The 288,358-nt window shown below is 43.1% G+C and overlaps 1 protein-coding gene across 1 annotated transcript; it reads left to right on the top strand.

The window, feature by feature from the left end:
* Positions 1–118,152: 118,152 nt before the first annotated feature.
* On the top strand, positions 118,153–269,654 carry LOC124544640 (vanin-like protein 3). Its single transcript, XM_047123251.1, has 9 exons — positions 118,153–118,229; positions 212,370–212,466; positions 220,291–220,461; positions 225,597–225,734; positions 243,435–243,598; positions 247,010–247,224; positions 254,716–254,906; positions 260,038–260,382; positions 265,617–269,654. Exons 2-9 carry the CDS (start codon positions 212,392–212,394, stop codon positions 265,947–265,949), a joined length of 1,632 nt encoding a protein of 543 aa, XP_046979207.1. The 5' UTR covers positions 118,153–118,229; positions 212,370–212,391; the 3' UTR covers positions 265,950–269,654.
* Positions 269,655–288,358: the final 18,704 nt, after the last annotated feature.

The following is a 288,358-nucleotide window of genomic DNA, read 5'->3' as shown; positions in this document are numbered from 1 at the left end:
TGTTTATCGGGCACTGTACGTGAATGTGGGTGAACTCAGAGGAAAAGTGTAAGTCAAGTGCAGGAAAACCTACCTCCATCATAGAATGAAATTTTCACTCTACAGCGGAGTGTGCGCTGATATGAAACTTCCTGGCAGATTAAAACTGTGTGCCACAACGAGACTCGAACTCGGGACCTTTGCCTTTCGCGGGCAAATGCTCTAGCAACTGAGCACCCAAGCACGACTCACACCCCGTCCTCACAGCTTTAATTCCGCCAGTACCTCGTCTCCTACCTTCCAAACTTCACAGAAGCTCTCCTGCGAACCTTGCAGAACTAGCACCCCTGGAAGAAAGGATATTGCAGAGACATGGCTTAGCCACAGCCTGGGGGATGTTTCTAGAATGAAATTTTCACTCTACAGCGGAGTGTGCGCTGATATGAAACTTCCTGGCAGATTAAAACTGTGTGCCGGACCGAGACTCGAACTCGCGACCTTTGCCTTTGGCGGGCAAGTGCTCTACCACCCGAGCTACCCAAGCACGACTCACGCCCCGTCCTCACAGCTTTACTTCCCCCAGTACCTCGTCTCCTACGTTGATAGAGCACTTGCCCGCGAAAGGCAAAGGTTCCGAGTTCCAGTCTCGGTCCGGCACATAGTTTTAATCTGCCAGGAAGTTTCCTACCTCCATTATTCTCATAGAGTTAAGGAAGAAGCACTAGGTAGGACGCAACAACACCTATCAGAGGTCTGACAAAGTAATTACGATACTAAAATTCCTAAAACCACAGGTATCACCAACACTAAATTACTGAGGGGGTGGGGGGTGGTGGGGGAATGGGGGGGGGGGAGGCTGTAGATCACAAGACCGTCTAAATGGGAGATCCCGTTAAAAGAACTGGAAACTAGTAGCACTACTTGGAGCATTCTGGATGTCTCAAACTATTTACTTCAATGGCACTTAAGACTCTGAAGGTGTGACAAATTTTAAAAAAAAAAAAAAAAACGTTATATAATATTAGGTTTTAAATTTATAGGCAGTGTGTGTGTGATTGATATGTGCTATGGCCTAAACAACAACGGAAATTGGCTCAAACTTAATAGTTTTTCAAACTAAATAAAAGTTTCGTTCATGAACAGTTTCGGCTAAGTCGGCTGCGTAAAACAGTAACAAAGACCTCCACATTTTTAGGTTTTGCCAGACTTATGCTTTTAATACATGGAGAACGGTGGAAATCTATTGCTTTACACGAATACTCTTGAAATACACACACTTCATAGTTTTCTTTTACTGAGCAATATGGGCGAATCAGTGAAAGGTAAATTGATAGTTTATTATAAACCTTTTTGTAGGTAAGAATCAAGGAAAAATAATATAGAGCTTAAGATGCTTTGTGCTATGCTTAGAACAGTTTGAAAAACAGTTCAACAATTCCTTTAAATTAAATGTACTACTCCATTGTAATGGTAAAATTGGGTAAACTGGAATACCTTTTGTAACAAATATTCCTTGCTATCATTCCTTTGTCCGTTACGAAAGGACGTAGTTGGTGAGTTGTACTAAACTCTCTTCATAGCAGCCGCCCATCGTGGTCGAGTGGTTCTAGGCGCTTCAGTCCGGAACCGCGCTGCTGCTACGGTCCCAGGTTCGAATCCTGCCTCTGGCATGAATGTGTGTGATGTCCTTAGGTTAGTTAGGTTTAAGGAGTTCTAAGTCTAGGGGACTGATGACCTCAGATGTTAACTCCCATAGTGCTCTGAGCCATTTCTTCATAGCAATTTCTTTTGACACCTGCTTAAACCATTATTTTGTTATCTTACCTAAACCGGACTGTAAGTGATTCTTGCATGGCATTTGATTGTTACTCATCTGCCTCCTGGCCACCATTCCTACAGACTTACAGCAAAACCGAGCAGATTCCTGCTTATCAACCCGCTCCTTCAGGAACACTTTCTTATCCGCAACACACATACAAAAGGATATGAGCGCGACGCCACGGAAACACAAATACAATTGTTATGGAAAAGTTCTACGGAAACGATCTTCTTTATACCAAAATTTGATTTGGGACAGTAAATGTTACTTACGTTAACAAGTTTTCCAACGCAAAAACCTAACTACTGTGCCAAAAAAAAAAAAAAATAAATAAAAAAAATAAAAAATAAAAAATAAAAAAAATAAAAAAAATTAATTTTCTGTTTTCAAGAAACCACTTCGAAGAGACAAAATTTATCTACCAATAAAGTCGCATGTGAAATTATCGTGAGGCCAGTTCTGTAGTACACCCATATCTTTAGTGTTCTTAACAAGATTCAACGACTGAAGGGAGGGAGGAGACTATGAAAAGAGATGCTCTATTCGCTAATGGTTTCTCCAGTGGGCGTTAAAGCTTTACCGAGTTTCTCAACACGCTCCGGTCGGAGACGCTACAGAAAAGACGCCGTCCATTAGTTGGAGGACCATTCGTCACATTCTGAGAGCCAGCTTCCGAGATAAATTTAATAACATTGCGCTTACTGGTATTCACGCAGCGCACGAGAAACTCAGCAGTTAAATAGGAACAGCACTTCCAATTCTCCCGCGCTCTCTTTCTCTCTCCCTCTCTCTCTCTCTCTCTCTCTCTCTTCGTCTCTTTCTTTTTTTCTTTCGATAAGCCCCTTAATTATTTTGCAAAGTAGGTATAGCACAGTATAGTGGATAAGGCAATATTTAAGAATGATGGATAAAGCAATATTTAAGGAAGCCGTAACACACACATCTTGTTACACAGTAATTCATATAAATCAAAATACTATAATTTTCTACACCTATTAATGTTTCAGCCCTCTTTACTACAATAGAAATAAAGGTTTTTTTAGAGAGAGAGAGTTGGTTTTCTTCTATGATACTAGAAACGTTCGCAAGGACAACTAATTAGTATTTTGTGTTTGTAAGTTCTCTGTAAACCTGAGTGAGGTGGCATAATGAGTAGACACCGGACTCATATTCGGGAGGACGTCTGTTCAAATCTCCCACCGGTCGTCCTGATTAAGGTTTTTCGTAATTTCCCTTCATCGCTTAAGGTGAGTATCGGAATGCTTCCTTCGAAAGGTTGTGGCCGATTTCCTTCCTCAGTCCGAGATCATGCTCCTTGACTAGTGACTACATCGTTGACCTGATGTTATAAACCTTAGGCTTCCTTTTTTTCTATAGGTCTCTACAACATAAATAGGATCTCAGTCGACAGTGATTCTGTTGCCGCGTCACAGCGTACAAAATATTACATTTGTTGACAAGTCATCTCACGTCTGCCACGTGGATACCGAAAAATATATCTAGCCGAATTATAAGAAGAAAACCTATCACTAATTGTGAATTCTCAATTTACAAATCCATCCATCGACACGAAACCAACTGTCTGAAATCCATCATCTCAAACGTAACCAAACAGTAGTTAATTGTAGATTTCTGGATCACTATAACTCTTCCTCCGCTAGCCCCAGTGTATGTAGATACTCTGCAGATTTCAAGGAAGATAATATCGTTAGGGTACCTGGTTTGTAAAGTCTTAGCGTCCCATTCCCATCATCATTGTCTCAGGTGAACGTTTTAGTTAGCATTACCTTTGAGCACGAGGACCGCATTAACAACAAAACTGTGCCGCAAGTTTTAAGGCAGTTTTCGGAAGCAATGTGTACCTGTACTGACGATTCCTAAATCAGTGACCTTGTCGGAAGTGCCGAAGTCTGGGGTGGGCATGCATTATGACTGCAGAAAGTGTTACTGTACCAGAAGCACTAAGTTTCTGTTCGTAATTTACAGAATCTGTATACTTCTTCCTCAGTGGATCTTTAAATGCTCTAATAGTACATATAAATTTTAGCCCCTGTTTGACTGAAAACTGTACTATACACATGATTATCGATGTTTGTAGTCGCTGTGAGATGGCCAGTCCGTTACTTTCACATCGGTGAAATCACTCTGTGGCATGACTGGTAACGAATTTGTCGACCACTTAGCCCAAGAAGCTGCTGTGACAAACCACAGCACTGGGACTGCAATCCCAAGTACGGATTACCGATATGTGCTATACAGATTCATTGGTAGAAGACTGGCAACAAGAATGAGAAGGAGCAGCTAGACAGAAGATCAAAAAGTATACAGTACTTCAACCGTTGGTCCCCTATTCCTAGAAATCACATACACATTCAATGTCTGGAGACATCGTCTCTCTTATAGCCAGACTCAAATTTAACTACGAATGTTTCCACAAACACCTTCACAGGCTGCACATGCAAGAGACTTTTCCGTTCAAGTCAAGAAGAAGAGGACGTATGTCATCTTTCTTTGGGTGCCCCAGGCTATATGGAAGTACTACAGACCTTTTACGAGAACTTGTGGAGCTTTGACATCCGTTGTCAACCTGTGTGTCCGCTTTGTTAGCAGCACGGGATCACAAACATTTCAGTATGATGTACAGATTAACAGTTGCCGTGGGTATCCGCATCTAAGACTAACATGTCGTAGGCAGTCGACTAAAGCTATAACATTTGAAGTTATTTGAGGTTACGTTGGGGTATTTATAACTACGTAAATAAAGCTACTGTGTGTGTGTGTGTGTGTGTGTGTGTGTGTGTGTGTGTGTGCGCGTGCGAGTAAGTATGCATCTGCATGTGTGCGTGCGCGCACGTACGTGTGTGCGCACGCATGTGCGTGCTCACACTAGTGCGTGCGAGCAATAAAACAGACAAATATTGTTTATGTTTTATGTAAAAATAAGCTGGCTGTATGGTGTAATCGAATGGTCAATAAATTAGTTTAAAAGAGGCACGTGGATATCGATAGAAATCGTGTAAATGATCTATGGAACCTATAATTAACTAAGATTCGAGTAGAGTAGCAAAGTAATGCACCATCGATTCGCTAATTTTTTATCCCAGGGCACAACAGGTTTATACAAACACTAATACACTGAAGAGCAAAAGAAACTGGTACACCTGCCTAATATCGTGTAGGGCCCCCGCGAGCACGCAAAAGTGCTGCAACACGTCGTGGCATGGACTCGACTGATGTCTGAAGTAGTGCTGGAAGGAACTGAGACCATGGACCCTGCAGGGCTGTCCATAAATCCGTAAGAGTACGAAGGGCTAGAGCACGTTGCAAGGCATCCCAGATATGCTCAATAATGTTCATGTCTGGGCAGTTTCGTGACCAGCGGAAGTGTTTAAATTCAGAAGAGTGTTCCTGGAGTCGGTCTGCAGCAATTCTGGACATGTGGGATGTCGCATTGTCCTGCTGGAATTGCTCAGTCCGTCAGAGTGCACAATGGACATGAATGAATGAAGGTGATCAGACAGGATGTTTACGCGCCTATAACCTGTCAGAGTCGTACCTAGACGTACCAGAGGTCCAACGTCACTCCGACTATACACGCCCCACACCGTTATAGAGCCTCCACCAGCTTGAACACTCCCCTGGTGCAGGGTCCATGGATTCATGAGGATGTCTCCATACCCGTACATGTCCATCCGCTCGATACAATTTTAAACGAGACTCGTCCGACTAGGCAATTGTCCAATGTCGGTTTTGGGCCCAGGCAAGATGCAAAGTTTTGTGTCTTGCAGTCATGTAAGGTACACGAATGGGCCTTCTGCTCCAGAAGCCCATATCTATTACGTTTCGTTGAATGGTTCACACGCTGACACTTGTTGACGGCCCAGCAGTGAAATCTGCAGCAATTTGCGGAAGGGTTGCACTTTCGTCACGTTGAACGATTCTCTTCGGTCGTCGTTGGTCCCGTTCTTGCAGGATCTTTCTTCAGCCGCATCGATGTCGGAGATTTGATGTTTTACGGGATTCTTGATTTTCATGGTTGTTGTTGTTGTGGTCTTCAGTCCTGAGATTGGTTTGATACAGCTCTCCATGCCACTCTAACCTGTGCAGGCCTTCTTCATCTCCCAGTACTTACTGCAACCTACATTCTTCTGAATCTGCTTAGTGTATTCATCTCTTGGTCTCCCTCTGCGATTTTTACCCTCCACGCTGGCCTCCAATGCTAAATTTGTGTGCCGGCCGCGGTGGTCTCGCGGTTAAGGCGCTCGCTCCGGAACCGCGCGACTGCTACGGTCGCAGGTTCGAATACTGCCTCGGGCATGGATGTGTGTGACGTCCTTAGGTTAGTTAGGTTTAAGTAGTTCTAAGTTCTAGGGGACTGATGACCACAGATGTTAAGTCCCATAGTGCTCAGAGCCATTTTTGCTAAATTTGTGATCCCTTGATGCCTCAGAACATGTCCTAGCAACCGGTCCCTTCTTCTTGCCAAACTCCTCTTCTCCCCAATTCTATTCAATACCTCCTCATTAGTTATGTGATCTACCCATCTAATTTTCCGCATTCTTCTGTACCACCACATTCTCTTCTTGTCCAAACTATTTATCGCCCATGTTTCACTTCCATACATGGCTACACTCCATACAAATACTTTCAGAAACGACTTCCTGACACTTAAATCTATACTCGATGTTAACAAATTTCTCTTCTTCAGAAACGCTTTCCTTGCCATTGCCAGTCTATATTTATATCCTCTCTACTTCGATCATCATCAGTTATTTTGCTCCCCAAATAGCAAAACTCATTTACTACTTTAAGTGTCTTATTTCCTAATCTAATTCCCTCAGCATCACTCGACTTAATTCGACTACATTCCACTACCATTTCATGGTACACTCGTGAAATGGTCGTACGGGGAAATCCCCACGTCATCGCTATCTCGAAGATGCTGTGTCCCATCGCTCGTGCGCCGACTATAACACCACTCTCAAACTCATTTAAATCTTGATAACCTGTCATTGTAGAAGCAGTAACCGATCTAACAACTGCACCAGACACTTGTTGTCTTATATAGGCGTTTCCTTCCGCAGTGCCGTATTCTGCATGTTTACATATCAGTATATTTGAATGCACATACCACAGTATCTTTGGCGCTGCAGTGTATATGTTTCTCCACTCCATTTCTGGACCGGAGCAGTATCAGTAATCCAATTTTCAAGTAAATAGACACCCTCTGTTGCAGGTATTTATTTTAAAATTTTAGAATAAATACTTGCAAAAGAGACGGCCTTTTTATTTTAAAATTTATACAAAAGCGCTACTGAAAGTTGTTCTCACAAATGGCATGTACAGTTTCGCCATACTGTGACCTGGTTGTTCCATGTCACCATGAGCGGACGTAGCCTCCCCTATAAAAACGCCAGTGACTCAGGAAATATAGTATTCGTCTAACTGCATCTCCTATATGAAATTGCTGAACACTATCTTGCTTGGAACATTACGATCCGTCCTGACGTATCGCTCTACTTCTGTATGCTGAAGGACGACAGATGTAGAAATTTTCCGTGCTTGTCGTCTTGCAACTGTTTACTGATTGGGACGTCTGTTGCTCAGGCTGTGCAAACCTGAGTAAACGTATCTGCAGGGAAGTGAACTGACTACGCAAACGGCACTCAGTGAGGAAACCCTCCACAATATCCGTCCTGCGCTGCGACAGCCCTTCCTGCGACAAAAAGAAAGGAAGAAACTTAGGGTTCAACGCCCCGACGACGAGGTTAGTCAGGAATGAGGATGGTAATCGGCCATGCCCTTTCAATAGAACGATCTCAGCATTGCCTTAAGGGGCTCCGGAACGCCCTATACTTGCAATGTTAAAATAACTCTTATAAATTACATCTTTCCTCACAAAGTATTTGAGGTAGGAAGTTGAACTTTTTACAGATTATTTATTGGAATATGAGCTACAACTTAACACAGGGATTTTACAAAATTTTGGTTCAGTTATTAAAGATGATTTTTTTTCAATTGTAATGAAAATTCACAACATTTTTTTGCAATTTTTTATTTATATATTCAAAAATATACAGTTTTTTGGAAAAAGGCTGTGTTAAATTATGCAGAAGGTACTGTGTAACATTTACTGAAAGTTTGAAACAAATATGTTTGGAAGATCCTTAGAAAACATGTAATTAGTATGAGAAAATAAAAGTTTTGGGAATCGAGCGACAAAGATTGGATTAACTTTTTAGTGCATTCCAGGTCCATAGGATGGATTATCTTCATCCTCTGCAAACTCCTCCTCCAGCTTCCTATTGTTCCTCCTCCTGTTTACTCTTGCTTGTATTTCTAGACTCTTTACAGCCCTGTCTGCAGCCCGAAGGCGTTCCTTGTCTAAAGCAAGCATCGCTCGTTGTTGTGTTCGTAGATTTTGCTACCATTTTCTTCAGTTGCAGTTACTGCAACACTGTTCCAAAAGGTGGTCATGTATGAACACTTATCACATTTCAGTTGTATTTCACTAGCAAGTCCTACGTGCTTTATTATGGAGAGTTCCAGACCAACTTCACTACAATGAATACATCTTACACAGTTTGAAAAAATTCCTTTGAGAACCAACATATCAAATATTTCATTCACATCCGATTCGCCCATAAACCATTCATAGTTTTCACTCATTGAACCAAGCTTCTTCTGTGAAGTATTTTCTTTCCCACTTTGACTGCTATGGGCAGGTGTATTTGAGAGGTTAAGTTCACTCACTTGGTTATCGTCTTTATTGTTTACAGTAATAACACATACCTTTGGCTTTCCAACATTTCTCCTTTTCTTAAAAGCCTTCAGAGGATTTCTAATAACTTTACTTTTACTCATTATTATACTTCAACAAAACAGAGACTCAAGAAACAGAATTAATTACGAATATTTTCGAGATAACGACAGAGTAAATAAACATGAAACAATCGACAATCACACCAGCGATATATATTGAACCATCACAGGTTAGCCACAACACATACTTTATCTCACATCACTAAAATGTACCTGATGAACACGGACGTTAATAATAACACCATTTGACAGCAGTTTAACAGCGCCACAGTGGGTCACGCCCATGTAGAACACATTTCAAAAAAAATTTAAAAATAGTTGTTGTGTTCGGAATTGAATAAATTATATATCTATTAAAAGGTAATAGTCTGCAGATTCAGAAAACGCAAAAAAGTAAAAATTGAACTTTTCATGATTTTGAGCATTTCCGGAGCCCCTTAAGCGATTTAGGGAAATCACAGAAAATCTGAATCTCGCTTACCGGACGGGGATTTTAACAGCTGTCTCCGCGACATCGTTTCTAGTGACTTATCTATGAACACCCTCGTTCTGTTTCCTTCAAGAGGACCGTATAGAAGCGGCCATATCAGCAAGCTCAAAAACGCACGCATCTGCGCTAACGTCAGAAACATCTGCAACGTCGCACGAGAACAGGCGTGACACCGGTGTCAGGTATCAGCTCTCTTAATAGTACTAGCAATAAGCTCAACACTTGCGTCTAAATTATGGGCCGCAATCCATCCTCACACGAAAATATTGTGTATCATCGGGACGTCAATGAAGACTTCCGCCTTTCATCGAAACCTCCGGCTGCCGATCGAGACTTAAGTCTTCTGTGATACTGATTATGGCGAACGTTTTAATGGTTTGTTCAACAAGAACGATTGCCTACCCCCTCTTTTTCCTATTAAGCCAGCGTCCTGTCTCTGAGAATCAGGGTTTTGAAGAAATGTCAAACTAATGCAACGTACGTAGTAAAATGAAACTCCTTCAGCCGTCGTATTGACGTTACTTTATCATAATGCAGCTTGTTTCTTTGTGTCAGTACACCATCTTCCAGCCTTTACTTACTTAGGCGTTCAACTCCTTTCGTATACACGATCCCGTCAGTGGTCAACATCTATGAACTGGCTTCCGAAGAATACTATAAAAGCGATGTTGTGTCTGCAACCATCATCTGACTCAGTTGGTAGTTGATGGCTGCTGACACAACATCGCTTTTATGATACTCTTCGGAAGGCAGTTCATAGATGGTGGTCACTGATAGGATTGCGTATACGATTGGAGTTCAGGGTCTTGGAGTCAGTTAAGGTCTGAAGCTGGTGTACTGAATCGATGAAACTGGTTGCAATATAATAAAATAACATCAAAACGAAGCATGCAGGAGTTTTATTTTATTACGTAAGTGAACGACCGAAGACACGCAGACCATCATTCGCAAGGATGGATGCAGAAAAACTTAATGCATAGTAGGTTTTCATGGTCGGTGTCTACTTCAGTTAAGACTTTCTGAATGAAAAGAATGATCGGTATGTAAACTATTCGTCCCAAATGCTGGAGACATCATCGGAGACGTTAGCGAATAATATTGTATCTCGGCCACGTCCTCTCATTCCGGAAGTATTAGGACAAGATGTCTCCTTTCTACCTTTGTATCTTCGTTTCGTATCATGTTTGACAGTCAGCTCTGCAAGAAGCACATTTAATCTCTCACGAGGCTATTTTTCAAGCTGTACAACTGTCCGAATAATAAGTTCTTTGTAAAGTCACCAGAAACCCCTTCCCACTCTCCTACGATTCTATAAAGAAACGAATTCCCATGTATAAAACAGCTTCATGCATAAAACAGTTGATTAATTTACAAATGAGTTAATATGTCAAATATTTCACGTTACGTATGTAAAATCCTTTTAGCTGAAGGCGCAAAGCCTTAATCGTGTTCTTGTTATTAGTTTGGGATTATTTGTGCATACTCTGGCGCTGCAGTCCGGAACCGCGGGACTGCTACGGTCGCAGGTTCGAATCCTGCCTCGGGTATGGGTGTGTGTGATGTCCTTAGGTTAGTTAGGTTTAAGTAGTTCTAAGTTCTAGGGGACTTATGACCTAAGATGTTGAGTCCCATAGTGCTCAGAGCCATTATTTGTGCATAGATTAATGAAATTATTATATATGTTTGACATTGCGTCAGTCGTTGGGAGCCATCTGAAGGATATATTATTCTTATGGAATCAAGTTTGCCAAGATCGCTAGTAATGAGGAATTACTAGGGTTCTTGGCAAAGTTATTCCTTAAGAATGATATAATGAAGTTATGTTTAAAGTTTGTTGGATGTCGCTAAGTGTTTTCATTATTACAGATTAGATGAATATAGACTCGGTAATTTGCCCCTGTTCTAAAAAAAAGCTTGTTTTAACCCATCTAAACGTTTCTGACGTCATATCTCCAGAAATGTGTGTCGTACAATGATATAGATTTGCAGCTACATTTAGTGTTGTATATTAATGATGTCTGCAAAATGTGTTGCAAATAGAGTTAGCAGTAAATAAGTAATAAATCAAAAGGTCATGTGCGATGCTGAAATTTTGTTGCATCAAAAGCTAAAGTGAAGTAAGCGACGACCTTTTTCCTTTCATTTTTTGTGAAAGTTATAAACGAGAAAAAAATTTCGTAAAGACTTCAAATCTATTTATAAAAATGTATGGATGTATGAGTCAACGGCCTTGCCGCACTAGTAACACCGGTTCCCGTGAGATTAGCGAAGTTAAGCGCTGTCGGGCTGGGCTAGCACATTGACGGGTGACCATCAGGTCTGTCGAGCGCTGTTGGCAAGCGGGGTGCACTCAGCCCTTGTGAGGCAAACTGAGGAGCTACTTGATTGAGAAGTAGCGGCTCCTGTCTCGTAAACTGACATACGGCCGTGAGAGCAGTGTGCTGACCACATGCCCCTCCATATCCACATCCAGTGACGCCTGTGGACTGAGGATGACACGGCGCCCGGTCGGTACCTTTGGGCCTTCATGGCCTGTGCAGGAGAAGGATGTATGTATGTATTAGATCTCCTCCTAAGACACTGCACTGATTTCAACCAAACTTGGTTCACGTATCACTTACTGTCTAAAAAGAATTGCTGTGAAGGTCAGAAACACATGACTATCAAAGCGGTGGGGTTGAGGGTGAAGAAACAGTATTACCAACAACGTGCAAATAGCCATACTTTAGTCTCCAAATATTTGAGAATGAGAGCACTTAGTGACTTGTAACACGCTTTAACAACAGTTTCAAAAAAATGTTCAAATGTGTGAGAAATCTTATGGGACTTAACTGCTAAGGTTATGAGTCCCTAAGCTTACACAATATTTAACCTAAATTATCTTAAGGACAAACACACACACCCATGCCCGTGGGAAAGCTCGAACATCCGCCGGGACCAGCCACACAGTCCATGACTCCAGCGCCTGAGACCGCTCGGCTAATCCCGCGTGGCAACAACAATTTCAAACCTTTAAGAAATTCTTTGTTAATAATTTAAGAAAAAGCGTTTATCAATTACTACATTTTTGCCCTTCATGCAGTAAAACTGCCGCACAAAGGATAATTTCGAATTTGTTACTGTTTTATTACCAAACTATTCACGACACAATTTACAGACAGTATTCACAAATACCACTAAATGTACCAGCAAAATTATGTAATTTTACGACATATAGTTCAGGAAATATGACGTCGTAAAAACTGAGAAGCGTCAAAAACTGCCGCATCACACATGACGTTCTAATTTGTTACTTATTTACCACTTACACTATCCACAATGCATTTCCCTGGCAGTAGCCACATATACCACTGCACGTACCTGCAAAATTATGTAATTGTGCAGCGCCCAGTTCAGGAATACGTCATAAATATTGAGCTGGACAAAAATGAAACTGCAGGGTAAAATTTGCTAGAGATATAGGTGAAATATGTTTACAAATACGCGTGACTTATGTTAAGTGTTTTTTAAATATGCCTACGCAGGCGAAACCACGAGTAAAAAGCTCATCCTAAACCCCTAGAAGGATTTCAACTAAATTTGGTATACATATTAATTACGATCCAGAAACAAATCCTGTGGGGAGAACCATCAGCTTTCAACGTGGGAGAGCATGATAGTGAGGAGAGAGAAATGGCGAGGAACTGATGCTCAAGCAGCAAAAGAGAAAGAGGAGGTGGACAAATTGGAGAGGAGGAGGTGGACAGAGAGAGGTGAGGAAGAAATGAACAGAGGAAGATAAGAGGAGGAGATGAACAGGGAGAGACGGCTAGAGGAGACAGAAAGAGAAAGGGGGAGGAATAGATGGACAGAAAGAGATGGGTGGCAGAGATGGAGTTAGAGGAGGGAGGAGGAGATGGATATAATGGTGTGGAGGATCTGGACGGAGAGAGGAGCAGGAAGAGATGGACAGAGAGACAGAGAGTGCAGAGAGGAGCGGGGAGGGAAGGAAGTGGACAGAGCGAGGGGGGTGAAGGAGGACGTGTGCACAGGAAGGGGAAAGGACGTGACTGGCTATCTGAAGACTGAAATAAATATGTTTCCAGGGGCAACGTTCGGTACTCAGGTAATCACCATATATAAAAGGCAATTGACTGGTTGACTGATTGATTTATCATTGCCCAACCCAAACTACTAAGGACAGAAACTCGAAGTTAAGAGAAGGAGTGGATCATATACAGTAAGGGTCGTCTAAGAAGGAAGTTTTCGAAATTCCAACTCTAAGAAGTGAAATAGGGGAAGAATGTTTTTTTTTAAAAATGTCGCTATTAAGGCAGTTTTAAAGCTAGACCTTCGAAAATTGGTTTCTCGGTCAAAAAATAAAGAAGCCCATATTTCAGCATTTTTGGAAATTTAACCCCAAGGGGGTCCAATAATGGGTGAAAGCTTTTTTGAAAATATACCATTATTAAAAAACTACTAAAGTATTTTCAAACCTACATCTATGGACGTTGGTATTTGATTTCTCAGTTACAAATTAAAAAATACTTGTTTAAATGTTTTTGGAAACTGAACCCTAAGGTGGTGAAATAAGGGTGAGATATTTTTATGAAAATATTTTATTATGGAAGCATTTTGAAAGCTAAAACCATGAAATTTTTAATTTTGTTTCTCAGTCAGAAATAAAAAATACGTGTTTCACTCTTTTTGGGACTTAAGCCCCGTTGTGGGTGAAACGAGGAATGAAAATTTTTATGGAAATATTTCATTGTGCAAGCATTTTTGTAGCTAAATGTATGAAAATTTATATTTGGCTTCTCGGTTAGAAATAAAACATTTTCACCCCACTGTTTTTGAAAACTCAATCCCTAAGCGAGTGAAATACGGTGTGCAAAGTTTTATAAAAATATTTCATTGCAAAAGCATTTGTAAAGCTAAATCTTTGAAAGTTGTTGTTTACCTTCTCGGTTGAAGATGAAAAAATCCGTGTTTTGCAGTTTTTGAAAATTCAACACGTAATGGGGTAAAACAGGGTCAGACTCATTCACTGACTCATCATTTCCCAGCCCAAACCGCTACGGATATAAAGTTGAAGGTTGGAGAGGGTGCAGATCTTATAGTGTAAGTATCGTTTAAGAAGGGATTGTCCGAAATTCGACTCCTAAGGAGATGAAATTGGGGATGACAGACTTTTTGAAAGTATATCACTATTAAGGGAATTTTCAAGTTGGACAGACGAAAACTGGAATTTGGTTTCTCAGTCAGAAAGTAAAAAATATATATGTTTCAGCATTTTTGGAAATTCAGCCACTGAGGGGGCAAAATAGTTAGTAAAATCTTTTTTAAAATTAAGTAATTAAATTTTGAAGTCAAATTTATGAAAATTGGTATTTCACTTCTCTGTTAGATATAGAGAAATATTTGTTTAGGGATGAAAGTTGCTATGGAAATTTCTCCATAAGAACGCAAAAGGCAAAGACTGGACTCCAGTTACCAGAATCGCTTTTTGGTCAGAAGTAGATTTGGAAGAAGACCTTGCTTATGTAGTCTTAATTAGCGTGAAAAGCTTAGAAGGTGTTGCAATTCGTGAATAACATAAAAATTCGATTAAATAAAAACAAATATCTGAAGGCCATACATTCTACGTGGGCAAATCAGCGGGCGCTGTTGTTTTCAAATACTAAATGGCAACGCTCTTGGTAATGTACTAGCTCAAGAAATAATACGGTTTATAACTTTATTGCTTGACTTATTGTGACAAACATTTAACATAAGATTGTATCTCTCAAAGACTAGATTATGACGAAACTTTAATTTTTTAAATTCGATCAATAGTTATATGATATACCATAAACCAAATTTTTGTTGGCCTTGGAAGCCATTAGATAGGCAACATGCAACCGGGCCTGGGTAATCAGGTCACCCTTTTAGCCGTTTAGTAATATTCAGGGTGTCCAAGAAGGAATGGTCAGTATTCAGGTATAACAGGAACGATCATTCGAAGCGAAAATGTCCGGTAAACATGGCCTCCAAAACACAAACCTTAAGAGCTAAGAGTACGTCTTCATCTTCATTACTGTAAAGTACACCTCTTTTACTGAACAAATGCACGTAGTTATTAAGGTATGCATTTAACAGCACATGTTTAAGGGATTTTCTTTTTCCTCATTTGGTCTATTCTACCACCTCTCAAAATATGGAAAGTAAGGAGCACGCGGTAGAAGAGATTTGTTTCATAGTATCGAAGATGAAGAAGTGCTCATAGCTCTTGAGTCTCACGCGTTTCAGCCTTTATGTCCTGGTCCCCTGTAGGGTTTGACCCCCATTTTTCAAAATTTTCCCGAAGAGCATCATGAGATGAGACACCTCGCATCCTTCGTCGACGTGGATCTGAACTTCCGCTCATTCTCGAGCTGTTGGGCGAGGCCACCTCCAGGGTGTGTTTGCCTCCATCCTCTGTGCAATATCACTCTCTGTGCTGTCGACGATAATGGACTTCTTAGCTCGTTTGCGCCTGATACCAGCACAATAGCCAGTCCATTGTGGTGGGGCCACCATGTACTCTGTTGGTTGTAGCCCCCTGACCACATAGGGATCACTCTGCTAATGCCTGCGCCGTTAACTCCCCACGTATGCCAAGGAGTAGATGCCTGTCACCCTGGGGCATCGGGACTCCCGGCAATGGCCATCCTGCCAGGTGGACTTTGCTGTGGCTGGGTGGCACCTGTGGGGAGGGCCCCTGGTTGGAGTGGATGCCATTAGGGTAGATGACACGCCATGAAGCATAGTATGTCATCTCTTGTGGTCAAACACCACCAGTCTCTAAGCAGTCAAGGTCTAACTTCAATGCTAAGAAATAAGACTCCAAATCGTTCCCCCCTCCCTCTTCCTCCCCCCCCCCCTGTGGCCACCCCATGGGAGGAATGCCAGGCTAAAGATGGCAGTGAAGCTTATTCACCCTGGTACCTCGTATGTACGAGAGTTGATAGGGAATCTTTGTGGAGCATTTAGAGGACAAGTTTAGGTGGAGGGCTTGTCCAAAATGCTGTTGGGGTCGGTCTTGATCAAAACAGCATCTTCTGCCCAGTCATAGGCACTACTCGTGTGTGACAAGCTGGGGGATGTTTCTGTTTCCATCAAGCCTCATAAGAGCTTAAATGTGGTCCAGGGTATCATATTTCACAGGGCCCTTCTTTTTCAGTCCGACAATGAGCTGCGCGTCAATTTAGAGTGGCGAGGTGTCCATTTCGTCCGGCGCATCCACCAGCATCTGAGGGATAGCCAGGTTGCCACTGGTGCCTTCACCTTGGCCTTCAAGGGTGACACATTACCCGAGAAGATCAAGTGATGGTCTACCGCTGTCACGTAAAGTCATATATCCCTCCCCCCATGTGGTGCTTTAAGTGCTGGAAGTTTGGCTACATGTCTTCCCACCGTACTTCCAACGTCACGTGTCGGGATTGTGGATGTCCTTCACATCCCAATACTCTCTGTGCCCCACTTCCCATCCGTGTCAAGTGCGGAGAGCAACATTCGCCTTGCTCGCCAGACTGCAGGATTCTCCAGAAAGAAAGAAAAATAATGTAATACAAGGCCCTCGACCGACTGGCCTACACTGAGGTTAAGAGAAAATATGAGTGGCTACATTCTTTGCATATCACGTCAACCTACTCCACTGGTATGACAACTGTTCTACCTTCTTCTGTTCCGCCGTGTACAGTTGGCTCTCAGAGCCGACAGCCTCCACCTGTCCCCTTGATGGTGGGGGGGCACATTGATCCCTGTTGCTCCTGCACAACCTTGTTCAGGAGGAACATCCCCCCCCCCCCCAACCATTGGGAACGTCAGTCCCCTCTTCTCAGCCAGAGAAGTGTAAGTCTTCTTTGCCTCCTCTCGCCAGTAAGGGATCCCTTGGGTCACTCCCTTCCCAGGTTCCTACCAGTGGCCAATCTGACACCCGCCAGAGGCTGAAGAAATCACAGGTAGCTGGCGTAGGGCTTCACAGTCCTCATCAGTCCCTGAGAATGAATCAGTGAAGCCCTCCCAGTCGGACAAACCTAAGAAGCAGCGAGAGAATCCTAAAAAGGAAAAGACCCCCAAGAATCAAGGCACTGCGGTGGCACCCACACCACCACTACCTACAAGCTCTGCATCTCAGAGTGAGGCGGAGATTCTGGCGTCCGCTGAGGACCTAGATCTCGCTGGGCCCTCACACACAATGGATGTCGATCGCAGAGGTACTCATATGGTGGCAGCAGGTAGACTGCCTCACTGAGTGTTTCATGATTTCTCAGTCTCACGGTCACGTAATCCTCCAGTGGAATTGTGGCGGTTTTTTCCACTACCTGGGTGAGCTATGGCAGTGACCCAAGGGCTTTCTGTATTGTCCTCCAGGAAACCTGGTTCCCGGCTATGCGGACCCCTGTCCTCTGCGGCTATAAGGGATATTATAGGAACTGTAGCGACTATAATAGTCAGGTGGAATTTGAGTCTATGTCGTGAACTCAGTGTGTGGTGAACCTGTGCCCCTTCACACTCCTCTTCAAGCTGTGGCTGTCAGGATAAGGACGACACAGGAAATAACTGTCTGCAATGTATATCTTCCTCCAGATGCTGCAGTACCCCTGAACGTATTGGCTGCACTGTTTGATCAACTCCCTAAACCTTTCCTACTTTTGGGAGATTTTAATGTGCATACCCCCTTCTGGAGTAGCGCCATGCTTACTGGCCGAGGTAGGGAGGTCGAAAATTTACTGTCACAAGTCGACATCTGCCTCTCAAATACAGGTGTCCCCACACATTTCAGTATGACACATGGCACATATTCGGCAATTGATCTCTCGGTTTGCAGTTCTGGCCTTCTCCCATCTATTCACTGCAGAACACATGACGAACTGTGTGGTAGTGACCACTTCCCCATCTTCCTGTCACTCCCTCAGCCTCATGCCCACCTCTGCTGTCATCGCTGAATCTCCCCCAATGCTGTCACCAACACATACTCTGCAACGTGTTCCCATGCTGGCCACAAGGTTGGTAACCAGTTCTTGTGCTAAGGCGTTCCATCCCTCCATGTTTCTGCCTGCACTGCGTGTTCTCACCTCTCGCCACACGAGAATACGTCCTTCATTGTCGAACCTGAGCGTTTTGATTATCCAGGTGGGGGAACCAGTCAACGCTATTGAGACGCTGGAGACACTGTTCTCCTTCCCATGCGCCTTTTTCATGTGCATTCAGCCCTGACTTCAATTCAGTGGATGACAATGCGTGACCGCACCGAACAGCACGGGTGGAGGAGCTCTTCGGACGACAGGATAATAGGCAAACGGACAGCCCTACCAGTACGCCCGACTTAATCCCATCGAACACGTGTAGGATGCGCTGGGGAGGCGTATTGCAGCAGGTCCACATGCACCAGAGACCATCCAGCAGTTGTCGACTGCTCTGGTGGACGAATGGAACGCTCTGCCACAACAACTCCTTCCCAACTTTGTAGTCAGCTGGAAGCAGGTTTCAGGGCATACATTGCCGTCTGTGACGATCACACACTCTCACACACACAACTAGCTCTTTATTCTCATGAAGTAATGTGTGTTATCGGCAGGGGATCGCAAACAGATTCTTTACTTTGAGATTTACAGAAGGCTTTTGACACAGTTCCTCACAAGTGACTTCTAATCAAATTGAATGCCTATGGTGTATCGTTTCCGTTGTGTGACTCGATTCCTGATTTCCTGTCAGAAACATCATAGTTCATAGTAATTGACGGAAAGTGTCGAGTAAAACAGAAGCAATATTTAGTATTCCCCAAGGAAGTTTCATAGGTTCTCTGATGTTCCAGATCTACATAAACGATTTAGGAGAGAATATGAGCAGCCCTCCCAGATCGTTTGCAGATGATGCCGTCATTTATTGTCTTATGAAGTCATGAGATGATCAAAATAAATTGCAAAACGATTCAGACACGGTATCTTAATGGTGCGAGAAGTGGCCACTGACTAAGCGATGAAAAGTGTGAATTCATCCACACGAGTATCAAAATGAATCAGCTAAATTTCGGTAAACTATCACACAAATCTATAGACTCTAAACTCAACTAAATACTTAGTGATTACATTTACGAATAACTTAATTTGGAACGATTACATAGATAATGCTGGAGGGGGGGGGGGAGGGAAGCAAGGCAAAGACTGTGATTTATTGGTAGAACATTGAAAAAAAAAATATGCAACAGGTCTACCGATGGGACTGCTTACACTACGTTTGTCCTCCCTCTTCTGCAGTATTGCTGTGCGGTGTGGGATCCGCATCAGATAGGATCGGCCGAGGATATCGAAAAAGTTCAGAGAAGGGCAGCTCGTTTTGTGCTGTCACAAAATAGGGGACAGAATGCAACGGATATGGTACGCGAATTGGGGTGGCAATCATTATAGAGAAAGCGGTATTCGTTGCGGCAGGATCTTCTGATGAAATTTCAATCTCCAACTTTGTCCTCAGAGCGTAAAAATATTTTGTTGGCACGCATCTATATAGGCAAGAACAATCATCATAATAAAATGAGAGAAATGAGAGCTCGCACGGAAAGATTTAAGTTTTCTTTTTGCCCGCGCGCTGTTCGATACTGAACGTTAGCGATATAGCCTGAAGTAGATTCGATTATCACTCCGTCGGACACTTTACTGTGAAATGTGGGGTACTCATGTAGATGTAGATGCAGATATTGAGAACCATGACCCACTTTTTGTAATGTCCAAGGGACCACAAAGAATCTCGGTGACTTCAGTGCAATTATTGTCTTTGAATAAAACTGCCATTTCTGTTCTTCTCATTCTCTCAATTATCTTCTGTATAACACTGCAGCAGTTCTTTCTACTTATGGTCCAAGTTTAATCGCGCTATCTTAGTTGATAGCGGCATAACATACTGATGTTACATTCGTTCTTAAGTTTTGATCACTAGTACATTTGTGTGATGTATGGTGGAGGCGGACTCTGACATGAACTGAATTCCGTCTTAGTCTTAGGTAATCACCACTCCCCTACGTAGGCTGTATCTTGTATCACTTGGAGAACAAAGTAATGTGAAAGCGTATTGTCGAGATTTCATCGTGTAACCACCATTGAATCCACAGATGGAAATACTAACAGTCGGTCGTTCGGTAATATCCCAATTCCTTCCATACTATTATTCGAGGATTCCATTTCACACCTGGAACTTGTTACCCCGATTGTGGGTCGGGGGTAGTAACCAGATGGTTGGTGTTTCGTTATGTAGTCATGAAAACACACAAATTATTCGTGCGTGCTTTACATCATCCTTCGCCGTCTGCAAAAGCTTGAAAACTGTTTTTGCGGTCAGCGAGAAAGCGATGGAGAACATACTACCATAATTTCCATTACACTTTATTCACCGAAAGAGAATGTTCCTATCTGCTATTCACTCAGCGGGATCAGCAACTGTGACTATAAGTAAAAGCTTTGAGTTTTGACATTTTGTGTAAAAGTTCACACACACAAAATATAATAATATCCATAATAATAATAATATCTATATCGCAAACAGCAGTGTTAGCAGTTCAGAGGCAACCTCTACGGAAGTTCCAAGTAAAATGGTCTATCACCCTGTAAGCGATCCAGGACAGTGTACAGTCCTCGCGAGTTCACTTCCTACTTTTACCAAAAAGGCATTCAACAGTGCCCAGCTCTGACGTCATCCAAGGCACAACCCAAGAAGGCGTTTGACTGACGTGAACAGATTGGTATCTCGGTGCTGTCTCTTCAAAATAGTTCAAATGGCTCCGAGCACTATGGGACTTAACATCTGAGGTCATTAGTCCCCTAGAACTCAGAACTACTTAAACCTAACTAACCTAAGGACATCACACACATCCATGCCCGAGGCAGGATTCGAACCTGCGACCGTAACGGTAGCGCGTTTCCAGACTGAAGCGCCTAGAACCACTCAGCCACACCGGCCGGCTGCTGTCTCTTCCACAGCCTCTCTGACTATTTATGTACGGGCGCTCTAGGCACAGATAGCAATATCTAAATTGCCCCTTTCTAGACACGTGTTAATTAAATGCTCTGTAGTTTAACAATTTACAATCTTCTTAATTTCTGTATAAATAGAGTTAAGTTTCTTTAATTACTGAAGAGTTTTAGCTCGTCTGCATTTAAACTTTGGCGGATAGAGTTTTTAGAATGGAACTGACAATAGAACGGACCTCTGAACTGCCTCTTTAAGATTCCTTGTAACCGTAGTTATTTACAATACAGTCTTGAAACTTATACAGCTGTATTATTGCATGGATTTAACCGAGTGCTGCAATTATACACTCCTGGAAATGGAAAAAAGAACACATTGACACCGGTGTGTCAGACCCACCATACTTGCTCCGGACACTGTGAGAGGGCTGTACAAGCAATGATCACACGCACGGCACAGCGGACACACCAGGAACCGCGGTGTTGGCCGTCGAATGGCGCTAGCTGCGCAGCATTTGTGCACCGCTGCCGTCAGTGTCAGCCAGTTTGCCGTGGCATACGGAGCTCCATCGCAGTCTTTAACACTGGTAGCATGCCGCGACAGCGTGGACGTGAACCGTATGTGCAGTTGACGGACTTTGAGCGAGGGCGTATAGTGGGCATGCGGGAGGCCGGGTGGACGTACCGCCGAATTGCTCAACACGTGGGGCGTGAGGTCTCCACAGTACATCGATGTTGTCGCCAGTGGTCGGCAGAAGGTGCACGTGCCCGTCGACCTGGGACCGGACCGCAGCGACGCACGGATGCACGCCAAGACCGTAGGATCCTACGCAGTGCCGTAGGGGACCGCACCGCCACTTCCCAGCAAATTAGGGACACTGTTGCTTCTGGGGTATCGGCGAGGACCATTCGCAACCGTCTCCATGAAGCTGGGCTACGGTCCCGCACACCGTTAGGCCGTCTTCCGCTCACGCCCCAACATCGTGCAGCCCGCCTCCAGTGGTGTCGCGGCAGGCGTGAATGGAGGGACGAATGGAGACGTGTCGTCTTCAGCGATGAGAGTCGCTTCTGCCTTGGTGCCAATGATAGTCGTACGCGTGTTTGGCGCCGTGCAGGTGAGCGCCACAATCAGGACTGCATACGACCGAGGCACACAGGGCCAACACCCGGCATCATGGTGTGGGGAGCGATCTCCTACACTGGCCGTACACCACTGGTGATCGTCGAGGGGACACTGAATAGTGCACGGTACATCCAAACCGTCATCGAACCCATCGTTCTACCATTCCTAGAGCGGCAAGGGAACTTGCTGTTCCAACAGGACAATGCACGTCCGCATGTATCCCGTGCCACCCAACGTGCTCTAGAAGGTGTAAGTCAACTACCCTGGCCAGCAAGATCTCCGGATCTGTCCCCCATTGAGCATGTTTGGGACTGGATGAAGCGTCGTGTCACGCGGTCTGCACGACCAGCACGAACGCTGGTCCAACTGAGGCGCCAGGTGGAAATGGCATGGCAAGCCGTTCCACAGGACTACATCCAGCATCTCTACGATCGTCTCCATGGGAGAATAGCAGCCTGCATTGCTGCGAAAGGTGGATATACACTGTACTAGTGCCGACATTGTGCATGCTCTGTTGCCTGTGTCTATGTGCCTGTGGTTCTGTCAGTGTGATCATGTGATGTATCTGACCCCAGGAATGTGTCAATAAAGTTTCCCCTTCCTGGGACAATGAATTCACGGTGTTCTTATTTCAATTTCCAGGAGTGTAGCTTTCTATTACAAATGCAAATGATACTTAATCTATTGTGAATAAGGATGTTTTCAATTCTAAATTTGGTTTTTAGTAGATAACTTGAAATAATAGAAATAGATTATTGGTGACACTTATTTAATGTTTTTACGTTAAACTGAGGCTACATATGAATTTCCATTTTTATGAGTCTAATATTTAGTGCCTCCAATTTTTCGAAAAAATGCCGATTTTGACCTTGGTGGACGAGCGGTTCTAGGAGCTACAGTCTGGAACCGCGTGACCGCTACGGTCGCAGGTTCGAATCCTGCCTCGGGCATTCATGTGTGTGTGATGTCCTTAGGTTAGTTAGGTTTAAGTAGTTCTAAGTTCTAGGGGACTGATGTCCTTAGAAGTTAAGTCCCATAGTGCTCAGAGCCATTTGAACCATTTTTGAACCAAAATACTCGTATTACTCTGATAAAGTTGAGGCTTGTAACTTTTAATTGTGACATAGATATGCGCATTCTGAAAAATTTTTAGTTTTGTGCTTTTATTATTCAGCACTACTTGACCCGCCAGGTTAGCCGTGAGCGCTAATGCGCTGCTTTATGGACTCTTGTAGGCGCGCCGGCCCCAGATCGAATCCGCCTGGCGATTAGCGACGTGGGCTGGTGTACCTGTCACCCTGGATGTGGTTTTTAGGCGGTTTTCCACATCCCACTAGGTGAATACCGGGCTGGTCGCTACATCCCGCCTCAGTTACACGACTCACAAGCGTTTGCAACATGTTTGTACTCTTTCATGGTTTACAGACGCAGACAGTTGGGGTACACTGATTCCATCCCGGGGGGGGGGTGTGGAATGGCGGCAGGAAGGGCATCCGGCCACCCCTTAAATTAACCATGCCAAATCCGATTGTAACAATGCCGACCCTGCGATAACTGCGGGACAAGGCTCAAGCGAAAGATTATTCACCACTACTTATTTTTTTCTTAAGATAGTTTATTTTGCCTACCATATTCAGTTTATCCTTCTGAGACCTAACAAAGTTAACATTAATGTACTGAAGCATACACTGACGAAATTTGGAAAAGTTATTTTAATTTTTAATTTCACTCTTAGATTGTGGTGCAATCCTTCGAATGTTAAGTACAGGCACGTTATGATGGCGTGGCGCTGGCAGCGGTGAACTGGGGTAAGCCCCGGCACACTCGCTCGCCTCTGTACCTCTTACAACGATTCAACGCTTCTTTAACCTCAAGCCGATCAACAAAAACGTCCATGAGCCCACCCAGTTCCCATACTGTGTTACAGTGCACACAGAATCGTCCATGTTCTTAAACTTAACATGAGACTAGAAACAATAAGTACCTGAGTCAAACATTTCACACAGGTCTGAAAAGCATTGAAATGCTCCACCATGACAAATTGTGAATTGCATCCCAGAATAACTCAAATGGCTCTGAGCACTATGGGACTTAACTGCTGAGGTCATCAGTCCCCTAGAACTTAGAACTACTTAAACCTAACTAACCCAAGGACATCACACACATCCATGCCCGAGGCAGGATTCGAACCTGCGACCGTAGCGGTCGCGCGGTTCCACACTGCAGCGCGAAGAACCGCTTGGCCACTCTGGCCGCCCCAGAACAACTGATTACATCAGTAGATCAGTTTCCAGTGGCGTCACGACATGTAGAACGGGTGAATAGCTGCCAGTGATCAATCGCTGAGCATACTGAACGGGGGTTTGTTAGCATTATCTTTAAACTTACAACGAACGAGGAATTTCTGAGGCTCAGCTAGTTCAGGGTTATCAAGATAGGGGATGATTTACATGCTAGTTCCACTACAGCAGCATGATTTACTTCACCGCCGATTCTTTAAACAATCGAACTCTCACTTTTAAAACTGCTTCAACTGTCTCGTTATTTACAAATGTCTTAATGTGATAAATTTCTGACGCCAAAAATTAAAATCTTTGTGGTTGAAGACGCAAAACCCTAATTATGTGAGTTCTGTTGGTTTCTGACTATCCAGCCATAGACTAATGAAAATTTTGTAGGTACAAGCGTTCTGCAAAAGCATGGAAACACTGCGAGAGAAGCATGTCTGAACATAATTGCAGATGGTAACCAAGCCTGCAGGTTGAACCACTGTATGTGCCCACGGGTGGCACCTCTGCAATGCCCTCAATACGCTGCAGGTGTCAGTCGTGGTCAGAAGAGCGTTCCCTGCAGTTGTGAGTACATTAGGCGGGAGCTAAGTGAATTAGAACGTGGAAAAAATGTTGGTGATCGTATGGTGGGTGGTTCCGTAACTAAGGTAACCGAAGTGTTCGATACATCAAGAGGCACCATACCGCATACAGGGAAAGTGGGAAAACATCATCCGCTAAGTCACAACGTGGATGAAAGTGTGTTTGATGGTCGTGACGGATGGTCATTGAAGAGGATTATGGTGAAAAATAAGAGGACGACAGATGCAAAAGTCAAAGCAGAACTGAACGTCACACAAGCGAACTCTGTCGGCAGCAAAACAACACGAAGTGAGCTCCGTAAGAAGGTAGTGGCTGGACGAACTGGAACTGCAAAGACGCTGATCAGTGATGCAAGTGCCTGTAACAGAAACACTGGGTGCTGAAGTTGTAAAACCACGACTATTCAGCGATGGAAGAACGGCATTTCGTAGGGCGAGTCATTTTACACGCTCTTTCCAATCTCTGACCGAGTTTGCATCCCAAGAGTGAAACATGGCGGGGTTCGGTGAGAATTTGGGCTGCCCATGGTTACTATGCAAAGTCGCGTCACTGTTCATTACTGTTAAGGATTAATGACCATTTTAGCCGATGAGTTGCTTTTCCATGAGACAATGTTTGTTCCCAAATGGTGATGCTGTGCTCCAAACTGACAGAGCTCTTGTTAACAGAGGTCCCATCGTCCAGAACTGCATTAATGAGCGCTAAGATGAAGTGTAGTACCTATCATGGTCATCACAGTCACCAGATCCCAATATTTTTGAGCCTTTGTGGTTCAATTTGCAGAGAAGACGAGTGATCACTATCCGCTTCAATCACCCTTACTTGTCCGCCCCCAGTAGCTGAGTGGTCAGCGCGACGGAATGTCATAACTAACGGCCCGGGTTCGATTCCCGGCTGGGTCGGAGATTTCCTCCGCTCAGGGACTGGGTGTTGTTTTTGTCCTTATCATCATCATTTCATCCCTATCGACACGCAAGTCGCCGAAGTGGCGTCAACTCGAAAGACTTGCACCAGGCGAACGGTCCACGCGACGGGAGGTCCTAGCCACACGGCATTTCCATTTGCCCTTACCTGAACCTGCCACTAATTTGCGGAAAGAGTGATATAAGATTCCCTTGAAAATCATACAAGACCTGCATTTACCCATTTAGATACGACTGGAAGCTGTTCTGAATGCGAACGGTTCTCCTATATTGTATTAGGCATGGTAATGCGTGCTCATTCGTCCACCTCTTGTATCTTCATTGACACATGAGGATGCTCTCCGCCAACAGGCTAGCGGATGGAAGTGATAGTAACAATTAATAAATCAAAACGTTATGCTTTATGCTGAATTATCCGATGAAAAACAAATGTTTAAGAACGATAAACTGTTTTCCTGTCATTATTTTGTGGGATTGTAAGGGAGAAAAAGTTTAGTAAACGGCTGAAATTACGTTTAAAGAGGTCGCTAAGTCCTCTCATTTCCAAACAGTGGACGAGTATAGAGCGCGTAATTTGCGCTCGATTTTCAGGTAAACGAGTTTTTCACGCACTTCAATGTCCAAGACGTCGTACCTTCTGAACTGTGCGTCATACAATGAGAAAACCGTGCATTCAGTGGTTCATGTGGACACTGTCTGCAGACTGTGTTGTGAAAAGAGTTGGTAGCAGAAAAGTCACTGAAACGTCGCGCCTGATGCTGAAGTTTCACTGCATTAACAGCGGAAACTTATTGTGCTCCAGTGATTCGCGGATGCGGGAGGGAGGGGGCATCGGGGACAAAAGCTTTCGAAAATGTTTAAAACCGAAGTTGATTGGAGGTCGCTGATTATTCTCATTCTCGAACTCTGGATGAATATAGTCTTAGTAATTTGCGCGCCAAGAGTTAAGTTGTCTCTAGAAATGTTCACAGTTTCTGATTTTAATACTTATTGTGTTAACCTTCAACGTTAGATTATGACATTTAATAGTTTCATTATGCCAGCATTTAACATTTTAAATCCAATCAATAATTATATGAGATATTATAAGTTTTTGTTGCTCCTGGAAGCAGTAGTATCGTGTGCCCACTTCAGCCGTTTAGTACAATGGGTCCTGACAAGAAAATTCCTTTCCATCTGAACTTACGATGATGTATCACACTGTCTCTCATACGGAGAGAGACTAAGATTTAATCTGGTATTGAACCGAGCATCACACGGTCTCCAGTATGGGGAGAGCTGGTGATTTACTTCCGCAGTGACTCAGCATGGCCAGCCACCCACAGAGCCGGCTGGATTCCTCAGTTCGGGCGGGCGCCGTTTCTTTGCGGTCCCCCTGCACTTAGACCGGAGGGGAAGCCGCCTCGCCACTCAGGTAAAAACTTCGTAATGGTCCGAAAAGGAACGTCTGAGAACGAGATTGCAGGCATTACGTTTCAAGAGATCCCCTACACCTGCAATTTAGCTTCTGATGTAAATGGATGCGATTCTTAAGTCGCTACGCCGTGAGTCTTATATCCACAGGGAGTGAAATATTAAGCTAGTTTTATATTTACAAACATGACAAAGACTCTCATGGGGTATCAGGGCTTGTCGATCAGGCCGTCGTGGAAATAATATATAATGTTTCTTAGTGTACTTTTTACTCCTTATTGAAATTTGTCGTACATGATATATCTATCTTTCAAAACAACAGGTCAGTTCATAGGTTCCAAATAAAAATAAGGTACTTTAAGATTTAAAGTGTCTAACTTTGGTCTAGAAAGATTACATTATTTTCGAATACACACATTCAAAAACGTCCCAGTATGTATAAGGAGTTTAACTACTAACCAGCAACCCACATCCACCTACGATACCTTAAAGACTCGAAATTCCACGTATAAAACAGCTTCAAACGTCTGATTACTTTAAAAATGACCAAATTTGTTGAATATTTGGCGTTAAGCTTGTAAAACCGTTATGGTTGAAGACACAAAACCCTCACTGTATTCGTTTTACTAGTTCCTGATGATCACACATATACTGATGAAAATTTTTGTTGGAAGTCGCAAATTGCTATCATTTCCAGACACGGGACGACTATAGTAAGGGTAATTTCTTTCCGTTTTAAGAAAAGTTGGTTTTTCACGCACCTCAATCTTTATGATGTCATTTTTCTTGAACTGTATCGTACATTGACATAATTTTGCAGGTATTTTCATTTCTACATTTGGATACCACCTGCAAAATGTGTTGCAAGTAGAGTTGGTCATAAAGAAGTATTAAATTAAAATTTTTAACGCCTGATGATGAGGTTTTTCTGCATCAACAGCGAAAATGTAGTAAGCGATAACTTTTTTTTCTTTTGATTATTTTGTGAGAGGGTGTCATCGAGAAAAAGTTTCACGATTGTCTGAAATTCTGTGTAATGTTTGCTGGAGGTTGGTAACTTCTCTCATTGTGAAACAGTAGATGAATGTAGTCTGCGTAATTTGCATGCCAAAACTTACATTTCCTCAAGACAAATACAGATTCTAAATTTAATACTGCTCTTATCCTTTTAAAGCTTTAAAGGAAGATTATAATTCTAAATGATCAGATCAGGATACCATTTTTTTTAATTTAGTAAATATATATATGAAATACTGAAAATCAGAGATTTGTTGACAGTAGAAGCAGCTGGGAGTAAGTGGCCCTGTAACCGTTGCAGCCATTTACCAATGTAGATGAGGTCCAGTATGACAGGACTCTGATTTATGGGAGGCCGTCTCCATCTGCTCCATTGTCGAAGTGCTTACTAGAGCCAGTTGACGCCTGTACTACTAAGAATACATTCAGTATAGTAATGCTATGTTTGTAAGTAAATGAAGTAACCATCTTTCTGCCTGAAGTTTGGGCAGACTCGTTTCATTAGATGAAACACTAACCTTCCAGTTATTTCTGAAAGGTTATCTGGCTGTATGAATTAAAGATATAACTGTACTTAGATGGCATTTTTGCTCCAGACCTTTGATGTACTTATAAAGTAGAAATTGTATGACCATCAATTGACACCCTCAAAAATCCCGCCAATTTGCTCTGGAATAAGAAATGACAGATCTTTGGTCCTGTGGCCAGACAGAACGATCGCTGACCAGCGGAGGTTGCTGGTGGCCGTGTAATTCAGAGAGACCGCTGGGAGCTTCGGTGCGCTCCTGAGGCATGTCAGTCGGACTGTATGAAGAAACGAGCACCTCTAGGTCCGGGTCGGATGGATGTTAAGTTCCAGCAGCACTGTTAAATGAGAGTGTAAGGGGGTGAGGTAAGATAAGGAGATTAGGAGTTTTCTAGTTTCTTTTGCATTAAATTTGTTCTCAGTTATTATGTCACTTTTCTCCATTTCACAATTTTCATTTCTTTCATTCTAATACGAGTTTTGATTCTGATCACGTGGTGCTGGGCGGACATTTGTCGTTTTCTATAGTTTAAAACATGCCTTGACAGTGTTATTTTCTTAGTGAAACAGAACTAAAATATATCTAAATTGTTTTTGCTTGTGCATAATACAATGTGACTGTGAAGAGAGTGAATACAGAGATTTTGCCTGCAGAGAGGTTGAACATGTATCAAAGCACGGATTGTGAACATGGAGTATAGGAACCTGGAGAGCCTCAACACAGAGTGTCAATGCAGAGACTCTCAATGTTGACAGTGTCAGTGTGGAATTGTCAACACAGAGAGTATCGAGGCGAGGAGTGTTAAGGTGAAAGTTCAAGACACAGAGAGTCACCGCAGAGAGTGTGACACAGAGAATGTGAATTCAGGGAATGTGGCATTGGGAGTGTGAATTCAGGAAGTGGGAACACTGAAACGGGAAAAACGGGAATGTGAGGAGTGGGAATGTAGGTAGTGGGATCACAGGGAGTGAGAACTTGGAGAATGGGTACATGAGAAGTAGGAACGCGGAAATAGCATTGGGAGTGGCAATGTTAGGGGTGGGAATGTGGGAAGTGAAATCATAGGGAGTGGGAATGCGGTGAGTGAAAATGCAGGGAACAGGAATCCAGGGAGCAGGAATGCAGTGACTGGCTTGGGCAGTGGCAATGCAAGGAGTGTTAATGTGGCTAGTGGAATCATAGGAAGTGGGAATGTGGGAGTAGGAATGTGGGGAATAGAAACACAGGGAGCACAGATGTGGGGAGTGCAATCACAGGGAGCGAGAGTGCATGGACTGGAATGCGCAGAGTGGTGCAGAGAGTGGAAACGCAGGGAGTGGTGACATGCATGTGGGAACATGGAGAGTGAGAACACAGGAATTTGGAACACAGGGAGTGGAAATACACATTCTAGAACATGGGAGGATGGAGTGCAGGGAGTGTGAACACAGAGAGTGGGAACATAGAGAGTGTGAATGCAGAAACTGCTCATCTCAGTGTGGAGAGTCTCATTGTGGAAAGTCCAACATTGAGAGGCTCAGTATGGAGATTCTCAATTGGGAAAGTCTCAGTCCAAAAAGTCTCAGTGTGGAGAATCTCAATGTGCAGAGTCTGAATGTCGGGAGACTCGATGCAGGGACTCTCAGTATGGACAATCTCAATGTAGAGAGTCTCAATGCAAAGATTCTCAATGGGATGATCCTCATCATGGTGAGTCTCAATGCAGAGAATCTTACTGTGGAGAGTTTCAGTGCAGAGAGTCTCACTTCACCGAGTCTCATTGTGTAGAGTCTCAATATGAAGAGTCCCAGTGTGAAGGGTCTCAATGCAGGGAGTCTCAGTGTAGAGAGTCTCAATAAAGAGAGTCTCATGGTGGAGAGTCCCAATGTGGAGAGTCTCAGCATGCAATGTGAGGAGTCACCATGTGGTGTGTCTCAATGCAGAGAATCTTAGCATGGAGTGCCTCAATGTGGAGAGGCTCATTGTGGAAGGTCTCAACATGGGGAGTCTCAAAACATGGAGATTCTAAGAGCAGGGTCTCAATGCAAAGGGTCTCAATCCAGAGAATCTCATTGTGGAGGGTGTCAACATGGAGGGTATCAATGTGGAGGTTGTCAATGCAGGAGGTGTCAACATGGGTGGTGTCAATTCAGATGCTGTCAACATTGAGGGTATCACTACAGAGGGTGTCAACATGGAATATTTCAATGTGGAAGGTGTCAACAAAGAGGGTGTCAACACAGGTGGTGTCAACATGGAGTCTGTCACCATGGAGGTTGTCAACATGGAGGGTGTCAGTGTGGAGAGTGTCAATGCAGAGGGTGTTATGCGGAGGTTGTCAGCTTGGAGGACATCAAGGTGGAGGGTATCAATGCACAGGGTGTCAATGAGGAGTGTCAACATGGAGTTCTTCATTGTGGGGAACGTGATAAGAAGTGTGCGAATTTGTGGAGTGGGAATATTAGAAATCGGCATTTGGGGAGTGGAATCATAGGGAGTGGGAATACAGGGAGGCTGAATGCAGGAAATGGAAACACTGGGAGTGGAACACAGGGAGTGGGTCTACTGGAGTGTGAATGTGAAGAATGTGAATTCAGAGAGTGAAAATGCAGAGAGTGTGAACATGGAGAGTATAAAAGTGTTAATGTGGACAGGCTGAACGTGGCGGGTGTTTATGTGGAGGGAGTCAATGGGCAGAGTCTGAATGCAGAGGGTATCAATGTGGAAGATGTCAATCTGGAGATGTCATCATGCAGGGTGACAACACAGAGGACGACAAAATGGAGTGTGTCAACGTGGACAGAAGGTGTCTATGTGGGGAGTATGATAGGGGCATGTGATATGGGGGGTGTGAGATATGGAGTGTGAATTCAGGGAGCACAAATTCAGGGAGTGTTAATTTGGGCATTGTGAATTCAGGGAGTGGGAACGTGCACAGTGAGAAAGTGGAGAGTGGCAACATTGGCAACACGGGGAATGGCAACATGGGGAGTGGCTGCACATGGAGTGGCGATGTGGGGAGTGGCAAAGTGGGGACTGGCAATGCAGGAAATGTGTAGTTGAACTCTGAGGATGAAAAGGGTAGAATCAGTTGATTGAGTTTAGTTTAATAATACGTTTGAAGGTAACATAAAAATGCTACTATGCAGATACAGATATGACTTGATCACAACAACTGTCTAAAATTATCTTATTCGTAAATGGAATGCTTCCAAAAGAACAACTTAACAGCAGCAACAAATTATTAACAAAAGTCTCAGATTAAATGATATTTGAAAGAATTTCATTGGTATTTAAAAGAGCAGTATAAGAAAATAACCTTGAGCAAGGGAGCTTCAAAAATATATTGAGTCATAAGATCAAATGTTTACCACACTACAATAACAATTATAATTTCCCCTTTAAACGTCCATGGATTTTCTGCCTTGAGTATACTGCTATAAACAAGCATCTTGATACATGAACTCCATTCCACATCCACAGGTACAAGGTATGAGAAAACCACAGAAGCTCACCTGAAACAGTTCATTATTATAAGTAGAAAACAATTGCCTTATTCTATCAAAAATATGAGTTACTCACCATGCACACGAGCAGGATAACGCCTGCTTTCGTCATAACACATATATTATATATTAAAAACATCTAGCAAACCTATAGTCCATCTGATAACATACAATCAGTACAAGATCTGTCTCCTTTGTAGTAAACATAATACACTGAGAGTACCCACATCAAAATCGTCAGAATTATCACAGTTTAGTGAAGCACAGTTTGTGAGTCATAGTCAAAATCTGCCGATTTTAGCACACACAAGATTACAGTACCTGTTACATATATCATTCTCCGTGGAATAGCTAGCTCTGTACACATAATTCTGTGCGTTTCACATGCAAGGGCAAACCTAGACATCATGACAATTTCACTGAGCCACCGGTTTTAGCGCCTGTAGTTTGCTCGGCTCAGCAGGCCCTAAGTACTGCAGTTAGTGCGAACATAAATAAGACCATTCTCGACTGCAGCCAAGCTTCAACAGGTGGCTGACCAGCACCATCCACACATGACTACGCTCACAGTGATCCTTTCTCGCACTCTCTGCTCGCAGATAACTGCTTCCTTAACCAGAGAGAGTGTGCCACACTACCTGGCGACCATCGACAGAATGTGGTGTAAACCAAGGTAGTCTAAACGAAATAGTGCCACACATGGCACACAAGGGAGTGTGAACAGAGGTTATATGAACACAGAGTGCGAACATGGGAAATGGGAAGGCATGCAGTGTGAACATATGGAATGTGCATGAATGGAGTGTAAACTCTTTGACTGAGATTGTGTGTAGCATGACATGTGTACTCATAGACTGAGAGAGTATGTACACAGAAAATGTGAATATATATATGGTGTTGAATGCAGAGAGTTGGAATCTTGAGAGTGTGGGCACATGTAGGGAGACAATGTAGAATGCATGTGTACATATCAAGAGTGAATGAGGGATGCATGAAAGCAGAAAGTGTGAATGTGGGGAGAATCAGGCTGTGAATGTGGTGGGTGTCAACAAGGCAACTGTGGACATGGAGCGAGTGAACCCATAGAGTGCTAACATGTGGAGTATAAATGCAAGTATGTGAATGTGGAAGGCGCAAATGCAGAGAGTGTGAATGTGATTGCAGTGAGTGTGAACATCTGGAGTGTGAGAATGTGGAGTGTGGATGCATGGAGTGTGGATACATGGAGTGTGAATGGATGGAGCGTAAACATGTGTAAACACATAGAGGATGAACATGTGGTGTGTGAATATGTGGAGTGTGAATGCATGGAGAGTGACATTGTGTAATTGAGGAGTGACAGTGTGGATACAAAGTGTATGAATGTAGAGTGTGATACACAGAGAGTGTGATGGTACAGTGTTGAATGTATTGAGTGTGAATGTGAGGAATGTGTAGGTAGAGAGTTTGAATGTGGGGAGTGTGGATATGGGGAGTGTGAACATGGGCTGTGCAAATGTTCAAATGTGTGTGAATTCCTAAGGGATCAAACTGCTGAGGTAATCGGTCCCTAGGCTTACACAATACTTACACTAACTTAACGCTAAGGACAACACTCACACCCATACCCAAGGGAGGACTCGAACATCCGGCGGGAGATGCCACATGATTAGTGACATGGCGCCTCTAACCGGTCGGCCACTCCACGCGGCCGGGCTGTGCAGACACAGATAATGTGAACATGGGCAGTGTGGATACAGACAGTGCAGATACGGGCAGTGCAGAGGCAGGGACCATGAATGCAGCGAATGCAAATACAGGCAGTGTAAAAGCAGAGAGCAGGAACCTAGAGCATGTAAATGTTGCATGCATGAATCCAGAGAAAGTGTATGCAGAGACCACAAACATAGAGTGTGGGCATGGAAAGTGTGTTCAAGTGGAGTGCAGACGCCAAGTGCATGAACATGGACTACATGAATACTGAGTGTATGAATATGGTGAGCATGAATGCACAGAGTGTCAATGTGGAGACCATGAAGGTAGGGACCGAACTCTCCATGTCCACTCTCTCATTCTCCCTGCTCTGGCACACCCTACATTTATGCTCATGTTGACACTTTGTACATTGACACTCCCTGCATTGACACAATCTATGTTGACATGCGCTGCATTGTTGCTTCCCACATTTTTGCACTCACCACCACCATTCACACTCATCACATTGAAACACCGGGTATTCATACCACCCACATTCTACACTCATGCTCATAAATTAAGGATAATTGCAGAATGTGGTGCCACACAACGTGTCACTACACAAAACTAGCGCTAACAGCATAGGCACATAGGGAACACACACAACACAGATCTGTAAGTCCACAGTTATGGTGATAAGTTGAGAAAACCGTCCTGAAACACATGTGCACCACTGTTTCCTGCACATGTACCCCGACATCAATATGGGATATGATCACCATGCACACATACACAGGCCACACAATGGGTTGGCATACTTTGGATCAGGTGGTCGAGCAGCTGCTGGGGTATAGCCTCCCATTCTTTGACCAGTGCCTGTCGGAGTTCGTGATGTGTCCTAGGGGTTTGAAGATGAGCAGCGATACGTCGACCGAGAGCATCCTAGACGTGCTCGATGGGGTTTAGATCTGGAGAACAGGTAGGCCACTCCATTTGCCTGGTATCTTCTGTTTCAAGGTACTCCTCCACGATGGCAGCTCGGTTTGGGCATGTGTTATCATCCATCAGTGGGAAGGTGGGACCAACTGCACCCCTGAAAAGGCGGACATACTGGTGCAAAATGATGTCCTGATACACCTGACCTGTTACAGTTCCTCTGTCAAAGACATGCAAGGGTGTATGCGCACCAATCATAATCCCACCCCACACCATCAAACCACAACCTTCATACAAGTCCCTTTCAAGGACACTAAGTGGTTGGTATATGGTTCCTGGTTCACGCCAGATGAAAGCCCGGGAGAATCACTGTTCAGTTTACACCTGAACTCGCCTGTGAACATGACCTGGGACCACTGTTCCAATGACCATGTACTGTGTTCTTGACATCAGGCTTTACAGGCTCTCCTGTGATCAGGCGTCAGTGGAATGCACCTTGCAGGTCTCCAGGCGAATAAACGATGTCTGTTCAGTCATCTGTAGACTGGGGGTCTGGAGACAACTGTTCCAGTGGCTGCGGTAAGGTCCCGAGCAAGGCTACCTGTAGTACTCCGTGGCCGTCTGCGGGCAATGATGGTGAGATATCGGTCTTCTTGTGGTGTTTTACACTGTGGACGTCCCGTACTGTAGCGCCTGGGCACGTTTCCTGTCTGTTGGAATCGTTGCCACAGTCTTGAGATCACACTTTGTGGCACACGGAGGGCCCGTGCTACGACCTGCTGCACTAATATTCTACCCCTCATAACGTCATCAATATGTGTTATTTGAGCCATTTTCAACACACAGTCACCATTAGCACGTCTGCAAACGTCTGCATACTTACGCGCTGCACCGTACTCTGACATGCACCAACACCCCTCTGAGTATGTGGACTGCTGCCAGGCCACTGTGCGACGACCGCAGGTCAAATGCACCGCATGGTCTTACCCCAAGGTGATTGAAACCCGCAAACCGCCCACCAGAGTGTTGTTTCACCACGTATCAGCATTATCCTTGATTTATGAGCATGAGTGTAGCTCCCAGTGTTCACGCTGCCCACTTTCACATTCCAAGCATTTACATTTCCAGCATTCACATTCTTCACAATCGCACTCCTCATGTTCACATTCCGTGTGTTCATCTCCCCACGTTCATGCTACCTGTGTTTACACATTGCGGGATAGACCAGGTGGAGCACTGTGAATTTGCCTGTGCAAGATAAGGGCCATACAGCCAAACAGTTTGCACGCCAGTGGATAGCCGAAAAGTTGCCAGGAACATGAGCACGGGCAGTGTACAGGCACAAAAAATGTGCCAGTCTTGTATGGCTGTGACTTTTCAGCAGAGATAATGGCAGCTTGGCAGGCTGACTACGATGAATGGGCTATGACAGGCACTGCTGTATCATGGGTCAACAAGCAGCCACTATTAGCCCTGCCAGCTGCACCCACTGCACTACCTACTAGCACCAAAGCCAGCTTCCAAGACCCGTTGTTGCTATATTGGTGAATGGACTACTCACTGCCATAATACTGGACAATGCCATGTCAATATTCTAGCTTTCCTTGTTGTAAAGCTGGCAACGTGCGCTCAAGAACAACGAGATATTGGTGGAACTGTCTGCAGCGCAATATCGAAGGTAACATCCACCATAACATCCATGCCTGCATCCCTTGCACACATTCAGATTATGTCGTTATCCAGGCCTTAAGCCTTGGTTTGTTTATTGTTCAGTATATGGCATTCAGCCGAACCTTATATGAAATATTTTAAGATACGGCCTTCGGCCGTCTGAAGTAAATAAAAAAAAAACATTTGAAGATTTGAAAATTTTCTCTTCTATCTTAATTTTGTTACCCAGGCCTTAAGTCTTGAATTGCTCTACGTTCAGTATGTGGCCTGCAGCCGAATTTATGTGAAATAGTTTAAGACAAGGCCTTAAATTAAAATTTGTAAGGTCTTTATTTTAAAATCTTTTTTAAAATTTTATTACTGAAGTTCTTGTTATCCAGGCCTTAAGCCCTCAGTTCTTCTATCTTGTAACTAAGACCTTCAGCCGTGTGTATCCCTTAACCCAATTTTAAACACTTGTGTTCTGGTCTTCAGTCGTATTGTTTCTGAATTATCTTAAGGGCATGTGTGATTAAGTGTCTTTATCAAATAAAGTTTGTATGTTTGTGCAACCAGCAGCAATTGATTTGAGCCCCTTTCCACAACCTGATCCGCTCTGTCCTGCGAAAGCAGATTTGAATTGTGTCTAATAGCCCAATGAAAACTACTAACAGTGGCATCGTAACCGTCCTTTCAAAGGAAGACGCATGCCAAATGCTATGTGGCGCACATATTCTGAACACTGCTTACTTTGCATTAGATAAGCTTCACTTATTTACATAGAATGATTTCTCATTGGTTGACAGTTCCAATTAGTCAGCACAACACAGGGAAGTAACAGTTCTTTTGCACTCACTTTGCAGCACTGGTGAGTTTTAATCTCAGTTATCTAGCATTTTTATGTTTTGCAAGTATTGTTCAACTTTTGCTGCCTCGACATGTTTTAGTTTCGCCTTGTGAAAGTTCGAGCTTCAAATTTTGATTGGTTTCCAGTCAAATATTATCGCGTAAGGTTACTTACAGCAAGACTTATAAGTTCACTAAAATGTGCTTAACAATAATTCCCTGTGCACTGCTTTTTCAACAGCCAACGAGAAGCAAGCAACAGAAATCACGTTGGTTGCAGGACACAGCCACAGATCCAACCCAGTAAGGAAGGTCTCTGGTTCTGGCCTCCAGTTTAGACATCAAGTGCTCCTTCCCCGATTCCCCCCCCCCCCCAATCCCGCCCCTCTTTTTCTCTCTCCCTTCCTCTCCCTCCCTCTCACTCGCCTCTATGTTTTCGGGGGCTTTGTTCCGGTAAAATGTCTTCCCGTGATCAGTCATATCACTCTGGGCGCACCTAATTGTTTTCCGTACAGTCAGGATACAGAAAAATAGTTTTAAAGCGTACTTTTATTCCTGAAAGCATTCCCTTCGGATTTCTACACCCTCCAACATTCTAACACGACACACAGACACCTGCACAGCTGTAACTCTTCGATCAGCCACTCGGTGACTGCCGAGGAGAGTTAACTCCTAAGGATGCAGTCTTACACGATTCACAGAATCTACATCTACATCTACATCCATACTCCGCCAGCCACCTGACGGTGTGTGGCGGAGGGTACCCTGAGTACCTCTATCGGTTCTCCCTTCTATTCCAGGCTCGTATTGTTCGTGGAAAGAAGGATTGTCGGTATGCTTCTGTGTGGGCTCTAATCTCTCTGATTTTATCCTCATGGTCTCTTCGCGAGATATACGTAGGAGGGAGCAATATACTGCTAGACTCTTCGGTGAAGGTATGTTCTCGAAACTTAAACAAAAGCCCGTACCGAGCTACTGAGCGTTTCTCCTGCAGAGTCTTCCACTGGAGTTTATCTATCATCTCCGTAACGCTTTCGCGATTACTAAATGATCCTGTAGCGAAGCGCGCTGCTCTCCGTTGGATCTTCTCTCTCTCTTCTATCAACCCTATCTGGTACGGATCCCACACCGCTGAGCAGTATTCAAGCAGTGGGCGAACAAGCGTACTGTAGCCTACTTCCTTTGTTTTCGGATTGCATTTCCTTAGGATTCTTCCAATGAATCTCAGTCTGGCATCTGCTTTACCGACGATCAACTTTATATGATCATTCCATTTTAAATCACTCCTAATGCGTACTCCCAGATAATTTATGGAATTAACTGCTTCCAGTTGCTGACCTGCTATTTTGTAGCTAAATGATAAGGGATCTGCTTGATTGCCCCATACAACAGCAAGTGTGAGCCAGGTACTACCTCCAAACACAGCTTGTACATCACAGGTAAAGTTCAGATGAAATCCACGAAAAACATTTGGACCTCCAATCAATTGCTGTTTATTAAACTGCCCAGCCAAGTCAATATCAATAGCCTTCAAACTGCGATACACAGGTACGCTGCGCCGCCAGCGACGTCGCCATGCACGTCGCAGAGGCTAATAGAACATTGCTAGACTATCTGCGAAACATGTAACAACTCCAAGAGATTAATGAGATGTGACCTACAATTCTACTATTTAAAATAAACAGTTAAGTACATAGAGCAATGAAGACTAAATGGGAAATGGTGGCTAAATGGGAAATCGTCTCTATGGTTCAAAAAGTGGCAATTGAGTTTCAATCAGGAAAATTGTGAATTCATTCACATGAGCACCAAACAGAGTCACCTAAATTTCATTCACACGATAAATCACACAAAACTAATGGCTGTAAACTCAACAAAATACTTCGGAACTACAATTACGAATAATTTAAATTGGAACTATCAGACACATAATTTTGTGAGGAAAGCAAACCAAACACTGCGGTTTATTGACAGATCACTTAGAAAATGTAACAGGTCTACTATGCTTACACTGCTTACACTATGCATGTACTCTGTCTTCTAGAATACTGCTATGCGGGATGCGAACCACATTAGATAGGATTGATGGTAGGAATCGAAAAAGTTCGTAGAAGGGCAGCTCGTTTTGTACTATCGCGAAATAGGGTACAGAGTGCCACGGATATGATACTGAAATTAGGGTGGCAGCATTAAAACAGAGGCGTTTTTCTCTGCGGCAGCACCTTCTCGTAAAACTGCAATCAGCCAGTTTCTCCTCGGAGGGGAAAAATGTTTTGTTGGCGCCCAAGTACACAGGGAGCAATGGCCGTCATAATACATTAAGAGAAAGCAGAGCTCGCCTAGAAAGATTTAAGTGTTCGTCTCTTCCGCTGGCTGTTCGAGGGCGGAACGGAAGAGAAATAGCTTAAAGGTGGTTTTATGAACGCTCTGCCAGCCACTTAATTGTGAATTACAGAGTAGATGTACAATTCCAAACGTCCTGCCCTCTCAGACAGTGTTACAACTTACTCTGTTATCTATTGCTTCTTCACCTACGACAATGATTTGATAAAGTCAGAAAGATGCGAGTACGTGTGTCTCTCTAACATTATGGAAATTTATAAATGGACATCGTGGCCAGGATCAAATCTCTGGCATGAGCACACCGTCGGACAATGGTGGTGGTTTGTGTATTACAAGCTCTCGACGACGAGGTCATCAGTGCCCATGCGAAGATTAGCAGGAACTAACGTGTTTAAAACGTAAAAAATTCGATAAAAGAAATAAAAAGCAATCTGTTACAAAATTACACCCTGTCCTAATCGTACGCATGATCGCCCGCACAATCACAATGGTACATATCATGTAAGATAACGTTAAAACGATCAGATGTTCTTAAACTTTCAATTAAAACACAAGTGAAACACGAGGAAAACTAGAACAGATCAACAGGAATATGCGGATGGGTGATCACTTACGAAAACTACAGATGAACACCGCCTTGAAAACACATTAAATACACCTTCCCAAAATGTTATGGAACACGTCTGACATTGCACAAAACAGTAAAAGACGTACCACATTCGTGTCATTGTCATTCAAAAGAAAGGGCAAAGCGGGCGACATATTAGCAACTTACGTCTTTTCTGAATACAAAATACAGTCTACTGAAATATGGTGCACAGCGACATGCACACCATAAGAACGACCAGGGCAATAACCCACGCGTCCTATGTAGAAACAAGTGAGAGGCATCTCATCCCGTCTGCGTGACTGGAAGTAGGTGCCGAGTTATGTGCTTTAACACACTCAGCTTATTGTCTGTCACTTCCTACCGCTCGTTTCCCTATCGACATGTGGCTCTAGACATCAACAACGAGGTGACACACTGAACCAACTGTGGGTCGCGACACGCCTCTTTGGCTGCTACGTCCGCCATTTTGTTCCCCGCAGTACCCATCTCCCCTTGTACCCAGCGGAAGGACACCTCCTTCCCCAGTCGTTGTAAGGAGAAAAGGGCGTCTTGAATACACTGGACTACTTTATCTGCTGGGTACGAGGCATTCAGAGAGTAGGAACGGATGAGGAATTTAGCAGGTAGGAGGCGTGTCTTCTCATCCACCACCGTCAAAATCGAGCATAACTCGACATCGTAGACAGTCAACAGGATCTTGGAAACAACACAGTAACCAACCGAACCCTCCCGATTTAGACCCATCCGCACAAGCTACATAGTTGGGGAGCTCATTTAAAATGTCGGAAAATATCGTATTAAAAACATATGAAGGAGTGGACCCCCTCCCGCACTGCACTAAATCTGAAATTACTCTGGGCCTCTGCATTAACCAAGGTGTCAGTTGGCCACAGGAGAAGTGGTGACGAAATGAACTCAGGATAATAGTGTGACGAGGATACTTGGTCTTTCCGATAGGACTACTCCACGAAAAGATCGCAGGATTGCTTGACTGACTGACGAATATAGAGGTGACTACAACTGAAGTCTGGACAGATTTTACAGGCAGACTTTGACCACAAACCATCTGTGGCAGGTTACTGGAAGCTGGGCTGAGATCTCGAGTGCAGGGCCTAGTCTACAACTGACATCATACTGCAGTCAACTGAGACTCCCATGATGTAGGATCAGACTCATCTGGGAAGTTGCATGGTTTAAGGTGGTATTCAGCGATAAGTGTTTTGTGGCGCTCGAATCGACACTAATATGTCCGTAGACGAAGTAGTGAAAGGTCACAGCACGTAGCATGACTCGAGCCCCATACCTCTCCAACCCCTGGAATCATTGTGTGGTGAGCTATCAGACAGATAACGATTTGGTAATTCACCAAGAGAGGCTAAATGCTCGCTAGTACCTGACAAGAATTTTCATCCTGATCGTTATATCATTCAGTATCAAAGTACTAAATTGCATGTGCTGTTAGGATAATGCAGGATCTGGAGCAGAAGTTCACACAACAAACGTCTAGAAGACTGTACGAATCCTTCACTGGCATGCTTAGTCCACTGCTTTGTCGCTCATAGAGAATTTCTGGGATCCAATGGGATTTTAGGGAAACAAATAGCTTTGCCTCAGTAAGGGGTTTATATGACTATGTAACTAGCGTATTTTGCCGGCCGGTGTGGCTGAGCGGTTCTAGGCCTACGCTCTGGAACCGCGCGACTGCTACGGTCGCAGGTTCGAATCCTGCCTCGGACATGGATGTGTGTGACGTCCTTAGGTTAGCTAGGTTTAAGTAGTTCTAAGTTCTAGGGGACTGATGACCTCAGAAGTTAAGTCCCATAGTGCTCAGAGCCATTTGAACCAACTAGCGTATTTTGGAGAAAAATATTGTTTGCTTACGTATCTGTGAACAAATAGTAATAATTGATAACATTATACCGTCCTGTTTTCACATTTACTAACAATGCGCAACTCTTATTACTCAAAGTTGTTGGTAGACTTTCTCATCAAGAGAACCTTAGTCCAAACATATTTTGTGAAATATCGATCTGCACGTAAATTTTAAAGATTTAAAGTCTGTTACAAGCACTCCACTAACGTTAAATCTATTCATCGAATTGTAAATATTGAAATTTGAAAATTAAATTTAAGGAATGAGATTGACTGGTGAATGTAATTTGATGTATAAGATTGCGTCACAAATCCACACAAGAGTGTTTTCCCAAATTTGTGGTTAATTCTTAGGTGAGGGCAGATGTGGGCAGTTGTAATACGATTTCTATGGATTTTGTACTGCGCAAGTCTGTGGGCGCTAGATTACTGTCTTTGTAGAAACGAACTATGGATGTTTTTTTTCTCTTTATACACTCGCATAGTCGTTTTGGAGAAAGCAACGAGCGAGCTAGTTTATAACGGGACGGATCACTTGCCGTCTGGTTAAATGCCTGGCCCTGGAAGAGCCTTATGCTGACCTCACAGGGAACGCGTTTCTGAACGCGAAGCACGGGATACGAGGTTTCCAAACCGACTGTTGCACGAGCTGATACATACATCATACGAAACGTGCAGCAACGCTGCTGTTGTCAACTGCAGTTTCCGTCTTCAAATATGTTGGCCGTATTTAAATGGCTTCTTTACCATTCCATTGGCCGGCCGCGGTGGCCGTGCGGTTCTAGGCACTTCAGTCCGGAACCGCGTGACTGCTACGGTCGCAGGTTCGAATCCTGCCTCGGGCATGGATGTGTATCAAGTCCTTAGGTTAATTAGGTTTAAGTAGTTCTAAGTTCTAGGGGACTGATGACCTCAGATGTTGAGTCCCATAGTGCTCAGAGCCATTTGAACCATTTTTGAACCATTCCATTGGAGCTACTAACTTCAAGCATAGTTTTTCAAACACGCAGAAAAGCACGTCGCCTCGAAAACTTTTATTGAGGTAATCGCTGTTTTTAACGTTATACAAGAACACCTTCCCTCTCACTGCACCTGTTAAACTGGACATTTGCTATCTAGTCCATTCGCTAGCCATGTTGCCCCGTCTGCAGTATACACTCGGGTGACAAATGTCATGGGATATCGTGTCAGATCTCCTTTTGTCCAGCGTGGTGCAATACGACGAGGCATGGACTCAACAAGTCGAAAATCGGCTGCAGAAATATTGAGCTATTCTGCCTATATAGCAGTCCATACTTGCGAAAGTGTCGCCAGTGGAGGTTTTTGTGCACGAACAAACCTCTCTGTTACGTCCCATAAATATTCGATGGCATTCATGTCGGTAGCCAGATCATTCGCTCGAATTGTTCAAAATGTTCTTCAAACCAATCACCAACAATTGTGGCCCAGTGACATGGCGTATTGCCATCCATAAAAATTCCATCGTTGTTTGGGAACAATAAGTCCATGAATAACAAAGTAGCCGAACATAACTATTTCGAGTCAACTACCGCTTCATTTGGACCAGAGGACCAGTCCATTCCATGCAAATACAGCCTGCACCATAATACAGCCACCACTAGCCTGCACAGTGCCTTGTTAACAGCTTCGGTCCATGGTTTCGTGGGGTCCGCGGCATACTCCAAACCTACGATCAGTTCTTACCAACTCAAATCGCGGCTAATCTGACCAGGCCATGGTTTTCCAATCGTCTAGGGTCCAGCCTGTATGCTCACGAGCCCAGGAGAAGGGCTGCAAGCCATGTCGTGCTTTCGCAAAGGCACTTGCGTCGGTCGTCTGCTGCCATAGACCATTAACGAAAAATTTCGGAGCACTGTCCTAACGGATACGTCCGCCGTACGTCCTACATTGACTTCTGCGTTTATCTCACGCAGTGTTGCTTGTCTGTTAGCACTGACAACGCTACGCAAACGTCACTGCTCTCTGTCACTAAGCGTACGCTGTCGACCACTATGTTGTTCGTGGTGAGAGGTAATGGCTGAAATGTGGTGTTCTTGACACACTCTTGACACTGTGGATCGCAGAATATTGAATTCACTAACATTTTCCGAAATGGATTGTTCCATGCGCGTAGACTCAACTACCATTCCGCGCACTGTCTGCTAACTCCCTTCGTGCGGTCTTCATCACGTCGGACACCTTTCCACGTGAATCAGATGAGTACAAACAACAGCTGGAAATGTGTGTCAGACCCACCATACTTGCTCCGGACACTGCGAGAGGGCTGTACAAGCAATGATCACACGCACGGCACAGCGGACACACCAGGAACCGCGGTGTTGGCCGTCGAATGGCGCTAACTGCGCAGCATTTGTGCACCGCCGCCGTCAGTGTCAGCCAGTTTGCCGTGGCATACGGAGCTCCATCGCAGTCTTTAACACTGGTAGCATGCCGCGACAGCGTGGACGTGAACCGTATGTGCAGTTGACGGACTTTGAGCGAGGGCGTATAGTGGGCATGCGGGAGGCCGGGTGGACGTACCGCCGAATTGCTCAACACGTGGGGCGTGAGGTCTCCACAGTACATCGATGTTGTCACCAGTGGACGGCGGAAGGTGCACGTGCCCGTCGACCTGGGACCGGACCGCAGCGACGCACGGATGCACGCCAAGACCGTAGGATCCTACGCAGTGCCGTAGGGGACCGCACCGCCACTTCCCAGCAAATTAGGGACACTGTTGCTCCTGGGGTATCGGCGAGGACCATTCGCAACCGTCTCCATGAAGCTGGGCTACGGTCCCGCACACCGTTAGGCCGTCTTCCGCTCACGCCCCAACATCGTGCAGCCCGCCTCCAGTGGTGTCGCGACAGGCGTGAATGGAGGGACGAATGGAGACGTGTCGTCTTCAGCGATGAGAGTCGCTTCTGCCTTGGTGCCAATGATGGTCGTATGCGTGTTTGGCGCCGTGCAGGTGAGCGCCACAATCAGGACAGCATACGACCGAGGCACACAGGGCCAACACCCGGCATCATGGTGTGGGGAGCGATCTCCTACACTGGCCGTACACCACTGGTGATCGTCGAGGGGACACTGAATAGTGCACGGTACATCCAAACCGTCATCGAACCCATCGTTCTACCATTCCTAGACCGGCAAGGGAACTTGCTGTTCCAACAGGACAATGCACGTCCGCATGTATCCCGTGCCACCCAACGTGCTCTAGAAGGTGTAAGTCAACTACCCTGGCCAGCAAGATCTCCGGATCTGTCCCCCATTGAGCATGTTTGGGACTGGATGAAGCGTCGTCTCACGCGGTCTGCACGTCCAGCACGAACGCTGGTCCAACTGAGGCGCCAGGTGGAAATGGCATGGCAAGCCGTTCCACAGGACTACATCCAGCATCTCTACGATCGTCTCCATGGGAGAATAGCAGCCTGCATTGCTGCGAAAGGTGGATATACACTGTACTAGTGCCGACATTGTGCATGCTCTGTTGCCTCTGTCTATGTGCCTGTGGTTCTGTCAGTGTGATCATGTGCTGTATCTGACCCCAGGAATGTGTCAATAAAGTTTCCCCTTTCTGGGACAATGAATTCACGGTGTTCTTATTTCAATTTCCAGGAGTGTACCTTGCATATGCGATACTATCCTCATCTCTGTAGGCGCACATTGTTATCTGACGACATTTTGCACCTCACTGTACACTCTACTGAACTGCGAAGGAATCAGCCAGTGATGTAGAGTGATTTTTACAATTTAGTGGTTCATAAAATCGAGCAAACTCACTCTTGAATGGAGATCGCTATTATTTATACACAACAACGAATATTCAGTAAACAAGGAAGCTCCAGAATCTTTTAAAAGACATGGAAGTGAACGAAATAAAAACATTTTTAAACAACAGGAGAGGAATCGTAATCCTTTCAGATGAAACTTCACGTCTCTATCCACTAAATTACATTTAACAGAAAGTGTCTGAGTCTATTTCTTTGACATTTCGTTATCCTAATGCTTAACGACCGACTTGTTGCATCCGACAATTAATTATAACAGACCGTACTAAAAACATCTCCACGGTGCAGTGCCCTGAAAGCAGTCAAGATATAATTAGGCTGAAAGGAAGAGGAAGCATGTGGATCCAGGTTTAAGAAATTACAAACTCATAAACTTGTAGTGTAGAAGGACACATAAAGGTCGAGGGTAGACATCTATAGCAGAAATGGTACAGCAACCGACATGACGTATTCTATAATTTGGTTGTAACGATCCGTACTAGGAAGGAGGCACTTTCGAGAGTTATCTAATGTTCTGATGATTTAAACTAGCATATACTCTTATCACATAAGTTGCAATATAAAACCACCAACCACGGCCGTCACCTGAGCTTTTCTTCTGACTTAGAAAGCGGTTTTGCCTCTCATTGGTCACATTCCTCTCCGCACTGCCAGTATCGGACGCGTCCGGTTCTGCTTTTCGCGCGTGCGAATTCCAAGATGAAACACGGTCGCTTCCACGTCTCGTGTGAGGACGGGTTTGGCTTTTCTACCGTTGTCTCGGAAGCTGGGAAGCCGTCCGTTACAGCAGCGCTGCGAGGAAAATACGTCGATGGGCGAGGACGTGGCACGAGTCGCAATAACATCGTGACGACGACGACCACCCACCCTCCTCCACTACTCCCCTGTCCTGGGGGGGCTACGTCAGAGTGAGGCCCATCTGTATTCTGCACCGAACTCACTCGCACCGAGATGGAAACTTCAGAGCTTAAGATACGTGTCGGGTCTGAGATCGTCACTAAATCACCCCTTGCCGTACACAAAAACTTAGTGGTACTCTCATTCAAACATGTTTAATTTTATTTTTAACGCCGCTACGCCTCTCGATGGGTATGCCATAATCATCAGGCGGATTAAGATACCTTTACGTCATTGGATTTACTCGTGACATATGGTCGATTGTGTGTTGACTTGCATCGGTAGAGAAACGTTAGCGTTATTTACAATAACGAAAGGATTTGTGCACTTTTCCACATGTATGTGGAAACCGTGCTTACTGCATATATGAACGAATATACACACATCAAAAAAAGTTTTGCATCACACCGGTTTCCAGAACCCCTGAAGATAGACGTTGACTGTGGATATTGTATCACAGACACAGTCCCTTTGACCGTTCAGAGATGTCACTAAACTTGCCCAGAGATGTAAACAACCACGCATGAGGAACGCCTATTAGCCGGAAGGGGTCCGACAGCCGATCAGTTGCAGTCATTCCACCAGGAGGGAGGTACGCGGCTCGTGTTGTCTGTAGTTCAACCATAGCTAGACGGCCATACCGCGGTTCGATCGCGTCCGCATTGTTACTTCATGTCAGGAAGGTCTCTCAACAAGGGAAGTGTCCAGGCGTCTCGGAGTGAACCAAAGCGATGTTGTTCGGACGAAATACAGAGCGACAGGAACTGTAGATGACACGCCTCGCTCAGGCCCCACAAGGGCTACTACTGCAGCGGATGACTGTTACCTACGGATTATGGGCTCGGAGGAACCCTGACAGCAACGCCACCATGATGAGTAACGCTTTTCGTGCAGCCACAGGACGTCCTGTTAGGACTCAAACTGTGCGCAATAGACTGCTTGAAGCGCAACTTCACTCCCGACGTCCACGGCGGGGTCCATCTTTGCAACCATGACACCATGCAGCGCGGTACAGATGGGCCCAACAACATGCCGAATGCACCGCTCAGAATTGGCATCACGTTCTCTTCATCGATGAGTGTCGAATATGCCTTCAACCAGACAATCGTCTGAGACGTGTCTGGAGGCAATCTGGTCAGGCTGAACGCCTTAGACACACTGTCCAGCGAGTGCAGCAAGGTGGAGGTTCCCTACTGTTTTGGGGTGGCATTATGTGGTGCCGACGTACGCCGCTGGTGGTCATGGAATGCGCCGTAACGGCTGTACGATACGTGAATGCCATCCTCCGACCGATAGTGCAACCATATCGGCAGCATATTGGCGAGGCATTCGTCTTCATGGACGACAGTTTGCGCCCCATTGTACACGTCTTGTGAATAACTTCCTTCAGGATAATGACATCGCTCGACTAGAGTGGCCAGCATGTTCTCCAGACATGAACCATATCGACCATGCTTGGGATAGACTGAAAAGGGCTGTTTATGAACAACGCAACCCACCAACCACTCTGAGGGATCTACGCCGAATCGCCGTTGAGGAGTGGGGCAATCTGGACCAACAATGCCTTGATCAACTTGTGGATAGTATGCCACGATGAATACAGACATGCATCAATGCAAGGGGTCGGGCTACTGGGTATTGCAGGTACCGGTGTGTACAGCAGTCTGGACCACAACCTCTGAAGGTCTCTCTGTATGATGGTACAACATGCAATGTGAGGTTTTCATGAGCAATAAAAAGGGCGTAAATGATGTTTATGTTGATCTCTATTCCAATTTTCTGTACAGGTTTCGGAACTCTCGGAACCGAGGTGATGCAAAACTTTTTTTGATAAGTGTATCTGTTGTACGCTGCCAACTACAAGATTTTGTAACTGTCACTTCCCAGTCTTTGTATATAAAAGGAAATGACCTGACTGATTCACTGACTCCTCATCGCCCAGTCCAAAGCGCTAAGGCTATTTAATTGAAACATTGAGAGGGTATTGATCTTATACTGTGGGCATCGTCTTACAAGGGAACTTCCCCATCGCAACCCCCTCAGATTTAGTTATAATTTGGCACAGTGGATAGGCCTTGAAAAACTGAACACAGATCAATCGAGAAAACAGGAAGAAGTTGTGTGGAACTATGAAAAAATAAGCAAAATATACAAACTGAGTAGTCCATGGGTAACATAGGCAACATCAAGGATAATGTGAGCACAGGTGCGCCGTGGTCCCGTGGTTAGCGTGCGCAGCTGCGGAGCTAGAAGTCCTTGGTTCAAGTCTTCCCTCGAGCGAAGAGTTTACTTACTTTATTTTTGCAAAGTTATGACCTGTCCGTTCGTTCATTGACGTCTCTGTTCACTGTAATAAGTTTAGTGTCTGTGTGTTGCGACCGCACCGCAAAATCGTGCGATTAGTAGACGAAAGGACGTGCCTCTCCAATGGAAACCGGAAACATTTGATCGCAAGGTCATAGGTCAACCGATTCCTCCACAGGAAAACACGTCTGATATATTCTATACGACACTGGTGATGGCACGTGCGTCACATGACAGGAATATGTTGTCGACCCACCTAACTTGCACACTTGGCGAATGGGTAAAAAGATTCTTCTACCTTGCCCGATTTAGGTTTTCTTGTGGATGTGATAATCACTTCCAAAAAAGTGATGAAAACGTAAGAGTGTGTCACATAAACTGCAACAAATGAATGCAACAGTTTCACAGTAGCAAAGTTTTCTCTGTGATCTGTCAAAACATATGTTTTTAACGTTTTCAAATTTTTCCGTGTGTAGACCGTTAAACCCTGCATATGTCCAAGCAAATGTGAACATGCCCTGGAATTTTGGAGAGCGAAGTTGATTATGTGTAAGTGCCTGAACTCTGATAATTGTCTGAAAATAAAAAATTAAATTTTTCACTCGAGGGAAGACTTTAACCAAGGACCTCTCGTTCCGCAGCTGCTCACGCTAACCACGGGACCACGGGGCTACTGTGCTCACATCGTCCTTGATGTTGCCTATGTTGCCCATGGACTACTCAGTTTGTATATTTTGCTTATTTTTTCATAGTTCCACACAACTTCTTCCTGTTTTCTCGATTGATCTGTGTTCAGTTTTTCAAGGCCTATCCACTGTGCCAACTTTTAACTAAATCTGAGGGGGGTGCGATGGGGAGGTTCCCTCGTTAGAAGGGATTTTTCGTTATTACACCTCTAACGGGGTGCGATAGGGGATGAAAAGTTTTCTGAAATACGTCGCTGTTAAGAACTACGAAAATTGGTATTTGGTTTCTTGATCAGAAATTAAAAAAAGAAGTTTCAGTATTTTTTGGAAATTCAACACCTGCGGATGCAGAATAGTGGATGAAAGTTCTTTTGAACATAAATCATTATTAAAGAATTATTAAAGCAGTTTTAAAGCTGCATCATTGAAAACTGGTATTTGACTTCTCAGTTGTAAATTACAAAAATGTGTTTCCTTGTTTTTTTGGAATTAAACAGAAATAGGGATTGAAAAGTTTTATGAAAATATTTCATTATGAAAGCAGAATCGCTTTTCGATCAGAAGGACATTCGGAAAAGATCATGCCTCCGTGGCCTAGCGTGAAAAGCTTAGAAGGTATTCACAAACCTGCGAAGTAAATCAGAGGAAGCTATTTAAGAATCACTAAGACACAACGGCTTTGCCGGGATTGTGTAGAAATAAGAAAAGGATGTTTAATACTTTAAGTTCAAATGGCTCTGAGCACTATGGGACTTAACATCTGTGGTCATCAGTCCCCTAGAACTTAGAACTACTTAAACCTAACTAACCTAAGGACATCACACACATCCATGCCCGAGGCAGGATTCGAATCTGCGACTGTAGCAGTCCCGCGGTTCCGGATTGAGCGCCTGAACCGCTAGACCACCGCGGCCGGTTAATACTTTAAGTTTTCAGCAGGCTTAATGTATATATTTATAAAAATATTTTTGTTGTAATTACGTCGCAGACATTTGAGAATTCAATACCAGATGGAAGACTGGCTCTAATAACTACAGAATCGCATGCTCGACTTGTCCTTTTTTTGAACTTGCTATATGAAATTCAATTAAACCCGTCGGAACACTTTAATTATGCAAAGGCTGGTAGCTATGTTAAGAGTCAATAACTCTTCTGTAGTGTGTAGATTTGCACATGAACAAAGAAGCAGCGAGGGCTAAGCTAGTGTCACAATGTTTTACAAGTCATACAGTTGAAGGGCATTAGCCGTCATAAATATTGTGGATGTATGGCAAGAGGTGTTTCAAAGATATGGAGATATATTACTGATAGGGATACTTAGTTGTAAATATTAGTACTGTAATTTGAGATTTACCATTTTAATTTTTAAACTGAAACCGAGACGAAAATCAGTAATTTAAATTTGCTAGCGTTGACAGGTTTATGTTATTGCATTGTGAGCTTAATCTTGTTATAAACATTATTTCTGGAAAATTGCAGATAGGCCGGGCCTATTATCTGTTGTCTACACTTTACTGCCATCGCATTAAAATATCTGAAAACTTTTAACGAAATTCACTGAGTTAGATTCGGCCTTTTCCATTTAATAATTGCTTACGAAACTCTCAAGTTTTTCGTACAGGTCCATCTTATGGGCTTTCTACAATGTATGCAGGCTTTCTAAGATTTTGTTTGGTTTTGCAATTTATCTCATATGTCTTGGATTTGTGTTGCTGTTGATAATCTGTAAGGTCTATCGTATCGGAAATCGGCGATCTGTTCTTTAAGTCAGACACTGAAGTTAAATTCCAATTTGACCTCTGAATTGAACAGGATATTCGGAACAAACAACTTAGTAGCTACTAGCGTTTGAATAAATATCAAGGTCGTTTCCAGTATTGTATGACAGCTCCATCGCCACTGTATAATATCTAATGAGTCGCAGTCCTCAACAGCAGTCAACTTTGAACGAAATTTGCAGACCTTCGACGAAAATCGCCCTCACTACAGTCCCTTGCGGAGGGTGATACGTTCTGGAATAAAAACCTAAACATGTTTGTAGTGACACTGTTATTGCATGGTATTTAACGTCGTGAGGTTTATTTCTTCACCAGTCAAATGACAATCCAGTTAGCGTTCATTATTATGTACCGCTATACGATAGTCAAGTCAGAACAGCATTAACATCCGCGGGCAATTTAAGATCCTCAATCTTGTCTCTGTTTTATTGCTCTTGGAAAGACTTGCACAAAGTAGTTAGGGATGGCTTGAAAACACAAAGAGCTTCTGCAGCAACTGCAGCGTTAGATGAAGTAGATGGACGTGGCAGATCCTTCGAGGTACTCATAGAAATTTGCGTGCTAACACATGAGCTGTTCGCTACACATCAGAGAGTTACAAATCGAAAATCTCGATATGTGTTCTGTTGTCTCTTTCGAAGGTGTGTTCTAGCGGAAGACATTCTAGGGAATCTTACTGCATTTAATAACCTGCGTAAATCGAGCTGTTTCCAGTCCATACTGACACACTGGGCGGTTTGTCATACTACAAACGAACTGACAGACTATCCAGATACGTGCAACATCTCGCAACTAGATTAATTGTCCTTACCCACTGTGACCACTATCATCTGCTTGGAGTTTAGGCAAAAACAGAAAGGCCTACAACAAGTAGAGAGGACCTTAACACGAAAGGAACTTGATTAACGGTTGTTAAATATCAGTAATGGTTCCTTAATTATGGCTTCAAGCAGGAAATTAACCCAATTAATAAGTTAATAGTAGGTGATATGCTACCAACGAAAGGAACCACCTGCTAAAGTTAATACCCTCACCGAAATGGTGTTACTGTGCAATTAAGCTAGACATACGCATTTCCTACTGAAGTATCATGTGCAGAAGTATGAAACCGGAATTTGGTTGCAATAATTATACGTCCGTTCTCTGAAACTGATAAACAATATTTTATTCAAAATAATCTCCATTGCTATTTATACATATCTTCCACCTCTCCGGCGGGATATGAATGCCACGCCAAAAACACAGTTCTTCTTTTGAAGCGAACCAGTCAGCGAACCATTTTCCTACATTTTCATACGAATTGAAGAGTTGTTCAGCGAGAGCATGTCCCAGTGATGCAGAGTGTGGAGAATAAGCCTCATGCCCTATTATTTCCCAGCTGAACGCCTCGATCATTTCCCTGACCCGTTTTGCAGTGTGTGATGGGGCGTTATCATGCAGCAATATGACTCTGTATTGCCTTTATCCATATTCCAGTCATTTTTTACCTAATGCTCGATTTAAATCGATCATTTGCTGTTGGTAGTGATCAGTGTTAACGGTTTCACCAAGTTTTAGGAGCTCATGATAGATGACACCCTTCTGCTCCCATCAAACACAGAGCATTCCAAAGAGAGTTCCTCTTGCAGTGATTGTCGATGGTTTGCCTGGATTCAGCCATGATTCACGAGGCTTAGAATTCTCAGAATACATCCATTTTTCATCACCTGTCGCTATTCGATAGAGAAACGACTTTCTTTTTTATCTGGCGAGCAACATTTCACAAGTGGTCCTTCGATTTAGTTCCTATTTTCTGCACCTTTCCCATAGATATCAACAGAAGAGACACGGCTTTCTGCGTCGCATTCAGTTGTTCCGCAAGTTCCTGTTGAGTATCATCTTCAGCCAATGAGGCCTCCAATTCGTTGTCTTCTTTTTCGGTGGTTTTCCGCTCTCGTCGTGTCTCACGTCAAAATCATCACTTTTGTATTTATTGAACCATTCCAAACTCTGTGTTTCCCCAAGAGCATGTTCGCTGAAAGCTTCGACAAGCATTCGTTGCGATTCTCAGCAATTTTCTTCGTCTGATAACAGAAAACCAATGCCGTCTGCTAGTCGTAGTTCGTAGGCACAAAATTCGACGTGTTTACGAGTTTGAAACAGATACTGATGTAGCGAACTTGGATTATTGTGTGCTGACATTCGTCGTCAGCCGTTACAGGAAGCAGAGGGCGCTGCAAACGCATTATCACGGGCTCTACACTGACGGCTAACACCATCTGTAGGGAAATTCCGGTTTCATACTTCTACACCTGGTATGTAACGTGCAACAAAGAGAGACTACACAAAATTCTTGTAATTGCTGGCTCACCAGTTAGTTGTACGTTATTCGAATAATCAAGCCTGCAAATTTATTTATAAGTTCATTAGACTTTTTGAAACGCAATTTTAATGTCGATTGAAAATTTTATTTCTTGTTATTTGTTCTTTCATTTAAAAGTTTTGTGCTTTAAGTCACAAAGTTGAACGACACAGTATTCAATTAGGAAACTTTATATTCATGACACGAAAGTGTAAAACTATAAGTTTACAAATTTTGAGTACGTTCTGTGAGCACGAAGCAGCTTCAGTTTATTCTTGTCACACAAAATTCACAGATTAGGCTCCACTTGAGATCCACGTCGCGAACAAGACGCTTTGAATAATGAGTCTTATAACGAACATGGAGCTAATGTACTCATGTGTTAATGAATTCCACGTCACACTACATTCACTGAAACAAATATAGGAAGCTAATCAGGCAGTCCTCATCTCCGAACTGTTCCTCTACTGTGAACAGTGCGATAGAATGTGTTCATGTCGTTCCTGTCTTAGCGCTTCCTTACGCTTAATAAGAGGACCTCACACTAAACACGAAATACACATGGTGGCAGGTAACGTTCTCCAAGAATCCGCCAAACCGAAACTTTTCATCGGACTGCTACAGGATATAGCGTGGTTCCTCATTTCAAATCATCTTTTCCAGACTTCCATCGTCCAGAGATGTCGCCCATTACACCACTTCAAGCGCCGCTTACCATTGCCTGCAGAAATGAGTGACTTATAAGAAGCTGCTGTAACGCATTCTTTTTAACTTACTACGTTCAGACACCGTGCCATACGGACTGCAGGTAACACTTTGGCGCCCCCTAATGTTTTCTGAAAGACCTCAGTCGAAACAAGGCCCCGGGAGTAGACAACATTCCATTAGAATAGAACTACTGACAGCCTTGGGAGAGCCAGTCCTGACAAAATTCTACCATCTGGTGAGCACGATGTATGAGACAGGCGAAATACTTTCGGACTTTAAGAAGAATAGAATAATTCCAACCCCAAAGAAAGCAGGTGTTTACAGATGTGAAAGTTATCGAACTATCAGTTTAATAAGTCACGGATGCAAAATACTAACGCAAATTCTTTACAGACTAATGGAAAAACTGGTAGAAGCCGACTTCGGGGAAGATCAGTCTGAATTCTGTAGAAATATTGGAATACATGGGGCAATACTGACCCTACGACTTATCTTAGAAAATACATTAAGGAAAGGCAAACCTACGATTCTATCATTTGTAGACTTAGAGAAAGCTTTTGACAATGTTGACTGGATTAGTCTCAATTTCTGAAGGTGGCAGAGGTAAAATACAGGGAGCGAAAGGCTATTTACAATTCGTACGGAAACCAGATAGCAGTTATAAGAGTCGAGGAACATGAAAGGGAAGCAGTGGTTGGGAAGGGAGTGAGACAGGGTTATAGCCTCTCCCCGATGTTATTGAATCTGTATATTGATCCAGCAGTAAAGGAAACAAAAGAAAAATTCGGAGTAGGTATTAAAATCCATGGAAAAGAAATAAAAACTTTGAGGTTTGCCGATGACATTGTAATTTTGTCAGAGACAGCAAAGGACCTGGAAGAGCAGTTGAACGGAATGGACAGTGTCTTGAAAGGAGGATATAAGATGAACGTCAACAAAAGCAAAACGAGGATAATGGTATGTAGTGGAATTAAGTCGGGTGATGCTGAGGGAATTAGATTAGGAAATGAGACACTTAAAGTAGTAAAGGAGTTTTGCTATTTCGGGAGCAAAATAACTGATGATGGTCGAAGTAGAGAGGATATAAAATGTAGACTGGCAATGGCAAGGAAAGCGTTTCTGAAGAAGAGAAATTTGTTAACATCGAGTATAGATTTAAGCGTCAGGAAGTCGTTTCTGAAAGTATTTGAATGGAGTGTAGCCATGCATGGAAGTGAAACTTGGATGATAAATAGTTTGGACAAGAAGGGAATGGAGGCTTTCGAAATGTGGTGCTACAGAAGAATGCTGAAGATTAGATGGGTAGATCACATAACTGATGAAGAAGCTTGTACAGCATGGAGAGCTGCATCAAACCAGTCTTAGGACTGAAGACCACAACAACAACAACGTTTCCTACCGTTGATTTCGTCCAATTTTTGCAACCACCGCCCGCAATGATCGGCGGACTCTGTCGGTAAGTAGGTGTCTACCTGGTCGTGGTTTAGCTATAGTTCGTTCTTCGAGTTGTGACTTCGCTATCACATCATCGACAGCCGGCTTGAGCAGTTTTAGAATGGCTTAAATGTCCCTGATGGGTTTATTACCGAGGTGACATCCTACGACTAGCCCACGTTCAAAGTCACTGCGCTTTCGTGAACGAAATATTCTGCTGTTACCGTTTCGCTGCTGACTACACAACACCACCTGTCGCCTTCAGTACCGGCACATCGGCCTCTTGTCACATCAGTCGATTTCATATTATAGAGGGGTGTCCGGAAACTTTTGATCAGATAGCGTAGTTACGGCATTCTCCACTTCCTGGTCACCGCATAGCAGCTTTGTGGTGTCTGGCGCTCATTTAAATACTCATTAATTCACTAGACTTTGCTGGTTTTAATTAATCCGCATGCAAGTTAAATCAGCATTAGCAATTACACTGACTCGTCGATGCTCTGGCTCCTTTGTGCATTATCACATCAGTGAATGTAAGCTAATCTCAAATGTAGATCGGTGCAATAAACAATAAAAAAGGACAATAGTATTCAATTGCAGCATTCGCTGAATCTGCCCCTCAGGGACCTCAACCAGCAGACCACACGCTTTGCAGCATTTCCCACGCAAATTATGTATCAAGCGGTCTGGACTTTCAGCGTTTAGCCACTGCAGACAGGGAAGTGAGCCAAATCCACGTACAACATAAATTTTCAGAGATCAGCAGCAGGACGCCATTCTTTCTCTCAGCTCTATCAGTTATCTAAATATTATTCACGGATATGGAAATTAAGATGAATATCATCAATACAACAGGAAGTCAAAAGAAAATCTTAAAAGTGGAATTAAAAATCGGCACTTCACACCATTGTTCTGTAAGTTGGCAGTACCGTTACCGATGATGTAAGGAATGTCCTGCAGGTGGCACCATACTGCAAACAAGTGAAACGCGGTCACAGTGCCAGCTAAAATAGCTACCGCACTTGTCACTTGCACCAAGGAAGGACAACGTTCTGTCGTACGTTTTTTGAGCAGTGGAGGCACGAAAGTTATTGAAATCCATCGGCGAATGGAGATCCAGTATTCCTGATCCCTGTATATCACTGCAGCAAGTGAATGAGTGGAGTAGAAGGTTCGTGAGTGGCGTGATTTTTCTGTTATACGCCCAGCGCCCGGGTCAGGCAGGCCGCGTTATGAAATCAGAGTCTACTTAGCAGTTGAAGCCATTGTGACGGCGAATAAAATAGCCGCAGATCTGAACATTAGACGTGGCTCAGTAAAACACACCATTCATGAAGTTTTGCAAAGTGTCTGCAAGAGTTGTGCCACGAGAGCTCATTCCAGAATTGAAAGAGCGACGCTTTGACGTCTGTGAGGAGCCTGCACTTTGATGCTTTGCCACATCCACCATACTCACCAGACCTCGCACCGAGCGATTATCACATATTTGTACCACTCAAAGAGGCGATATTAGGGGAAAGAAATTTCGTTCCAATAAAGAGATGAACAGGCGGTGCGCGAGTGCTACGCACACGACCAAAAGAGATGTTTCTTCGAAGCAATCCGCGCAGTTCCTGCGCGCTGGAAGAAGTGTGCTGAACGACAGGGACACTGTCGAAAAATGAGACTCTTGTTTTCCACTTTTGCTCAATGGAAAAATTTTAAAAAATTTCCAGTTTTTTATTTGACTGCTCCTCGTATAATTTTATGAACATGTATAATGTTCTGATTGTAGAGTAACCGAAGGGTGGAATTATCAAACGTTTCTAAGAGTCATATCTCACATTTTCAAGAGAATGAAAACAATGTTTCTATTTTTGTGGATAACTTACTCGTATCCAGAAAATTGAGAAGGTATTTTGATTTCAGAGAATTATGCTGCTCATCTAACAGCGCAGAAAATTATGAGACAAAATAGAAAATAAATACTTAATTAAGAACGTTTAAAAGTCCATACCAGTGAACTGATTAGCCCTAAATGCTAATAAAAACGTTTCTGTTTCAAATGCTTCTAATACTGAGATATTGCGTTTTATTTGTGATATTGAAAGTATGGAAATACAACAGCAATGTTTTGATTATTACAACTGTAGTCGAAAAAGACCATTTCTCATATATTTTAAATATTTTTACAAGAGAACAACATAATTATATTCAAAGACAAAATCTTCCAGCATTGACTTCTAACGCAACTCCATTCCTGGAATCAGATATTGCGAAGTTTACTGTGCTTTTGAGGAAGAAATGGTGACATCGTCAAATGGCCTTTCTGTTTTATTACTGACAAACATCGCTGGTCTTTCAGATAAAGTACAGCGTAACGTACATCAGCGAGGGCCTTTTCTCCTTTGAACACATTGACACTTCTGCCTACCATGTTTAACGGAACAGACATGACACATTGTTGTGATTCAGCAGCCGTGAATATCAATATTCAGGGAAATTTTTCCAATGAGCGCTCTGAAATTAATCAATGACGGGAATTGAAAATTTATGCTGGTCCAGAACTTGAACCTGGATACTCGTGTGCAACCACACTGAAGGAAACATTTTTGGCCGTCAAGCCTATAGAAATATTAGACACTTGTCTGTGATGTCTGTTCTGTTCGGATAAATAAAATATGCTAACCCAGATTGAAACGAGTTTGTCCAGGAATTAAAAACACAAAGTCATAATCAAGACATCATTGCTGAAGTTGGAGAACGCTTTTCCTCGTTACATTATATGGTTACAATGGCACGAAGAGTATGTCGTTGAATAACTAAACATGTACAGGCTTCATAAAATGAGCATGTAAGAACAAATATAATATTGTATCGCTGCGAGCTTCAGAACCAACCGCACAACATTTGTTCCGAACATATCACACCGTCAGGTGGCTTCCGGAGTATGGATGTAGATGTAGATCACCAGATTCAGTAGTGGTATAGAGTTGAACAAAATGCAGGGTGATGGAGACAGAAAAAAGTAAGAATGGGTTAATTCCTATCACCACACTTACGGCCCCAGCCCCTGAAACCTTGTTAAAATCTATTTCTTGTAAATGCAAAGAGGGATATCGGGAAGGCTATACCTGCAGAAACCCTGGATTAAAGTGCTCTATTATTTGAACACATTGCAGTGGTACCTGTGATAAATCGCAAGTTCCACTACAACAGCGATGAAGAGAAAGACAAGTAGACTCTTATTGGACGAACGTATAACCAAGTCGAGGAACAAGAGCATTACAACGAAGCTAATAATCCTATCGCGGATAACATGCAAGAAATTTCTATACGTGACGTTTCACTCGGTTCTGAAGACGATAAACTCGCAAAACCCGATCGATCAAGGACGGAGAATCGAAGGAGAATGCGCTAAATTTATTAATAGTGCATGTTGTTGTTGTGGTCTTCAGTCCTGATACTGGTTTGATGCAGCTCTCCATGCTACTCTATCCTGTGCAAGCTCCTTCATCTCCCAGTACCTACCGCAGCCTACATCCTTCTGAATCAGCTCAGTGTATTCATCTCTTGGTCTCCCTCTGCGATTTTTACCCTCCACGCTGCCCTCCAATACTAAATTGGTGATCCCTCGATATCTCAGAACATGTCCTACCAACCGATCCCTTCTTCTAGTCAAGTTGTGCCACAAACTCCTCTTCTCCCCAATTCTATTCAATACATCCTCATTAGTTATGTGATCTACCCATCTAATCTTCAGCATTCTTCTGTAGCACCACATTTCGAAAGCTTCTATTCTCTTCGTGTCTAAACTATTTATCGTCCACGTTTCACTTTCATACATCGCTACACTCCATACAAATACTTTCAGAAATGACTTCCTGACATTTAAATCTATACTCGATGTTAACAAATTTTTCTTCTTCAGAAACGATTTCCTTGCCATCGTCAGTCTACATTTTATATCCTCTCTACTTCGACCATCATCTGTCATTTTGCTCCCCAAATAGCAAAACTCATTTACTACTTTAAGTGTCTCGTTTCCTAATCTAATATCCCTCAGAATCATCGGACTTAATTTGACTACATTCCATTATACTCGTTTTGCTTTGTTGATGTTCATCTTATACCCTCCTTTCAAGACACTGTCCATTCCTTTCAACTGCTCTTCCAAGTCCTTTGCATACATGTGGAAAACACTTATGTACCTCACTGGTGGTGTGGAAATGAGTGTTTAGGCCAAAACGCGTGTTGGAGTAAACGTTGCGGCGCTCGTACGTTGAAGCTACTCATTTTACAAGAAAGAGGCTTAACACATAAATTACAGGAAATTTTTTCTACTTTAATTTAGTACTTAAGTATTTTCATCGTAAAATGAATCGCAATAGATATACTGTCAAAGAACTGTATTGGGCGCCATTTTTCCAATACGGCGGCGCGAGCGGCAAAGATACGAATGGCAAAGTAAAAATTCGAAAATATCATACTGAAATCTATAAAAATACCACTTTTCAGGACTTCCGAAAAACTTTCCAGGCGAAACTACAAAAATAACAGGATTATGTAAGAACCACGCGAGACGAGATGCCTGGTAACTCCACCGCGGTTATTGCGCTGTTTATGGAAGGGGAAGAACATAACGTTTTAATGTTAAATGCCAGTAAAAGACGAAAGCTGGCAATGTCGTTAGCTAAACATGTTATAAAAATTTATGTATTTATGTTTCTTCCATATCTCCTCCTAAGCTACTCGATCGGGTTGAACTTGCTATATGTATCACTTACTGTCTGGAAAGAAGCACTGTTCTAGTGAGTACCACCTACTATCAGAGAGGTGGGGGTGAAAAAGAGGTGTAGCCTATGACGCGCAAATTTCCGACTTAATTTATTCACTATTTGAGATTGAGAACACTCAGTCACTTGCAACGAACTGTAAACATAATTTCAAACCCTCAAACCTTAGCGATACATTTTCTAACACCGCCCTCTCCCCCCCCCCCCCTCCCCACTCCTCAGCACACACACACACACACACACACACACACACACACACACACACACACACACACACAAACACATATATATATATATATATATATATATATATATATATATATATATATGATGATAGGAAAAAAGTTTATCGTTTACTACACTTTTCACTGTTTATGCAGTGAAACAGTTGCTTCAGACATGACGTTTTCATTTGTTAATAATTACTACCAATTCTATTACCAACACATTTTGCAGACGGTACCATACATGCCGCTGAATGTATCTGCAGATTAATATTATTGTACGACGCATAGTTCAGGAGATATGACGTTATAAACATTGAGCTGCGTGAAAATAAAATTGCATGGCCAGATCGTCTAGAGATACAGGTGAAATATGCTTACAAATATGTGTGAGGTATGTTAAACAAACGTGAAGTATAAATTATATGTGTGTACATGCGTGAAGCCGCGACTAACAGACAATTTTATTTCTTACCCAATTCTATTACAGAGGAGCCGGCCGAAGTGGCCGTGCGGTTAAAGGCGCTGCAGTCTGGAACCGCAAGACCGCTACGGTCGCAGGTTCGAATCCTGCCTCGGGCATGGATGTTTGTGATGTTCTTGGGTTGGTTGGGTTTAACTAGTTCTAAGTTCTAGGGGACTAATGACCTCAGCAGTTGAGTCCCATAGTGCTCACAGCCATTTGAACCATTTATTACAGAGGAAATAAAAACACGATCCCTAAAAAATGAAAGAAGTACATAAGAAAAATGATTTTTGGCGCTGAGATAAGCGTACAAAATTTCATACATTTTTACGTTGCCTGTTTATCTCCCTTTCTTCCTGCATTTTTAATATTACATTACCATTATCAGCAATATTGCTTTGTTTTCTTTTCTGAACTGCCACACAACGTTCATCCTTTGTTAAGTCAGACATTTCACCACTATTTCCCGTTTTATTTGTTTGTCCTCTGGTAACAGTCTATTAAAAACTCTCATTTATTCTTACAGTCATCATTTTGAAATGGAATCTATTTTAGTTACATGTTTCCATTTGTTTCAGATTTTTGGCTACAGACGAAAGCTGCCCCACTTTGTTATTTGTGTATCGAATATCACGATATTATAGACCAAGAATTGTGAAACATATACTGAAGATTTTAAGCAAAACACTGCTACCTATATTGATATCTGAATCAGATTTCAGACGTACTGAACAAGAATTTTGGCAAACATGGCACATATATAACTGCGTTGCCGGTTTAATGGACGCTCGCATAAGAGCGCAGTTTTTTAGTTACAAAGACTTCTCATCAGTTGTTTTGTTGGCTATTGTGATGTCAAATTGTAAATTAATTGAGGTGTTGCTTAGTAAAGGAATCTGACAGTTGGACATTTCAAAAATCGGCTATGGAGGGGAAAATAGCAGCAAAGAACTCTAATATCCCTACACCAAAGTGTTTGGCGGGTGCAACTGTGATGTTACCCAATTTTCGGACTGGAAATGAAACGACTGCTGGTAAATATTATATGCATGATGGAAGCTTGTTCAATAAGAGATAAACCAATTTACAACTATAGATTGTATCGTGCTCATTGAGTGACAGAAAACTCCTTTGGGCTACTAAACCTACTGTTTAGAGCCTTTTACAATACTGTTTCTGTGTCGCCTGACGACATGATATTATTAGTGTGTTGTTTACACTATTTGATACATGAGGGCTGGCTTGAAGAAGAAGGTACACTATTCGATAGCTATAATGTCAATGAAGCAACCAGCCAAAACAACAAGCTTAGCTTCCCTCCTTTTGAATGAGTTCTAAATAGTAATGGATTTGAAATTAATGACAAACTTAAAGACTTTTTTCCTGCAATGAATATGGTTCTGTAACACGGCAAGAGCCAGCCACTACCAATGGATTGTAAATAATTGTAAATGTAAGACGAAACGTTTTTACTCTTGCCTTTTTTACATATTCGTATTAATAATTGTCATAAACAATGCATATATGAATTTATTCGTTAATAAATGACAACTTTAATATAGTTTCTTCTTTTATTAACTTCTGTGCTACAGCTTTCCACACATTATCTTTCACTATAACATTTCTGTATTCTTCGAGTCATGTGTCACGAATTACAGAATATTTTATCAGACTGTTTATTAACCTTTCTTCATGGGAGTCTAAAAATCTTATGAACTCACTGACGAGTTCGGTGTGTTCGGCCACTAAAAGCAGGTAGTCTACGGTCGCAATGCAGTTCGGCGGCATCGGCACTGCTGGTTCCTTGCCAGAGTTGCAGTCTGTCCCCGAAGCGTTATTACATACATAGTTCTAAAATGAGTTCTGTTTCCATTTTTTAGAAAATAACATTACGTTGAATGACCGTAAGGTAACTACAGTGTTACAATTCTCGTTTCACGTTTGTGGTTTATTCGATTATTTCCACCCAACCATTCGAATTTCCAGGAACAGAGATTACCACTGATACATGTCTTAGAAATACTAAGACATGTTGGCACTGCTGTGATTAATTACATAACCTGTAAACAGCCACTACATATTTTACTTTGCTAAAAATTCAGTTTCAGTTAATTTTATAACAATAAGACAATTTTATGAGAGACTTATTGCGATAAATTATTGAATATTTTCGCCTAAAATTATTAACATTATAGTCTCTTATAAATCTGACCTTAACGATGTAAATCATGATGAAAGTGAGTTACATATTATATTTCGTATATAAAATTACCTTCTAATACCAAGCTTCGTCAGTTACTCACATAGATTCGGTGATCATTCATTATGTGTAACTATACTCCGTTTGGGATCTTACTTCACTGCCGGAAAAAAATCGCAACATCAAAAAATAAATAATGTAATGAAATTCCTGGGATAAATTTTTCTAGGTAACGTATTTCAGTGATTAACACTGCAAGATCACAGGTCAACGGAAGTGCGAGAAAAGCCATTGCAAATGTGAAAGGCTGGTACAATAATTACCGGTGCAAACGCCACAATATTGAATGTAAGCATGCGAACGTGCATGCATTGTGTTGTACAGGTGCCGGATGTCAGTTTGTGGGATGGAGTTCCACGCCTGTTGATCTTATTCCATAATACAGGGAGCGTTAAAGTGTTTTGTAGATGACACTGTTGCCGTCCGACGATGTCCCATATGTGCTCCATTGGAGGCGAATATGGTGATCGAGCAGGCCTAGGCGACGATGTAGAGCATATTGGTTGGAAAAGCGGTATGTGGGCGAGCGTTATCCTGCTGGAAAACACACCGTGGAATGCTGTTCGTGAATGGTAGCACAACAGGTCAAGATAACATCCCGACACGATGTAGAGCATATTGGTTGCAAAAGCGGTGTGTGGGCGGGCGTTACCCTGCTGGAAAACACCCCCTGGAATGCTCTTCGTGAATTATGGGTAGCACAACAGGTCGAATCACCAGACTGATGTATATCTTTGCAGTCGGGGTGCGTCGGATAACATCGAGAGTGCTCCTGCAGTCATGCGAAATATAGCAATAACTCTCTGGTACAGTGTGTGTAGCTGGTAGACAAGTTGGATGTAAGTAGTCAACTGACCTTCTAAACGACACATGGCCATCACTGGCATGGAAGCAGAATCAGCTTTCATCAGTAAACACGACAGATCTCCACCGCACCTTCCAATGAGATCTCGCATGACAGAACTGACGGGGGGAGGGGGGGGGGGGCGGGGTCAGTGGAATGCACGCAACATGGCGTCTGCTTCAGAGCTATCCTTGAAGGAACCGATTTGTAACAGTTCGTTATGTCACTGTGGTGCCAAATATTGATCAAACTGCTGCTCCAAATGTAGTGCGATACGCCAGAACAGCACGCCGAACACGATGGATTTACCTCCATCTGTGTCACGTGGCCGTCCGGCTTCCGCTCTTCTTGAGACCGTACATTTACGTGACCACCGCTGCCAGCAATCATGTACAGTGGCTACTCTCCTGCCAGACCTTCCTCCAATATCGCAGAAAGAACATCCAGCTTGTCGTAGCCCTATTACATGACCTGGTGTCTTTGTCGCCTTAAGGGCATTCTTCGCTAACATCAGTTCACCACGTCCAATCTCAGAAACAATTAACGTTCACGACCGTTACAGCGAGTATCTATACGAAACCTGATTTGCGTTCTCATAGTGGCGAAATCTAAACAGATATAATTTTCAGACGTAGAAACACGCTTACCAACTTTCGTTCGTATTGCACAGCTCCATGGCGTGGGGGTTTCTTTTTAGTCAGTGTACTACTATTATCTTCATATCAATTATAGTGGCTGTATGCTCCTTAGAATAATGCTTGTCTGTTTTAAGCACACATTATTCACGTCCACTATTACGAAATCCAATTAAGAAGATTAGCTGAAAGATCGAAAAATGTTAACTATTCATTCAAATTCATATGACAATGTCAAAAACCCAGATAGACATGTTAGAAATTTCAATAAACTCATGTATCAGGTCCACCATTAAATCTAAAATCGGGTGTGTAATTATGACTTGAAACAGCCAGCTACATTTCAGCACTGACACTTTTTCACGAAATTGTCAATATGTTTAAGCTTTAATCCATAAAGTTGTTGTCAGTCTATGGCAGCACAGAAATTTGTAATAGGCTGATCCCAAGATACATACAGCTGATGATAAGTCATATATGGTTCACCCATGTGGTGTTTCGGAAGGTACACTACTGGCCATTAAAATTGCTACACCACGAAGGTGACGTGCTACAGACGCGAAATTTAACCGACAGGAAGAGGATGCTGTGATATGCAAATGATAAGTTTTTCAGTGCATTCACACAAGGTTGGCTCCGGTGGCGTCACCTACAACGTGCTGACATGACGAAAGTTACCAACCGATTTCTCATACACAAACAGCAACTGACCGGCGTTGCCTGGTGATACGTTGTTGTGATGCCTCGTGTAAGGAGGAGAAATGCGTACAATAACGTTTCAGACTTTGATAAAGGTCAGATTGTAGCATTTCGAGATTGCGGTTTATCGTATCGCGACACTGCTGCTCGCGTTGGTCGAGAGCCAATGACTGTTAGCAGAATATGGAATCAGTGGGTTCAGGAGGGTAATACGGAACGCCGTGCTGGATCCCAACGGCCTCGTATCACTAGCAGTCGAGATGACAGGCATCTTATCCGCATGGCTGTAACGGATTGTGCAGCCACGTCTCGATCCCCGAGTCAACAGATGGGGACGTTTGCAAGACGACAACCATCTGCACGAACAGTTCGACGACGTTTGCTACAGCATCGACTATCAGCTCGGAGACCATGGCTGCGGTTACCCTCGACGCTGCATCACAGACAGGAGCGCCTGCGATGGTGTACTCAACGACGAACCTGAGTGCACGAATGGCAAAACGTCATTTTTTTTCGGATGAATCCAGGTTCTGTTTACAGCATCATGATGGTCGCCTCCGTGTTTGGCGACAGCGCGGTGAACGCACATTGGAAGCGTGTATTCGCCATCGCCATACTGGCGTATCACCCGGCGTGATGGTGTGGAGTGCCATTGGTTACACGACTCGGTCACTTCTTGTTCGCATTGACGGCACTTTGAACAGTGGACGTTACATTTCAGATGTGTTACGATCTGCCGGCCGCGGTGATCTAGCGGTTCTAGGCGCGCAGTCCGGAACCGCGCGACTGCTACGGTCGCAGGTTCGAATCCTGCCTCGGGCATGGATGTGTGTGATGTCCTTAGGTTAGTTAGGTTTAAGTAGTTCTAAGTTCTAGGGGACTGATGACCACAGTAGTTAAGTCCCATAGTGCTCAGCGCCATTTGAACCATTTTTTTGTTACGACCAGTGGATCTACCCTTCATTCGATCCCTGCGAAACCCTACATTTCAGCAGATTAATGCACGACCGCATGTTGCAGGTCCTGTACGGGCCTTTCTGGATACAGAAAATGTTCGACTGCTGCCCTGGCCAGCACATTCTCCAGATCTCTCACCAATTGAAACGTCTGGTCAATGGTGGCCGAGCAACTGGCTCGTCACAATACGCCAGTCACTACTCTTGATGAACAGTGGTATCGTGTTGAAGCTGCATGGGCAGCTGTACCTGTGCACGCCATCCAAGCTCTGACTGAATGCCCAGGCGTCTCAAGGCCGTTATTACGGCCAGAGGTAGTTCTTCTGGGTATTGATTTCTCAAGATCTATGCACCCAAATTACGTGAAAATGTAATCACATGTCAGTTCTAGTATAATATATTTGTCTAATAAATACCCGTTTATCATCTGCATTTCTTCTTTGTGTAGCAATTGTAATGGCCAGTAGTGTAATTTCATTCAAAAAATCTTTGTCGAGTACAAGGTATGGTGTTCAGAACACGATTCGTAAATTATTTGCTGGTCAGTATTCAACCTGAGACAGTAAGAAAAATTACAGGGTTGTAAAACTATGCTCAGACTAGCACTCACGACTTTAGAGGTGAAACTGGGTTTCGACGTGGGCTAGAGTTGACTTTTCACGACGAAAATTTTTGTTCCGTAATGGCCTGGTGAGCCGTAGCTAGCCCACCGCATGTGGCTCCGCGACAAAATAGCTCTTCAGCGTGTTCAGTTCGGGAACTCTGCAGGTGGCGCACATGCATAAACAGAGGCACCTCGGAATACTTATGGACTTGCACCGCCGACTGTCAGTTGTCACAGGGCGCCCCCTCGCAGCCTCCGCCCCGCTGCTATTCCTGGAGCGGCGCCATCAAACATTCAGCTGACACGGACAGCGAAGCGACTAGTGACGCAACCCGCCGTCGCTCTTCAATTATTCGCGCCAGCCGGCGCACCTGGTCCGCCCTGATTGGTTTACGCAGACTCAGCGGGCGGGGCAAACCACAGACGGCATTCACTGTTCTATAACTACAACTGTTATTATTGTACACTACTGGCCGTTAAAATTGCTACACCCAGAAGAAATGCAGATGATAAACGGGTATTCATTAGACAAATATATTATACTAGAACTGACATGAGATTACATTTTCACGCAGTTCGGGTGCATAAATCCTGAGAAATCAGCACCCAGAACAACCACCTCTGGCCGTAATAACGGCCTTGATACGCCTGGGCATTGAGTCAAACAGAGCTTGGATGGCGTGTACAGTTACAGCTACCCATGCAGCTTCAACACGATATCACAGTTCATCAAGAGTAGTGTCTGGCGTATTGTGTCGAGCCAGTTGCTCGGCCAGCATTGACCAGACGTTTTCAGTTGGTGAGAGATCTGGAGAATGTGTTTGGTCAGGGCAGCAGTCAAACATTTCCTCTATCCAGAAAGGCCCGTACAGGACCTGCAACATGCGGTCGTGCATTATCCTGCTGAAACGTAGGGTTTCGCAGGGATCGAATGAAGGGTAGAGCCACGGGTCGTAACACATCTGAAATGTAACGTCCACTGTTCAAAGTGCCGTCAATGCGAACAAGAGGCGACCGAGACGTGTAACCAATGGCACCACATACCATCACGCCGGGTGATACGCCAGTATGGCGATGACGAATACACGCTTACAATGTGTGTTCACTGCGATGTCGCCAAACACGGATGCGATCATCATGATGCTATAAACAGAACCTGGATTCATCCGAAAAAATGACGTTTTGCCATTCGTGCACCCAGGTTCGTCCTTGAGTACATCATCACAGGCGCTCCTGTCTGTGATGCAGCGTCATGGGTAACCGCAGCCATAGTTTCCGAGCTGATAGTCCATGCTGCTGCAAACGCCGTCGAATTGTTCGTACAGATGGTTTTTCTCTTGCAAACGTCCCCATCTGTTGACTCAGGGATCGAGAAGTAGCTGCACGATCCGTTACAGCCATGTGGATAAGATGCCTGTCATCTCGACTGCTAGTGATACGAAGCCGTCGGGATCCAGCACGGCGTTCCGTATTACCCTCCTGAATCCACCGATTCCATATTGGATCTCGACCAACGCGTACAGCAATGTCGCGATACGTAAACCGCCGTCGCGATAGGCTGCAATCCGACCTTTATCAAAGTCGGAATCGTGATGGTACGCATTACTCCTCCTTACACGAGGCATCACAACAACGTTTCACCAGGCAACGCCGGTCAACTGCTGTTTGTGTACGAGAAATCGGTTGGAAACTTTCCCCATGTCAGCACGTTGTAGGTGTCGCCACCGGCGCCAACCTTGTGTGAATGCTCTGAAGAGCTAAACATTTCCATATCACAGCATCTTCTTCCTGTCGGCTAAATTTCGCGTCTGTAGCACGTCATCTTCGTGGTGTAGCAATATTAATGACTAGTAGTGTATTACCCGGCACGTATCAGAAGCATTAAAGACATTATCGCGTTAAAGGTGATGATTTCGTAGTGATGACTAGTTTGATGTAGGAGCGTAGAACTGATGGTGATCCCTTGGTGTTCACATAGCTTTCTGTGGAAACAAGAGAATCACTTTGCATCAGCATCATCATCAAAATTCCCAGCTTCACTTCAAATATTAGCCCTTTTTTCGTTATGCCTGTTACGGCACCCATCCCACGTTCGGTATTCATCTTGATCCAAGTCTTTTTTGGGTACTAGTAGTAATTAGAAAAATTCAACTGGCCAACATTCGAGTACTGCGCAGTTATAATTGTTACTATGAGTCCTTTCAAACCGACCAATTTTCTTTTAAGAGTTTATTCCGCTAGAGAAGCTAGCTTTCCTACACCGAAGAGTCCCGTTACCCTTTGCTTATAATTGCAGATGACGGGAAAAGGACATGGTTGTGACAGACTTGGGACAGGAGGAAGGAGTCAGGAGGCCGTTGAGGGATCCACTTCAGCCGGCCGGGGTGACCGAGCGGTTCTAGGCGCTACAGTCTGGAACCGCGCGACCGCTACGGTCTCAGGTTCAAATCCTGCCTCGGGCATGGTTGTGTGTGATGTCCTTCGGTTAGTTAGGTTTAAGTAGTTCTAAGTTCCAGGGGGGACCGATGGCCTCAGAAGTTAAGTCCCATAGTGCTCAGAGCCATTTGAACCATTTTTTGATCCACTTGATATGGCTCCTCCTCTTCAGCCCATCCGGCTTGGGTGATCCTTCTAGCAGCTAAGCTACGGCCTTCACATCCCTTCGGATTCAGAATAGGCAAACCGCCTCATCCGCACGGACAGTACTGCATTAAGGTGGTGCCTCCTGAGGAGGTGAATTTTATTTCTTCATATACCTCCATCACCACATCAAATAACATCCTATCCTCGACCATCTCCTACCTAACACCTGACCGTTGACTTCCTTGGTTCCTGCAAGACACAGAGACATTTGACTGTCCCGTTTTGATTCACTGACCAAGAAATGGTTCTGAGCATGTTTGCTGATGCAACGACGAATTCAAAGTGCTCATGACCTGAACTCTGAACTTCGTTTAATATTTGACTTCGCCCCCACGAACAAAAACTTGTGTACTGCTAAGACAAATGGCATGTGATTTGATTCTTTAAACACAGAGTTAAAAACTCTTTGTAGGACTTTTGTGTAGAATATAACGAATATGAGACAAGGACAACAGACCGAATCGATAACTCGTTCTTGTAGATATCTCTACTGATATGTTCACTGAAATTTTCTATTTTTTCATCAATATTTTTACAAATATACTTTTCTACCTACCTTAGAGTTAAGATTTTGTTTGATTCCCTTTCAGTTACATATAAACAAATGTTGCTTTCTAGAAAATTAAGATATTCTCGTTTCTAGAGTCTTGAAAATGTTTTACATCCGTTTTTATTACATTTTCTATTCGTGTATTGTAAAATGTATTTCGCTAAACTGGCATTTTCAGAGTACAGTCAATGGTTATTAGTACGAGTGGAAGCTAAAAGTCAGTTAAAATCATATTTTACATTCTAATGTTTTCATGATTAAGGATAGGTGCGGTAATTTATTTGTTTTCTTATGTGTAAGTGCTCATGTAAGTTTGTTTCATATGACGTTGGAACAAATATGTTTCACTTCCTTAACATATATACACCAGATGAAACATTAAGAAATATCAATATTACACCAAAGCCGATAGAAATTCACGCATTATATCAATATTATGAGTAGAGTTGTCTTTTTGTATTTTATGGCCTCGTAAATTATGATAATTATAAAAAATTTCTTTTGTGGAATGTTTTAGGATGTCTTCAGTTATATTTTTCTTATTCTTTGTGATAACAGAACTTTCTGTGGGATGAATCCTTGTTGTTCGTGTGTATTTACCACGTAGCTTGTTCACATCGAATGAATGCTGCGTCTAAAGTGGTTTTCTTTTTCTGCTGTATTTGTACTTACTCTGTGTTCCCCCAGAACTATTGTAGTATGAATGGATACCAAGTCTAGAGGTAGATCGTGAACATCAAAGTGTGGGATAGAAGATGTAACAATGATAAACTTATGTGGGATCCCCTTTTTTCCCCATCACTACCTTTTCCTATTTCAATGAATGCGCAAAAATGTAAAAAACTATCGCTAATGCCTAGAGAGATATCCCTCGTTCATTTTTTCTGAGGAAGTATCTGGTGGTGAAATATGTCTAACTAATTCTGGCTGACTCGTTTCATATTTCTACAGATTAAAACTTTCAGCTCGTCTAAAAGAGATCAAAAGTGTGAAAAATAATAGAAATAACTCAAATCTGCTGGTAGACAGCACTTCCATCCCATTGCCCTTTTCCCCTAAGAGTTACTTTTAGTTTAGGGAAGCGGTCAGTACACTTCAGAATGTTGCAATTTAGAATTTCGGAAAAAATGGTAGATCTTTGGTTCTGCGAGAAAACAGAGATCTATGACCATAAATGTGAAGGGTTTTTAGTTGAAGCACAGAGGATGGCAGGGGGTCATGAGATTCATGATGACCGCTGAGAAATTCACATGCTGTGGCATGGCCGTGATGGACATTGCGGAAAAACGGAGCACTCTCTCTTCAGACTTTGTCGAGATAGAACCAAGCAGTTAAGTTGCTATTCCATTGTTAACGTTCGTCAGAGTTGAGAATATCAGGATCTGAGGTTAAATAGGTGTAGTGACTTCGTAGTATCTTCTGTTTTACATTTGCTTATTCAATGTTTTTCCGTTATTTTCGATATTTCGTGATTATTAATTTTATTTCATTGAGGCCGGGAGGCCTTTTTTATGTCTGGCACTTTCAAATGGGCTAATGGAGCGCTTCACACTCTAGATATTCATTTAACTAACGTTTGTACAACACTTCTGGCATTTCATTATCTGAAGTTTTGCAGCTGAACCGATATTTCTCTGCTATATGAATACACATAGTGCTAGCCAGGGAGTCAGTAATTGAGATCAGTTAAAATCGCCCCACCGTGTTCCTCTCCCAGTTTAAAGTATATAGATGGTTCATTCTAGGTTATCCAGGGATTTCTGCCCACAAATTCTTAAAATGAGGTGTACTTTTTTTTGTGATGACTTGCACGTGGCATTGGACACTATTTTAAGTCCCTTGTGATTCCGTATACACTCCCTGTTCCCCACGGTTTTTCTGCTGGCCTAAGTTGATTAAAAACCTGTCTTAAGTTATTTCCAGACAGTTTTTCATCAATTAGTTTAAATCTTACTGAATTCTTTGTTCAGCAAGTTGTGTGAGGTTGAGTTTTTGTATTTGACCACGAATAGCATTTGTGCAATCTCCTCACTACATTGCGTGTGTCAGTTGTTGTCAGGACGGTGTTCTGTGTGCTTGTGACTGCCTTATGTTGCAGCTAAGTGAATGCGAACGTGGATAGACTGATGATGCTCTTATGGTGAGTACTTCCGTAATGTAGGGAGGCAAAGTGTCTGGTGTTTCCAGTGGCACCATACCGAAGATTTATACTGCATACTGGCGAAGCGGGAAAACATCATCCGCAAAGTCACGACGCATACGGAAGTGTGTGTTCAATGATCGTGACGGCCAGTGATTGAAGAGAATTGTGACGAAAAATAAGAGGACGACAACTGCGAAAGTTATTGCAGAGCTGATTGAAGCATTCGTGAACCCCGTCAGCACCAAAACGGCAGGCAGCTCCATAAGCAGGGAACTGCAGGGCGAGCTGGAATTCCAGAACTACTCATCAGCGATGCAAATGCCCGTAACAGGGAAACGTCGTGCCGAAACCACAAAACCTGAACTATGGAGCAATGGAAGGAAGTCATCTGGTCGGATTACTCATGATGTTTCACACTATTCCAAACTTTCGGCCGAGTTAATGTCCCAAGAGTGTACTTGAGAGTGCCTTATGTTAGACGATGATTTGGGCAGCGACATCGCAGTATTCCATGGGCCCCATGGATACTATGCAAGGTCAGATTACACCAAAGGATTACGTGACCATTTTGGCTGATTAGGCCATCCCATGGTAAAACTTTTGTTCCCCAGTAAGGATGCTGTGTTCCAAAGGAAAGGTTCCCTGCTCTCGTAGCCCACATCGTCCACGACTGGTTTTGTGACCACGAGGATGAATTATCACATCTCCCCTATCCATCATAGTCACCCGATCTCTACTCTGAAGAGAAAGATGTGCGACCACTACCCACCTCATTATCGTTACCTGAAGCTGCAACTATATTGCAGGAAGAATGGTATACTATTCCCTTGAAAAGCAGAAAGAACCTGAATTTATACGCCCGCAGATTTTGCACTATATTAGGCATGCTAATGTGTTCTGTTTTGGTATTTTCATGTTTTTGTCCAACCTCTGTTCTAGACTGTACTCAGAATGCATATCCAGTTTTACCTCCACCAAACAGGAATGTAGCGGTTTTTAGTTATACAAAAAGCAATGAGAAAGAGATATACCAAACACGTACTCTGAGATCTGGTAATTAAGGAAGGCAGGATTGGGTTACGATTGTGTACGTGGCCCGAATCAATTACTATTGGTTTGATTTTCAATTTCACTCATTTATTTTAATAAATAATTTTTGAAAACTAGCCAATGAGGTCACAATCAGACTTTTAAGGCACATGACCACAATCACGGCTGAAGGCCTTCAACGCCAAAAATGGCAATTATTTAAAAAATTAGCAAACATACATAAAATACAGACAGCAAATAATTTTTAAAAAACAACCCAATATGATCGCAATCAGAATTTTAAGGCAAGTAACCACAATCACGGCTGAAGGCCTTTAACGCGAAAATGGCATTTATAAAAAAAAGAAATTAACAAATATGCTATCAAACAGCGAATGGCATAGCAAAATTTAATTTAAAAGAACAACAGGTCAAACAGGTGAGACAAATGATGGTAGCTTAATAATACAATAATAAAATAAAACACAAAGGCCAGTGACAGACGATGCTCCAGAAATCGACCTCTGAGTAGGTCACACCAGAAATACACTCGCGAACGAAGAGAAAGGCAGCCAAGATTTGCGTTCAGATCACAAGGTGGTAACTCGGACTAGTGGCAGTCTAACGAGCGACTAATGATAATCTTGGTGAGGCTACCTGACCTCTAACAAAACAAACGCAAGATGTAAAATTTCGCCAAAGCCGGAACCGGCGGTCTCGGCTCCGCCCGCCGAATACTGTGCTTAGAGCGCCCGGAACAAGAAGGAGTGACTCCTACTAAGGTAGAAGAACGCCACCCAACCTACAATCAAGAAGCTATCAAACTACACGCTTCACCGGACAGCGGAGGCCAAGCGAGGAAATGTACACTGCCGTTACATACGCTAACCCCCAGGGCAGGTAACTGGGGCGTTAGCGGCCACAAGATAGAAAAATACCGCTGGTTGAACTTAATAATGTAAGAAGCTTAAAATAGCAAATAGTAATTAGAAGCTCAGGAAGGCTAATAAGATCCGCCTTCGCCTGGTACTCCACTCGCTGCTTTTCACCTCGGCGACACTACGAGCAGCAACACGAACCCAAGTCACTGGAGAATCGCGAGATTTCACATTGCTTGAGGTTTCTGTATGCGAATTGCAGTGCACTCAACTTAAACATGCATGATCTGGTGTACCCTCGTGACCACTGCCCTTCGATCCGGCAGTCCGTACACTCCGCCAGCGGACCCGGAGTGTTATCGCTCTGCACGGACCTCGCTGCTCCTGCGTCCCCAACCGAACTGCCCACTCACACCACACGGAAGACGCGAGGTCGCCCCAAAGATAGGGCAGCAGAACTACATATCGATAAGCGCCGCTGCTGCCACTAGCGGACAGGCAACGCTTACGAAACCGAGTGGCGCCAGTGAACACGAGAAGAAGACAAACAACGCAACCATGCCAACTAAACGTTAGGGTCTGGCAGAAACCTACACACGGCACCAATGCGAGCCGCAGCACGGCTCATACTCAATTGGTCGCTAACCAACACAGCAAAGTAAAATTATTTAGAAAAGTATCACTCGACAAACGCTTGCATCGCGGTATCGGTAGTGCAGTCGGTTGTGAACGTGTTCAGACCGGAAGTTTCCAAGCAGGTTCTTCCGTGCACTCCTCTCGGTGACGTACACGAAATCTCGCGTGCGTGTCGTTACGACATTGCGTGTGTACCATAAACAGGAAGCCGTGCCTCGCGACAGCTGATAGTCAGTCGCCACATTCTATTTCCTCTGAGTAATATTCGCAGAAAGCTTTACACGCCGCCAGATTGATTCAATAGCAACTCCAACGCTAAGTTGTAGTTCTACTTACACATCGCGTATCCGTTGCTAATTTCTCTCTGCATCACATACTAGTACACAGTACTCTCAACCTTGAATTTACGGTGGCTCGCTGATAATACACCGGTGTGTAAAATCAAGGACGAAAGCAACTTTCGCGTGATATGTACTGCCTAGTAACGTAACTCGATGAAACTTGGACGATACATAAAAATTTTCTGCACTATAGTATAGAAGGCAAACGAAAGAAACACGGAATGAGACGAACAGAATCGATACCTCTTTTCAAAGACGTTAATTACACTGAAGTCACCACGATTCCTGATGGTCTCCTGGACATTAGAAACAGAGGGACATGGTTCTTGAGAGGGTGTGTGATCACTAAGGACGACAATGCATCGTCTGCGACGTGCTCACATGCCGACCACAAGTTTGGTAAAGAGATCTTTCGATAGGGCGCTCCATTCTTGCACCAGTGCGGTTTGACTGCCGAATGGTTATTGGTGCATGTGGACGTGCTGCAGTACGCCACGCAAACGTATCCCACAATTCCTCGATGGGACTTCAGTTGCCGGAACGGGCAGGCCAGACAAATCACCAAACACGCTCACAATCCGGGAGCCCCTCCAGCAGTGCTGTTCAAATGTGGTCACTCATAGTCATCCATAAAATGGAAGTCACACGAGAACAGATCCACACTGACGCTGACCGATTAGCATACCGTGATCAAAGATTGCCAAGTCAGTAGGCCCATGCAACATTATGTATTATGCCTCCCCAACCAGAACACCTGGACCACCGAAACGATCATGTTCAGAAATGTTCTTGGGTTCATATTGAGCATCCACCTCTCGACGCATGACGATACCTTCTGCACTGTCGAACATGATCGGTATGGTCATCCAGCTTTTGTGGTGAGGCTAGCGATATTCTTGCCCAGGCGTTTTGATCTCCCAATTCTTAGCACTGTGAACTCGGCGATCAGTGTTATTTTAAAACTGTACTCCTTCCTCATATGCGTTTGTCACGGGTGCATTCAGCTCTGACTTCATTTTTCTGGATGGAAATGTGCAACCGCTTTGAACAGTGCAGTGTTATTGCAACAAGAGGATATTCGGATAATTATTTGGCCTGTCCATTCCCCAGACTTAAATCTCTTCAAGCACGTGTAGGATGCGTTGGGGAGACTTTTCAACACGTCCACATGAACCAACGACCATGCAGCAGATGTCAACCGCATTGATGGAGGAACGGAATACCGTACCACAAGTATTCCTTACCAATCTTGTGAACTGCATGAGAGCACGTTGCACAGCGTGTGTTGTGTTGTCTGCGGCGACCCCGCACCCTATTAAGAACCATGTCTCGCCTTTTGTAATGTTCATGGGACTGTCACAAATCGTGGTGACTTCATGTATTTATTTTCTTTGAGTAAAAATGCCATTTCTGTTCGTCTCACGGCGTATTTCTTTACCTTCTGTTCTCCACTGCGGCAGTTCTTACTATGTATGATCCTACTTTCACCGAGCTGTGTTATTTGGCAGTGACACATCATGCGACAGTTGCTTTCGTTATTAATTTTTGCACACCTGTGTATATTCATTCACAGGGTGTCTGGGCTAGAAGCGTACACAAATAAATGCTTATAACGAAATAATTCGACATTACGTTGTTCGGTAAATACGCGATCGATGGAGACACTCTCCAAAATGTGACTCTCGCCATTTCGTGAACAGCGCAGTGTCGTATGGTGCATGCTCGCACATGCACACGAATATTTACTGTGTAGCAGGCAGATGTTCTCCTGATGGTCAACATGTGGACGCAAGAACGAAAGATGTAGTGTATAACACGTGTTCAGTGGCGTGCAAGAAGGCAATGGAACGTGGATCATACCACACGTATATCTATCAGTGGGTAAGAACTCTTCGAGAAACGGGATGTTTGATTTCAAATGCTGGAAAACATCCTAAAACGCGTGTGACTGAAGCGACTATGTGCACGGAGCATTCGCCAGCAACCCACGTAAATCCACTAGGAGGTGCAAGACATTGAGCACTAACGCATCTAGTTGCGTTCTTACAAATTCCAATTTTTGCATGACATTAAGCTTGAGGATCATCGTACACGCTGTGGTTTTGCTATTTAAATGTTTCATCGTGTAGACGATGTGGTTTTGCTATTGAAATTCAGCCTTGCTTGCCCCGTCTTATGCGTTGGTTTAAACCTTGACTGTTACTCTGCGTTTGGTTTCCCGCGGTTATTGCGGTCATGCGGTGGTTCTTCCTCTTTCTACATGTGGCAGCAGCGGTGCGTATCGATATTCGCACCTTGTGCTGTATTTGGTCTGGTGCTTATAGTTTCCGGCTAGCCGCTGTGTGGCAGTCGGTCGGTTGGTGCGGATCAGCCAGAAAATCTCTGCTGGCGGTCTCTACACAGTGGCGGAGTGTGTGGGAGCTGTTCCGATTGCTACAGGGTTCATGGATCACCGCCCAAGGACAACGAAGTTGAGTGGTGATTTAATTACCGAAGCCAGACTGTTCACACTGTGCCATTGGTTTTCATGGTTGGCTGTTGGGGGTATTCCCGTGAGCAACAGCGAGTTCGCAAAAGTTTGGCCACCGTCTGGTGGAGTTTAACTGTATTTTGGTTATTTGAAGTGTAACACCCCACCCGACACTTATCTGGTTTTAGTGTGTGTTCACCCCAGGTAATTGACTAACAGATCAACAGAGAGTGCAAAACTGCCGCAATGTCGGATAACACAAAGAAAGTAATAAGGCCCTGTGACTCCTGATGAACTGTGGTGGCAGTGTGGACATTAATTGGTTCAGAATTGATCCCTTTTAATTAAAAAGGGATGCACATTGATGTTATATTCAGCTATTCAACACCAGATGCAAATGTTGAACATAAAATTAATTAAGAAAGTGACTTGGGATTTCAGCTACTTGATTGAAAACAGATGTAGTCGATTAGCACAGATTTATTTTAACTCACGACCTTCACTCATCATATTACATGACTCTCCTAACAGGCAGTGGTAATAAATTGCGTTTGCGTGGAGTAAATCACGCTAAATCAAAAGTAATTCCTATCGACTGACCCAGGCGTAATGCGAAGTGCGAGAAGAATTCTACAATACACGGCCCATGAAACCCTCATGGAAACTTTGCCTATGTGATCCAACAAATTAATCAGTGGTCGGAGCGGGCGCAATATCACCAAAGTCAGCGTGGCAGAGCAGTGTCGTTGTGTGGACGTCGACGACCTCGTGGTGCTGCAAGGCTGCTATTCACTTCTAGCTATCTTGCTCAGTACATAGCTGAACGAAAACTTTCTATCTCCAAGCTCAATTGTTCCGTTTGCTAAGTCCTAAACTGCAGAGATGCTCACTCTCTCTCAGGCAAGCTGAGAAAAGAACATCACGTCTGCACTCTAGGCAAGCTGGGAATGGAAGACCACTATGGAGACTTCTCACAGTCTGCTCTTTGCCTCGGTTTCCCCTCCAGCAAAATCACTTACGCCAATTGCAGCGCAAGTCGCGTTAATTAAGCATTGCTTCCCAGCGCCGACCAATGCCTGCTCTGGAAAGTGAACAAATTCCCACAAAATTTCCCTTCCTCTCAACTTCCGCAATTTAGCTCCTCCCAGGCCACCCATCAAGGTTAGCGTCTGCACAAACACCAAGTTTTCCAGAATTCTGACTCCTAGGAGAGTACTTGAAATTCCTTGGTCCTACATTCCCATCGGAGGCCAGCATATTTCATTCTGTTGCTCTTCAGCTGATTTACTTCAGACTCTGCGGACCATGAATTCAGCATGAAGTTGCTATATTCACGAACACGCATATTTTGACTTCTGTTGACCGCTCCACCGTTGCTTTGCGCGGCTTTCTCGCATGTTTCACTGAAAACAGGACGACGGACGTTTATCAACAGGCATACAAGTTCTCTGTCTGCTTCCCGGTACACTAGCATGGGGTCAACCACCCTCCCACACTGTCACTCATCTTAAGGCAGCTGGAGGTCGCGCCCCGTTACCACTTTCTCAAGAGTTTGAGCCGCCCCAAGCTGCCTATTGTCGCTTCCCTTCGCCGCTCCCCAGCTGCGCGCCTTGGTCAACTCGAATACTGCCCTGGGGTAAACTAGCCTCCAGTAAATCGACGCATTTCCACAAAGTTTTCATGTCATGTGAATTACTTTAAAACCATCACCCGACATTAATTATTCCAATATGTCCATACTATACCCTCTACAAGATGCATTGTGCCTTGTCAGTCATTTTTATTCAGCCATACTGTTTGCTCAATGTGAGTTAGGTGATCTTTAATGACTTCATGTAAGGGGCATAATTCTTGCCATCTTACAGAAGTCCAACTGCACCAGCGGAATTTTCTGCCTTGTGGCCGTTAGCGTACCGGTTACCTGCCCTGGCCGCTGACGGGAAATTCAGGCAGTGTCCTTTCCCCACCGTGTTGTCACTGTCCAACACGTGTGTGTAGTTTTGACAGCTTACGCATACTTGGTTGTGGGTGGCTACGCCTTTTACTTTTTGGCTTTGGAGTTCCTTGTGCAATGGCCAGTTGTAAAGCAAGTCGTCTTGTTGGTGGGTCCGTTGACCGTCTCCTGGTTGGGTTGCTGGCGGATTGGATATAGTTGGCCTGACTACCTGTCTCCCCTAAGCGAACGTTTATATTTCAAGTGCAGACCGACTCCTGGAAACTTCTGAGCGCTGCCGACTGTACTGCCTTTTCTTATTAGTGTTTGATTGTGTCTTTTAATGGTTTATAGCCGATGGTTTGAATTTGTATGCGGCCTTCAGCAGCTTTAAAATTGAAAGTTCCTTACTTGTCATGTCTTGTATTGTGTAGATCTTCAGCCTCATTTAAAATATTTTTTGGATAAAGCTTTGGGCCTTCTGCCTTTTGTAAATTTATTGAAGTTGTATTTTTCAATAATGAGCCTTCAGATGCTTTAAAATTTAAATTCCTTACTTGTTAAATCTTAGGTTGTTTGGGCCTTCAGCGCGTGTAAAATATTGTTTAAAGATAAAGCTTTGGGCCTTCTGCCAACTAAAAATTATTTTAATTGTTTTAAGTAATCGGCCTTCAGCCGTTTTTAAATTAAAGTTCTTGTCTTTCAAGTATCAGACTGTGTGGGGCCTTGAGCATAATTGAAGATAAGGCCTTCTGCCTTGTTTTTTTTTTAATTAATTTTACCTGCAGTCTTAAATCATGGGCCCTCAGCTGTCGTTAAATTAAACTTGTTTGCTTTTCAAGTGTTAGATTTGTTGGGCCTTCAGCCAAGTTATAGAACTTACTTACATGAGTCCTTCTGCCTTCTAAATATTCTGTTGGAACTTACTTACGTGAGACCTTCTGCCTTCTAAATATTCTGTTTTGACCTAAATTTTAAGTTAACGGCTTTCAGCCGTTTTTAAATTTAAGTGGTTGTGCTCTTAAGGCATAAGATAGAGTGGCCTATTCAGCCGATAACTAAGTTCAAAAATTTTTGCTGTATTGTTTGGACAACTAAATAAAGTTACGTGTTTGAGTGTAACTGACAGCCCCCTATCGCGACATGTTGGTGAATCACGCAGTTCCACAGATGCCTCACGACATCAGTTTCCAACAGGATGTCGCCCCATCCCACTACATTGGGAATGTTATCACATTTCGCCATGAGACGTTTTCTGAGCGTTGCATCGGAAGAGGAGCTCCCATCACCTGGCCCCTGACGTCTCTGGATTTCAGTGCTTGGGAATTCATTAAGATCATTTTTCACAGAATAAAGTTCCGATATCTGGTGTATTCGAGACATCAGATCTACGCCACGTTAGAGTCATAACACCTGTCATGCTTATGAACATGTGGCGAGAAGTGGAGTACTTTTTCGATATCTATCCTACATTGAACTGTACTTACATGGATAAAAATGTTTGAGCTTCTCAGTACAATTCTGAATAGATAAAGAGATAACCTTAATAGGTACCAAATGGAAACAAATATTTTTGCATATCTGTAGCCCGTGCACCCTATAGAATTTTATCGGCGCTCAGGCTGTTTCTTATTGTTGCAGCTATAACTGTTCCACAACTACTGTAACCTACGTCCGTTTGAAAGTGCCTTGCCGGCCGCGGTGGCCGAGCGGTGCTAGGCGCTTCAGTCCGGAACGACGCGACTGTTAAGGTCGCAGGTTCGAATCCTGCCTCGGGCATGGATGTGTGTACTGTCCTTAGGTTAGGTTTACGTAGTTCTAATTTCTAGGGGACTGATGACCTCAGATGATAAGTCCCATAGGGCTCAGAGCCATTTGAACCATTTGAAAGTGCCTTGTGTACTCAACCCCTGACCACCTTCTACAATTTTTACGGCACACACTTCCCTCCATTCCCGGATTAATTGTGCCGTGACGTCTTAGAATGTGTCCTATCCCGTCATTTAGTCAAGTCATTCCATAGATCTTTCCCCAGTTCGATTCAGCAGCTCTTCATCAGCTGTTCTAATCTTCATCATTTTACTGGAGGTCTCCTATTCCCTCTGACTTGTTTATAGCCCACTTTCACTTACATATAAGCTACATTCCGGACAAATATTTTCGTATCTTCCTAACACTTAAATTTATATCCGATGTTAAAAAAAAACATTATTTTTCATAAAATCTTGTCTTTCTATTCCCAGGTGGCAATTTATATCCTCTTTACTTTTTCTATAGACAGTTATTTCGTGGCACGAGTACCAAACTTTTTCTGCTGCTTTTGGTGTATCATTTTCCAGTATAATTTCTTCACCATCATCCCTTTTTTAGATTTGTTGATATCAATCTTTAATCTTGAGACCTTTTAACATTGCAGCGCGTCAGCAATCGTGAATAATTTAATGATTATAAAGAATCTGCCCGACTGCAAATGCAATCGAGGCCGAGTCTTTATAATCATTGTATCTTTAATCTCTTTTCAAAACATTTCGTTCAACTTATATCCCTAGCCGTTTGTCGTCTCTGAAAGAATTGCAATATCATCGGCTAAACTTAAAGTTTTTATTTCTTCTCTGGAAAGTTTAAGTTCCTTTCCAGATTTCTCCTTAGTTTCCTTCGGTGTTTGTTAAATATACAGATTGGATAACTGAAGTATCGGTTTCAATCCGATCTGACTCCCTTCTGAATTACTGTCCCCTTCATACATCACTCTGGCTTCCGTGCAAGTTATATATCACCCTTTTATCACCTTATTTTATCCCAGATAACCGCAGAATTCCAATGAGGGTATTTCAGCGAACATTGTGAAAAACTTTTTCTTTTCTAAGTCATTTTCTCATGATGTATAGAGAAGCTAATGACGCAATGGTGACAATATTCTCCACTAATAATGCTAATCAGAGAATTTTGCGTCTTACTTCAAAATATTTAACAGGATTCGTGCCAAGTTGTGTTAAGTAAACGGAGAACTGAAAAATCCTTTTTTCCGAATATAGGGAATTTCATTGATGTAATTAGAATATTATATGACAAAAACGTGCACATTTGTTGTAGATTCGACTCTGACACACATCTTAAGCTACTTGCACATTATTTTAAGAATGCGCCAACAGACATAAACACTGCTGGAAAAAAAAATCTCACTACCAAGAAGGAATTTTGCGACATAAACGAAAGTTGGTAGGCATGTTTCTACATCTCAAAGATGATGTCAATACAGATTTCGCTCCATCGCATAAGAGTGGCCTTAGTAGGGCTCCTATGAGGATTCAAATCAGGTTTGCATTAAAAACACGTTTAACGATCGTGAACGTTATTTATCTTTGAGACAGGACGCAGTGAGCTGGTGTTAGTACAGTGCCTTCAGGGGGGTAGTATGGTAAAAAATGAAACTTCTTCCTCTAATTAATCAATCGGCCTCAAATTCTGAATATACTGTTTTTGCATACTCCTAAGTATAACTTAGAATTTACAACTCGACCTATCCAACAGTTTTCGAAGGGCTGTTAAAAAAATCTTCTTTATATAGTAAATTTACTTTCATATGCATGAAAAATTGAAGACTTCGTTAAATAATATAGCCAAACAGTTTGGTGTAAGCTTTTTTGGAAATCTTTCACGGTGACCTTAATTAATTTTCGGACTTCTGAATCTTTTTAGTGAAATAATCGAAACATTCAATATCAGTATTTTCTTTTTTTTCAAAATTATACTCAAGACTGTTAGCGCTGATATTACATTTCATCCAATTTTGGGAATATTTACTATTAAAAGATTGTTTTGAATGTCCCATTTCGAAAATTAGAGACAAACGCAGTCAAAGCTACATCACATAATCAGTCCAGGTCCTTGCATTAAAATCCACCAGGGCTGTAAGTTATTCTTTCTGTTCTCTTCTGAGCTTCCTCAGATTGTATGGCCATCAATCTGGATGCATGTCGTCTTCTTTTTTACAAATTTTAGGTATCGTCTGACCTTTCGTTGCTTCGCTCGTCTCTAACTTTGCTCCTTCACGACCTTATTGCTAACAGTGGAATGGTCTTCGTTGTTCTTGTTGCTTCTATCACATAGCAGCTTGACTGAACTGTGAAACAGCCTCTGGCACAACTACTTCTGCTTTTCTTTTGGATACAAATACATCTTGTGGGCACTTTGATCAGATGTAGACGCTCATTTGCATTTTGAGTCTTTCCAGCAGTGCCCCTGGAGATAATTTTGGCAGATGCCAGCCTCTAATAAACAGATATCATTCTAACAACAACAAAGATGGTTCAAATGGCTCTGAGCACTATGGGACTTAACGTCTAAGGTCATCAGTCCCCTAGAACTTAGAACTACTTAAACCTAACTAACCTAAGGACATCACACATATCCGTGCCCTAGGCAGGATTCGAACCTGCGACCGTAGCGGTCGCGCGGTTCCAGACTGTAGCGCCTAGAACAGATTATCTCATAGCAGCCTAGTAATTTTATGTGATTCTCCTTGTCCTCCTTTGGCACGGGCACGAGTAAAGAAACACCAAGAACTCTCACGTTTCGGACACTTCACTTCTTGTGGTTTCTCATCGGTGCACTCGTCCTACACAATTTCTATGTTCCCTTTGACATTAAGTTGAACTGATTATGTTTTTCTCTACATTACTTTTCCGAATTTCACACAATCCTTTCACGTTTAATAGTGCTCATAATAATAAACAAATTTAAGCAAAAACCTTTTTTAACAAAAATACACTATTTTCTTAACAGACGGTCCTCTTAAGGCGACAAAGACGCCGTTATCAACACCTCGCCGAGTTTGAACGAGGTCGTGTAATAGGTCTACGAGATGCTGGAAAATGGTTTATATGGCTCTGAGCACTATGGGACTTAAGTTCTGAGGTCATCAGTCCCCTAGAACTTAGAACTACTTAAACCTAACTAACCTAAGGACATCACACACATCCATGCCCGAGGCAGGATTCGAACCTGTGACAGTAGCGGTCGCGCGGTTCCAGACTGTAGCGCCTGGAACCGCTCGGCCACCAAGACCGGCGAGATGCTGGATGTTCCTTCTGCGGTACTGCAGAAAAACTTGCCAGGAATGTTGCCAGTGTACACGATTGCTGATAACGGCGGTCACAAGAATGTATGGTCGCAAGAAGACCGGGCTCCGGACGACCGCATGGAACTACGAAAGGGAAGTCCATCGTGTTCGGCGTATGGCTCTGGCGCATCCTACTGCATCTTCAGCAGCAATTTGACAGCAGTTGACCCCACCGTGACACAATGGAATATTACAAATCGGTTACATCAAGGACAGCTCCGAGCCAGACGTCGTGTAGCAGGGGTGTTTTCCAACAGGATAACGCTCACCCACAATCCGCTATTGTGACCCAACATGCTCTACAGAGAGTAGAGCTCGATAACCATATCTGTCTCCAGTCGAGCTCGTATGGGACCTCATCGGACGATAACTCCAGCATCATCCACAACCAGCATTAACCGTCCCTGTATCGACCAACGAAGTACAACAAGCATGGAACTCCATCCCACAAACTGACATCCGGCTCCTGCAGAACACAACACATGCACGTTTGCATACTTGCATCCAACATTCTGGCGGTTTCACCGGTTGTTATTAATGTACCAGCATTTCACATTTGCAATGGCTTATCTCGCGCTTGCATTAACCTGTGATCTAGCAGTGTTAATCACCTTAATATGTTACGTAGATAGATGTTTTCCCGAAATTTCATTACTCTACATTAACTTTTTGCCGTGCTGCAATTTTTTTGCGCCATTATAGTTGAATACTTGAATTTTGCAACAGGAGAAGTAAATCTGTACAGACAGTTGTCTACAAAACACAGTGTGGATCGTGTGAAGCGAAATATAAGGGTCAAAGTTAGATAGGCGACCTGCAACTGGCCGTGCGCCGATGTAGCTGTTTAGTGATGCAGATGGTAGGTCTAACACTTAACTAAATGACGCCTTAGATCTCGGCTCGCCACAGCTGTTATAACGCGCTCCCTAACAGGTCTTAACTGGCTAAGCGGCGACACACAGCTCCTGCAACAGTGGGGGCCGTGAGGCCTGCATCCTGCCCCCGCTCCAGCGCCTCGTTGATGGCGTCCCTCCTCTCACAGGCAGATCAAACCCCACCTCTGGAGCGCTCCTCGTCTTTAAGTCAGCCATTTTGTAAACGTAACTCCTCCTACACAGCCGACGTGAAATTTATTTCTCCAGAATTTTGGAAATACAGTTCCCTAATATGACCCTTCGTTTACTAAAAGGTCTTCAATTGCATCCTGTAAATTGAAAACCAGTTTCGCTTAAGTACACCACATCTTCAGATCGTAGTAGCTGCAGGGCAACAAGAAAATTCTGGGTCCTGCGTAAAGTGTCCGTGGCTTCAGTGGATCATAGACGTACACTAAACTTGCAAATGACTGGTTGCTCTGCAACCACTGCGATCTGAAGATGTTTATTCATTTGTTTACTTGTTCCAGTTCACCATCTCTTTTCAGCTGTTCACAGCAAGCGCATATGGGTTGATAGTTGTCCGGTTTGCGGCATCCAGTGATCTTAGAACAGAAAGCGCATGTTTCCCAAGAAAAAATATTCGCAAACAGACCCGGAAATTTCCAGGAAAGAATGATACAAATCAAGCTGAACATATATTGGTATTCAAAACATCTAAAAGTGACATTGGAGATCTATGTACGAAACTCGGACTCGGACCACTACCTTGTAGCTGCAAAAATGTGGCAAGGGATTGCTATGGCACATAAGGATAGAAATAGTGGAATTCTGTAAAGGAATGTAGACAAACTGGAAGACAAAGACATAGCTTTTGAATACCAGAATAAATTTAAACAGAAACAACACCTTGTGAAGCACAGTAATGGCATAGATAAAGAATGAGACTTTATTAAAAACAATATCATAACTGTGGCAAAGGAAGTAATAGGAGAATCTAGAAGACCTCGAAATGAGGATTGGTATGATGATGAATGTAGACAGGTAGTGCAACAAAAAAGAGAAGCAAGACTAAAATGTCTCCTACGAAATATGAGAATTAACCAGGCTACACACTCTACAGTGGAAAGAGGATAGAAGTGGCAAGGGTATGCAGAAGAAAGAAAGGAGAAACCTTAAAAAGAAAGATAGAAGATATGAAATAGCATTATAATAGGAATAAAAATAGAAAATTTTATAAGAAGTTAAAAGAAGGAGTAAAAGGGTACAGAACTAAAATAATGGACTGCAAGGATAAAGATGGAAACCTCCTGACAGAAAAGGGGAATGTGATGAACAGATGGAGACAATATTTTAAAGAAATGCTGGAGAGTGATCGCAACGATGGAGAGCAATAGGTGTACCGTAGAGCAGAACCAATAAGAAGGACTTACTGTCGTAGAAGTACAGAAAGTTGTGAATTGTCAAAAAAATCTCTTATTTTCAGGAAATGATGGAATAACTGCCGAGCTGCTAAAGAGAGGATGCATTACTTTACACAAACGGATACATGAACTTATCTGTTTAATCTGGAATGAAGAAAGAATTCCAGAAGACTGGACTACAGTAATCCATCACATACATAGCATAGGTGACGAGGCATGTTGCTGTAACTACTAAGGGATCGCCCTCTTGAATGTACCATACAAAGTTTTATCCGAAATCCTATACAGTGCACTAGTCCCGTATGTGGAAGATATATTGGCTGATTCTCGTTGTGGCTTTAGGCCTAATAGATCAGCTGTGGCACAGATATTCGCAGTGAGACAAATACAGTAAAACTATACGAATATAGTGCAGAACTCAACAATATCTAAGTGGACATTAAGCAGTCGTTCGATAGTCCAAACAGGGGAGAGATTTTAGAAGGAATAAAACTATTTGGCACACCATCCACAGAGGAGTATATTTCGGTTATTAAGGCAAACTTGACAGGTTCAAGGGCAATGGTGAGAGGGATGGGGAATTAACTGAATGCTTCAGAATCAATAAAGGACTTCGACAAGATGATGCTCTGTCCACAATGCTTTTCAATTTAACCTTATAATCATAAACTGTAAATATCTGGGAACATAGGTATAAGTACCACGTAGTTGGTTGCCTCTGCTAATGCCGTTGCAGTTTTCAGTAGAGGAAGGATGCCATTCGAGAGAACAATGCTGGAAATATATAATACTCCATAGAACAGGAGACAAAAACCTAGGCAACTGGTCAGCAGCAGGTTTTAATTTTCAGCAAATAGATGATTTTGAATACCTATAGGTTAATGTTAATGAAGTAAGTTCCATAGTCACGGAAATAAAAGCCCACATTTTAAGTGGTAATAGGTGTTAGCATACCTTTAAAAAGGTAATTACATCTAGGATGGGAAACCGACAGCTCAGAATTACTATATATAAGTTCATGATTAGGTCAGAGGTCACATATGGATGTGAACCATGGCTACTAACAAGCAATGATGAACAACAACTCAGAATATTTTAACAAAGAATACTACGGATATTTATGGAGGGACTCGAAGTAACGATTGTAGCTTCCTTACAAATTTCACAATGAACCGACGTTGGCCATTCTCCTTCTCTAAAGCCGAATTTACGTTCTCGGTTCATATGCTGTCACGTTAATCATTTGAATAATGTAATAGAGTCAAAAACATGTTAAATCATGTTAATTGTGAGCCCATTCATGTGCAATTTCATTACCATTGCAGAAAACAACATTTCTTGGCTAAATAAAGCTAACCACCAACAATAATACTTTATTCCTTTGTTTTCTCATAGAATTAATTGGTGTCGTTTGTTTAGTGATAGGCAATAAACTGAAGCAGATGTGGCACCCAAAACATATATGCACTCTTTCAAAATAGAGCTGTATATCCGAAATGCTTAAGACTTGAAGAAGAAAGTAAATTTTGTAACAGTAGACGGCGTATCATTAGCAGGAATATCCTTGACCTGTTAGCTACAGTCATGGACAGACATTGACGGAAAGTCTGTTTACAACTTTAGTGACATGTTGATGAAATCTTCTCCGGTTATCGACCGAATTATGACGTCGCGTATTCGCAACGTTTCTGCGAGTTTCCTACTCGCCGTCTTCGCCTGAATATGACGAGCAGGGAACTTTTCGATAAGTTACGACAACACGACGAATCGCATGATAACTCTCAAAGTCTCATCAATGGAATTCCCAGAGAAAGCCTGCATTCCCCTACGAGCAACATATGTTTCATGTGAGAATAAAAAGAGTTCACATAAAACGATTTACAAAAAATCCAAAAAAATCGTGTTTCTCACCTCTGTCGTTTCTCGATAGCATACCAGTGCCCGTAGAACGTCCACATCATTAGATGCAAACGGCTCTAAGCACTATGCGACTTAACATCTGAGGTCATCAGTCCCCTAGACTTAAAACTACTTAAACCTAACTAACCTAAGGACATCACACACATCCATGCCAGAGGCAGGATTCGAACCAGCGACCGTAGCAGCCACGTGGTTCCGGACTGAAGCGCCTAGAACCGCTTGGCCACAGCGGCCGGCACATCATTAAACATCCGTTCATTGTGGGAGAGACTTGGTTCCCGTTAGAATGTCTTGTGATGACGAATCTGCTCAAAAAGTTTGCTACGGTAAAATTAATTCCGTGTGTGCAACAATTTTTGTCTGAGATGTTTTACCATTTATTACCAGATATTGTACGGAGACTGAGTCTGTCAGACAAATCCGACGACGATGCTGGACTACCATTACATCACCACGCTGGGTGTGTAGGTTCCTCGAGTTGCTAAGGAGAACACGCTTCCTTCGATCCCGTTGCAGACAATCCAGATTTGGCTTACCGTGATTTGTCCAAATAATCCAGCCTGATTGCGACGGTTCTTTTTACGAGGCTTAAATGTGAAGATATCAGTAGTCTCAATACCGACCATTCTTTGATGGAAGTGGGAAAGTGGGAAAACTGCTACTGTGACCGCAAGGAGGATTTCTCGCTGGACAATGGTCTCTGGCGAAAAAGTGCCACTGGGAAGGCAGAGGACGGGCTTACCAAATCGCACGGGTTGCAAAACTCCGTGCGTGTAAAAATGTTTACCCACACGCAGAAAATTAATTAAGAGATAGGCGAACCCCTAAGACCAAAGCTATAGTTAGTGCACAGAACAGAATGAATAATGTTAATAACAAGAATAGACCCTAAAGCGGAGAATTGCAAGGAAATAAATTCGATGAGCATAGAAGAAGTTTTCAGAAACATGCTTTCGATTAATCCAATAACTTATTCAATTGAAATATTAATAATATAAAATATTAATAAAATATTAATAATATAAAATATTAATAATATAATAAATATAGTAATATAATAATGAAAGAATGTCAGTTGTTTTTACAGTCTCCATGTATAAATTCTAAGCAGTAGATTTATACCTCAGCTATGATGGAAACCACGAACACAAATCTTCTGCAACACATTCTTGAGTACTGTTCGAATATTTGGGAATCTCACCAGGTTAAAGGAAGACTGACTCCAATGGTAAGTGACTGACGTTGTAGTCATATGGTAGTGCTTTTACGAATTTTGTGAAGTTCATGTGTTTACACCTATGTGCATTTAAAACAAGTTACCAGTATTACCAACACTTTCAAATCTTATCAAGTTGTAGTTGGATATTTATGCAACTTTTCTTCAGATAGTACTTTATCGTAAACAACTGTGTCATCTGCAAAAGTACGAGGATACTATTAAATTATCTGCCAGGTCTTGGACATACAGCTGAACAGCAACGATTCTGATGATGAGTTCTTCTCGGGTTATCAGCCGAGTGGTGGCGTCGTCTTTTCGCAACGTTTCGATGAGTTTCGTACCCATCATCTTCTGGCGAATCGCAAATAGCAACGATTCTACCACACTTTCCTGGGCACACCTGTCGACAAGTGACCGTCCAAGATAGCGTGCTACGTCATCCCCACCAATAAATCCTCAATCCCTTCGAAAATTTCGCCTGGTGCTCCATATGGTCATACTTAAGATAATAACCGTAGACATGGTACTGAGCCAAGAAATACCCACATACCTGACGACTCTGATAAACAACCGGTGCCGGCCGGAGTAGCCGTGCGGTTCTAGGCGCTACAGTCTGGAACCGAGCGGCAGCTACGGTCGCAGGTTCGAATCCTGCCTCGTGCATGGATGTGTGTGATGTCCTTAGGTTAGTTAGATTTAATTAGTTCTAAGTTCTAGGCGACTGATGACCTCAGAAGTTAAGTCGCATAGTGCTCAGAGCCATTTGAACCATTTGAAACAAGCGGTGGACAATAATATGAAAGAATGAAAACGGCTCCCGACCGTTAGAATTTGGCACACAGCATAGCCCAATAATTACCAACAATTTGGTTTAACAAGTATGTAAGGTTGTATGCGTGGAAAACAGCTGGAGGCGCTGGAAGGTTTCAAATTGATTATACTCGAACCTCTCACATTAATGTGGCCGCCCCACGTTCGACATCAGCGTGCAATAACCACTCACAGACGGCATCTACATCTACATGGTTACTCTGCAATTCACACTTAAGTGCCTGGCAGAGGGTTCATCCAATCATTTTCATACTACTTCTTTACCATTCCATTCTCGATTGGCGCGTGGGGAAAAGGAACAACTAAATCTTTCCGTTCGAACTCTGATTTATCTTAATTTATTATGATGATCATCACGTTTTATGCTCCATCTGACGGATGGCCATTAGTGTGTAAGGCCCTGCAACAATTGTCGTGAATGTCCGAGCCAGAGGAGAGAGCGTTGTGGTCTGGGGAATGTTTTCGTGGCATTTCCTGGGTGATTTCCTCATTCTGGTAGGCGTGGTGGATTAACAAGGGGAAAGGAATACAGTATGTGACGAATGGTTAGCTTCGAGAGATGAAATGTTGAAGGCTGCAGAAGATCAAATAGATAAAAACGCAAGGCCTAGTTGAAATCGTTGGATAGAACAGCAAATAATGAATAAAACTGGTTAAATGCCATATAAAAAGGCAGCAAACGAAGGAGGAGACAGGGAATACAAATGTCAAAAATGTGACAGTATTAAATGGCTAAGTAGGAATGAGTAGAGGAGAAATACAAGCTGTAGAAGCATGTAAAACTACAGGGAAGATAGACACCGCCTGTAGAAAGATTAAAGAGACCTTTGGGGAAAAGACAAGCAACTTTAAGAATATCAAGAGCGCCGATGGCAAGCCACTGCTAAGCAAAAAAGGGAAAATGGAAAATTAGAATGAATATACATTCCCAGAAGGAATCATCATTATTAAGGCGTATGACAGGAACGATCATTTGAAGCAAAAGACTTTATATGGGCACATGCACTATTCTGAACAGTTGCCAAGACAGAACTCATTTAACTAACATTGTATTTTATTTTCTTCGTTATTACACACAATGTCAGTTTTATACATGTATAGAAGCTAGTCAACATTGCAACATGCGTTTTACAAAGTAACTATTGAAAAATATTTATTTTTGACACATTCGCTCTAAGCGTTATTGCACAATTACCGTTACAGCTGTTATAACATTAATTATAACTGTTCGAATATCCCACAGAACACGCATTTGTGCGCTATTTCGAGAACATGTTGTGTTGCTTGTCTGAGTGCCTGTGCACGCTCCCTAACAAGGACAGCAGTATCCATGATGCGACCACACAGTTCATCTCGCTTATTCGCTATTCATTTTCACACGTCAGACATCATCTAACCCCGTTAATAAAAATCTAATGGCGTAAGGTCTCGACATTTAATTCTGCTGCCAGAACCAATTCACCGTAAGTACGGTTAAGATAGTTCCTCACACGTCTGATTAAATTTGAAGCGGCTCTGTCTTGCTGAAAGTATATTCCAGTCTGCGTGGCCGAAAAGCATCCTCAAGATGTGCAAAAAGCTCAAAAATTCAAGCAACACAATTAGGTCACTGTTTCGCAATCCCGTAACTGTCTCCCTTTTGCGACGGAATATATTTGGTTCAAAGCTGCCTAGAATATTCCTCTGTAATGGTGCAAAAGCGTGGCGTTTTGTTATGTTACCCTCGGGTTCGGCGGCGCTTCAAACAGCAATGTGGCGGCGCATGCGAAAAAAAGGCCACAGCTCAGATGTGCATGTCAGGTGGGTCAATGACGTCACACTGGCACCAAACTTCACCACAATTCTGCCTAACGCCATCGTGATCATGTCAGACGACAGGAATTTCGTCACACAATTCCTTACACACATTTCACCCCTTCGTCGACGACTCTGCGATGGAGGTTAGAACCGCGAAGCACAGTGTTGAAATGACGCGGTACTGTTATTGGTGGCCGAGAAAAGCATTTCAAACACACTGCCGCTCAGTACCGACACAAAAAGCCTCAGGGTGGAGCATAAGGGACACCAATGAAAGCGGCTCTTCCTTGGAGCGTTGATTCCCACACATTTTTCGGTCCAAAGCGATAGTTTGGACAGGAAAGTGTTCTTGACAACTATTGATACTGCTGACACCTCCCAGACGATTTACCCTTAGCTAAGAACGTCGTGGGCCCGAAACACTACTGAACGTGATCGCACACCTTTGGCGTGTAGCGCGACTGCAGTTTTTGATTTGGTGTAGAGGGTGAAGCCGCTAGTGACTGTGCAAAACCATTCGCTAGTGACTGTGCAAAACCATTCGACGAGATGAGAACGCGATCCGAGGCAGCAACAGGTGTTTATGTTTCTTCCATCGTCCTTCGTCGCCCCCTCACGAGGGAGGAGAGAGGGGGCTGAGATTGAATTGATACATGCGTGAATAAAACGGCAAAGTATCCCTCTAAGATCCCCACAGGTCGACAAGACCCTCGATACCACTCGTGCTTTAAGACATCCCTGTACAGAGACAGCCAGTCATTAATTTCTACGTGCCGACTTGACAGGCATCCGTTCCGACACGCCTTGGACTTCACATGCAGCCAGCAGGCGCTAGTCCAGTTCATAGCGCCATTCAGCTCAGGAGTGTCTAAATGGTTGCCTGTCACACCGGCACCTAATAATCAGTGACAAAAAAGGTCGACCAGGTGGCACCGAGGATGTTGCCGAACTTGGGGTCTTAGTGGAACCCTTCACGTATTATTCACGCGTATGTGTCAATGTCACATCCCTGCCCCTCTCCCCCCTCCGATAATTACGCCACAGGGGGGTGCGAGGAAGGATGCCTGAAGAAACATAATCACTCCTCACTGCTTTGGATCACGTTCAAATTTCTTGGCATGGTTTTGAACAGGCCCTACTGGCTCTACTTGCACACCACAGCAAAAGTTGCGGTCGCGGCACACTCCAAAGTGATGTGATTACGCTGTATGAAATTGCAGACGCACGATTCCCTGAGAGAAGAGTTGAATCATCCGCGTGGTGTCAGCAGTCTCAAATATTGTAAAAAATGAAACTTTCCGGCAGATTAAAACAGTATGCGGGACTGAGATTCCAACTCAGGATTTTGCATTTCGCGGCCAAATTCTCAGCTTTGTGGCTAAGCTATATCTCCGCAATATCCTTCCTTCCAGGAGTGCAAGTGTTGCCAAGTTTCGTAAGAGAGCTTGTGTGAAATATGGAAGGTAGGAGATGAGGTACGGTTAAAAATAACTGAGCTGGGGTTGTTAGTCGTATTTGGTCTGGAGAGCGCATGCCTGTGGAAGTTAATGGTCCCGAGTTCGAGTTTTGGTCAGGGGCACAGTCAGAATCTGCGACGCAGTTTCAGGGCAGCGCATATTCCACCGCAGTGGGAAAATCTGACGGCCGAAAACGTCCTCCTGTTGCTTATCGCACTGTGAACTGTCATTTTCGACCGCGAAATGTTCAGTAATCAACGCCCCCCAAGAAGAGATGGAGACAGACGCCTTTATGCTACCCTCTAAGGCCTACTCGTGACTATACTGAGCGGCGGTGTGTCTGAAATATATATTCCTCGGCCACTCATAAGAAAAAGCACGGTTTCAACGCCAGGAGTCGCAGTTCTGATTTCCATTGCACAGGCTTAAATATAAGATGTGACGTCCTTCCCATTGTGTGAATCTCCAAGGTGTCATTGATTAGAACTGTCGTGAAATTTGGTGCTTATGTGACGTCGTTAATTCACCTTGATCCTGACATGAACTTTTGAGCTCTGGCCTTTTTTGTGCATGTGTTCGACATCTTGCTGTCTGAAGCGACGGTGAATCAGATGTTGACGTCGCAGAGCGCCACGCTTTTGCACCTTCAGAGGAAGGTTGTAGGCTTCTTTCCGTCACATTTCAAACTTCAATAGATAATTACGAAGTTTCGGAAAAGTGACCTTTTAAATGTGTTGCCCAGTTGCAAAGCCGCCCCTTCATTCGCTCTTCTAAAGTGACTGGACGTATAAACATGTTACCGATCACGTACATTCTACATCTACATCGATACTCTGCAAATCACATGAAACCACCTTCACATTTATTTATTATACCAATCTCGTATAGCGCGGAAAGAATGAACACCTATATCTTTTCGTAAGAGGTCTGATTTCCTTTATTTTATCGTGGTTATCGTTCCTCCCTATGTACGTCGGTGTCAACAAAATATTTCCGCATTCGGAGGAGAAAGTTGGTGATTGGCTTTTCGTGAGAAGATTCCGTCGCAACGAAAAACGCCTTTCTTTTAATGATGTCCAGGCCAAATCCTGTATTATTTCTGTGACACTCTCTACCATATTTCGCGATAATACAACACATGCTGTCTTTCTTTGAACTTTCTTCGATATACTCCGTCAGTCCTACCTGGTAAGGATCCCACGCCGCGCAGCAGTATTCTAAAACAGGATGGACAAGAATAGTGTAGGCAGTCTCCTTAGTAGTTCCTTTAAATTTTCTAAGTGTCCTGCCAATAAAACGCAGTCTTTGGCTAGCCTTCCCTACAACATTTTCTATGTGTTCCTTCTGATTTAAGTTGTTTGTAATTGTAATACCTAGATATTTAGTTGAATTTACGGCTTTTAGATTAGACTGATATATCGTGTAACCGAAGTTTAACGAGTTCCTTTCAGCACTCATGTGGATGACCTCACACTTTTGCATCATTTATGGTCAACTGCCACTTTTCACACCATTGAGCTATCTTTTCTAAATCGTTTTACAGTTTGTTTTGATCTTCTGATGACTTCATTTGTCGATAAACGACAGCGTCATTTGCAAACAACCGAAGACGGCTGCTCAGATTGTCTCCCAAATCGTTTATATACATAAGGAACAGCAACACTACCTTGGGGAACGCCAAAAATCACTTCTGTTTTAATCGATGACTTTCCGTCAGTTACTACGAATTGTGACCTCTCTGACAGGAAATCACAAATCCAGTAACATAACTGAGACGATATCTCATTAAATTTGATCTGTCTTGAAAACCATTTGGAATAGGGAATAAAGGTGTGTCCACGTGAAGTCTTCTTCTGTTCCAAATGCGCGTTATGTCGTATCGCTGAGTATTGACCATTCCTGTATAGTGAGGCTGTGCAAGTGAAATGAATGTAGAGACAAGATTATAGAAAGGTAAGAAGACGTAGATGATGATGCGATGGTAGATATGATACAGCGAGAAGGAACTTGACAGGACACTGAACGATCGAAGTGGAAACAAGGGCCTTCGTGTAGAGAATTACTGAGATCCTTGGGAGAGCCGTCAACGACAAAACTCGTCCACCTGGTGTGGAAGATGTATGAGAGAGGCGAAATACCACCACACTTCAAGAAGCACAGAAGAATTGCAAGTGCAAAGAAGCCAGATGCTGACAAGGATGAATACTACCTAATCATCCGTACAATAATGGTTGCAAAATATTGGCACGAATTGTGGAAAACTTTGTAGAAGCCGACGTCGACGAGGAGCAGTTTGAATCTCGGAGAAACGTAGGAACATGCGAGTCAATTCTGACACTGAGACTTTTAGAAGAACATTTTAGAAGAAACATGACGCGGCCCAATAACCCAGAAGATTTTAACTTCACTGCGACTTAGATTATAAGACAGGTTAAGCAAAGGCAAACCTGCGTTTGTAGCATTTGTATACTTAGAGATAGTAGTTGACTATGTTGGCTGGAACACATCCTTTGACATTCTGAAGATAGTGGGAATTGTACAGAAACCAGACGGCAGTTATAATATTCGAAGGATATGAAAGTGAAGCAGCAATAAAGAAAAAAAAGAAAAGAGAAAATGTGGAGAAAGGATTAAAGTTCAGGTTCAAATGGTTCAAATGGCTCTGAGCACTATGGAACTTAACTTCTGAGGTCATCAGTCCCCTAGAACTTAGAACTACTTAAACCTAACTAACCTAAGGACATCACACACATCCATGCCCGAGGCAAGATCCGAAACTGAGACCGTAGCGGTCGCACGGTTCCAGACTGTAGCGCCTAGAACCGCTCGGCCACACCGACCGGCAAAGTTCAGGAAGAAGAAATAAAACTTCTGAGCATTGCCGATGACGTTGTAATTCTGTCAGAAACAGCAAAGGATTTGGAACAGCAGTTGAATGCAATAGACAGTGTCTTAAAAAAACTATATAAAGTGAGCGTCAACAAGAGTAAAAGAATGGTACTGAAATGTAGTAGAATTAAATCAGATGATGCCAAAATGATTGTATTAGGAAATGAGATGCTGAACGTCATAGATGAGTTTTGGTATTAGGGCAGCAAAAAAAACTACGGCAGAGACAGAGAGAACAAAAATGCTGACTAGCTATAACAAGGAAAGAATGTTGTAAAAAGAGGAATTTGCTAACAGCGAATATAAATTTGTTAGAGAGTGCTTTCTGAAGATATTCGAAGTGTAGCTCTGTGTTGAAGTGAAACGTGAACGATGAGCAGTTCAGAGAAGAAAAGAATATGAATTTTGAAAATATGGTACTATTGTAAATCCAGAAGAGATGGCTCACATTTTCAAAAGCGCATATGTAAAGTGCCAGGGTGCACTTTTAGTAAAGCTTTTTTTGCGCAGCTATGTCTAGGACGCAATTTCTGGGCTTTTTCAATGTAACATTTTCAATTACACCGTCAGTTACGAACACAGTCGGCACAGGATCATCGACGTCGTGGTGGTGGTGATGGTAGTAGTAGAAGTAGTAATAGTAGTAGTCGATCGAAATGTTGTAGCGCTTTTGCAACCTCATTATGGAGACTTGGAAACTCCACCTGAGGAAAGTAATGTGGAGAGCTTGGACAGTTTCAATATAAGGATTTGTCATTAAAACTGGAATGACCTTGCACGTTAGTCAGTTACATATGCATCAGTTACATCTGCACATGGGCAGGAATGCTTTTCAACCGAAACAGCAAACGGTCTCGAAAACAGCACAGAAACAGGTGTAAGACTGACAGCGTCCTCAAAACGTTTACAAAAGACTATCCTTGCAGTTCTTTCAAGGCCACAATGAATTCTTCAGACCTCGCCTTTTCTTTAACTTCATTAAGCTTAGGGAACTGGACTGTGTTTTTGTAAAAATTTGTCTCTTCTTCAATGATACTTTCTTTTTAAATGCATCCCCATCAAATCAGAAATAAGTGTTTCTCACCTCGCACTGTCTTAGTGTGGACTGAGTGCAGTCAAGTCCGCTTAAAATCCGAAGTCTGCACTCCATTCCTGATGTTCTAATTTTCGTTCCTTGTTTGCTTTTTCCTTCATAAATTCAACAATAGCGGGTTTTAAATCGAAAAATCGTTCGAGGCATGCCCCTTGAGTTAACCAACGTATTCTGCAATAATATATGAACTCTCGAAACTCTTCGTTCAATTCCATTGAAAACTGTTTGCAGCTGACAATGAAATTTGTGGGCGACTTCAGAAATTATACTATTTCTGCCACCAGTTTCTTCACGTGCTCCAGGCCAGCAAATTCAGTGCGAAGCACTTCTTAATGCACTGAACAATGAATCGTGTCTGTCGATCGTTGTAACTTTATGGTCTTACGTTGTCATTAAATGTTTCAATTCTTTGCGCATGATATTGTAATGTTGTTCCGTAGCAAATATGTAATACCTGTCTCTTATGCGAACAGAGAATTCTCGTCCCTCTCTTCTATCATTCCTAGTCATTTTAAAGGATTGTAACAATAGATCGGTAGACTGCCCCCTTTTGTGGAAACAATTACTGGACCTCTGAACGTGCTTCACTCCACGAACAAATTGCGAAGGTTAAATAGCGCTGACAGCATGATTCTGCCAAACTCAGAAAGTAGCGTCGACCGAAAAATGTCGCTCCACAACGCTAAATGATACAGGGAACACCCTGTACTTCCGGCAAGGACCGAGCAAAGCCGAATTTCAGATCTGGCCCACACACGATGCACGCGTCAAGTTGGCAACCGTGGCCGGCTCTGAGGAACATCATCGTTTCTGGATACGTCGTCGTACATGCGAAAGGCTGCTAGAAATGTGCACCGTGTCACAGACACAGATCTGTGGCATCTTCCATCTTGATAACTGGCCACGTCAAACACCAGATTCCTGTGTAGTGGTTCGAAGACCATGATAGTAAACTCACGCTGATGTAATGGCCACCAAATTCGCCCGATCTGAACTCGATGAAACGCATCTGGGGCGCTATCTGGCACCGCCTCCCCACCATCAAAGCACCGGCACGTAATTGGCGGAATCTGCGTGACCTGCTTGATGTCATCTGCCGCGACACACCTCCGGAAACCTACCAAGGCTTTGTCGATCCAGGTCATGCAGAAACGTCACTGTATTGAGTTTCAGGTGCGGATGAATACGCCATTAAACAAGTCGTCATAAAGTTTTCTTCAGTGTAGAAGCGCACCATGATATTTACGTCTCATGATTTGCAATTAAAGGAAAGGAAAACTTTTATGGAGTCGCCTAATGTAATAAAAGTCAGCCGGCCGGAGTGGCCGAGCGGTTCTAGTCGCTACAGTCAGGAACCGCGCGGGCGCTACGGTCGCAGGGTCGAATCCTGCCTCGGGCATGGATGCGTGTGATGTCCTTAGGTTAGTTAGGTTTAAGTAGTTCTAAGTTCTAGGGGACTGATGACCTCAGCAATTAGGTCCCATAGTGCTCAGAGCCATTTGAACCATTAATAAAAGTCGGTGAGTTCACAATCATACGAAGTGCGGCTATAAAATAGCGAGACTGTTGGTGTAAAACATTTCATCTCAAAAACGTAGCCGCGCGGGATTAGCCGAGCGGTCTCAGGCGCTGCAGTCATGGACTGTGCGGCTGGTCCCGACGGAGGTTCGAGTATTCCCTCGGGCATGGGTGTGTGTGTGTGTTTGTCCTTAGGATAATTTAGGTTAAGTAGTGTGTAAGCTTAGGGACTGATGACCTTAGCAGTTAAGTCCCATAAGATTCACGCACGTCGTCAAAAACGTACATATTTATTTATTGTCATCCTCCATACGAATTTTTCATTCATGGCAACTGTGCTAGAAGTCTTCCTCTGCGAGCTCCTTGATGATATGTGCTGCTTTTTCCTTTACTGCTTCAACGGACTAAATGAGGTTCCTTTTAATGCAGGAAAGTCACACGGTGATAGGTCAGATGAATAAGGTGACTGGTCGAACACTGAGACGCTGTACTTCACTAGAAATTTCTTAACAGACAATGTGGTATGAGCTGTTGCATTGTCTTGATGCAGAACCCATGACTTGTGCGTCCTCAATTCGGGTCGTTTTCTTTCCTGTTTTCTCACGGAGCTGAGCAAGAACGTTAAGGTAGTAACATTGATTCAGGAACGCAGTGGCGATACTCAATTCCATGAAAATCGAAACAAAATCATTATAGCTCCGAATCCTGATTTACTCATTCGAGCTTTTTTCGCTCTCGGTGGGGTCGGTTCCTTCCAATGCCTGCATTTGCGCTCAGCTTCAGGATTATAAGTAAAAAACCATGATTAGTCATATGTTATCACTCTTTCCAAGAAATTAGGAACATTTTCAACGATATTCAAAGCAACAGTAGAAATGTTTTCACGACGACGTGAGAATCCTCACCACCAGTTTCGCATGTAGTCTCCTCATGTTAAATTAGTTGTGTAAAATTTGCCTTACATATTCTTTGTCAATTCCTACACTTTCAGCAATCGATCGAATACTCAGTCGACAGTCTTATCGAATCAGATTACCTACTTTTCGACATTGTCATCCGTTAAGGTCTCTTCGTTCGAGAGCCATCTTCAACTTCTTCTCGTCCATCCTGCAAACGCTTGAACCATTCAAAAACTCGGGTACAGGATAAACAATCTGCGCCATACACTTCTTTTAGTAAAAGACATGTTTCAGTAGACGTTTTTCCAAATCTCACGAGAAACTCAACAACAATTCGTTGCTCTATTATTTTTTCCGATAAAACAAAATAACTGCTCTTTCACAAACGAAGACTACGGCTACACTGATTTGTCTACAGACACCAGAGATGCCTCACTCAAATGAGAAGGCGTCGCGCCTCACAGCTATTAGTCGTTCATCTGCGGCGCATGCGTACTTACACTGTGGTAGCATCAGCCTTGTTATTTTATTGTCACATCTCATATATCGAAAATATATTGAATATTTTCAAAGCTACGTGGCTACATTTATAGCGTTGAACATCCCAGCAAGGAAATCAAATTGCAGCAGTATCCCTGAAATGAAATAAATGAAACTTATTATTTCCGGACGGTTATCGATATCTGCTTAACATCAAATTATGGACTAACTTTTCTGTAATTCTACCGTTCATCGGATATACACGCATACTGCCTTGCAGCAATCTGTTTCGTTTGCTCCGATATTTGAACACGCGGAATGTCATGTAGAAACAGTGGTTCGATGCAGTTCTCCACGCTGCACTATCCTGTGCAAGCCTCTTCGTCTCTGCGTAAATACTACAACCTACATACACATGAACCTGTTTATTACACCCAAGCTTTGTTCTCCTCCCCTCGCCCTGTCTTTCTAATGTACTGTACTTACCTCGCGAGCCATGCCGTGGTTCGTGTCCTGTAGTGCTCAGCCTGCCTACACAATTCCACCACCACCACACCACACTGACTGAGCTTTAGGAAGCGGAAGAGGAGGAAACTGTAATCATGCTGGATTTAGATGGCAATGCAGTCGCACTGCAGACGACTAATTTTCATACTTCATATTTTTCAACAACATACGAGGGTGAGTCAAATGAAAACCTTAAATTTGTAATAACAAATCGAAATTTCACGCCGCTATTCTGTAAGTTGTTAAGCGTCCAACAAACAGCGGAATGACCTGTAGGTGACAGCATAGGGTAGATGCACACATGCAGCGTTCTGTTATTCGGTTTTTGCGTAGTGAAGGTATGAAACCTATTGAAATTCATCGACGAATGAAGGTTCAGTACGGTGATGCATGTTTATCACAGCAGCAAGTCTATGAATGGAGTAGGAAGGTTGCAAATGGTGTGACTTCAGTGGAAGATACTCCTCGTCCAGGTCAGGCATAACGAGTTGTGACTCCACAGAACATTGCAGCAGTTGAAATCATAGTGAAGGAAAACCGCCGAGTGACACTGAACGACAGTGCAGCATGTTTACAGATTAGTCATGGGTCAGCACACCACATTGTGCGTGATGTGATCTAGTTTCACAAAGTGTCTGCAAGATGGGTGCCACAGCAGCTGATTCCTGAAATGAGAGAACGACGTGTTAATGCTTGTGAAGAACTTCTTCGGCGTTTTGAACGAGAAGGTGATGGCTTCCTTGCAAGAATCGTTACTGGGGACGAAACCTGGGTTCACTTCCACCAACCGGAAACCATACTCACGAGACCTCGCCGCAAGTGATTTCCATATGTTTTGACCACTGAAAGACGCAATTGGAGGAAATAAGTTCCGTTCTGATGAAGAGGTACGCCACGTGGTGCATGAGTGGTTGCGCGGACTACAAAAATAATTTTTTCTAAAGTAATTTGTGCACTTTGTAAGCGCTGGAGGACTTGCATTGAGTGTGGAGGAGATTATGTTGAAAAGTGATACAGCTTTGTACCACTTCTACAGAATAAGTAATATTTAAAAAAATATTTAAGATTTTCATTTGACTCACCCTCGTAGATCATGATCAAAAGAAATTTTCTGTATTATTTATTTTTGGCGCACTGAAGGCATAATATTATCTACCTTCATACTTGAAAAATCGTCTTTTACACATATATATTGATCGAAATATTGTAACACTTTTGCAACCTCATAATGGAGACGTGGAATCTTTACCGGAGAATAACAATGTAAACGTCCTGGACAGTTTTAATGTACAGGTACTTTTCTTTAAAACGAGAATTACATTGCATATCAGTCAGTTCCGTCTGCGCATGCTCAGAGGCGCTTTCAACTGAAACGGCAAACAGCCTCGAAAAGAGATATAAGATTGGCAGTGTCTTCAAAACGATTGGAAAACTATCCTTGAAATTATTTCAAAGTCACAATGAATTCTTCAAATCTTGCCTTTTCTTCAACATCAGTAAGCTTAGGGAACTGGACTGTGTTTCTTTTTCAGATTTTGTTCCTTCTAAAATGCAATTTTATTTTTAAATGCACTCTCAACAAAACAGAAATAAGTTATTTCTCACCTTGCAGTGACCGCGCGGTAGCCTCACGGTCTAGAGCGCCTTGCAACGGTTCGCGCAGCTCCCCCCGTCGGAGGTTCGAGTCCTCCTTGGGCATGGGTGTGTGTGTGTGTGTGTGTGTGTGTGTGTGTGTTGTCCTTAGCGTAAGTTAGTTTCAGTTAGATTAAGTAGTGTGTAATCCTAGGGACCGATGACCTCAGCAGTCGAGTCCCATAGGAACTTACCACCACCGCCTCGTAGTATGTTAGTGTAGGTAGAGTGCAATCAAGTCCACTTAAAATGTCTAGTCTGCAACCCATTCCTAATTTTCGTTGCTGTTCTTGTTCCTTCATAAATTCAACAATAGTGCGACCACTTTAGCGAGTCTGCTGCTTACGTTGGTCAGGGTCCCATGACTATCTTGTGAATGCGGAATCGATGGTTCAGGAGGGCTATTCTCATTCCATGGTGAATCTCAACGATCCCAAGCGACTAGCGCCCGAGAGAACATATACTTTGTCCACTCAGTCGTGCAGGATGATATAGCGGCGCCACGTTCTCTGAGGCAGGAAATGGGCTTTGACGCAGGAAGATGTATCAACACGTGCAGGCCGATGACGTTATGAGTACAATACACTGTCAGCCATGTGACAATTGTTGTGGCTTACCTTGTCGTGACAGCAGGGAGGCGAGCGATGGCATCGGTGCGTCCAGCAACAACACTGAGGAACGCGGACCAAAGACTGCGTTTTACTGGCAGAACATTTAGAAGATGCAACAGATCTGCTAAAGAGACTGCTCATACTACGCTTGTCTGTCCTCTTCTGGAGTACCGCTGCGCGGGATGGGACAGTTATCAGACAGGACTCACGGAGGACATCGAAAAAGTTCGAAGAAAGGCAGCTCGTTTTGTATCACCGCAAAGTACGACAGATATTGTCACTGATATGATATGCGAGTTGGAATGGCAATCATTGAAACAAATTTCAATGACTAACTTTCTCTTTCGAATGCGAAAATATTTTGTTGACGTCCATCTACATACAGAGAAATGATCATCATAATAAAATAACAGAAATTATCTTTCACACTGAAAGATTTAAGTATTCATTTTCCCAGTATGCTATTCGAGAGTGGTTTAAGGTGGTTCGGTGATTCTTTTGCCGAGCATTTAAGAGTAAATTGCAGAGTAGAACATCGCTAATCCGACTTCGGATGGTCCAACTCACTGCTTAGCCCGACCAACCCATTTTCTGTATTAGACTTGTCAATCACTCATCGGCTACGACAGTAAGCAGTTTACCGATGAGAGGTGCGGTAGTTCCATCAGTTTTAGTACGAAATTTATTTCTAGCTCGATCAATAAATGTTATTGTGCACACACATACTTTATAAATTAGTGACAGTATCTGACTTACATAGTAAAGTGTGTAAAACTAAATTATTTCAACAACCAAACGGAAACATATGACGTTGTTTTCAGCGAAAAATGGTTCAAATGGCTCAGAGCACTATGGGACTTAACTTCTAAGGTCATCAGTCCCCTAGAACTTAGAACTACTTAAGCCTAACTAACCTAAGGACATCACACACATATATGCCCGAGGCAGGATTCGAACCTGCGATCGTAGAGGTCGCGCGGTTCCAGACTGTAGCGCCTAGAACCGCTCGGCCACCCCGCCCGGCTTTTCAGCGGACAAACTGAAAGTACGTGTAAGGTTAGACAAAGCTGAGTCTCTTCAACACATTGCAAGTACGGTGGAGGTTGGTGTGACACCTGTTAAGGGCTGGAGAAAAATTACGAAAACTCTTGTAAGTCACACAATGACGACTGATCATAAGAAAGAACTGAAAATATGCAAGATTTTGCTGAACACTAAAAGGGAAATTCTAGACAATACTTTGTGGGTGTGGCTTGAGTAGGAGAGAAGAAAAAGAAGGCCGTCATCTGAAACAATCATAAAAGAAAATGCACTGATGTATGAAAATAACATTCAGATAAAGAAAATGAAAAAATTACAGAGAGTGAAAACTGGTTATATCGTTGGAGAAAACAACATGGCATTCGAAATGTAATTAATTCCAGTGAGAAGCTGTCTGCTGGCGAAATGGCTGCCAATGATTTTTTTACGAAATTTGTAAAATTAGTTAAAGAGCTTAAACTGTTTTCTCATCAAGTGTGTAACACTCGTGAGTCTGAGTAAAACTAAAAAATGCTCCCTACAAGACCTCCAGCTGTACATAATTAGTCGGTTGTTTGTCAGTTCAACAGTAATAAGGTATGTGCATTTGTTAGACCTTCACTCATAATATTGTAACTATATCTTACCGTACGATACAGAGACATATATACAATACACGCACTACTGTACATTAGGGTTTCGTATAAGATTTTTTAGTCTGTCTACGATTTCTTACCTTTTTGTTACAGTTTTAACATGGAACAACATTTCAGACACTATTTCCAGTTGAAAATTAAAGCTGTACTGTACTGTATTGTTATGTTACGGGTCAGTAAAAGTCTTCCGACCTTTTCTGCGCTCCGATCATCGGTCCCGATGGAGGTGATTGTAATGTGTATTGTGTATTGAACCAGGGACCTAGAAACGACGGAGAAGCTTCGTCCCGCTGTAGCTCTCAGAGGTTCACAACCCCACAACAGGCCACAGCAGTCCACCCACCGCCGCCCCACACTATGCAGTTCAGCTCCCAGTGGACACCTCCCCCCCCCCCCCTCTCCCCCCCCCCTCCCCCCCGAGAACGTCAAATACCAGACGAGTGTAACCCCAAATGTTTTGATTGTAATTAGTAATTTGGTGTACGCGTACGTGGAGACAGTGTTTGCACAGCAATCGCCGACATAGCGCAACTGAGGCGGAATAAGGGGAATCGGCCCGCATTCGCGGAGGCAGATGGAAAACCGCCTTAAAAACCATTCACAGGCTGGCCGGCACACCGGACCTCAACACTAATCCGCTCGGCAAACAGCGAGTCAGACCGCGTGGCTAGCCGGACAGGCTGGAGATGATTAGTGAAGTTCTACTGTAGATACGTAGTTGTGGAACACTGTTAACAGGAGTGACATCGCATCAATTTTTTCACGTGTGTCCCGGTTCCGAGTGCAGCATCACGATGGACTTACCAATATGTGAAGACTCTAGGAGGAAACGATCGAAGTCAGTTTGCAATCACCATCGTCATACCGGCCTAGCATCTGGCATGACGAAATGAATTGCCATTTAATACACGGTATGATCATCTCTGGTTCACAAAACCACTAATTTGGACAACAGGCCATACATTTCTTATGTGCTACGACCAATGGTCCTGTCCTATCCTCGAGGCCTCCGTGACAGGAAATGCAAGATCCCATGTTTCCAAGGCTGTCCTGACCCACCATAACACAAAGAATGTGCTGAGTCTTGCCCTGGCGTGTACATTATACAGATCTCTTTCACAAAGGAAATATATGTTATGGGCTACCCAGACAATGGCATGTTTCGAAGATACAAGCCTGGTGAAGTAATTTAATAAGCGGGACACCAGTTTTAACCGAATTTGCTCCCAAATCAACTGCATCGTTCAGATTATGCAACCAGTGAAAATGAATAATTGGTATTTACCTATGTTTAAAGTGTACACTGAAGCACGGGCATGGATGTGTGTGACGTCCTTAGGTTAGTTAGGTTTAAGTAGTTCTAAGTTCTAGGGGACTGATGACCTCAGAAGTTAAGCCCCATAGTGGTCAGAGCCATTTGAACCATTTGAAGAGGCAAAAAAACTGGTACATATCGCGTAAGGCCCCCGCGAGCACGCAGTGTGCCAGCACACGATGCGGCATGAACTCGACTAATGTCTGTAGTACTGCTGGAGGGAACTGACTCCCTGAATTCTACAGGGTTGTCCATATGCCTACACCAGTTTCTTTGGCGGTTCAGTAATTTTTCCCGAGGGCATGCAGCTTTACTGTATGGTTACATGATGATGGCGTCCTCTTGGGTAAAATATTCCGGAGGTAAAATAGTCCCCCATTCGGATCACCGGGCGGGGAATACTCAGGAGGACGTTGTTATCAGGAGAAAGAAAACTGGCGTTCTACGGATCGGAGCGTGGAATGTCAAATCCCTTAATCGGGCAGGTAGGTTAGAAAATTTAAAAAGGGAAATGGATAGGTTAAAGTTAGATATAGTGGGAATTAGTGAAGCTTGGTGGCAGGAGGAACAAGACTTCCGGTCAGGTGAATACGGGGCTATAAATACAAAATCAAACAGGGGTAATGCATGGAACAGGTTTAATAATGAATAGGAAAATAGAAATTCTGGTAAGCTACTAGAATCAGCATAGTGAACGCGTTATTGTGGCTAAGATAGATACGAAGCCCACGCCTACCACAGTAGTAGAAGTTTATATGCCAACTAGCTATGCAAATGAAGAGATTGATGAAATTCATGATGAGATAAAAGAAATTATTAAGATAATGAAGGGAGACGAAAATTTAACAGTCATGAATGACTGGAACTCGATAGTAGGAAAAGGAGAGAAGGAAACGTAGTAGGTGAATATGGAATGGGAGCTGCCTGGTAGAATTTTGCACAGAGCATAACTTAATCATAGCTAACACTTGGTTCAAGAATCATGAAAGAAGGTTGTATACATTGATGAAGCCTGGAGATACTGAAACGTCTCAGATAGTTTATATAATGGTAAGACAGAGATTCAGGAACCAGGTTTTAAATTGTAAGATATTTCTAGGGGCAAATGTGGACTCTGACCACAATCTATTGGTTATGAACTGTAGATTAAAACTGAAGAAACTACAAAAAGGTGGGAATTTGAGGAGATGGGACCTTGATAGATTGAAAGAAAAAGAGGTTGTAGAGAGTTTCAGGGAGAGCATTAGGGAACGATTGACAAGAATGGGGGAAAGAAATACAGTAGAAGAAGAATGGGTAGCTTTGAGAGACGAAATAGTGAAGGTAGCAGAGGATCAAGTAGGTAAAAAGACGAGGGCTAATAGAAATCCTTGGGTAACAGAAGAGATATTGAATTTAGTTGATGAAAGGAGAAAATACAAAAATGCAGTAAATGAAGCAGGCAAAAAGGAATACAAACGTCTCAAAAATGAGATCGACAGTGTAATATTATTGGATTTCAGCTACTTTGCAGGTGAGATATTTGTCATTAAAGAAAAGGACAGCCAACGAGCTGTAGTTCGTAAAGATGCTAAGCAACACAGCGCGAGAGTAAAGAGATGAAATATTTTTTTTTTATGTGCGCCTATACCAAGACGCGCGTCCAGCGTTTAAATACTCTAAATAAACACTTTGACCCGCTGGGCGCAGATATTTAAAATCATTGCCGCAGCGCTTGATAGCAGGAAGCTGCGAAACAGGAGAAATAACAACTTATCTTTTGTTAAGAAATATTCTAGAGACTTCATTATCCCTTGTACGTTTGGTCGCCGACATGTTAAAACGTACTACATAGCATCGCTACAAGTTGTGTTTTTATTTTGTGTAAAAACTATGTGAAACGACGAGCAAACATTTCGGTAACTCGGGTATGGATACAATGTACTTACGCACACGCAAGGACATTTAATTTTAAGAAGGAACGGACTGACAAAGTAGCGATTATTGGACTGCGCCATTTACAAAAGAAATATCAGATGTAAGTCATGCATTTATTGTGTTTTTGTCCATGTGTAGAAGTTTAAAGCTAATTTGTTCAAAATACATGAATATTTTACGAATCACTAATTTTCTTCTTATTCTTCTCTTTCACTAACCAAAAATGATGTTCAAATTGTATATGAGTTTTGTTACAGGTTCGCTCTTTATCGCGGTGTCTCGATTGTATTTGGTAGATCACTAATGTGTTCAACTTCCAATCTGTTAATCTTTCTCTTACAAAATTCCACTAATTTGCTTTCATTTCAGTTTTTAAATTCAAATAGGTCCCTTAGGTATTTTCATCGAAGATTCTGATTGCGTGAAAGCAATCCGGGTCAAAAGTTTAATTATTCGCGCAATCAATCCGTACGTCTCCTGAATACAATCGAGAACCGACGCATCGGTGATCAATCAATAATCTCTCTCTCTTTTAAAGTCGTACTAAACAACGGCCACACAGGATAGCCGTAAGTACGCAATCTAGCGTTAGGTTGCATTTTGTCAGTAAATATTACCAACCAACAGTTACAGCATCACTATTATTAATAAGCAAGTTCCCAACGCCATGTGCAGGAAGTGCAAAATGGCTAAGCAGGGATGGCTAGAGGACAAATGTAAGGATGGAGAGGCGCATATCACTAGAGGTAAGATAGATACTGCCTTCAGAAAAATTAAAGAGACCATTGGAGAAAAGAGAACCACTTGCATGAATATCAAGCGCTCAGATGGAAACCCGGTGCTACGTAAAGAAGGGAAAGCAGAAAGGTGGAAGGAGTATATAGAGCGTCTATAGAAGGGCGATGTTCTTGAGAACAATTTTATGGAAATGGAAGAGAATGTAGATGAAGATGAAACAGGAGATATGATACTGCGGGGAAGAGTTTGACAGAGCACTGAAAGACCTGAGTCGAAACAAGGCCCGGGGAGTAGGCAACATTCCATTAGAACTACTGACAACCTTGGGAGAGCCAGTCCTGACAAAACTCTAACATCTGGTGAGCAAGATAAATGAGGCAGGCGAAATACCCTCAGACTTCAAGAGGAATATAATAATTCCAATCCCAAAGAACGCAGGTGTTGACAGATGTGAAAATTACCGAACTATCAGTTTAATAAGCCACGGCTGCATAATACTAACACGAATTCTTTACAGACGAATGGAAAAACTGGTAGAAGCTGACCTCGTGGAAGATCAGTTTGGATTCCGTAGAAATGTTGGGTTGGAACACGTGAGGCAATACTGACACTATGACTTATATTAGAAGATAGATTAAGGAAAGGCAAACCTACGTTTCTAGCATTTGTAGACTTAGAGAAAGCTTTTCACAATGTTGACTGGAATACTCTCTTGCAAATTCTGAAGGTAGCAGGGGTAAAATACAGGGAGCGAAAGGCTATTTACAATTTGTACAGAAACCAGATGGCAGATACACTCCTGGAAATGGAAAAAAGAACACATTGACACCGGTGTGTCAGACCCACCATACTTGCACCGGACACTGCGAGAGGGCTGTACAAGCAATGATCACACGCACGGCACAGCGGACACACCAGGAACCGCGGTGTTGGCCGTCGAATGGCGCTAGCTGCGCAGCATTTGTGCACCGCCGCCGTCAGTGTCAGCCAGTTTGCCGTGGCATACGGAGCTCCATCGCAGTCTTTAACACTGGTAGCATGCCGCGACAGCGTGGACGTGAACCGTATGTGCAGTTGATGGACTTTGAGCGAGGGCGTATAGTGGGCATGCGGGAGGCCGGGTGGACGTACCGCCGAATTGCTCAACACGTGGGGCGTGAGGTCTCCACAGTACATCGATGTTGTCGCCAGTGGTCGGCGGAAGGTGCACGTGCCCGTCGACCTGGGACCGGACCGCAGCGACGCACGGATGCACGCCAAGACTGTAGGATCCTACGCAGTGCCGTAGGGGACCGCACCACCACTTCCCAGCAAATTAGGGACACTGTTGCTCCTGGGGTATCGGCGAGGACCATTCGCAACCGTCTCCATGAAGCTGGGCTACGGTCCCGCACACCGTTAGGCCGTCTTCCGCTCACGCCCGCCTCCAGTGGTGTCGCGACAGGCGTGAATGGAGGGACGAATGGAGACGTGTCGTCTTCAGCGATGAGAGTCGCTTCTGCCTTGGTGCCAATGATGGTCGTATGCGTGTTTGGCGCCGTGCAGGTGAGCGCCACAATCAGGACTGCATACGACCAAGGCAAACAGGGTCAACACCCGGCATCATGGTGTGGGGAGCGATCTCCTACACTGGCCGTACACCACTGGTGATCGTCGAGGGGACACTGAATAGTGCACGGTACATCCAAACCGTCATCGAACCCATCGTTCTACCATTCCTATACCGGCAAGGGAACTTGCTGTTCCAACAGGACAATGCACGTCCGCATGTATCCCATGCCACCCAACGTGCTCTACAAGGTGTAAGTCAACTACCCTGGCCAGCAAGATCTCCGGATCTGTCCCCCATTGAGCATGTTTGGGACTGGATGAAGCGTCGTCTCACGCGGTCTGCACGTCCAGCACGAACGCTGGTCCAACTGAGGCGCCAGGTGGAAATGGCATGGCAAGCCGTTCCACAGGACTACATCCAGCATCTCTACGATCGTCTCCATGGGAGAATAGCAGCCTGCATTGCTGCGAAAGGTGGATATACACTGTACTAGTGCCAACATTGTACATGCTCTGTTGCCTGTGTCTATGTGCCTGTGGTTCTGTCAGTGTGATCATGTGATGTATCTGACCCCAGGAATGTGTCAATAAAGTTTCCCCTTCCTGGGACAATGAATTCACGGTGTTCTTATTTCAATTTCCAAGAGTGTATAAGAGTCGAGGGGCATGAAGGGTGGCAGTGGTTGGGAAGGGAGTGAGACAGGGTTGTAGCCTTTCCCCGATGTTATTCAATCTGTATATTGAGCAAGCAGTAATGGAATCAAACGAGAAATTCGGAGTATGTATTAAAATCCATGGAGAAGAAATAAAAAGTTTGAGGTTCACCGATGACATTGTAATTCTGTCAGAGACAGCAAAGGACCTGGAAGAGCAGCTGTACGGAATGGACAGAGTCTTGAAAGAAGGATATAAGATGAACATCAACAATATCAAAACGAGGATAATGGAATGTAGTCGAATTAAATCTGGTGATGCTGAGGGTATTAAATTAGGAAATGAGACGCTTAAAGAAGTAAATGTGTTTTGCTATTTGGGGAGCAAAATAACTGGTGATGGTCGATTTAGAGTGGATATAAAATGTAGACTGGCAATGGCAAGGAAGACGTTTCTGAAGAAGCGAAATTTGTTACCATCAAGTATAGACTAAGTGTCAGGAAGTCGTTTCCGAAAGTATTTGTGTGGAGTGCAGCCATCTATGAATGTGAAACGTGGACGATAAGTAGTTTAGACTAGAAGAGAATAGAAGCTTTCGAAATGTGGTGCTACAGAAAAATGCTGAAGATTAGATGGGAAGAGAAATTTGTGGCACAACTTGACTATAAGAAGGGATCGGTTGGTAGGGCATATTCTGAGGCATCAAGGGATCACCAATTTAGTATTGGAATGAAGCGTGGAAAGTAATAATCGTAGAGGGAGACTAAGAGATGAATACACTAAACAGATTCAGAAGGATGTAGGTTGCAGTAGATACTGGGACATGAAGAAGCTTGCACAGGATAGAGTAGCATGGAGAGCTGCATCAAACCAGTCTCTGGACTGAAGACCACAACAACAAGAAAAAAAAATGTATATTTGAAATGACAATTAAATGAAAACAATTTCATTACAAAGGTAACGAATTGACTTTTGCAGATAACTGCACAATGTAAAAAAAAGAGAAAAGTTAATACGGCCCAATCAAAGAAATGTGTTAAACCGTGTGAACCAGAATTTTCAGTCTGATATAGTGCAAGCACGGTTTCTGAATTTCTGCCGGCCTCAATGTCAGAAACATTGCTGTTGCGCAAATTTCAGATCATAGATTGGGATATGTATCTCTGTCAGTGATATCCTCACATGCCACAAACTCCTTTTTTTCTTGCACTCAATTTGAAGTTTGTCACAATCTACGTGTTGCACGTGATTAGACCGAAGACAACAAACTCATTTCAGTTCCGCTGAATGCATTTTCGAACGCTGAGATCGGTTGCACTGTCAACGAACCCACTGAGTGTGAATCGCGAAAGGTCAATGATGTTAAAGGAACTCGATGCCCCACGCCTCTACCACGTAACCACAATATTTGCTGCAGGTGCGTGAGTAATGGTATCCAGAGGTGAGCATACAGCATCGCAGCTGAACTTCTTAGCCGGCAAGTAACTCACAACAATGCTACAGTGCTAATGGCGTTCATACAAGCAGAGCCATGGCAAGGACAAACATTGCATTATATCTACAACAACGCTGCCGAAGTTGATATTTCGTCTGAAAGGAACCGAGGAATTTTGCAGAGTGAGAAAGATGTGACAGATGAAATGTCAGCGTTCTTGCAAGATGAACCAATGGTATGAGTGGTGTCGTATATGTTCGACTGTACGGACAATGTAGTTGAGGAGTAAAATTATGACGATACGTCCTTAATAAGTCAAAGTGATATTGAAACAGATGTCGAGCTATATAGTTCATCACCCTTGTCGAACAGGGAGCCACTAATCTCTTCTCCAGTGAAACGCAGTTAAGCACAAACGTTGTCCATGGAGCGGGCACTAAACATAATTACGTAGATGGAAGATCATCCGCAGGATAATAACAAGACAATAATAAACAGATTTCGAATAAATCCGCAGCAATTTCACCGTGTGCTGCATAAGAAAAACTACCGATATTCAAGGGAGAACAACGCGGACTTGTTACAAACATTGGTGTTTGCGCGTTTCAAGGATGCTCGATACAATTTACACCATTTCATGATAGTGACCTAGTACATTATGCACATCAAACTGACCGCGACATAGATTTCAAGAGAAGCAGTGGATGTTTGTACAACTTCAGTGCTACAGAATTGGAAGACGTAAGACAACGAAATTTTAATCAAAGATTCAACTTGACGTTGCTCAGCAAACTGCAGAATCGACCAGAAAATTTGCAGATGAGATAAAAAAACTGATCTCATCGTTCAGTAAGGATTTTGTTTTCAACTTCGATCAATCAGAATTTGAAGAGGAGACACACATGAAAGGAACCCAGCAAATTAATGGTACCGAGAGAGTTATATCAAGATTGATTAATACCGATGCCTTCACGCATTCGTATTAATATGCCGACTGTTAATCTGGATGGTAAATTGGCTGCATAGTTATTTATTGTGCTGCGAGAAGTTGGAGGTGCTCTTTCTCATTTGCTTGACCTTGCAAGGGCAGTAGGAAATATTTGCATCACAGCAAGAAATTGGGAAAATGAGAGTAAAATAACTACAACCATGGTATGAGCAATGCTTTTGGTCAGTAGCTGGTCAAAATAACTTGCTTTTATTTGATTCCTGGTCTGCGTATAAAAATCATATTCCCTTATAGGAAAATTTCCCTCTAAGATTGTGTGACATTGCCATCATACCACTTGGGACCACTGAGCAAACTCAGCCCCTGGAAGTTTGCTTGTTCCATGCCTATAAAACCTATTGTCGGACTATCCACAGCTGCGTCTTAAAGGGTAGACAGTTTCACTGTATGCTCCAAGACAGTCTGTTTCACATTCGCTTGCATGTCATCACATTCCATCAGATTTCATTATCCCGTTACACCAATATGATTCCACTCGTATGTGCATTCTTTAAGAGTGGATAACTAGCTGAACATCCTGCACGGGTTGTAACTCCCAAGCTGTTCGCCTTCGATCTTGATGGTGCGAACTTTTGTGATCACTGGGACGCGCCATTTTTCATTCTATGTTCATAGTGAAAGTTAATGGTTTGTTTTAAACATTTCTTGAATGTGGACGATGTCCATTTTGTGAAGCGTAATACATATATACTACAGGAGGTTGATCTCTACACCTCTCTGACTCTCGTTTCTTGTCACCTTCCTGATGCGCATGGTGAGCCATTAGCAGTTAATATTTTTCCTGTCTTCTAAATCTACATCTACATCTACATGGATACTCTGCAAATCACATTTAAGCGCCTGGCAGAGGGTTCATCGAACCACCTTCACAATTCTCTATTATTCCAATCTCGTGTAGCGCGCGGAAAGAATGAACACCTATATCTTTCCGTATGAGCTCTGATTTCCCTTATTTTATCGTGGTGATCGTTCTGCCCTATGTAGGTCGGTGTCAACAAAATATTTTCACATTCGGAGGAAAAAGTTGGTGATTGGAATTTCTGAGAAGATTCCGTCGCAACGAAAAACGCCTTTCTTTTAATGATTTCCAGTCCAAATCCTGTATCATTTCTGTGACACACTCTCTCATATTTCGCGATAATACAAAACGTGCTGTCTTTCTTTGAACTTTTTCGATGTACTCCGTCAGTCCTATCTGGTAAGGATCCCACATTGCGCAGCAGTATTCTAAAAGAGGACGGACAAGCGTAGTGTAGGCAGTCTCCTTAGTAGGTCTGTTACATTTTCTAAATGTCCTGCCAATACAACCCAGCCTTTGGTTAGCCTTCCCCACAACATTTTCTATGTGTTCTTTCCAATTTAAGTTCTTCGTAATTGTAATACCTAGGTATTTAGTTGAATTTACGGCTTTTATATTAGACTGATTTATTGTGTAACCGAAGTTTAACGAGTTCCTTTTCGCAGTCATGTGAATGACCTCACACTTTTCGTTATTTAGGTTCAACTGCCACTTTTCGCACCATTCAGATATTTTTTCTAAATCGTTTTGCAGTTTGTTTTGATCTTCTGATGACTTTATTAGTCGATAAACGACAGCGTCATCTGCAAACAACCGAAGACGGCTGCTCAGATTCTCTCCCAAGTCGTTTATATAGATAAGGAACAGCAAAGGGCCTATAACACTACCTTGGGGAACGCCTGAAATCACTTCTGTTTTACTCGATGACTTTCCGTCAATTACTACGTACTGTGACCTCTCTGACAGGAAATCGCAAATCCAGTGACATAACTGAGATGATACTTCATAAGCGCGCAATTTCACTACGAGCCACTTGTATGGTACAGTGTCAAAAGTCTTCCGGAAATCCAGAAATACGAAATCAGTTTGAAATCCCTTGTCAATAGCACTCAGCACTTCATGTGAATAAAGAGCTAGCTGTGTTTCACAGGAACTATGTTTTCTAAACCCATGTTGACTGTGTTAGCTTCGAGGTAATTCATAATATTCGAACACAATATATGTCCTAAAATCCTGCTGCATATCGTCGTTAACGATATGGGCATGCAATTTAGTAGGTTACTCCTACTACCTTTCTTGAATATTGGTGTGACCTGGTAGCGTGGAATTAGCCGAGCGGTCTCAGGCGCTGCATCATGGACTGTGCGGCTGGTCCCGGCGGAGGTTCGAGTCCTCCCTTAGGCTTGGGTGTGTGTGTTTGTCCTTAGGATAATTTAGGTTAAGTAGTGTGTAAGCTTAGGGACTGATGACCTTAGCAGTTAAGTCGCTTAAGATTTCACACACATTTGAACATTTTTTGGTGTGACCTGTGCAACTTTCCAGTCTTTGGGTACGGATCTTTCGTCGAGCGAACGGTTGTATATGATTGTTAAGTATGGAGCTAAAGCATCAGCATTCTCCGAAAGGAACCTAACTGGTATACAGTCTGGACCAGAAGACTTGCTTCTATTAAGTGATTTGAGTTGCTTCACTACTCCTAGGATATTTACTTCTACGTTACTCATGTCGGCAGCTGTTCTCGATTCGAATTCTGGAATATTTACTTCGTCTTCTGCTGTGAAGGCATTTCGGAAGGCTGTGTTTAGTGAATCGGCTTTGGCAGCACTGTCAAATGTAAGAATTGCTGGGTATCGAACGTAGGACCTTATCCTCTCACGTAATTACGAACTGTATATGCTACCTCTACACCACAGCTACCTATTAAACCATAACTGTTAACACAACACGTACTAAGAACCGAACTTGCGATCTCGCAGTCAAAGTCTTCCTTGTGAAACAGCGCAGTGCTGGCGTACTGACTCAAAATCGGTTGTCATCGACCGATGTCGGTCGTCGGCGGTATTTCCTTGCGCCGGTGCCACTGCAGCCGCAGCTTAAGAGCACACTGATCACTATATCTACCTCAGTGTATTCCGAAACAGCGGTTCCGCAGTGCTACGGGACCCGCGCAACCGTCGGTTTGCGTGTGCAGACTTACAACAGAGTATCCTGGTGCGGCGCGAGGGCAGAGCCGGGCGACCGTACTGCAAGGTCACCGCCCTGCCTTCCCAGCGACGCGTCGCAGCACCGTGATCAGGCTCCAGCCGACGGGGGACTTCCCCGCCTCCGGTGCCGTCCCGCGAACTCGAGGTGGGGAGGGCTCACATGTACCACCACCATATAAACCCCGGGCCGGCCTGTTGAGGCATCAGTCCGCTGCAGCTAGCTGGAACCTCTGCGGAAGCGACAGCCAGCCTATACAGCCCTCTCAGGTATGAACTGCGATTTAACCATCTTTCTGTTTGACAACTCCGCATATCTCAAGATCGCATGCATAAAGCAAATATTCGTACTTTGATTGATTCCTGCGCCAGTCTATTCGTATCGCCTACAACAGCAGTGTGGTATGCTGTGTTATGTCTTTCTTTCCGTAGTTACTGGTTTCCCTTTCTCCTACTAAAATATGAACGTGACACGTCCAGATAAAGAACAGACTGTTTGAAATAATCTAATAATTTAACTGCCTTCTTACCACATTACAAATTCCATTCACGATTGTACTTTCATGGTACACGTACAGAAACGAGACAGTGAAATACATGGAAAACTTCATAACATATTCCGATTACCTTGTAGCGTCTTCGCTACGTCACTGTACATCTGGAAGTCACAGGTTCATCAGGTCTTTCTGTTGTCATGTGAGGATATTCACTGCGAATCAATGTGCCAGAAACTGTTGAACTGTGAATTCTGTTTCCAGAATGAGATTTTCACTCTGCAGCGGAGTGTGCGCTGATATGAAACTTCCTGGCAGATTAAAACTGTGTGCCCGACCGAGACTCGAACTCGGGACCTTTGCCTTTCGTGGGCAAGTGCTCTACCATCTGAATTCTGTTGATTTCTTTTGTATACGTCTCAGTGAATTTGCTCCCACATATTTAACATAAACAGCTTTCAAAGATGACACCCCACCCAAACTGCATGGATATTTCAGTAATAAATATGTAATATGTAACTTTTTTACTAATTTACTTACGGCTTCTAGCATGCATACTTTTTCGGCGTCACAATTTAAAAGGATTTACAAAAATATCGAAGTAATATTCAGGGCACGCTTTCTTTAATTTTCCTTCGAACTGTTGTTATTTAGAGGGTGATTCAGGTGCCCCTACCTATGGGGTTTCTGCAGCCCATTACGCCTTCGAATGCCACATGTAAGATTTTTAAGTTCTCTCCCTCGCTACATGCAGACTAATAGTCCAACAGCAAGAAGTGAATAGGACCTTTTTGTAGGAAATTTAATACAACTAAATTTTGTACTGGGATACGTTTTCATCAGAGGCCGCAGCTTTCGAATTACTCGAGAAAACGCACAATAGTAACCTTCAAATGAGTTTTTCTTGAATAACTCGAAAACTGTGGCCTCCAGGGAAAACGTATCCCACTAAAAAATTTAACTACGTTACATTTCCTACAAAAAAGTCCTGCGCACTTTCTCTGTAGGACTAATAGTTCGTGCGCAGATAGAAAGAGAATAAGAGTGTGAAATTTGGAGGTGTTGCGGTTTACATAAAACCCTTTGGTAAGGGCAGCTGAATCCCCTGTATATTCAATTACACTACTAGATATAAGCTTACCGTTAACCCTTGTTTGTATTAAAAAATTTAATTGTATGCTTCATTTAATTTCAACGTCCATCATTCCTTTTTTATGTTATGTTGTGTTATAAACCTGGTTATGGCGTCATATCCACTTCTGATTTTATTTCAAGGAACTGAGATATCGCAATGTGGCAGGTAGTGACCGAATCTCGAAAGCTCCCTTATAAATTCGACTTTGCTTTTCTCATAGCGCCTGCACTGAAACAGGATGTGATTTAGACCACTAAATGGTTCGTCATCGCATTGACAGTAGTGTATATCCAGCACGAAGATTTTATGTAAGTGGATGCGGGAAGACATAACTGAGACGTATTCTCATTCCTTGAGTTTGAGAACTTTAAAAACCATCTCTGTCTTGATATGAATGGCTTTATACTTACATAGATTTCATCTCTTGCTTTTTGACTTTCGTTCCATTGATTCTGTTACGAGAGAACTGCTTGTCGTTTTATTTTCAGCATGTAATCTGTGTATGGGAGTTTCATGTCTTCTGCTGCTCATTCCATCTACGCTAGTCGAAATCCTTTGTCCATGTGTTTAATGCTACAGTGAGTTTGATCTATATGAATTCTGTAATTTGACCAGTTGTCTTTGCCTGGTGGCAGCGATCTACTGCGTCTGGGATGTATTTACCAGTTATCTTGTACTAACTTCTGTAACTACTTGATTTCAGAACGCTTTGTAAGTCTGTGATTATTACTTTACCGTTTTGAGGATTTTCAGGGATATGTTGTGACTTGCTGCCACCATAACTTATACGTTATACAACTTATTACTTAAATAAATTTTCCACTAAAATATTCCAAAGAAAAATAATAATATCGTCTGCTCTTGTCAATGGTTGAAATACAACCTCAACATCGATATTCCACGTTAAAAAATAATGTTTTTACGTTAGAAAAATACTGTTGTTCATAAATACTAATGATGCTTCAGTTTGACCAGCACAGACAATTACCGTCACGTCTCCTCAAATGACACCGCATGAAAATCAAGCACTATCGCCCTTTCTATTGATCTTTGTATTGATTCTATAGTATGGTTACCTCTTTCCCATAGTCCTGTGTCTGTCCCTTCCTGTCACAAACACTAGCAATGCCTTCCAAAACTATTGATCCCTCTTTTTCCTACGGATTATTTTTTTTTTATACTGTGGTAAGGTCTTATGGGACCTAAGCTTATACACTACTTAATCTAACTTACGCTAAAGACAAGACACACACATACCCAGGCCCGAGGGAGGACTCGAACCTCCGATGGGCGAGCTGTGCGGACCGTGACAAGGCTCCCTAGACCGCTCGGATACCCTGCGCGGCCTTCAGATTAGATTAGACATACTTTTGGATCCATAGACTCATAGTAAGGATGTAGTTCATGTCGTAAAACATTCATGGGGTGACTTCGTGATGATGTTACAAACTTTCTGGGATGATGGAGAAGGGTAAATATGTCAAATGGAACAAAAAGTAAGTGAACTGCAAAGGAGACAGGGATTTCTGGTCAGTGAGTACGGGGTAATATCAACAGTAACAGAATACCTTATAACAGGAGTTGGATTAGTTATGAATAGGAAGATAGGGCAGAGTTGAACAGTTCAGTTATAGGGTTTTCCTCATCAGATCGACAACAACCCAACACAGACAACAATAGTAGATGTATACATGCCGACGACGCAAGGAGAAGATGAAGACATCTAGAAAATATATGAGGATACTAAACGGATACCACAGTACGTAAAGGGAGATGAAAATCTTATAGTCATGGGGGATTGGCACATGGTTGCAGGGGAAAAAATAGAAGAAGGGGTTACGGGATAGTATGTGCGTGGTAGTAGCAATGAGAAAGGATAAAGACGAATTGAGTTTGGCAGTAAATTTCAGCTAGTAATAGCGAATGTTCGTTCGAGAATCGCAAGAGGAGGTATACTACGAAAAGGCCGGAAGGTAAGGAAAGATTTCAGTTAGGTAACGTCATGGTCACGCAAAAATTCCAAAATCCGATACCGGATTGTAAGGCGCACCCTGGAGCAGATATAGACTCAGCTCACAATTTAGTAATGATGAAGAGCAGGCTGAAGTTCAGGAGACCAGTCAGGAAGAATTAATGCTGAAAGAAGGAGACACGAAAATTCTAAGGAATAAAGAGATACGCTTCAAGTTCTCTGAGGCTTTAGATACTGCAATAGTGAATAGCCCAGCTCAGTAGACAGTTCAGTTGAAGGGGAATGGACATCTAAAGGACAATTAGAGAAACTGGAAACATAAACACAGGTAAAAGGATGGTAATCCGAGGGAACTATGGGTAACAGAAGAAATACTTAGGCTGATCGACGAAAAGAGGAAGTACAAAACGTTCAGGGAAATCCACGAATATAGAAATATAAGCCACATAGAAACGACGTAACTAGGAAGTGCGGGAAAGCTAAGGCAAACTGGTTGCATGAAAAGTGTGAAGAAATCGGAAAAGAAATGATTGTCAGAAGGACTGACTCAGCATATAGAAAGTCAAAACGACCTTCGGTGAGATTAAAGCAAGAGCGGTAACATTAAGAGTGCAATGGGAATTTTACTGTCAAATGCAGAAGAGAGAGTAGATAAATGGAAAGAGTACACTGAAAGCCTTTATGAGGGGGTCTTGTGTGATGACGTGATAGACGAAGAAACAGGAGTCGACAGCGAAGAGGTAGGGGATCCAGTATTAGAGTCAGAATTTAAAAAACCTTTGGAAGACTTAAGATCAAATATGGTAGACGATCTATATAACCTTCCACCGGAATCTATAAATCATTGGGAGAAGTGGCAACAAAATGGCTATTTCGTATGTAGGATGTATGAGACTGGCGATATATTATCAGACTACAAATGAAAAGACACAACTTCAGAAACTATATTGGTCTCATACATATGTAGTTTTATGTGCATAAACAGAAGCGACGAGTGAAAATTTGTAGCAAGGCCAGGAATCGAACCGAGGTCTCCCGCTTACTAGGCTGGTGCGTTAGCCACTAAGCCACCTTGGCACAGCAGTTTATACGACAGCACGGATTAGCGTGGCATGCCTCTCTCCTCGATCCAAATTTTCACTGCCGCCTCAGCCTTCTTTAAATTTTCCCTTACACCCGAACAGAATTACCGAGGCTCTCCATTTTCTGGAATAGCATGTCAGCATCGAACGTAAATGGGGGTTCTGGAATAGCAGCTCAGCATCAGATGTAAATGGGAGAGCCAGCCTGAAATCCAGGCAAAGGTACTTATACAAATGAAATGACACAGCTTTAGAGACTTTACTGGACTCATACTGTATGAGAGCAGTGACGTCTCTAAAGTTGTGTCATTTCATTTGTAGAAGTACCTTCGCCTGTATTCCAGGCTGGATCCCTCACTTACACTCGATGTTGACATGCTATTCCAGAAGATGGAGAGCCTCGGTAATTCAGTTCAGGGGGAATTTAAAGTAGGCTGGGACGGCAGTGAGAATTTGGATCGAGGAGAGAGGCGTGGCAGGCTAATCCGTGCAGTTGTGTGGTTGGTTGTTCCGGGGAAGGAGACCAGACAGCGAGGTCATCGGTCTCATCGGATCAGGGAAGGACGGGGAAGGAAGTCGGCCGTGCACTTTGAAACGAACCATCCCGGCATTTGCCTGGAGCGATTTAGGGAAATCACGGAAAACCTAAATCAGGATGGCCGGACGCCGGATTGAACCGTCGTCCTCCCGAATGCGAGTCCAGTGTCTAACCACCGCGCCACCTCGCTCGGTCGCAGTTGTGTGAATCGCTATGTAAGGTGGCTTAGTGGCTAACAAACCTGTCTAGTAAACAGGAGACACGGGTTCGATTCCCGGTCTTGGCACATGTTTACAGTCGTCGTTTCAGTCTATATACATAAAAAAATACCATCAAACTTTCGGAGCCGGCCGCGGTGGTCTCGCGGTTCTAGGCGCGCAGTCCGGAACCGTGCGACTGCTACGGTCGCAGGTTCGAATCCTGCCTCGGGCATGGATGTGTGTGATGTCCTTAGGTTAGTTAGGTTTAAGTAGTTCTAAGTTCTAGGGGACTGATGACCACAGCAGTTGAGTCCCATAGTGCTCAGAGCCATTTTGAACCAAACTTTCGGAAAAACATATGGATTTAGAATAAATCAAATAATGGCAATCGTAATGAGAAGTTGCAAAAATCAGAATTCCGAAAAACTTAACATCAGAATTGGGGATCACGAAGTAGATGAAGTTAAGAAATTCTGCTACTTAGGCAGCAAAATAATCCACGATGGACGGAGCGAGGAAGGCAAAAAAAGCAGACTAGCACTGGCAAAAATGGCATTCCTGGCCACGAGAAATCTATTAGTGTCAAACATAGGTCTCAATTTGAGTTAAAAATCTCTGAGAATGTACGTTTGGAGCATTGTATGGTAGTGAATCATGGACTGTGGGAAAACGGGAACAGAAGAGAATCGAAGCATTTTAAATGTGGTGCTACAGAAGAATGCTGAAAATCTGGAGGACTGCTAAGATGAGGAACGAGGAAGTTCTCCCCGGAATCGCCATAGAGAGGAATATATGGAAAGCACTGACAAAAAGAAGGGACAGGTTAAAAAATGGCTCTGAGCACTATGGGACTTAACTTCTAAGGTCATCAGTCCCCTAGAACTTAGAACAGCTTAAACCTCACTAAACTAAGGACATCACTCACATCCATGCCCGAGGCAGGATTCGCACCTGCGACCGTAGTGGTCGCGCGGTTCCACACTGTAGCGCCTAGAACCCCGCGCGGCCACCACGGCCGGCGAAGGGACAGGATGACTGAATATCTGTTAAGGCCAAAGGGAATCACCTCCATATTGCTAGATGGAGTTGTGGAGAATAAAATCTGTAGAGGAAGACAGATATTGGAATGCATTCAACAAATAATTGAGGACTTAGTTAGCAAGTGCTACTCTGAGATGAAAGATTGGCTCATGAGAGGAATTCGTGGAGAGCCAAATCAAACCAGTCAGAATACTGATAACTCAGCAGTTTACGGTGGTATACAGTTACTGCAAAAAGGTGGGAATTTAAGGACATGGGACCTGGATAAACTGACAGAACCAAGGGTTGTAGAGAGTTTCAGGGAGAGCATTAGGGAACGATTATCAAGGATGGGGGAAAGAAATACAGTAGAAGAAGAATGGGTAGCTTTGAGAGATGAAATAGTGAAGGCAGCAGAGGATCAAGTAGGTAAAAAGACAAGGGCTAGTAGGAACCCTTGTGTAACAGAAGAAATATTGATTTTAACTGATGAAAGGAGAAAATATAAAAATGCAGTAAATGAAACAGGCAAAAAGGAATACAAATGTCTCAAAAATGATATCGACAGGAAGTGCAAAATGGCTAAGCAGCGATGGCTAGAGGACAAATGTAAGGATGTAGAGGCTTACCTCACTAGGGTTAAGATAGATACTGCCTACAGGAAAATTAAAGAGACCTTTGGAGACAAGAGAACCACTTGCACGAATATCAAGAGCTCAGATAGAAACCCAGTTCTAAGCAAAGAAGGGAAAGCAGAAAGGTGGAAGGAGTATATAGAAGGTCTATACACGGGCGATGTACCTGAGGACAACATTATGGAAATGGAAGAGGATGTAGATGAAGATGAAATGGGAGATATGATACTGCGTGAAGAGTTTAACAGAGCGCTGAAAAAGTCAAAACAAGGCCCCAGGAGTAGACAAAATACCATTAGAACTACTGATAGCCTTGGGAGAGTCAGTCCTGACACAACTCTACCATCTGGTGAGCAAGATATATGAGACAGGCGAAATACCCTCAGACTTCAAGAAGAATATAGTAATTCCAATCCCAAAGAAAGCAGGTGTTGACAGATGTGAAAATTACCGAACTATCAGTTTAATAAGCCACGGCTGCAAAATACTAACACGAATTCTTTACAGACGAATGGAAAAACTGGTAGAAGCCGACCTCGGGGAAGATCAGTTTGGATTCCGTAGAAATGTTGTGTTGGAACACGTGAGGCAATACTGACACTACGACTTATCTTAGAAAATAGATTAAGGAAAGGCAAACCTACGTTTCTAGCATTTGTAGACTTAGAGAAAGCTTTTCACAATGTTGACTGGAATACTCTCTTTCAAATTCAGAAAGTGGCTGGGGTAAAATACAGAGAGCGAAAGGCTATTTACAATTTGTACAGAAACCAGATGGCAGTTATAAGAGTCGAGGGGCATGAAAGGGAAGCAGTGGTTGGGAAGGGAGTGAGACAGGGTTGTAGCCTATCCCCGATGTTATTCAATCTGTATACTGAGCAAGCAGTAAAGGAAAGAAAAGAGAAGTTCGGAGTATGTATTAAAATCCATGGAAAAGAAATAAAAACTTTGGGGTTCGCCGATGACATTGTAATTCTGTCAGAGACAGCAAAGGATTAGATTAGATTAGTACTAGTTCCATGGATCATGAATACGATATTTCGTAATGATGTGGAACGAGTCAAATTTTCCAATACATGACATAATTAAGTTAATTTAACAACATAATTAAGTTAATATAACAACTTTTTTATTTTTTGTTTTTCTATTTTTTTTTTTAAATTTATAATTTTTTTGTTTCGTTTTTTTCCTTTTTAAATTTATATCTAAAAATTCCTCTATGGAATAGCAGGAGTTGTCATTCAGAAATTCTTTTAATTTCTTCTTAAATACTTGTTGGTTATCTGTCAGACTTTTGATACTATTTGGTAAGTGACCAAAGACTTTAGTGGCAGTATAATTCACCCCTTTCTGTGCCAAAGTTAGATTTAATCTTGAATAGTGAAGATCATCCTTTATCCTAGTATTGTAGTTATGCACACTGCTATTACTTTTGAATTGGGTTTGGTTGTTAATAACAAATTTCGTAAGAGAGTATATATACTGAGAAGCTACTGTGAATATCCCTAGATCCTTAAATAAATGTCTGCAGGCTGATCTTGGGTGGAATCCAGCTATCATTCTGATTATTATTTATTCCTCAGTGATGAATTACCCCAAAATATGATGCCATATGCAAGCAATGAGTGAAAATAGGCGTAGTAAGCTAATTTACTAAGATGTTTATCACCAAAATTTGCAATGACCCTTATTGCATAAGTAGCTGAACTCAAACGTTTCAGCAGATCATCAATGTGTTTCTTCCAATTTGATCTCTCATCAATGGACACACCTAAAAATTTTGAATATTCTACCTTAGCTATATGCTTCTGATTAAGGTCTATCTTTATTAATGGCGCCATACCATTTACTGTACAGAACTGTATGTACTGTGTCTTATCAAAATTCAGTGAGAGTCCGTTTACAAGGAACCACTTAGTAATTTTCTGAAAGACATTATTGACAATTTCATCAGTTAATCCTTGTTTGTCAGGTGTGATTACTATACTTGTATCATCAGCAAAGAGAACTAACTTCGCCTCTTCATGAATATAGATGGCAAGTCATTAATATATATTAAGAACAACAAAGGACCCAAGACTGACCCTTGTGGAACCCCATTCTTGATAGTTCCCCAGTTTGAGGAATGTGCTGATCTTTGCATATTATGAGAACTGCTTATTTCAACTTTCTGCACTCTTCCAGTTAGGTACAAATTAAACCATTTGTGCACTGTCCCACTCGTGCCACAATACTTGAGCTTGTCTATCAGAATTTCATGATTTACACAATCAAAATCCTTTGAGAGATCACAAAAAATCCCAATGGATGGTGTTCGGTTATTCAGATCATTCAAAATTTGATTGGTGAGAAAGCATATATAGCATTTTCCGTTGAAAAAACTTTCTGGAAACCAAATTGACATTTTGTTAGCACTTCATTTTTACAGATATGTGAAGCTACTCTTAAATACATTACTTTCTCAAAAAATTTGGATAAAGCTGTTAGAAGGGAGATTGGACGATAATTGTTGACATCAGATCTATCCCCTTTTTTATGCAAAGGTATAACAATAGCATATTTCAGTCTATCAGGGAAAATGCCCTGTTCCAGAGAGCTATTACACAGGTGGCTGAGAATCTTACTTATCTGTTGAGAACAAGCTTTTAGTATCTTGCTGGAAATGCCATCAATTCCATGTGACTTTTTCCTTTCAAGCAAGTTTATTATTTTCCTAATTTCAGAGGGAGACGTTGGTGAGATTTCAATTGTATCAAATTGCATAGGTATGGCCTCTTCCATTAACAGCCTAGCATTTTCTAATGAACACCTGTATCCTACTATATCCACAACATTTAGAAAATTATTATTAAAAATATTTTCAACTTCTGACTTTTTGTTCGTAAAGTTTTCATTCAATTTGATGGTAATACTGTCTTCCTGTGCTCTTGGTTGACCTGTTTCTCTTTTAATAATATTCCAAATTGTTTTAATTTTATTATCAGAGTTGCTGATTTCAGACATGATACACATACTTCTGGACTTTTTAATAACTTTTCTTAATTAGCACAGTAGTTTGTATAATATTTGATAGTTTCTGGGTCACTACACTTACTTGCTGTCAGATACATTTCCCTTTTCCGTTTACAAGATATTTTTATACCCTTAGTAAGCCATGGTTTGTTACATGGTTTCTTACGAGTATATTTAACTATTTTCTTCGGGAAGCAGTTTTCAAATGCATTTACAAAAGTGTCATGAAATAAATTATATTTTAAATTGGCATCAGGTTCATGGTACACCTCATCCCAGTCTAACTGCTGTAGGCTTTCCCTGAAATTTGCAATTGTTAAATCGTTGACTGAACGTACTACTTTGGAGGACTGTTTAGTACTATTATTGTAACTAGCTGTGCACCATGATCAGAAAGACCATTCTCAACAGGCTGAGCATTTATCTGGTTAAACTTATCTTGGTCTATAAAGAAGTTATCTATCAGTGAGCTGCTATCCTTTACCACCCGAGTAGGAAAATCAATAACGGGTGTCAAATTGAAAGAACCGAGTAATACCTCAAGGTCATTTTTCCTATTACCCTCTTTCATAGAATCTACAGTGAAGTCCCCAAAAATAATAATTTGCTTCCCCCTGTCTGACAGATAGCACAAGGAGTCCAAATTTTTCAGAAATAGATGAAAATTTCCCAATGTGGACCTATATGCAGTTACAATTATAAATGTGCCTTTATTTAATTTAAGCTCACAGGCACATGCTTCTGTATGTTTCTCTACACAAAACTTTTTTCTTTCTATACTTTTTGCACAATGATAACTTTTGACATATAAGGCAACTCCTCCTTTTTCCATATTTTCTCTAGTTACATGTGCAGAGAGCTTATATCCACCTACATTTACCTGATCTATATCAGTAACAGTGTGATGCTCAGACAGGCATAGTATATCTATTTCATCCTCAACTTCTAAATCTTCTAAACAAACCAGAAGATCATCTATTTTATTCTTTAAGCTCCCAGTATTTTGATGAAATATACTTACATTATTTTTAATTATACTTTTATGAGAACCTTTCCTTATTCTAACATTTGCAGTACTCTCCTGTCTGAGTTTCTCATTGCGCTTAGGCCTCGTTCTATACCAGTGGTCACTTGGTGTTCAGAGAGGCAGATTATGTCAACTGGGTTGGGTGACTTTAATTCATCAATGCAATTACCTAGGACTGAGATACAACTTGGTGGAGATAAAATTTCTGGTGATTGGTGAAAATTTATAATTGACAGCTGTGATTGGTGATCCAATGTGCTAGAATTGTGCTGTTTAATTTCTTTCCTAAACTGAAGATTTGTTTCAATCCTGACCTATCGTAGAACTTGACATCTTTCTGTCCTACCTATCCTAAAAAAGGTGCTGTTCCAACACCTGTAACCACTGGTATTTTACCATTCATGGCAGTGCCTCCCCCCCTTAAATTTCCTGCTATTACCCAAGCCAGTTTACCCTTCCCTTTCCTGTTGAGATGTAGGCCGTGCCTGGTATAGTCCCACCTACTGAGAGAATCAACAGGAACCACACCAATATGAGCCCCCGCACCCGGCCCAAGCAGCCGTTCCAACTCCAAATTAAGTCTCCCAACAGAAGAGTTCAAATGAGGTCGGTCATGGCGTCTCAGGACAGATACAAACTCAACATTGGTGTGTCTCGATGCTGATGCAATCTTTACCAGGTCACACTCTATACTGTACCCAGGATCTCTCTCGATACTGTTCCCTGGCCCTCCCACAATAACCACGGTGTCTTCCCTGGTAAATACTTTACAGAGTGAACATAAATCCTCTGTCACCTGATCCAGACTAGCACTTGGCTTGAAAAAATTTGCGACCTGGTATTCTGGCCCTAATTCCTCCTGCAGAAGTTGGCCTACACCTCTGGCATGAGAACTGCCTAACAACAAAACTTTCTTCCTTTTCGATGACTTTCCTACATTCTTTTTCAATTTCCTATTGAAAGTTTGTTGTGTCCTGTCTACACCTACCTCTGCTTGAGGCTCATCAGTTTCTAACTGAAGCAACAGGTCAAACTTATTTTTGACATTCACCACAAAACTGTCAGACTTAGTTCTAGGTCTGTTCCTTCTGTTACCTGTTGCTACTTCCCACCTCTCTTTGCCCTTCTCCCTCCTTAACCTGTCCAGATCCTCCCTAGCCTGATCTAGCTCAGACTGAAGGGCAACAATTTTCCCATCCTGTTCCACTATCTTCCTATCTCTGCTGCAAATCCTACATAACCACTGATGAGCCTGATCCACTTCCCCGACACCCACGCCACTGCAGTCCCCCCAGTGAAAAAAACTACTGCATCCATCACACCAACCCCGGAACTAACAATTCTACGGCAAGTCAGGCACTTCTCACTCATGGCAAAAATAATACTTTAGCTAGAATAAATCAATTAAATTACCGAAAATCAAAAAAGGTGTTACAAGAATTAAGCCTATTCACAAATGTATATAAGCAAGTTTCTGATTTAAAATTCCACTGTTTTTCTGAGAACTGTATTAAAACAATGAAAGTATACGCTATTTATTATATATTTCACTCGATGGAATGAAAAAAACGACAATTAAACGAGATACTTTAAGTTTGATTCCCCAAAAACGTTACGAGAATTAGGCCTATAAACAAATGTATATAAGCAAGTTTCTGATATAAGGTTACGCTGTTTTTCTGAAATCTGTATTAAAGCAATGAAGTTATACGCTATTTACGATAGTTTACTTATTAGTTAGCAAGAACCTAGTCAAATTACCCGTGAAACAAGAAACAAACACGTTTACAAAATTTAAGCCTAAACGCGACTTCGCGAAGTTACGATGTTTTCGTGATTTCTGAAAAAATACGCAAAGAAAAGTGAAACTTTTCACGGCAAGACTAAACGATACACTAATTCACGTATTTAATTTGTTGTCGGTGTTAAACTAAATTATATTCCTGTCTAAATCACTTAACTTTCTGGAAATAGTTTCTGGAGTCACTTACTCGGCGGCCATCTTGGAAGAAATCTTGAAGAGCAGCTGAACGGAATGGACAGAGTCTTGAAAGGAGGATATAAGATGAACATCAATAAAAGCAAAACGAGGATAATGGAATGTAGTCGAATTAAGTCTGGTGATGCTGAGGGAATTAGATTAGGAAATGAGACACTTAAAGTAGTAAAGGAAATTTGCTATTTGGGGAGCAAAATACACTCCTGGAAATGGAAAAAAGAACAAACTGACACCGGTGTGTCAGACCCACCATACTTGCTCCGGACACTGCGAGAGGGCTGTACAAGCAATGATCACACGCACGGCACAGCGGACACACCAGGAACCGCGGTGTTGGCCGTCGAATGGCGCTAGCTGCGCAGCATTTGTGCACCGCCGCCGTCAGTGTCAGCCAGTTTGCCGTGGCATACGGAGCTCCATCGCAGTCTTTAACACTGGTAGCATGCCGCGACAGCGTGGACGTGAACCGTATGTGCAGTTGACGGACTTTGAGCGAGGGCGTATAGTGGGCATGCGGGAGGCCGGGTGGACGTACCGCCGAATTGCTCAACACGTGGGGCGTGAGGTCTCCACAGTACATCGATGTTGTCGCCAGTGGTCGGCGGAAGGTGCACGTGCCCGTCGACCTGGGACCGGACCGCAGCGACGCACGGATGCACGCCAAGACCGTAGGATCCTACGCAGTGCCGTAGGGGGCCGCACCGCCACTTCCCAGCAAATTAGGGACACTGTTGCTCCAGGGGTATCGGCGAGGACCATTCGCAACCGTCTCCATGAAGCTGGGCTACGGTCCCGCACACCGTTAGGCCGTCTTCCGCTCACGCCCCAACATCGTGCAGCCCGCCTCCAGTGGTGTCGCGACAGGCGTGAATGGAGGGACGAATGGAGACGTGTCGTATTCAGCGATGAGAGTCGCTTCTGCCTTGGTGCCAATGATGGTCGTATGCGTGTTTGGCGCCGTGCAGGTGAGCGCCACAATCAGGACTGCATACGACCGAGGCACACAGGGCCAACACCCGGCATCATGGTGTGGGGAGCGATCTCCTAAACTGGCCGTACACCACTGGTGATCGTCGAGGGGACACTGAATAGTGCACGGTACATCCAAACCGTCATCGAACCCATCGTTCTACCATTCCTAGATCGGCAAGGGAACTTGCTGTTCCAACAGGACAATGCACGTCCGCATGTATCCCGTGCCACCCAACGTGCTCTAGAAGGTGTAAGTCAACTACCCTGGCCAGCAAGATCTCCGGATCTGTTCCCCATTGAGCATGTTTGGGACTGGATGAAGCGTCGTCTCACGCGGTCTGCACGTCCAGCACGAACGCTGGTCCAACTGAGGCGCCAGGTGGAAATGGCATGGCAAGCCGTTCCACAGGACTACATCCAGCATCTCTACGATCGTCTCCATGGGAGAATAGCAGCCTGCATTGCTGCGAAAGGTGGATATACACTGTACTAGTGCCGACATTGTGCATGGTCTGTTGCCTGTGTCTATGTGCCTATGGTTCTGTCAGTGTGATCATGTGATGTATCTGACCCCAGGAATGTATCAATAAAGTTTCCCCTTCCTGGGACAATGAATTCACGGTGTTCTTATTTCAATTTCCAGGAGTGTAATTGCTGATGGTCGAAGTAGAAAGGATATAAAATGTAGACTGGCAATGGCAAGGAAAGCGTTTCTGAAGAAGACATATTTGTTATAGATTTAAGTGTCAGGAAGTCGTTTCTGAAAGAATTTGTATGGAGTGTGGCCATGTATGGAAGCGAAACGTGGACGATAAATAGTTTAGACAAAAAGAGAATAGAAGCTTTCGAAATGTGGTGCTACAGGAGAATGCTGAAGATGAGATGGGTAGATAACATAACTAATGAGGAGGTACTGAATAGAATTGGGGAGAAGAGAAATTTGTGGCACCACTTGACTAGAAGAAGGAATCGGTTGTTAGGACATATTCTGAGGCATCAAGGGATCACCAATTTAGTATTGGAGGACAGCGCGGAGGGTAAAAATCGTAGAGGGAGACCAAGAGATGAATACACTAAACAGATTCAGAAGGATGTAGGTTGCAGTAAGTACTGGGAGATTAAGAAGCTTACACGGGATAGAGTAGCATGGAGAGCTGCATTAAACCAGTCTCTAGACTGAAGACCACAACAACAACAACAGTTACTGTAAATATACTTCTAAAGAAACTGATGCGTAATAGGCATGAAACAAATCATAGGGTTACAGATCGAGAGTCGCTGAATAAAACGCAGTTGGTTTTCAAGAGGGAAATGCGTGAAGCCTTCAGTGACTATATATTCAGCACATCACAAAATCCCAAGAAAATTCTTCGTCATATGCATGAATGCTGGGCTCAGTTTTCAAGTGTTACTTTAGAAAGGAAAATCCATGGGTGTTGCCACTATTTAATTATCGCAGAACTACAATGATGTGTGAAACACAGGATGGTCGGAAACAGTCTGAAAATCTTGTAAGGATGCTGCAGGTACGTTGTGCTGAGAAATAAAAGCTGAAAAAAAATCGATATGTTGCGCTGTTTCCGACTTACTTAGCATTGAAGTTTGCTGTTGTCATTGCATAGATGACAGAGCACTAGACCACTCACCCTCTGTCCAGTTTTTGTATCGCTGTCGTGTTTGACTTTATGAAACCAACGAAGAACAAGTTTGGTGACACCGCGTCTGCCAGGTCGCTTGAATTTGCCCGCGCATCTGCCTGATTGGCTAACTTCAATGCTAATTAACTCAGGAATGGCGAATATTTTCTGAATAGTTATTTCTCAGCACAACCCACGCTGCAACACACTTACAAACTTTTCTTATCACCCTGTAGATATTAATGTATTCGCCGGCCGGTGTGGCCGAGCGGTTCTAGGCGCTTCAGTCGGGAACCGCGCGATCGCTACGGTCGCAGGTTCGAATCCTGCTTCGAGCATGGATGTGTGTGATGTCCTTAGGTTGGTTAGGTTTAAGTAGTTCTAAGTTCTAGGGGGCTGATGACCTCAGATGTTAAGTCCCATAGTGCTCAGAGTCATTTGAAACATTTTTACTAGTGTATTGGTGTCGGGAAATAGCTGAAATCACTATAAATCATCGAAGATCCAGAGCTGTAAGGAATCCTTATCCGGTTCTATGCCTAACTTATGGTTCAGTTAACCGATCTTTAAACGATAATCTACCACAAACACTTAGAACGAAAAACCTTGCCAATGGTTGGAAGAATTTACAAGTCACACCACTCTACAAACACAGTAGTAGAAGTGATGCAGGAAACTACCGTCGAATTGACATCGATTTGTTGTAGAACATTAGAAAATATTTTGAGCTCAATTGTACTGAGGTATGTCGAAAAAAAGGACCTTTTCCATGTCAGCACGCATGGGTTCCGGAAACATCGATCGTGTGCAACCTAATTCATTTGTTTCACGTGACGTATTGAAAGCCATGGATCAAAGTAGGTAGATACAGTATTTTTCGATTTCCGAAAAGTATTAGCCTCCGTACCACATCTACGCTTATTTTCAAAAGCACGATCGTATACAATACCAAGCGAAATTTGTGAAGGAATTGACCTTTTCTTGGTAAGGAGGAAGCAGCTAGTTATCTTCACTGGGAGAGCCATTGATGTATGTAGAAGTAACGACAGGTGTGATCAAGGTAAGTATTTTCGGACCTTCGTTGTTCATGCTGTATACTAATGACCCTGTAGACAACATTATCAGTAACGTCAGACATTTCGCAGATATGAAACTTCCTGGCAGATTAAAACTGTGTGCCGGACAGAGACTCGAACTCGAGACCTTTGCCTTTCGCGGGCAAGTGCTCTACCAACTGAGCTACCCAAGCACGACTCACGCCCCGTCCTCACAGCTTTACATCCGCCAGTACTTCGCCTCCTACCTTCCAAACTTTACAGAAGCTCTCCTGCGAACCTTGCAGAACTAGCACTCTCAGAGTGAAAATCTCATTCTGGATTTCGCAAATAATCCAGTAAGCTATGGTAATCTACCGTCTGAAAAACGCTCCACAAATATTCCGTGCACTTCACGAAACGAAAAAAGGTAGAATGCTACGACTGCTATATGAACGAGTCGCAATGTGAATAGTGCAGCTTATACAAACACCTGAAAGTAACAGTTTTTAGGGTGTGTGTGTGTGTGTGTGTGTGTGTGTGTGTGTGTGTGTGTGTGTGTGTGTGTGTGTGTGTCCACTTGTCAAAATATCGGAGTATACAGGCAATATATTTGTCGGTTGTTAAGCAGGCATTTGATATTACGCTTTGGTAATCTGATCTCCTTTGTAGTTTTTAGAAGTACTGGATACATTCTGCATGCTGCACACACAATTTTGTCAGCTCACTAGCACTAAATTGATTAAATACAGAAAATGCTACATCTCCACGTACTGCCATCTAAAGCAGTCAAACAGTATTGCAGAACACCAGTCCTACAACATCAGTTTGCTAATGGCGTGTTTCATTTCGCAACGCTGTATTCCAGTTGTACGCTACGATAAGTTTCTGGTCCATCACGGACAGTATATCCTTGTGTCACTTCTATACTGCCTGGCAAAAAATGTTAAGCTCCTAGAAAGGTAGGAGGAAACGAAATGAAACTGGGATGAATGTGATGTTACTGCTGTGATTACTAAATCGAGTCAAATTTACAAAGAACCTGTCAGTATCAGCCCGCTTACCGGTATCAAGTAGCACCGCTCTCTGACCTGAATGCGTGGATTGAAGCGGTTGTGAATGGTGTCATAAAGCCCTCCTATTCTCTCCTGTGGCAAGCTGGCCCACAACTGTCGTAATTGGTCCTCGATGTCCTGGACGTTGGCACTGCGACAGAGTTGACGTTCGAACTGGTCCCACACATGTTCTATCAGGGACAGATCTTGGGATATTTTTGCACGGTAATACTTCAGCATCACGCAGACAGATCATATAGACACATGCCATATGTGGGCGAACGTTATCCTGTTGAAAAATGGCATCACGACTCTGTCGCCTTGCAGGTAACAGTGACGGTGCAGAATGTCAGTGAGTGCCGTTGTGCCTTCAGAGTCCTCTTGTTCGTTACCAGCCGTGGTCTGAAGTCATACCCGAAGGCTTCCCAAACCATGACGCCAAGAGCAATACCACTGTGCCTCTCCAAAGCCTTGCAAGAATCGGATATCTCCTCACGTCGCCGCCATCCTCGCCGACGATGACCGTATGGGACTGTGCAAAACCGCGATTTCATTGTTGAACACAATGAGACTCCATTCGTTAGCACACTATGCTTCGCGGTCACGATGCCACTCCAAATGCAGCCGTGTGTGTTGTTGTGTTAACGGTAGTCTACGCACTGGAGAGTAATTCACTTGCCGGCTGCTGGGAGTCCATTACTTGTTTCCGGATGGCAGGCGCAGATCAGAAGGGTCTACGATGTTCTTGGTGCACAATACGAGTAACCTCCTCTCTCGACGTCAGAATTGGTCGATAGAAGCGCAGATCACGAGTTACCTGTCCCAAGGCTCCCAAGCAATCCACCAATGAGCCATGTCACATCTTTACGCACCACAAATTTGGATATTTCACGATTCGACCATCCGGCCAAATGGAGACCCAAAATGTGGTCACTTTCAAACTCCGTCAGGTACTGATAACGCTGTCTCACAGGAGTACACGGTATCGCTGTGTCCTTCCCAGTAGTCACTCAACACCTGACATTGTGGAAATGGAAATCAGCGCACGTCAGTGTGGGCCGGGAGTCCCCCATTCGGCGAAGTTCGGCCACCGAGGGCAAGTACCTATTGCATTCGACGCCACATTGGGCGACTTGCGCGTCGGAATAATGAAATGATGATGAGGATAACACCCAATCCCTGAGAAAATCTACTGCCCCAGCCGGGAATCGAACCCGGGCCTCTTGGCGTGGCATTCCGCTGCGCTGACCACTCAGCTAACGGGGGCGGACATCTGACATTGTTCACGCCCCTTAAATACCCAACCACGTCTGGTAACAATGCTAAACACAAACAACATTAATGTCTTCTGGCGGCTGTTCTACCTGTCACAGAGGATTGCAACTCCAATCATTTACACACCGGCCACTTGTGTCGATGTGTACGAAGTTACACCGACACCCGATAGTTCACCTTCTTCGTCGGGTACTGTACTTCTGTAGCCATCCAGTATCAAGTGCGTATTCATCGCGATTAATTTTTTTGTGTCAATCGCTTCTGTTCGAGAATGCGCGTGACATGCCACCATGTAAATCAGATCGGTTTCAGATAAAGCATGGTTTAAATAGAGTTTGAAATACTTTGTGGTAGGAAGCTCCTTGTACTTGATAGATGAGTATCTTAACAGGGACTTTTAGCTCAAGCGAAGATGTCTGTTAGATTTCAGTATTGACAGTAAGAAGTAGAAGAAAGTGTTACAGGAGAATATGGACTTCGTAGTAGAAATGAGAGAGGAGAAAAATTAATTGAGGTCTGCAGTTAGTAATAGCAAATACTCTGTTCAAGAATCACAAGAGCAGGAAGTATATTTGGGAAAGGCCGGGAGATATGGGAAGATTCCAGTTAAATCAGATACTGGATTGTAAAGCGTACCCGGGTATATATAAGGATTTAGATAACAATTTTAAAAAAATAATGATGAAGCGTACGTTGGAGTTAGACTAGTTGGAAAGAATCAATGCGCAAAGATTTGGGATGCGGAAGTACTAAAGAATGAAATGACACGTTTAAAGTTCGCTGAGGTTACAGATACTGCAATAAGGAATTGCTGAGTAGCAGATCGGTCAACTCTAAAAAGGGTAATCACAGAAGTTGGAAAGAAAGACAAAATAGCAATGAAGGTAACTGTAAAGAAACTACGTTAGCAGAATAAATAAGCCTACTTCATTTGATCGACGAGAGAAAGAAATGCGAAAATGTTCAGGGAAAGTCAGGAACAGAGAACTAAAAGTCCAGAATGAGATTTTCACTCTGCAGCGGAGTGTGCGCTGATATGAAACTTCCTGGCAGATTAAAACTGTGTGCCGGACCGAGACTCTAACTCGGGACCTTTGCCTTTCGCGGGCAAGTGCTCTACCATCTGAGCTTCTGTAAAGTTTGGAAGGTAGGAGACAAGGTACTGGCGGAAGTAAAGCTGTGAGGACGGGGCGTGAGTCGTGCTTGGGTAGCTCAGATGGTAGAGCACTTGCCCGCGGAAGACAAAGGTCCCGAGTTCGAGTCTCGGTCCGGCAGACAGTTGTAATCTGTCACGAAGTTTCAACTAAAAGTCACTTAGGAATGGAGTAAACAGGAAGATCCGGGAAGCTAAGGCGAAATGGCTGCATGAAAAATGTAAGGAAACCGAAGAAGAAATGTTGTCGGAAGGACTGACTCAGCACATAGAAAAGAAAAAACAACCTTCGGTATTAAAAGCACGGCGGTACTATTAAGAATGCACTGAGAATTGCACTGTTAAATGCAGAGGAGAGAATGAATCGGAGGAAAGTGTGCACTGTAAGGCCTCTTTGGAGTAAGCACTAGTCTGATCACGAGATAAATGAAGAAACCAGAATCGATAGGGAAGAGGTATGGGATCCAGCATTAAAGCAGAATTTACAAGAGCTTATTAGGCAGAAGGGATAGATAACGTTTCTCCGTTTCTAAAAATCTTTGGTGGCGGTAATAGCCACCAAACGACTATTCACGTTGGTATGTGGACTGTATGAAACTAGCGAAGTACCATTTGACTTTTGGAGCAACATCATCCACGCAATTCCCAAGATAGCTAGATTCGACAAGTGCAAGAATTATCGCACAGTCAGCCTAACAGCTCATACCTCCAAGTTGCTGATAAGAATAATATACGCGAGAATGGAAAAGAAAATTGAGGATCTGCTAGGTGACTATCAGTTTGGATTTAGAAAAGGTGAAGCACTTGAGCGGCTGTTCTGACGTTGCGGTTAATAATGGAGGCAATACAGAAGAAAACTCAATACACATAATTCATAGGATTTATCGGCCTAGAAAAGCGTTGGACAATGTAAAATGGTGCAAGACGTTCGAAATTTTTAGAAAAATAGAAGTAAACTATAGGGAAGCACAGATAATGTACAATATGTACAAGAACCGGGAGGAAACAATAATACTGGAAGACAAGGATGCAGCGCTTCACCCACACTGTTGGCCCTATACATCGAAGAAGTAATGACGGAAATAAAAGAAAGGTTCAAGAGTGGGGTTAAAATTCGATGTGAAAGGTTGTTAATGATAAGATTCGCTGATGACATTGCTATCCTTAGTTAGAAAGTGAATACAGAAATATGGATTGAGAGTAAATCGAAGAAAGAGGTTAAGTAATGAGAAAAACAGCTGGAAACCACGAAGTAGACAAAGTTAAGAAGTTATGCTATGTAGGCTGTGGTGTAACCGCCAGACACCACACTTGCTTGGTGGTAGCCTTTAAATCGGCCGCGGTCCGTTAGTATACGTCGGACCCGCGTGTCGCCACTATCAGTGATTGCAGACCGAGCGCCGCCACACGGCAGGTCTAGGGAGACTTCCTAGCACTCGCCCGAGTTGTACAGCCGACTTTGCTAGCGATGGTTCACTGCCTATTTACGTTCTCATTTGCCGAGACGATAGTTTAGCATAGCCTTCAGCTACGTCATTTGCTACGACCCAGCAAGGCGCCATATTCAGTTACTATTGATATATTGAATCATGTACCGTCAAAAGCGACGTTCATCATTAATGGATTAAAGTTAAGTATTCCACTAGCTACGTCCGTTTTTCTAAAATCTAATTTCCTTGTCCTGTTCCAGACCTCACGCCAGCCTGCGTGAGCTAATACGCGTGCCTTTCGGTCTCCTCTAGTAACACGGTGTTGGCTCTCCTGCCAACCAAAACATAGGCAGTAAAATAACGCATGATGATGGGAGCAAGGACGGCACAGAAAGCAGACCAGCACTGGAAAAAATGGCATTCCTGCCAAAAAGAAGGCTGTTAGTATCAAACATAGACCTTAAATTGAGGAAGAAATTTCTGAGAATGTATACTTAGAGCGCAGCACTTCACAGTAGCGATACATGGACTGTGGGAAAACCGGAACATAAGAAAATCGAAGCATTTGAGATGTGGTGCTACATAAGAATACTGGAAATTAGATGGACTGGTAATGTAAGGAATGAAAATTTTTTTCGGAGAAGCGGCGAGGAAAGGAAAACACTGTCAAGAAGGACAGGATGACAGGACATGTGTTAATGCATCAGCGAAATACTTACATTGTACTTGAGGGAGTTGTAGAGAGTAAAAATTCTAGAGGAAGACAGAGACTAGAATGCATCCAGCAATAATTTAGGACGTAGATTGTAATTGCTACTCTAGGAAGCAAAAGTTGACGCAGGAAATCTTGGCGGGCCGCATCAAACCAGTCAGAAGATTGACTACTCAGAAAGACTTCAAAATGGTTCGAATGGCTCTGAGCACTATGGGACTTAACATCTGACGTCATCAGTCCCCTAGAACTTAGAACTACTTAAACCTAACTAACCTAAGGACATCACACGCATCCATGCCCGAGGTAGGATTCGAACCTGCGACCGCAGCGGACGCGCGGTTCCAGACTGAAGCACCTAGAACCGCTCGGCTACATGGGCCTGCCAGAAAGACTTGTTCACGTCAACCGCACCCTCTTGTTTTCTAAATCTAATGACATCTTTTTGTTTATATTCTCCGATTTTTTAGATCTAATGATGGTGCAAAGCCGGAAATGTTAATCAACTTTAACAGAGGAGCAAATGATCTAGATACTGATGTTCATAATCTAATCTTTAATACTCTTTATTATAGATTACACAATTTTTAAAAATGTAAACATGTGGTACACTCAATCACTTCTTTTTAAATTTCGATATCTACCAGACAATGACTTTATTGTCGACCCTAGCTCCAAAATAATAAAGCTTTTTTGCAGCTTGTGATGATTTTTCCCTCACAATATCTTCCAGAAAAGCTTTGCCGCACGACTTAAAGAAGAGTCTTTGTTGTCTTTTCAGCTCTACGTCAAGGGTGCACCCAATGACGGGCAGGCGACCTCAGTTGCCCTGCTCCCTCCTTAGATAAACAGTGCTGTCGTCTTAGCTAATCGAACTCGCATTCCGCTCGCTACGGAGACAGGCGTAACAGTTCAGCACTAGTTCGAATAAAACAGGGATATGTAATGGATATCAGAAAGGGTACACGAGCCACTTCTTGTAAAATCTCAGAACTACATAGGCGGTTATTAAAACTGCAAAATCAAGAATGATAGCCAACAACGATTTTTACGTATATACATGGTCCAGTCGCATTAATGTGACCACCGCCTATGTTCGGTTTCAGCGTGCAATAACCACTTACAGAGGGCAAGTACACTACTGGCCATTAAAATTGGTACACCACGAAGAACACGTGCTACAGACACGAAATTTAACCGACAAGCAGAAGATGCTGTGACATGCAAACGATTAGCTTTTCAGAGTATTCACACAACGTTGGCGCCGGTGGCGACACCTACAACGTGCTGGCATGAGGAAAGTTTCCAACCGTTTTCTCATACACAAACAGCAGCTGACAAGCGTTGCCTGGTTAACGTTGTTGTGATGCCTCGTGTAAGGAGGAGAAATACGTACCATCACGTTTCCGACTTTGATAAAGGTCGGATTGTAGCCTGTCGCGATTGCGGTTTATCGTATTGCGACATTGCTGCTCGCGTTGGTCGAGATCTAATGACTGTTAGCAGAATATGGAATCGGTGGGTTCAGGAGGGTAATACGAAACGCCGTGCTGGATCCCAACGGCTTCGTACCACTAGCAGTCGAGATGACAGGCATCTGATGCGTATGGCTGTAACGGATGGTGCAGCCATGTCTCGATCCCTGAGTCAACAGATGAGGGCGTTTGCAAGACAACAACCATCTGCACGAACAGTTCGCCGACGTTTGCAGCAGCATGGACTATCAGCTCGGAGACCATGGCTGCGGTTAAGCCTTGACGCTGCATCACAGACAGGAGCGCCTGCGATGGTGTACTCAACGACGAACCTGGGTGAACGAATGGCAAAACGTCATTTTTTCGGATGAATCCAGGTTCTGTTTACAGCATCATGATGGTCGCATCCGTGTTTGGCAATATCGCGGTGAACGCACATTGGAAGCGTGTATTCGTCATCGCCATCGTGGTTTAACACCCGGCGTTATGGTATGGGGTGCCATTGGTTACATGTCTCAATCACCTCTTGTTCGCATTGACGGCACTTTGAACAGTGGACGTTACATTTCAGATGTGTTACGACCCGTGGGTCTAACCTTCATTCGATCCCTGCGAAACCTTAGATTTCAGCAGGATAATGCACGACCGCACGTTGCAGGTCCTGTACGAGCCTTTCTGGATACAGAAAATGTTCGACTGCTGCCCCGGCCAGCACATTCTCCGGATCTCTCACTAACTGAAAATGTCTGGTCAATGGTGGCCGGGCAACTGGCTCGTCACAATACGCCAGTCACTACTCTTGATGGACTGTGGTATCGTGTTGAAGCTGCATGGGCAGCTGTACCTGTACACTCCATCCAAGCTCTGTTTGACTCAATGCCCAGGCTTATCAAGGCCGTTATTACGACCAGAGGTGGTTGTTTTGGGTACTGATTTCTCAGAATCTACGCATCCAAATTGCGTGAACATGTAATCACACGTCAGTTCTAGTATAATATATTTGTCCAATGAATATCCGTTTATCATCTGCATTTCTTCTTGGTGTAGCAATTTTAATGGCCAGTAGCGTAGCTGCCCTAGCAGTGGAGAGTAATGCGTGAGGATGGTGGGGATGCGGTGGCGCGATAAACGGCGCAGTAGTTTTCGTAACGCAGAGACGGAGCGATTTATCTCCCGTCCAAACGGGTATGATCATTGGCTGTCGGGCCAAGCGTGGAAGCATTTCCGAAACGGCTAAGTCTGTAAACTGCTCACGTGCCGCCATGGTTAAAGTTACCGTGCATGACAAAATGGCGCTATACAAAACCGGCGACTAGGCAATTGTAGTGCACTATGGGCCATACATGACAGAGGTGAAAGGCGACTGCAGATGTGTGCGGGCGAATAGATGTGCAACCGTTGAGCAGCTGACCGCCCAGATGGCCAGGGCAACCAACTGTGTATCCTCAACTAGCGGTCAGCGGACGTTGTCGTGTATGGGCCTATGCAGCGGGTGCCTGGCTCATACACCAATGTTGACTGCTGTTCATCGGCGACGAAGGCTGGAATTTGCAATCCAGTATTGCAACTGACGTCCACTGAGTGGCGACATGTGGTCTTCCCACGCTAATCACGTTTCATGCTCCATCGGACAAATGGCCATTGGCGTTTACGGAGTGAAATGTCTGAAATCAAACACCCTGCAACAATGAGGGTGCGTTATGGTCGGCGGAATGGTTTCGTGGCATTCAATGGGCGACCTCGGCATTCTGGGAGGCACAGTGTACATCCATTCTTGGGGACCATGTCCACCCCTATACACAGCTTGTTTTTCCTCAGCGTCATGGCTTCTGCCACCAGGACAACGTGTCACACAGCTAGCAGTGTACTGCGTGGTTCGAAAAGCACCAAGATGACTCTACCGTACTCCACCAGACGCCCTGGACTTGAACGCAATCTGTGGGACCACCTCGATCGGACTCTTCGCGCCATGTATCCTAACAGAAAAACCTAGCGTGGCTGGATACGGCACTGGAGTCAGCATGGCTTCAAATCCCTGTCTGTACCTTCCAGAACCTCTCTGATTCCTCTTCCTGAACGTCTCGCAGCAGTTCGTGCAGCAAAAGGTTCTTATTTAGGCATTTAACAGGTAGTCACATTAATGTAAGTGGCCAGTGTACTATACTAGGAAGAATATACACTCCTGGAAATGGAAAAAAGAACACATTGACACCGGTGTGTCAGACCCACCATACTTGCTCCGGACACTGCGAGAGGGCTGTACAAGCAATGATCACACGCACGGCACAGCGGACACACCAGGAACCGCGGTGTTGGCCGTCGAATGGCGCTAGCTGTGCAGCATTTGTGCACCGCCGCCGTCAGTGTCAGCCAGTTTGCCGTGGCATACGGAGCTCCATCGCAGTCTTTAACACTGGTAGCATGCCGCGACAGCGTGGACGTGAACCGTATGTGCAGTTGATGGACTTTGAGCGAGGGCGTATAGTGGGCATGCGGGAGGCCGGGTGGACGTACCGCCGAATTGCTCAACACGTGGGGCGTGAGGTCTCCACAGTACATCGATGTTGTCGCCAGTGGTCGGCGGAAGGTGCACGTGCCCGTCGACCTGGGACCGGACCGCAGCGACGCACGGATGCACGCCAAGACTGTAGGATCCTACGCAGTGCCGTAGGGGACCGCACCGCCACTTCCCAGCAAATTAGGGACACTGTTGCTCCTGGGGTATCGGCGAGGACCATTCGCAACCGTCTCCATGAAGCTGGGCTACGGTCCCGCACACCGTTAGGCCGTCTTCCGCTCACGCCCCAACATCGTGCAGCCCGCCTCCAGTGGTGTCGCGACAGGCGTGAATGGAGGGACGAATGGAGACGTGTCGTCTTCAGCGATGAGAGTCGCTTCTGCCTTGGTGCCAATGATGGTCGTATGCGTGTTTGGCGCCGTGCAGGTGAGCGCCACAATCAGGACTGCATACGACCGAGGCACACAGGGCCAACACACGGCATCATGGTGTGGGGAGCGATCTCCTACACTGGCCGTACACCACTGGTGATCGTCGAGGGGACACTGAATAGTGCACGGTACATCCAAACCGTCATCGAACCCATCGTTCTACCATTCCTAGACCGGCAAGGGAACTTGCTGTTCCAACAGGAGAATGCACGTCCGCATGTATCCTGTGCCACCCAACGTGCTCTAGAAGGTGTAAGTCAACTACCCTGGCCAGCAAGATCTCCGGATCTGTCCCCCATTGAGCATGTTTGGGACTGGATGAAGCGTCGTCTCACGCGGTCTGCACGTCCAGCACGAACGCTGGTCCAACTGAGGCGCCAGGTGGAAATGGCATGGCAAGCCGTTCCGCAGGACTACATCCAGCATCTCTACGATCGTCTCCATGGGAGAATAGCAGCCTGCATTGCTGCGAAAGGTGGATATACACTGTACTAGTGCCGACATTGTGCATGCTCTGTTGCCTGTGTCTATGTGCCTGTGGTTCTGTCAGTGTGATCATGTGATGTATCTGACCCCAGGAATGTGTCCATAAAGTTTCCCCTTCCTGGGACAATGAATTCACGGTGTTCTTATTTCAATTTCCAGGAGTGTATGATCAAATTTTTAGGTGATTTGTGGGTATCAAAGGTGCGAAATTTAGTAAACAGAGCTGTCACTTATGCCAGCAACAAGAGCTCTAACCCGTCTGAGTATCCAGATGGATGAGGAATGAGGAAATGCTCTGCGCCAGAGTTCATCAATCGCGGTGGCTGGCGATTAGTGACGGCACTGTGTCTCGAAAAGCCACGACCAGATGCATTCAACTGGTGCGAGATCTGGAGAAATTTTTACACAAAACAACAGACTAACACTTTCTGCGCCGAGGTAGATCAGGACAGCAGGAGCAACATGCTATCTTACGTTATCTTGATGGAAGTTAACGTCATGAAGACTTCGAAGGCAGCCCACAGCCACCAGCATAAACGCGTCGGAAAATTAATGACTGCTGTCTAAATTACCGGCCACGCAAAGCATAGGTGATTGCGTTGTGTACCCAATGGCATTCCATACCATAGCACTAGGTGCTCGGTCTTGGAAATATCCATCGTGATGCTGTAAGCTGAAACGAAACTCGATCGAAAAGTTGATATAGTAGGTACCGAGTGATTATAAAGTGCAGCTTCTCGAAGAGGTCCAGTGTGGACTATAACTATCATATGGTAGCAAAATTTGGTAGATGTTCTAATGTATCAATGCAGAACCGATTTACACCGGACAAATTAGTTCCAGTATTGGCCGTCAGTGCAGATCTGGCGCTCTCAATGCAAGGAAGACGTATAAAAATGTTTCCATAATTAATAGATTAGGCTCAGGACGTGGGCAGAAACGGTCAATCAAGAGAGAAAGGCGTAACGTTGATTTTATTATTAACCTCCGCTTACATAGTTTGTTCAAGATGAACACCAGAGACGCCGATGAGATGCTGTACGGAGCCAGATTTGCACCTGGTGACCAAAAGTGGAACTAATTTTTTTTGCAACGTAAATCAATTCTGAATTAATGCATTAACATATCCAGGAAGTTTCACTGCCGTACGATAATTACAGCCCACACTGTATCTCAATAAATAGCTGCGCTATAACTATAACCATCCAGTACTTCTCTTGCATCAAATGTCACAACTATGGTCATCATGTTGACAATCCTGCACCGTTCCAGACGTTGTTCCACTGTCCAGATGGATAATCGCCCTGCTGCAAACAAGGTTATTTCCTGCCAGAGGGAACGCTAAGTGGTCGTGCGATCGTGCATAGCGAAGCGAAAAATATGTACATCCTCTTGAGCGCTGGTTGCGTGGGGTCATTGTGATACAGCATGGAGTTACGTATCAGCTTCCTTACCTAATTGACTCCATATCTGCCTGATAGTCGTGGGATAGCAACCATTGCAAACTGCAGTAATGCGGAAAGACAAACTGAAGTCCATAGCTTATCGAATTCTAACAAGTGTTAGTAGATACTTCTGCTTCTTCCACAAAGCATGAAACGATTTTGTCACAAACAACAAACACTCATATACTACACCTGAATGAAAGACGCACTGTGTAATATTTTCTAATGTACAGAATGTAGATGGCATTACTGCTGAGTACTTTGCACTGAAATGGTAATCATTTGCATATCCAAGCAGGTAGTACACGTCATGCCAATGTGATGTAGCTGTATGATGGCTTTCAGGGTGTTGCAGTTGCAATGACCAGCAGTGTAATATATAGTATATAATAGATACAGAATAGACTAAGAATGGTATAATAGTGCTGATCAGTGTTTATCAGGGAGGTAACACACTAGAAAATATAGGAAATTGAACTATTATTATAATTGTACACATCAGTTACAATAATGAATTCAATACAAATTTAAACAAAAAGTACACGTGTATAATTACTTACTCTACATAAACATTAAACAGCCCAGACTAAAACACAATAATGTTGGAAGAAGCACCTCATCAGAAGCTTCATGTAGACCCTTCATATCACAAGGGAAACATCTGTTATGGCACATATTTGTGATGTGGCTCATTCCCTGAATATCAGCACAGCCACAAGTGCTGTCAGTTGAAAAGCCCCGTTAGTGCGTTGTATTTCTGCTTACCTTTGCCAGTCCAGCATCTGTAAAGCTCTACCCACAACTCTCTAGGATGATGAAAGCCTGGAACTTCAGCATTTGAATTATCAACAAGTTCATGGGTCTGGGTTTCCATGGCTTGCCGCTCATGTTTCTTTCAGGCTGCCAGTAGAACGGGATGGAGAGCATCTGGACTCCTACTTCGTATAATGGTCTTCTCTATTAAAGACGTTCTGAGAAAATGACATGAAATCTTTGGGACGAGAAACTGATTCATGTTTAGAAACTTGCCGAGAAAGGTTTCAGAAAATTGTCTTCATCAAAGGTGAGCAGGGCAGATGTATCACAGCAACGGAATTATGGGACATAATCAATATTTTTGTTATCTTCACATCTTTACATCAAGAGCATATCTCCTCACTAGAAAGACAAAATTAAAATCTTAGGAAACCAAACTTGCATCCTGCCTCCCCCCCCCCCCCCCCCCACCCCCCACCCCACCCCCTCCATGCTGGCAGAAATATCAGTTCAGTATCAGTTTGAAAAAAGCCTGGTTATATAATGGATATCAGGTACTAGAAAGTGTACAAAGATCCATTTGACTTGAAAAATTAAAACCATTTCATAATTTTCTACAGCTCTTGTTGCAATGCAATATACGGATGGCTCTGTGTTTCAGTGGCATTGTGCATACAGTTCTCAATAGTCAAAAAATATGAATATAGTATTTCCTGGTATATGAGTGTTTAAAGCCTGAGAGCAATAGTAAGTACAAACTTCACATGAGATATACTGCCTCAATGCAGTACATCATAGGTGATAGGTATGTATTATAACAAATTGGAATTAGTATGCCATGTGATTCATAAAAACATTTTTCAAAAGTTTTGAATTTTATTCTACAAGTAATTGTGCTTCAGTTCCTCCAAACCTCTTCCCTCCAACAAATTAAGGGGTTGTTTTGGCAACTTCTTTCAAATGTTCAGAAACATAAAACCGTACATTTCAGAAAATGGAGAAATGTAGTACCCTATGACAACAAACACCAAAGAGTCACTTCTGGAATCACTCAGATTAAACCAAAGCCTGGATGTAACAAGTTGTAGTAATATGAAATGGTATGATCACATAGGCTCAGTTGTAGATAAGGCAGGTGACAGATTTCAGTTAATGGGTTTCATGCTGGGAAAATGCAGTGAGTCTATGAACAAAACAGATTACAAATCACTTGCATATCCCATCTTAGAATGTTGCTAAAGTGTGTGTGACATACATCAGATAGGATTAACACAGTATAATGAATATAATCGAAGAAGAATGGTACAAATGGTCATAGATTTGTTTCACTCCTGGGAGAGTCTCATGGAAATGCTGAAAAATCTGAATTCACAGACACCTGAAGATAGACACCAACTGTCCCATGAGAGTCTACTTACAACATTACAAGGACCAGTGTTAATGAAGAATGTAGAGATATTCCACAGTCCCCTAGGTATAGTTCCACTAGGGATCACACAAACAAGCTGAGATTAACTACAGTGCACAGAAAGGTATTTAAGCACTTATTCTTCCCGAACTACACATGTGATTGAAGGAGGATGAAATCCTAATGTTTCATACAATACTAAGTACCCTTTACTATGCACTCCACAATGGTAAGCAGAGTATGTATGTAGATATAGAACCATAATTATTTAAACCATTTTTAGTATTTTGAACATCAATATTTTGAACATAGCTGCACAACAGCAACGGTTCCATGTAATAAAATTATAACTAGCAGACCAGCTGCAATGGATAATGAATTTCTTTACCTAGGTTTTGACAACTTTAAATTTGTCTTCTTCAGAAGGTAGCAATTTTACATTAGTAAGGACTAATGTACCATCGCCATTTTTACAATTGTCGGCATAGATCCATTTGTCAAAAAAAAGATAGCCCTAGCCATTTTTAGTATCTCTCTTCCTTTATGTAATTCTAAGTTGTCCTGTAACATTCATTTTCCTACAATGACCAATTTTGGTAGAGTAATGCTGGAAGTGGAATATAATATAAACATTTTATATTGCAGTATTTGATGTTGATTAATTCTACAATCCCAGTTAAGCACAAATCCTGGTACTGTTCACAAGAGTTCATTTAACACACTTTCAGTTGCTATATACATCTTGTAACATGTTCTGCTCACTGCTGTGTATTTTTGTTATTACCTTCTGCTAAATTTGTATCTTCCATATTTTCATAGAATTCAAGATGATTTTGTGCCAGACTCTTGATCCAGTCATTTGTAAATAGTCAACTTTCCCCTCTTTTTTGTTAGTACTAGTTTAGTTTTTAATCATCTTATTATTATTAAATTCCATTTTTTGTGTGATCTTAGGTTCACTGTTAAAAAATATTCATGCTTCATTTTGAAGCTGATCATTCTATTTCAGTCAATATCTCCATATCATGGATTTAGTTGAGATCTACATTTACAATATTATACAGCCTGTATATTTTAGGATTCTTCATGAAAAAGAAGAGCTTTGCATATTTTTTTTCTTTTTTTAAAAGTTCCAAATCGAGGGAATGGAAACCAGGTATTTTTGAGCATTAATGAAAATCATAATGAAGAATTGAGTAATTTTGTGTAGCTGAATGTGGAATAAAAAGGATCGGGTCATCCTTTACATAAATACACTGCCAATTTGTATTGCATAGACTTGCTTGGTAGATACAATTTGAGGAAATGGAAACTACTTATTTCTTATATGTGAATGAAAATAATGAAGTAGGCCATAAATAAGCAGATTCTGCATAGCTGAATGTCTAAAATGAATGGCCCAGGCTGACTATTGAGTACATATATTTGGTTTTTGTACCACATACATGCTGTTTTTCACATAGTACAATGGAGGAACACTCAGTATGCCTATCTAACCAGTAACCTCTGTGATAATGTACCTTCTAACTGTGGGTCATTAGTATTGGTAGTCACTTTGGCTAACACACACATCACAATTTTGCATTGTCATCCTAAACTTTATGAAAGATGAACAATAAATAGACAGTATGAGTCCACTCACAAAAAGAAGTTTTAACAATCATCTATACAATATATCATCCAAATACAGTGTTTAACAGCCTACGTTATATGTGATGTAATTGACTGATGACATGTATGTATATCACCCTCTTGAAATTCAAAATTATCTATACTCAGTACTGAATCGCTCCTCTCTCTCTCTCTCTCTCTCTCTCTCTCTCTCTCTCTCTCTCTGTCTCTCCCTCTCTCTCTTTTTCTTTCTCTCTCTCTCATGCCTACAGAAACCCAAAAAGGTATAGGCATAAGCAAGGAAGAAAGGCAAGAGGGGGCACTTCCAGAAGTGAGTGAAAAACCATCAGTTCTCAGCGATATAAGTTTTTTATGTTATAAAATTTAGTTCTTGTGGCATTGCATGTCTTGAAACTGATCAATTTTTTTGCAACAAAAATTGCAGTTTTACAAGAGGCTTTTTCTAAAATCTCAGTAACATTATTAAATGTTCATTTCCAAACAGATGCCACTTACATTATAATTAACATAGTATATCTAACATTTTACTTTCAGTATTACTAGAATGCAATGAAACCATTTACTCATATTTCATCTGAACTATTTTTGGATTTTTGCCAAATTTTTCATTGTACTTACCTTTTGTGTGATTATGATGATCATAGAAGTTTGAGGGTAAAGGGTAAAATTTATTTCTCATAGAATAACGCAAAGGGGACAGTTGATCCTAACATCCCCATATAGTGGATGGATCACAGTTAATAGTAGCCAGTACCCGTGCTCCTGGAGACCCAGCAGAGAGGTTTTAAAACCCAATCCAGGCAATTGGTGTGAAGTCAGATGACCACAAATATTATACCCTCACCTCACCTCACCTCACCCTTCATCAACCACATACAGACGATGAAAATCTTTTTCACCAGCAATATTCAAACATGATTGTCCCATCCCAAGAACATTTTTACTCTTGTTTTCCAATGTGGCATATAGATTTGGGAAGAATTCAAAAGTATTCAGATCAAAAATGCCAGTAAATCTGAAGAAAGCAGTATTTGATCAATGCATTCTTCCTGTGATGATGTATGGCTGCGAGACATGGACACTGAACTCATTTACAAAAGGGAAACTTAGGACAGCACAGAGAGCCATGGAGAGATCAATGCTGGGCTATACAAGAAAGAACAGGAAAAGGGCAGATGACATCCAGTCTGTGACGAAGGTTAATAACATCTTAGAGACAGTAGGTTCCTTGAAATGGCAGTGGGCTGGCCACGTCGCAAGAAGAAAAGACAACAGATGGACGAAGCTAGTACTGGAGTGGAGTCCGAGAGAGCACCAGACAGATGGGACAAAGACATCAAGAAGATCGCTGGTAACACCTGGCAGAGAACTGCCCAGGACCGTCCCACTTGGAGAAGACTGCTGAAAGCCTACCTGAATCCATGACTCGAAGAGGCCACATCATTTAATGATTGAATTGGCTGATGATGATGATGATGATATAGATTCTTGCAGCTTTTTTGTGCAAGATTATTTTTCAAGCATAGACTGAGCAGTATGAACATTCCTGACTGAGTGACACTGTTTAACAGACGAGGCCTCAAAACCCAGTCTTTTACTATCATCAGAATGTTCTTTGAACTAAGGCATCCAAATGAGCATTCATAACTAATGCTTAAAACATGACTAAGCCATTATTCACTGAAACTTCTTCCCCAGGAATATTAATCTGTGCTTAATTGACATTTTCTGTTGTTACACTGTCATGTTTCTTGTGTGCTGACAGTTCAAGTAGATGGAAAATGAGCACTTTGCCTTCTATGTTCATGTGTAAGCTATAGACATGTTACGATTTTTTTTATTTTAAGTTTTCTTAACCACTACCAATTATTTGGTGCTGAGTGGTGGCTTGCCCTCATTTCTAATTCCCATTGTTCATATTTTGATTTTTGTGTTATTGTAATATGGAACATTACATCTACATGTATTTTTCTTGCTGATTACTCACAAACTCACCATCTCAATTTTTTCGCAAATCAAGGCTTCTGTGGAAAAATCTACCTTGAGTAGTAGAGATTTGAGTTCTAATTGATGTTTATGACACATGAAGCTATGTCATTAGAGTACAGATAAAGTCATTGATTTCAGTGAAAGAATGCATGATGGCCAGTAATTATGTGTTAAGTACTGAGACCTTCCTCTAGTATAGCTTCTAGGTTATCAGAATGCATTTTCTAGATGTATGATACTTTCTCAACTGCCTTGGGCAGTGAACTTAAAAACAATTAACATTGCTAATTATAATGCTGTTGCTGTTATAACTAACTGTTGTGAGCAAAATTCTATCAAGTAGTAGCTGCTTTTTTGCTACAGTTTATTCAGAATAACTTATATCTAGGTTTAGCTACAGAAGTAAATTCACACACATACTGTAATTAAATACTAACAGTATTAGACAAGTGATAGAAGTAAAGTGAAGAACATTTTAATACCTGAGTACAGTTAAATACTGAAGACATATGCTGCAGCTTAAATCAAATGTCAGTTTTTTAACTTTCCTGAAATAAACAAATAACTGAAACTTACTGTCAGTTATTGACATTTAATGTATTTTGGGGATAAATTACTTAATTAATGTTAGACAATGTGTGGACATACATTGTAAGCAATAAGTACATAGCTCTGAGATAAATTTCACTGCATGAAGTCACACATATTTCTTTTTTACACAGACGTAAACAATTTTAAAATGGATAACAAAACCTCTGTTCCACATAGCCACGAACATGTATTTGTGGTATCAATATGGCATATGAACATACCGAGCGATGCGGAACAGTGGTCAGCACACTGGACTCACATTCGGGAAGATGATAGTTCAATCCTGTGTCCGGCCACCCTGATTTAGGTTTTCCATGATTTCCCTAAATCACTCTAGGCAAATGCTGGGATGGTTCCTTTGAAAGGGCATGGACGACTTCCTTCACTAATCCAATGAGACCGATGACCTTGCTGTTTGGTCTCCTCCCCCAAACAACCCAACCCAACTCATATGAACATAGAAGAATTTTGTGGATAGCTATGACAGTTGCTTGCTTTCAAGTGCATGTAAGTTACCACTTTTTGGGGTTACAGCTCCCAGTTTGCTAAGGCATTTGTTTCATTCAGAGCATCTCCAGATTTAAAACTTGATCTTTGATGTGTGGCACAAGAGATTATGAGTGTAAACAAACGTTGCTTTGTTTTCAATAGGAGGCAAATTTCATCATGATGACCAACTATCAGTAAGATATATGTGCATCAATTTAATGATAACAAAAAAATATGGGTTCTCTTTGCTGTATTTTACTGTGGGTGCAGGCAAACAACTGTAAAATATGAAACACTGAAATGAGTTATACTTTTGAACTGAAATACATTTTGAATAGTGCAATTATCTCAGGGAATGGCACGTAAATAAATTGTGAAACAAACAGCAAATTAATCTTTTGAATATGCTTGTAGGCAAAGTTACCATCAAAACAAAAGGCATTCTTAAACAGTGCAGTGATTTCCCAGGCAGCGTCCCAACTCAACAGAATGGCATAGTGGACAAGTCACTGGATTCTGGGAGGTGCCAATGAGCAGACATCTTGACATAAATATGGTTTTGTCCCCCTAAACTGATTAACGCAAAAAGTCAGAACAAATCTTTTGAAGTGGATTTAGCTGATTTTCTTTCTCATCCTAGTCCTATCTGACCTTGTGCCCTATCTGTGATGACCTCATCACTGCTAGTACACTGCACTGTAGACTTTCTAACATATTTTAGGGGCCTTTGCCTATCCCTGACCTGAAAACAGCCTCATCAGCCACATATTGAGGACCATAATGCCACTGTTTTTTTCTGACACGTGAGAAATGTAAAGCATCAATATAGAAATGCCATATTATATGCCACAAAAAATCTTAGAAAAACTGGAGACTGAATTCCATATCACTGGATTTATAGTCTGGCATTTGTATACATTTCCCATTTCCAACAAAATTATAAATTGTATTGAGAACTCTAGTGGCTGTCCGAATGGGTATGGAAAGGGAGAAAGGTAAACGAATGGAAAACCACTGTGGTAATGGCTTTACAATTTGTTATGGATCCACTGTCAAAATGTGATGATAATTGGTAATAATTTTGTCATAATACTTCTTTGTGTAGTGTCCTCTGCTGTAGAGTAGAATAATATCCTTGTATGTATAGAAGAGATACATACAGTATACTTCACAAAAAAATAACATGTCAGGAGTGTCATGACTGAATCAAAGCATGAAACTAAAGATCAGAGTGGTTTTTAAAAATTAGTAATATGCAGTAAGGGAACTGTTGATAATTGGGATGGAAAGAACAATGAAAGTCATCAAGTCAACAAACAGTGAAGCACACAGGTAATTTTTGGATGATTCACATGTATGGCAAGTTAAACATACAAAGTAAAACTTTTTAAGTGAGCTAAACCTCATAAATTAATTATGGCAGTTCAGGAGGTGTCGTGTTTATCACTTCTGGCTGCAGACATAAAGACAATGGAGTTAATTTTCAGTGACACCTACAATGGACTCCACATGGTATATTCTAGCCATGACAAGTGAAAAGCTATTTGCATCAACACATAGTGTTCATAACACCCAAGTTTTGACTGGCAAGAAACCAATAGATCAGAATGAAGTCAGGGCATATTTAATGGACTCTGCAGTAACAGAAAGGGAACTTAAACTACAACCACAGTACAAACTGCACTTAATTTGTTTGGTGGGTGAATACTGTAAAAAAAAGGTACAGTCAATAGAAAGAAGGGGAGGGGAACCGGGTAGCAAGTGCATACCTCTTGTCTCCCCTTGCAGACATCTATAGATACAAGGTACTTTCCATATACTATACCATACTTGTAGCAATGTATACTAGAGCTATACTAGAGCTCTACTTCAAAAGTACAAGTTCTGTGTTACATAACAGTATGTTGGTGATGTGACTTCATCCACTTGTCCATCAATGCTTGGTTGTTCTGTATAAGAACTGAGATTGAAACAGCCAGAACATGTCCCACTCCTGTGAAGAAGTACACAGAGAGGTACTATTTCAGCACCTCATTCGTGTGGATAAATCACGATCAATAATGTATCATAACCTCACTCCATACAGCACTGCAAAACGGGTTTTGATTTATTCTGGATACTGAACAAACCTTTTCTGAACTGCTAGAAAAGTAAGAAAAGCATTTACAACATTCAACTGTCTGGACTATCTGAAAGAGCCAAACAGCCCAACTCAGTGCTGCAGTTATCGAATACTGGTACATCTCTATTTTCTCAAATGCATGGAAGTTCTCTTATAAATATCACTGGTACACACACATTGTAGAAGATATGATGGTGAATGACACAGCCAAAGCACGTCATTTTCTTTACAGAAAAAAACTGCCAATTCATAGTAGATTTTGTGCTGTGATTTACTTTTGAAATCAGACCATCCGAACACATGACGGCCTGATATAGAACATTAGTTTACCATAACATCTCACAACAATGACTCTTCTGCATACTTTACTACACTAGTACCTAGCAGACAAAATACATTGGAGAATGGATTAGCTACATCACAGATGTTGGTCATGAAAGTGTGCTTGGATGACAGAACAGCAAATTACAGGCCGGATCTGATACAACATTTTGCTTTAGCGGGGATGTTTTCACAGATCATTCTCTGCACCATAGTAATTTTTTAACTGATTTAACTGCAATTTCTTGGTCTTAAACATTTTATATTGCGTTAACCAAACAATCAATATTTCCAAACAAAATACAGGGTTATTCTAAATGATGTGCCCATTTTCAAAAATTCGTATTTATTCAAGTACAAATCCAAAATGAATAAGCTTTATACCTATGAAAAGAGGAAGTTTCAAAGTTTTTGGTGGGTCGCGGTGGGGAGGCAGTGATGGTTTGAGAAGCAATCAATAGAGTTCGCGCAGCAGTAAGGACGTCATTCCATTTCACTGTCAGTTGTGAGTGAGATGGCAACTGCAGAGCACAATGTTTTCTGCATTCTTGAGTTCACAAAAAGTGAGTCACAAATTGCTGTGCAGTGGGCATTTTGTGCCAAATCCGGTATTCAACTACCAATTTGCAAAAGCAATAGTTGTTGGTTTAAGCAATTTAAACAGACTGGGAGTGTGTGCAAAGGAAAAAGCACAGGTTGACTCTGTATGTTATAGGATGATGTCCGACGGATTCAAGAAAGATTCTTGCACAGTTCCAGTAAGTCTACCAATAGAGCCAGTTGAGAACATGGAATACCCCAACCAACAGTATGGAAAGTTCTGAGACGGCTTTTGCTGTACAAGCCCTAGCGATTACAACTTGTGCAGGCTCTCAACCCCAATGACAAAGAGAAGCACCTCACATTTTGTGGTTATGTGTTAGCAAAGATGGAGGATAACGCATTTCTGCAGCAGGTAATTTTTGCTGATGAAGCGACGTCCCACCTTAGTGAAAAAGTCAACAGACATGATGTTTCCATATGGTGTTTGAAAAATCCACATTCACCATTGCAACATAAGAGAGGCTCACTGAAGACCAATGTATTCTGTGTCGTATCTTGAACAAAAGTTTATGGAACATTTTTCTTTGCAGAAAGAGCTGTAATGGTGATAACATATCTGGAACAATGTCTGTTCCCTCAAGTTATCGAAGATACCCAGGACCTCATTTTCCAACAAGAAATTCTACGACGATATTGGTCTATAATTGTATGGATCTGTCCTAAGGTTCTTCTTAAAAACGGGAATGACCTACGCTTTCTTCCAGTCGCTGTATTCCCTTCGTTGCTCAAGCGATCTACGAGAAATTACTGCTAAAGAAGGAGCAAGTTCTTTCGCATAATCTTCATAGAATCTTATAGATATCTCATCTAGTCCTGACGCGTTTCCTCTACTAAGCGATTGTAGTTGTTTCACTGTTCCACAATCTGTTACCTCAATATTTGTCATTTCGATCTTCGTACGACGATTTAAGGGAGGGACTGTGTTACGATCTTTCGCGGTGAAACGAGTTTCGGAAGGTCGAATTCAGTATTTCGAACTTCTCTCTGTTATCTGGCTACTGAGTGAATGAAAACATCATTTTGACTCACTTACTGATTTTACATACGTCCAGAACCTCTTAGGGTTTCCACTTTCGTCGGTTGACAAAGTTTTCCAACAACGTATGGAGCGCGTGAAGAACGACTGCTTAAGTGTGTCTGTGCGGTCTGTAGTTAGTCTGATTTATCGCGATATGTACGGGTTGGAGAGTTTCCAGGATCTTCACTAAATACTGTGTCTGGAAATTTCATAAAAAGTCTTTAGGGTGTTAGTGCATGTCCATATTTTTCAAGGATCTGTCAGCTCAGGTTTGTCGCCGTTTCCGTCACGCTCTTCCGTGAGACAAACGAAAGTGTGAAAATTCATGAAAATTCATGTTTCCTTCACTTGTATACGTTCGGTGTCCCTTCTTCCTCCTATCTGATACGGCTCCTACTCCTTGAGCCATTTTCTAAGATGGCACGCACAAGCGATATGTAAGCAGTCTCTTTTGTAGATTGCCAGCGCTTCCCCAGTATTTTGCTAATTAATCGAAGTATGGCACCTGCCTTACCTACGGCTGAGACTATGTAATCATTTCATTTGATATCCCTACACATTGTTACACCTAGATATTTGTGATAGTCGACTGATTCTAATTGTACATCATTGACATTGTACTGATAGCGGTTCTAGGCTCTTCAGTCTGGAACCGCGCGACCTCTACGGTCGCAGGCTCCAGTCCTGCCTCGGGCATGGATGTGTGTGACGTCCTTAGGTTTGTTAGGTTTAAGTTCTAGGGGATTGATGACCTCAGATGTTAAGTCCCATAGTGCTCAGAGCCATTTTAACCATTTTTTGTAGGATACCATATTTCCGCGTTTGTGTAGTGCACCATTTTACATTTCTGAAGCTAGTTAGCAATCTTTACACCATATTTAAATCTTATCAAGATCTGATGGCATATTTGAGAAGCTTCCTGGCAGATTAAAACTGTGTGCCGGGCAGAGACTCGAACTCGAGACCTTTGCCTGCAAGGTTCGCTGGAAACAACCCCCGGGCTGTGGCTAAGCCACGTCTCCGCAATATCCTTTCTTTCAGGAGTGCTAGTTCTGCAAGGTTCGCGGAAGAGCTTCGGTAAAGTTTGGAAGGTAGGAGACGAGGTACTGGCAGAAGTAAAGCTGTGAGGACGGGACGTGAGTCGTGTTTGGGTAGCTCAGTTGGTAGAGCACTTGTCCGCGAAAGGCAAAGGTCCCGAGTTCGAGTCTCGGTCCAGCACACAGATTTAATCTGCCAGAAAGTTTCATATCAGCGCACACTCCGCTGCAGAGTGAAAATCTCATTCTGGATATTTGAGAAGCTTTTTTACAGGCAGTACATCATTACAAAAAGGTGAAGTGCACAGAAGGGGAAGAGGAAACGAAACGAAACTTCACGGTTTGAGAGGGCATGTGATGCTCTTTCATTGATTACAGTATTAGATCAAATTTACAAATTTTCAGTTATCTATACAATGTTGCTTATCCTCTGACCCGCAATGCATGTACTGACTGGGTTGGGAGGCGTGTCATCAAACCGTTGCATCCTCTCCTGAGGCATTCTGGCCCACAACTCTTCCTTGATAACCTTGGTACTGGCACAGGGACGTAGTTGACCGCCGAGCTGGTGCCGCACATGTATTGGGGGCAGAGAGGTCTTGCTGGTCGCTAGAGTATTTCCACATCACGCAGACAGTTCGGATAGTCGCGTGCCTTTTGCAAAATGGCACCACACTACTGTCACATGAGAGGTAACAAAAGAGGACACAAAATGTCCGTGAAGTATGGTTGAGCCGTCGGAGTTTCCTGTAACATTGGCCGGAGACTATCTGGGGAATTACCGTCCCATGCGTAGCTCCGTTGACACTACAACACGAACGGCTGCGTTTGGAGTATGCTGTGACCATGGACTTCTGATGAATGGCGTCACACTATATTCAGAGCTAAGTCGCCGGTCTGTAGCACCTGGATGACCAACATCGGCGAGTATGGCGGTGACAGGATGAGAGGTCTAAATTCTCCCATGTTCTGGAGCATAATAGCGGTGTTCCTCGTGGCATCAAGGTTTCGACAGTCATCGACTAAGACTTCAGTTACGCCTGCTACTGACTGAGGGAACTTTGACGGCACAACGATACGTCACGGACATCCTACATACTCAAATCTACCCTGCCACACAACAGTATCGTGATACCATTTTTCAGCAGGACAGCACTCGTCAACACACAGCACGTGTGTGGGTGATGCTGAGGTACTCCCTTGGCCAGCAAGACCCCCGGATCTGTCCCCGACAGATGTGGAGCCAACACTGATGTCAATTCTGTATGAGTGCCAGTATCTATAATATTAAGGGTCAGTTACAACAGCAGACAGGTTGCCTTAGAAGAAGATACAACGGCTTCATGACACCCTCCCAGGCGCCTTGCCACGGTTCGCGCGGCTCCCAACGTCGGAGGTTCGAGTCCTCCCTCAGGCATGTGTGTGTGTGTGTGTGTTGTCCTCGCGTAAGTTAGTTTAGGTTAGATCAAGTAGTGTCTAAGCCTAGGCACCGATGACCGCAGCAGTTTTGGTCTCATAGTAACTCACCACCATCACATCCTCCCAACAGCATCAGTGACTGCATACAGGCCAAAGCGGGTGCCACGTCATACTGATAAGCAGACTCATACAGCCACGGTCTTTTTAAATTTTACTAGATTCTGTAAGCACTGAAATATCATCACATCTCTTCTCAATGCGTGAAGTTTCCTACCGTTTGCTTCTCCCCTTCTGGGTACTTGGCTTTTCTGTCAGGCAGTGTACAGGGTGCTTATATATAAATATCGTGGTTTTAACGCTTTATAATATTTATTATATTAAACTTGCAGTTATAAATGATATGTCAAATGAAAGAGCAACTCAAACAGTCTTACCAATAACATTATAAATGTTCAATGTGAGCACCATTTGTCACATGGCAGACATCAAGTCTGTAACCGAGTTCTTCCCAAACGTTGATAAGTGTGTCTTCAGCGACTGTAGCAACAGCTGCTTCAATCCGGTTTCTTAATTCAGGGAGGTCTTCTGGTAGCGGAGGCTCGTACACACGATCCTTGATGAAGCTCCAAAGGAAAAAATGGTTCAAATGGCTTTGAGCACTATGGGACTTAACATCTATGGTCATCAGTCCCCTAGAACTTAGAACTACTTAAACCTAACTAACCTAAGGACAGCACACAACACCCAGCCATCACGAGGCAGAGAAAATCGCTGACCCCGCCAGGAATCGAACCCGGGAACCCGGCCGTGGGAAGCGAGAACGCTACCGCCCCAAAGGAAAAAATCGCGTGGCGTTAGGTCAGGTGAACGTGGAGACCATTCAAAGCAAGCCCTGTCATTGGGCCCCTTGCGGCCTATCCAGCTCTTGGGTGACAAATGGTGCTCACATTGAACATTTATAAGGTTCTTGGTAAAACTAAGTTGCTCTTTCATTTGACATATCATTTATAACTGTAAGTTTAATATAATAAATATTGTAAGGCGTTAAAACCCCAATACTCATTTATAAATACCCTGCATTTACGAGGGGGATTATGGAAGTAATGCAACACATTTTCTGAAAGTAATTTGGTTTTAGATAGTATTCCAATACACCGTATTATGCCCCACTCTTTTGGCTATAAAACCCTATTTTTCTGCATTATCTCCGTTCAACGCGACGGTCTTACGCCAACTTAACGGCCTGGTAGCACTCTACTGGCCGACGTCGGAGCAAACGTCTTGCTGCATCGCCAATCTCCCAATGATCCACGTACTGCTTCCCGCCAATTGCATCCTTCATTGGGCCAAAGAGACGGAAATCGGAAGTTGCGAGATCCGGGCTGTAGGGTGGATGAGGAACAGCAGTCCAATGAGGTGTTGTGAGCTCCTCTCTGGTCTGCCGACGTGTGTCAAGCCTTGCGTTGTTATGCAGAAGGAGAACCCCGTTTGCATTTCTGTGGTGATGTTCCAACACTGCAGCTGTGCGCGGCCGGCCGTCACGCGGGAGATCGGACACGTTTGTGCGACCTTGTTGCGATGATGGCAGACGTCACGCCCAACGACTCACCGAGCTTGTGTCCACTACCACGTCTCCGTAGACATTCTGCAATGGTCTGGTTTACCACCAAAACAAAGTCAGTGACACATGTCTGCCTGGAACGGACCTACGTTACAGACACCACCTTGAAGACTACGTAAAGCGCAACTACACTACTGGCCATTAAAATAGCTACACCAAGAAGAAATGCAGATGACAAACGGGTATTCATTAGACAAATATATTATACTAGAACTGACATGTGATTACATTTTCACGCAGTTTAGGTGCATAGATCCTGAGAGATCAGTATTGGCCATAATAACGGCCTTGATACGCCTGGGCAATGAGTAAAACAGAGCATGGATGGCGTCTGCAGGTACAGCTGCCTATGGAGCTTCAACACGATACCACAGATCATCAAGTGTAGTGACGGGCGTATTGTGTCGAGCCAGTTGCTCGGCCAGCATTGACCAGACGTTTTCAGTTGGTGAGAGATCTGGAGAACGTCCTGGTAAGGGCAGCAGTCGAACATTTTCTGTATCCAGAAGGCCCGTACAGGACTTTCAACATGCGGTCGTGCATTATCCTGCTGAAATGTAGAGTTTCGCAGGGATGGAATGTAGAGCCACGGGTCGTAATACATCTGAAATGTAACGTCCACTGTTCAAAGTGCCGTCAATGCGAACAAGAGGTGATCGAGGCGTGTAACCCATGGCACCCCATACCATCACGCCGGGTGATATGCCAGTATGGCGATGACGAATACACGCTTCCAATGTGCGTTCACCGCGATGTCGCCAAACACGGATGCGACCATCATGATGCTGTAAAGAGATTCATCCAAAAAAATGGCGTTTTGCCATTCGTTCACCCAGGTTCGTTGTTGAGTACACCATCGCAGGCGCCCCTGTCTGTGATGCAGCGTCAAAGGTAACCGCAGCCATGGTATCCGAGCTGATAGTCCATGCTGCTGCAAACGTCGTCGAACTGTTCGTGCAGATGGTTGTTGTCTTGGAAACGCTCCCATCTGTCGACTCAGGGATCGAGACGTGGCTGCACGATCTGTTACAGCCCTGCGGATAAGATGCCTGTCAGCTCGACTGCTAGTGATAACGAGGCCGTTGGGATCCAGCACGGCGTTCCCTATTACCCTCCTGAACCCATCGATTCCATATTCTGCTAACAGTCATTGGACCTCGACCAACGCGACCAGCAATGTCGCGATACGATAAACCGCAATCGCGATAGGCTACAATCCGACCTTTATCAAAGTCGGAAACGTGATGGTACGCATTTCTCCTCCTCACACGAGGCATCACAACAACATTTCACCAGGCAGCGCCGGTCAACTGCTGTTTGTGTATGGGAAATCGGTTGGAAACTTTCCTCATGTCAGCACGTTGTAGGTGTCGCCACCAGCGCTAATCTTGTGTGAATGCTCTGAAAAGCTAATTATTTGCATGTCACAGCATGTCGGTTAAATTTCGCGTCTGCAGCACGTCATCTTCGTGGTGTAGCAATTTTAATGGCCAGTAGTGTACCTATCGGAATTTCATGAAACTATAGGGACTGAGCGGGAATATTGCACAACGTCCCTCATCGAATTCCCCATTTTTTCGACAGAAATTGGTCGAAAAAAAGTGCTGCAGTACTTATTGAACGCCCCCCGTATTAGCCGAGAGCAGCAGAAGCATCATTGCACTGGACCGTGTATGAGGACGCACTGGAGCACACTCCTGCTCCGCCGAGTCACGGCCAAATGCGCTGGTGCGGCACCGAAGCGTTGCTGCCGAGGATAGGCACAGCTGTGTCCGGTTAAGGCGAGCCCGGCCGGCTGTGTGGGTGGCAGAGCAGAGGAGAGGAGAGGATAGGCGAGCGGAGAGGAATGCCCAGCGTAGCGTGCAGTGGACGCTTTTTAGCGAGCCTCGCACAGGCGCGAAAGCGGCGCCCAGCGAAAGTGTCGCGGCAGCGGGCAGCGGGCAGCGGCTGGCGGCTAGGGGCTAGCGGGCAGCCCAACCCGGCCGCGCTCACCGCCCGTGCAGATAGACAGACAGACGTAGCCTGCCGTACCGTACCGTACGGTGCCGCACGTCGGCAGGGATTAGGCAGGCCGCCGCGGAGGCGGTAGCGGGGGCGGAAGGCGCGGAGGCGGAGGCAGAGAAGGCAGTAAGCGCGCAGACAGCCAACAGCCAGCACCCAGCAGCATGCACGGCGCCGCGGGAGAGGACTCCGTACCGTGAGTGCCCCTGCATTTTCCTCTCGTATTTACCTCTGGCGGTCTACAGGACCTAAACGCAATCTTTTCTCTTTAAGTGTATCCCATCTGCAGTCGGCTGTTCCTACTCAAACGTCCTGGCAAAAAACTTACAATTCATCGTAAAAGTTCAATGACTGCAGACGTAGTAGATCGTATCTCAACTGCTGTCTCCATAATTAACTCTTTCACCACCAGTTGGTATCGGGGACAGGTTGAACCTAAAATGAATTTTGCGATAAAAAAGTTAATTTATTCTTATTCCTTATAAATTTCGATGCCTTCTCCGTTGATGATCAGCTTCTATTAAGGTTGATTCCAAGCATGCTGGAGGTAACGTTCTCATTCTTAGGATACACACTATAAAATGACCATTTACGGGTGTTTGTTCTCCGGAAACCAACTTCCATCATATTTCTACCTCTCACTGATACAGCATTAACTAGCTGATACACAAAAATCAACAACAAAGATTTCACAGTTCGGAGGTATTTGAATACTTCGATTTTCTACATCCAAATTGTTTATTTCACAGCTAAATAGTTATTGTCGAATGTTTTCAGAATAAACCGTACAAATACGAAAATGGCAATAGTTTCAAATTATAATTACAGTCTGAAATTACTGTGGTAATAAATTTTGTGTAATTTTTACATAAAAGTTCTATCTATGAAAAAAATATGAAAAAATTTTGGTTTCTATATGACAAATCATTGTCGTTGGATCATGTCGTAAATTTGATCTCAATATCGTATTCTACGATAAGAGAGAGAGAGAGAGAGAGAGAGACAGAGAGAGAGAGAGAGAGAGAGAGAGACAGGAGCACTGACTAGTTCCCTTACGTTGTCATTAAAGTACACGAATTACACGAATCTTCAAATTTTACCCTCATACAGAATACTCGAAATTTCTCAAACAGGGTCAGAAATACACACAAATTATTGGCTGTCGATGTTGCTGTGTACTGGGAAGTATCGACACTCTCAAGTTCTTAAAGAAATGTCGAATCACTTAAAAGGCGACCGCACATACTCGACATCACCGATTTCGTCCAAATTCATGGTACGTGCAGGACTGACTGTCGATAAAAGTGACAGAGGTGATATCTCTAGACTGTCAAAAGCTTGAAAACATATTTTTGGCAATGGTCGGGTGAGACATGCATCTATTGTGTGAGCATAATAACCAGGCAGCGGTTGGCATAGCTGAAGGAGTGCAGAGCCGTAATCGGATAGTCGTCAGTTCGAGTGTCTCTGTGGAAATTTTTTTCTTTATTTTCAGTTTTTACATTACTAACGCTGTAAATAAGCCGAAATAAACTCAAGTATATTATGTTCATTAATATTTTCATAAGGAGAGCGAGAAGGAAGACGAAGAAAAATTTGGTGGATGAGTACGCGGCAAAATGTAGGAATGCGTCATTACTTCAGCAAAATTTGGAAAAATACAACAACCTTATACACAGGTTTTTTGACTGATCTGATGGAGCTTTACATGTAGGAGAACAAAGTTTTCTTTTGTCACCTGTCACTTGGGAAGGACAAAAACATCCGCAGTTATACGTCGACATTTTTCAAGATGAAGAAGGATTGCCATCATGCAATGTTAAACTGATTCCCTATCAAATGCACTCTCCAGAGCAACACTGTGATGTCTACTTTTATCGTCAGATAATGAATTTGATCAAAAAAGCTTCACCGAGAGAGAAAATGGAATCAGATATCGAGAAGACTGCATCAAAACATATTCCACTGAGTACACCTGGTGAAATGATGCGTTACGGGTGGTTTGCAGCCACTCCGTGCGATGAGAGAGAACCTTTTATGAAAAGGAAATCAAGTTTGTTTTCCTATATAAACTTTAAAATCGCCATGTAATTGCAAAAATGGGGTGTTTACAACTTGTGCAAGATCTTAAGAAAATTACTGCTTCCCCTGTTTTTACGAATATCACCCCAGCACGTCTAAATCAGCAACTGCATCTAATTTATATACGAAGTTCTCTTGTACGCCTTACGCGTTCACTTTCTCAAATTTATTTGCAATCCCCAATTTTCGTTATCTTTCCTTTCCATGCCTTCTACGAAAATATTGTATTAATAAATACAATATATTGAGCAATACTTTGATTTATTTTCGGTGTAAGTAACGTAAAAATTAAAGGTTTCCGCTTAGGGACTCGACCTCGCGACCCTCAGATTACCTTTATGTAGCTTGTGCTCTGTGTCAACCGCTACCTAGAATCTGTGCTAACATAAATGGCTCATGCTTCGCTCGACCCGTGACAAAAACGCTATTTCTTTGGAAACACTTGGCTATCTGGAGCGCCTGCTTCTGTCATTGTCATCTCTGGTCAAGCTCTCTATGTATCATAAATCAGTGATGACAAGTATGTGCGGTCCATTTGCTAGACTTTGGTTCAACTCTCGACACCGAATACCACTCGGATTGTGGAAAAATTACTAGAAAATGCCTTGATCAACATAAAGACCACGGTAATACCTGATTTTAAAAATTTCTTGACCCTGACATGTTGTTGAAATGTCCGGAGATAATATTACGAAATGGTTGGCTGAGCACTATGCGACTTAACTTCTGAGGTCATGAGTCGCCTAGAACTTAGAACTAATTAAACCTAACTAACCTAAGGACATCACACACATCCATGTCTGAGGCAGGATTCGAACCTGCGACCGTAGCGGTCGCTCGGTTCCAGACTGTAGCGCCTAGAACCGCACGGCCACTCCGGCGGCTATTACGAAGTAATCTCAAATAGGACGAAGACATGAATTAAGTAGTAGTTAAGGTGAATTGAAGACTCAGGTTTATAGGGAGGTTCTAAGTACACTGCATCGCTTTCGGAGTCAGCTTGCAAGGTTCTAATGCGATCTTTCCTAGATTAATCCTTTCTTCTCTTTTTTCCGTCAGTCTTGTGACAGGTTTGGTGCGGCCCGCCACGAATTCCTCTCCAGTACCCAACTTCCCATTTCAGGGTATCACTTGCAGCCTACACTGTATCTTTCTCTACAGTTTTTACCCTCTGCAACTCCAAAATGGTTCAAAATGGCTCTGAGCATTATGGGACTTAACATCTGAGGTCATCAGTCCCCTAGACTTAGAACTACTTCAACCTAACTAACCTAAGGACATCACACACATCCATGCCCTAGGCAGGATTCGAACCTGCGACCGTAGCACCAGCGTGGTTCCGGACTGAAGCGCCTAGAACCGCTCGGTCACAGCGGCCGGTTCTGCAACTCCCTCTAGTATCATGGAGGTAATGTCTCATCTTCTTGTCAGTGTTTTACACTAGTTCCTTTCTTCGACAATCCTGCGAGGAACCTCCTCATTCCTTATCTTATCAGTCCACATAATTTTCAATATTTTTCTGTAGCGCCGCGCCTCAAACGCTTCGATTCACCTCTGTTTCGATTTCCCATTGTCCATGATTCACTGTCATGTAATGCTGTGTTGGAAAGTACATTCTCAGAAATTCCTTCCTCAAATTAAGACCTAAGATTGATACCAATACATTTCTACTACCCAGGAATGCCCTCTTTCCCTGTGCTAATCTGCTTTTTATATCTTTCTTGCTCCGTCCGTAACGGGTTATTTTGCTTCCAACGAGGCAAAATTCCATAACTTCGTCTATGTGTTAAGTTTCTCGTATTCGTGTTTCCGATACGTCTCATTAAGTTTCTCTTTTTCCGGTGTATTCTTAATCCACATTCTGTTCTCATTAGACTGTTCATTCCTTTCAACAGACCTCACTTTTACTGAGGTTGGCTACGTCATCACCAGATCTTATCATAAAGCTATTTTGTTGACAGTGTGATGATTCCGCGGTTGTATTATAAAATACGTTACAAAAACAGCTTATAATCACTAACAGTGGTTGGTAGCACTTTTTATATCGCATTTTAGATCTTATCGTCGATATCCTTCAATCCGAATTTTAATCCCACTCTTGAACGTTTCTTTTATTTTGGCCACTGGTCCTTCGACGTATAGATTAAACAGCAGGGACGAAAGAATGTATCCCTGCATTGCAACCTTTGTAATCCGAGCACTTGGTTCTTGGTCTTTCAGACTCACTCTCTTCATTCTTGGGTAGAATGTTACCTATCATTTCTGCCTTATTCAGTCTCAAGTCTTAAAGAGCTCTTATAAATTCTAATACTGGATCCCTTTCCCTTCTGTACTGACATAAATTTCTTCTTCTGTCACGTCATGAGCCAATTCCTCTCCGCTGATAATAGTTCTCCAGTATAATCTTTCCACCTACCGGCTCTCTCCTCTGCGTTCAACAGTGGAATTCCCATTGCACTATTAATGTTGCCGCCATCGTTTTTAATTTCAGCTAAGGTTGTTTTAACTTTTCTATATGATGACTTAACCCTTCCGACGATCATTTCTGTTTCGAGTTCTTCATATTTTCCCTGCAGTTATTTTGCCTTGGCTGCCATGCACTTGGCATTTATTCCATTCGTAAGTCATTTTTCCTGGTACCCGTGGTCTAGGGGTAGCGTCTTTGATTCGTAATCAAAACGTCTTCGGCCCCGGGTTCGATCCCCGCCACTGCCTAAATTTGGACAAATAATCAGCATTGGCGGCCGAGGACTTCCGGCATAAGAAGTCAGCCTCATTCTGCCAACGGCCTTGTCAAAGAGGGCGGAGGAGCGGATAGAGGTTCAGGGCACTCTCTTGTCCTAGGGGTGGGAAATTGCCCCTAAAGGCGGAAGAATCAGCAATGATCAACGACATGAGGATGCAGAAGGCAATGGAAACCACTGCATTAAAGACACGTAACGTGTATCCACAGGACATGTGGCCTGTAATTGAAAAAGTGTCATGATGATCTCTCCATTGGCAAAAGATTCCGGAATAGTCCCCCATTCGGATCTCCGGGAGGGGAATGCCAAGGGGGAGGTTACCATGAGAAAAAGATTGAATAATCAACGAAAGGATAACGTTCTACGAGTCGGGGCGTGGAATGTCAGAAGCTTGAACGTGGTAGGGAAACTAGAAAATCTGAAAAGGGAAATGCAAAGGCTCAATCTAGATATAGTAGGAGTCAGTGAAGTGAAGTGGAAGGAAGACAAGGATTTCTGGTCAGATGAGTATCGGGTAATATCAACAACAGCAGAAAATGGTATAACAGGTGTAGGATTCGTTATGAATAGGAAGGTAGGGCAGAGGGTGTGTTACTGTGAACAGTTCAGTGACCGGGTTGTTCTAATCAGAATCGACAGCAGACCAACACCGACAACGACAGTTCAGGTATACATGCCGACGTCGCAAGCTGAAGATGAACAGACAGAGAAAGTGTATGAGGATATTGAAAGGGTAATGCAGTATGTAAAGGGGGACGAAAATCTAATAGTCATGGGCGACTGGAATGCAGTTGTAGGGGAAGAAGTAGAAGAAAAGGTTACAGGAGAATAGTTCTCTAACGCTATAGATACAGCAATAAGGAATAGCGCAGTAGGCAGTACAGTTGAAGAGGAATGGACATCTCTAAAAAGGGCCATCACAGAAGTTGGGAAGGAAAACAAAGGTACAAAGAAGGTAGCTGCGAAGAAACCATGGGTAACAGAAGAAATACTTCAATTGATTGATGAAAGGAGGAAGTACAAACATGTTCCGGGAAAATCAGGAATACAGAAACACAAGTCGCTGAGGAATGAAATAAGTAGGAAGTGCAGGGAAGCTAAGACGAAATGGCTGCAGGAAAAATGTGAAGACATCGAAAAAGATATGATTGTCGAAAGGACAGACTCAGCAACAGGAAAGTCAAAACAACCTTTGGTGACATTAAAAGCAACGGTGGTAACATTAAGAGTGCAACGGGAATTCCACTGTTAAATGCAGAGGAGAGAGCAGATAGGTGGAAAGAATACATCGAAAGCCTCTGTGAGGGTGAAGATTTGTCTGATGTGATAGAAGAAGCAACAGGAGTCGATTTAGAAGAGATAGGGGATCCAGTATTAGAATCGGAATTTAAAAGAGCTTTGGAGGACTTACGGTCAAATAAGGCAGAAGGAATAGATAACATTCCATCAGAATTTCTAAAATCATTGGGGGAAGTGGCAACAAAACGACTATTCACGTTGGTGTGTAGAATATATGAGTCTGGCGATATACCATCTGACTTTCGGAAAAGCATCATCCACACAATTCCGAAGGCGGCAAGAGCTGACAAGTGCGAGAATTATCGCACAATCAGCTTAACAGCTCATGCATCGAAGCTGCTTACAAGAATAATATACAGAAGAATGGAAAAGAAAATTGAGAATGCGCTAGGTGACGATCAGTTTGGCTTTAGGAAAAGTAAAGGGACGAGGGAGGCAATTCTGACGTTACGGCTAATAATGGAAGCAAGGCTAAAGAAAAATCGAGACACTTTCATAGGATTTGTCGACCTGGAAAAAGCGTTCGACAATATAAAATGGTGCAAGCTGTTCGAGATTCTGAAAAAAGTAGGGGTATGCTATAGGGAGAGACGGGTCATATACAATATGTACAACAACCAAGAGGGAATAATAAGAGTGGACGATCAAGAACGAAGTGCTCGTATTAAGAAGGGTGTAAGACAAGGCTGTAGCCTTTCGCCCCTACTCTTCAATCTGTACATAGAGGAAGCAATGATGGAAATAAAAGAAAGGTTCAGGAGTGGAATTAAAATACAAGGTGAAAGGATATCAATGATACGATTCGCTGATGACATTGCTATCCTGAGTGAAAGTGAAGAAGAATTAAATGATCTGCTGAACGGAATGAACAGTCTAATGAGTACACAGTATGGCTTGAGAGTAAATCGGAGAAAGACGAAGGTAATGAGAAGAGAACAGCGAGAAACTTAACATCAGGATTGATGGTCACGAAGTCAATGAAGTTAAGGAATTCTGCTACCTAGGCAGTAAAATAACCAATGACGGTCGGAGCAAGGAGGACATCAAAAGCAGACTCGCTATGGCAAAAAAGGCATTTCTGGCCAAGAGAAGTCTACTAATATCAAATACCGGCCTTAATTTGAGGAAGAAATTTCTGAGGATGTACGTCTGGAGTACAGCATTGTATGGTAGTGAAACATGGACTGTGGGAAAACCGGAACAGAAGAGAATCGAAGCATTTGAGATGTGGTGCTACAGACGAATGTTGAAAATTAGGTAGACTGATAAGGTAAGGAATGAGGAGGTTCTACGCAGAATCGGAGAGGAAAGGAATATGTGGAAAACACTGATAAGGAGAAGGGACAGGATGATAGGACATCTGCTAAGACATGAGGGAATGACTTCCATGGTACTAGAGGGAGCTGTAGAGGGCAAAAACTGTAGAGGAAGACAGAGATTGGAATACGTCAAGCAAATAATTGAGGACGTAGGTTGCAAGTGCTACTCTGAGATGAAGAGGTTAGCACAGGAAAGGAATTCGTGGCGGGCCGCATCAAACCAGTCAGTAGACTGATGACCAAAAAAAAAAAAAAAAAGTAATTTATATTTCTGTACTCCTGTTTATCTTCGAACATTGTTGTACTTTCTTTCGTCCGTTAACTGAAGTATTTCATCTGTCTTCCATATCGTCTTCAATTTCTTCTCCTATCAAGTCACCAGGCAAGTCATAGAGGTCTACAATGTACTCTTTCTAGCTATCCACTCACTCTTTAGCATTTCCAATTGCACTCTTAATATCACCAGCTTTGTTTTTAATTTCCCCGAAGTTTGTTTGGACTTATCAAATACATATGACGTCAGTCACTGAAGGAAGTACGTGGCGCAAGGATTAGCGCGCTGGGCTTTAATGCCTATCCAACCAATCAGATTTGAGTCTAGTGTAGTCTCCCAACAATGCCTAAGACGAATACTGGGATGGTTTCCTCGAGAGGGAAACGGCAGTTTTTTCAGCATCTATCACATGTAGGCCTACTAGCCTTTTCTGCTATCGTCAAGACGATAAACTCTAGTGCGACAGAATTACTAAGGGAACTTACATGGGATTCTTTGGTATAAAAACGAGGTTCTTGAAAAGCATAGGTAAAGTACTGAGAAGTGCTATTTTGTGGGAGGACTAGGCGGTATTTTTACTGTCTCCGTCGTAAATCTCGCGTTGCGTAGATAAGAGAAACAGGGACGCACACCGAGCCATACAGATATTTTTCCTCGCTCTATGGGCGAATGCAATAAACAGATGACGAAGTCACTAGTATCAAGGCGAAGTACCATAAAATGAGATTAGTAGGAACAGTTTTAGACTTTAAAAGAAAAAATTATAGTTTTAAAAAGAAAAATTAAAATCAAAATGACGTGGGAGTATGGGTGTTTGTGCCTAACTTTAAACTTATAACGAGTTAGGGACCTAGCTCATGATTTTATAATATAAAAAGGTAAGAACTTAGTGTTTCTATTCAACCCACAAAGATGACTGGATATAAACAGCAGTCTTAATCTTTTTATTGTTTCTGGTTATCTGTTTTGATTCCTGGAGAACATGAAACAAAATTTACCTGTTTCATAAAAAGTTTTACTCGGCACAAACCAAGAATATTGCATAAATTGTGATTTTCAACATATTTTCCAAGCAAATAGTGTTATATCAACAGTTAAGCTATTGTAACATTAAACTGATAAATATTGTTTGTTACTTATTACACTAAGTCACTGATGCCCGCCCGGTTAGCCGATCGGTCTAACGCACGACTTTCCGGAGTGGGAAGGAGCGCCTAGTCCCCGGCACGAATTCGCCGGGAGGTGTCGAGGTCCGGTGAGCCGGCCAGTCTATAGATGGATTTAGGCGGTTTTCCATCTGCCTCGGCAAATGCGGGCCGGTTCCCTTTATTCCGCCTCAGCTACTCTATGTCGGCGATTGCTGCGCAAACAAATTCTCCACGTACGCGTACACCACCATTACTCTACCACGCAAAGAGAGGGGTTACACTCGTCTGGTGTGATACGTTCCCTGGGGGGTCCACCGGGGGCTGAACCGCACAATAACCCTGGGTTCGGTGTGGGGCGGTGGAGGGGTGAAGTGAACTGCGGTAGTCGTCGTGGGGTTGTGGACAACTGCGGAGGGGACGGAGCCTCTCCGTCGTTTCTAGGTACCCGGTTTACATGCAACATGCAAGTCACTGATATTCCACCATTTCTTACATCTTTCTGTACTGTTACTGAGAACTGCGTATTTATTGTTTAATTCATGTCACAGCATGCTTGCTGTACCCAGTTGTTCACTCTTCGGCAGTGGTTCCTAACCCACCTGAAACGACATTATACGTCAGACAATACTAAGTGCAGCAGCTAACTAACCTTCAGAATGACAAAATATATATAATATTTTTAACGCGGAGAACATCAGATTTCAGTCATTAGCGAGACTTTCATTTACAGCACGATGCCTTTAGAGCCCTCAAGGCACATCCTGGTACTGCACTTCTTACCTCGTAGATATTCACATATGGCAGTTCTCAATGTTCCTGTTAAGTGACTGCTTTTCAGTATGATTTCAAATCAAACGTGACTAAAATAGCTGACCGGAGTGGCCGAGCGGTTCTAGGCGCTACAGTCTGGAACCGCGCGACCGCTACGGTCGCAGGTTAGAATCCTGCCTTGGGCATTGATGTGTGTGATGTCCTTAGGTTAGTTAGGTTTAAGTAGTTCTAATTTCTAGGGGACTGATGACCTCAGAAGTTAAGTCCCATTGTGCTCAGCGCCATTCGAACCATTTGACTAAAATAAAACAACTCTCAAATGTAGTTTACGTCTTCCGTTAGCAGCTGTGCAGCCTCGAGAAACACATAATTTGCATCGGAATAAAAAACACACAGATTTACACATTATATTGGATTTTTCTTCACAAGTTAACCTTCCGAATGTGTGTAGGGATCCAGTATGTATAGTTATAAAGTAGGGTCAAACGTAATCACATCGGATACCCTGTAAGGTGGTTGCCATCTCCGCTGTTCGAATCGTGATGTCTGGCAGAAGCCTTAATTTTCCTTGACGGGAACTCAGATTCCTTGTTCATCTGGTGAAGCACCTTTTGGAGCGATAGTCTTTTAGGATACCTCAAGCGATTTCGTTCGCAAAAATTAGGCTTTGCGAAATTTCCAGCTGAAAGTAGCTGCTTGCAATGTAGTCTCTGGCACATCCGTTTAGGGAGATTGACTAATTAAGATCTTGTAGGCGGAAAGTAGGGCAGGAGCGGAGGGAGGTTACGTTTAAGCCGATATGTCGGGGGGAAGCACAGGTCACTAGTGTACACATCGGTGTCCCCATCGCTTCGCAAATATTTCTGCCTAGTATGTCGCCGGGGATTTCCTCAACGGAAACTGACGGGCCCGGTTATTCACGCGGAGTGTGACCCACTAGCAGGTTTGCGAGAATCGTTATCAGCCGACATGCGGGTCGCCGCGTTTCCTCACACAACTGGCACGTCTAATGCAGCGCTTTTCAGTACCAGCCGCACAGCTAAAGGCCAGATGCACATCGAGGCGTAAGATAAGCCAGCGCAGCGTTCATAGGTTTCTATACAATAGAGCGAGTTGAGTTTACATGGCTATATCTTACGTAAATGACAGAAAGAAATGTGTGTCAGTTCCTCGTCAATCATATAACGATGAAGACTCAGAATTTGAAGCAGTAGGATACGATGTACCACAGAGCTCGATTTTGGCTCCTCTGTTGTTCCTGATACACATAAATGATCTTCCAGTCGCAGTTTCATAAAATGCAAATATTGACTTTTTACGGGCGATATAAGCGTAGAAATAAAAATAGTACCTATCCGATTGCCGAAAAGATAGGGTAATATCGATAGATGTCCCAAGATAGATGGGTTATCATTGAATTATGGTAATACTCAGTAAATACGTTATTGTATATAGGTTCCGCCAATATCCAATAATTTTATTTGCAAACACGGAAAAAATACAAGAGCTGGAAATCCAAAAGATGAATAGCAGTAAATACAGTTCAGTACGTCACAAAGAACTCTACAACTCTTAAAAATAGGTATCTCACCCAACGAAATATGATAAGTAGAAAGAATTAAGTTTTGGGGACTACGGGCAGACCATGTCTCAATTGGAAAACCCACTGCCTAGAACCAAAGAAGGGCCTTGGTTCACTATATTTGTTGTACGGATTTTTACCGCTGTGGGCAATTTAAAATTCGAAAAAGTGGTTTATCCTGCATATTTCCATTCACTAGTGAGTTATAGAGTAAATTTCTGAGGAATTTCCAGAATACAGAAGCTTATTACAGGAATTACATCTGGTGTTAATTCTGGAACGTCCTGCAGAGAAGTTATCAAAAATCTGGCTATTTTGACAACTACTTCACAATACGTATGACGATTAAGGAGCTTTGTCATTATCCATATACGAAAAGCATGAACATAATATTAGGATCAAAAACAACCTCTACTAACTCTCCTCTACTAACTCCCCTCTCCAGAAAAGAGAGATACATGGGTACACATGTTTTCAGCAACCTACCAGATCACATTAAATGTCATTTAGATAAAGTTGTGCAGTTTTAGACGGAATTCAAGGATTATATGTTGGGCAATTTCTACTCCTCCACAGAACAGTATCTTCAGAGAAACTCTCAAATTTAATGTTTCACGTTAACTTATAGTTTGAATTGGCATTGAAACACGGTAGTGTACTGTCTTGAACTGCTTTGCGCTTAAATTAAATATACGTCTAGGACTTCTTTCCACATCTCAGACACCACTATCCACGTGATCCATAGAATACGACTAACGTAATGCAATGTAATGCAGTGTATTGTAATGGGACGCCTTCTTCCGCCTCCCAGCGCCGTGCGGTGCTCTGGACACAGTTAACTGCGCGCGTCGCATAGTTTCGCAAGCAGAAGCGTCTCCCTAAGGCATTCAAAGTCTTCCAACTCAAAAATCCCAAACAGTTCGCTCTTACGACGCTACAGTACCTTGTTACTCTACAGAAGTAACATCGGTAATAACTACACAGAGGTTTCGCACTTTGCCGCTGCATGTACAAAAATTTGGTGAGCAGCTTGTTGTGGTTTTCTGGTTATCGTCCCTCACTCTTGATAGCGATGTCCCAGGTTCGCTTCCTGACTGGGTCGGTGATTTTCTCCTCTCGGGGCTGGTGTGTGTGTGTGTGTGTGTGTGTGTGTGTGTGTGTGTGTGTGTGTGTGTGGAGGGGGAGAGGGCGGAGGAGGGATTACTGATTCGAAAACAGTACAATATTAACAGAATTTCTATAAAAATCCAGACATCTTAATCAGTTATTGTGTTAATGTATGACTCTGCTCTAAGTAAGTGAACAAGGTTAACTAGCTACCAATAATCATTTCTACAGATTACGTGCGCAGTTCTGCAGTCTTACGTCAAACTTCTTCTCTTCAGAAATGATAACATTATTCAAAATTTATTGTTCTTTCGCCTTTCGATATACAGGGTGTTACAAAAAGGTACGGCCAAACTTTCAGGAAACATTCCTCACACACAAAGAAAGAAAATATGTTATGTGGACATGTGTCCGGAAACGCTTACTTTTCATGTTAGAGCTTCTCTTCAAATCACATTAATCATGGAATGGAAACACACAGCAACAGAACGGACCAGCGTGACTTCAAACACTTTGTTACAGGAAATGTTCAAAATGTCCTCCGTTAGCGAGGATACATGCATCCACCCTCCGTCGCATGGAATCCCTGATGCGCTGATGCAGCCCTGGAGAATGGCGTATTGTATCACAGCCGTCCACAATATAAGCACGAAGAGTCTCTACATTTGGTACCGAGGTTGAGGAGACAAGAGCTTTCAAATGCCCCCATAAGTGAAAGTCAAGAGGGTTGAGGTCAGGAGAGCGTGGAGGCCATGGAATTGGTCCGCCTCTACCAATCCATCGCTCACCGAATCCGTTGCTGAGAAGCGTACGAACACTTCGACTGAAATGTCCAGGAGCTCCATCGTGCATGAACCACATGTTGTGTCCTACTTGTAAAGGCACATGTTCTAGCAGCACAGGTAGAGTATCCCGTGTGAAATCATGGCGGTGAATCGAGGAAGTACAGTACATACTGACGAAACTAAAATGAGCTCTAACATGGAAATTAAGCGTTTCTGGACACATGTCCACATAACATCTTTTCTTTATTTGTGTGTGAGGAATGTTTCCTGAAAGTTTGGCCGTACCTTTTTGTAACACCCAGTATACACCATATTCATCCTTACTGCCCTTTACAGCACATCTTTCTTCATCTGACATATACCAATACAAGTCAACTCAGCACTATTAAACACACTGAAGTGCAAAAGAAACTGGCATTGGCATGCATATTCAAATACGGAGATACGTAAACAGGCAGAATACGGCGTTGCGGTCGGCAACGCCTATATAAGTCAGCAAGTGTCAGGGGAACTTCTTAGATCGGTTACTGCTGCTACAATGGCAGGTTATCAAGATTCATGTAAGTTTGAACGTGGTGTTATAGTCGGCGACGAGAAATCAGCAATCCGGTAAAATATAAAAATCTGCATCATCCCTGCGGCCAGAGAAAGATCTTGTAGGAACGGGTCCAACGAGGACTGAAGAGAATCGTTCAGCGTGACTCAGGTGCAACCCTTCCTCAAATTGCTACAGATTTTAATGCTGGGCCATCAACAAGTCAGCATGCGAACTATTCAACAAAACATCATAGATATGGTCTTTCGGAGCCGAACCCTTGATGTTTGCACGACACAAAGCTTTACGCCTCGCCTGGGCCCGTCAACACCGACATTGGGCTGTTGGTGACTGGAAACATGTTACCCGGTCGGACGAGTCTCGTTTAAATTTGTATCGAGCGGATGGATTTGTACGAGTATAGAGACAACCTCATGAATCTATGGACCCTGCATATCAGCAGGGGACTGTCCAAGCTGGTGGAGACTCTGTAATACAGTTGGAATGATATGGGATTCCTGATACCTCTAGATACGAATGTGACAGGTGACACGTACGTAAGCATCCTGTCTGATCACCTGCATCCATTCACGTCCATTGTTCACTCCGACGGAAGTGGGCAATTCCAGCAGGACAATGCGACATCCCACACGTCCAGAATTGCTACAGAGTGATTCCAGGAAAACTCTTCCGAGTTTAAACATGTTCACTGGCCACCAAATTCCCCATACATGTATTTTTCAATAATACAATGCACGAACAAATGGGTCTTTTTGGTGTCACAACGTGTCAGCCTTTTGCCCTGGCCCGTCAGATCACCAGATTTGTCGCCAGTCAAAAATGTGTTGGAAATGGTGAAACGACGGGTGCAACATTGTGACCCAGCGCCAATTGCCGCGGATGAACTTTGTAACCAAGTGAGCATGGATAGCTATCCCACAGGGCGCCATTCTCTGGTTATAAGTGTCGATGCCGTCACGCATGTAGCAAGTTGCCAGGGCCCATGGCGGAATCTGTGCCTACTGGGCAACAGGACAAGTGCTGAACCGAGAGGACTTAAATGCTAATTATTTCTGCAGAACATACTAATGTCCATGTCCTGTGAATATGAATCTCTAGTGATTCGAGTATTTTTTTTTATATACATGAGTGTATGCTAGTTTATCTGCGCTGCCCTGTCCTTAAGTTTTGCAGAGCGGTTTAGAAAATGTTCCCGGTGAAGTCAGCTTAGAGGGCCTCCGAGGTACACTGCAACGTAACATTGAATGCGCATGTCTCCAGCAGGATGCTGCGGCAGCAGAATACGGGACAGCACAAGAAAGGGAGCTGGGAAGCGGGAAGAAAGCAGAATCCATGAACAAGAGGACCTGTCGTATACTGTAGCGGTCCGTGTGACAATACTCCTCATAAAGTCTCGCACTCGGCAGCGCAGGTGTGAAAGCGGTGCTGATACGCATAACAAAGCGTGACCGAAAAGAGAGTCTGGCCTCCTGCTGTTAACGTTACTCTGCCACTCGCTTTTCCCGGCCAATCTACTGCTAGCCAGCGATCTCTGCTACCATCGCTGACACAGTGCGAAGATGTGTGTATTACCTGGCGATATAACAACACATGTCAACCCCTTTGAAGCGATATAAGTGGTGTAGATCGGGGTATCGAAACGACGATTCCATTTACAAATGTCATCCGCACAGTCCAGGAGATAGCAAGGCCAGATCAGTGCGAAAACGAACACAGTCAGCTTAACAACTTCTGCATCAAAGTTACTGACAATAATGGCATACAGAAGAAAGTAAATGTAAACTGAAGATCTGTTAGACGACTATCGATCTGGCTTATGGAAAGGTACCAGAGGGGCAGTAGTGAAGCTGCGCTTGATAATGGCAGCAAGACTTCAGAAAATCCAAGACACCTTCGTAGGATTTGTCATCTTAGCAAAAGCATTCCACAATGTAAAGTGGTGGAAAATATTTCAAATTCTCAGGATAAAAGCTGTAACCTAAAGGCAAGGACGAGTACTATACATTATATTGAAGAACCGAGAGAGAACAATAAATGTGGAAGATCAAGAACGAAGTGCTCAGATTAAAAAGGACTGAAGATTGGAGCGGAGTCTTTCGCCCCTATGTTCAACATATTATTATGGAAATAAAGAAAGATTGGGGAATGCGACTAAAATTCACGGTGAAAAGACATCGATGACAAAAAATGCTGATGAAAATCGTTCAAATGGCTCTGAGCACTATGGGACTTAACTTCTAAGGCCATCAGTCCCCTAGAACTTAGAACTACTTAAACCTAACTAACCTAAGGACATCACACACATCCATGCCCGAGGGAAGGTTTCGAACCTGCGACCGTAGCGGTCGCGCAGTTCCAGACTGTGGCGCCTAGAACCGCTCGGCCACCCCGGCCGGCAATTGCTGATGACATTGCTATCCTCAGTGAAAGTGAAGAATAATTGCAGAACATGTTGAATAGAATGATCAGTCTAATAAGCACACAACAGATAGAGAGTAAACCAAAGAAAGGCGAAAGTAATAAGAAGTCGCAGAAATGAGACTGGCGATAAACTTCAAAACTGTGAACATCAAGATTAGGAACGGCAAAGTAGACGACGTGAAGAAATTCTGCTACTTTGAAATGCAAAATAACACATGGAGGACATAAAAAGCAGACTGGCTCAGGTGAAGGCGGGATTCCCGTTCAAAAGAAGTCTACGAGTATCAAACAGTGGTCAAAATTTGAGGAAGAATCGTCTGTGAATGCGCTTTTGGAGCACAGAATTGTATGGTAACGAAACATGGACTTTGGGAAAACTGGTACAGAAAATCGAATCAACTGAGATGTGGGGTTACAGATGACTGTTGAACATCAGGTGGACTCATTAGATGAGATATGAGGAGGTTCTCCGATGTATTGGTGAGGAAAGAAATATATGGAGAACAGTGACAAAAAGGAAGGGACTGGATGATGAAACATGCGTAAAGACATCAGGAATAACCTCCATGGTATTGGGAGCTTATAATTAAAGTGCACTACTCCCGGATGCCCGGTGTAGGCTGTAATTATCATATGGCAGCGAAACTTGATGGATATGGTAATGCGTTAACGCGAAATCGATTTACACTGGAAAACAAATTAGTTCCAGTTTTGGCTGCCAGGTGCAAATCTGGCGCTGCACACTGTTTGTATGACGATAGGACATTCACACTGTCATCTGACAAGCCATAACGTGAGTGGACAGTACGGCTATCGAGAACAGAAAAAGTGCGCTGTTAGCGAAACTAACGCGAACGGCAGCAATTACAGTGCTACACTGAGAGAATATCACTGACTGAAAGTTCTGAAGAGAGGACAGATGTCAACAAATAGTTTAAATAAGATGATAGTGAGCGTATGGCATTGGTGGCCGGGAGACCCCTCGCGGGGCGGTTCGGCCGCTGCTCCACAAGTTCTTTAACGCCACTACGGCGACTTGCGAGTGAATGACCCGCCGGGAATCGAACCCGGTTCCCCGTGCGCGGGAAGCGAGAACGCTACCGCAAGACCACGAGCCGCGGACTTAAATAAGATGATAATGAAATTCGAAACATGGGTGAGCTTATGTGGCATCTGAAAGAGGAAATTGTCCCATCCCGGTGGAAGTTATTGACGAGGCTGCTATTGCTGTAACTGACCATGCAGCACGTGTCCCCGGGTAGTGATGTGCTCTTGAAATATCATAAGAAGTCCATCCCACGGTCAAAAGTACGGACAGTTTTACACTGATATCCGTACAAGACACAGACGGTGCAGCAACTGAAACCTCATGATCAGCAGCAACTTTCAGAAATTGCTCTTCGGTTTCTGGCTCTAATGGAAGTTGATGACACGTGGCCAGGCAATATTATAAGGTGAGGAGAGGCACAGTTTACACTACAGGGTTCAATGCATACATAGAAATGCCAAATTTGGGGTACTGTTAAACCGTGTGTTATAAATGAACAGCCATTGCACTCTCCGTATGTGACTGGTGTGGATTCAGAAACACCTTTATTCTTGGCCCGTTCTTCTTTGAAGGGAGTACAACACTCGTCTGCACTTGATCGAGACCTCATTGTGCAGCATATGATACCTGCTTTGGTAGAGCTCAGCTGTATATAGACCACTGTTTTCATACAATATGGGGCAACACCTCATGTCTCTAACCCAGCTTAATTCAACCGTCCACCAACGTGTTGCCTCCAGAGGATTTCTAGATGCATGGCGTGGAAGATCACCTGTTCTGAATTCATGTGACTTTTGGCTCTGAGGATAACTACACGCGTTTATTAGGGACACCTTGGGTCTCCAGCTCATCTGAAGACCAGTATATAGGGACGCGTTGCTCAGACTGCATTGGAACTGCTGCCAGCAACTGTTGATCACAACGTTCTATGAATGCAGCATCTCGTCGCCGCTTCACATTGAAGAAATTGTGTAAGAGACGATTAATCATAAAATCAGCATTTTTCTTTTCTCACTTGCTTGCCATTGTCTTCCCATGTCCCGTTCCTAATCCACTACATATGGAAACATTTCTATACGTCTTTTCTGCATTCACAACGCCAGATTTGGGCAGAACTGGAACTAAGTTGTCCTCTAAGGTATATACATTCCGCATTAACGCATTAGAATATCTACCTAATTCCGCTGCCTCGCGATAGTGATAGTGCACACTGGACTTCTGTGAATAACTGCACTTTAATTATAGCCACCCAGCACTAGAGGGAGATGTACAACACAAAAGTTGGTCGGGAAGACAGAATTCGGAATATATCCAGCAAGTAGTTGATGACGTTTGGTGCAAATGTTACTCTGAGACGAAAAGATTTGCACAGTTGAGGAATTTGTGACGGGACGAATCAAGTATGTCAGAAGTCTGGTAACACAGGAAGAAAAGAGAGAGATGGAAAGGGGTGGCGGGAGATATGGCGTAGAACTACGACCAGGTGGTCTTGTGACCCTCCAATGCTGCCGTGAGTCATGGCAGTGCAGTGGTGTATATGTGCCAGTCACTTGTATGGGATCAACGCTTGGACATCAACCTGCCAAGCCAAGACTGAAGTCCAGGAAGAGTTTCCTAACAATTTTACAGCCCTTACAAGGATCAGCTGCGGCTACCCGACTCACCAAGTGGAAAGAAAGATGCCAACACCTGTCAAACTGGATGACACCACAAGAATCCCTGCCGCCTGGACACATGGAGAAGTGGGTCATGTTGGAAGAACAGACTACGGACCGAAGTCGCAAGATCGAGGGACAATCTCCTTAAATGGAACATACAATTGCCAAATGCAAACACAACACTGTGCGAATGCGGTGAATTGCAGACAGTCCGGCATCTCTTCAAATGCCCAACCAGCTGTAGCATGAAGGACTTAAGGTCTGCAGCACGCAATGTTATCAAAGTTGCCCAATTCTCGGCTAATACTGTATAGTTTTCTTTGTATGAATTATACATGTGTTCATTTTAGTGTACCTCTGACACGAATAAAGAAAGAAAAAACGCTGTAAATTTCGAAAGTGGCAGAAACGCTCGATCGGTGTATTCGATTTGCGAGGAAACTATTTTTGAGGTTATACCGCAGAATTAGATCCCGGTAAGACGTAAATTTTTAATTAATTCATTATGGGAAATTTTGGATACCACTTTCTGCAACGTGGATACAGACTTCACTAGATAACTGGCCTGTTAGTCACTATTAAAAAAAAACTGTTCATGTCACATCTACATCTACATTTACTCCGAAAACCACCGTACTGTGCGTGGTGGAGGGTACCGTGTAAAACTACTTGTCATTTCCTTTCCTATTGCACTCGCAAATAAAGTGAGAAAAAAACCACTGCCTATATGCCTCCGTATCAGCCCTAATTTCTCCGTGATCCTTACGCGCGACGTATGTTGGCGGCAGTAGAATCGTTCGGCAGTGATCTTTAAATGCTGATCCTCTAAATTCATGATGTGAGATGTACTTGTTGCAGCCTCTGCCGTAAAAAGCAACCGAAATAAGCGTGTCTTGCTGTCAGCGCGTAAAGCTGTGACAAGATAAGGCGCTGAATGGGACCTTCGTGGTGACGCGTGTCTCTTCCTCTGTGCAAAGTGCGCCTTCACAGTACTCGGTGGGAGCCGCAAACGTTGCCAGTCACGACAGCCGAGGGCGGAGGTTAGCTGATAACGTGCCGGAACAAGGTTACTAGCTCGGTCTCTCCTCGCTGCTCTTAGCGACTCCCTGACATCTCCCTCCGAATTTACGTTCGTACTCGAAAAGTCGACATCCGCACCGAACTGCTGACGACAAATGACGAAGGAACAGATACACAGAACGAAAGATAATGAGCAGATGCGAGTAAGACTTGCGCGTTGTGATTTCTGTATAAACTTAATCATGTATACATACTAAAGAGCCAAAGAAAGTGGTACACCTGCATAATACCGTGTAGGGCCCCCGTGAGCACACACAAGTACCACAGAAGGATGTGGCATGGACTAATGTCTGACGTAGTGCCGAAGGGGACACCATCAATCCTGCAGGGCTGTCCACAAATCCGTAAGACTATGACGCGTTGGACATCTGTTCTGAACAACTCACTGCAAGGCATCCCATATATGCTCAATAATTTCAAGTCTGGGGAGTTTGGCAGCCAGCGTAAGAGTCTAAACTCAGAAGAGTGTTCCTGGAGCCAATGTGTATCGAGGCCGTCGGACTGCACAATGGACATGAATGGTTGCAGGTGATCGGACATGATGCTTATGTACGTGCCACCTTCCACAGTCGTATACAGACGTATCACGGGTCCCATATCACTCCAACTGCACACGCCCCACACCATTATAGAGCCTCCACCAGGTGAACAGTCCCCTGCTGACATGCAGAGTCCATGGATTCATGAGGTTGTCTCCATAACTGTACACATCCATCCGCCCGATACAATTTGAAACGAGGCTCGTCCGGCCAACTAAATGTTTCCAGTTATCAACAGTCCAATGCCGGTGTTGGCAGTCCGCAGCTCGTGGTCGTGCGGTAGCGTTCTCGCTTCCCACGCCCGGGTTCCCGGGTTCGATTCCCGGCGGGGTCATGGATTTTCTCTGCCTCGTGATGACTGGGTGTTGTGTGCTGTCCTTAGGTTAGTTAGGTTTAAGTAGTTCTAAGTTCTAGGGGACTGATGACCATAGATGTTAAGTCCCATAGTGCTCAGAGCCATTTTTTTTTCGGTGTTGACGGGTCCTGGAGAGGCGTAAAAGCTTGTGTCGTGCACTGATGATGGGTACACGAGTGGGTCTTCGGCTCCGAAAGCCCATATCGGTGATGTTTCATTGAATGGTTCGCACCTTGACATTTGTTGATGGTCCTGCATTGAAATCTGCAGCAATTTGCGAAAGCGTTGCACTTCTGTCATGTTGAACGATTCTCTGAGGTCGTCATTTGTCCCGTTCTTGCAGGATGTTTTTCCGGCCTCAGCGATGTCGGCGATTTGATGTTTTACCGGATTCCTGATATTTACTGTAAACTCGTGAAATAGTCGTACGAGAAAATTCTCACTCCATCGCTTCCTCGGAAATGCGTGTCCCATCGCTCGTGCGACGACTATAACACCACGTTCAGGCTAACTTAAATCTTGATAACCTGCCATTGTAGCAGCAGTAACCGATCTGACAACTGTGCCAGATGTGTCTTGTACGGGCGTTGCCGACCGCAGCGCAGTGTTCTGCCTGTATTTGAACACGCATGCGTATACCAGTTCCTTTGGTGCTTCAGTTAAATAGTTCATCCATTCTGGAAATCGAGGATCTCGGCGATTTTTGTCTATTATTGACACTGATACCGGCACTACATCGGTCTCAGGGATTCCAAGACTTTCCAGAATGTTTTAATTTCAAGTCTGAGGTCGCATAACAAACGGCAAAACAAATATTTTTTTCCTATGATAAAATTACAAATTTTCAATTTTCTGATGTTTTCCTTTACTTGTGTGTACAACCATTCTTCCTGCAAAATTTCATGATCCTTCTTCAAGGGAAGTACAACATAGATTTTAATGAATGAGTTTACGTTCTTCAAAAAGAAAGGGTCTTAGCAGACGGACAGTCAGTCAGTCAGTCTGATAACAAATGACTAAAAACTATTCCTTGTGTGATACAACTGCAAATTAACAATTTTCGGATTTTTTGCTTTTTGGAAACTTTTATTTTTATAGGTCGACGGGAAGTGCCCTTTATGTTTTGATGACTGCGAGTATCAAAATATGAGACATAAATGGCCGTATCTTCCGAATGCATTGACTTAGAAGTTGCACTTTTACACATCGCCAAGGATGACCTTTATATGTGACATAAATTTGAACTTGATACGTCTGCTCGTTCCTCAGAAAAGGGTCCTAAACACTAGGACAGTCAGACAGACGGACAACAAAGTGATCCTATAATGGATCCGTTTTTACTAATTGTGGGGCGGAAACCCTAAAAAAGAAAGAAAAAAAGAAAAAGAGAAAACGTTAGCACCACTGTCTTCGGTACGGAAGGAGCCTGGTTAGCTCCCCAGTACCAGCACAGATTTTTTCTGATGCCATATGAGGAGATGCTTGAATAAAGAAGCAGCGGCGTCATCATAATTCATCTACTGTCAGTAACGGCCTGAGGGACTGGTGACATGCTGATCACAAAAGATCACATGCCCCACGATCATAGACAGCTCTACATACTGTTTTCTAGGCAGCAGTCGGACAGTCACGATGGGTCTAAGGCCTAATCCGTGAGCGGTGATCACATTCACAATAACATACACTGATAACCAAGGCAGTGTGACCACCCGTGAAACCCAATACAGCAATGATTCTACGTGGCACGTATTTGACAAATATTTAGTATGTTTCTGAAGATATACACACATCCGCCGGCCGCGGTGGCCGTGCGGTTCTAGACGCTCCAGTCCGGAACCGCGGGACTGCTACGGTCGCAGGTTCGAATCCTGCCTCGGGCATGGATGTGTGTGATGTCCTTAGGTTAGTTGGGTTTAAGTAGTTCTAAGTTCTAGGGGACTGATGACCTAAGATGTTAAGTCCCATAGTGCTCAGAGCCATTTGAACCATTTTTATACACACATCCAAAAAAGTTTTGCATCACCTCGGTTCCGAGAGTTACAGAACCTGTACATAAAATTGGAATGGGGGTCAACATAAACATCATTTCCGCCCTTTTTATTGCTGATGGAAACAACACATTGCATGTTGTACCACGATACAACGAGACCATCAGAGGTGGTTGTCCAGATTTCTGTACAAACCGGTACCTCTAACACCCAGTAGCACGTCCTCTTGCATTGATGCATGCCTGTATTCGTCGTGGCATACTATCCACAAGTTCATCAAGGCACTGTTGGTCCAGATTATCCGACTCCTCAATGGCGATTCGGCGTAGATCCCTCAGAGTGGTTGGTGGGTCACGTCGTCCATATGTTCCGTCCTTTTCAATCCATCCCAGGCAGGTTCGATAGGGTTCATGCCTGGAGAACATGCTGGCCACTCTAATCGAGCGATGTCGTTATCCTGAAGGAAGCCATTCACAAGATGTGCACGATGGGGCGCGGATTGTCGTCCATGAAGACGAATGCCTCGCCAATATGCAGCCGATATAGTTGCACTATCGGTTGGAGGATGGAATTCACGTAACGTACAGCCGCTGCGACGCCGTACCTGACCACCAGCGGCGAACGTCGGCCCCACATAATGCCACTCTAAAACAGCAGGGTACCTCCACCTTGCTGCACTCGTTGGACATTGTGTCTAAGGCGTTCAGCCTGACCGGGTTGCCTCCAAACACGTCTCCGACGATTGGTTGGTTGAAGGCATATGTGAGACTCATTGTTAAACACAGCGTGATGCCAATCCTGAGCGGTCCATTCGGCATGGTGTTCGGCGCATCTGTACCGCGCTGCATGGTGTCGTGGTTGCAAAGATGGACCTCGTCGTGGACGCCGCAGTGAAGTTGCGTATCATGCAGCCTATTGCGCACAGTTTGAGTCGTAACACGACGTCCTGTGGCTGCACGGAATCATCATTCAGTATGGTGGCGTCGCTGTCAGGGTTCCTCCGAGCCTTAGTCCGTAAGTAGCGGTCATCCACTGCAGTAGTAGCCTTTGGGCGGCCTGAGCGAGGCATGCCGTCGACAGTTTCTGTCTCTCTGTATCTCCTCCATGTTCGAAAAACATCGCTCTGGTTCATTCCGACACGCCTGGACACTTCCCTTGTTGAGAGCCCTTCCTGGAACAAAGTAACAATGCGGACGCGATCGAACCGCGGTATTGACCGTCCTGGCATGGTTGAACTACAGACAACACGAGCCGTGTACCTCCTTCCTGGTAGAATGACTGGAACTGATAGGCTGTCGAACTCCCTCCGTCTAATAGGCGCTGCTCCTGCATGGTTGTTCACATCTTTGTGCAGATTTAGTGACATCTCTGAACAGTGAAAGGGACTGTGTCTGTGATACAATATCTATGTTCAGGAGTTCTAGGAACCAAAGTGATGCAAAACTTTTTTTGATGTGTGCATGAAACCAAATGCGCATGCACGTGTTACGCGATCCCCATAAATTATGGGACGGTGTCTTTTAGGCGCGGAGTTGCCGCCCTATAAAGTGTTCCATCGTGTTCAGATCAGGAAAATTTGGTGGCTGAGACATGGTACCTTCGATTACTACGGCAAGTCCAATGTGGGAATCCATGTGAAAGACCCCAACAGCCTAATATTACCCCCACTGGCCTGCGTCGGTGACGCGGTGCATGTTTCGCGAAACCGTTCGCCTGGCCGACAGCATATCCGGATGCTACGATCGATCAGGTGTAACAAGAAACGTGATCCATCTGACCAGGTGACACGTTTCCACTGGTCCACAGCCCAAACTCGATAACCCTGTGCTCATTGCAATCGTAATTCACGGTGTAGCTAGATCTACGTGGGAACACATAGGAGTCTTTTACTGCTGGGCCCCCATGTTAAACAATGCTGCGCAGAACAGCGTGTTGCGAAACACTTCCCTCTTCCCCTGCATTGCACTCTTCCGTCAGATACACCGCAGGTCGGCGCCCATCTTGCTTTACTGAACGGACAAGCCTCGTACCTGCACTTTCTATGATGCGGCGTGGGCGTCCAATCACTTGTTGCCTGTCAGTGCTTTCACTGTCCTTCGAACATTTACCATAGATGATCACGATAGTAGGACGCCAACAGGCGACCAGCTTCGACCTTACCGAAATGGACGTTTCCAGGGTCCAGACCTCAATATGTCCTTTGTGACAGTCGTTTATGTCACTGGATTTCCCCATTTGCAGTCTCTGTCGTCGCTATAATAGTTCTCCATTCCTCTCTGCTCCGTTTATTTGCTTTCCTTATCGTGTCACGTGCTCTAGACGCGGCTTTCAGTCTCGCTTTGGGCAGTGATCTCAATGTGTAACTTTGCCCACCACTCTACTAGTGTAATCAGAATATTCTACCAAACACAAATCTTCTTTTTTTGTTTCATGAATATGTGCCCATACTGTTTCAATATCCGCCCTCTCTCTTCCCACCAGTTATCCCTCGGTTCAGCAATTAATCTGCACCATTTTAATATTAACAACAGTTCGTCGTAGACAGTATGAAATCAGACGAAGCGAAGTATTGCAGAATCTTTGCTGTTCAGGACTTTTAAATTTCCGCTTGTGGGACAAACCCAGCCACCTGATACCCAACCGCCGAACTTCGCAAACTTTGCGGTGTACTGCTGGCTCCAATCTCCTTAGGAAATTCCCCTGAGACGTACACCCGTATCTTTCGTGGCCAGATGTAGGGCGGAACAAATTCTCCTGTACGGAGGACATTCTATCATGTCTCACCTTCACAACAAAATTTAATTACGCCATATTTGGCATTTATAGAAACTCACTAACCTAGATACTATGTCAGTAGTCCCCAAACAGGTGTTTATTTCCTCCTAGGACATAAAATGAAGTTTTGTAGAACATAAGCGAAAATGATACGTTGATAGTTTACTGATGACGTTATTTTTTTTAAATAACCCTTATTATCAGTACTTTCTTAGACGCTAGTATTTATTAGATCACCACCACCATCAACAACAAAAACAGCAGCAAAAACATGAAACGGAGTCATCACCAGCTATTTGATATACATTGCTGATAAACGTCTCGTTTAGACTATTCCATGCACTGTGATCTTCGGCGATACGCATCTGTATTTCTCCTGCCTATTTCCTAACGTTACACGAGGGTGTGCTGTGAAGTAATGCCTCGAATTTTTTATGTGAAAACTCTTGAAGCTTTATAAATAAAACAGTCGTTATTAATATTATACATGTTTATTATTCATGTCTATGTATTTATTTCTCAACATCGTCACCCTGGCGAGGCACACATTTCTCCAAACCAGAGACCAGTTTGCTGATACTATCAGTAGACATCACTGTGATGTTTGTAAGGTAGGAGACGAGGTACTGGCAGAAGTAAAGCTGTGAGGAGGGGGTGTCAGTTTTGCTTGGGTAGCTCAATTGGTAGAGCACTTGCCCGCGAAAGGCAGAGGCCCCAGTTCGAGTCTCGGTCCGGCACACAGTTTTAATCTGCCAAGAAATTTCATCACTAGAATGTTTGACATCGTTGACGGAGGCACAACTTCAGCTCTGCTTGCGCCTCTTTATCACTATCAGAGTGAAGTATTCGAAGTGCTCTTTAAGTATTGGAAACAGATGAAAATTGGATGCAGGCAAGTCGGGACTGTTTGGGGGATGATCCATGATAGTGAACCCAAGGCGTCGGATTGTCGTAGATGTTGCAGCGCTCATCTGTGGTCTGGCATTGTCATCCTGAAAGAGAGGGTGCTCCATGAGCGGACGGTTAGAAAGTAGATTACAATACTCTGTTTCTCACTCACCGACGTGGTTACTTTACACACCTCCAAGTTGCGCGCTACAATTCGGAGCCCACTGGTGTCCGACAATTGCAACTTGGGTCAGAGATGCGGACCGATCCAGTAATATGCAAGACCTTTAATACCAGGGCTATGCGGAGAGTTAGGTCAGACTGATCGCGAAATGGAAACCACAGTGAAAATATGATGAAGCTTTGCGTTGGTGTGTTGTACAATGTCTCTAGTATTTCCGTCGATCGCGTCATGTCGCTCCTTTCAGTTCTGAGCGCACAGTGAGCACGTAAAGATGCCTAGAAACTGCTAAGTATAGGTGCATGCCGAGAGATTTCGCCTGGATGCATGCAGCTCACACAGCGTAACTATTATTTGCTTCCTTCTTCATAACAATTCTCGGCCACACACTGCAAGGGCAATGACGCTTCTGCAGCGTTTTCGATGGGAAGTGTTTGATCACCCACCATACAGCCCGGACTTGGGTCCCTCTGATTTTCATCTCTGCTCACATGAACCGCTGGCTATGAAGACAACATTTTACCACAGACAACAAGCTGCAGACAAGCTTAGAGAATTGGCAGGAAGAACAGGGGGCTGCCTTCTATGAGAAGGGTATTGGAAAGCTGGTACAACACTACGACAAATATCCAAGTCGGAGCGTCGCCTATGTAGAGAAGTAGCTGGAAGGAGTAGCTAAGTGTTGCAAACATTTTTGATTTTTGCTGTGGCTTCCATTTCGTGACCGATTGGATCTTACTTTCCTAACAGCCCTTGTACCTGAACCGATACTGCGAACAGAATAAAAAATTCGGAGCCATCAGTTTTCAGCACTTCCTCGTATACCCAGCGCCCATTACGTCGTTATATCGATCTTCTCTTATCTCTTTGAATTTAGCAAATAACTTCCATTCTCCTAGTTTCAAGTCTAGCTTGCCTCTACTTCATTGTTACTGCGATCATAATTATTTCTTTATTTTGTTTCCTAATGCATGCGGTTGCCTGCTAGTCTCTCCAAGTAATTCTCAGCGTCACTCCTTGAGCAACACTCAGTTTTTTAGTTTCCATTACAGTCGATGATGCACTACCATCAGGCAAAACCGATAACACTTCCAGTTCCAGTCCCACTGGACGCTTTTGAAAACATTTCAGCAAATTTTTACGGTTTTATTTACTTCTTTTCCTGTCCGCCCTTTTCTACTGCTTAGTCTTCGTTAATAAAAACCTTGTACCAACTGACGTGGAAAACCGGCAAAGCACTGTCTGACCATTTTCATTGCATATGAGAAAATTTGGGGATTTTAAATTCGAAACAAAGCACTATTTCTTGGACCCTGCGAAGACGACACACTAAAAATAGATTTTCATCAAACGGAGCCAATGTTATTTTGGCGCGAGGTCGATAGCTAGTATCCGTAACTAGCTCAAAATCTCTTAAGACTACCGATTATATTAGCCACAACTTGCAGGTTGAAAGTAGTCTTTGGTCTGTACTACTAATGAAAAAAAAACGAGGTTTGGCGCACAGCAAATCAAATATTAAAAGTATTGTTAAAAATCAGTAGTACCAGGCGTCTCATTGACTCATTACTTCTTGATTTAATAAAATACACTGAAATACGTGACTTTTACTTTTTTGACATTAACTACATATTATTTATATCCTGTCATTTCATGAATAGGTGTGTTGATTTTCTTTGTCAACCTTTGTTGATGGTAGTGGCTCACATACGATATCGTTCAGCGGTAATGGTATCAGGAATGTTTGAATAACCAATCACTTTAACATTTTGATCACGTAGGACCTCCACGGTACGCTTTATTCTGCCTCCCCCTCCCACTCTCTACAGTATTATAGTGACTGCAGGTGCTGCCCTAAGGTCCCACAATATAAGTGATATAGCTGCGTATGCATACTGCTCTCGACAAATGTCCGCATCAGTTTGGTCTCACAGTACAATAGCAAACTTCTCCTAAATGTCTACAAAACTTCATCAATGAATGTGGCTGTATTGTACTGTTAAAATACTATTCTATTGCAGTGGTATTTATCTGGTGCAATGTTTGCAACTTGAGTTTTTAGCTGTTTCATTTTTTAGTTTTTATTTGTGTTAATACGAGTAGCTGAGTGCAACAACTCAGTTCTCATTATCCTCGGGATACAGTATACGGAAGAAATTTACAGTACGTTTTCTAATTTTTAGTGTATTGGAATTTACACAGACCACAGAAGCGACTGAAGAATCCAAGTAGAACAAGATGGAATCGTAGATGGAATGGTAGATGATGAAAATGGTGTTGATGATAATACGAATTTTTAAAATCCTTTATTCATAGTGTATGGCACACCTAGCCATTTATGTTTTAATAGTGCAGACACTACAGAAAATAATGCAGAACGTTACGTGTTAGTAAATCAAATTATAGCAGAAACAAAAATCCCTTGGCTAAACAGGGGTGTTCCATAGGAACTTTTATGAGTTAGAGTTGAGTTATTGCAAGTAATAGTGTCTATTTCTTTCTTCTGTTTGCAGAATGTTCGAATATATTCGGATTGCACTTCTGTAATAATTGTGCAGAAGTGAGTGTTTTTCCATATTCCACGTGATCTAAGTGAATGTTGCAGGTCCATATGAATTAGTCCACAGTTCTGCATTAAGTGAAGAGAGAGTACAACTTGACGTCACGTGCATTTTTTGACTCCATTACAGTGGTATACACGTCATCAATCCCAGATATGACTTTGGTGGCCAGTTTGTGAGCCAAAAATCGTTTACGTTATTGGACAGTTGACACTCAATAGTGTAACGCCAGCAGAGATCACTTACTGGTGTAAGTGAAATAAAGTGCAGTAGGTACTTCCTGGCGGTTGCAGCAAAAGAGAATAATTTGCACGTGATAAGGGCAGTGAGTCCGACTTGTGGCTCAAGATTCCGAATGAAAAAGGATTTCCCGCTGTCTTTTGCTCCAAAAAAAAAAGGTTCGAAGTGAATGATTATTAAGAGAGAGTAAAATGCTATTTTAACCCAGTTTTTCACGAGAAATTTGATACAATCCAATTACATTAAACCAGTCGTCAGAGTAACTGCTGTAAAACATTAACTTCTCCGCCCACCCCTGCCCCCTTCTTGTACTGGTATTTCACTGATCTGCAATGTAAAGAATGGTGGCAGGGGCGTAAGTGTGAAAGTTGAAGGTACTTCTACGATAGATTTCGGTACCCACGGACTACATAATGTGCTTTGTAGTAAAGTAATTAGAAAACAAACCAAATATTGTCATGTAGTGCACTTTTGTAATATCCTAATCCACATAAGAGTCATGTCTTAGCTCTTCAGTACGTGAACATTTCCCATATTCGATTAACAGTTTTGGTAACCTAATATAAATTAAATAGTTCCCTAACAGCCTTGAGTGAGCGTCCTTTATTGAAGAAAGAAAGAAAAACAGACTATGAAGGGACAGAAATCTTAGCATTTTAACTCTTTCTCAATATGTCTGCGAAAGTGCTCAAATAAAGTAATTTACTAGTTTTCTGAGTAATCCAGTTCTGCCTCCGTAGTTTAAACTTTAATTTTTCTAGAGTTGGGACTGTGAAATGAAATTATGGAGTGTGCAAACTTAGTTAAGCTATTAATCTGGTGCCCGTACGTTCGACCATCTTAATTCGTTCTTTAAACTTTTCTCGTCTTAAAATAGGTCCAGCCGACTTCTGTTAGTCTTTCTAACAACTCGATAAGCAGATACAGATGTACCTGGAAATTCTACCACTATCCCAGTTTGTCGGTGGCTCCTATCCCCCCCCCCCCCCTCTCTCTCCTCTCTCTCTCTCTCTCTCTCTCTCTCTCTCTCTCTCTCTCTCTCTCTCTCTGCCCCTCCCCCCCCCCCTCCCTCTCTTTCTTTCGCTCTCTGACGACATATAGCATTGTACATTGGAAACTACTGATGAGCTGTTTAGTTTATTAGCGTCTGGCGCGCATACCACATATCTAGTACGATATTGCGTCAGTGTTATGTCAAATGAAACAGCAAATTTATGTAAGTACATACTGAGCGTATAGCAGATGATAAGAGATCACAACAACTGTTGTATTGGCAGAAGAGCCAACACAGTGTTACGAATGAAGGAGGCCGAAATGCACGCGTTTTAGCTCACGCAGGCTGGCGTGAGGAGGGAAGAACTAAACTGACGTGAGGTCTGGAACATGACAAGGAATGAGAATTCAGAAAGCGGACGCAATTAGTTTGATACTTAACTTTAATCCATTAATGTTGAACGTCGCTCTTGGTGGTACATGATTCACAATATTATCTGTTCAGAATACATTCGCGAAGATAGTAATTATAGTAACTGAATATGGCACCTTGCTATGTCGTAGCAAATGACGTAGCTGAAGGCTATGCTAAACTGTCGTCTCTGCAAAATGAGAGCGTATGTAGACAGTGAACCATAGCTATCAAAGTCGGCTGTACAACTGGGCGAGTGCTAGGGAGTCTCTAGACTAGACCTGCCGGCGCTCGGTCTGCAATCACTGATAGTGGCGACACGCGGGTCCGACGTATACTAACGGACCGCGGCCGATTTAAAGGCTACCACCTAGCAAGTGTGGTGTCTAGCGGTGACACCACAACAACACATCACGATAAGGCGCAAGCAATGCCGTTCTCTTTGATTATTGAGGGAAGAAATGACAGCAACAATACTTCTGTTTACCTGATGGTTTCCATTAGACATAGATAAAATAAGACGTTGATGCGACACTTCTGCTTAACAGACAATTTGTGATATAATACAGAAGTTCCCGTGGTGATACACACTCATACATTTTCCGGTCACATTAATGTCAAAAGCCTGCATAAGCACCTTATACAGCATGAACCGCTCCGAGACGTGCAGGAAGAGGCTCTGAGCAGTTCTGGAAGATTAAGGCAGGTACGTGGATCAGTGGCGTCTCCAGTGGCGTCGCCAGCTGTGCAATTCTCGGCTGAGTATCCATGGCGCGAACAGCCCGATCGAGGGGGTCCCACAGATTCACGATTGAGTTTAAATCCTGGGAGTCTGGTGGCCAGGGCAGTACAATGAAATCCCGGTGCTTTTCGAACCATGTCCGTACACTGCTAACTGTGTGACATTGTCCTGCTGCTAGGTGCCATCGTGGCAAGGGAAAACAAACTGCATGTAGAGCTGGAGATGGTCCCCAAGGATAGACGAATACTAGTGTTGACCCACTGTGTCTTCCTCAATGATCACCTAAGGAGTGCCCTCCGACATGGACTCTTCTGACGAATGTTGCAGGCTGTTTGCTTTCAGCCGTCTCACGCGATACAAGCCAACGGCCACCTGTCCAATGGAGAATAAAACGTAACTCATCTGAAAAGACCACCTGTTACCGGTCGGTGGACATCTAGCTGAGGTACTGGCGTGCAAACTCCAGCATTCGTTGCCAATGAACAGCAGTCATCATGGGTGCATGAACCAGGCACCTGCTACAGTGGCCCATTTCCAGTGACGTTTGCTGAACGGTCGTTGAGGGGGCAATTGGTTGCCCCTTAGTTCATCTGGCTAGTCGGTTGCTCAGCAGTTGCACGTCTACTTGCCTGTAACACATCTCCACAGCTTTCATTTGCCCCTGTCACCTATGGCCAGTGGTGCATCACAGTGCCTCAGCGCCTCTTTTCGACAGCACCGTTTTGCCATGCGCGATATACTTTCAACATAGAGACGTGTGAACAGTTTACAAACACAGCCATTTCGGAAATGCTTCCACGTTTAGCCTGAAAGGTAATGATCATACCCCTTTTGGATGTCAGATAAATCGCTTCGTTTTTGCATTACGACGACTGCACTGCTTTCCGCGTCTCCTCCCCACCCTCCACCCTGGCCAGCTTTATGTGGCCTCCACTGCTACTTCATATGGTTCAAATGGCTCTGTGTACTATGGGACTTAACTTCTGAGATCGTCAGTCCCCTATAACTTAGAACTACTTAAACCTAAGTAACCTAAGGACATCACACACATGCATGCTTGAGGCAGGGTTCGAACCTGCGACCGCAGCGGTCGCGCGGTTCCAGACTGTAGCGCCTAGAACCGCTCGGCCACCCCCGCCGGCTACACTGCTAGTGCTGCCACTTGCAGTCTGAGTAGTTGTTACACAGTGACGTTGAACACAGGTGGTGGTCATATTAATGTGACTGGACCATGAATGTGACAAAGTCAGTGACGATTTTGTGAGTTGTTTCAGTCTCTAATGTGAGAATCCTAGTGATATTAGTAGAGAATTGGTATTTCAAGCTGCTCAGTCTCTATGTACAATCATTTGCTGGTCATGATATTGCTCAAATGAAAAGAATAGTTGTGCTCGAACAGTCCACGGGTGTACTGCCGGTCCATAGTGTCCGACGGGCACAATATTTCGGCGATCAGACATGTCACCATCGTCAGGTGCGCTGACGAACTGAGCTCCTGAGGGTGGGCGGCCGTCCTAAATCCCCTTCCCCTTCGGCCGCGCGTCGTCGGTCGCTGAGAGGCTGGCGTCGGCGTCTGTGGTGGTGTCGGTGTTACTGCCTCGTCCGCCCTGGTCGCTCGTCCGTTTTCTTTGGGCGGACGAGGCAGTAACACCGACGCCACCACAGACACCGACGCCAGCCTCTCAGCGACCGACGACGCGCGGCCGAAGGGGAAGGGGATTTAGGACGGCCGCTCACCCTCAGGAGCTCAGTTCGTCAGCGCACCTGACGATGGTGACATGTCTGATCGCCGAAATATTGTGCCCGTTGGACACTATGGACCGGCAGTACACCCGTGGACTGTTCGAGCAAGAAATACGCCGGGAGAAGTTGAAGAACCACAGAATAATTATGTGTTTGTGTATCACATATCGATACCACCCCACTGGCATCCCACAGTTGGCAACGGAATTGCAAGTTTCCACTAGACGTCGGTAGCGAGCACGCGGGATCTGGTGGACCCAATGTTGCGCGCCCACCGTACCACTCCTCCAGCAGCTCTGGACTGCGAGCGCGGTCTGTCGCCGCAATAAGGGCGGCGGCGGCTGGCAGTAGCCGCTCTTCCTCCCGTGTACTTGCAGCCTCTCTGCTACAACAACATCGAGCAAGCCCCTTCCTTGTTAACATTGTGAGAGTTGGACTCTTTCCTTACTGCAGTATTTGTAACGAGTCTTTGTTTCTTTCGATAAATACAAATTAAGTAAATCCTCTGTTTGTTGTGTTAACTTGTTCGCTAATCATTTCTGCTCGTGTGTATCTTACCTACAAGGGCAGTTGCCTCACCACCCTACTGCTCAGCTCTCCTTACTGTTGTGTACAAAGTCATACACAACAGTGTTTTAAGTCACCTTCTGTTTTAAGTCACATGGACAAATTTGTGTGTCGTTGACATCTATCCTATGAACGTGACTGTGATAGTTACCATGATGAAAGCATTTCCTTTTGTTTGACATCGTGCATCGTCTGAACCACATTCTTCTGTGGAGAGGGGAGGGGGGGGGGGGTAGAGCAGTTTGCACATATTAGTGCTAGGCAGTGTAGGCTCACAGAGGCAGGCGACGTTAGGAAAGGTGTATCAACTCACCAGCATTTTTAAACGAAGTAATAGGGTCAATAAGGTGACACAAGACTTAGCGGGCTTGGATAACTCTTTAGGCATCATCTTTAGTGATAGTTGGAGGGGCTGGGAGTAGTCTTAGTAGGGACTGGGCTTATGAAACAGGCGGTGACACCATTACTGTCCAAACTCGGCCCAGTAATTTTCATTTTGTACATCTGTTCCAGTGTTACGATCAGACCTATCCTGACAGTTCTGAGAAACGTCCAGCACCCTCCTGGGAGCAGAGTCCTCTTTTTCTTACTTGTTCCGACTAACCTAGTCTTCTAAACAACATGGTGGAAGTGACGTAGTCTTGCCTGCTTGTACAACTACTTGAAGCTCATATCCACATGACTCGGGTAGCTGACGAAACCTTTTCTTATCATTCAAAATGAGACTATCGGCGCGCGCTCTCCTCCTAATGGCCTTACTGCCAACCGCCAGTTTCCACTTCTCCATCTTCTTCTTCCTTAGCCGCTCCAGCTATCCCCTAGTACCCTGTAATATGTGCCCGGGAGGCATATATTCTCACTTCCTGCTTCAGTGTTAATATACTTTTACTATATATCCTGTAGCACAAGGAGTGGAAATCGCTAAATTCCCCACCACCTTCCCTGCTACATTCACTGCGGGGATACAAGTTGGTACACAATTCAGACCGTACCCCACAACTCGCAAGCCAACGACAATGCTCACACATTTCACTCATGATCAATTTTTACAATATATTTCAATAGAAAAACCAAATAACAAGAAATTACACCCGCTAAAATCCACGCTATAAACCATCAGTGAATCATCTACCTAACTTTACTAAAAACATGAAAGCTCTATAAGAGTATGCATCTTAGCCTGTAAATCAAAACAAAAAAATCTAGTAAATATGGACTTAAATGCATATCTTAAGAGCTATGAGCACTTGTTCAGTAGGGGAGATGTCTTTCACACTAGCGAAGATGAGCAAATGCTATTAACTCTTATAGATCTTAGACCCCACGTTTACTGGACTTTGTTCTTGATTTGATCCATACTACTTCCTTCCAAAATATGGAAAGCAAAGTCTTAGCAGTTGAGAAGATCTATTTCATAGTATCGAAGATGAACAAGCGCTCATAGTTCTTAAGGAGTGCATATTAGAGCCATTCTATACACGTATGGTGATGGTCAGAAACTGACTGAGAAGCTTTAAAGGATGTTGTACGGCAAGGTGCGCTGAGAAATAATTGTTAAGTAAAACATCCGATGTATTAGCCGTTTTCGAGCTAATTTCGTTGTGCGTGCAGATTCAACGGCTTTCCAGATACAATTAGTGTCAGTTGTCCTCATAGCTTAGATGATAACGAACAAGATACCTCAGCGAATGGCTCAGGCTGGATCCTTACTATCGTCCCATCTCCAATTTTAGTATCGCTCTCTTGTTCCTTTTTATGAAACCAAGCGAAGAACAACTTCGATGCTAATTAACTCGGAAACTTCGCAACATATCAATTTTTTTAACAATTATATCTCAGCAGAACCTACCTTGCAACATCCTTAGGAACTTTTCAGACTGTTCCTGCCCAGATGTCCCAAGAACCGTTAGGCGCATTTTCTCTGGTGTTTCAGCAGATATTTGCAATTTTGTTTCTGCGATTTGTAGCTAGAGGCTGTCCAATAAAATTCGGCACTGCTCATTATGTTTCTCACAGGATGCCCAATTTCGGCGAAAAACAAACAAAATTAATTTTAAGTAGAAATTTTACGTGCTATTTCGACAGGACGGTCCCATTTTAGTCTAGTGCGAAATCCGTTTTATCCATATGCATTAACAGGAACAGTAAAACACGAAGAATAACTTTGTATTCCAGCAGCGATTGAGCAGCGCAGCTGCATGGGATGGCAGTCAGTGCGGCCCGGGGCGATGCTGTCACTGCTGGACTACTGTGTGTTCTTCGCGTTTTACTACTCCTGTTAACGTATGTCGATAACACAGATATCGCACTAGAGTTATTTGGGACCACGCTGTCGAAAGGGCACGTAAAATTCCGATTTAAAAACGATTTTCTTTGTAACAGGAAACAAACTGACACTTTACCGTCGAGAGTGGGCGTCACTTGAAAGACGTCACGAGCAGTATTTGTCTGGGCTCACTCTAGCTAGACTTCACACAAACGAAACTGCAAATAACTGCTGAAACACTACAGAAAATGCGCCTGACTGCTTTTGGGAGAGACGCCGTGGGTATACAGTAAAGAAATGTTTTCTCTATGTTAGTCTGCAAAGTAGCAAAATTCAAACGAAACGGTAACTCTTGAAACAGTACTTACGTATCGACGGGCTGTACGCGCACTGACAATTTGCATTGGTCAACAGGCAGAAGTAAACATGCGAAGGTAAACACACACGAAGATATACACTTCACGTAATTTCTACCTCTCGGAAGACCTAAACTGTATTACAATCAGTTGTCAGAATACTTGTAGCAACAATTTCACACAGAAACTGTTTGAGAAAGGCAAATAAAATTTCGCAGTTTAATCAGTGTACATTGCAAGCAGAAGCTGATGACGTCACATGGAAGACCTTATGACATCACACCGAAGTCAGAATTATGCTCTTCGTTTATACACTTTTTACAGTCATTCTTAATTTTCCTTAAGATGGCTTGCTGCTATTTTATGTTTTTATACGCTTTCTGATATTGACTTTGTTAATAACTGTCAGTCGGCTTCCAGCGCAAGGTCACAACGTCAGTACAACTACGTCAGCTGGTGGTATCTGACGATAGCTAGTTTTTCTGACGGTAGAACGCGATCAATAGAGCATAAATGTTAAGAAAATTGTCACTTGTCTCGATACTTGTATTAAATTATTTTATCAGGTAAAGAAATTTGTTTTTCAGTGACTTTAAAAATGTTTGCTCTTAACATACCATCTATAAGTTATGCTTTCGAGTCAGTTGCGATGTTTTAGGCAGATATTCTGATGATGGACTCCTCCCAAGACGAGTAAAAAAGGTTTGATAAAAAGTAGGTTTATTGAACGTCGTAAAATACAGAGTGAAATATTTGCAATGAGACACCTTTCTTCTGTGCATTCTAATTAGATGACTGATGATTAAATCAACAGACGGATGGATGAGAGGTGAAACTTATCTGCGTATTAGTACGTATGTATGTACACACGCCGGTGTGGCCGAGCGGTTCTGGGCGCCTCAGTCTGGAACCGCGCGGCCGCTCCGGTCGCAGGTTCGAATCCTGCCATGGGCATGGATGTGTGTGATGTCCTTAGGTTAGTTAGGTTTAAGTAGTTCTAAGTTCTAGGGGACTGATCACCACAGATGTCAAGTCCCATAGTACTCAGAGCCATTTTGAACCATTGACGTAGACATTTCTCGTATTCATACTGTCTGTAGAAAGCGGCTCTGAGTTAGAAACACGTACTCGGCCCGCCATTTGTTTGCGAGTAACTGCGTCAAATACACATTCGCCCACACTGTTTGCCAGTACTGGCACGTTAGTATGTAACAGACTCAGCAGACACTGATCATAATTAACTGCGGTGGTGTCTTGACTAGTCGGTGAGAGAATAACTTCAAAATAAAATGCGTAGATTCCTTCAGAGCTTAAATTCCTGACATAAAATTATTTAGGTGATTTTTCCCTCCGTCGGTATTCTGCCTACTTTGACACAGTCCGCCACGTGTTTCTCACATGTGCAAACCTCTTCATCTCAGAGCAGCACTTTATCCCAAAGCCCCGAATTTTTTTTGATATATTCCAATACCTGTCTTCCCCGACAGTCCTTACTTTCTACGGCTCCCTGTAGTACCGCAGAAGCTGTTCTTTGGTGTCTTTACAGTTGTTCTGTCATCCTGTCCCTTCTTCTTATCAGTGTTTTCCATGCATTCCTCTATTCGCCGATTCTGCAGAGAATCTCCTCATTTCTTATCTTATCAGCCCCCACCCCCAATCTCCAGCAACCTTCTATAGCGTCAAAGTTCAGACGCTTAGATTCTCGTCTGTTGCAATTTTACCACAGTCAGTAAGTCACATCCAAACAATGCTGCGCTCCAGACGTACATTCTCAGAAATTTCTTCCTCAAATTAGGGCCAATTTTTGATACTAGTACACTTCTTTCGGCCATTAATTCTGTCTTCGTCGTGCTAGTCCGCTTTTTGCAGGGTGACAGTTTTTGAACTATATGAAATGAAACCGTCATAACTTCTGAACGGTTTGCGGTGGGGCGTTCAAACTGCGCGGTTGGCCGCGGGGCATGATGGGAATTAGTTTCTATGGTTTGGTTTAACGACGGAGCCACTTTCATTTGGTTGGGTTCTTCAGTAAGCAAAATTGGCGCATTTGGGGGACCGAGAATCCGCATTTCGCGGTCGAGAAGTCTCTCCACCCTCAACGGGTGGCTGTGTGGTGTGCAATGTTCAGTCACGGAATAATCGGTGCAATATTCCTTGACGGCACGTACCGAACGGTACGTGAAGGCTTTGGAAAATAATTGCATCCCCATTATCCAAAGTGACCCTGATTTCGACAGGATGTGGTTCATGCAAGATGGAGATCGATCCCATCGAAGCAGGACAGTGTTTGATCATCTGGAGGAGCAATTTGCGGACCGCATTCTGGCTCTGGGGTACCCAGAGGCCACTTGCATGGGACTCGACTGGCCGCCATATTCTCCGTATTTGAACACATGCGACTCCTTTTTGTGGGGATATATTAAGTTCAAAGTGTACACCAATAACCCCAAAACCACTGCTGAGCTGGAACCATCAGGAGGTCATTGACAGCATAGACGTTCCCACACTTCAGCGGGTCATACTGAATTTCACTATCCTTCTGCGTCACATCATCGCCAAGGATGGCAGGCATATCGAACATGTCATAACCTAAATCTGAATATCTGTAGTGACGTTTACATGTTGAATAAAGTGTGTGCACGCCGTAGTTTGTAACTAATCTATGTTGTTTTTTTCATATAGTTCAGTAATTGTCACACTCTATGTCTTTGCTTCGTCCGTCGTGTGCTGTTTCCAAGTTAGCAGAACTCCTTCACTTCGTCTACTTTGTGGTCCCTAATTTTGATGTTTAGTTTATTGGTAATCTGATTCTTTCTACTCCTTCCGCCTATCTCCTGTGTACTATAATCCATATTCTATACTCATCAGATTGTTCATTATGTGCAACTGTAAGTCGCCCTTTACTTTCACTAACGATATAAACGTCATCAGCCAGTTTTATCATTGACATCTTTTCACCCTGAATTTTAAGTGCATTCTTCATTTTTTTCTTCTATCATTGCTACGTCGCTGTCTAGATTCGACAGTAGGGGTGAAAGATTATTTTGCTGTCTTATACCATTTTTAATCAGAGTGCCTCTTTCTTGGCCCTCCTTCTTATCTCAAAAAAAAAAAAAGGCTCTGAGCACTATGGGACTTCTGAGGTCATCAGTTCCCTAGGACTTAGAACTACTTAAACCTAGCTAACCTAAGGACATCACACACATCCATGCCCGAGGCAGGATTCGAACCTGCGACCGTAGCAGTCGCGCGGTTCCAGACTGTAGCGCCTAGAACCGCTCGGCCACCCCGGCCGGCCCTTCTGATCTCCTCTTGGTTGCTGTAGATACTGTATATTACAGTATATACTGTGTATTATATATAAATACTGTATATTGAAGTCTGAAAGACGTACCTGCTACCACAACTTGATAGTGTAGCCGACTCTGTGGTCACTCTGATCAAAATTAACTCTGATGTGTAGTTGTAATGTCTTGGCTGGTTGGATAATGATTCAAAAATCGAGGTGCTTAGCTTCCTTTAGTTCTTAAATTAATAAAATAAAATTGTATTGGGCATTACGTTCATATATTATACGGAAGTAAAGTGAAACTTTTAAAAATTAATAGTGTATTTAGCTGAACAGGAAGTTCCACAGTTTACATGAGATTTAATCATGGATCATCCTCTAGCCATTTTCACAGAAAACACCTTTGAGAAGATCCGTTACGGCGAATGTGATGTAATAACAATACTAGAGATGAGTCACATTTTTCTCGAATGTAAGCTATATGCAAGCCAGCAAATTGGTTTCACACAAAAGTTAATCGTATCTCATCAACCACTACCAACTAATTAAGGATCTTTCCTTCATAAAAGAGACCTATTAATTTTAAAATTATTACAATTTTTAAATAAATGTTACCTTTTCCTGTAGAACACTAGATAATTTCTAAAACAGTGAGTGATGAAACATAAAAAATAAACGAAAAATAGCTGAAAGGAATCCCGTAGTTAATCAGTACTACGGGCCGCAGACGACCTTCGGAGAACTATAGTGACCTTGCGCCATAGAGAGAGATTGTAGCCACGCTCTTCTACCCTAAGCATCCCTGACGCGGGCAGTGGTGGTCTGGTTCCACAGCTGGGGGATCGGCTACCAAGCGCTGATTTCCACGTGTTGTGCAGCCAGTGCAGCCGGGCGCCCGGCTTTTGCCTCACCGCCGTGACATCCACCCCCGCTTCAGCGGGGATTACGAAGACAACAGTCGCTACGTCACATCGTATTTGCGAGCTCCCGTACCCGAATGCAAACAGTCATGACACTCGTCGCTCTGATTTACGTTTCTATTTACGTAACGCGGCACAAGCGGGATACCGCAAACACACCTTCTCGTCAGTTCTCTCTTCCAGCGGCCGTATTACATTAGCGCGCTACCGCTACGGCGCAGTTTTCACGTAACAGGGTCTGTCCTCAACTTCAGTACCTGGTTTCTCCACCGTTATCAGGGTTAATATCGTCACCTCTCAACAATTAAAACTGCTGCTCTTTCTAAAGACTAGTGTTGACTGGTACAAATCCGCAAACGCTACAGTTGCGCCTTTCTGTCTTCGCGGATTAAACGTTTGTTCTCTTTCCAGCGACACATAGCAGTATCTTGAGACAGTCAGCTGTCGACAGTTGACTGTCTTGATCCACTATAGCCGTCATATTGAAACGTCACCTTAGAAAATTATGAATGACAGTGCTGGAAAAACTCTACGTTATTTGATTTTCAAACAGCTGAGCAAAACGGCCGCACTCAGACAGTTCTCTCTTTACTTATTCTTATCATCACTAAACTGACACGTACGATTTTTAGTGCAACGCAATCTGACTTTCAATAATCCCTGCAAAAGAATGGCCCTGACTAACAATAAATAACCTATACCTTTCATGAATCGCTTACCTCACAAAAATCTTCGTCACTAATGCAATACAGCGAGCGCCAATACTGCCAGCTAAATAAAATATTCTAGTACTGAAGGAACTAACTACTGATAGGCATAGTTAGCAAATGTAAGATTTTGATAGAGAACAAACAATGTATTTACCTTAATAGCATTCGAAAGTCATTATATATATATATATATATATATATATATATATATATATATTTGTGACATCCAATTAAACAAATTTCCCTTTTCTAACGCACGCACGTCCAGATCGTCCGCTCAAAACACTGCCATCTCTCCCCCCACATCCACCACTGCTGGCGGCTCACCTTCAACTGCCCAACGCTACGCGCTGTTCATATCCAACAGCCCAACACTACACAAGCGAATATTCCAACAATGAGTCCAACCAGCCACAGACTGCACACAGCGCAGTCAGCGATTTTCATACAGAGCGCTACGTGGCGTTACCAACATAAAAACCTAAACAACCTACTTACAATATTGTTGCTGGCAGATACGTCTACATAAATTCTCCGTAGGCCACGGGTGTACGCCGCATGGTTTAGTCTCCTATTCCGTTCGCGCATTACATGAAGGAAAACTGACCGCCTGTATGCCTCTGTTTACGCTTACATATACACTCCTGGAAATTGAAATAAGAACACCGTGAATTCATTGTCCCAGGAAGGGGAAACTTTATTGACACATTCCTGGGGTCAGATACATCACATGATCACACTGACAGAACCACAGGCACATAGACACAGGCAACAGAGCATGCACAATGTCGGCACTAGTACAGTGTATATCCACCTTTCGCAGCAATGCAGGCTGCTATTCTCCCATGGAGACGATCGTAGAGATGCTGGATGTAGTCCTGTGGAACGGCTTGCCATGCCATTTCCACCTGGCGCCTCAGTTGGACCAGCGTTCGTGCTGGACGTGCAGACCGCGTGAGACGACGCTTCATCCAGTCCCAAACATGCTCAATGGGGGACAGATCCGGAGATCTTGCTGGCCAGGGTAGTTGACTTACACCTTCTAGAGCACGTTGGGTGGCACGGGATACATGTGGACGTGCATTGTCCTGTTGGAACAGCAAGTTCCCTTGCCGGTCTAGGAATGGTAGAACGATGGGTTCGATGACGGTTTGGATGTACCGTGCACTATTCAGTGTCCCCTCGACGATCACCAGTGGTGTACGGCCAGTGTAGGAGATCGCTCCCCACACCATGATGCCGGATGTTGGCCCTGTGTGCCTCGGTCGTATGCAGTCCTGATTGTGGCGCTCACCTGCATGGCGCCAAACACGCATACGACCATCATTGGCACCAAGGCAGAAGCGACTCTCATCGCTGAAGACGACACGTCTCCATTCGTCCCTCCATTCACGCCTGTCGCGACACCACTGGAGGCGGGCTGCACGATGTTGGGGCGTGAGCGGAAGACGGCCTAACGGTGTGCGGGACCGTAGCCCAGCTTCATGGAGACGGTTGCGAATGGTCCTCGCCGATACCCCAGGAGCAACAGTGTCTCTAATTTGCTGGGAAGTGGCGGTGCGGTCCCCTACGGCACTGCGTAGGATCCTACGGTCTTGGCGTGCATCCGTGCGTTGCTGCGGTCCGGTCCCAGGTCGGCGGGCACGTGCACCTTCCGCCGACCACTGGCGACAACATCGATGTACTGTGGAGACCTCACGCCCCACGTGTTGAGCAACTCGGCAGTACGTCCACCCGGCCTCCCGCATGGCCACTATACGCTCTCGCTCAAAGTCCGTCAACTGCACATACGGTTCACGTCCACGCTGTCGCGGCATGCTACCAGTGTTAAAGACTGCGATGGAGCTCCGTATGCCACGGCAAACTGGCTGACACTGACGGCGGCGGTGCACAAATGCTGCGCAGCTAGCGCCATTCGACGGCCAACACCGCGGTTCCTGGTGTGTCCGCTGTGCCGTGCGTGTGATCATTGCTTGTACAGCCCTCTCGCAGTGTCCGGAGCAAGTATGGTGGGTCTGACACACCGGTGTCAATGTGTTCTTTTTTCCATTTCCAGGAGTGTACGTACATGTTCCACAGGCACCGCATGGTGCATGACGGTCGGTGCCCTGTACCACCACCAGACATTTCCTTTCCCGTTCCACTCGCAAATAGAGCGGAGGGGAAAACGAATGTCTGTTTGCCTCCCCCTGCGAGCCCTAATTTCTCTTATCTTTGCGCTTCTTACGCGAAATGTGCGTTGGCAGTAGTTGAATAGTTTTATAGTCAGCTTCAGATGCTGGTTCCCTAAATTTTCTCAATAATGTTTCGCGAAAAGAGCGTCATCTTCTCCCCAGCGATTTCCGTTCGAGTTCATGAACCATCTCCGTAACACTCCCGTACTGATCGAACTTACCAGTAACTAATCTAGCGGCGTGCTTCTGAATTGCTTCGACGTGCTCCTGTAATCCGATCTGGTGGGGCTCCAAAGCAGTCGAGCAAAATTTAAGAATGGGTCGCACTAGTGTTCGCGGTCTCCTTTGTCCAAGAGCTGACCTTCCCTAAAGTTCTCCCAATAAACAGAACTCGACCATTCCCCTTCCCTTCTACCGTCCTTACGTGTTCGTTGCATTCCATATCGCTTTGCAACGTTACGCGTGGATATATAATCGATGTGACTGTGTCAAGCAACGCGCTCCTAATGCTATTTTCGAACATTAGCTCTTTTTTTGCATTAACTTACATTTTCCTACATTTAGAACGAACTCCTGTTCATGACATCAACTACAAATTTTGTGCTAAGTCATCTTGTATCCTCCTATAATCACTCAACGACGGCGCCGTCCCGCACATCACAGGTTCAACAGGAAATATTCGCAGATTATTGTTCAGTCAGACACTGCTGTAAGTCAGATCATTTATGCATGTAGAGAATAAGAGTGGTCCTTTCACGCTTCTCTGAGGCTTGCCAGCCAATACTCTTGTCTCTGATGAGCACATGAGCTTGTGAGCGGTTCTAGGCGCTTCAGTCTGGAACCGCGCGACCGCTACGGTCGCAGGTTCGAATCCTGCCTCGGGCATGGATGTGTGTGATGTGCTTAGGTTAGTTAGGTTTAAGTAGTTCTAAGTTCTAGGGGACTGATGACCTCAGAAGTTAAGTCCCATAGTGCTCAGAGCCATTTGAACCATTTGAACACATGAGCGCTATAAGGTGTGCCCTAAGGAAAACGAGACTACAGTTGCAAGTAAAGAATTTTTAATAATAATATAATTACAGTTCATGTGGAACAGTACAATTACACATGACTGACACTGGCATTGATACACCGATCCTAGCACGTAGGAAACTCCTGGGCCATTGACCAATCCAGTTTTCCACAGTGGCCTCTACTTCCTTGTCACAGGTGAACCACTGACCTTTCAGGGAGTGTTTTAAGGGGCCGAAGATATGCGAGGCACTTGGGGAGATATCGAAGCTACTAGGAGGATGTTCCAGGACCTCCCATCGAAATTTCTGAAGAAGCTCTAGGGTCTTCTTTGGCCATATATTCCGCCTTATATCGCGGACATCACTACGACATTGTGCATCATGCGAGGCACTGTTCTCCGTACACCTCCGTCATCTTGGTAGATATTTGTGAAGCATGCTCCCCTTCTGCTCGAAGAAATTGGATAACCGATCTGTGTGCTGACTGAGAGGAATACATTACGCAACCAACTCCGGAAACCAATCTCCAAAAATTAGGAAATTGCCGCGAAACCTTAACTCCGCCTGCGTTGCTGGGGATACCACGATATCATTCTCCCACTGGTATACATACAACGCCGCTACAGCAAAGGTCTACTTTTAAACTGCGCGTACCTGATACTACTTAAGAAGTCTTCGGGCCATACACATATCTGTAAACCTATTCTGTATGCTCATAACCTCGTTAACAGTCTGTGGTGCGGCTCTGTGTCAAACGCTTTCCGGAAATCTAGGAGTATGGAATCTACCTGTTTTCCTTCATTCATGGTTCCGAGGATACCATGTGAGATAAGTGCAAGCTGAGTTTCTAAAAGCGATGCTTCCTAAAATCGTGCTAATTTACGGACAGAAACTGTTGCGTCTCAGATTATTTTCAAGAATTCCGCATCAAACCGATGCTAAGAATTTTTGTCTGTAATTTTGCAGGTACGTTTTTTTAACATTTTATACAGTATACCCCAGGAGGCGCGGTAAATATTCATAAATATGACAGGAACGATCATATGATGCGAGAAAATGTAGTACAAACAAGCTTCAAAATGGACACGTTAGTGCTAAGAGCACTTCCTCATCTTCGATGCTACTATAAAACGAATCTCTTGTACTGCAAATTCTTTGCTTTCCATATTTTGGGAGCAGGTAGTACGGACTAAAACAAGAAAAAAAGTCCAGTAAAAGTATTCTCTAAAATGCATAACTTAACAGCTACGAGAACTTGTTCAATAGAAAACATGTCTTTCACATAAGCCAAGGAGAACTGCTCATAGCTCTTAAAATATGACTTAAGAGCCCATATTTATTACTCTTTTTTGCTTCGAATGTTGGTTCCTGTCATATCCCTGAATATTTACCGTTACTCCTGGGATGCCCTGTAAATATTAAAAACATCGGAGATGTATCATGCTTCATAGTAGCATACCCGATGTTACTTTCCTTTCTGTGCAACAGTCGCCGTACAGCATAACTTACTATTAGCGAAATCTTCCTCGAGCAAGACAAATATTGCGACGATCTCCATGTACATCGGCACTTATTTGTGGCAGACGGATCTAATTTGTTAGAGGATAGCCAGGAAACATACTTAACACGGAAAAGGTTTAAAGAAGTAAAGAAGAAGGTGAGGAAGAGAAGTAGAAAGTACCATAGCGACTGGTTTAACATCAAAATAGTGAACCACACACTAGTGGAAGTTAGCCGAAGAAAGGAAGATATCAGAAGCAGATTGGCAGAGGTGAATAAAGTTTTCCTTAGTAAAAGAGGTAGCTACTGATACAAGATATTGATATGGAACTGCAAAAAAAAAAAAGACTGAAAATTGTACATTGAGAGCACAAAATTTTATGTAAGTGAAACGTGGACTGTCGGAAATCGAGAGAAAAAGAAAGGGGAAGAATTTGAAATTTGGAACTATTGAAGTATTTTAAAAATTAAATTGGCAGATGAAGTACGAAATGAACATATTACTAAAACGGCCACACCGTCCCAGTTTCAGGTTGTCTATCTAATGTCTTACAGCGGCAACAAAAAGTTTCATTGTCAGTATTTCATATAATAATTGTCAAAATTTAAAATGCAGTCATAATGTACTCATAAAGAGGTATAGCCTTTCGTTAGGGTTTCAACGCAACAAGTTAAGTATGAATTAGAAAGTGTATATATGTCTGAGGCAGCGTAACTCACAGCGCACACATTGCCTAGAGTATATTCATCCAGTATTTCACAGTGAGAGCGCTTAGTGACTTCCAACAAACTTTCCACATACTTTAAAACCTTTTCAAAACTTTTCTCACTGACAGTCCTCCCATTCCCCCTTCCACAAAATAATGAAAAGAGAAACTGTGTCGCTTGCAACAGTTTCGCTCTTCGTGCAATAAATCATCAGCATCAAGCATGACGCTTTAATTTATTACTTCTGTACTGCTAACTCTATTCGCAGCATCTACGTATACCAGCGCCTACAAAATTATAGCGTTGTACGACACATAGTTCAAAAGACATAACGTCATAAACACTGAGATGCCTGAACAACTAGCTTCTCTTGAAACTGAGCATGAACAAATCGGACTATACTGACCCCGCTTTTGATAATGAGTTCGTTCAGCGACTTTCAACAAACTTTTTCATCAGTGAATGATCTGGAACTAATGAAGTCAACATAATTAGGGTTTATGAGTTCTCAACCATAAACAGGTTACATGCTTAAAATAAAATATTCAACACGTTAACTCATTTGTAAAATAATCAGATATCTGAGGCTGCTTTGAACATGGGAGGTCGGTACCTTAAAGAATGGGAGCGGAGGCGGGGGCGGAAATATACTGCAAAAGAAATTTAGAGGTTCACTTATTCGAAACACCGTAATTGTCTTCCATTGTAGTACTTAAGTTCAAAATTTTGCTCAGAGGTGCCTATAAGTTTCCTCTGTAGCGATGTAAAAGAGTGGCGACCTGAAGCGTCTCCCTCGGCGATGCTTCAAACAGCTACTTATCCCCCCCTCACGAGCGAAAAAAAGGCCATAAGTTCACGTGAACTGTAACGTGGGATAATGATGTCAGATTGGCACCAGATTTCACCACAATTTTGCGCAGCTCCACCGTGGACATATCACATGATTTGAAGGTCGTCACAACCCCTCTTACCCACATTTCACCACTTCTTCGAACATCTCTGCGATGGAGGTAATAATTGCGACACTCAGCGTTGAAATCAGGCGGTTTTTAATGGATGGCCGAGGAAAGCATTTTAGACACTTCATCGCTCACACGACGTGAAAAGGCCTCAAGGGGTGGCATCAAAGATGTCAAAGAAACCACCCCTTTTCGTAGGGCGTCGATTCCCACACATTTCGAATTTGAAAACGACATTTCGAATTGCAATGAGCAACAGGAAGACATCCTTGACAATCTTTGACACTGCTGACGCCCTCGGACGTATAAGGAAATTTGTGGAACTGCATCGCCATTGAAGGTGATCATACACCTTTGGAATGCAACACAACCGTAGTTGTTGCCCTCGTGTACAAGCTGGAATGATCACGGATCATTCAAAACAATTCAACGAATTGAGAGACGGTAGGAGAAAATGGACAGAGAGAGAAGGTAGTAGCAGATGGACACAGAGAGGTGCAGGAGGACGTAGAGAGTGGGGGTGGAGGACGTGGACAGAGTGATGGGGGATTACCAAATGGACAGAGCGGAGGGCAGACCAGATGGATAGAGAGAGGGGGAAGAAAGAGATGGACCAATAGAACTGGAATAAATATGTACCTAGCCACATCCAGAACTCAGTTAGTAAATATATAATAATCTGATTCAGTTTCTTTAAATCAGTGACTCGATGTCCAACTAACCTAGTCTATGCAATCGAACTCATCAAACATGCAATTTTCGCTATAGTGCTCATAGGCGTTGTGCCATTTGCCAGAGATATTGGGACATGTACCCAACAACGTCTCCGAGAAAAGATCAAGAGCGTCATAAAGGTCGCGTTTTCATTTTCTCCTCTCCTGGTGAGTTTTCTGATGAAGCTTTCTGTCTGCAGGATCACCCGGCACATCATCAAGATGGCCATCTTGCTCAACGTCGTGTTGTGGGCCATCGCCGTCGTGCTCATTGTCTACGAGGTCGGACTCATACAGGTCAGTAGACGCACTGCCACTGTGCATTTACCCCTTAGGGATTGAATTTCCAAAACCACTGAAAACGTGTTTTTTTTATTTCCAACCGAAGAGTCAAACACTAATTTTCATACAAGTAGCTTTAAAAATGCTTTTGTAGCTCTTTAATGATGACTTGTTTTCAAAAAACTTTCATCAACTATTTCACCCCATTAGGGGTTCGCAAGTTTCAAAAATTCTAAAACACGTATTTCTTTATTTCTGTCCGAGAAATCAAATACCTAATTTCGTAGTTCTAACTTCAAAACTGCATTCATAGGCACTTTGTCCAAAAAGTTTTTCATCCCCTATGTCACCGCCTTATGGGTAAAACTCCGAAAAATCCCTTGTTAAGCGATGCTTACAGTATAAGACCATAACTCTCTCCCAGTTTCAAGTTTCTATCCTTAGCGGTTTGGGCTAGGCGATGATGAGTGATGAGTCAGTCAGGACACTGGTGAGAGAGAAAGAGAGAGAGAGAGAGAGAGAGAGAGAGAGAGAGAGAGAGGGAGAGGGAGAGGGGGAGAAGGAGAGAGAGATCGCGGGCGCGACAACCTACTTAATAGCATATTGATCCATCTTTCCTAATGCAATACAGGAGCGGTTCTGGGTGGCATGTCTTCATCAAGTTCTCTTGGAAGATTTCCGGAGACATACGGCTCCAGATGTCTGCGCTCAGATCATGTAAATGCCGTAAATTACACGCTGGTGGGTAGTTTTTGGACGCATAGCTGGCTTCCAATAGCGTCCCACATGTGTTCCAGCAGGCACAGCTCAGGCGAATTTGGTGGCCAAGACATCAACGTGGGTTCACTATCAAGCTCCTCAAACCTTTTATTGGCTCATGACATGGACACTTATCTTGCTGGTAGATGCCATTGCCATCGGGGAAGCCACTAGGTATGAAGGTAGGATGAAGGTGGTCTGCTTTAACGTTCACATAGCCCGCAGCTATCATGGTGCCTGCGATTACTGCCACAGGTCCCAAGGAACCCCAAACCTCTACGGCACAAGTTCCAATTAGGGAGGAAAGAAGAAGGAAAGCGGCCGTGCCCTTTCGAAGAACCACCCCGGTATTTGCCTTAAACGGTTTAGGAAAATTACGGAAAACCTAAATCAGGATGGCCAGAGGCGGGTTTGACCGTCGCCATCCCGAATGCGAGTCCATTGTGCTAACCGCTGCGCTAGCCCGTTCGGTGAGGTTCGTTTGTGTATGAGTAAGGACAGAAACTGAAAATGTTCGGTACTCCATGCCAAAAGTCAATACATGCATCTGTTTCAATAAAAGGAAAAAATTCATGCGGAAATTACAAAGTGATTTTGCGGTTTGGTTCATAGATAGATCGCTATGCAATAAGGGGTTAATACAGAACTTTTCCCACTTGACACCCTTTTTGTTCCTGTTAGATAGCTATAGCGTAAACCATTTTGTAGAATTTCGTCGGTTACCATAATATTTTAAGGTACTGAGCCTGCAAATCGATTTAATCTCAATTGAGTCACCTTCAGGGAAAATCAATGTCATATGAAATGAGGATTTCCTTCATAAATGTGTTGTATTTTCACTAACGTCATGAGTAAATATGTGTTCAGTTCATGTCTCTGAGTCGTCATCAAAAAATTCAATAAACGTCTTATTAACTGCCATTTTTATTTACGTTCAGCTAACTTTGCTCAGTATAAATTCCTAACACAAGAGACTGGAAGTTATGGTCTGCAAGGCCATTGAATATTGATTTTATTACTTGATTTTCTTCACTATCTGTTTTATACAAATATTATCAGTTCCAGTTTTCAAGACCTATATTGTCCTGGTTGGTAAGTTTATAATAGAATGAACTGAATGACAATTTTGTTACATGCAATAAATTCTTCCTATAGGAGATTTTTTAGTCTACATTTTAGCTATCAATGACCATTATTTCTATGTTTTACTGTTAAAAATAGCTTATGAATGAACCGAAATTTCTTGCAGGGGCTCTTTGCACGGTTACTATAACGAAATACATATTACGACATTCTGATGATTTCGCACATGATTCAGGTTGCTGCTCTGAGCAAAATTGATTAATATCCCTGTTCTTAAATGTATGACTGCTACTGATGAATGGACAAAATTCCTCTTTCTCCACGTCTGAAACAATCAGGAAAAAATACTCGTGCGAAACACAACTTGCCCTCTTCATACCTGACACCTTGCATATAATGGATGCAGATGAACAAGTAAATTCTGCCTTTTTAGAGTTTCTGAACGAGCTCGACGCTTCCCACATCGTCGACTACTGACCAAAATACGTTCATGCGAAGTATCTTTCCAAATATGTGATTGTCTCTGTGAATATTTGACTAGTAGAACCAATGTGTTACACTGGATGGCAGTAGTTCTACAGAAACGAAAGTAACATCAGTTATGCCACAAGGGCTCGTAATAGGACCTATGATGTTCTCAACATACATACACAATTTGCCAGATTCAGCAGCACTACAAGACTGACAAAGCCGTTGTCTACGGGCAAGTAGCGATGGTGGTTGTCGATGAAGCTATCGGTTTTCGGTTAGAGCGGTTCTTTTCGTCTCCAGTTTAACCTGAGTGTTGAAACGGCTCGAAATAACCTGTTTCTGAAGTAAACAATGTTATTGTTTTTCACTGCTGTTATTTGCTGTAACAAAAGTAGACTTCAAACAAAGGCTGAAAAATTCTAATGTAGGTGAAGGACTTGGAGATTACGATCGATATGGGACTGAGGCTGCGACAGAAATCGATCTCATTAGCCACAGCAAAGATTGCGGAGGCGAAGGAGACAGGCGTGGTGACAGCGGAGCGAAAAGCCAGAAGCTGGTGGCTTCCCTGCATCTAGAGGTCTGCACGGATAAGAAAAGTGCAATCCGCATCCACACCACATCCGCAAGATCCTAATCCGCAACCGCATCCGCATCAGCAGCAATTGATCTGCATCCGCAAGTTCCTTATCCGCATATATTTAAGTTTTGAATGAGTAATTAATAGTAATAGACAGTAGTATGGCTCTGAGCACTATGGGACTCAACTGCTGAGGTCATTAGTCCCCTAGAACTTAGAACTAGTTAAACCTAACTAACCTAAGGACATCACAAACATCCATGCCCGAGGCAGGATTCGAACCTGCGACCGTAGCGGTCTTGCGGTTCCAGACTGCAGCGCCTTTAACCGCACGGCCACTTCGGCCGGCTGACAGTAGTACTTAGAATTATGGTATGTAATGACATAGTTACTGTTAGGGTGCCATTTCTGCGACAACTTAACTACTTTTGACTTCTTAAATCACAGGGAATGCTCTATATCTACTCTAAAGCAGACCATTCCAAACAGGAAAGCATTGGCGCTCCGGAGCATACACAGTAGCGGCTAGGATCTCGTGAGATTGGAAACGCTGTTTAAAAAAAATTCAATGTAATAGTGTTAAATGATGAAAATACGTGTATAGAAACGATTATATTTCGCTGCTCTTGTGCCAAGGCAGCTGAAAATGACGATGATTTTAAACTGTTACTAGCACATTGCAACATTTACCGACAGTTTTTTTGTACTCACTGCTTGGATGTGTCAAATTTTGATGCCATTCATGTCAGTTGATGATTATATTATAGCTAACGCGTTCAGTCCTCGTCATTTCCAGGTGAAAATATTTACAGTATTAGACCTACACTGCAAAACGCTGGCGCACCTGTGAAAATGTTAAACTGCCAGCAGTTATTGACGTTGTCTGGAAGGAATAACTCGTCTTCCGAAGAGTGACAGCAAAATCAGTGGTTATAGAAATTAGGAGTCCATTTACCTTTAGCTAAAAATACGATTGAAATCTCGAACCTCACCTTTTGGCTGATTTATCGAATTAAGACCTAGCGATAAATGAAATGTCTGTTGCATTCTCAACTAAACAAAGTTTTTCACACTTCAAAACATCCTCAACATTGTCTAAATTACTAAGAAAAAATTTGCAGTAGATTTCGCAGTTAATACTTTCAATGTTAAAAAATAATTTTTTTCGGAGTATAATGGAACTGCAAACGATTTCAAGATGTCTATATAAAAACCACTGTCCCATAACTTCAAATGTTAGGCACTGTTCCCTGTTAAGCAATACCCAGTTACAGTTAAAATGTTCAATTTTGTTACGAATTTCAGCCCTTATCTTTATTAATTGGCTGGTAAATTAAAAGACACATTATTATTTTGGATTATTTGAATATTTTGTAAGTTTTCAATGTGATCAGAATAATCTTTCACGGGCTATCGCAGTCACAGCTTGTTGGTGGTCGTGAGCCGTAGTTTGAATTCCAACTTGTAATTAATTACAAGGCCCGCCGTTCCACCGCTCCGACCGGGCTGTTTCACTGTTCATAAAGTGCGACAATGCTCGGCGGCTGCAAATGTTACTGTAGTGCACGCTAAAATTTAGGTAGGCACTTATGAGATCATCATTACCTAGTTTAATAATACTGACGTGTTAGCTGTTGAATGTTCTTGTTGCGAAGATTAAAAACTTAAAATTGAGCTCTTTAATATGAAAATTACAACAAAACAAATTGCTTGTTAAATATTTCCTTCTTTTACCTAATGCTACTTAAATGTTCGTGTTGGGAATAGTGAAAATACTAACAATATGTCGAGGACATTCTCTATTACAAATATTACAACAAAAACTCACTGGCTGCAGATTAAGTATTTTCATCTTCTGCTTGCTTCTGATTCAAAGTCTGCAAAAGAAAGAATCAGATGAAAAAAATTGTAACTAATTCAGATAAGCCCAAAAAATACAGTAAAGTAAGAGAAGCTGTACAAGTACCTTTTTACTTTGGAAGATTACTATGCAGGAACATGATGTCATCAATCGTCTGTGGCTTCAAAGACGTGCGTCGGTCATGCATTATTTGCCCCGCAGTAGAGAGGCTTCTCTCAGTTGGCGCGCTGGACGCTGGAATGCAGTGCGCGAAGTATGCGAGTTTGGAAAGACGCGGAAGACGTTTTCACGTCCATGCCACCAAGCTATCAGGTCGATTCCTTCCGAAAATTGGACTTTATCATTCGTATATCTGAGAATTTCATCTGACTCAAAGTCAAGGTCTCTCGTCGATTCATCTTCTGTTTTTTTGCAGGAATTCCAGATGTTGTTTCCTCCTTATCTTTTAACTGTATATAATTTCTCGCAACGTAAATTTTCGCTTCCATTACAACTTCATCTTTTTTGGCACTGCTAAGAAATTTTAGGTTTTTATATTTTGGATTCAAAAACGTTGCAAGTTTATGGGTTACTGTTATGTCCCATTTGCTGATTAAAATAGATTTGGCTGTATTCTTTAAATCTATCAGAAATGTGCTGTCGCCATCATTTTTTTCAAGGAAGGAGAGAAGAGTTAACTTCCAAAACACACATAAATAAAGCGTAGGGGTTTTGGAGGCTTCGAGATCACAAGAAGGTATTTTAAATGGTGTCAGAAAGGTTATTATATCTTCCGAGATCCTCTGGTCTATAGAATCAATCAAATTATCTTGATTTTTCTGTGACAAAATTGACAGAACTTCAAACCATTGTGAATTAATAGACTCAAACATATCCAATTTACTGTTCCATCGTGTGTCTATATCTCCTTTCAATGACTTCTGAAGGCGATTCTGAAGACCATATCTTTTAAAAAAAGTTGTGATAGCTCGACAGGAATTTATTAGTCGCTGCACGTCACTCTTCTCATCATTCGCGACTCCTCGAGTCGTGTGCTCCAGCACAGTATTAAGAATGTGTGCTGAGCACGAGAGCCTCTTGTATTGGCAGAGTGCTGCCATTAAATTGGGACCTCTATCCGTAACGAACACGATGTTATTCACAGCACTGAATAAATTGAACGACCGTAGTATCTTAATTAATTCAAGTTTAATGTTTTCTCCTGGTTTTTTTTTTAATCTCACTCTCAAAATATCTGGTGCACAACACTCGATCCTCAAGTTTCACTTTTTCATAATTTACATAATGTGCAGTCACTCCCATATAGTTTATTTTGCGGTACGAATCAGTCCATAAATCGACAGTTAGTGCTCCACCTACATCTCTGAATATATTCTTCACTTCTGCGGAGACAGTTTCACGCAGACGATTGGCCGTTTCCTTCAAATTTCTGGATATGGTGGTTGGATGAGATAGCATTTCCTTAGCACTCACTGCACCGTACTTAGCCCCCACATCAATGAGAAACTGTTCCGTCTCGAGAAACCCAGATCCACACGCAACTTCGAATGGTAAAATGTCTCTCTTGGTATTTAAATAAGTAATTATGTTACTTTGTACAGCCTCACACGAACGTTTTAGCAAATTTGAAGTTCCACTTTTGTGACCAGTGTAATAATATACTTTTTTACATGCAAAAAAAGCCACTATATCTTTTATCTTTTAGTTGCCATCAATTACGTATCCGAATATTTTCCAAATTGGCGATTTCAATTTGTTTTCCTTCACTAATGTAAAATCACGTTTTTTCACCTTACACGAAATTGTATCCATCGATATGGTGCTCATTTGAAGAAAGAACTCTGATATTTGCTACGATGAACGTTGTCACTCGGTCACTTCAAAGCGCTAACTGAAGGCAGCGGAAAATTGCAACGGGCACCTGTCTGGTAGACATTGGGCAGGTTTGCCACCCAGAGAGCACTTCACAGGGCACACAAAAGACACGGTCGCGGAAACGGATTAGGCGCAGGTCTCTTGGGTATAGCAACGTCGGTCGTAGCCAGGGGCTGAGGACAACAGACATCCGCTCTACCCAGGCCCTGCCAGATTCCAAGAATGTCAACAGACTTGAAGTTTTCAACATGCCTTGCTCATTATCCGCAGATGACATGCAGATATCCGTGCCGGTCGCGATTTTATCCGCCAAGTAACAAATACCGCGGATATCCGTGGATATCCGCATCCGCGCAGACCTCTACCTGCATCCTCTCTTTTGGACGCTATCAGTTTTCAACCTGAAGTGATAACAAAATTAATGACTCAGTTATTATCCCGAGTTTATAGCACTTCATTAAAATTATGGGTATGTCACTCAAATTTACCTTCTCTTCCAAGGAGCGTCGTTAATCTTTCCAGCTTATATGATACACTATGTGATCAAAACTATCCGGACACCCCAAAAACATACGTTTTTCATATTAGGTGCATTGTGCTGCCACCTACTGCCAGGTACTCCATATCAGCGGCCTCATTAGTCATTAGACACCGTGAAAGAGCAGGATGGAGCATTCCGCGGAACTCACGGACTTCGAACGTGATCAAGCGATTGGGTGTCACTTGTCTCATACGTATGCACGAGAGATTTCCACACTCCTAAACATCCCTAGGTCCACTGTTTCTGATGTGATAGTGAAGAGGAGACGTGAATGGACACAGCGTGAGTTGTTGACTGACAGAGACCGCCGACAGTTGAAGAGGGTCGTAATGTGTAATGGGCAGACATCTATCCAGACCATCACACAGGAATTCCAAATTGCATCTACTGCGAGTACTATGACAGTTAGGCGGGAGATGAGAAAACTTGGATTTCATAGTCAAACGGCTGCTCGTAAGCCACACATCACGCCTGTAAATGCCAAACGACGCCTTGCTTGGTGTAGTGTGACCTGTCCAACTTTCCAGTCCTGAGGCACAGATCTTTCGGCGAGCGAGCAGTTGCATATTCATTAACTTTGCTGTTCACACAGGCCCGAGAAGGGAAGTTTGCTGTGTGCACGCTGTCTGCTGTTCTGGAAGGTAACAACGAGTGTTCTCGCTGCTGCAGGCGTACCCAGCGGGCGACGATGAGTCGCAGGGAGGTGACCGCCGCATGCAGTACGTGGCCGCGGTGGTGGAGTACCCCGCGCTGGGAGACCCCACCAAGGAAGACCCTCAGCTCGTGATTGGCGCCAACTGCGAGCGCTACATCCGCTTCATGCGTCAAGCCCGCGACCAGGTGAGTCTCGGCTCGTGGCTGGACTGATTTCCCTACGTAGCTCACGGCAAATTTCTAAGGAAAGGCGCGGACGTTTGCCTTCACCATGTCGCGCAAACCCGAGCGAGTGCTCCACCTCTTAACGACCTCTTCATTGAATCCAAACCTTCCTGCTTCCTAGCATCCAGAGCTAGACCAGGACGGAGAAAGCAAGAACCTGCGTGCGGAATCTACTGTACGAGATGGTTATCAAAAATTCTCAAAATGAATTAATTAAAATTATTACGTCATATCCCGAGTTTTTCTGTACGGTCACCTTCTTGGAGGGTGAACACAACGGTCTTGACGTTTTTCTCACCCTGTTTAGATGTTTGGTGCCCCTTCCGATTCCACTCGAATCTCCTCCACTGTACCGAACCTTCACTCCTTCATTGGGAGAAGAAGCCATCACACGATAACTAAATCTACTGGGTACAACAGACGGGAAACAACTGTCACCTTGTTCTTAGTAAGAAAAATCCTGAATAGGCTGTATTCGACTGTGCATCGCCGTTGCGGAGTACCCAGTCGTTCATGGACGTTTTCTCTTCACGCCTTCCTTCACGCGTCTAAGAAAATCACGGTAGAACTCTTTATTTACTGTCTGATCATGAGGGTGAACTCTTTACGAGCAGCACCGTTAATATACAGGATGTGTGTTTTAACTTGAGACAGCAAAATATCTCTAAAATGACGCATCTTCAGAAAAAAATGTTCTACATGAAAAGTTAACATTAGTAAAGAGGACATCGTGTCTGCATTGTCGTGGAGGAGTCCTCAGATGTTCGTGGACGTTTTCCCATTACATCCTCCCTCAATCGTCTTAGAACATCGCGACAAAAGTCTTTATTTACTGTCTGACAAGGAGGGTGAACTATTTACGAACACTCCCGTCAATATACTAGCCATCTCCTGACCACCCTTCCTGTGTGGGTGGGGTCAACTTTGTATTTGCAAATGGGAACCCTCTCCACACCTCCATTTTTCTTGCATAGTCTGACTCTACACCAACCAAAATACCCGCAGTTTACTCACACCATTCTTTTCCCTTTGTGGTAGGCGGCACTATAATTGATAAATGTCAAGTGTGAAACTTCCTTTCTTTCAGGAGTGTTAGTTCTGCAAGGTTCGCAGGAGAGCTTCTGTTAAGATTGGAAGGTAGGAGACGAGGTGCTGGCAGGAGTAAAGCTGTGAGGACGGGGCGTGACTCGTGCTTGGGTAGCTCAGTTGGTAGAGCAGTTGCCCGCGAAAGGCAAAGGTCCCGAGTTCGAGTATCGGTCCGGCACACAGTTTTAATCTGCCATGAAGTTTCATATCGACTCCGCTGCAGAGTGAAAATCTCATTCTGCAAATGTCATGTGTGTTTGTTTTTGCAATTAAGAACCGACGCATCTGATTCTACATTTCACTTACGATGTAAATGTAAACCTTTGGCTGTGCTGTCTACGTTCGAAGTTTAGTGTAGCGAATTTGATTGTACAGTAAAATATGGTTAGCTTGGCAAATGGTTCAAATGGCTCTGAGCACTATGGGACTTAACAGCTGTGGTCATCAGTCCCCTAGAACTTAGAACTACTTAAACCTAACTAACCTAAGGACATCACACACATCCAAGCCCGAGGCAGGATTCGAACCTGCGACCGTAGCAGTCGCACGGTTCCGGACTGCGCGCCTAGAACCGCGAGACCACCGCGGCCGGCTATGGTTAGCTGTTTCGATGTCTGTTTAGAATCTACTTTTAGTTTGATCCAGGAACAACGATGAGGATGTAATAGCTGCCCATCGGGATGCTTCATATCCGTGATTCCTCTTGCCTCTCACCATTGGGATCCTTGATTTCGGCGAGTCTCTTTGCTTCTCAGCATCGGGATACTTGATTTCGGGGAGTATCCATGGCGGTTCGCCTATCACTATCACTTTATGGGGATTTTACCTTATTAGAATGATTGTGGTTTATATTCCGCAGGTAGCGCGTAGTGGCCAACGCGAGAGTTACGCCAGTTGGATAGAAATACTCACCGAAATCAGTCACTCCTGCAGACGGATGTGAGAGCGGCCACCAAAATCAAGCATTCCGATGGTTTGGGGACTTACTACAATCAATCCCGCAGGCAGCAGAAAACTGCTTTACCATACAAGTAACATATGGCCAGAAATAGTGGCTGGCCAAATTACTTGTACTGTACAATCACATTTGTAATACTCAAGGAACGTCTGAACATTTGTATCAACCGTTAGAACACAAAGCTGTACATGTACATCGTAAATGAGTTGTAAAATCATATCCGTCAGTTCTCAATTGCAAAAAACGGGACCCTTGATATTTGGCGATTACAGGACCATCTTCGACGAATGGAAAAGGATGGGTTGAGTGGACCGTACGTATCTTTGGCACAGAATCTGAATATTCAATAAAAACGGGCTGATCCCGTTTGAAAATACAATGCTGACCCTGCCCACGCAGGAGAGATGGTTAGGAGGTGGCCATTTGTAACACAGACAGATGTCTCCTGCACTAAAATTAACTTTGCACGTAGAACGTTTTTTTCCAAAAATATGTGTCTTTTTCGAGATAAATAGTTGTCTCAAGTTAAAACAGACACTAAGGAAAAGAAACAGTGATTTAATATTACTCTATCCGGAGGGCCACTGTTGCAGACAATGAGAGAACAAAGCAGGAGAATGACCGCCGACACCCTCTGTATGGTCATCAGGCAGCAAGATCCCGCCTTAAATCCCGCAAGAGTTTCCTTGCTAGGACTGCACCACTGGAGGCAGCACCAGAGGCAATTCGTCTTGCAACATGGAAGAGCTCTCTGCCCGTAGACGTCTCACCAAAAGAAGAACTAGCTCCTGGCGCAAACCTACAGTAGCCTGTATGGAGGTCCCTAAACCCCCAAAGAGTGGGCCTCCCCCAATGCAAGACCAACCGGAAGAAATGGGGAATCCTTCCAGCGAGCGCTGACACCTTTTGCGACTGCGGGACTGAAGAAGATCCAAGCCCCCTCCTGGACAACCCGTGCACAATACCAGATGTTTACGAAGGAAATGACAAAGCTATCGCAGCTGCTATTTTTGGAAATGCTGACGGGACACGGAAATGAATGAATGAATATTACTCTCGTTTTGTTGAGCTTTCTTTGGTTGAAGTAAAGAAGAACTCCTCCGATGTGACGATTGCTGGTAGTTTCAGGGTCATAGCCGTAAACACGACATGCATCACCGGTTAAAACTTCTGAAAGAGAGTTTGGATCGTCTCGAAGCAGTTGTTTAAGATTCGTACAGAAGTCCAAATGATGTTGCTTCTGACCATCTTGAAGCAGTCGCAGAATAAACTTCGCCGCAACCCTTCTCATGTTCAGTTCTTCCTGCAGAATACATTCACATGTACCACAACATATGCGCAAGATGGTGCTGAGGTCGTGGATGGTATGTCGGCAGTCTTACAGAAAGAGATCCTTCACTGCCTGAACATTTTCTGGTGTGGTGCCAGTTGACGTCCCATGTAGTACATTAGTGTTTTTTGTTTGTTGTACAAAACTGAGTTCACAGTGTTTTTCTGAAATTAAGGGAGAGCCCATTCATAGAGAACCACTTACAATTTTTTGAAAATTGTTAAAAATTTATTCTGTTGTTATTTCTACAATTGCCATAACTATAATATTTGCTTTACCTGCATAAATTAGTAACCCCGCTTAGTGTGTGTTAAGTGGAAGGTAACCATTACGTATAAGTGCGAGGGTGAGTGAAATGAAAATCTTAGATTTGTAATAACAAATCGAAATTTTGCGCTGTTATCCTGTAAGTTGGTAAGAGTGCTACAAACAGTGTGCAGAATGGCCTGTAGGTGGCAGCATAGTGCCGATGCACACATACCATCGCAGTATCAGTATAAATATGGCCGCCCCACTTGCGACTTGCACGAGGGAAGAACAGCGTTTTGTTATTGGGCTTTTGCGCAGTGAAACCTGTTGAAATTCGTCGACGAATAAAGGTTCAGTACGGTGATGCATGTTTGTCAGAGCAGCAAGTCTACGGATGGAGTAGGAAGTTCGCAAATGGTGTCACTTCAGTGGAAGATGCTCCTCGTCTAGGTCAGGCACAACGAGTTGTGACTCCACAGAGCGTTGCAGCAGTTGAAGCCATAGTGAAGGAAAACCGCCGAGTGACACTCAATGACGCAATGGGAGGAAAGAAGTTCCGTTCTGATGAAGAGGTACGCCACGCGGTGCATGAGTGGTTGCGCGGACTACCAAAAGAATTTTTTTCTAAAGGAATTTATGCAGTTTGTAAGCGCTGGAGGACTTCTACTGAGCGTGGGGGAGATCATGTTGAAAAATGATACAGCTTTGTACCACTTCTGCACAATAAATAATATTTTAGAAAATATTTAAGGTTTACATTTGACTCACCCTCATAGTACGAGAGAACCAAATCTGAACGATGTGGAGCTCCATTCGTGATTCCTTCCCATTAACAAAATTTTCTTTTCTTCCAGCCTCGTTCGAATTATTCTGTACCGCTACTTACATTGCTTTTTTTCTGGTTCGATTCAAATCAGTTTTTTGTAATACCATTGATTCCATTGAATTTAAGCTTTTCAAAGAAGAGTATTATTCTATGTTCAATCAAACGCCTTTGATGGATCGTAAAAAATGCTAACTGGCGATAGTTTGCTATTTAAGGTTAGTAATATTTAGTGAGTGAGTGTTAAATGCGAGTGGAACCGAAATAGCAATAAAACACGTAACTTATTTTCTAATTAAGTGGGGCACTAATAATCATTGCATTACTTTCCTGACTATTTTAGAAAACGAAGTCAGAAATGAAACTTCACGACAGTTATTCTGACGTGTTGTGTCGCGTTTCTTATTAATACTCGTAGATTGAGTTCTCTGAGGATGCAGGATCCGTATATGCTGTTACTTTTCAACAAACTGGTAAGCAGATAAGGATAATATACAAAAATAACAGTTCAACGATGAGGACACTTCGGCAACTTTGCGTACATATCTCAAAAACTCATTCGTGTTGCCCAGTAGCATATTTCAAAAGTAGCAGTTATCAACTGGCCAGACTACGTGCTACACGGATATAGCTTGGTGTTGTGGTTCCAGAGCGCCGACATCATCGTGTTCCCCGAGTGCGGGCTGACTTCGATGAACCTGCCGCCGACACGCGAGCAGCTGCGCAAGGTGCTGACGCCAATCCCAGAGCTGCAGAACAACCCGTGCGATGATGACACCGCTGCCCAGGTAAAGCCTCGCTTTTTGTTTGCAACAGAGTCCAAGTAAATGTTATCCTCAGACGTATATATCTGATCAAAATTATCGGACACGTATTAGCGGACATTAATATACACTACTGGCCATTAAAAATGCTACACCACGAAGATGAAGTGCTACAGACGTGAAATTTAACCGACAGGAAGAAGATGCTGTAATATGCAAACGATTAGCTTTTCACAGGATTCACACAAGGTTGGCGCCGGTGGCGACACCTACAACGTGCTGACGTGAGGAAAGTTTACAACCGATTTCTCATACACAAACAGCGGTTGACCGGCGTTGCCTGGTGAAACGTTGTTGTGGTGCCTCGTGTAAGGAGGAGAAATGCGTACCATCACGTTTCCGACTTTCATAAAGGTCGGATTGTAGCCCATCGCGATTGCGGTTTATCGTATCGCGACATTGCTGCTCGCGTTGGTAGAGATCCAATGACTGTTAGCAGAATATGGAAGCGGTGGTTCAGGAGGGCAATGCGGAACGCCGCGCTGGATCCCAACGGCCTCGTATCACTAGTAGTCGAGATGACAGGCATCTTATCCGCATGGCTGTAACGGATCGTGCAGCAACGTCTCGATTCCTGATTCAACGGATGGGGACGGTTGCAAGACAACAACCATCTGCACGAACAGTTCGACGATGTTTGCAGCAGCATGGACTATCAGCTCGAAAACCGTGGCTGCGGTTACCCTTGACGCTGCAACACAGACAGGAGCGCCTGCGATGGTGCACTCAACGACGAACCTGGATGCACGTATGGCAAAACGTCATTTTTTCGGATGAATCCAGGTTTTGTTTACAGCATCATGATGGTCGCATCCGTGTTTGGCGACATCGCGGTGAACGCACATTGGAAGCGTGTATTCGCCATCGCCATCCTGGCGTATCACCCGGCTTGATGGTATGGGGTGCCATTGGTTACACGTCTCGGTCACCTCTTGTTCGCATTGAAGGCACATTGAACAGTGGACGTTACATTTCAGATGTGTTACGACCCGTGGCTCTACCCTTCATTCGATTCCTGTGAAACCCCACATTTCAGCAGGATATTGCACGACCGCCTGTTGCAGGTCTTGTACGGGCCTTTCTGGATACAGAAGCCCTGGCCAGCACATTCTCCAGATCTCTCACCAATTGAAAACGTCTGGTCAATGGTGTCCGAACAACTGGCTCGTCACAATACACCAGTCACCTCTTGATGAACTGTGGTATCGTGTTGAAGTTGCATGGGCACCTGTACCTGTACACGCCATCCAAGCTCTGTTTGACTCAATGCCTAGGCGTATCAAGACCGTTATCACAGCCAGAGGTGGTTGTTCTGGGACTGATTTCTCAGGATCTATGCACCCAAATTGCGCGAAAAAGTAGTCACATGTCAGTTCTAGTATAATATCTTAGTCCAGTGAATACCCGTTTATCATCTGCATTTCTTCTTGGTGTAGCAATTTTAATGGCCAGTAGTGTAGACTGTGTCCACACGTCATCTTTATGGTGCCTTCAACTGGCTTGAACTTTCCTGTGGTCACTTTCAAAGAAGTATATGAATATCAGTGGAGGCATGACCAAAGAATGTAATGAAGTTCAGCGCTGGGGTTGGAAGCGAAGTTGACATTCTGACTCATCCCAAAGCTGTTGCATTCGGTACTTGTTAGGACTCTGCCAGTCCATTTCAGGAATTTTGTTGTCCACAAACCATTGCTCACAGATGCTGCTTTTCCATATCACATCAGCAACAGTTGTAGACGTGGGCTGTTATAGAATGGTTGAAATGTCCCGGATGGATTCTTTATATACATGACATCCAATAACTAGTCTACTTTGTAAGTCATTGAGTTCTTCTAACCGAACCACTGTACAGTTACTGCTTCTCTACTGCCACTGCTCAGCTGCTTGCATGAGTGCGTGTTGAAGCCCATTTTTACTAAAGGTACTTTGTAGGGGGCACATTGTGCCCACGTGGGAGCGATCTAGGTGCTTGTAAAACAATAAACTGGTAGCCAAGATCGCAGGAATTATTTTTATTCCATGATTACCGGTTATGGCGAAACTAAAGTCGCCATCATCGGATCTTAGGACAGTACCTAGCTTGCGCTTTATGTGATGGAGACGCTTAACATTTATAATCTCATCTCTCTTGGACGCCTATGTGCTACTTACGACAATTTTGTAAGGCCTGCGTGTTACAGGCAACTATTTACATCACCATTGTTTGCCTTGATGTTGTAACTTGTATGTGTCCTAAGATCGGATGTTAGCGGCTTTAGTTTCGTCAAAACCGGTAATCATGGAATAAAAAGAGTTCCTGCAATCTTGGCTACCAGTTTATTGTTTTACTGAAGGTGCGGTGGATTTTTACTAATGCCTTCTGTCTACGGTAGGGGATGCGAAGTGAAAGGGTTTACTAACATGTGTAAGTGTCCTTGCAAATGTGTTATTGTTCTATGTTTAGTGTGAGATTTGGTGTGGTTTTTTGTGCTCTGAAGTGACGAGAGGTTATGTTCCTTGGGTTTTCGTAATTAATCTAGTGATGAAATGAGGCAGAGTGGTTAGTTTTCTGTTTTGTCTTAAAATGATTGCGTTCTGTTCCGAATGACAGTGGTGATGGATGGCACGTTTGCGTCAGTGACACTGCCACGCTCCCCGCCTCCTTTTATATACTGGCGGGTCCGCATTACGTGATATTTAGCAGTCAGTTCAGCATTACACAGAGCTGCCTGGATACCTTTGATTAGATAGTGTATATGGACACTGAGAGCTACGCTAGCCCTGGTGTCACTGGAAGCGGTTTACCCACACTGCGCACGAACCACATGGTAGTCTTTCGGACCCTGCGCTGTTAGGATCCCGCTACAGACTGTCTATTTGAGTATTTACATACTCCAATGCTTTTTTTCTCTTCCACCAAATGTTGCAGAGCTACGCTTTACAGCTACCGCCTCAAAGCCGGTATATTACGACATTGTACTCTGTGGCACAGACTCACGTAGCGAAATTTTGTCCTGTCCAGATACAAATGTTATACATTTATAATACCAGGCTGTTTTCATTTTAAACTGATAAACTTGTCTTCGCTCCCAGCAACCGGCAACGGTAATTAGGGCGATGAAAAAAATCTGGAACAGTGACTACCTTACTATGTCCACTTATTGAAAACCAAAGTAAGAAAGTCTTGGTCACTTGGTCAGGTTAATTGTATTCACGGAATTATTTTGGTAGTAGTCCAAAACGTTTATATGCATTTGCTGCGGGAAGACGTTTCATTCGTGAACAACGGTCTTTCCACGTGGTACGAATGGAGCTAATGAAAGTTAACAATGACAAGTACTTTTATTGTATTGAGTAATGTTGATTGTGTTCCTCAGATTATAACGGTTCGAAAATCAAGACGAATATAATCTGTTAGTGCTAAAAACGCTAAAATAATATTTTATTATAGATTATCTTCAAATGTAACCTGGAAGTAACATGTTGTTGTTGTTGTGGTCTTCAGTCCTGAGACTGGTTTGATGCAGCTCTCCATGCTACTCTATCCTGTGCAAGCTTCTTCATCTCCCAGTACCTACTGCAACCTACATCCTTCTGAATCTGTTTAGTGTATTCATCTCTCGGTCTCCCTCGACGATTTTTACCCTCCACGCTGCCCTCCAATACTAAATTGGTGATCCCTTGATGCCTCAGAACATGTCCTACCAACCGATCCCTTCTTCTAGTCAAGTTGTGCCACAAACTTCTCTTCTCCCCAATCCTATTCAATACCTCCTCATTAGTTACGTGATCTACCCACCTTATCTTCAGCATTCTTCTGTAGCACCACATAATATGTTTTAAAAATGTCACCCGCATTTATTTTTTAAAAGGAACTGACATAATTAGACAGAATATATGTCGAGGAGCATTCAGCAAGCAGGTGTGCTGGGCACACTATAACTGACCCGAAAAATAATTCATTTGCCTTAAAACAGACATTCCAACTTACATCCTCCGCAACCAGGATGAGAATTTCTGCTGCTTGTCTTTCTGACTGCCAAACCCTTGCTTGGCCAGCAACGTCGCCGAATCTCTTCCCAGTTGAGAACGTTTGAAGCCTCATGGGTAGCGCCCTCCAATCAGCTCTGTATCTTGACTATCTAACTTACCAGTTGGACAGACTTTGGCACGATATCCTTCTGGGGGACATTCGACAATGCCAAACTGAATAATTGTTTGCATACAGGCCAGAGGTTGACAACACGTTACTGACTTGCTCAACTTGTGAAGACCTTTCTCTTGAATGAATCATCCAGTTTTCTGAAACTGCAATCATTTGTTTGTCTGGATATGTCATCACAGCCATCGATTTCCATCTCACTTTGATAATTCTTTCTTGGTGCATCTTCCTTCTTTTTAGTGTATTTTGCCCACGCTGTACATGTGTTACAGCCAATGGGAGACCTCCCACAAAATTTGCTGAACTCATTTTATATTCAAGACTGAATTTTTGACTTGGCAGCGAATTGAGGACAGTTTCGAAATTTCCTGACGCGTTAAAGCTGTGTTCGACAACAGGAACCGATTCTTGCACACACTCTTACCGAATAATCCATTTATTTTCTTTCAATTTGACCTTCTCCAGTTTAGCGTCCCTACCATTTAATAACATGAATCTCCTACGAAACATCTTTTTCTAATCGAATAAAATTTAACTTGAAAATTAAATTCTGCTAGAAGTGCTAGAACTTTTCTCGAAATCTTCTTGAATCCCTAGATTATTATCCAAATCTAACTTGTACAGAAGTAAAAACATTGCACCCACAAAGTCTTTCCCGAAATTAAAATTTTGGGAACTGCATTATTCTTTGAGAACAAAACTAAAACCCATTCCAACCCAAATAAACCAAAATACACTTTTTAAAAACTTAACAAAAATAAGCCTCACATTTTTTTTCTAGTTTCGCAAAGCAAAGATCTTTACCAGAAGACGAGGTGATTTTTTGACCTGCTAAAAAAGATAAAATCCTCTTTAAATACAGTCCTTTGATGATTCATGGCGATTCGGTGGGTACAATGCAGCTCTTGTTTCTCTTTATCTCTCCCGTTCTCCGATCACCTGGTAGAAGTCCGGAAAACTTTGAAGGTCTGCCTGTTGTATCGATGCAGTCCTGTATTCATTTTCTGTACTTGGGATTTTGTTTTAGTCTGAAATATTCTGTGCTTGAAATTTGCAAGGTAGTCTAGGTCTATGTGCTATGTATTGTGTAGTGCACAGTCTCTACAAGTAACGAAGTGGCCCTTTTGGTTCTTGGTGCGAGGAACCAGTGACGCCCTGATTCGGTGATGTCTGTTGTAACGAAGGGTTCATGCCAATAGTATCCGCCACATTTTTTCTGGTACATTTCTATGTTTCGATTTGTGTCTCATGTACAGATCTGTGGCACTGGGAGTCAATTATTTGGCACTCATCGCATAAGGGTGTTTGTGACTCGCAAGCCATCCTCCCAGCTTCAGTTAAGGCTGCACTTATGAATACCCTTAGATATACGCTACCTGTTCAAAAGTTCAGTGGACATTAATAAGGAGTGTGTCCGCATTTCGCCTTTGTGGTGGCTTAAGTTCTCCTGAGGACACTTACAACGAGGTGTCAGAATGTATGGAGAGGTGTAGCAGCACATTCTTCCTCAAGAACCTAAACCAGAGAAGGTAGTCAAGTTGGGCGCTGGGGTCCACGTCCTAACCCATCCCAAAGGTCTTCCATTGGGTTCAGATCGTCACTCTGGGCAGACTAATCCATGTCAGGAACGTTATTGTCCACGAACCTTTGCCTCACAAATACTGTCGTACAAAAGGATACCTTGTCAGACTGGTATAGGTATATCTCCGGTAGCCCATCAAGAAAAGTGGGACTGCAGCCGGACACGAAGTACTTGAATAATGTTAACAAAACTAGGGGCTGTATTTGAATCAAACGTCGTTTATGCTTTTTAACATCTGCTACCAATTTCGACACCAAATGGTGTCATCTTCAGGCTGCAAGTATAAACTGCCATCCATAACCGTTTTCATGTGGACAGGACAGGACAAAATTAATTGGACAGGACAGGACAAAATTAATTGGATTCCGTACCTTCCCTGGCAATAACAAGCTCAGCACGGTCTGACCATTCTGTTCATTGCACGTGAAAACCGTTGCGGATGGCAGGTTATACTTGAGGCCTGAAGATGACGCCATTTGGTCGAAACTGGTAGCAAGCGTCAAAAAGAATAGACGACATTGGATTCAAATACAGCCGCTGGTATTGCTATCTTTATTCAAGTGATACAGTTAACCGTCTCCGAACTGTTCCTCTACTGTACACAGTTTACAACACTGCAAAATGTGTTCACATCCTTCCACCTTTAGCCGTGTTCATATCCTTCAACATTTAGCGTTTGCATTTTCTTAAGCCCAAGAAGACGACTACACGCTAATCACGAAGTGCACTTCCATACCGTAGCACCATCTCCCCCTTACCTCACTGCTGGCGCTACACATATGGCAGGTATGTTCCCCGGGCATCCGCCAAACTAAAACCTTTCCATCGGATTGCCACATAGTAAAGGGAGATTAATCACCCCAAATCATTCGTTTCCAGTCCAGTGACATCTGTCTTTATACCACCTGAAGCGTCGCTTGACATTTACAGAAATGTGTGAAGCTGCTCGACCATTGAGCAGTCACTGTGTCAGCTGGACTGCTGGCGGGAGTCTAATATTCAGGAGTGAGTCCTTCAACTGAGTTCAAGTTTTTTTTACAACCACTTCCGAGATACTCGACGGTTTGTGTCAGTCGGTACATAAAGCGTACCTGGTCTCCGTTTAGCTTTGATTGTTCTTTGGCGATTGCACTTCGCAATCACATCGCCACCAGTCGACCTGGAGTACTTTACAAGGGTTGAAGTTTCCCTGGTGGATTTGTTACTCAGGTAGCATCAATTGAGGAACCCATGTTCGAAGTTAACGAGCTCTTCTGACCGACCTCTTCTGCTGTTACTCTCTAGTGGCAACGTAACATTACCATCCTCCTTTTACATTGGTGGGTCCGCCTCTCATTGACATCTAGTGGTCAGTTCCGCATTACATATCTATGCCCGGATACTTTTGATCAAATAGTGTACATACATTACCAATTTAATTTAGCGGACACGTCCGTAAAATTTTTCTCGTTTGTGTCCTAGAGCTGAATTTCTTCTGACTGAAGCTTTATGATCTGGTTTTGTGCCGTGAAACTGACGGAAGCCGCAGGATGACTGCCTGCGTATTTTCGTTCCAGGCAACCTCTTTATAAGCCAAGAATAGCGGGCGTAATTGACTTCAGACTGGCGGAGTAGGACCGGAAATAGTGTTAGTGTGACGCTCGTAGTCCATAAAGTGTTTAGGAAACTCGCCTACGAGAGGGGAGTGCTATTAGCCACAGTCTGCCGCGGAGGCTGCTGTGACGTTACCGGCAGTGCGCCACGCACAAAATTCTCCACTTCCTGCTGCTTTCTATTTAGTTACCGTACTGGCGTTGCTGCGTAATAACTCGTAGTATAGTATTTTGAAAGCTGATATGAAAGAGATTTTGATAAGAAGCTTAGTTCTACTGCAGTAAACCAGAGGCAAAGTTCCTCGTTCTGTTTCTAGACGGGTCAATCGGAGACGACCGACTGCCGTGTCACCCTCTGCCAGTGACGTCATTGGATGCGATATGGCGGGGCGTGTGGTCATCTCACCACTCTCCCGGTCATTGTTGTCACTGATATGGAGTGACAATCGTCTTCGGCCCCTGTGGGTTGAGAGCTCCTTACAACCAGGTGGACAATCCGCATATATATGTCAACAAATCCGACAACTTCCTCACTGCGCAAGTACAAACACGACGACTCCTTTCTGACATTCTGTGACGTCATCACGTCGATCCATCTTACTTCCCTTACTCCATACACCCCACTGACACATACTCAACACTTCACTGGCATGACATCCATCATCGGGGGAGGGTCACATGACAGCCTGGAACCACTCCTACACCACCTACAGCGCTCCAAAGTAAACACTAGATGACTATTAATTTGCCAGTGAGCTTCGGTTTCGAAGTGCTGTAGTCCTCTCATGTACCAACGTGTACTGCTGTCTATCAGATGAGGCGAGCTCTTTCCCACGCTTAGAGCTTCCGACTGGAGTTTCCCAACACCTACATTAATATCTGTGAGCTGCGACATGCGGAAAACGGTGGTGCAAATCGCTCTGAGCACTATGCGACTTAACTTCTGAGATCATCAGTCGCCTAGAACTTAGAACTAATTAAACCCAACTGACCTAAGGACATCACATGGTGGTGCACATTAGGGTTATCGTTTCAGCACTGCGTACCGAGGACGTTGTTCAGCATGGTATACCAATTTATCCATCACTGAACTGCCGAGGGATCTGCTGAATTTATATTTATCGCTATGCTGTTACAAGCCGTAGGACTGCTCATCAACATGTTGTCGAACACGTCAGTAGACTCTGAAAGTGATGGTGTTTCCGGAAAAAAGTACTAAACGCTCACCCTTAACGGTGTAGCAAGTTAAAAGCACAGTGCCTGCACAATCATAGAAATGGGACGACTCATGCCCGGACACACACGATCTGGACACGCCATGCCCATCCTACACCTTCCAGTCAGACCAATGACTGCACGTGCTGTGTCGACAGCCGAGCTCCGCGTCAGTCCCGATTATTCCCTTCGTAAAATGATTGGTAGCCAGTCTTTCCAACACAATAGCTATTATTCGAATTATTCATAAATAATACTTACTAGTCCAAACCCGCCATGGTAACCGAGAGCACTAACGCGCTGCTTCCTGGACTTCGGTAGGCCCGCCGGTCCCGGATCGAATCGGTCCGGATGTGGTTTTTAGGCGGTTTTCCACATCCCGCTAGGTAAATACTGGACTGGTCGCCACGTTCCGCCTCAGTTACACGGCTCGCAGACACCTGAACACATTCGCACTATTCCATGGATTACACTAGTTGCAGACAGTTGGGGTACACTAATTCATTCCCGGGAGGGGGGGGGGGATACATCTGGCTACCCCTTCAAATTAACATGCCATGTCCGGTTAACCAGCAGACCCCGCAAGTTGGGATTAAATGCTAGGAAAGAGAGAATACTTTCCAGTCCAAGAAAAGTAAGGAGAAAGAGGTTCAAATGGTTCAAGTGGCTCTGAGCACTATGGGACTTAACTGCATTGGTCATCAGTCCCCTAGAACTTAGAACTACTTAAACCTAACTAACCTAAGGACATCACACACATCCATGCCCGAGGCAGGATTCGGACCTGCGACCGTAGCGGTCGCGCGGTTCCAGACTGTAGCGCCTAGAACCGCTCGGCCACTCTGGTCGGCGAAGAAAGAGGATCTGGTTGACTGCGATGATAGCTTGGACGCTCTGGTCAATAAACAACAGTGTGTCGTCTCGTTAAAAAATTATATCCAGAAGTAAAAAGCACATGAGTTGAAGAATAAACCAAAAGCTGTGAGATGAAGACGGACATTAACAAGACGAAGAGGTTGACAGTTAACTTCGTCATGTCTGTATACAGGTTAAACAGCTTCATTACTCACAAATGTAGCAAAGACTGCTGTTTCAATGATGAAGTGGCCATCTTTTCACTTAAACAGCTTCCTTTGCTGTGACGCAACAGCAGGCTGCTAAGCGCTGGCAGGAGTATTCCTCGCATTGCAAGAAATGATCACTGGCAAGTCGACAGTAAAACTTTTAGCAGGCTTATTGCTCTTCATTTGAATCAACATTTAATTCAAGAAAATGGGCTAGCAAAATATTCAAAATTGAAAGGATGCACAAAATGAAAGGGATATACGAGGGCAGTTCAATAAGTAATGCAACACTTTTTTTTCTGAAACAGGGGTTGTTTTATTCAGCATTGAAATACACCAGGTTATTCCCTAATCTTTTAGCTACACAACAGTATTTTTCAACGTAATCTCCATTCAATGCTACGGCCTTACGCCACCTTGAAATGAGGGCCTGTATGCCTGCACGGTACCATTCCACTGGTCGATGTCGGAGCCAACGTCGTACTGCATCAATAACTTCTTCATTATCCGCGTAGTGCCTCCCACGGATTGCGTCCTTCATTTTGCCAAACATATGGAAATCCGACGGTGCGAGATCGGGGCTGTAGGGTGCATGAGGAAGAACAGTGCACTGAAGTTTTGTGAGCTCCTCTCGGGTGCGAAGACTTGTGTGAGGTCTCGCGTTGTCATGAAGAAGGAGAAGTTCGTTCAGATTTTTGTGCCTACGAACACGCTGAAGTCGTTTCTTCAATTTCTGAAGAGTAGCACAATACACTTCAGAGTTGATCGTTTGACCATGGGGAAGGACATCGAACAGAATAACCCCTTCAGCGTCCCAGAAGACTGTAACCATGACTTTACCGGCTGAGGGTATGGCTTTAAACATTTTCTCGGTAGGGGAGTGGGTGTGGCGGCACTCCATTGATTGCCGTTTTGTTTCAGGTTCGAAATGATGAACCCATGTTTCATCGCCTGTAACAATCTTTGACAAGAAATTGTCACCCTCAGCCACATGACGAGCAAGCAATTCCGCACAGATGGTTCTCCTTTGCTCTTTATGGTGTTCGGTTAGACAACGAGGGACCCAGCGGGAACAAACCTTTGAATATCCCAACTGGTGAACAATTGTGACAGCACTACCAACAGAGATGTCAAGTTGAGCACTGAGTTGTTTGATGGTGATCCGTCGATCTTCTCGAACGAGTGTGTTCGCACGCTCCGCCATTGCAGGAGTCACAGCTGTGCACGGCCGGCCCGCACGCGGGAGATCAGACAGTCTTGCTTGACCTTGCGGCGATGATGACACACGCTTTGCCCAACGACTCACCGTGCTTTTGTCCACTGCCAGATCACCGTAGACATTCTGCAAGCGCCTATGAATATCTGAGACGCCCTGGTTTTCCGACAAAAGAAACTCGATCACTGCCCGTTGTTTGCAACGCACATCCGTTACAGACGCCATTTCAACAGCTCCGTACAGCGCTGCCGCCTGTCGGAAGTCAATGAAACTACACGAGACGAAGCGGGAATGTTTGAAAATATTCCACAAGAAATTTCCGGTTTTTTCAACCAAAATTGGCCGAGAAAAAAAATGTGTTGCATTACTTATTGAACTGCCCTCGTATAAGGTAACAAAAACTATTAACAATGGAAAGGGCATATCAAGAAGTGTAAAATCAATGCATTTCAACATGGTAGTGAAAGCAGCAACAAAAAATATTAGCAATGGAAAGGGCATATCAAGAACTGAAAAGCAATGCATTACAATATGGTAGTGAAATCAGAATGCCTCTACGCAAGTGAATGCCTAGCACTGAATTACAAATTGGACAAATCACAAACACTATAGAAAAGAATTTTAACGAAAAATTTAAGTCTAATAAGAAACACAGAGCTCTGAAAATTAAGAATCAACGACGAAATACAACAAAATATACAAAAGAGCAAAAACAAGAGGAAAGAGAAGGAGCTCAATAACGAAGTAGCCTCTCCCTGCTTCTGTTTAACATAGTGTTAGACAAAGTTATCAGAGAATGAAGGAAGGGGTACAAATATCACGACCTCGGGACAGAGAATCAAAATGGGGTGCCAAATTCGTGCTGACGATCTATCTACCTTCACTATGACTATTGAAGAAATCAATCATAGAATCAAAAATATTGTATAAGAAGACTCATTTGATGGAAAACTTAGATCAAAGTATCATAAATACACCACTACACACGGAGTGTGGGATAACTTCATAAGTGTCTTCTTTTAAGTATATTGGAGAATTCATCTGGACTAGCCAATTTAGAAAGAACCAGCAAACTTAAGAAAGCACACAGAATAACAAGGAGTAATTGTGATGAACGAATGATAACCCGTAATGCAAAACTTCGACATTATAAGGCAGCTTTGTTCCTGAAGTATTGTATACCTCACAAACTACATATCTAGGAACCCACTAAAAAACTGATATGCAATTAGAAAGGAATTTCTTAGACTAAATTATGGTTGTATCTGCTTTAAAAGAAAAGCTCCACATACACAGCAACAGACAAGTTCACTGATTGGTTAGGTAGAAAACTGTTGAAGTTGTATTGTCACATCCATAGAATGGACAACACTAGATTAATTTAAAAAATATTTAATACAATAAATTCGAAAAAGGTAAAGATAATTTGGTCCGAAGAGATAAGCAGGACTAGAAGTGACGCCACAGAAGACACCATCAGAGGACATTAAGTCATTTAAATCCTAGTTACAAATTCGCAAAGGAAGCTAAAAATACCAGACGAAAATAGTGGACAGAAGAACGCAAGAAACAATGCTGCGAACCTCTGAAGAGAGTTTGGGGAGAGAATGAGAAAAGGAAGCTGTCAGAGCAAGCTAACAAGATCAAACGTGCCCTTAAACTGGGCATAACGAATAAAGAAGAAGAAAAAGAAAAGACTCTTACTTTTTGGACGTCTGTACAGATGAATGACAATAGGCTGATCGAGACGTGTAACCAATGGCATCCCATACCATCACGCCGGGTGATACGCCAGTATGGCGATGACGAATACACGCTTCCCCTGTGCGTCCATAGCGATGTCGCCAAACACGGATGCGACCATCATGATGCTGGTAACAGAACCTGGATTCATCCGAAAAAATGACGTTTTGCCATTCATGTAGCCAGGTTCGTCGTTGAATACACCATGCCTGTGATGAAGCGTCATGGGTAACCGCAACCATGGTCTCCGAGCTGATAGTCCATGCTGCTGCAAACGTCGTCGAACTGTTCGCGCAGATGGTTGTTGTCTTGCAAACGTCCCCATTTGTTGACTCAGGGATCGAGACGTGGCTGCACGATCCGTTAAAGCCATGCGAATAAGATACCTGTCATCTCGACTGCTAGTGATACGAGGCCGTTGGGATCCAGCACGGCGTTCCGTATTACCCTCCCGAACCCACCGATTCCATATTCTGCTAACAGTCATTGGATCTCGACCAACGCGAGCAGCAATGTCGCGATACGATAAACCGCAATCGCTATAGGCTACAATCCGACGTTTATGAAAGACGGAAACGTGATGGTACGCATTTCTTCTCCTTACACGAGGCATCACAACAACGTTTCACCAGGCAACGCCGGTCAACTGCTGTTTGTGTATGAGAAATCGGTTGGAAACTTGTTGTAGGTGTCGCCACCGGCGCCAACCTTGTGTGAATGCTCTGAAAAACTAATCATTTGCATATCACAGCATCTTCTTCCTATCGGTTAAATTTCACGTCTGTAGCACGTCATATTTATGGTGTAGCAATTATAATGACCAGTAGTGTATGTCCCACGTTTTGTAATGTCCAGGGCATAATCACAAATCGCGGTGACTTTACTTGTCATTTCTGTTCGTCTCATGGCATGTTTCTTTCAGTTACTTTCTGTGCTATACTGTAGCAGTTCTTTCTTCTACGGTCCAGCTTTCATCGAACTGTGTCACTTGCCAGTGACTCATCGGGCGAAAGTTACGTTTTGCAAGCTAGTGTATGAATTATTGGAGAAATAGAAGAAGGCCGATGATAAGAAATCGAAACTGTGACGTGGTTTCTAGCTGAGCTTTTTGCGATGAGCAAAGTAGAGGTGAAGCAGCGAACGGCGGCTCGGAGCAGCCACCTCGGTCGCCCGCAGTGGTATGCAGCGCGAGAGCGGTTGGCACGGCGCGGCGTTTTGGCCGCTAACCGGCCGACTCTGACTCGCAGGCAATTAGACGCTAATCAGTCGCTCAAAGCCCCGAGTCTCCGCACCCTCCCCTCTGCCGCCGCCCTCTAACTGCGGAGCCGCTACTCCGCCGCAAGTAACGCACCGAGTTAGCGGGGCCACTGCACGGGCAACTGGCACGATCTGGGACGCCTCCGCTGTCTGCTAGCTACCGTAACGAGCCACGGCTGCAGTGTGTGTTGTACCTGACGTTGCCGCACTTTGCATATTAATGTATTTCGTGACATGTAAAATGGTTCAAATCGTTCTAATCACTATGGGACTTAACGTCTGAGGTCATAGACTTTAAACTACTTAAACCTGACTAACCTAAGGACATCACACACATCCATGCCCGAGGCAGGATTCGAACCTGCGACCGTAGCAGCCGCCTGGTTCCGGACTGAAGCGCCTAGAACCGCTCGTACGTTATGTATACTAATTTAGATACAATCTACACTACTAAACCGCTGCCCTGAAACCCAGTATCACTTGCAGGTTGCCTGTCTAATGGATTCCAGGGGCAACAAATATTTGACTATCAATATTTCATATAGAAAAATGTTCAAATGTGTGTGAAATCCTATGGGACTTAACTGCTAAGGTCATCAGTCCCTAAGCTTACGCACTACTTAACCGAAATTATCCTAAGGACAAACACACACACCCATGCCCGAGGGAGGACTCGAACCTCCGCCGGGACCAGCCGCACAGTCCATGACGGCAGGTTATGCATGGGGCCTGAAGATGAAGCCATTTGGTCGAAACTGGTAGCAAGTGTCAAAAAATTAAATAAAATAAAATAAACGACATTGCATTCAAATACAGCCGCTGGTATTGTTATCTTTATTCAAGTGATGCAGTTATCGCGCATGGTGTAGGTTGAGTCCGTTTACAACCTGCACCATGCAAGTAACGAGCAGCCCTTAGGGGCTCGCCATCACAGTATTTTTATCTTCAATTTCTTTGTGACTAATGCCCTTTTGGCATATTTATTATTTTATAAATGAAATATAAGTACTGCCAGTCTTTCACGATAATTCCGTACTTATAATTTGTATCATACGTTTTTAGACATAATTCTGTGACCATATTATAGACCATTCTTTGGTTTAAATTCTGAGAAAGACACTCCTAGCAGTGTCGAAACCTGGTTAATTCGTTAAAAATTAGTGACTGAGGGCTGTTTTCTTTTAATTGTAACTATTCACAGTCTCTGAACGTGCAGCCATGTACAAAAATTTTGTAATAATAATATGTTTTTCGCAAAAGCTTACTTGTCTTGGAGACCATTTGGCTTTTGAAGGCATTGCGGGTTGCATAAAACCCATAGGTAGCGGGCAGCTGAATCGCCCTGTTCAATCCGAGCTTGTGCACTATCTCTAATAACTGCACTGTCAACAGGATGTAAAAACACAATTTTCCTTCCTTCCATCCTTCCTTCGAATATAATTACATGATACACACTAGACTATGCGACAAGATTTCTCTCTTTTGGGCTGAAACACCATTACCTTCTGCTATCCGTCCATTACTCGTGTACACAGAACAGCATAACTGCAGTGGAATCGTCCATATACGACAGGTGGAGCAGCCCAGTGTAAAAAGAAGCAGGGAGTATTGTGCATTCAGTAGCGAATCAGCAACAGCAGAATGTTTCGGTCAGGTGTGTTCAATGACTTCGAACATGTACTAGTCATTGGATGTCATCTGAGTAACAAGTACTACAGGGAAATTTCAACCTTTGTAAAACTGTCCAGATCGACTGTGGGTGATGCGATAGTGAAGCAGGCATAGGAATCAAGAACCATAGCTAAACAGAGATCAGGCTGACGCCATGTACTGATGAACTGGGGCCGTCGAGCGTTGCACACGGTGGCTGTAAAAAATTGCATGAAGTTGGCGAGAAGAATCACTTGTGAGTTCCAAAGTCCAACTAGCCCAGTGACTGTTCTTAGGGAGCGAAAAGGTTAGAGTTAAGTGGTCGAGCAGTTCGTCATAAGCCACACAAAGCGCGAGAGCGACGGCACTGGACACTGGACGACTGGAAACGAATGATTTGAAATGATGAATCACGCACTGCCCTTGACAATCCGATGGAGGGGTATGGGTTTGAGGAATACCTGCAGATCGTTACCTGCTACCGTGTGTAGTGCCAACACTGAAGTATGTACCAGGTGCTCTTAAGATATGGGGATGTTTTTTGTGGTTAGGGTGTTAACTGTTTATTACGCTTAAGAAAAGGCAAAATGTGGAAGGCCGTAGACACATTTTACAGCAATGTGTGTTGGGTACAGTGGACGACGATGGATCTTTGTATCAGCATGACAATGCATCCTTTTTATTGTAAAGCAGAATCTGTGAAGCAAATAGTCTGTGGACAGTTGTTGTTGTAGTTGAGGTCTTCAGTCCAGAGACTGGTTTGATGCACCTCTCCATGCTACTCTATCCTGTGCAAGCTTCTTCATCTCCCAGTACTTACTGCAACCTACACCCTTCTGAATCTGCTTAGTGTATGCACCTCTTGGTCTCCCTCTACGATTTTTAGCCTCTACGCTGCCCTCCAATGCTAAATTGGTGATCCCTTGATGTCCTACCAACCGGCCCCTTCTTCTTGTCAAGTTGTGCCACAAACTCCTCTTCTCCCCAATTCTATTCAATACCTCCTCATTAGTTATGTGATCTACCCATCTAATCTTCAGCATTCTTCTGTAGCACCACATTTCGAAAGCTTCTATTCTCTTCTTGTCCAAACTATTTATCGTCCATGTTTCACTTCCATACATGGCTACACTCCATACAAATACTTTCAGAAACGACTTCCTAACACTTAAATCTATACTCGATGTTAACAAATTTCTCTTCTTCAGAAACGCTTTCCTTGCCGTTGCCAGTTTATATTTTATATCTTCTCTACTTCGACCATCAGTTATTTTGCTCCCCAAATAGCAAAACTCTTTTACTACTTTAAGTGTCTCATTTCCTAATCTAATTCCCTCAGCATCACCCAACTTAATTCGACTACATTCCATTATCCTCGTTTTGCTTTTGTTGATGTTCATCTTATATCCTCCTTTCAAGACACGGCCCATCCCATTCAGTTGCTCTTGCAGGTCCTTTGCTGTCTCTGACAGAATTACAATGTCATCGTCGAACCTCAAAGTTTTTATTTCTTCTCCATGGATTTTAATACCTACTCCGAATTTTTCTTTTGTTTCCTTTACTGCTTGCTCAATATACGTATTGAATAACATCGGGGAGAGGCTACAATCCTGTCTCACTCCCTTCCCGACCACTGCTTCCCATTCATGCCCCTCGACCCTTATAACTGCCATCTGGTTTCTATACAAATTGTAATTAGCCTTTCGCTCCCTGTATTTTACCCCTGCCACCTTTAGAATTTGAAAGAGAGTATTCCAGTCAACATTGTCAAAAGCTTTCTCTAAGTCTACAAATGCTAGAAACGTAGGTTTGCCTTTCCTTAATCTTTCTTCTAAGATAATTCGTAAGGTCAGTACTGCCAGAACACAGCATCCACCATCACTACCATCTCTGGTTTAGGCTCTTGAGGAAGTATGGGCTGCCAGTCCTCCACAGACATTCAAGCACCTCTTTGAGAGAATCCCTAGAGGAGTTCAAGCCAATACGGAGGCGAAGAGTGGACGCAACCCATATTAAGTCCACTAATAGATTGTCGTATACTTTTGAAGAGCTAGTGTGTTGGTAGTAGAAACTGAACGTGCGAGGATCGATATTATATCTACATTTCAACGATGTGCCCGATGTATTGATCTGTCTTTGTCACCTCTGAGTAGGTCCACAGAAAGAATGCAGTGACCTCCATTAACAAATTGCGCCACACGCAGGTGCTGCGCAACCTGTCCTGCGCGACGCGCGAGGCGCGGATGTACACAGTGATCAACATCGCCGAGATCGAAGAGTGCGCAAACCGAACCGGCTGCCCCGACGACGGAGCCCTCTTCTACAACACCGACGTCGCCTTCGACCGCAACGGCACCATCGTCGCCAAGTGAGTATCCAATCCAACTGCTGCTGGAGTCTCATCGCAGGCTGACGAAAGTTAGTTGCCATATGGCGCTTGGGAACCAAAACTGTGGTTTTGTCGAGACACTGTCTGTAGGCAGCCGTCGGTCCAATTGGCTCTCTTCGACGATGTAAAACCGCTTTAAAGCGTCGAATTCCTACAAAAAATCAAGTAAAAAATTTGAAATTCTCGTGTTGTGTGCCTACATATCTCTATAGTGCCTCTAATCATGTCAAAAATCTGTTCTTAATTTTAACTGGAGCCAGAGGTATGTTAACGTTGTTGAAATGGATGCACTTTTGCGTTCTGGGAAACCGCTTCAAACTTATCACTTCACGATAGTCTCCTCAAGTTTGCTGCCGGATTCTAAAACCTGCATGTTTCGATATTTCTGTAATTCATCTGTCCACCATCATCAGGAGAGACGCTGCTCCGTTTGAGTCCCGCTGGAAACGAATGCCAAGGCTGGTAAGTGTCGACCCAAAGACTGGACTTGTGGTGCCGTCCGTTGTAAAACAGCGGCGCCGGCGATGTATTGCACTCAGAGATTATTCTCAAACGCTCGGGGCAGCCTACCAAAGGACGTTGTGTCTGATTTCATAGTCTGCCAATCTAATTTCAGTTGCATCCTTATAAACGTTGTCCCAGAAACGTGACGTATCTGTGTGAGCTACCAAGGGCTCGTCAAATTTCATCTCGTGCCTTTCGTTTAAACAATGTTGCGCTACTTCAGATTTTTCAGGATGTTGAGCCTCGTGTGACGGCGATGTTCCACACATCTGTCCTGAACTGTGCGAATCGAATGGCCGATTTAAGCCTTGCCACACTGACATGGAATTTTGTATATGCCAGGCTTCCTACAGTCCGAGTAAAATTATTTGATACTTTGACGTCTGTCTCTTGCAGCTACGCCGGCCGGGGTGACCGAGCGGTTCTAAGCGCTTCAGTCTGGAACCGCGAGGCCGCTACGGTCGCAGGTTCGAATACTACCTCGGTCATGGATGTGTGTAATATCCTTAGATTAGTTAAGTTTAAGTAGTTCTAATTTCGAGGGAACTGATGACCTCAGATGGCTCTGAGTACTATGGGACTTAACATCTGAGGTCATCAGTCCACTAGAACTTAGACCTAGTTAAACCTAACTAACCTAAGGACATCACACACATCCATGCCTTAGACAGGATTCGAATCTGCGACCGTCGCGGTCGCGCGGTTCCAGACTACAGCGCCTAGAACCGCTCGGCCACCCCGGCCGGCTGACCTCAGATGTTAAGTCCCATAGTCCTCACAGCCATTTGAACCATCTTGCAGCTACAGTGTTGGCAAATCCGTTGCCGCCTGCTGTCCAGTTATAGGCAACACACAAAGATGGTGAGTCGCTTCACAAATGCCGTCAATACGTAACGCGGAGGAACGATTGCTTTCTTCACAGCGTTATAGGCTAACCCCTATGAGCAAACTCGAGACAGAAAAATGTAATAATATGTTTGTTTGCATAGACATCTTCCGCAGCAAAATTTCAGTTTTAGTGGGAACAGCGAACTGTAATTTCTCGCTGTTAGAAAAATAAAAAGGAATTCATTGCATTTGACGAGATTCGAAACTTTTGCCTTCTATTCAGGTAAATACGCTATCTACTACGCTAGGTTCTTGTATTTATTATGATTCTGGTATCCCAGTCGAAACGATTAATTGACAGCCTTCAAAAATTCGACCTCACGCAATGTCGTCCGCGGTTTATCTGACGTAAGCCGATCTCTGTGATTATAATAACTGTATAAATGACGCTGAATCGCGTCTTGTGCGAAAGGATCTAATAGTGTTTTTAGCATCGTTGTGTATGTGTGTGTGTGTGTGCATGTGTGTGTGTGTGTGTCTGTGCGAGTGCGTAGGTGTTTGTGTGTGTGTTTGTTTATGGTGTGGTTAACATGTGCCAGACCCAGGATTCGTGATTCAAACATATCAAGCCTGAAAGCCGGACAAGGTACAGGGAGTGAACTAATTGTTGTGACAACTTTGGCAACGGCGAACGGTTTGGGCGTGACGCCGAGTGCTCTGACTCTAGAAAACCAGCTACAACGAGTGAAGTGCCATCTGTCAAGTAATTTTAATCTGACTATAAGTACCAAATCATCCTTGACAGATCCAAGTAGTCCCCAAATCAGGGAAGGTCAATCTCCTGAAATTTCTTCCAATTTTAAATATTATCCCCTCCGTATAAGGTCCTCTTCATGCACCTCCAAGGATGTCGAAACTCCATGACGAATCTGCTTCTCGGATTACCCGTTTTCCCTAAACAAAGACCAAATTGTGTAAGTTCCTGTGTTAGACTGTGCTCCTCAGAAGTGCTCTGTGTTCCAGAGTCCTAAGAACACTACTGTGTTCATACACTGGCTGGGAACTCTTTGCATGCAGATATCGGCCGATACGTATCGTTGGCGCCCATGCTTTATTACGGGTGACATCACAAATCAGTACCTGGGATTGGGAGGGGGGGGGGGGGGGCAGGGCAGCACCTGTGATGGGTGGCGCATGCGTCGTGTATAGCACGGAGGCCTATGTAGTACGACGGTTTCCAGCATTGGCATTAGTCTTCCGTGAGACTCAGCTTTAGCATCGTCCCTCTTGAAGAGGACGAACGAGTGAATCGCCCAAATAACGAGTCATGCTGATTTTAGTGTCCGACAGCCAGTCCGAGGAGACTACCAAGAATTATTAGGCTGTAAAAACCTACGCAGTTACATATCACGTCATATCTCTAAAGTTACTGAACTCATTATACTATTTCTATGGTTTATTACCAAACTACCTCGCTCGATAACAGATCTTTCCCAAAGTGTTGTGTATTATATTGCGTTTCCTATGAATATCCTTCAGAAAACGGCGTCTTTGCAATTTTGTCGATATTTAACTCATAACAACTTTCTATCTGCTACAGGAACCGAGGAAAATCTCTTAATTTTATGTAGGGCTGGAGCTATACACCACGTCGTTCAAAACCGCCCGTCTTCCGTGTGCCACCTTCTATTATCCATATTTCCGTATACCTGTAGTTTACTACGACTTTTCTCAGAATTCAGAACATATAGCACCTTTCACATTGTCAAACGCTTCTTCCAGGTCGACAAATTCTACGAATAGGCCTCGATTTTTCTTAAGTCTTGCTTCCAGTAACGTTAGACACGTCCAACAGCCATCATGTATTCACACCATTCTTCATCTGCAGGAATGAATTACCCTGCAGATGAGCTCTCATAAGAATTACAAACTAGACTATCAGTCTTGTACCGTTCAAACAAGATGTAACACTTACCATTTCCACGAGCATAAGATAACAAAACGTGAATCTGCAGTGTCTGCTATTCCTAACGTTTCAACTTTTTCTTTGCGGCCCAGGTATCGCAAGTACAACCTGTTCGTGGAGCCGGGCTTCAACGTGACGGAGATGCCTGAGGCGGTGACCTTCGACACTGACTGGGGCGGCCGAGTGGGGCTGCTCACGTGCCAGGACTTCCTCTACCAGGAGCCGGCCAGGACACTCGTGGAAGACCTGCACGTCACAGACATCGCCTACCCGGTCGCCTGGTTCAACGAGCTGCCCTTCCTCGTGGGTAAGACAGCACTGGACCTCAACAATTTTGTTTATGTCATTTAATCTGAGGACCTCGAGAAGAAAGGACCCAACAGTTCTACAGGAGCGCATATCTCACCCGTCTACAAGAAGGGTAACTGTCTTCCAGTACCATTAATGTGGAACTGCTTGGACCTTTGAGCGTACGCGTTAATTATTAGCGTAATGTACAAGTGTCTCTCCGAAATTGGAAGAACACTTATAGAGGAATGGGAATCACTGTACTCGATGTACAGGTATTTTCATGAAGTTTTGCTGACGATCAAGCTATTATAGCAAGAGACGATTATGACCTTGAGTTCATGATACGACGATTATATCAGGAATACAACAGATGGGGACTACAAATGAGTCAACAAAAACAGAGTATCTGGTGGTGAATAGTGATGCTAAATTTGAAGTACGCGTCAATGACAAAGCAGTTATGAGGCAGAAAGAGAAATTTAAATATCTCGGGGCACGTACTGATAAAAGTGGACCGAGCCATACAGAAGTAAAATATACAATACAGCAAAGCAGAAAAGTGATAGGGTGTGTGAACTCTTTTTGGTTGGATAAGAATATTTCCAACAACAATAAGAAAAGAGTAGGTAAGATAGTAGTTGAGTCAGTGCTGTGCTATGGATCAGAACTATGGATCTTAAATGCAGAAAGTAAGAGCTAGAATGATGGCAAATGATACAGTTATAGAATTGAAAGAAAATCATTAAAATGGTACGGACATATGATGAGAATACCAGATCATCGGTGGCCAAAGAAGGTTTATGAATGGAAACCACCCGGCAAACGTAAGCGCGGAGGTCCACGACGTTCTTGTACAGACCACATAAATGGAGTAATGCAACACTGCAGCATCGACAAGGAAGATGCGCTAGATAAAGAGGCTTGGAGGAGGATAACAAGAATACAACAATATGTTGTTATTAATTAATCTTTGTGTTGATTAATCCTGTAATAGTAGTAATAATAATAATAATAATAATAATAATAATAATAATGTTCCTGCCTTTATTGAATGGGTCAGCATGGCATTTAGTTTCCGTAGATAGATGATTCGAACTGGTTCCAGTTCTGAAAGTCTTTAAAGTAAACACGGAGATGACAAAAATCATGGGATAATAGCGATATGCGCATGTACAGATGGCGGTAATATCATATACAATAGGTATAAAATGGCAATGCATTGGTGAAGCTGTCATTTGTACTCAGGTGGTCAATATAAAAAGGTTTCCGAAGCGATTATGGCCGCACGATGGTAATTAACAGACTTTGAATGCGGAGTGGGAGCTACAAGCATGGGACATTCCATTTCGTAAATAGTTAGGGAATTCAATATTCCGAAATCCACAGTGTCAAGACTGTGCCGAGGATACCAAAATTCACGCATTACCTCTCACCACTGACAACGCAGTGGCCGACGGCCTTAGTCTAACGACTGAGAGGACTGACGTTGCTTAGAGTTGTCAGTGCTTACAGATGAGCAGCACTGCGGGAAACAACCGCAGAAGTCAATGTGGGACGTACAACGAAAGTATCTTTTAGGACAGTGCGACGAAATTTGGCGTAAATGGTGTATGGCAGCAGACGACCGGCGCGAGTGTCTTTGCTAACAGAATGACATCGCCTGCAGCGCCTCTCCTGGGCTCGTGACCATATCGGTTGGACCCTAGACAACCGGAAAACCGTGGCCTGGTCAGATTAGTCCCGATGCCGATTTGTAAGAGCTGATAGTAAAGTTCGAGTGCGGTGCAGACCTCAAGAAGCCACGGACCCAAGTTGTCAACAAGGCACTCTGCAAGCTGTTGGTAGCTCCACAGTGGTGTGGAATGTGTTTGCATGGAATGAACAGGGTCCTCTTGTCCAACTGAACCGATCATTGACTGGGAATGGTTATTCACGAATTTTTGTGGATGCCAATGCGCCATGTCACCGGGCCATAACTGCTCGCGACTGGTTCGAAGAACATTCTGGACAGTTCGAGCGAATGATTTAGCCACCCAAATCGCCCGATATGAATCCCATCGGCCATTTACGGAACGTAAGCGAGAGACCAGTTCGTGCACAGAATCCTGCACCAGCAACACCTTCGCAATTATGGATGGCTATAGTGACTGCATGGCCAATGTTTCTCCAGAGGACTTCCAACGATTTGTTGGGTCTATGCCGCGTCGATTTGCTGTACTATCCCGGACAAAAGGAGATCAGACACGATGTTACACGGTATCCCATGACTTCTGTCACCTCAGCTTAAGGGGCATAATAATTCTTGATACATTCCAATTAAAAATTTTCGGGTAATGTCGCCTTAGATTCTTGCTTTTATTTAATGCGTTGCTGTCAGAAACAGAGATGCTAAATGACTGCAGAGCAGCCATGGAGGCATTATAAAGGGCGATAGCACTATCTACTTACGTTATACTTTTGCTCTCAAGCCGGCGCCGCCGTATTATTTGCCCAAAACATTAGCACACTATTGTTTGCGATTGCTTCTTGTTCCTATTTTCAATCGTATGCACGCAACAGTTGTGTTAAACAGAGCCGGCCACGGTGGTCTAGCGGTTCTAGGCGCTCAGTCCGGAACCGCGCGACTGCTACGGTCGCAGGTTCGAATCCTGCCTCGGGCATGGATGTGTGTGGTGTCCTTAGGTTAGTTAGGTTTAAGTAGTTCTCAGTTCTAGGGGACTGATGACCACAGCAGTTGAGTCCCATAGTGCTCAGAGCCATTTGAACCTTTTTTTTTTTTACGGTGCTTTCGTGAACAATACAGTCCTTTGACACGCGTTTCGATAAATGCGTATTTGATTCAGTAATATGACGCATTTCGCTTCGTTAATGAACCTTTCTTTTTGTAATACGTTTCGAATAACTAAAAAGAGAAGTGTCTGATATGAAAAGACTGCATAAGTATTTCACCATTTTTCTGAATACTGACTGACGAAACTGATTTTTGTTCTATGTTCTCTTCCCGAAAACACTGAGAACGTACTTTCTTTTTTTTTTCGTAGTTTCCTTCTGACACCGTTCGCCCAAAAAGTTTTCGAGTTGCGTAGATGGGGAACCTGAAGTCGAATGACAGAAACAAAGCCGCTACAGTAAAATTAAACAGAAGACGTCTGACCACGCTGGGCTTGTTGTCACAGAAGGTACGGAATCCTGTTAATTTTGACCCGCTGAATACGATTCTGTTCGTTGCACACGAAAACTGTTGTGGATAGCAGGCTATGCTTGGGGCCTGAACACGACACCATTTGATATCGAAACTGGTAGCATGTTTTAAAAAGAATAAACGACGTTGGAATCAAATACAGCCTCTGGTTTCGTTATCATTATTCAAGTATTTCGAGCCCGACTGCAATCCTACTTTCCTAGATTAATTACCGGAGAAGGCAAAGGTCCCGAGTTCGAGTCTCGGTCCGGCTCACAGTTTTGATCTACCAGGAAGTTTCATATCAGCGCACACTCTGCTGTAGAGTGAAAATCTCATTCTAGAGCTAACTTGTACCACAGGCTCGCTCTCTTGCCCACCAGCTCTCCACTGGACTAGACAAATTCCCTAGCTCCTCCTCCCTCAGTCCGATTGCGGCAGCCTCCTGTCACTACAGGATACATCATCTTTTTATCCACTAGCAGTAAAATTTGGAGTCAGTAAACTCCAGTAGTGCCACAAATTATTCTAGTTTCAGACTCCTGTACATACTGGTATGCATATATGACGCATCCATTATGTGGTCTAGTGGCGTCTAACTGGCAATCATTTGGTGCCTCGCCTCCTATTCCTTCATCTACTTTGACCTCTGCCAGTTTTCACTACCGATCTTGCTGCTGAGCGCTCCTGATACCCCTCACAGCTTGGCCGCCGCAAGCAGCTGCTTGTGTCCACGCAGAATAATGTGACCGGTAGATGTGCCGTCCCCCCAACCTTGCAGAGAGCAGTAGTGGTGGACATTGCAGGTGGACCGTCAAGGCATTGTAGGAGAAATGGCGAGTGCTGGACGGGAAGTAGCGTTCTAAACTGAAGACAACGCTCATCCTTTATATATATATATATATATATATATATATATATATATATATATATATATATTAAGTGAAGCCCCTACACACCTGTACTTGCCCAGTTACCATCCAAAAAGCTCTACTATCACTTCTGTTTTGGTTAGTATCTAAAAGTAATTCCCCTGAAAATACAACAAAAGCTACGATTTATTTTCGCCTAATTTGTTAGCCATTTGTAATTTTCAGAGAAGCGTCAGAAGTGGAGAATTTTGAGTAAAACCTACATTTCCCTTGTTGTCATGTCCTTTCACCAAACATAGCAAAGTTTACACAATGTCACTCCACTAGGATGTTGGCCAGATGCAACAGCGACAGAATACTGAAACAGTGGTTTATTGAATTTATAAACTGAGTAACTGAGGACAAGTAAGGTCAGCAGCTTATGAGAAAGCACATCCTCGGTACGAAAACAAACATGTAATGTCTTCACTTACGTTGTTCCAAAACCCTAGCAATTCTCGTTTCACAGCTATCGATAGCCCTTGAAAATTATATTGTTTCATCGAAAAAGTCTGCAGTTAATGGAATAACGCTGCAGATAATGCCATATGACAAAATACTCTCTTCTTTGCGTGCTGTCATTTGCCAAAATGTCGTTTCGATATTTCAAACCGTTCGCGATTTATGAGGATTGTTACGGATATTTCCTTTTGGCTTCATCACTGGCGCACACCGTCACAAATGACTGTGGTACATAAAATCAATTTTCTCAAGACTGTTGACAGATAGAGACCTCCACTCAAGTATAGAGAAAAATTCAATATCTTAGATCAATTTCATACACAGCAACATATGATGTAATATGCACCAGACGCAAAATGATGGCGACCCCTATTTTTCATGCATACTTTTTCTAATTTCGTGCAGTGTCTTACTTAAATGCAACTATCACAGTAACTATGACAGTTAAGAAACTGATAGACATCTCATCATGGAGTTGGCGTATAAAGCTAGAGGTAATGAAAAAATGATTTTTGTTTTTACCGAATAGTCTCTGTCAAATCGTTTGAGAAAGGTTGCAGTGCTTCGCCAACCAGCCGAAAGTGGGCCAACAAAGTCGACCTCCCCTTCCGAACAAACGAATGAACTGGTCCAGCGCTTCGAACGAAAATTCCTCACTGCTCAAAAGGCCACCTTACCCTGCACAGAACATACTAATGGTGATACTTCCTGTATACAGGATGTTTGGAAACTCCTGTTACAAACGTCTAGTACTTATAGAGTGGAGTGAATACATAATATTTTGATTTGAGACGTATAGCCGGAAACGTACTGTTTCTCTGGTACAACCATTTGAAAACATACCGGTAATGCGGCTACTTTTACGAGTAATTGATTGGGCGTGACCCAGTACATAGGTTGTATTAATTCCATTCATTGGTAGCCAAAGAAATTTCTCGTATACTCACTGACGGGTTCTCTTCAACATGACGCAGTGCGGCCTCTTGCAATTCGGGTATGTGGGAGTTCCTGGGAGAACCACAGCCACGCCTGATAACGGTGAAGCTACTCTTTCTCAAAGCCGTTGCTTAATTTTGGCGAAAAGTGTATGCGATCGAGTCGCAGATTGAGGGGAATGATCTCGATAAAGGCAACAAGCAGCTCTTCCGTTACCACGATCATCGCCAAACAGAAGGATCATGCCAATGTATTCTACAAACGAGTACTCAGCCATGTTGCTTTGACACTTGTATACAGGTGAATGAGGCTCTGACCAAGTCAGAGTGGTGGAGTAGACGTGAATCAGCGGATCAGACGTAACCATCCCGATCGTGACTACCCTGTTGCATACCTACCTGGCAAACATGTTTCCAGACGGCTGTCGCACAGAAACGGTATATTTGCGGATACGAGTTACTGTTCAAAATACACTACTGGCCATTATAATTGCTACACCAAGAAGAAATGCAGATGACAAACGGGTATTCATTGGACAAATATATTATACTACAATTGTGATTACATTTTCACGAAATTTGGGTGCATAGATCCTGAGAAATCAGTACCCACAACAACCACCTCTCGCCGTAACAACGGCCTTGATACACCTAGGTATTGAGTCAACAGAGCTTGGATGGCGTGTACAGGTACAGCTGCCCATGCAGCTTCAACACGATACCACAGTTCATCAAGAGTAGTGACTGGCGTATTGTGACGAGCCAGTTGCTCGGCCACCATTGACCAGACGTTTTCAATTGGTCAGAGATGTGGAGAATGTGCTGGCCAGGGCAGCAGTCGAACATTTTCTGTATCCAGAAAGGCCCGTACAGGACCTGCAACATGCGGTCGTGCATTATCCTGCTGAAATGTAGGGTTTCGCAGGGATGGAATGAAGGGTAGAGCCACGGGTCGTAACACGTCTGAAATATAGCGTCGACTGTTCAAAGTGCCGCCAATGCGAACAAGACGTGACCGACACGTGTAACTAAAGGCACCCCATACCATCACGCCGAGTGATACGCCAGTATGGCGATGACGAATACACACTTCCAGTATGCGTTCCCCGCGATGTCGCAAAACACGGATGCGAGCATCATAATGCTGTAAACAGAACCTGGATTCATCCGAAAAAATGTCGCTATGCCATTCGTGCACCCAGGTTCGTCGTTGAATATATCATCGAAGGCGCTCCTGTCTGTGACGCAGCGTCAAGGGTAACCGCAGCCACGGTCTCCGAGCTGATAGTCCGTGCTGCTGCAAACGTCGTCGAATTGTTCGTGCAGATGGTTGTTGTCTTGCAAACGTCCCCATCTGTTGACTCAGGGATCGAGACGTGGCCGCACGATCCGTTGCAGCCATGCGGATAAGATGCCTGTTATCTGGACTGCTAGTGATACGAAGCCGTTGGGATCCAGCACGGCGTTTCGTATAACCTCCCGAACCCACCGACTCCATATTGTGCTAACAGTTATTGGATCTCGACCAACGCGAGCAGCAATGTCACGATACAATAAACCGCAATCGCGATAGGCTACAATCCGACCTTTATCAAAGTCGGAAACGTGATGGTACGCCTTTCTCCTCCTTACACGAGGCATCACAACAACGTTTCGCCAGGCAACGCCGGTGAGCTGCTGTTTGTGTATGAGAAATCGGTTGGAAACTTTCCTCATGTCAGCATGTTGTAGGTGTCGCCACCGGCGCCAACCTTGTGTGAATGCTCTGAAAAGCTAATCATTTGCATATCACGGCATCTTCTTCCTGTCGGTTAAAGTTATCGCCTGTAGCACGTCATCTTCGTGGCGTAACAATTTTAATGGCCAGCAGTGTGTTATATACCCACTCCCGTCTGCAACTCGTAGAAGCTTGTAATTGGAATTTCCGAACACCCTGTAGAAACAGTTGTGACACCTATGGAGCCCCTCTCAACTCGGCGCCCCAAGCTTCGGCTAATGTAGTGCGTCCGTTGTTGCAGCGACGTCGGTGCAGGCCGGGTGGTCGGCGGCGCGACGCGTCTCTGTGCTGGCGTCGGGGCTGCACCGGCCGCGCGCCGGCAACGCTGGCAGCGGCGTCTACCAGGCAGGCGGGCGCCCCCTTGTCGCGGCGCTGCCCACCGCGGACAACGTGGGCGCCGGCCAGCTGCTCATCGCGCCCGTCCCCATCACCGTGAGTCGCCTGCTCACCCGCTCCTCTCTACTAACACTGGCCTCTGCCACCAGAAACAGTGGCCACGAGTGTATGAATTGTTCTTGTGTGAGCGTGTATGTAAGTCTTCCCCACTGCCGGAAAAAAATTAGTACTCCCTTTTAAAGGTTTCCAGTTCATTGTTGCGACAGTGCATATGGAGTACATGAAATGATTATACAGGGCGAGTCAAAAGTCCTTGGACACCTTCATAACTTGGAAGATTAAAGGGAAATTAGAAATGTGATGATGGGAACATAGGTTTGCCGCGGGGCCGCAACTTTTAGTGTGAATGTCATTCATGGCCGCCATCTTGAAATCCGCCATTTTCGATTCAAGTCTTTTTTTTTTTTAATGGGAAGGGGGGTGTATGGCACATCAGATAACACCCGCTTGAGCTCTGGCATTGAGTGGTGTAATTTGTTTTTGTCTATCTTGTACAGTTTAGAAGCTATTGATACTGACTCATGTCTCTCTTTGTTCTAGTGATCTAAAATGGAATGAAAGTAATTTCCCAAGTTTGAACATTAATAACCTCTAAATTGTACAAGATAAACAAAAACAAATTACACCACTAAATTCCAGAGCTCAAGCGAGTGTTATTTGATGTGTCATACACCCTTATTTCCATTTTTTTTTAAATGACTTGAATCCAAAAAAAAATGGTTCAAATGGCTCTGAGCACTATGGGACTCAACTGCTGAGGTCATTAGTCCCCTAGAACTTAGAACTAGTTAAACCTAACTAACCTAAGGACATCACAAACATCCATGCCCGAGGCAGGATTAGAACCTGCGACCGTAGCGGCTTGAATCCAAAATGGCGGATTTCAAGATAGCGGGCATGAATGACATTCATTCAAAAAAATTGCGGCCCCACATCAAACCTATGTTCCCATCATCACATTTCAATTTTCCCTTTAATCTTCCAACTTATGAAGGTATCCAAGGACTTTTGACTCGCCCTGTATTTACAGACCAATAGCGCAAGTTGTTCTGAGGTACCAGGTATTGACAAAGAGAAAATCCCCAGTAATGTACGAGTACAAAATAAATGCCCAGTCTTTGGAAGCGATAACATCCGATAAGTACCTGTGTCTGACTATACGATGTGATTCGAATGGAACGATCAGATTACACAAGTAACGGGTAAGGCGAACCCTAGATTGCGGTTTATTGGTAGAATCTTGAAGCGATGCAATACTTCAGCAAAGGAAATTGCTTACAATACCTTAGTTCGTCCACTCTTAGAGTATTGTTCGTCATACCAGTTGGGTCTGATTCAAGAGATTGAGAAGGTCGAAAGAAGAGCGGCAATATTCGTGACTGCTACATTTAGCCAACGCGAGAGCGTTACAAGTCTCATAGAAAGTTTGAAGTGGGACACACTTGCAGATAGACGACCCGCTAAACGGAAGGGGCTGCTCACTAAATTCCAAAATCCGATCTTCGCCAAGGATGTAGAGCATATATAATCACCACCAACTTTCAAATCAGGCAATGATCACCATTCAAAGATAAGGAAAATTAGAGCTCGTACTGAGGCGTTCGGTCGTTTTTCCCTCGCGCAATCCACGAGTGGAGCGCAGGGGGCGAGATATGACTTTGGCGCGAATAGTGCCCTCCGCCACACACCGCTAGGTGGCTAGCGAAGTACATATGTAGATGTAGACCCAAGCTGAAACACCCATATTAGTACGTGGCGTAGCCTCCACAGATAGCAATGCAGGCCCGCACCCTACCATCCGACCAACCGTATAAATGGCGAATACTGTCCTGGGACTTATGACGCCACGCCTGCTCGACCCATTCACATAGTTCTGTAAGAGTTGGTCGACAGGTCACATGAGTCACTTCTCGTCCCACCACATCCCACATACTAGATTGGAGACAAGTCTGGAGATTGTGCTGCTGCAGATCTTGCAGAGCACGTTTTCACGAGAGGTGTGTGGGCGAGCATTATCGTGTTGGAACAACACATCGCCTTCCTGCTTCAAGAACAGCAAAAGAACAGGTCTAACAACATTCTGCACGTACCGAGCGCTGGTTAGAGTCCTCTCCAGAAACCTCAAAGGTGAACGAGAGTTGTATCTTATCACATCCCAGACCGTAAGGCCTTGGGTGGGGTCAGTGGGTCTTGGACGAATCAACTCTACGAGACAGTGCTCACCAGGTCTACATGGTACGCATGAACGACCATCACTCGCATGCAGGGATAAACTGCTTTCGTCGCTGAAGACCGCAGGGCGCCATTCCAACTTGCAAATGATCCTCTAACGGCACCAGTCGAGCCGTGCACGTCAGTGGTGTTGCGTGAATGGAAGATGGGCTACAGGTGTGCGTGCCCGTACTCCTGCTACTAATAACCATTTCACAACAGTTTTTGTTGAGGAAAACAATGACGAAACTTACTTTGAGAATGTCTCTCGTATCACATTTTAATCACACCCTTGAACCTTTCTTTTATTACCGTTATATCTTCAGCGATCAGTAGATTTAGTAGCAGGGGCGAAAACGGCATCCCAGTCCTAGATCCGTTTTAAGCCGAGTACTTCTTGACCTTGCATACTTACAGGACAGGCACACAAATAATTACAATTTCAGAAAAAAACTGGATGATTTATTCAAGAAAAAGAGCTTCACACACACTGACAAAGTAGATATCGCGTCGTTGCACGTCTGGCCCCTATACAAGCAGTTACTGGGCTTGGCATTGATAGAGTTGTTGGACATCCTCCAGAGGGGCATCGTGCCAAATTCTGTCCAACTGCGCGATAGATTGTTACAGTTCCGAGCTAGCTGGAGGACCCTGCAGATAATGCTGCAGACGTTCTCAACTGGGGAGAGATCCGGCAGCTCTGTTGGCCAAGGTGGGTTTGTGGCAAGCACGAAGACAACAGAAAATCTCGCAGTATGGGAGCGGGCATTATCTTGCTGAAATGTAAGCCCAGGGTCGCTTGTCACGAAGGGCAACGAAAAAGGAGTAGAATATCGTCGATATTCCGCTGTGCTGTAAGAGTGCCGCAGATGACAACCAAAGGGGATCTGCTATGAAAATAAATGGCACCCCACACCATCGCTCCTGGCTGGTTATGGCGGGCGACACTGAGGTTGGTATCCCACCAGTGTCTGGTGCGTCTCTAGACACGACCTCGCTGGTCATCGGGACTCAGTTCCAAGCGGGATTCGTGAATGAAAACATTTTTACTCCAGTCAGTGAGATTACAGACCGAAGCGTGTCTGCAAGATACGCCGCACAACGATGGGATACCAAGCTCATTGTCTTTTTCCGTGTAGTAGTATACTACTGGCCATTAAAATTGCTACACCAAGAAGAAATGCAGATGACAAACGGGTATTCATTGGACAAATATATTATACTACAATTGTGATTACATTTTCACGCAATTTGGGTGCATAGATCCTGAGAAATCAGTACCCACAACAACCACCTCTCGCCGTAATAACGGCCTTGATACACCTGGGCATTGATTCAAACAGAGCTTGGATGGCGTGTACAGGTACAGCTGCCCATACAGCTTCAACACGATACCACTGTTCATCAAGAGTAGTGACTGGCGTATTGTGACGAGCCAGTTGCTCGGCCACCATTAACCAGACGTTTTCAGTTGGTGAAATATCTGGAGAATGTGTTGGCCAGGGCAGCAGTCGAACATTTTCTGTATCCAGAAAGGCCCGTACAGGACCTGCAACATGCGGTCGTGCATTATCCTGCTGAAATGTAGGGTTTCGCAGGGCTCGAATGAAGGGTAGAGCCACGGGTCGTAACACATCTGAAATTTAACGTCCACTGTTCAGAGTTCCGTCAATGCGAAAAAGAGGTGACCGAGACGTGTAACCAATGGCACTCCATACCATCACGCCGGGTGAAACGCCAGTATGGCGATCAGGAATACACGCCTCCAATGTGCGTTCGCCGCGATGTCGCCAAACACGGATGTGACCATCATAATGCTGTCAACAAAACCTGGATTCATCCGAAAAAAAGGCGTTATGCCATTCGTGCACCCAGGTTCGTCGTTGAGTACACCATCACAGGCGCTCCTGTCTGTGATGCAGCGCCAAGGGTAACGGCAGCTATGGTCTCCCAGCTGATAGTCCATGCTGCTGCAAACGTCGTCGAACTGATCGTATAGCCGGCCGCTGCGGCCGAGCGGATCTAGGCGGTTCAGTCTAGAACCGCGCGACCGCTATGGTCGCAGGTTCGAATCCTGCCTCGGGCATGCATGTGTGTGATGTTCTTAGGTTAGTTAGGTTTAAGCAGTTCTAAGTTCTAGGGGACTGATGACCTCAGATGTTAAGTCCCATAGTGCTCAGAGCCATTTGAACTGTTCGTGCAGATGGTTGTTGTTTTGCAAACGTCCCCATCTGTTGACTCAGGAATCGAGACGTGGCTGCACGATCCGTTACAGCCATGCGGATAAGATGTCTGTCATCTCGACTGCTAGTATATACGAGGCCGTTGGGATCCAGCACGGCGTTCCGTATTACCCTCCTGAACCCACCGATTCCATATTCTGCTAATAGTCATTGGATCTCGACCAACGCGAGCAGCAATGTCGCGATACGATAAACCGCAATCGCGATAGGCTACAATCCGACCTTTGTCAAAGTCGGAAACGTGATGGTACGCCTTTCTCCTCCTTACACGAGGCATCACAACAACGTTTCACCAAGCAACGCTGGTCAGCTGCTGTTTGTGTATGACAAATCGGTTGGAAACTTTCCTCATGTCGGGACGTTCTAGGTGTCGCCGACCTTGCGTGAATGCTCTGAAAAGCTAATCATTTGCATATCACAGCATCTTCTTCCTGTCGGTTAAATTTCGCGTCTGTATCACGTCATCTTGGTGGTGTAGCAGTTTTAATGGCCAGTAGTGTGTTTAACGTCAGTGACTGACGGTCACACGACTCTCCGAAATGACCAGTGTACCGTTCTAAGAGGACCACTAACATTTTGTCCAGTGAGCCTATGCATGTGTACAAAACTGCCTGTACATGGGAAATAAGGTGTTTGTTTTTGTAGGCGACGTGTTTAGAGAGATGTCTCCCTCAGTTTCCGGCAGTGCGTGAGCACACTCGTTGCGGTTGCAGCGCGCCCCGCCGCTGGAGACGCGACCGACGGCTGCGCCGCCAGCGCCGCTGCCGGTGCGTGCGTCGCACATCCACGTGAAGAGCAGCGAGGCGGGCGACCTGCTGCTGTACCAGGACTACCTGGCGCCGTACCACGCCGTCGAGCTGCTGCCCGGCGCCAAGCACGCCGTGCGCATCTGCCACGCGGGCGACGCGTCCGTGGGCGCCGCCACCTTCTGCTGCGACGTCGACGCCGAGATCGACCTGTCGACGCCGCCCCCTAGCTCCCTCCTCCCCTACCGCTACATGGCCGGCATCTTCAGCGGCGTGCGCAACTTCGGCGGAGTCAAGACCGCCGGCATCAAGGTGAGCGTGCGCGCTGCCCGCCAACCTGGCCCGCTCCTCCACACTTCTACTGTTGCCTTTCTGCAACGCGCACTCTCAGCGATGTGATTTACAAAGAACCCCCTGCCGCGCGGGATTAGCCGAGCGGTCTCGGGCGCTGCAGTCGTGGACTGTGCGCGGCTGGTCCCGGCGGAGGTTCGAGTCCTCCCTCGGGCATGCGTGTGTGTGTTTGTCATTCGGATAATTTAGGTTAAGTAGTGTGTAACCTTAGGGACTGATGACCTTAGCAGTTAAGTCCCATAAGATTTCACACACACATTTGAACATTTTGAAAGAACCCCGTGAATGCGAGGTCACTATTTCAATCTTTAGTACGGTTCCGTCAGACGGAGTGATTTTGGACACCGGGGCGAATTCGGACAGTATGGCTGATTTGCTCTTTGCCACTGCACAAAAAACAAAGAGTTGCTTATTTTAACGTCCGTGCGTCAAAGCGCAAGATTGCATTTATCGCTATCCACAACTTCTATTTTGCGTCGGTTGTTTCCCTAGGTGAATAATTGACGAACAGTCTCAGTGTTAAAAATCCATGCATTGTCGTAAAGTGGAAACTTTTGAACTGTTGCACCGAGCGGGAAGTTATTGTAACCGCAATTGTCGACGCGCTCAGTAGCTAACAGCATTGAGACAATTTCTGTCGAGTTTCTCGTGCAAGGTTATAAAATAACGACGGTTTTTGTAAAACTGTGTACTGTGTGGAGTGATTTCGGACAATGCCAAGAGCAGGAGAGGAGCTACAGTACGGTGTAATTATGACCCGGAACTTGTGCAGGAAGCACATCCCCCCCCCCCCCCCCAAAAAAAAAAAAAAAAAAAAAAGAATGATGGGAGGACAGCCAGTGCTTAATAAAGAAGGATAAGAAATGTTGAAGCAAGGTATCTTGAGGGCTGCACATTGGGGATTTCCCTTTACTAAATTGGATATTAGATATTTAGTTAAAGGCTACCTTGATAAATCTATCCGAAAAAAGAAGAACTTTAGTAATATCTTGCAGGAGAAGAGTGGGTGCATTTATTCTTCAAACGACAGTCAGAAGATCTTTGCATTAGCTTAAGCGAAAATATTAAATGAGCTCGTGCAGAAATGAACAAAGAGACTATTTATTTAAATTCTTGCAAAATAAAAACTTATATGTAATATATAAAATTCATTCCATATCACTTTTTCGTGACAAAGAGCTCCCTTAAAATGTGTAAAATGTCACCAAAATCAAATAAAAAGCATGTAGAATTTTTAAAAAAAGCAGTAACTGTCCGAATTCCCCCTCTATATACTGTAACTTCGGACAGAGATTTAAAAAAACACATGTGTCCGGACACTTTATTTAACTGCCTCAGATAAATATACCTACACATACACTCTCTGGTTCTGGGATATTTTATCCGTTACACATATACCCTACCACTTCCATAAAAATCAATTTAATCTAACAATATATACGAAAGTTACAATCAAAATAACGACAAAACCGTCCGAAATCACCCCGTTTGACGAGTTCATTTGAAAGTGTTGTGGTAACAATTATGACAAGAAAAATATTACCTGCTAATGACTTACCACAAGCATCAGAAGTGCGACCGAAAACGAGCGTCCAGGAGGTGCAGAGATCAACCTTTGTGGGATATATGCATTACATTTCACAAGGTGGACATCGTCGACATTCCAGAAATGTTCAAAACAAACCATTAAATGTCAACACCAACACTAAATGAAAAATGGTGCTCCACAGCGTTCACCAAGGTTCGCACTAACAAGACCGAGGAGAACTACTTGGGAGTTACAAACCGTGCACGACGTTCAATTAGGCATCCACTCGTAACGAATGCATATAGGATCATATCGGTGTCGTGGGGTGATGAGAACTGGTGGGATGTGATGGCATGCAACCGAATGCGAAACAGTCTGTCTTGGAGCTTATCATGAAACTGGGGGGGCAGGACATCAAAGGGCCGGCCTGCAGCAGGAGAGGCACCACAAGACACTTTAATTTCCACTATCTATTCTTTTGCAAATAAATTCATAAAAGAATGAAATTTTCACTCTACAGCGGAGTGTGCACTGATATGAAACTTCCTGGCAGATTAAAACTGCATGCCGGACCGAGACTCAAACTCGGGACCTTTGCCTTCCGCGGGCAAGTGCTCTACCAACTGAGCTACCCAGGCACGACTCACGCCCTGCCCTCACAGCTTTAGTTCTGCCAGTACCTCATCTCCTACCTTCCAAACTTTACAGAAGCTCTCCTGCGAACCTTGCAGAACTAGCACTCCTGAAAGAAAGGATATTGCGGAAACATGGCTTAGCCACAGCCTGGGGGATGTTTCTAGAATGAAATTTTCACTCTACAGTGGAGTGTGCACTGATATGAAACTTCCTGGCAGATTGAAACTGTGTGCTGGACCGAGATTCGAACTCGGGACCTTTGCCTTTGACAGGCAAGTGCTCTACCAACTGAGCTGCCCAAGCACGACTCACGCCCCGTCCTCACAGCTTTACTTCTGCCAGTACCTCATCTCCTACCTTCCAAACTTTACAGAAGCTCTCCTGCGACCCTTGCAGAACTAGCTTAGATCCAGAAACCTCAGTTTCATTAATTCAGTCAATTAATATCATTACAACGTGTGTTCATTATGATTTATAAGCTTGCATATACATTGGGAATTAGTATCTGTTACTATGATAGCACTCTAAATTGTCTGTGATCCCGTTCTGTTACTTTACAAGCTGTACCTTTTCATTCATTTGCATAAGGAGGGCTTGCATTTAATTCTATCTTTACATTGATAAACATCAGGATTTAAATATACCTTGCTGTTGTCAGATCTTAATATCTTAACAATTTATCCAGTTAGTTTTTCATATTCCACAAAACAGTCATAAATTTGATTTTTTGATTTGATAATGTAGACTCTAGCTGCTTTACTACAAATATCAATAAAAGTGGAAAGTATTTTACCCTATGCAAACCATGAGTTGAGTGATGCCCCCTCAAATCAGTATCAGGAATCTATAATGTTTCTTTTGGCTTGCTTCTGTTGTTTTCAAAAGGTAAATTGTGCATTTCATCTTCACTTCAAACTTCACACTTCATAAAAGTTAATTCTAAAATTTTGGTAATCCATCTGCTAACTCATGTTTACACAGCATATTTGAATCATTAAAATTTACATGTACAAGTGTACAGTGCCCTTTCTCCTTTACTGACATACTATCCCTATTATTCATACTATTTACATTAATCTCTTTTTTTATAAATTCTTCTTGTCATTTTGCACAGCCTATCTTCTTCCAAAGAAATCACAAGTAAGTTACTGTCCTAATCAAATACTTTTGAGAGATAGCCTACAGGTGCATTTTTATGTTTTTCAGTCACTTCAGCATTGCTATTTGAATTTCTGTCTGTGTCTTTGACATAAAATACATTTTTCATTTCAAGTGAAAGCATGTCATTATAAACTGAAAAAAAAAACTAATTATATTTCCTATTTTTCTAGCTTGTAGAACTTTACCATCCACAATTTTTACATTCACAGCATCTTTTAAATATATGCTCTCAGAAAGATAATCATCATTATTAACAACATACTCTATGCAACCAATGTCTAACAACCAGTTAACCTTTACATTGTAACTCAACATTATTATATGCCATCGTGATTTGTACCTAAAGCGCATGAAAATTTGTTTTTACTGCTGCTATGCTGTTTGGTTTGCCCATGTTGCCAACTGCCATGACAGCCTTCTTGAAAATGTTTGCCACATGTCCATGAGCTCCTTCTTGTTCCTGACTGATGATAGTTCCTTTTGAAATGTCTTGATTTTTCCACATCTGTAATATAACTGCTTTTGGTAGCCCATATTTGTTTCCATTGCAGATGCTTATGAAACTGAATTGCCATACTTTTGAAGATAGACATAAACTATGCCAAGAAAGCCTACAAACCAAGTTTCAAGAACTGGTTGTAAATGATGACTCTAGGAATATACTAAAACCTCCTACATATTGATCACACAAGGATCGTGGGGACAAGATTACAATAATTACCACACACACAGAGACATTTAAACAACCATTCTTCTGATGCTCCATACATGGAGAGACCCTAACAACTGCTACAACGGGACATACCCTCTGCCATGGTGCTTTGCAGACTATAGATGTAGATGTACATGTACCACATTACAACAATTGGTTTTGCGTACTATCTACATTTATCTTGATGCCATGTTAAAATTAGCTCATATTGCAGTGTTTACACCGTTTCAATTCACTAACATGTTAATGCAGTTGCAATTGTGGCAGAATAATGTAACAGATTATTATTAAACAAATAACCTCAGACAAGTCAGGTCAATAGCTTATTAAAAGCTCACATTCAGTACACCAATAAATGTATAATTTCTTCAATTATGTTGTTGCATACCCATACTGATTTTCATTTTCCAGCTATCTATGGCCCTTAAAATAATTACATTATTTTAGTTACTCACATACTGTACTATGGAAGAAAGTTTTGCATGTTAACCACATGGCAAAATAGTCTCCCTTTTGTGTGCTAACATTCGCTAAAAACTCATTTAGATATCTTGAATCATTTATGAGACACAAGAGATGTTGTGAAGATTTCACATTCACTCTATTATATGTATGTACAAATGGAAGTGAGTGCATTGCATACAAACCATTTTCTCAATACTGGAATAGATATAGATCTCCTCCCAAGTTTAAAGAAAACTCCAATATGTTGGTTGTATTTTGTATGCAGCAATGTATGACCTAACATGTACCAAAAGTAAACTCATAGTAACTTATGTTTTACATTGTAAACAAATTCTAATTTGGGGAGGGGGGGGGGGGGGTTACTTAAGTTCAAAGTATCACATTAATTATGACCATTAAGGGAATGATGGGAGTTCACCATGAAGCTGATGAATAATGATACAGAAAGTGAAAGAATCAAATTGTTTTACTGAATAGTTTATTTAACATTATTTGAGAAAGAATGCTGGGTAGTCATCATGCATGTGACTCCATTCCTATGGTGTCTTGTTCACAATGGATGAAGTGCACAGGTTAGTGGGCGATAGCAAACTGAGATAGCCCAGCCCTCAGAACAGAAGGATGGGTTTGCCCAGTACTCAGAACATGAATGAATTTCTGTGCAGAGGCTACATTAAATGTGACTGTTTGCAGGTATGTGGAATCATGGCTTGTGGGGGTGAGACTGATGCAGGCGGTGAGATGTGCGGCTTGTGGAACACATCACTGTCAGCAGCGACAGCCACACTGCATCGAGCTATCGTGGCGGCTAACCTGACAGCCTCAACAACATTCCATCTGCCCATCAGCCTCACGGGTGAGCTGCTGCCAGTGGCCGCAGATAAGCTGCGCTACAATGCTGACTGGCATGGTGCCTCTGTCCAGATCGAGTCTCCAGTAACAGACCTGCTGGTGCTGGCATTGTGGGCCCGAGACACCACACTAGATGGTGACCAGCCAGTGGGAGCATCTGCCACAGCTGCATGAAAGAGGCCACCCTGAAACATCTGGCTCTTTCACAGTTGTTCTGCAGCCACATGTGCTCTGTCCACTTAGTCCTGAACACATTCAAGAATTTCATCTGTGGATGCCACATGTTTGCCCACAGTTTGTGAGCTCTCTTGCTTGCTCATTTCATTAGTAATTACTCCTCTCCCTGTCAATTATGGATTCAGAGATCACTATTAGTTTACTATGTCCTATGTCGAAAGCTGTTATTGAATTATAATAAGAAAATCATATCAACGAGATTCAAATAAAACTTCAACTTCCATGAATGCATTGCTCTTGCACAACCTTCCCTACTCATAAGTATTGTCGAATATTCTGCTAACATGTGACCATAAAACTAAGTACACTACTTGGCTATCATTTGAATATTTCCTTCAGCTGATTGTTCAAGACTAATCACATCTGCAGACTTCAAGTTAGTTGGAAAACTTTTCGATGAGCCCAGAAAAGTATAACTGTTCATTGTTACACCATACAGAAGTATTTGTTCTTGAACTGAATGAGATGCAGCAATAGTGACTTCACAACTTGAGACGCAACCCACAAAATTCTTCATCTATCTCTGAATCTCAAGATGTGGATACTTTTCACATTTAAACTGTTGTTTTCATCATACAATAGGTTGTGGAGAATTCCACAAACAACTATAATTTGCCACTCTCTCTGCCACATCTGCAGATACAGCGCAAAACCTTTTCTTGTATTCCTCTCTTATATAGCCCCGCTTCCCTAATTATATCTACTGTGACCTAGGGCCTTATCTCTGTATGTGAGGGCATTGGTTGGATGGCAGTGATCATGTTCTCAGAATATTCAGTGATGAGACAGTGACAAACTTCCAACGCTAGCCTGTCTAATTGTCTTTCTTGTAGTTTCACCACCTGAACTTTGTCCAAATCAAAATCAGAGTTGTGCAACACATCTGTGAAACAATAACTGTAGATACACTGTTTAGTGGAAACAACAGTGAATAACAGTAATAGATACTATTATTATATGGTCATAATCACTACAGTATTTCCTGTTACCAGTTCCAACTCAGGTTGGTCATCATGAGCCGCTGGCAAGTGATTACTCCAGTAAACCTTGTGTCAAGTACAGTCCAATTTGCCACCCATTGTAGTGTTGGCTCAAATAATAAGACAGATGCCAGATGATGACTAATCCAAATCAAAACAAAGTAAACAAGTAATGATATGGACTGTATTCTAATCAAATACTCTAAATCAAAATCTCATCCTAACCTATTACCATGCCGGGAAATTATGTAGCTCTTATTTGAGCTTCTTAGTCTCTTTCCTCATTTTAACTGGATGTTAAATCCTACCCAAAACGAGCAATACGTGAGAACTGATTGTAAGAATGTGAAAGAAGGAAGAAAGTTTAGGATTTTACATCCCACCAACATCAAAGTCATCACAGACTGTGCAGGAATGTGTTGTAGATGACCTTTCATTCATTCTGGCTAAGAAGAAATGCAATACAGAAATGTAGGGATGGGAGCACAGTTGTCTTGTAAACAAGGTTTTTGTAAACATACATTTACTTCCAAATCTTCCAGTCAATTGGAATCTAACATCATTTTTCCAAACTACAACATCCCATTTGGTTCCCCTTGTTGCATCATTTTGAAACGGCATGGTAAGATGTACTGACTGTTTTATTTTTGTGCTGTGTATGCAAGCAGTTCTGCTCTTCATTCATAACTAAACGGTATGGGATTATAATTATTCAAGAAAAGTTACAGATTCATTCATAAATCTGCAGGTGTCTCTGATGCAGGTCCTACATTGATAATCTATTTAGGATTACATATTGTGTTCTACCAGCAAGGAAAGTCACAGAGATTTTAATAAGACAATGAATGACCATTCTTCACTGGTGTCTTTCTACACATTCAAACTAAACCAACCAATAAATATGGGGTACTGCCTGAAAACAACCAAAGCCCTTCCTTTGTTTCAAAAATACTGCAGATTGGAAAGGAAATAGTTGTCTCTCCATATCCTTCCAAAAGAAGATATGGAGCTCTAACAATCAAAATTTTTGTGTTTCACCTTCTACCCCACATCCTTGAACTCTAATAGCATCTCTTTAACTGCCTAAATACGTATGTTATTATCACCCAATTAAATCATCATTACCTTGATGACCATCATACTCTAAATAGGTTATATTCATTGTCTTCACAACGAATATTTAAATTATTCATTCTTTATATCTGTCAATGAAATATTTCCGTTTATCTCATCCATTTCTCACTCATTCTCATATCATTACTTAAGGGTCAATTATTTATAACAAATTGTTCCTGATTATTTTTTATTTGTTCTGACATACTTGCTTCTAGCATCAGAAATACTGTTACATATGTAATGTGTCAGAGTGTTAATAAGAATTTGTGATTTGCTAAAACTGAGTAACACCATTTCTGTGTTGTAATTCTAGAAGTTTCATCTTACAACAGTGACTAAAACATAAACAAGTATATTGTTATTTGCTTTAAAAATCTTTAAACATCAAGAGGAAATTGTAGTAATCAGATGATCAAAAATGATAAAAGTATCCTTTTTTGAAAAACAAAGCTTGTGCTATATCTGTGCATACAAACAAGAAATGGATTTCTATGTGAAATTTCAGTATGTTTGGGAATATACAGAAAGCCAATCAATTGTTCATTAACAACATGTAGATTTATCAACAACACTTTTTATTCATTTACACATGATCAATAGCTTTACTATGACAGTTTTTCTTGAAATGAAAGTTTCTGCATTGAAATAAAAGCTCATAGCATAGTGCACAGCAAAATCATCACTTGATTATTAATTAACTTCATGTTTGAGAAGTCAAGCAAAATCTAACCTTTTTATATATGAACCATATGCAAAATGATTCATCACAGTACTGTCTATCATACTGGACTGTTGTAGCCCATTTGGTCTCAAGGCTCAGTGAGCCTCACTGATGCTACACAAAGCCCTGAGAACCATAACAAATATCTGAATCACAAAAAACCTAATTATGGTAACATTATATGGCTAGAACCAAAATGTTTCTAATGTCACCACATAAATTAGCCAACTTTTACAGGGAGAGGAGATAAGTTCCCAATGATTGTGTAGTTGATACATTTTAATAACTGAGAGTACAGAATCAAAACCTTTTTTTTTTCTTTTTAGTGACTGAATCAAGAAAAGTAAGAACTTATTTATAAAATTTGTTAACACAAAGCAGATTCTAAATAGAAAGAACAATGCAACAACAGCCTATTTTCAATTAATATCCGATGAAGAAGAATCTAAAGTGACATCTGTCTATGTAACAGTAGACCATATGCAAGATGATCTGACAGACAGTAGTCATCTTTTATTCAATGGCCTACCTGGCCTACCTAAAAATACTCTCAGACAAAACCATCTCAATGTGGTACAGTTACATTTTGCATTTCCATTAGTAGTCAAAACTACTGTACTCTAAAACAAGTAGATAAGCCATAAAGACACCTAAGAAAATGCATTACTTTTGCTTTGTTATCATTCATTTACAACAGCAAAAGACTTGTAACATTCTTCTTTTAAGTTGTTAATCAGTATTTTGTTGAGCTTCTTCTCTGTAACTGCAACCAACTATTGCTGTATGACAGTTGTTTGTTGAAATAAAAGGCATAAAAACTGAAAATTTTGTGTTTATATACTCGTGTGTGTGTGTGTGTGTGTGTGTATGTGTGTGTGCGTGTGTGTGTGTGTGTGTGTGTGTGTGTGTGTGTGTGTGTGTGTGTGTGTGTGTGTGTGTGTGTGTCCATCATGGCTTTACAATGCAGTTGTTCAATTTGTTGACATCAGATGAACAAGCTATAGAGCCCATGGTATAGCACCAAAGTGGCTATGGACAAGATGTTGCAAAACCATAAAAAGGGTGTTTGTCCCATTGCTTGACCATGACATGTGGGAGAAGAACAAGGCTGTGGTTTGTCATAATTTCACATTATTACAAAAATGTTTTTTTCTATAAATTTCTGCTGCAATTGGTCTTTTTCACATTTACACAAATTTTGATTTCACATTGATTTTTCTTAGCTAATAACAGACTCAATGACTTGTCCACATATATTCAGTAATTATTTAATGATTTTTTTTTGTGCACTGTTTGGTTTTGTTAAACAAAACCATTTTATACACAAGATATACCAAAATAAATAGCATTAAACAATGAACTACACTGTTAGTATTACATTATTTTGATATATTCATTGCAAAAAATATTCTCTCTTAATCACAAACAAAATCAATAAAACTATTGTATGTATCCATACATACCAACTACCTAGCAATAAACACTAGAGAATATAATATCACAGCTTTATTCCAGGAAAATAACCGCTTTTCCTCACACATGCACAGGTATTGAATAATTCCATTGGTTTTGGTATCACAGAGTTAACTAACTCATTGTTGAGTCAGTTACATCTCAATGTTACCATTTTCTAATCTTCACATAAGACTAAATGGTCATTGAGTGGTTTCTTTTCTTTGGCTGCACCCCACAGCTACGTTCTCAACAAGGACAGAAGACCATAGTGTGACAGCAGCTGACAGTTGACATCTATCTTAAATTAAATACATGTGAGCCCCATAACAAATGATTTATCTGACTGCAATGGTCAGCAATAACACAATTCTATTACTCAGTTTAACTGAGAAGAGAAAGTAAAACTACCGAGAACTGTAAATGCTGACTCAGGTACACTATTCAGAGATACTTTACACAGTGAAAAACTGGAAGAAGTTCGTCAGAGACACACATTAGGTGAAGAATTTATTTCTTTCCTAAGAAGATTCTTACAACATTATGAATCAACGTTCATTGTACATTGAGTGAGGGACATTTTTAGTAGAGGCATAAAAAAATGTGGCTAATATTTGGGATCAAAATTTCTTGTGCTAGAAAGAGAGATCTTTATTTAAGGCAAAGGACTATCTCTGACCAAGAGTTAAAAATGCACTATAATTTTATTTCAAAATTTGCCAGTTTCTGGTCAAAAGGCAGAATTTATGTACTATATACAAAAATACAAAACTCCACAAACAAGGCAAGTACAATTTGGAGCATTATTTAGGCATGAAACAAAATTCATACACTGAAAGCAGATGCAATAAACTTACTTGGGGAGGTACTGTGTACTCCATCACCAGCCATCAGCTTTGCCAGCTCATCTGTTAGAGAGATCACAAAAATCGTTAGGGCACTAAAAATTAATAACTCTTCTTATTACGATTGTGTTTCAGCCAAAGAATTAAAATCTTACGCTTACTTGGTAACACTTTTCTTAAATTACCTTTGTAACCAATCAATGAGTCAAGGAATGTTTCATGAAAGATTAAGTATATGGAGGTAACACAATTACACAATTATCTCTTCTTATAGATCGATCACACTCCTTACTGCTTTCTCTCAAATATTTGGTAAAGTAGTAGGACACTGAATATTGAACCATCTTTTTGAGAATGTTGAACAACAATAGCTCAATTTCACTTTCATAAAGGCTTATCTATTGAGAATTCAGTATATGACCTCACAAACTTTTTTATAGTAGAACTAAACTAAGTTACCTTGCTGGTATTTTCTGTGATCTTGCAAAGGCTGTGTAGATCATAAAATTCTGCATGAGAAAACTAAAATGGCATGGCATTAAGGTCTTCCCCTTCCATGGATGAAGCCATATTTTAATAATAGAAAGCAGAGGGTCATATTAGTATATGATACAATGAGAATAAGATTAAATTCAGAGTAGGGAAACATTAAATATGGTGCCCAACAAGGTTCGATGCTTGGTCTGCTGCTGTTCTTGGTCTACATAAATGATTTGCTGTAGACTTTGTAGGACTCTTCCCGAACTGTACTGTTTCCAGATGACACAAGTACAGGGTGATTATAATTAAAGTTTCAGTTTCAAAATTCTGTAAAAAAAAGAACTGCTGCTCAGAATGACATCAAATCTGAACACAATACTATCAAAAAATAGGGAAATGTTATGGAAAGAAAAAAATTTAAAGAAATTTTCCCACTAGGTGGTACTGTAAGCATCAAAATGTAAATGGGTCCAGCTACAAGTGACAGATGAGCCACAACACTGTCACAGTGGTGTGAGTTGCACATAAAGCAAATCACACTGTGCAATGTGCATGACCACACAAGTCTGACATTCTACAGTTGTGGCACAGATAGTTAGGTCCTGAGTCCAAAACCTGCATAAAAAGCAACAATGACACCAGTTTTTAATTTTCCTGAGGCAAAAAATGCATAAAACAGCAATGAAATCAGTTTTTTGTTGCTTGAGGCCATAAACTACAAAAAAGCAACTATAAAATCGGTTTTTAATCATTCGCAGACTGGCGCAAAACGTGTACAATATGGTGTCCACTATTTTCTGCCCCAAATTGAAATTGAGAAACAGCCCATGTTACAACAAATCAGTGTCTCAGGGAACACATTGACAGTGGACTGTGCAATATGTGCCTTCAGTTCAGCTACGTTTGTGACTGGACCATTGAACACAGCATCTTTCAGAAAACTCCACAGCCCAATGTCACACAAATTAATAACAGGTGATCTGAATGGCCAGGCTGTGAGGAAAAGGCAGCTGATAATTCTAGCATTTCCAAACTGCCTCAGCAGTAGCCGCTTCACTGACTGGACCATTGTAGAGGAGCACCATCTTGCATGAAAATGATCCTACCCACACATTCATGCTGCTGTAGGGTTGGGATCATATTGGTGCACAAAAGACTCTCATAGCATTTACCAGTGATGGTACAGGTAACAGGAGCCACATGAATCAAGCCTTCAGAAAAATGTGGCCTACAACAAATGATTCTGTCAACCTGCACCACATAGTTACTTTTGCAGAATGAAGTGATGAAGTGCAGATTGATTTTCCATTGTCTGTATTCTGCATTTCTAAGTACTTAGATATCCTTGGACATGCAAATGACCTTTGTCTGTCGACAGAATATTCCATGGCCAATCATTGTCCACTTCCATCTAAGCAAGAAATCCTACAGCAAATATTTGTCTTACTGGCAGATCAGCATGAAGGATCTCCTGAACATTGGTAATTTAGTATAGATAGCAACGCAGCATGTGTCGTAGAATTTTATGCCTTGTTCTCACAGGTTTGGGCAATTCCTCATGCTCTAAATGTTCATTCACCACCATTCAACCCCTCCTGTAATGCTGTGGCACATCTTCCACTGGTATCAGATCAATTGTTTTCCTCTCTCTGCCACATTGCACTTCAAAAGCACCTGTCCTTTTCAATTTCATAATGATTTTCTCCAAGCCTCTGGCAGACATCAAACTAATGCCTTTTTACATACCCTTGAATGTCTGGAAATTCTGCAGAGTTACTTACATACTGCCACAATTCTAGTAAAAGAGCTTTATTAACAGTGCATGATCCTGCATTGAGACAGTAAAACTGAGCACCTCAGATGCAAACTGAGCAGCAGCCATTTACCCTGCATCTTTTATTTTGCATATTCTGACTTGTAAAGTAAAATTTTCATTAAATAATTTTCTTTGCATAATGTTTCCCCCTTCTTCAGTCATAACCCATTCAAATTTGATGTTGTTGTGGGCAGTGTTCTTTTTTTACAGCATTTTGAAACTGGAACATTAATTATAATCACCCTGTGTATTGGTAAAAGGTCCAAACACATTCATACCAGACACACCGAAAAGAATAATGGAACAGGCTCACAATTGGTTCACGACTAATACCTTGCCTTTAATCTTGCAAAAACTCCTATTATGCAATTCCAAAAAAATAAAATTGATGAGCAAGCACTAGAAGCAGAGATATAGAAACTATGGGCATACTCTACCCCAGGGTATCCAGGTGGTGACCCCAGAACATGGATAAGTTTCCAAAAAATGTTGTTCTGACTGCTTTATTTTCAGAAATCTCTCTCGTCTTTTGCTGACCTGCAGATGAGATTACTGTCTTTAGGATGCTACAGTAAAGTTTGTAGTGCTGACATTTCTTTGGATCATTACAAGTTCTGAGAGAATAATATAGCATCCTCTTTGTTCTGCAGGATGTTTTTATTCCTGCAGTCGTCCATGACTTATTGACATTGCTTACACGACTGTTTCTAATTATTTTTTTCGAAAATGTGGCTTCAAAGATAGACATAAATTCATTCAGACATGTATTATACGTTTTGTTCACATCTGTTTAATTGAAAACTGGACTCCAGTCTACCTCTTCCAGGCTAGTGTTGAAATTTTGGAGAGTTCATTCATTTATTATCCTAGAAGATTTCCAAGAATTTTCAGAACTGTTGCTCAGATTGATGTCACTGAGAGTAAGCAATTGACCACCATTATCAGAAAGGCCAAGAATTGGAGGTACACTGATACTGTTGACTCTTGACTTATCTATTAATATTGTCATGTAGAAGAAGGTGTAATTAGGTGAATGACAAATACTAACTTCACTTAATGAAGTTTTATTCAGCACTTGCACATACAGTGAACTGCCTCCGGCCATAACACATCCAGTATATATACAGCTACAGAACATTCCAGTACAATGATGCTTGACATTTGTGGATACTTCTAGAATATACTCAAACTGAATACAGAAATTAAAATCGTACAGTCCAGGGGAGCATTGAACTCATGACCCTCCATGCAACAGTTTAGTATCATAACCACTACACCACAGTGCTACTCATCTTCTTCTGTCACATTGCTCCCTCCTTAAGTGAGCAGCATCTCAGTGTTATATACTCCTAGTCTGGGATGAGTCATCAGTCCTGCATACTCTGATTCCTGATGACTGATGCTCACCCTGGGGGTGATCTTCTTAGAATTTCTTTTGACACTACGCTCTTCATCACCTTTCTGTTTGTTGCCTTTCGCTGGAGCTTCAAATTTACCCTGGATTGCAGGATCCTTGTAGGGCTTCATTCGAAGGATGTGGACTGTATCTCTGATCTTTCATTGTCTTGTGTCGGGGTCGAAATCTTCAACTTCATAAGTAACATCTGACAACTGTGTTACAACCTTATAAGGTCCAAATTGGTGCCTGAGTAGCTTCTCAGAGAGACCAATCTTCTGAAAGGGAGTAAAGATCCAGATGAGGTCACCAGGCTGGTAAACAACAGGGCGGCGGCTTGCGTCATACCTTCAGTGACTGTTTTCTTGAGCCTGCAGCATGCAGAGTTGAGCCAACTGCCGAGCTTCCTCAGCTGTGGTTAACACCTGGCCAATATATTCATTGTCCATGTCATCAGGATGTAACGGAAACACAGTGTCCATCGTCATACTCACCTCATGCCCATGCACCAGGAAAAATTGCGTAAATCCCGTGGTGTCTTGTTTGGCAGTGTTGTAGGCAAACGCCACAAAAGGTAGCACCTCATCCCAGTTGCTCTGCTCAGCATTGACAAACACAGATAGCATGTCAGCCAAGGCCTCATTAAGGCATTCATTAAGCCCTTATTTTGCAGATGGTAGGCAGTTGTCATGTGATGAGTAATGTTGCACCAGCAGTTTATCTCTGTCGCAAGATTCTATTGAAAAACTTTCTCTCGATCCGTAATTAACGACCTTGGGGCACCATGTTTTAATCCAATGGCTCCCATTATGAATTTGGCTACCTCAGATCCTTCGGCTGTTTTCACGGCTTTTGTAATGGCATAGTGTGTCAGATAATTAGTGCAAACAATAATCCATCTATTGCGACTTGCAGACATTAGAAATCATGTGAGGAGGTCAATCCCAACACACTGGAAAGGTGTTTTGGCTGGTGGAATTTGTATGAGTCAGTCAGGCAGTTTCTGAGGGACTGCCTCTCTCCTCTGGCACTCTTGACAGTGCGACACATAGTGATGGACAATCCTAAATAAACCTGGCCAGAAAAATCTCTTGTGGATTCTATCATATGTTTTAATAAATCCTAAATGTCCCGCCTCAGGTGTGTCATGGAATTTCTGTAGAACATCTAAGCGCATGTGTTTAGGAATCACTGGTAGCCACATCTTTCCAAACAGATCAAAATTTTTCCACAAAGTAATCCATTAACTACCTTAAATTGTCTTTTCACATCCTCTGACTGATTTAAGGCAAGCAATATTTGAGATATCTTGGCATCCTTCTTCTGCTCAGCACAGAGATCCTGGAGTGCAGTGAGACAGTCACTATCTTCATCAAAGTCTTGATGGTCTTGCACAGGATTTCTTGACAGACAGTCAGTATCTTGGTGTTTTCTTCCACTTTTGTACACTATGGTAATGTCATACTCTTGAAGACATAGTGCCCACCTGGTAAGTGATCCTGTTGGATCCTTAAGACCTGTCAGCCAACAAAGTGAATGATGGTCTGTAACAATTGTGAATGGCCTTCCATAGAGATACTGTCAAAATTTGCACATGGCTCAGATCACAGAAAGACATTCCCTTTCTGTAGTCGAGTAATTTCTCTTGGCTTTTGTAAGTGTCCTACAAGCGTAGGCTATAACCTTCTCTTTTCCATCTGAAATTTGCACCAGAACAGCACTGATCCCATACCCACTGGCATCTGTGTGTAGTTCTGTAGGTGCTCTCTCATCATACAGACCAAGTATACGTCAGTCGTCAGAGCTTTTCACAGCACGTTGAAAGAATCTTGTTGAGAACTGCCCCAAATAAATTTAGCATCAGCTTTTAACAACTCTTTGAGTGGCCTGGCTTTCATACATAATAAGAACATAATCTGAGGAAACTTCTCACATCTCTAATACTTTTAGGAATAGGAAATTCTGTTATAGATCTCACCTTTTCTGGGTCTGGCTGCACACCTTCATTTGACATGAGGTGTCCAAATGTTTTGATTTCTTTTGCTCCAAAGAGACACTTTCTTGGATTAAGTTTCAGTCTGCCTTGTTGGAGACACTTAAGAATGGCCCTCAGTCTTTTTATACGTTCATCAAATGCCTCTGAGAACACTATAATGTCATCTAAATAACAGTGAATAGTGAATAGTGTTTTATTTGTCTCATAACATACAATTTCTAATCATATGATTAGTATACCGGAGACACGTCAAAAAATTGATAACACAACTTAGGCCTAATTGGTACAAAGAATTTTAACATTAATATAAACTTTTATTTTTCTTTCCTGCCTTTTGTGAAGGACAGCTACATTTACACACAAGACTATATGTAAATTTATCCTGCTCAAATGTTCAGCTCATCCTTCATGAACTCCTCAACAGTGTAGTAGCAGCATTTGACAAGTATATCATATAGCTTTGTTTTCAGTGTCTCTAGGTTCATACTCAGAACATTCTTTCCTTTTAGCTTGTTATGAATTTTCATTGCCATATACTGAGGAGACTGTGCATATAGGTTTAAGCAATGAGTGGGAAGCATAAAATTGTCTTTGTCTCTCATGTTATATGAGTGATTGAAACAGTTTTTCTCGAATAACTCTAAATTGCTATGTAGAAAGATGATAATATCATAGATGTACAAGGAGGGAACTGTTAATAACTGTTGTTTTTCAAATAGTGGGTGACATGATGTCCTTGGATGGGCAGTACACATGTTCCGTATTATTCTTTTCTGTAGCTTTAGTATGCGCAATATATTGCTTGAATTTCCCCAAAAAATAATACCATACCTTACAACTGATTGAAAGTAGCTGTGGTATGCAATTTTCCTTGTATTCATGTGTGTTGCACCAGCTAATATTTGCATAGCAAATGCAAAGCTACATAATTTGTTTAACAGGTAGTCAACATGTTTATTCCAATTTAAATTTTTATCTAGGTTTAACCCTAAAAACTACAAAGACACATCATCCAATTAAGCTGACATAGAAGATTATCCATCATCCATTCAAAAGTTGCTGGTGCGTTACACAAACCAAACGGGATTACTTTAAATTCATATAGGCCCTCAGGGGTGATGAATGCAGTTTTCTCACAATCAGCCTCATCTACTTCAATTTGCCAGTATCCCGAGTACATGTCCATGGTTGAGAAAATCTTAGCCCCCTTCAGACAATCTAGTGTATTGTCAATTCATGGAAAAGGATAAACTTCCCTTTTAGTTATCTTATTAAGCTTCCTGTAATCAACACAAAAGTACCAACTGCCATCTTTCTTCCTGACAAGGACCACTGGTGATGACCATGGGCTCTGCAAAGGCTGAATGATGTCATTCTTCATCATTTTCTCTACCTCGTAGCGAATTACTTGACGTTCCATTGCTGACACATGGAATGCTCTCTGGCTTATTGGTTGATGGTCTCCAGTGCTAATCCAGTGCTTCACCATCAATTTGTCTGATTTGCTCTTCACCTGTGGACTGAAGCATTCAGAGAACTCTTAACAAATGGCAAGTAGCTTCTTCTGTTGTTCCTTAGTGAGACCTGGTGATAGTCGAGCTAGAAGATCTCGTCTCATGGTGGTAGCGCTAGTTTCGCCCACAGACTCGGAATGGGAGGTTTCTGTGATGCTCAGCTGTTTTTCAATTAACAGCTCAGCGTTTGGTATGCACATGCATCTTGGAAAGATCTGTGGTTCTCGGCGACAGTTAACTATCTGCTATTCACCAAATCTGTTCTTAAACAAGACGACAGAGGCTGGGATGGCCAAGTTATTTTTCAGTGGTATGCTTCTCTTACATTCCACTACAAGATCCATGGGTTGATGCATGGCATGACACGTGACAGTTACCTTTCTAGTGCTGAGTGCAGGAATGATCACTTCATCCAGCACACATAGTCTCCACACACTTGGATGTGCATCTTCCTGTCCACAGTATCTCATCTCATCTAGCATAAGCTTCGAGCGACCACAATCTATAATTGCCTGAGAAGGTTTCAAAAAGTCCCATCCGAGAATGATGTCATGACTACACTCTTGTAAAACGATGAATTCTAAGGGCTGTGTATGACCACTTACACCCACACAAATGGTACATCTTCCTGTAGGTTTTACATATTTCCCATTAGCCATCTTCAGCAGAGATGTTTTGCTGTCACCAAACACGGTTTTCTGCAACTGGCGATGGTACTTCTCCGAAATGACTGAATATGATGCTCCAGAGCCCACAAGAACTTGGACTGGTCGGCCATCTATGAGGATATTGATGTAGTTTCCTATCATTTTGTAGTGATCGACAGTGGAGGATTTTTCTCTTCGGCATCCTCACCTACAATTGAGGTTGCACCCTTTAGTTTTCCAGGTTGTGACAGCTAGGTGATTGGCTGGAGCTTTTAAATGGCAATGGAGACCGTGATCGGCATGTTGGGGAGCGTCCTCTCCAGTGGCTAGCTTGTGGCGATGGTAACCTACATCACGCTGCACCCACGTCATCTTGTTCATCTTAGTCGTCCCAGAGTTGGCGTCTACTAAAATTGGTCTGCTGTCTTCTGGCGTGGGTGTCATCAAATATCCGCCACCTTTCTCAACAATAGTGCACTACATGTCCCAGTCGTCTGCAGTGGAAACACACTGGTTGGTTATCCTGGGTCCTCCATACGTCAGTCTTCCTTGGGTCCCAAACAGGTTCCTCATGCGGCATTGCAGTAACATAACTTCACCTGAGTCTCGACTTTTTCACAGTTTTAAAGGGACATGAAGGACAAGAGACTGGGTTCAATGTCTATTCCACTTCCTCCCTTATGTCCTCTTGAAGCACCTTGGTTTTTTGCTTGCTGTGCAATCCAAGTGCCTTTTGAACTCCCTTTCTCACTATCTGACAAAGAACACTTATGAAATCAGTTGCTTCCTCCATCACAGACATTGATACAACATTTGGAAGTCGTTCAAACTTCTTGTGTGTAACTCTGTTTTGATGCATTGTCTCGATACAATGGCACCATTTTATGAAGTCGTCTGCTGTTGAAACTTCCTTCAGGAGTAGGGCTTGATACATGTCCTCAGCAACACCCTTCATGAGATGTCCAACCTAGTCTTCCTCCTTCATTCTAGGATCCACTATTTTACACAACTCCAAGATGTCTTGAATGCAGGATGCTGTAGTTTCTCCAGGACACTGTGCCCTCCACTTTAATTTATCTTCAGCCTTGCACTTCTGTTGTAGTGTGTCGCCGAAATACTTGCACAGTTCCACCCGGAATACTTCTCAACTTGTGAAATTCTCCTTGTTGTTCTCTTACCATTGTTTGTCAGTGCCCTCCAAGTAGAATAATACTTTAGCCAAACATATGATGTCATCCCATTTGTTAAATTTGACTATACCCTCATATACCTTCACCCACTTGTTTGGATCTTGGCCATCATCACCAGAGAACCCGGAAGGATGTCTCATGTGGTGGCACACTGTTGCTGTCATCGTAACATCCTCTTCTTCTTCTGTCTCTGGTAGACTGCGATCTGTTGAATATGGCTCGAACTTGGGTTTCTCGCCACGTAAATGGTGGCTCTGTTGTGGCCTGATGGGAGCCATTGTGTCGTCAATAATGTGTGCTATCACAAGATCCAGTACCCAGTATCTCCACCGGAATAATATCACATAGAAGAAGGTGTAATTAGGTGAATGATGAACACTAACTTCACTGAACGAAAGTTTATTCAGCACTTGCACATACAGTGAACTGCCTCCGGCCATAACACATCCAGTATATATACAGCTACAGAACATTCCAGTACAATGATGCTTGACATTTGTGGATACTTCTAGAATGTACTTGAACCGAATATAGAAATTAAAATCATACAGTCCACGTGAGTTTTGAACTCACGACCCTCCATGCAACTCTTTAGTATCATAACCACTACACCACAGCACTGTGTCTGGTAAACAACTCTCTTTGAAAATTACTCATTTCTACAACACAAGTATTGCTAAACTGTTTACAAGTCTTTGCTAATTTATAGTTCGTTTGAGAGGCTGCTTCATTAACACAGGACTGTGGGATTAAGTCATGTCTCTTTGGAATGTTCACAATAAATACCTTAGAATGCTGAAGTGCCATTGACTTCTCCTTGAGTGATCGTGTAACCTCAAAACCTTCGCTGCAGGCTACATTGATCACACCACCTATTATAAACACATAATCATTTTTTACTATTTCAGGATGACAGCCTGCTATGACTTCCTGAATTTTTGTACCAGGTTTCATGATTCCACAAACATCAACACTAATAAAACCATCTTTTATCATTTCGGCCATACCTCTTCCATGAGTGTCTGCAAAAATATGAACATGCTTTGTTGTTTTATTCACAGCATAAATTTCTCTTCTCGATGCTGGAAGTTCAGGCTTTGGCAAATCAAACATAACTTTTTTATGACAATTTACAGTTTTTGGAACATTTGCCAAGGTCGCTTTAACATTCAAATTCAGCTTCAGTTCTGAGTCACTCACTGGAAAACTGTTACTTAGAACAGAGTATATTAAATGTATTTATATTCTCAAACCTTGTATCATTTACTGTTGGTGGCATTTTTGAGCCTAATGCATTGCGTTTGTTGGATACTTTCTTCCATTCAGCCAAATTGTCGGCATTCTTTTTCGGTAGATCATCCATGTTTTGCTTCAATTTCAGCTGCATATTTCGCACTTCAGGCTGTCATTTTCTCTTCTGAGGCTGTTGATTACCCATTGTAAACTTGAAATACGTTCATTATATTTAACAATTTCACTTTTGCACTTCACACATGCTATCTTTTTAGCTGCATTGCTATAATCCATTTTAGCAGCAAAATTGGGCACACCCATATTCGCCGCCATATTCTTACAAACCTATGGATTCTTACACATCCACTAGCCTCCATAAGTTTGGGAACACCATGCTGCATATGGTATTGCTCAATTTCATATAAACTGACTTTAATTTTCCCTGCAGTTCTACTAAACAGGCCAGATGATGCCAGTAGATTGCATGACTGTAGATGTATGTTGTTTACAGTTCTGTTCAGTTGTAGTTCCATTTGTACAAATATAGGACACACTACAAAATGTGGTAGTATGTACACAAAGCAAAAGTAATTGAAAATGGCCCCAAAGTACCATATTCCTTACTGTTCATGGATACAGATAATCACTTTGCACCAAGAAGGCAATAGTGTCTGACAGAAACCAAAGAAATTGAAGATTTCCATCAGTGGATTTGTCAAGACCATACACTGGCATCAAGATGCAGTTTCTTATGATGATCGCCCCTGCTCAGGAGCATCCAGGAAGATATCAAAAAAATGGCTTTGAGCACTATGGGACTTAACTACTGTGGTCATCAGTCCCCTAGAACTTAGAACTACTTAAACCTAACTAACCTAAGGACATCACACACATCCATGCCCGAGGCAGGATTCGAACCTGCGACCGTAGCAGTCGCGCAGTTCCGGACTGCGCGCCTAGAACCGCTAGACCACTGCAGCCGGCCAGGAAGATATCAGAACAACAGGAAAAGTATTTGGTGGTGACCAGCAAATATAATAGTTTCAAAACTATCCATGAATTGACTGCTGAACTAAACACAACTAGGACTACACCAGTTAGTGAGTCAGCAGTGGGGCGTCACCTGGCAAAAAACAACCTCCATTGTTACACAGCAGCAACAAAACCACAGCTGCATCCTGTTAACAATAAGAAAAGGCTTCAGTGTGCTATGACAGGCTGACATTGGACAGGAAGGGATTGCAAAAAAGTCTTATTCACTGATGAATCTGAGTCAAAGTATCTGGAAGTAAATGCCATCAGTTTGTGCACCATTTATTTTTACGCTGTTCACCCCATGAACGCTTGAATTCTCAGTGTGTAGTTCCAATTCTGAAGCATGGGGAGGGTTCTATGATGGTATGGGGAACTTTTGGAAGGAATATAGTCAGATACTTGGTGGCGGTAGATGGAAAAAAGAACCAAATGGATTACGCACCATTCTCCAAAGACAAACCAAGACATCCAGTTTGCATCTTATTGGGAAAGGGTTTGTCTTTCAGCAAGACAATGGCCCAAAACATAGATCCTGCTTGCATCAGAACTACACTGATGGAAAAAAATCACGGCACCAAAAAGTAATTAATGTAGAATAATGAAATCTCAGGAATTAACATTGAAAGATCACAGGTTTATGTAAGCATGAGATAGACCAATGTGAATTTCTGGTACATCAATAACTGGTCTAACTACCAGAATGTTGTATGCAAGCATGCAAATGTGTATGTATTGTGTTGTAGAGGTGCCGGATGTCAGTTTTTGACATGAAGTTTGATGCCTGTTGCACTTGATCAGTCAATAAAGGGGCAGTTAATCCTGTTTGTGGATGGCACCAGGGCTGGTATCAGATGATGTCCCACACATGCTAAATTGGAGACTGATCTGGTGATAGAGCAGGCCAAGGTAATGTGTCAACACTCTGTAGAGCACGTTTTGTTACAACAGCGGACTTGAGCGAGCATTATCCTGTTAGTAAGCATCCCTGGAAAGCTGTTCATGAATGGCAGCAGAACAGGTCTAAGCACCAGAATGATGTACCTGTTTGCAGTCAGGGGTAACCACAAGAGTGCTCCTGCTGTCATATGAAATCGCACCCCAGACCACAATTCCAGGTATAGTTCCAGCAGGTCCGGCATGCATACGGGTTGGTGGCAGGCCGTCAACTGGCCTCTTTCTAACCAACACATGGCCATCATTGGCACTGAGACAGAAGCAGCTTTCAACAGAAAACACACACACAGACCTCCACCCTGCCCTGTAATGAGCTCTCACAAGACAACACTAAAGTCACAAATGGAGGTGGTTTGGAGTCAATGAAATGCACACTACAGGATGTCTGGCTTAGAGCTGTCCTTGAAGTATCCAATTTGTAACAGTTCATTATATCTCTGTGATGCCAACTGCTGCTCTAATTACTACTGTAGGTGCAGTACATTGTGCCAGAACCACACACCGAACACAATGATCTACCCTGTTGGTAGCACTACATGGACATCCAGAGCCTAGTCTTCTTGTAACCATACATCTTCGTGACCTTGCTGCCAGCAGTTATGTACAGTGGCTACATTCCTGCTAAGACCTTCTGCAATAGCACAGAAAGAACATCCAGTTTCTTGTAGCCTTATCACACGACCTTGTTCAAATCAGTCAGATGGTGATAAGATCATCTTTCTCACCTTAAAGGCATTCTTGACAAACATGAACTCACCCCATCCAATCAGGAGGGCAACAAATGCTCATGACAGTTACAGCATGTACCGTATTTACTCGGATGTAAGCCGCACTTGAATCTAAGCCACACCTGAAAAATGAGACTCGAAATCAAGGAAAAAAAAAAATTTCCCGAATCTAAGCCGCACCTAAAATTTGAGACTCGAAATTCAATGGGAGAGAAAAGTTTTAGGCCGCACCTCCAAATCGAAACAAAGTTGGTCCATTGAAATATGAGACACAATTTAGGTCGAATGAATGTCGATACAGCTACAGTAGTTTGGTTCGAGTCGTAAGCTTAGCAGTTAAGCTTTACCAGGTAGCCATTGCTATGCGTCAGGTGCTCCGTCCGTATTTATACGAGTACCCTTCTTTTTTTGTGTACTTCGTTTGGTTTGAAGTGATTGTTTATTTTTCTTTGATCCGATAAGTGCCGTTCTCTTTGTTATAGGTGTTTACGTCACATTAAGCTGCAAATGCATTACTGTACTGTGTCATGCATTGTTTGTCGCATTCTGATAATGAGTGTTTACGACCTGTCGCCTCTCGCGGCATGCCTTGCTTTTGTGGACACTACTGCCGCTTAAAATTAAAAAAAAAGAGAGAGAGAGAGGAATTGTCCCATTAGCGAAACAATGGCAAGAGACCGCTATTTGCTGTTACCTACACTCCTGCTTTGTTTGATAATGATCAACAAGAACCAAATAATAGACAGCGTATGATAGAAGATGTTCTGAACGAGAGTTTAGTGAAAAATGTTCTCCGTTTGAAAATCTTTGCAGACGCCTCTTTAGTACATTACATTCTGCACTGAAATTAGTCATCTTAGATTTAAAAATCTAGTCAATTGCCGTGCTTTATTTCTGACTGTATCACTATTAGGCATAAGAATAATACGAATATAAACATGGGATGATATCTATATTTTTCCGCGTTTGCTGTTGTCTCACTCTAGTTTTGTAGTTTATTAGGTAGACAGGATTTAAATGAGTTAGCAGCAAACACGAAAGAATACATGGCAAAATGTTTATATTCGTATTATTCTTATGGTGAAGAGAATACAGCATGCAATTCACAATTCATAAAAGTTCCTATAAGAAACCATCTCTTCTCACAGGTAGGAAAAAATTCAGAATGTAGAGTTGGCCATATTGATAAACATTCCAGTCTTGCCAGTCGGATTTTCGTAGTACATTGAAATGCTGCTACATTCGAAGATGTACAATACGGAATTTGTATTTACTTCGTTGGATAATGTATGAAAATGCAGTGGCCAAAACTCGAGGCGGAGAAAAAAGCTCTTCTTCCACCTTTCTTTTAAATTTATTTACTGACGCAGAGGGTTAGGCGCCAGTATTTATCTTTGTGCCTGCAAAGCATGCCTGTGTAGCGCTATATATATTCGACGGCAGAAGTTAGTTGTGGCGGCACCTACCAACATTTTCCAGAACTTCCGCTTACTTTGCACTCGATTCTAAGCCACAGGCGGTTTTTTGGATTACACAAACTGGAAAAAAAGTGCGGCTTAGATTCGAGTAAATCCGGTACTTAAAGCAAACCTGATTTGCATCTTCATAGTGGCACCACTAGTGGCACTCTTATGCAGCTGGTGTGAAATTTGAATTGTAACACAATCAAGCTACTAAGGAATGAGTTGGACAGGAGGATCTAAAAATGGGGAATCACAAGTGGGCCCGCTTGTGGGAGGTACTACAGAAAGAATGGAGACTAATTCCAACTGAAACCATGGCAAAATTGACCCATCACATGGTGAGAGTATGCAAGTCAGTGATTAAAGCAAAGATTTGCTATTTTGTGGAATCTAAAATTTAGTAGTTGCATTTACCAATGTATTGTTTGATCTTAATAAACATTTAGAAAACAATAAAATGCAATTTCATAATTTATTACCTTTCCATTGTATGTAATCACTTAGTGTCTTTAAACTTGTGGAGGGTAGTGTACATGCCAAACATACACTCCCAAATGGTATTTTTCATTAATAACATGAGTTAGTTAGGATAAATGAGGAGATTTCACAACCACAACACTAGATGTGCAAATAATTTCCATATAGACTATACATTCCTTGCTAGGGTCCAGAATGGATTTTTATATTCTGACACAAAAGTCTATAATAGATTGCCACTGGACATCAGGTAGGAAACAGAAAATCCTCAAATATTTAAACGCAAAAATAGAGGAATACCATACCTCATAAGTCACTCCTTGTGCAACATATCTGAATACTTAGACTCAGGAATGTAAATTCTGCCTAATTCTAGTATTTTGATGGGTAAAAAATGTACTCATCAAGCAGCAGTAATGGCACACACATATAAAAGGTATTCCATATGCAAGCTTTTGCAGCCAGTGGCTCCTTCTTCATGCAGAAGACTGAAGGGGAAGAAGGATGAGTGAAGAAAAATGGCTGGTGAGATTTAGGAAAAGGAGTAGGATTCGGAAATGTCACCTAAAACCTCATGTCAGGAGAGACTTACTGGATGGGAAGACATTGTTGGAAACTACACCAGTGAAGATTTGAAAACCTTTGAGGTTTCAGATAGATGTTCCCCTGCCGCTGCCTGCTGAGTAGATTTTTTATGTATCCACTTACATCATATTTTCAAAAACTGATTATTTTTATTGATAATTCTAATGTTTGTATCAGATAGATCCTGATTTTGCCAGAAAGTAGGCAGCTAATAGTGGTCTGTGTAAAGTTAAAATGATTTGTTCAAATTATTAGATAGTAGTAACAGCTGGGTGACAATATAAGGAGGAGCTGTAGTTTTTTCAAAGTAATCAAGAAGTAATTCAAAGTTAATTTTTAAATGTGGATTCCTTGGCAGCAGCTGTATTACGTATAGACCTGCTGCCCAACTGTGGCATACAAAATTTTTTTTTGGACAAGGACTCAAACCCAGACTTCCTGCTTTTCCTGCTTATCACTATCAGCCACCATAACCACTTTGGCTATCCGTGCTCATTTCCCGGACTGGCCCAAACTTCAATATGACACACTGTCTACATCCTTATATCATAGTCTACAGAATTCATCATCTAATGCTTGTAAAATTACTTGGATTCCCACGACATATGAAGTTGAAGAAAGAATACAAGAATGAACCACAACGACTGGGTATCCTAACCCATTTGTTCCTACAGAATGCACTGGACTGCCCATACCTTTCACCACTGAAAAGCAACTCTAATTCTTCACTATTGTACGTGAAATGTATTCGCCAGTGTGAATATGGATAACCATCAGCTGTATAGTGCCAGACCAGGACTTGAACCCAGATTCCCCACTTATCACAGAAGGTTGCCTTACCATTAGGCTATCCGAGCATGATTCATGGCCAGACCAAAAATTCCATATGTCATCAACCATGAGCCTACAATCGGCAGTTGTACATTCATTATGTATATTCCTGTACAGGGGAGGTATTTTAAATTGAAAATCTCTTATCTGGTGTTGGCACAGAAATACGATGTTGCCATGCCTGTGTTGTTCAGAAATACAAAGCTTTTCGACATGCATGCACATCCAAAGGAGCAGGCATTGCTGCACCTAAGGCCATTATCAAATACATGAACTGTATTTGCAATTGCAATTATGAACAACCATCAGCTGTATAATGGAATGATGACAATGAAAATTTGTGCCAGACCAGGATTCAAACCCAGATTTCATGACATCGTGAGTGGTCACCTTACCATTAGGATATCCAAGCACGAATCACAGCCAGATCCAAACTTCCATATGTTCTCAACCAAATGTTTGCTACCTGCACTTGTACATTCATTATGTATATTCCTGTACAGGATAAACAATTTCAATTCAAAGTCCATGTCCAGTACAATTTCTTCCCACAGCTGCAGAAATGTGAGCTGATAAATGAAACAAGAAACATGCATCAAATGCCCACACTTGTTTTCCCAGAATCAAAGATAATAATATACAGAACTGCTCTTTTCTGGCCTACAGTGAGTGTACTGGGGTGATGTGGGGGTATAGGGTGAGGTGGGGTGATGGATGGAGGGAGCCAGGAGGCACAGAGGGGGTTAGGAGGAAGCATCTAGCAGCTTGTGGGAGAGGTGGGGGGCCACCCGTGGACCAGCTAGGCCTGCAGGTAGAGGGGACAGATACTGGGTGGGGGGAGGGTGGGGCAGCAAGTTACCTTAGGTTGAGGCCCTGGAGGCTATGGC

Source organism: Schistocerca americana, chromosome 8 (genome assembly GCF_021461395.2).
Source record: "Schistocerca americana isolate TAMUIC-IGC-003095 chromosome 8, iqSchAmer2.1, whole genome shotgun sequence".
Lineage (NCBI taxonomy): Eukaryota > Metazoa > Arthropoda > Insecta > Orthoptera > Acrididae > Schistocerca > Schistocerca americana.
This window is presented reverse-complemented; position numbering and strand designations above follow the sequence as displayed.

Excerpts from the sequence above, each read along its gene's own strand:
- LOC124544640 (XM_047123251.1), top strand. The coding sequence starts at position 212,392 with ATGGCCATCTTGCTCAACGTCGTGTTGTGGGCCATCGCCGTCGTGCTC. Across the intron at positions 212,467-220,290 it reads ACGAGGTCGGACTCATACAG|GCGTACCCAGCGGGCGACGA; the intron begins GTCAGTAGACGC and ends TCGCTGCTGCAG. Across the intron at positions 220,462-225,596 it reads TGCGTCAAGCCCGCGACCAG|AGCGCCGACATCATCGTGTT; the intron begins GTGAGTCTCGGC and ends TTGTGGTTCCAG.